This window comes from Nymphalis io, chromosome 15 (genome assembly GCF_905147045.1).
Source record: "Nymphalis io chromosome 15, ilAglIoxx1.1, whole genome shotgun sequence".
NCBI classification, from domain to species: Eukaryota; Metazoa; Arthropoda; class Insecta; order Lepidoptera; family Nymphalidae; genus Nymphalis; species Nymphalis io.
This window is the reverse complement of record NC_065902.1, coordinates 1253817-1542174: the sequence shown is the minus strand read 5'-3', so window position 1 is coordinate 1542174 and position 288358 is coordinate 1253817. Positions and strand designations below refer to the sequence as shown.

General features: G+C 33.1%; 12 protein-coding genes and 2 long non-coding RNA genes across 19 annotated transcripts in view; 6 read left to right on the top strand and 8 right to left on the bottom strand.

The window, feature by feature from the left end:
* The window catches only part of LOC126773720 (lutropin-choriogonadotropic hormone receptor-like), a 61183-nt gene extending 14813 nt beyond the window's left edge, over positions 1–46370 (top strand). Inside the window, exons 2-13 of the mRNA XM_050494817.1 lie at positions 35140–35254; positions 36146–36220; positions 36937–37005; positions 37903–37998; positions 38821–38886; positions 39501–39569; positions 39709–39783; positions 40065–40182; positions 41699–41815; positions 44562–44650; positions 44914–45084; positions 45185–46370. Coding sequence (XP_050350774.1) covers positions 35140–35254; positions 36146–36220; positions 36937–37005; positions 37903–37998; positions 38821–38886; positions 39501–39569; positions 39709–39783; positions 40065–40182; positions 41699–41815; positions 44562–44650; positions 44914–45084; positions 45185–46274 — 2150 coding nt within the window. The 3' untranslated portion in view covers positions 46275–46370. The remainder of the gene's footprint in view (positions 1–35139; positions 35255–36145; positions 36221–36936; positions 37006–37902; positions 37999–38820; positions 38887–39500; positions 39570–39708; positions 39784–40064; positions 40183–41698; positions 41816–44561; positions 44651–44913; positions 45085–45184) is intronic.
* Positions 46371–46769: 399 nt separating this feature from the next.
* Positions 46770–48821, bottom strand: LOC126773726 (AN1-type zinc finger protein 1-like). Its single transcript, XM_050494825.1, has 3 exons — positions 48429–48821; positions 47543–47645; positions 46770–47313 (listed from the first exon to the last, which is right to left on the bottom strand). The coding sequence occupies exons 1-3, from the start codon at positions 48710–48712 to the stop codon at positions 46789–46791; spliced, it is 912 nt and encodes a 303-aa protein (XP_050350782.1). The 5' UTR covers positions 48713–48821; the 3' UTR covers positions 46770–46788.
* A 1367-nt stretch (positions 48822–50188) lies between these two features.
* On the bottom strand, positions 50189–64784 carry LOC126773718 (valine--tRNA ligase). The gene is made up of 18 exons (XM_050494813.1): positions 64520–64784; positions 63689–63856; positions 63441–63574; positions 62496–62654; positions 61601–61862; positions 60032–60162; positions 59285–59382; positions 58578–58702; positions 58091–58236; positions 57611–57803; positions 56265–56453; positions 55110–55216; positions 54337–54564; positions 53816–53957; positions 53106–53276; positions 51552–51746; positions 51033–51311; positions 50189–50754 (listed from the first exon to the last, which is right to left on the bottom strand). Exons 1-18 carry the CDS (start codon positions 64682–64684, stop codon positions 50539–50541), a joined length of 3108 nt encoding a protein of 1035 aa, XP_050350770.1. The 5' UTR covers positions 64685–64784; the 3' UTR covers positions 50189–50538.
* On the bottom strand, positions 60881–61507 carry LOC126773730 (uncharacterized). The gene is made up of 2 exons (XR_007669766.1): positions 61299–61507; positions 60881–61181 (listed from the first exon to the last, which is right to left on the bottom strand). It is a non-coding gene; the product is annotated as an uncharacterized LOC126773730 (long non-coding RNA).
* Positions 64785–67138: 2354 nt separating the features above from the next.
* Positions 67139–74062, top strand: LOC126773727 (transformer-2 protein homolog alpha). Of its 4 annotated transcripts, none has more exons than XM_050494828.1 (8): positions 67139–67342; positions 67451–67584; positions 69254–69416; positions 69736–69864; positions 70692–70867; positions 71672–71713; positions 71979–72103; positions 73595–74062. In XM_050494828.1, the coding sequence occupies exons 1-8, from the start codon at positions 67328–67330 to the stop codon at positions 73618–73620; spliced, it is 810 nt and encodes a 269-aa protein (XP_050350785.1). In that variant the 5' UTR covers positions 67139–67327; the 3' UTR covers positions 73621–74062. The 4 variants fall into 4 exon arrangements, with proteins under 4 accessions (XP_050350785.1, XP_050350787.1, XP_050350783.1 ...); XM_050494830.1 differs by having other exon boundaries at positions 73278–74062; XM_050494826.1 differs by having other exon boundaries at positions 71976–72103.
* A 1042-nt stretch (positions 74063–75104) lies between these two features.
* Positions 75105–90714, bottom strand: LOC126773719 (uncharacterized). Its single transcript, XM_050494816.1, has 10 exons — positions 90535–90714; positions 89496–89625; positions 83521–83625; positions 82984–83211; positions 81517–81611; positions 81169–81400; positions 79921–81077; positions 79400–79589; positions 78258–78475; positions 75105–78181 (listed from the first exon to the last, which is right to left on the bottom strand). Exons 1-10 carry the CDS (start codon positions 90540–90542, stop codon positions 78013–78015), a joined length of 2532 nt encoding a protein of 843 aa, XP_050350773.1. The 5' UTR covers positions 90543–90714; the 3' UTR covers positions 75105–78012.
* A 6274-nt stretch (positions 90715–96988) lies between these two features.
* Positions 96989–158187, top strand: LOC126773716 (mucin-2). The gene is made up of 19 exons (XM_050494809.1): positions 96989–97231; positions 133643–133697; positions 135709–135894; positions 138433–138584; positions 139330–139562; positions 145826–145955; positions 146532–146717; positions 147069–147309; positions 147504–147609; positions 148073–148207; positions 148503–148600; positions 148720–148842; positions 149418–149650; positions 150236–150341; positions 150579–150708; positions 151481–151597; positions 151979–152218; positions 152581–152727; positions 152834–158187. Exons 1-19 carry the CDS (start codon positions 97190–97192, stop codon positions 157587–157589), a joined length of 7416 nt encoding a protein of 2471 aa, XP_050350766.1. The 5' UTR covers positions 96989–97189; the 3' UTR covers positions 157590–158187.
* Positions 158188–165016: 6829 nt separating this feature from the next.
* LOC126773731 (uncharacterized) lies at positions 165017–168793 on the bottom strand. Its single transcript, XR_007669767.1, has 2 exons — positions 168574–168793; positions 165017–165097 (listed from the first exon to the last, which is right to left on the bottom strand). It is a non-coding gene; the product is annotated as an uncharacterized LOC126773731 (long non-coding RNA).
* Positions 168794–170972: 2179 nt separating this feature from the next.
* Positions 170973–186902, top strand: LOC126773923 (mucin-5AC-like). Its single transcript, XM_050495184.1, has 7 exons — positions 170973–170990; positions 172747–173017; positions 184148–184324; positions 184472–184726; positions 184832–185731; positions 185877–186278; positions 186709–186902. Exons 1-7 carry the CDS (start codon positions 170973–170975, stop codon positions 186900–186902), a joined length of 2217 nt encoding a protein of 738 aa, XP_050351141.1.
* Positions 186903–187875: 973 nt separating this feature from the next.
* LOC126773903 (probable RNA 3'-terminal phosphate cyclase-like protein) lies at positions 187876–190962 on the bottom strand. Its single transcript, XM_050495156.1, has 6 exons — positions 190553–190962; positions 190248–190433; positions 189483–189652; positions 189165–189299; positions 188303–188473; positions 187876–188094 (listed from the first exon to the last, which is right to left on the bottom strand). The coding sequence occupies exons 1-6, from the start codon at positions 190842–190844 to the stop codon at positions 187894–187896; spliced, it is 1155 nt and encodes a 384-aa protein (XP_050351113.1). The 5' UTR covers positions 190845–190962; the 3' UTR covers positions 187876–187893.
* Positions 190963–192225: 1263 nt separating this feature from the next.
* LOC126773979 (folylpolyglutamate synthase, mitochondrial-like) lies at positions 192226–197126 on the bottom strand. Its single transcript, XM_050495249.1, has 8 exons — positions 196728–197126; positions 196361–196441; positions 195949–196056; positions 195535–195714; positions 194999–195135; positions 194170–194350; positions 192813–193192; positions 192226–192690 (listed from the first exon to the last, which is right to left on the bottom strand). Exons 1-8 carry the CDS (start codon positions 196821–196823, stop codon positions 192321–192323), a joined length of 1533 nt encoding a protein of 510 aa, XP_050351206.1. The 5' UTR covers positions 196824–197126; the 3' UTR covers positions 192226–192320.
* Positions 197127–197629: 503 nt separating this feature from the next.
* On the top strand, positions 197630–198482 carry LOC126773916 (exosome complex component RRP40). Its single transcript, XM_050495177.1, has one exon. It carries the CDS (start codon positions 197723–197725, stop codon positions 198431–198433), a length of 711 nt encoding a protein of 236 aa, XP_050351134.1. The 5' UTR covers positions 197630–197722; the 3' UTR covers positions 198434–198482.
* Positions 198483–198616: 134 nt separating this feature from the next.
* On the bottom strand, positions 198617–217160 carry LOC126773915 (kinase suppressor of Ras 2). Of its 2 annotated transcripts, none has more exons than XM_050495175.1 (18): positions 216874–217160; positions 215024–215161; positions 214440–214578; positions 214188–214304; positions 213881–214010; positions 213101–213203; positions 212371–212540; positions 211723–211805; positions 211317–211495; positions 211057–211246; positions 209936–210040; positions 208587–208681; positions 206317–206493; positions 205771–205956; positions 205290–205423; positions 204759–204896; positions 203889–204018; positions 198617–203673 (listed from the first exon to the last, which is right to left on the bottom strand). In XM_050495175.1, exons 1-18 carry the CDS (start codon positions 217036–217038, stop codon positions 203521–203523), a joined length of 2532 nt encoding a protein of 843 aa, XP_050351132.1. In that variant the 5' UTR covers positions 217039–217160; the 3' UTR covers positions 198617–203520. The 2 variants fall into 2 exon arrangements, with proteins under 2 accessions (XP_050351132.1, XP_050351133.1); XM_050495176.1 differs by having other exon boundaries at positions 211317–211414.
* Positions 217161–217327: 167 nt separating this feature from the next.
* LOC126774059 (uncharacterized) lies at positions 217328–288127 on the top strand. Of its 2 annotated transcripts, XM_050495399.1 has the most exons (8): positions 217337–217395; positions 217472–217543; positions 217625–217773; positions 265245–265356; positions 276352–276542; positions 277495–277624; positions 279150–279290; positions 284236–288127. In XM_050495399.1, the coding sequence occupies exons 2-8, from the start codon at positions 217495–217497 to the stop codon at positions 284391–284393; spliced, it is 930 nt and encodes a 309-aa protein (XP_050351356.1). In that variant the 5' UTR covers positions 217337–217395; positions 217472–217494; the 3' UTR covers positions 284394–288127. The 2 variants fall into 2 exon arrangements, with proteins under 2 accessions (XP_050351355.1, XP_050351356.1); XM_050495398.1 differs by having other exon boundaries at positions 217328–217543.
* Positions 288128–288358: the final 231 nt, after the last annotated feature.

Genomic DNA, 288358 nt, shown 5'->3' with positions numbered 1-288358 from the left:
CTATAGTCACACCTCGCCTCTAAATAGTCTCTCAACTGCCGACTACTACGGCGATTCCTGAAGCACACTTTTGATATATCTGTAAACAATAAAACACAAATAAAAAAAAGTATACACACATTTTCTTCAAACTGTATGTGCAGACTGGTAGCACGAAAGTTCAGAAACTATCTAGAGGCAAAGTCGATACGCACACCTCGCCTCTAAATAGTCTCTCAACTGCCGACTACTACGGCGATTCCTGAAGCACTCTTTTGATATATCTGTAAACAATATAACACAAAGAAACAAAAAGTAAACATAGATATTCTTCAAACTGTATGTGGAGACTGGTAGCGCGAAAGTTCAGAAACTATCTAGAGGCAAAGTCGATACGCACATCTCGCCTCTAAATATGCTCTCAACTGCCGACTACTACGGCGATTCCTGAAGCACACTTTGATATATCTGTAAACAATATAACACAAAATAACAAAAAGTATAAATAAGTTTTCTTCAAACTATATATGCAGACTAATAGAACGAAAGTTCGGAAACTATCTAGAGGCAAAGTCAATCGGCATACCTCGCCTCTAAATAGTCTCTCAACTACCGACTACTACCGTGATTCCTGAAGCACACTTTTGATATATCTGTGAATAATACAACACAAAGAAACAAAAAGTAAACATAGATATTCTTCAAACTGTATGTGCAGACTGGTAGCACGAAAGTTCAGAAACTATCTAGAGACAAAGTCGATAGTCACACCTCGCCTCTAAATAGTCTCTCAACTGCCGACTACTACGGTGATTCCTCAAGCACACTTTTGATATATCTGTGAATAATATAACACAAAGAAACAAAAAGTAAACATAGATATTCTTCAAACTGTATGTGCAGACTGGTAGCACGAAAGTTCAGAAACTATCTAGAGGCAAAGTCTATAGTCACACCTCGCCTCTAAATAGTCTCTCAACTGCCGACTACTACGGCGATTCCTGAAGCACACTTTTGATATATCTGTAAACAATAAAACACAAATAAAAAAAAGTATACACACATTTTCTTCAAACTGTATGTGCAGACTGGTAGCGCGAAAGTTCAGAAACTATCTAGAGGCAAAGTCGATACGCACATCTCGCCTCTAAATATGCTCTCAACTGCCGACTACTACGGCGATTCCTGAAGCACTCTTTTGATATATCTGTAAACAATATAACACAAAATAACAAAAAGTATACATACATTTTTTTCAAACTATAAATGCAGACTGATAGCACGAAAGTTCAGAAACTATCTAGAGGCAAAGTCGATACGCACACCTCGCCTCTAAATAGTCTCTCAACTGCCGACTACTACGGCGATTCCCGAAGCACACTTTGATATATCTGTAAACAATATAACACAAAATAACAAAAAGTATAAATACGTTTTCTTCAAACTATATATGCAGACTAATAGAACGAAAGTTCGGAAACTATCTAGAGGCAAAGTCAATCGGCATACCTCGCCTCTAAATAGTCTCTCAACTACCGACTACTACGGTGATTCCTGAAGCACACTTTTGATATATCTGTGAATAATACAACACAAAGAAACAAAAAGTAAACATAGATATTCTTCAAACTGTATGTGCAGACTGGTAGCACGAAAGTTCAGAAACTATCTAGAGGCAAAGTCGATAGTCACACCTCGCCTCTAAATAGTCTCTCAACTGCCGACTACTACGGTGATTCCTCAAGCACACTTTTGATATATCTGTGAATAATATAACACAAAGAAACAAAAAGTAAACATAGATATTCTTCAAACTGTATGTGGAGACTGATAGCACGAAAGTTCGGAAACTATCTAGAGGCAAAGTCGATAGCCACACCTCGCCTCTAAATAGTCTCTCAACTACCGACTACTACGGCGATTCCTGAAGCACACTTTTGATATATCTGTAAACAATAAAACACAAATAAAAAAAAGTATACACACATTTTCTTCAAACTGTATGTGCAGACTGGTAGCGCGAAAGTTCAGAAACTATCTAGAGGCAAAGTCGATACGCACATCTCGCCTTTAAATATGCTCTCAACTGCCGACTACTACGGCGATTCCTGAAGCACTCTTTTGATATATCTGTAAACAATATAACACAAAATAACAAAAAGTATACATACATTTTTTTCAAACTATAAATGCAGACTGATAGCACGAAAGTTCAGAAACTATCTAGAGGCAAAGTCGATACGCACACCTCGCCTCTAAATAGTCTCTCAACTGCCGACTACTACGGCGATTCCCGAAGCACACGTTTGATATATCTGTAAACAATATAACACAAAATAACAAAAAGTATAAATACGTTTTCTTCAAACTATATATGCAGATTAATAGAACGAAAGTTCGGAAACTATCTAGAGGCAAAGCCAATCGGCATACCTCGCCTCTAAATAGTCTCTCAACTACCGACTACTACGGTGATTCCTGAAGCACACTTTTGATATATCTGTGAATAATACAACACAAAGAAACAAAAAGTAAACATAGATATTCTTCAAATTGTATGTGCAGACTGGTAGCACGAAAGTTCAGAAACTATCTAGAGGCAAAGTCGATACGCACACCTCGCCTCTAAATAGTCTCTCAACTGCCGACTACTACGGCGATTCCTGAAGCACACTTTGATATATCTGTAAACAATATAACACAAAATAACAAAAAGTATAAATACGTTTTCTTCAAACTATATATGCAGACTGATAGAACGAAAGTTCGGAAACTATCTAGAGGCAAAGTCAATAGGCATACCTCGCCTCTAAATAGTCTCTCAACTACCGACTACTACGGTGATTCCTGAAGCACACTTTTGATATATCTGTGAATAATACAACACAAAGAAACAAAAACTAAACATAGATATTCTTCAAACTGTATTTGCAGACTGGTAGCACGAAAGTTCAGAAACTATCTAGAGGCAAAGTCGATAGTCACACCTCGCCTCTAAATAGTCTCTCAACTACCGACTACTACGGCGATTCCCGAAGCACACGTTTGATATATCTGTAAAAAATATAACACAAAATAACAAAAAGTATAAATACGTTTTCTTCAAACTATATATGCAGACTAATAGAACGAAAGTTCGGAAACTATCTAGAGGCAAAGTCAATCGGCATACCTCGCCTCTAAATAGTCTCTCAACTACCGACTACTACGGTGATTCCTGAAGCACACTTTTGATATATCTGTGAATAATACAACACAAAGAAACAAAAAGTAAACATAGATATTCTTCAAACTGTATGTGCAGACTGGTAGCACGAAAGTTCAGAAACTATCTAGAGGCAAAGTCGATAGTCACACCTCGCCTCTAAATAGTCTCTCAACTGCCGACTACTACGGTGATTCCTCAAGCGCACTTTTGATATATCTGTGAATAATATAACACAAAGAAACAAAAAGTAAACATAGATATTCTTCAAACTGTATGTGGAGACTGATAGCACGAAAGTTCGGAAACTATCTAGAGGCAAAGTCGATAGCTACACCTCGCCTCTAAATAGTCTCTCAACTACCGACTACTACGGCGATTCCCGAAGCACACGTTTGATATATCTGTAAACAATATAACACAAAATAACAAAAAGTATAAATACGTTTTCTTCAAACTATATATGCAGACTAATAGAACGAAAGTTCGGAAACTATCTAGAGGCAAAGTCAATCGGCATACCTCGCCTCTAAATAGTCTCTCAACTACCGACTACTACGGCGATTCCTGAAGCACACTTTTGATATATCTGTAAACAATAAAACACAAATAAAAAAAAGTATACACACATTTTCTTCAAACTGTATGTGCAGACTGGTAGCGCGAAAGTTCAGAAACTATCTAGAGGCAAAGTCGATACGCACATCTCGCCTCTAAATATGCTCTCAACTGCCGACTACTACGGCGATTCCTGAAGCACTCTTTTGATATATCTGTAAACAATATAACACAAAATAACAAAAAGTATACATACATTTTTTTCAAACTATAAATGCAGACTGATAGCACGAAAGTTCAGAAACTATCTAGAGGCAAAGTCGATAGCCACACCTCGCCTCTAAATAGTCTCTCAACTGCCGACTACTACAGTGATTCCTGAAGTACACTTTTGATATATCTGTGAACAATACAACACAAAGAAACAAAAAGTAAACATAGATATTCTTCAAACTGTAACTGCAGACTGGTAGCACGAAAGTTCAGAAACTATCTAGAGGCAAAGTCGATAGTCACACCTCGCCTCTAAATAGTCTCTCAACTGCCGACTTCTACGGCGATTCCTGAAGCACACTTATGATATATTTTTAAACAATATAACACAAATAATAAAAAGTACACACACGTTTTCGTATAACTATATACGCAGACTGATAGCATGAAAGTTCAGAAACTATCTAGAGGCAAAGTCGATAGTCACACCTCGCCTCTAAATATTCTCTCAACTGCCGACTACTACGGCGATTCCCGAAGCACACATTTGATATATCTGTAAACAATATAATACAAAATAACAGAACGTATGCATACATTTTCTTCAAACTTTATTTGCAGACTCATTGAACGAAAGTTCAGAAACTATCTAGAGGCAAAGTCGATAGTCACACCTCGCCTCTAAATAGTCTCTCAACTGCCGATTTCTACGGCGATTCCTGAAGCACTCTTTTGATATATCTGTAAACAAAATAACACAAATAACAAAAAGTATACATACGTTTTTGTAGAACTATATACGCAGACTCATAGAACGAAAGTTCAGAAACTATCTAGAGGCAAAGTCGATAGTCACACCTCGCCTCTAAATAATTTCTCAACTGCCGACTACTACGGCGATTCCGGAAGAACACTTTTGATATATCTGTAAACAATATAACACAAAATAACAAAAAGTATACACGCGTTATCTTCAAACTATATATGCAGACTGGTAGAACGAAATTTCGGAAACTATCTAGAGGCAAAGTTTATAGGCATACCTCGCCTCTAAATAGTCTCTCAACTGCCAACTACTACGGCGATTCTTGCAGCGCACTGTATATATATCTGTGAATAATATAACACAAAATAACAGATCGTATGCATACATTTTCTTTAAACTATATATGCAGACTAGTAGAACGAAAGTTCAGAAACTATCTAGAGGCAAAGTCGATAGTCACACCTCGCCTCTAAATAGTCCCTCAACTACCGACTACTACGGTGATTCCTGAAGCACACTTTTGATATATCTTTGAATAATACAACACAAAGAAACAAAAAGTAAACATAGATATTCTTCAAACTGTATGTGCAGACTGGTAGCACAAAAGTTCAGAAACTATCTAGAGGCAAAGTCGATAGTCACACCTCGCCTCTAAATAGTCTCTCAACTGCCGACTACTACGGTGATTCCTCAAGCACACTTTTGATATATCTGTGAATAATATAACACAAAGAAACAAAAAGTAAACATAGATATTCTTCAAACTGTATGTGGAGACTGATAGCACGAAAGTTCAGAAACTATCTAGAGGCAAAGTCGATAGCCACACCTCGCCTCTAAATAGTCTCTCAACTACCGACTACTACGGCGATTCCTGAAGCACACTTTTGATATCAATCAACAGCCAATCGTTGTCCACTGCTGAACATAGGCCTCTCCCAAGGTGCGCCAAAGCTCCCTGTCCTCCGCCTTCCGCATCCAGTTGGTGCCCGCCACCTTCTTAAGGTCGTCGGTCCACCTGGCTGGAGGGCGCCCTACGCTGCGCTTGCTGATTCGCGGTCTCCACTCTAGGACTCGTCTGCTCCAACGGCCATCGGTCCTACGACATACGTGACCAGCCCACTGCCACTTCAGCCTGCTAATTTTGCAAGCTATGTCGGTGACTCCGGTTCTTTTCCGGATAATCTCATTTCTGATCTTATCCTTCAAAGATACTCCGAGCATAGCTCGCTCCATAGCACGCTGAGCGACTTTGAATTTGTGGACTAGTCCCGCAGTTAGTGTCCACGTTTCGGCACCGTATGTCATGGCAGGTAAGACGCATTGGTTGAAGACTTTCGTCTTCAAACATTGCGGTATAGACGACTTGAGGACTTGACGAAGGTTGCCAAATGCTGCCCATCCCAAGCGAATTCTTCGATCGGCTTCCTTCTCGAAGTTGTTCCTACCGACTTGTATTATCTGTCCTAGGTAGGTATATTCACTAACAACTTCGAGAGGTTTCCCCTCGACGTATATCGGTCCCGGCACGACATGCCTATTGAACATGACCTTGGTCTTGTCCAAGTTCATACCGAGAACGACACGCCGGGAAGACTCGCCTAGGCTACGCAGCATTTCGGTGAGTTGTTCCAGCGACTCTGCTATGATGACGATATCGTCGGCAAATCGAAGGTGTGAGATGTACTCGCCGTTTACATTGACTCCATACCTAGTCCAATCCAGCGTTTTGAAAACGTCTTCCAACGCGTTGGTGAACAGTTTCGGGGATATTACATCCCCCTGTCTCACCCCTCTGCGCAGTTGGATCGCCTTCGTCTTACAGTCCTGGATGTGGACAGTCATTGTAGCGGCGTTGTACAGACATCTCATTACCTCGATATATCTCCAATCGATATGACATCTCTGCAATGAGTCGAGCACTGCCCAGGTTTCGATGGAGTCGAAGGCTTTCTCGTAGTCCACAAATGCCATACACAGCGGCTGATTGTACTCTTCGGTCTTCTGCACAATCTGCCGAACAGTATGGATGTGGTCCACGGTGCTGTAGCCTGATCGAAAGACGGCTTGCTCTGGGGGCTGGAACTCGTCAAGTCGTCTGGCGAGACGGTTCGTGACGACTCTTGAGAACAGCTTATACACGTGACTCAGGAGGGAGATTGGTCTGTAGTTTTTCAAGAGGGTTTTATCACCTTTTTTGAAAAACAGTACCACCTCACTCCCGCTCCACGTTTCCGGGGTCTTGCCATGTTGGATGACGGAATTAAAGAGGCTTGCTAGCTCTTTCAGGACCGGAGTCCCGCCTGCCTTAAGCAACTCTGTTGTGATTCCGTCATCTCCCGGAGCTTTGTTGTTTTTAAGCTGTTCTAGAGCCGCCCTAATCTCTCCTTGGTCAACGACCGGGAGCTCCTCGGAGTAATGGCGCATAAGAGGGGCGCGCTGGTCATCAATACTGATTCCCACTGGTTTATCCGATCTTGAAGAGAACAACTGCCCATAAAACCTCTCTACTTCTCCGACAATCTCAGGCCTAGAGGTAACGACCCCACCATTTTCAGTTTTAAGTTTTGTCAGACGCGGCCTCCCAAACTTGCGAGCGAACACTTTCGATCCCCGATTTTGCTCAATCGCAGCCTTGATGGCACGGGTATTGGAGCGTCGGAGATCGCGTCGCGTCAGCGTTTTTATTGTTCGGTTTAAGGCCTTATCTGACAAAAACGATGGTAGTTCTCGTCGTTTTCTCATGAGCTCGAGTGTCTCAGCAGAGAGTTTTGGTGCGTTGTCTCTTCTCTGTGGCGGAAAACACTTGCGGGATGTGTTTTGCAGTATTTTGACCAGCGTGTCGGTTCTCTCATCAATGCTGCTTATGGTTTCCAACGCGGTGAATTGATTTTGAAGTTCCATTTGGAACTTTTCGGAGCCTTGAGCAGCTTGGAGCATGGTAGGTCGGAGAGTAGACCTCATCATTCTCGATCTTTCGGCTTTTAAGTTGATATTTAGAGTGCCTCGAACCAAGCGGTGATCACTTCCGGTATTAAACCTGTTGATCACTGAAACATCTCTAAATATGTGCCTTTTATTCGAAATGATAAAGTCTATCTCGTTCCTTGTCACGTTATCGGGGCTTCGCCAGGTCCACCTCCTCTGAGGCTTCTTTTGAAAGAAAGAATTCATCAAAAAAAGCCCCTGCGCTTCGAGAAAGTTTTCCAGCATTTGCCCCCTGTGATTTCTGCAGCCCAAGCCGTAAGGTCCGACTTTCGATTCACCGCTATCTTGTACTCCCACTTTAGCATTAAAGTCTCCCATAACAACATTGTAGTGGGCCTTCGAGGTGTCGTTGAGGGCCTTTGCGATGTCCTCGTACATCGCTTCGACCACATCATCAGAGTATGTCGAATTTGGCGCATATACCTGTACGACCTTCAGGGAGTACCTGTCGGAAAGTTTTAGGACAAGGTACGCTACCCGGTTCGACACACTACTGATTTCCACAATGGTGCTAATGAGATCCTTTTTGACTAGAAAACCGACACCACCCTGGGAGAGGTTATCACCTTCGCGGAAGTAGAGTAAGTTACCGGACTCTAGAGTTATCGTGTCCTCCCCCTGTCTTCGGACTTCAGATAACCCCAGTATATGCCAGTTTATATGACTTAACTCTACTTCTGATTCAGCGAGGTGATGGTCCAGCCTCATCGAGCGTCCATTATACGTCGCCATGTTCAGTCGTTTTATACGGTAGCCTGCCGTGAACCGGTGATTCTTAGCACCCCCTGCCCTGCCGATACCGCGACCGCTACCTTGGTCGGGCCTAGCGAGCTTGCCGGTAACTGGGGGCCTTTTTTTGGGCGCATCTGCCATTAATGGAGGGGTTTGCCCATTACTCGCCGCGCTGGGCAGGCGTGTTGGCGAGCGCAGTAGGGGGGTAAGATGTTTATGGGAGGGGGGACGCTGCTGCCCATCCCCCCTTTTCCCCGTCCCTCAGTCGCCTCTTACGACACCCACGGGATGAGATTGGGGGAGTACTATTCTAAGCCGGTACTCCACGGCACTTTTGATATATCTGTAAACAATAAAACACAAATAAAAAAAAGTATACACACATTTTCTTCAAACTGTATGTGCAGACTGGTAGCGCGAAAGTTCAGAAACTATCTAGAGGCAAAGTCGATGCGCACATCTCGCCTCTAAATATGCTCTCAACTGCCGACTACTACGGCGATTCCTGAAGCACTCTTTTGATATATCTGTAAACAATATAACACAAAATAACAAAAAGTATACATACATTTTCTTCAAACTTTATTTGCAGACTCATTGAACGAAAGTTCAGAAACTATCTAGAGGCAAAGTCGATAGTCACACCTTGCCTCTAAATAGTCCCTCAACTGCCGACTTCTACGGCGATTCCTGAAGCACACATTTGATTTATCTGTAAAATATATAACACAAAATATCAAAAAGAATAAATATGTTTTCTTCAAACTATATATGCAGACTGGTAGAACGAAAGTTCGGAAACTATCTAGAGGCAAAGTCGATAGGCATACCTCGCCTCTAAATAGTCTCTCAACTGCCGACTTCTACGGCGATTCCCGAAGCACTCTTTTGATATATCTGTAAACAATATAACACAAAAAAAAACAAAAATTATACACACGTTTTCTTCAAACTATATATGCAGACTGGTAGAACGAAAGTTCGGAAACTATCTAGAGGCAAAGTCGATAGTCACACCTCGCCTCTAAATAGTCTCTCAACTGCCGACTTCTACGGCGATTCCTGAAGCACACTTATGATATATCTTTAAACAATGTAACACAAATAATAAAAAGTACACACACGTTTTCTTCAAACTATATATGCAGACTGGTAGAACGAAAGTTCGGAAACTATCTAGAGGCAAAGTTTATAGGCATACCTCGCCTCTAAATAGTCTCTCAACTGCCAACTACTACGGCGATTCTTGCAGCGCACTGTATATATATCTGTGAATAATATAACACAAAATAACAGATCGTATGCATACATTTTCTTTAAACTATATATGCAGACTAGTAGAACGAAAGTTCAGAAACTATCTAGAGGCAAAGTCGATACGCACACCTCGCCTCTAAATAGTCCCTCAACTACCGACTACTACGGTGATTCCTGAAGCGCACTTTTGATATATCTGTGAATAATACAACACTAAGAAACAAAAAGTAAACATAGATATTCTTCAAACTGTATGTGCAGACTGGTAGCACGAAAATTCCGAAACTATCTAGAGGCAAAGTCGATACGCACACCTCGCCTCTAAATAGTCTCTCAACTGCCAACTTCTACGGCGATTCCTGAAGCACACATTTGATTTATCTGTAAAAAATATAACACAAAATATCAAAAAGAATAAATACGTTTTCTTCAAACTATATATGCAGACTGGTAGAACGAAAGTTCGGAAACTATCTAGAGGCAAAGTCAATAGGCATACCTCGCCTCTAAATAGTCTCTCAACTACCGACTACTACGGTGATTCCTGAAGCACACTTTTGATATATCTGTGAATAATACAACACAAAGAAACAAAAAGTAAACATAGATATTCTTCAAACTGTATGTGCAGACTGGTAGCACGAAAGTTCAGAAACTATCTAGAGGCAAAGTCGATAGTAACACCTCGCCTCTAAATAGTCTCTCAACTGCCGACTACTACGGTGATTCCTCAAGCACACTTTTGATATATCTGTGAATAATATAACACAAAGAAACAAAAAGTAAACATAGATATTCTTCAAACTGTATGTGGAGACTGATAGCACGAAAGTTCGGAAACTATCTAGAGGCAAAGTCGATAGCCACACCTCGCCTCTAAATAGTCTCTCAACTACCGACTACTACGGCGATTCCTGAAGCACACTTTTGATATATCTGTAAAAAATAAAACACAAATAAAAAAAATTATACACACATTTTCTTCAAACTGTATGTGCAGACTGGTAGCGCGAAAGTTCAGAAACTATCTAGAGGCAAAGTCGATACGCACATCTCGCCTCTAAATATGCTCTCAACTGCCGACTACTACGGCGATTCCTGAAGCACTCTTTTGATATATCTGTAAACAATATAACACAAAATAACAAAAAGTATACATACATTTTTTTCAAACTATAAATGCAGACTGATAGCACGAAAGTTCAGAAACTATCTAGAGGCAAAGTCGATACGCACACCTCGCCTCTAAATAGTCTCTCAACTGCCGACTACTACGGCGATTCCCGAAGCACACGTTTGATATATCTGTAAACAATATAACACAAAATAACAAAAAGTATAAATACGTTTTCTTCAAACTATATATGCAGACTGATAGAACGAAAGTTCGGAAACTATCTAGAGGCAAAGTCAATAGGCATACCTCGCCTCTAAATAGTCTCTCAACTACCGACTACTACGGTGATTCCTGAAGCACACTTTTGATATATCTGTGAATAATACAACACAAAGAAACAAAAACTAAACATAGATATTCTTCAAACTGTATTTGCAGACTGGTAGCACGAAAGTTCAGAAACTATCTAGAGGCAAAGTCGATAGTCACACCTCGCCTCTAAATAGTCTCTCAACTGCCGACTTCTACGGCGATTCCTGAAGCACACTTATGATATATCTTTAAACAATATAACACAAATAATAAAAAGTACACACACGTTTTCGTAGAACTATATACACAAACTGATAGCACGAAAGTTCAGAAACTATCTAGAGGCAAAGTCGATAGTCACACCTCGCCTCTAAATATTCTCTCAACTGCCGACTACTACGGCGATTCCCGAAGCACACATTTGATATATCTGTAAACAATATAATACAAAATAACAGAACGTATGCATACATTTTCTTCAAACTTTATTTGCAGACTCATTGAACGAAAGTTCAGAAACTATCTAGAGGCAAAGTCGATAGTCACACCTTGCCTCTAAATAGTCCCTCAACTGCCAACTACTACGGCAATTCTTGCGGCGCACTGTATATATATCTGTGAATAATATAACACAAAATAACAAAAAGTATAAATACGTTTTCTTCAATCTATATATGCAGACTGGTAGAACGAAAGTTCGGAAACTATCTAGAGGCAAAGTCAATAGGCATACCTCGCCTCTAAATAGTCTCTCAACTACCGACTACTACGGTGATTCCTGAAGCACACTTTTGATATATCTGTGAATAATACAACACTAAGAAACAAAAAGTAAACATAGATATTCTTCAAACTGTATGTGCAGACTGGTAGCACGAAAGTTCAGAAACTATCTAGAGGCAAAGTCGATAGTCACACCTCGCCTCTAAATAGTCTCTCAACTGCCGATTTCTACGGCGATTCCTGAAGCACTCTTTTGATATATCTGTAAACAATATAACACAAAATAACAAAAAGTATACACGCGTTTTCTTCAAACTATATATGCAGACTGGTAGAACGAAAGTTCGGAAACTATCTAGAGGCAAAGTCGATAGTCATACCTCGCCTCTAAATAGTCTCTCAACTGCCAACTACTACGGCGATTCTTGCAGCGCACTGTTTATATATCTGTGAATAATATAACACAAAATAACAGATCGTATGCATACATTTTCTTTAAACTATATATGCAGACTAGTAGAACGAAAGTTCAGAAACTATCTAGAGGCAAAGTCGATACGCACACCTCGCCTCTAAATAGTCCCTCAACTACCGACTACTACGGTGATTCCTGAAGCACACTTTTGATATATCTGTGAATAATACAACACTAAGAAACAAAAAGTAAACATAGATATTCTTCAAACTGTATGTGCAGACTGGTAGCACGAAAATTCAGAAACTATCTAGAGGCAAAGTCGATACGCACACCTCGCCTCTAAATAGTCTCTCAACTGCCGACTTCTACGGCGATTCCTGAAGCACACATTTGATTTATCTGTAAAATATATAACACAAAATATCAAAAAGAATAAATACGTTTTCTTCAAACTATATATGCAGACTGGTAGAACGAAAGTTCGGAAACTATCTAGAGGCAAAGTCGATAGGCATACCTCGCCTCTAAATAGTCTCTCAACTGCCGACTTCTACGGCGATTCCCGAAGCACTCTTTTGATATATCTGTAAACAATATAACACAAAAAAAAACAAAAATTATACACACGTTTTCTTCAAACTATATATGCAGACTGGTAGAACGAAAGTTCGGAAACTATCTAGAGGCAAAGTCGATAGTCACACCTCGCCTCTAAATAGTCTCTCAACTGCCGACTTCTACGGCGATTCCTGAAGCACACTTATAATATATCTTTAAACAATATAACACAAATAATAAAAAGTACACACACGTTTTCGTAGAACTATATACGCAGACTGATAGCACGAAAGTTCAGAAACTATCTAGAGGCAAAGTCGATAGCCACACCTCGCCTCTAAATAGTCTCTCAACTGCCGACTACTACGGTGATTCCTAAAGCATTCTTTTGATAAATCTGTTAACAATATAATACAAAATAACAAAAAGTATACATACATCTTTTTCAAACTAATAGAGGCAAAGTCGATACGCACACCTCGCCTCTAAATAGTCTCTCAACTGCCGACTACTACGGTGATTCCTGAAGCACACTTTTGATATATCTGTAAACAATATAACACAAAATAACAAAAACTATACACACGTTTTCGTAGAACTATATACGCAGACTGATAGCACGAAATGTCAGAAACTATCTAGAGGCAAAGTCGATAGTCACACCTCGCCTCTAAATAGTCTCTCAACTGCCGACTACTACAGTGATTCTTGAGGCACACTTTTGATATATCTGTAAACAATATAACACAAATTACAAAAAGCATACACACGTTTTTGTAGAACTATATACGCAGACTGATAGCACGAAAGTTCAGAAACTATCTAGAGGCAAAGTCGATAGTCACATCTCGCCTCTAAATAGTCTCTCAACTGCCGACTTCTACGGCTATTCCTTAAGCACACTTTTGATATATCTGTAAACAATATAACACAAAATAACAGAACGTATGCATACATTTTCTTCAAAATTCATATGCAGACTCATAGAACAAAAGTTCAGAAACTATCTAGAGGCAAAGTCGATAGGCACACCTCGCCTCTAAATAGTCTCTCAACTGCCGACTACTATGGTGATTCCTGCAGCACACTTGAACTTTATCTTCGAAAAATTTAACATAAATTTACACATCGATATTCTTCAAGCTAGACGCGCATATGCAGATGGTAGCACGAAAGTACATAGAAACTCTAGAGACAAGGTAGTAGCAGCCACAACTCGTCTCTATAGTCTCTAAACTGCCGACTACTTCGGCGATTCTTGCAGCACACCTTTGATATATCTGTGAATAATATAACAAAAAAACAAAAAGTATAAATACGTTTTCTTCAATTATATAAGCAGACTGATAGCACGAAAGTTCAGAAACTATCTAGAGGCAAAGTCGATAGCCACACCTCGCCTCTAAATAGTCTCTCAACTGCCGACCACTACGTTGATTCCTGAAGCACACTTTTGATATATCTGTAAACAATATAACACAAAATAACAAAAAGTATAAATACGTTTTCTTAAAATTATATGTGCAGACTGGTAGAACGAAAGTTCGGAAACTATCTAGAGGCAAAGTCGATAGGCATACCTCGCCTCTAAATAGTCTCTCAACTGCCAACTACTACGGCGATTCTTGCAGCGCACTGTTTATATATCTGTGAATAATATAACACAAAATAACAGATCGTATGCATACATTTTCTTTAAACTATATATGCAGACTAGTAGAACGAAAGTTCAGAAACTATCTAGAGGCAAAGTCGATACGCACACCTCGCCTCTAAATAGTCCCTCAACTACCGACTACTACGGTGATTCCTGAAGCACACTTTTGATATATCTGTGAATAATACAACACTAAGAAACAAAAAGTAAACATAGATATTCTTCAAACTGTATGTGCAGACTGGTAGCACGAAAATTCAGAAACTATCTAGAGGCAAAGTCGATACGCACACCTCGCCTCTAAATAGTCTCTCAACTGCCGACTTCTACGGCGATTCCTGAAGCACACATTTGATTTATCTGTAAAATATATAACACAAAATATCAAAAAGAATAAATACGTTTTCTTCAAACTATATATGCAGACTGGTAGAACGAAAGTTCGGAAACTATCTAGAGGCAAAGTCGATAGGCATACCTCGCCTCTAAATAGTCTCTCAACTGCCGACTTCTACGGCGATTCCCGAAGCACTCTTTTGATATATCTGTAAACAATATAACACAAAAAAAAACAAAAATTATACACACGTTTTCTTCAAACTATATATGCAGACTGGTAGAACGAAAGTTCGGAAACTATCTAGAGGCAAAGTCGATAGTCACACCTCGCCTCTAAATAGTCTCTCAACTGCCGACTTCTACGGCGATTCCTGAAGCACACTTATAATATATCTTTAAACAATATAACACAAATAATAAAAAGTACACACACGTTTTCGTAGAACTATATACGCAGACTGATAGCACGAAAGTTCAGAAACTATCTAGAGGCAAAGTCGATAGCCACACCTCGCCTCTAAATAGTCTCTCAACTGCCGACTACTACGGTGATTCCTAAAGCATTCTTTTGATAAATCTGTTAACAATATAATACAAAATAACAAAAAGTATACATACATCTTTTTCAAACTAATAGAGGCAAAGTCGATACGCACACCTCGCCTCTAAATAGTCTCTCAACTGCCGACTACTACGGTGATTCCTGAAGCACACTTTTGATATATCTGTAAACAATATAACACAAAATAACAAAAACTATACACACGTTTTCGTAGAACTATATACGCAGACTGATAGCACGAAATGTCAGAAACTATCTAGAGGCAAAGTCGATAGTCACACCTCGCCTCTAAATAGTCTCTCAACTGCCGACTACTACAGTGATTCTTGAGGCACACTTTTGATATATCTGTAAACAATATAACACAAATTACAAAAAGCATACACACGTTTTTGTAGAACTATATACGCAGACTGATAGCACGAAAGTTCAGAAACTATCTAGAGGCAAAGTCGATAGTCACATCTCGCCTCTAAATAGTCTCTCAACTGCCGACTACTACAGTGATTCTTGAGGCACACTTTTGATATATCTGTAAACAATATAACACAAATTACAAAAAGCATACACACGTTTTTGTAGAACTATATACGCAGACTGATAGCACGAAATGTCAGAAACTATCTAGAGGCAAAGTCGATAGTCACACCTCGCCTCTAAATAGTCTCTCAACTGCCGACTACTACAGTGATTCTTGAGGCACACTTTTGATATATCTGTAAACAATATAACACAAATTACAAAAAGCATACACACGTTTTTGTAGAACTATATACGCAGACTGATAGCACGAAAGTTCAGAAACTATCTAGAGGCAAAGTCGATAGTCACATCTCGCCTCTAAATAGTCTCTCAACTGCCGACTTCTACGGCTATTCCTTAAGCACACTTTTGATATATCTGTAAACAATTTAACACAAAATAACAGAACGTATGCATACATTTTCTTCAAAATTCATATGCAGACTCATAGAACAAAAGTTCAGAAACTATCTAGAGGCAAAGTCGATAGGCACACCTCGCCTCTAAATAGTCTCTCAACTGCCGACTACTATGGTGATTCCTGCAGCACACTTGAACTTTATCTTCGAAAAATTTAACATAAATTTACACATCGATATTCTTCAAGCTAGACGCGCATATGCAGATGGTAGCACGAAAGTACATAGAAACTCTAGAGACAAGGTAGTAGCAGCCACAACTCGTCTCTATAGTCTCTAAACTGCCGACTACTTCGGCGATTCTTGCAGCACACCTTTGATATATCTGTGAATAATATAACAAAAAAACAAAAAGTATAAATACGTTTTCTTCAATTATATAAGCAGACTGATAGCACGAAAGTTCAGAAACTATCTAGAGGCAAAGTCGATAGCCACACCTCGCCTCTAAATAGTCTCTCAACTGCCGACCACTACGTTGATTCCTGAAGCACACTTTTGATATATCTGTAAACAATATAACACAAAATAACAAAAAGTATAAATACGTTTTCTTAAAATTATATGTGCAGACTGGTAGCACGAAAGTTCAGAAACTATCTAGAGGCAAAGTCGATAGGCATACCTCGCCTCTAAATAGTCTCTCAACTGCCGACTACTATGGTGATTCCTGCAGCACACTTGGACTATATCTTCGAAAAATTTAACATAAAAGTACACATCGATGTATTTCAAAGTAGACGCGCATTTGCAGATGGTAGCACGAAAGTACATAGAAACTCTAGAGACAAGGTAGTAGCCACACCTCGTCTCTATAGTCTCTAAACTGCCGCCTACTACGGTGATTCCTGAAGCACTCTTTTGATATATCTGTAAACAATATAACACAAAATAACAGAAAGTATAAATACGTTTTCTTCAAATTATATGTGCAGACTGGTAGCACGAAAGTTCAGAAACTATCTAGAGGCAAAGTCGATAGGCACACCTCGCCTCTAAATAGTCTCTCAACTGCCGACTACTATAGTGATTCCTGCAGCACACTTGGACTATATCTTCGAAAAATTTAACATAAAAGTACACATCGATGTATTTCAAAGTAGACGCGCATTTGCAGATGGTAGCACGAAAGTACATAGAAACTCTAGAGACAAGGTAGTAGCCACACCTCGTCTCTATAGTCTCTAAACTGCCGCCTACTACGGTGATTCCTGAAGCACTCTTTTGATATATCTGTAAACAATATAACACAAAATAACAGAAAGTATAAATACGTTTTCTTCAAATTATATGTGCAGACTGGTAGCACGAAAGTTCAGAAACTATCTAGAGGCAAAGTCGATAGGCACACCTCGCCTCTAAATAGTCTCTCAACTGCCGACTACTATAGTGATTCCTGCAGCACACTTGGACTATATCTTCGAAAAATTTAACATAAAAGTACACATCGATGTATTTCAAAGTAGACGCGCATTTGCAGATGGTAGCACGAAAGTACATAGAAACTCTAGAGACAAGGTAGTAGCCACACCTCGTCTCTATAGTCTCTAAACTGCCGCCTACTACGGTGATTTCTGAAGCACTCTTTTGATATATCTGTAAACAATATAACATAAAATAACAAAAAGTATAAATACGTTTTCTTCAAATTATATGTGCAGACTGGTAGCACGAAAGTTCAGAAACTATCTAGAGGCAAAGTCGACAGGCACACCTCGCCTCTAAATAGTCTCTCAACTGCCGACTACTATGGTGATTCCTGCAGCACACTTGGACTATAACTTCGAAAAATTTAACATAAAAGTACACATCGATGTATTTCAAAGTAGACGCGCATTTGCAGATGGTAGCACGAAAGTACATAGAAACTCTAGAGACAAGGTAGTAGCCACACCTCGTCTCTATAGTCTCTAAACTGCCGCCTACTACGGTGATTTCTGAAGCACTCTTTTGATATATCTGTAAACAATATAACACAAAATAACAAAAAGTATACATACGTTTTCTTCAAACTATATATGCAGACTGGTAGCACGAAAGTTCAGAAACTATCTAGAGGCAAAGTCAGACCACACCTTGCCTCTAAATAGTCTCTCAACTGCCGACTACTACGGCGATTCCTGAAGCACACATTTGATATATCTGTAAACAATATAACAAAAAATTACAAAAAGTATACATACGTTTTCTTCAAACTATATATGCAGACTGGTAGCACGAAAGTTCAGAAACTATCTAGAGGCAAAGTCAGACCACACCTTGCCTCTAAATAGTCTCTCAACTGCCGACTACTACGGCGATTCCTGAAGCACACATTTGATATATCTGTAAACAATATAACAAAAAATAACAAAAAGTATACATACGTTTTCTTCAAACTATATACGCAGACTGATAGCACGAAAGTTCAGAAACTATCTAGAGGCAAAGTCGATAGTCACACCTCGCCTCTAAATAGTCTCTCAACTGCCAACTACCATAGTGATTCCTGCAGCACACTTGGACTATATCTTCGAAAAATGTAACATAAAAGTACACATCAATGTTCTTCAAACTAGACGCGCATATGCAGATGGTAGCACGAAAGTACATAGAAACTCTAGAGACAAGGTAGTATCCACACCCCGTCTCTATAGTCTCTAAACTGCCGACTACTACGACGATACCTGCAGCGTACTATATATATCTGTCAATAAACAAAATAACAAAAAGTATATATACATATTCTTCAAACTTTATTTGCAGACTGCTAGCTCAAAAAGTAAACATAGATATTCTTCAAACTGTATGTGCAGACTGGTAGCACGGAAGTTCAGAAACTATCTAGAGGCAAAGTCGATACCCACACCTCGCCTCTAAATAGTCTCTCAACTGCCGACTAGTACGGCGATTCCCGTAGCACACTTTCGATATATCTGTGAAAAATGTAACATTAATGTATATATATAGGCCTCTGCATCTTTGACAGATGATTTAAGCGGCATCGCGAAGGCACTTGCGTTCATGACTGAATAGACCAATGCGAGAGAGGATCCTCCGGCCGCACTTCCGACAAGTGTATGCGCCCCAAGATGGGCGGGGGTTTGAAGCCCGCTCATGACGCCTAGTGCGTTTTTCTTTTAGTAGTTTAAACCAGTCATTGTCATGCTTTGATTGACCTTCGTGAATAAGGCGTCGCCACTTGGCACGGTCCTCTGCCAGTTCCTCCCATCGATTGCTAGGGATGTTAAACGCAACCATATCACGCTTAGCGCAATCTTTGTAACGGAGCATAGGCCGCCCAACAGACCTCTTTGCATCCACAACCTCTCCCAGTAGTATTTGCCTTGGAAGACGGGTCTGCTCCATTCGATGCACGTGTCCCAGCCACCGTAACCGTTTTTTTTTTAGAATGGCCATGATGCTAGGCAGCTGTGCCTCGCCTAGAACAGACTCGTTTGTCACGCGATCCTGCCATGTGATGCCCAGAATGCTCCGAAGACAGCGCAAGTGAAATGTGTTTAGTCGGCGTTCTTGTTTTGCGTACGTTGTCCACGTTTCTGCTCCATACAAGAGTGTGCTTAGGACACATGATTGGTAAACAAGCATTTTCGTTTTTACCGTAAGGTGTCTGTTATCCCAAGCCCTTGAACAGAGCCTCCCGAACGTAGAGGCTGCTTTGCCGATGCGGAAGTCGATCTCTGCATCAAGCGAGAGATTGCTCGACAAATGCGACCCAAGGTAGCAAAATTTGTTAACCACCTGTAAAGGTGCGCCGTTAAGCAAGATGACTGGTTGCTCTAAACATCCTTGCGCTAAAATAACGGTCTTCTTGCAGTTTATGGACATTGAAAAGAGGTCGCACGCTCTGGCAAATTTGTCCATTAGACTCTGGAGTTGAGCTTGGTCATGAGCAACGCAGGCAGCGTCGTCAGCGAAGAGGAGACTATCTACAAATAGGTCCTTCCTGTAGCGTTTGGACTTGAGCATTGAGATGTTGTACAGCCTACCATCGGTTCGCGTGTGTAAGTGGACGCCTTGCTGTTCATCTCCAAAAGCAACCTTCAGAAGCACTGAGAAGAATATTCCGAACAAGGTGGGGGCCAGTGCACAACCTTGACGAACACCACGGCGTACGTCGAATGGCGTGGATGCGTTGCCATTGTGCAGGACGGTAACTTCCATACCTTCGTGGAACGATTGCACTATCCTTAGGAGTTTTGGGGGGCATCCAATTCTGACAAGAACCGAGTACAACCCCTCTCTGCTCACGGAGTCAAAAGCCTTATTTAGGTCTACAAATGCAATGACTAGGGGGGTATGTTGCTCCCTACACTTTTCTTGTAGCTGTCTGAGTGAAAATATCATGTCGACAGTTGACCGTTGGGACCTAAAACCACATTGTGCCTCAGGGTATACGCGGTCGGCGAGCCTTTGTAGTTTGCCTAAAATGGCCCTGGCAAAGGCTTTACCGACGATGCTAAGAAGAGATATTCCGCGGTAACAGTTGCAGTCGCCACGATCGCCTTTGCCTTTATAAAGAGTGACGATGTTAGCATCTCGCATATCCTGAGGGACGTAGTTTTCTTCCCAGCACTTAGCCAGGTGGTTATGAAGGATGGGCAAGAGGCACTCAAGCTTGACGACTTCGGTGACAACATCGTCTTTTCCGGGGCTCTTTCCACATTTGAGCTTCTTGACGGCCAGATAAAGTTCCTCTACTGTGGGTGCAACGTCTAGCTCGTGCCAAGTTGCCAGATTCGGGACAAGCTCCATTGCTTCTGGCTGAATATCCACTGGGCACGAGTAGAGCCCCTTGTAGTATTCTACCCATCTTGCCATCTGACGGGTGCTGTCTGTTATAACAGAACCGTCGGTTTCCTTGAGAGGTGCCGTCTTTTTTGGAGTAGGTCCAAGAGCTCTTTTGATGCCCGCGTACACCCAGCCAATATCCCCCGCGTTTGCGCACGCTTGGATGCTTTGGCAAAGCTCTGTCCAATACGCATTTACAAAGAAGCGCCTGCTACGCTGGAGTGAGGCTTTTGCCTTCGTGAGATCTTTACGCGTCGCATCGCAAGGGTTAAGGCGAAAATTTAAAGCGGCTTGGCGTTTCGAGTCAATCAAGGGAAGTAAGTGCTTCTCGTTTTCTTGAAACCAGTCGTAAGATTTTGCCTTTTGATAGCCAAAAATCTTGCCTGCAGTGTCAGTGAGAAGAGACTTGACTTTTTCCCATTTGACTAGCGCTGATGCCGTACTATCCCAAGTTGCAACTTCTTCGCGGACGAGTTCCCCAAATGACTCCACTACTTCCATGTCACGAGTCTTGAAAAGATTTATCTTTTTTCGACCGAGTGGCTTGGAAGAATGGACTCTTCTAGGGACAAGTCGGACTTTAGTAGCGACGAGGCTGTGATCGGTGTCGCAATCGGCACTGTGAAACGCCCGCGTGTGGAGCGTCTCCCGTAGATCCCTCCTTCTTGTTAGAGCAAGGTCTAATTGGTGCCAGTGTTTAGATCGAGGGTGCATCCACGAGACTTTCCGCATCATTTTGCCTTTAAAAAAGGTGTTGGTAGCACACAGCTGGTGCCTTGAGCAAAACTCCAACAGTCGTTGTCCGTTGTCGTTAAGCTTGCCTATGCCGTGTGCACCGAGGCATTCAGGCCAGGCTGATGTACCCTGACCGACGCGGGCATTAAAGTCACCCAAAATATGCAGTCTGTCAGTTGGATTCACCCTGCGCACTGTCTCATCGAGCTGGCCGTAGAATTGATCCTTGGTCTCAGGTTTTGAACTAAGCGTCGGTGCGTAAGCGGAAATTAGCGTGACAAAGCCGCTTTTTGTATTTAGACGCAAGACCATAATCCGCTCGGAAACGCCTACAGGTGTCTCTATGGCGTTGATGAGATGGTTTCGAACCGCGAAACCTACACCATGCTCTCGTGTTTCCAAGGAACTCTTGCCCTTCCAGTAAAAAGTGTAGTTAGCTTCACGCAAAGACCCTTCGTCTTCAGTTCTGGTCTCTTGTAAGGCTACGATATCGATATTGAGCCTTTTAAGCTCCACGTCGATACTGTAAGTTTTGCGCAGTTTTTGGGCGCAATCGGAGCTTCCGTAGGTGTTCGGGAAGCCTGTCCTCATCGTTCGGACATTCCATGTCGCAAAGCGCATGTAAGCAGCGTTGTTGTGGGTTTTGAGATTTTTGTTTCTTTGAGCAGGTGGTTAATGTCACAGCGTCAACGTCCAGCTGTAAGGCTTGTGTTCCGTTCACCCAGGCGGAACAAGTTAACGCTGAGGCGGATCAGTACCTTATTGATCGGGGGCTGCCCGACTTAAAGCAAGCGGTAACTGATCAATGGATCTACGATGGATCCTCCTACTGTCAAGAGTGGCCCCTGGCGTCCGCACTTACGCCTATTCGTGCTGACTTATAACCAGTGACTGCCACTCTCCGTGTTGTTTTCCACCTGCAAGACAGGTGAGCGAAGTGTCCTCTCCGTGGATGCTGCTACGCCTGGGCCAGGCGACTTTATGGCAACACGGGCTTGCCCAGTACCCATGCCACCCTCTCCTCCTCCCCAGCAGGATCCGCAGGAAGGACGAGTCAATACGTGTGGTGCTGGTTTGGCCGCAGGTGACTGGCTTACGCCTAAACGGAGGCACCGCTCCGGGTTTAATATTAGTTTTCCTTCTTCTTTGGCGTGACGCTGGGATAATTTTGGGAAACAACGTATCAAGGAGAGGGGGGAGGATACTGTGATCACGGAAGATACAGGAATGTGACACTAGTAGCTAGAGCAGTCCGGGGTCGCGTACCCGCAGTGATTCCAACCAGCTATCGGACAGATAACTGGTAGATCCACCCTCTGGACATAACATTAATGTAAATTAATTATACATAGATATTTTGCAAACTATAAGTAAACAAACATTACTACACATTACTAGAACACAAGCTAGGTATTTGACTTGCTTAGGCTTTTCTCATATTTTTTTATATTGCTTACTATAACTATGATTAGTATCGAAACCGTCTTCTTATCATCGTTATCAATCTCGCGCATAACGACGTATCTAAAACTGTCAGTCAAGGTCAATATGTAATTATTATCTTATAATTGATATGTGAACCAGTTATCTGATACTCTTTCCGTGTCTATTAAAAAAGTAAATGGTTTTAAAATATAAAAATTGAGGAATAATCTCTACAGTTGTTAATATCTAGAGAATATTATTTACTATTTTGTAAATTTATTATTTTTTTATGAAATACAAATATAATAACAACAATTCGTTCAGAAACGAAATTGACCCATGTTATTGAAGACGCGAAAAACTCTGGATGTATTAGTAAGTCGATTTTATTTCTTTAAAAACTATTTACTTATATTAATTAATTTATTTGAAATACAGTAATGCGAAATAATCAAAACATGTGTCATATTTAATAATAATAATAATAATAATAAAATCATTCATAATAAATACAAAAATAAATAGTAAAAAGACAAAAATTACAATATAAAAAATCTGAATTAAATCAAATCAATTCAAATTCACATTAATCAAAAGAATCAATCACATTAAATTAGACACTAATAAATATATTTAGGTTTCAACAGCGACCCTATTACATTGCCGGAGGTTATAACGACGCTATCCCTTTCATGGTCACGTGCTAAGTGTTTATTTTGTTGTGATCGAATGGAAAATGTTTGAAAGTAATGAGCCAATGTAAATATAGACATGGAACATAACATCGGGATGCACGCACATGGTAAAGTTCCAAAGATCATTATAGCATCTTTGATCTCAAAGCAGCGCATTGAAGATCACTGTACACTACAAATAAATATATTTACAGCTCATGTTACGGTTCAAGGCATTTTCTGCCTCGCACAACCACTCCACACCACATGGCGTCGGCGATCATTCAAAACCAATATTACCTACTCGGGAACATTCAATAAATAAGGTGTTTCGTTTCTAAAAGGCCGGCAATATATAGTTTATTATATATAATAGTTTATTTTGATTTTTTTAATAAATCTTCTTTAGCAGTGGGTTTTAAAATAATTAGTATATTGCCTCGTCTGTAAATTCCTTTATGAAATAGAACCTTAAAGTGTTTTCTCTGTACAATAATATAATAATCAAAAACAAGGGTTACGACTCTGTAAATACTTTTACGAGTCAGTAAAGCTTGATTATTTGAAGTGTGTCCGTCGTTAAAAACGACAAAACAACCGTTTTACGCGTTGGAATGACTATAAATTCATTTATTACATAAACAATTCACCATTTTATATGCTTATTATTATGATGATAATCCATTTTACTGAAATTACTAAATAATTATTTAGTCTTCAATAAATTCAAAATCACGTCTCCGTTCTTGTAATAGATACAAGTACAATATAATCTGTTAATTTTTGCATAAACTTATAATTTTTTTCTAAAAAACAGAAAGTAATTTTTAAATTTATTAATTTTATTTGTATTCAGCATGAAAAGTAGTAAAAAAAGTTACTTTAACTAAAGAATAATCTTTTATAGTCAAAACAAAAGTCCCCTCGCCGCGTGTCTGATCGCGATAAACTCAAACACTACGCAATGGTTTTCATCAATGGACGTAGTGATTCTTCAGGAAGGTTAAGATATGTAATTAATTAAAGGTTTTGTGTAAATTTTCGAAAATATAACGATAATTATTGAACATATTGGAAAAACTCATGCCGACTGGGAGCTTTCCTGACGTTCGCCGCGTAAACCAATAGATTTATATGTATTACGATAATAAACGTTTTATATAGACCATTGTTTTACCTGTGTGAAGCCAGGACTAGTAGCTAGTAGTTAATAATTGATCATATCAATAACTGAACTCTGAGCTCTTTATGTTGCTGGAGCAATGCTTAACTGAACTGAACTGGAGAACTTAACTTTGTGCGAAATAATATTAACACTAATAGTGTTGAAGTAGTAGTATGTATTATAATGAATTTGTGCTGCGTGTTACTAATGGGACGTCATATTTCTTTCATTTAAACTGTAAAGGATATTGTGTAAGTATTTATACACAAAAATAAACCTCAACTCAATCGTAACTGGGGACAAAATCGACTAATTTATAACAGTTACGATACGATTTATACGTTTCCGATTCTCTTCCGATCCAACTTTACTCGACCGCAGCCGGACTGTTGTGTAAATAGTCTAGACATGCGAGTATCTTAGTCTTACCAAAAACCAGAACCCAGCTCGGGAAAAAATGTTTGATAAATTAAATTGTAATTGATGGTATTATGAAAAAAAAAATGTGTGTTGAGAACACGATCGGTGTGACGCATTATCAGTCACAGAGTGAGGCAAACTGACTGAGTGACCGAGATGGCCCAGAGGACTGACCGAGATGGCCCAGTGGTAAGAACGCGTGAACCTTAACCGATGATCGTGGGTTCAAACCCGGACAAGCACCACTGAATTTTCATGTGCTTAATTTGTGATTATAATTCATCTCGTGCTATACGGTGAAGGAAAACATCGTGAGAAAACCTGCATGTGTCTAATTTCACTGAATACAAATGTGGCAACATTTGTATTCCACCAACTCGCATCGGAGCAGCGTGGTGGAATAAGCTCCATACCTTCTCCTCAAAAAGGGAGAGGAGGCCTTAGCCCTTAATTAGGCCTTAATTACAAGCGTTTCTTAATGAATAGATGCTTTTGATAAAAAATGATATGCCTTCAAATAAAATTTATTGTAATTCGATTTCTTTAAAGCCCGTATAAATAATAATATAATATATATGAATATTTCGACGAACTGTCTGAGACTCATCTGAAACAATAATTCATTTTAACAGCACAAATGAGGTCGACCGGGTTTTCATTTATTCGTATTGACATTGCAAATGTATGTTTTGGCTGACCTGACTTCTTCTGTGGTTCTAAGAATAGCATATCCATCGGCTGTCAAGAGGGGCCTTAAGTGCATACAATTAGGTTAAATGGTACTCGTATTACATGCAACAAACAAATTGAAGACTTGTGTGAAAACATTGTATTGAAATTTTTTATATCATTGAAATAGCGTTATTATTCCTAGTAATTGCTGTATGTGTAAGAATCTCTTATTAATTTTCTATTCGACAAAATAAAAACTGTTTGTATTGCTTTGTTCTATTTAAAAAAGTTAGTCAATGTTATTACAGGCAGGATTATGTCCTCCTAAACGATTTCGGCCATGGCAGCCATTCTCAAGGGAAACTAGCCACCTAAACTTCACAAGCTTTATATAGCACAAGAGTTTTCGTAAACGTAAATGCACTCTATTATCTTACTCTCATATTTCTAGTGAACGGAAAATCCAACACAACTAGTATGAGTTTAAGAATAGGACGATGCACGGGAGAGTAAACACTGCCAAATTCCATACCAAAACCGGGGTTTGAACTCAGGTCCTTTGCGGGGGATTAGAGGAGTTTGCGGCCTTATAAGTTATAGTCACTAGAAGAACGAGGCATAAAATCATATCACCTTAAGCCACATAATTCTAATGAATGATTCCAATACCTGTATCTTATATTTAATTATTGTTTTTTTAAGTTATAACAATAACTCTAACGAAGGACACCTAAAGCAGTGTATATATAGTAACGGGTACGGAGAAAGTAACTTCAACAAAAAAAAAAACAACAAAATTTATATATACTGTTCCGAGCTAAATTCCAAACTGCCGACAATGGCCTTGAAGCCAGATATCTGTGCCAGAAAGTCGTCATAACATGCGCGCATGAGTATCCGCAATATTACTATTGTTTCATTCGGTAATAAGCAAACAATGATTCCTAACCGTACGCTCACATTTTGCGTTGTTTGCGTATGATTATTTTCGGTATGACTTTTCAACACACTATGTGTGTAATATGTTCACGACCCGTGAGAGATCTTCGATGAACACACAACACTGGCATTTATTAAACTGCGAGCTGTTACTGAGGATATCTCTACAAAAAAATCCATTAACATTTTATTGGTTCCACCTGGGGTTTAAATCCAATATCTCGGGCCTGCGATCTAAAGGTGGCTTCCCACAGTGCTTGATTCTGCGGAATATTGACGCACGGGCGATGACCACACACAGCCACGCACCGCATCGTGGCCCTTCCAACGGTGCGTGTCAGTCTGTGTCAATCTTGAGATTCCAAGCCATTTTATAATTCCAAAATGCAAAGTAAAAGAGAAGGTATCGCTATCGCTAGGGCTTGTTCACTCGACATCTTTGAAATTACCGATTCACGACGGATTCGACGTACCTATAGACTTGTGCGGACGATTCGTTATATACTTATAACAAATATAATTAAAATAAATTTATATACTAGCCACTTTACCAATAAGGCAGTCAAAAAAGAAAAAAATATTGTTGGAAGTTAATATTTATCCGTTTGAGGTATAAAATAAACTTCGGAAGTGTGTCACCGATTACTGAAGGTAAAAAAAAAGATTTAACATTACTCACTTTGTTGTAACTAGCCATTAAATGGTATTGCAGCACATAATCGTTTATATACCTATATATATATGTAAAGGACACGTCAGCGTGGTTTTGCTAGTCCTGTAGGTATATAGGTACTAGGCATAATTCAAGAATCATGGTAAAGTTATATCATAAATATTTTATGGTTTCTATTTATATGGTTCTATTTATCTTTCGGTTCTGTCATGTCATGCCATTGAAAATATAAGTTCACTTTTACATAATACAATATCATCATCAACTAATCGTAATTCACTGCTGGCCTCTCCCAAGGTGCTCCGAGTACTCCGAATTTATACATGACCTAAGCAAGTGACGAAAGCGGCTGGTGAGTTGTGAGGCTTGACTAACCAGTCGGTCTCGCCACCTACTTCAGGCCATGAGTTCACTGGTCCATCTGGCTTGCTTGAGGGCATCCCACGCTGCGTCATCTCTCTTGAATAGCTAATAGTCTAAGCGATTTAACTGTTTCATTTCGTTTCTATATAAGTTACAGTTTAGTTAATTACAGGGTTTCGTATTTATCGAATATTTGCATAATGTTTTTATTGTTATATCACCGGCTCTTATTATTTTATCGAGATAAATACACACGATTTTATGTCTAAAAATAAGCCTTTGAACACAAGTATTGTCTATAAAATTGGTCCAAATTTTTAACATTATATTTGAACAAACTGTCAGTTTACAATTTTATTATATTAATAGCTTATACATTTATTATAAAAATAATCTGGTACCTGATCGCAAAGCCATCCATCGAGTTCAATCTAGACTATCCACCCAGTCAAATACACAATTTCATCAAAAACGGTCCAGCCATTTACAGGTAAAGAGTAAAGATAAAAATGTCTTTTTTCACAAATTAATTACCAATAACAAAATCTAAAACGTATATTTTTATTTTATTACATAACATACATACATACTATCTTAACCCAGTAACTAATATTTTATAGAAGTGATTTCTAATCATCAGGAAGCCAAAATCTACCTTCAAACTACTAGTATATACCAAATTAAAATTGCCTGCCTCGTTAGTGTAGTGGCTAGATATAAATCCGGAGATCCCGAGGTCCTGGGTTCAAATCCTAGGACCTCGGGGACTTCCTGTCGAAAATTCGCAGTAGCAGTCCGGAATGTGTATGTTGTGGAAGTGCGTACACTCCCGTGCCTCGGAAAGCACGTAAAGCCGTTGGTCCTGCGCCTGAACTCTTTCCAGTCGTGTCGGGTTGCTGTCCCATCGGATTATGAGAGTGAGGGAATAGAGAGTGTACCTGTGTATCCGCACACACTTGTGCATTATAATATGTTCTGCGCAGTTGCCTAATGTCTCTTGAGACTTGCCGCCGCGGCCGAAATCGGTCAGGAAGACATCATATAACAAATTATTAATAAAAAAAAATATCCAAACCCTTCAATCGAAAAGATGATTCCATAAATTTCCTTTATCGTAGCGAACACTATGTAATGAAAACTGTATTACCTAATGGACATCCACTATATCCATATGAGAATGTAATTGAATTATCCTATCGACCTACATACAGCAAAACTCACAACAGTCACTTAGATTAATAAATGTGCGATAAGCGACATCTTGTTGTTCGTAAGTACGTAGCGGCTCTTCCCCGAGACTTTACCCGCCTTCATTTTTATTCACGTTAATTCCGTAATTTATATTTCTGTTCTTAACCGTGTCAAATTTCATTATGTTCCGTTCTGTGGTTTAGTCTTTATAAGTTAACAGACAGATAATACTAATGACAGGCAGATACTAGTAAAAATTAGAACTTTTACTAATATCAGGTGTAGATAAGTAATAGGTGTTGGAAAATTTATTAATTTATTTGAATACTTTTTTGACCACCATACAATGTGTAGTAGGATAAAAGGCGGACTTAATGCCTAAAGGCATTCTCTAACAGTCAACCTTTAGGCTAAGCATAAACACGTGAAGAAAATTTAGGAACAGAAACAAAATATATAATTATACTATTAAACTGTAAATTAATTAATAAGGATAATTGATTTTTGACAACTTCAGTATCGTCCCGGTAAAGATTTCCATTTAAACTCGATGTATACTGTTTAATATGATTTGCTATTTTAGCACAGTGTGGTTACGATATTATTTGCATTTTAAGAATACCTAATTAAAATTTTACTTAATCTCTTTTTTTTTTTTAAATATAATAGTCAAACTTTTTAATTTACCCGTGCAAAGTAAAGACGGGTCCTAATATATATTAACACATTTAATGAAGCTAAGCATAAAAATCTGAAAATTAAGGAGATTCTTAATCTATTAAGACATGAACAAAAATTATACTTTAAAGATAAAAAATAATAATTAAATATGAATTTTATATTAAATTACTCGCGTATTTGTATTCCTCTATATATAATATATTGTTTTTAACTAAGAACTGTATTCTTTGCTCAGAACTCAATGTTTGCGCCCTCCCCAAAATAAATATAAACAGCTAATGAAGTTGTCACGTTCAATAAACACTTGTGTCGACATCGTCAATGCGATCACGATTATGAGTTTTCTCGTTGTCGTGCTCCATCGAATTCGTATCCGTGTAAATATTATAACTTATATATAACACTAGCTGGTGCCCGCGACTTCGTCTACGCAGGATTAGTATTTGGAGTAGCTTATATTAGCGTGGCGTAGAAAAGAACTAACATTATGACATAAATATTTTTTGAGTCGCATTTGAAAAATATAACTGCTTGACAATATTTTAACATAAGAAAATTGGCAATATAATAAATATACGGTAATTAGGCACTGCAGAACCCTGATCATAGGCCTATAGTTATCTAGCTACTGCAGTATGCTCTTATAAACTATATTTAACGATTTTTTTCCTTCAGCATAAACATGCAGATTTTTTTGCTTTGGAAACACGTGAGCAAGCCACATAGAGCTGACCGTGAGAAAAACATGGCGTGCCTAAATGTATGCCTGCTACCTTTAAGGTTTGCTCCTGCGATTTGTTGATCGTCATTGAAAATGCGACTTTTAACGGGAACTGCAGGCGTTTAAAATTGAATGGCAAGTTATTGGGTATGATTGGGATGCGCGGTATAAGAACATTGTCTCCCTTGGCTTCTCCAGTTAAAATTGTGGCCTTCACAATGTGCCTTCCTAGTTCAGTAACTCGCATTGATATACATCACGTTATTTACAATATTATAAATCAACCAAAAAAGGACCAATTACTAACCTACCTACAACCTCTGTAATTTACAAAAAAAAGAAGGAATTCGGTATAATGAACAGGTAAGTAACCTATATCTATTAATTTAAATAAAAATGAAGTATCTTATTTAAGTGTAACTCCTAACCAAAAAAAAAACTGCCAATACCTAATCTTGGGCCTATATTACTTGAAGTACAATCCGTTTTTAAAAAATCGCTATAACCATGAAAATTCGCAAAACGGAGACAACAGTCAACGATGTCTGCCCTCGCGCTTCTGCCCGCGTTCGGGTCGCGCACTCAGCGATGAGCGCCTTCTTCCCCCACACAAGTGCGTCGCACCGCCCGCCACCGCCGCCGGAGGCGAACCGCGCCGTACCGCTCGCTACACCGCAAACGTAGTATCGCGCATTTAAACTAAATGATGTCTATCATACATTACATAATTATGTGTAACTAACGTTTATGGCAGCGCACGCCAGAATAGCTCGCAGGAAGGTAGGTTTTTTCCTAGTTACTTGACATTTAATGTCATATTTTGGACAGCTCACACAATATCTTTATAAATTGTAGCCTATGTGTTATTCTGATGTATAAGCTATATTATTGGAAAGTTTAATTGAAATCCATTCAGTAGTTTTTGCGTGAAAGAGTAACAAACATCCATCCACACATACAAACTTTCACGTTTATAATAGTAGTAGGATTTTAGTTCAATAACATATTTCTTTCCTTTTTATATTTTAATATAGTAGACTTTAAAGTATAAAAAATATGTAATTCTTATTTTACGTTAAATTTCAAAATAAAGCATTAGTTAATTTAAAAAAAAAACATGATAACTGAGGCTTAGTACACAAAACAATATTATTGATAAAAAAGCGTGTTGTTAGCATTCGTAGATTGCATACGTCAAGTATTTATTTTATTTAAGAAATGAAATAAATACTGAGTTATCTTTGATAAAATCTATATTCCGAACCGGTGGTAACTTTACATTCAATTCAATCCTGTTATATGACGATTAAAAAGTGCTCATAAGAACGTACCTACTTCGATATTTATTTTTGTTATTGTACCGTCAGAATTATGAGATATTTCCGTTATATAAGCAGTATTTTTATTTAATAACTAAGATAATTTCATTAATGTTTTTTACATTCGAACCTGTAGATTCTTCAAAGGTTCTTTTTTCGAAAAAATTTAAAAACAATTCATTTACGAAAACATCAATACAAACGTAGGTACCAATAATTAAAGTTTTAAGTTTTAGACTTAACTTGAACTTTTTGCAGCATTATATAAAAAACAATAATAATAAAAGCGAATGAAACGTCTCAAATTTATAGACCCAATTTATTATATTATTAAATATAAATTATAATTTAAAGTAACTGCAAAAACCTACCTTCCAGGCAGTGACCGTCGCGTAGGAAAATTCCGGTCCATGCATCGCTTGCACTTTGTTCAATAAAATCACTATTTATATAACATATCTATCTGATAACACAACCAAATAGCGATGGTACTCGTGTTAGCTTAAAGCTTCATGTTTATCTTCAATTTGTATGCATGGAATAAAATAAAAACATTTTAAAGTTTATGAACAATTAAACGTTTATTAATTACAAGCTGTCGCTAAGCAATATAAATATTTTTGTATAATTAATATTTAACAATATTTTTATTTTAAGCTTTTATTACAACGTAAAACAAATTTAATAGCTATTCAATTATTATTTTTTATTTCTGATAGGCTTATTGACAAATGAGCCATTTGATGTTCACCACCGTCTATAGACATACTCACCCTTCATACTGGAACAAACAAAGCTAAGTATTGCCGTTTGGCAGTAGAATATGTAATAAGTACCTACCCACCCAGAGGGCTTGCACAAAGCCTTACTACCAAGTCAATATCTTTATAATCTGTCCAGCCGTTCGAACGTGATAGAGTAACAAACATCACACACATCAACAGATATACTAAACGTTCGCATTTATGAGTAAGATTAAAAACAAAGATGCTATTTTAAAACTGTAATTAATAATCACCATAGTTAAAGTTGGGCAGTGAAAAGAAAGAAATTCTCAGGAACAGCCTGGCCTTCGGAGGTTAGCATTGTTGACATTCCCCGTCCCGTGCCTCGGAAAGGACGTTAGGCTGGGGGTCCTGTGCTGTACGGATTTGTCATCTCATCGGATAATGAGCACTTGTTTCGATTGATTGATACACTATAATATTATGTTCTGCGCAATTAGCCTGTCGAAATAAGATCTTAAAAATGTATTTACACAGTTTATGCAATAAATAATGTTCCGATTCTGATTTTTGAGGAAGACCGTAGCTGAAATAGGTTAAGAGAAATATTTTATGTCCATATTTAAAACGGGTCGTTTCACCAAATAAGAACCTGGCCACTTAAAAGCATCTTTAAATAAAATCACGAACACTTTCTATACATAGATTTTTTTTTATAGAATAGGAAGGCGGACGAGCATATGGGCCACCTGATGGTAAGTGGTCATCAAACGCCCTTAGACATTGGCATTGTAAGAAATGTTAACCATCGCTTACATCACCAATGCGCCACCAACTTTGGGAACTAAGATGTTATGTCCCTTGTGCCTGTAATTACACTGGCTCACTCACCCTTTAAACCAGAACACAACAATACCAAGTACTGCTGTTTTGCGGTAGAATATCTGATGAGTGGGTGGTACCTACCCAGACGAGCTTGCACAAAGCTCTACCACCAGTAGAATACATAGAATACATAATATGTGGAATAAATTAAAAATGACATTATATTGAGATATAATTTTGAGAGAGCTAAGCATACTGTACGTTCGGCAATCATTGCAAACTAAAAAATAAATCTCACGATTATCAAGATATAAAACATTTTACGAATTATTTATCTGACTAATTCTGAATCACACATAAAAGTCTATTTTAAAACATCGTTTCCTCAACATGTCTGTTAAATTGTTTTATTTAAAAAGTAATTACGAAACGTGTTTATTATTTTATATTCCTATAGCTTAGTTTAATACGTTTCGAAAGGAAATGAATGTACACTTTTGAGTTTGAAACATCCCAGTTAATGATATTTTTTTTATATGTGTAATAGAGTCGTTTATTTCTTGTGTGAATATTTTGGATACCTATTATTTTGTTCATTCAAAAACATATAGTTTCTTTTATAATAATTTTGTAGATAGGAATGATACGTTTGTTTGTAATCGATAAACTCGAAAGTTATTGAACCAATTTTATTTTATTCGTTCACTATTAGAAAGTAACATAGGCTATGTTTATTTCAGTAATAATAAATAATATTTACACGGTACATATTTTTTACAGCGCCTGTGTCAATTGGCACTGGCAGTGGTGACCACTTACCAGTTACCATTAGGTGGCCTATTTCCTCGTCCGCCTAACAATTTTATTTAAAAAAGTCTTAAGCAATGCTATTTGTGCAGCAAGTCTTACATTCACAAACAGAATGTCATGCGGGCGTCGCTGCGGATTCAGTATTAAATATAGACGCTGATTCGAATTTGCAGGCTTTGCCATAATATGCGTCTTGTAAAGTTTGTTTTATAATATATACTTAGAAAATATCCAAATATTCGAGTGTGTCACGTATCACAACACGCGCTTCTATCGCCTCAATCACTTAATACGATTGAACGGCAATCCGTTGTGACACGGATAGAGCTTAGACGCAGAATCATTGGTTTACAAACTTTCTGAGGAAAGGAACTGCACTCCTAATTTCCAAACTTCGAAATACTAAAAATTTTCTGATCAATACAACTAATAACAATTTATTGGCGTCCATCAACGGTTGAACCTTAGACCTCTCAATCTACAGTCTTAAATACGGGTAATATGTATCACTATATCAACGAGGCAGTGAAACGATTTAGATTCGAAAACTAGTTACGACTTTAATTTTCAAATATTTTAAGATAATGTCACAACACCAACAAATATCACTTTCTAGTTAATGGAAGAAGCAGACGGGAAACAGCTCAATTCCAATTTTAATATAGGTATTTTTTTATTTCAGTAAAGTTAATTGCGGGCCAGAGAGAGTCAGTCGTGCTCCTTCGTTCCAACATTACCCGTCTGACGGCGAGAGTCATAAGAGCTGCCGGCTTCGATCTTCAGCAAGTTGAACATTTGTAAGTGCAATATTTGAATCAATAAACGGACGAACAAAATGTCCTCATGTTCCTTATAAGAGATATCACCCCTTAATCATATAGTACATAAAAATAAATTAATTATTTTCATTTACTGAAATCAAAACAATATGAAACTTCAAGCTTAACCAGTCTCTTTATTCCCTTTTTTACAAGCTTTAATTTAACTTCACCTAAAGTACTTTAGGTGATACTTTTCTTTTGTAAATTGACGCCAAAATAGCTTGTATTAAAGCATTTTTATGACCTGCTTCGTCTCATATGAAAGCGGTATTCATTAATGAAATTAATTAATCATTAGTCGATTTTAAGTATCATAATGAAAACATATTATTGGCTAAATTGTAGGGTAACCTGATAACTATTCGAAAACTCCGAATTTTGAAAAGAAAGAGATCGCCGTTTCGTCACATATTTTTCTTTTTGAGTAGTTAGTACGTAGTTTTATTGCCTAATTGATGTTATGATATGGTCGTATTTAAGAATAGTCAATTTAACCTTCAATTAGTCCTACAGGAATTCTCAGTAACGGCTCGCAAACAGTTCACTTAGAATAAAACAAATAATTCTATTATTTGTTCCGTTTATCAGTTGTTACAACTCGGCCATATTTACACTATTACTATCGTATTCGTATATACTTACAAATTAAAATAGATTATTACGAAAAGAATATCAATTCTATGTTGTGATTATATAATATGAATATTCATTTACATACATCACATGTACATCTCGTTTTAAATAACTTATTTCTTCTAAAATTCATAAGACGGCCCTTTTTTAAATGGTATAGGCAAAGAGGACCAAATTTGAAATCCTCAACGGCCTCAGTAACAATCATTAACTAGCTAATTATATCATTTTCAGGTCTGTGATGGACGCGCCTAATTTAGAACACGTTGCGGTTGAAGATCTGACCAAAATGCCTAATCTCAAATCTTTGTAAGTATGGTTGAAGCGAACGGTAGAGTGCAATTGAAGTTCATTCCATTTATCTCGTTAAAACGCATCAGATAAGAGTTATTATTAATATCCTGGGACATTTTTCACACACGGCCATCTGATCCCAAATTAAGTTTGTACAAAGCTTGTGCTATGGAAACCAGGCAACTGATATACTACATATACTACTTTTCCCTTACAAATACATACTTATATAGATAACCACACCCAGACTAAGGACAAACAGACATTATTATTAATATATTATTTTAATGGTTATTGCAAAAAAGATAAAACATCCTTATTTATTATTAAATCTTTACTGCGTCGATTTAGGTTGATAAAAAATCCAGTTCTATTTTAACTGTTTGTTTATAGTGATATTACCATATCATACCCATTTCAATATTTTTCGTATGAAACAAAAAAAAACAAAACATTGAATTGAAAATTTCAATTACAATTCTACAAGTTACTTTTCATTACGTTTGTCTAAATAACGGAATTGTGTGTTCTGATTTAGATTAATCTATTTACAATTGCACAGAAATATGTTAATGCGTGGGTTTTTTCGTAAGGAGCCAAACGTTATGCGGCACATACATATTATATCAAGGTTTATCTGTAATTAACGTCCATTGTTTTCTTGAAGCAGTTTTATATGAATTTGATGATTATTATGAAATATAAACAATATTATCGTGTTTTTTTTCTAGTTTTATAACACAAGCACCGTTGTTGCATAGAATCCCACCGCTACCAGCGCTGCCTGAACTGCGCACATTGTACGTATGTATTTTTTTACTTTTTCGTTTATTATGTTACTGAAACTATGTTTGAATATACGTAAGTACTCAAAATGTACACAAAGGTATAAAATTACAAACAATACGATCCACTTAGTGTTGGTTAGCAATGAATACTTAATAACTATGTAATATAACGAGAAACAAAACTCGTTCCCAAAAATGAGAGTTTTTAATTGTATTAAAATGCAGATTTAATTTGTATGTCAGAACATAACTTACGTAAAAAATACTAACTACGAAGGCACGTTATCTTTTATACCGTATAATTATTAGGTATATATCTGAGCCGAGATGGCCCAGTGGTTAAAACACATGAATCTGAACAGTAGATTGCGGGTTCAAAGCCGGATAAGCGCGTCTGTATTTTTATTATGTACTTAATTTGTGTTTATAAATCATCTCGTGCTCGGCGATCAAGGTAACCACCGTGAGGAAACGTGCATGTTTCGAATGATATCTGTCAAATGTATATTTACCAAACCGCTTTGAAGCAGCGTGGAGAGACCATTTTTTTCAACGCTGGAAAAACGCGTTACGCGTTTCCCCCACGGGAATAGTAGGAGGGGGGGGGGGTCATTTAGGGCTCGCCGGTGTCTAAGGCGCCGAATGCGCCCCGAACATCGGAATACCCACTAAAAAACCAGCGGTACAGCGCCACGGGACCGCTTTCGCATGCTACCGTTAGCGTGGAGAGACCATAGCCCGCCCAACTGTGGAACATTTTATTTTTACGATCTGACTTTATTTCATTTGACTTATTATAAACAGGTCCTTACCATATAAGTATGCGTAATTATTAAGATTAGAAATTCTGTTTGGTTATTTGTAATTTGATCGATGTGCATACGACTTCAGAAAATTAATTTCTTCTAGTATTATAACGACATCAGGTCTGGTGGAAGTTCCTAACTTGAGTCACGTTCATGACAAGAACAGCGCGAACACATCCCTGCCGTACTTGCAGGCCATGTAAGTTTCAAATTATTGTAATTTTAATAATTTTGTAATATTTTTTTTATATTATATTTAATTGTTTTACTACATTTAATAAAACTCGCAGGCGTATTCTTAAACACACTTGTAATATCAATCTAATTAAAATAAAAGTAATAATAAACGCGGGAGATATCATAGTCTATACATATAATGTGAAACTTGTGAAATATACATATATTGCTTCGTTGCTATAGTTCCTTGCCTATAAGGCTGCAAATCTCGAGGTCCTGGGTTAAAACCCCGAGTCGGGCCAGAAAATTTTTTATTATTATTATATTCTTTAGGTTTTATATCGAAACATTCAAAATAGTAAATAGTTTATAACTACACTACACACTCTCGTTGGTCCTTCGCCTGAACTATTTTCGCTCTTTTCGCATTTGCCGTCCCATTGTACGAGAGTAAGAAAATAGAGCAAGTATTGTGTTTGCGCACATAGTTGTGCACTATAATATATCCCGCGCAATTGTCTAGTCTCCTTTAATAAAGAGAATATATGTATATAATTAAGAGCAATACTGAAATTAGTTTAATAATGGGCGTATAATATTGAAATTCTGCCACATGTGTATTCCACCAACCCGCATTAGAGCAGCGTGGTGGAATAAGCTCCAAACCTTCTCCTCAAAATGAGGAGAGGAGGCCTTTAGCCCAGCAGTGGGACATTCACAGACTGTTTCGGTTTCGATTTCGGGTATAATATGTATATATTTTATTTAGATAACTTGAAAATAGGTATATTAATGAAAAAGTAGTTATTTTGAAATCTCACTTAAATTATTATTTTTTTCACAGAGACCTCGAAGGCAATCACATAAAACGTATCCCGAGCCACGCGCTGCGAGTCCGGGCTGACCAAGTGTAAGTCAATAGGTATATACCCACTTATGCTATTTTCTATCGTTTTTTAATTTTTTCTTTGATTTTTATTGCCATTTTGTAATATTATTTGCTTTATAGTTTACTACTCTATACTCAATAATGAGTGGACGAATGTAATCGCAACTCAATTTTCACAAAATTTTTGTATTAAGGAACATTATAATTAACTTGATTGTCATCTATATAGAAACATTATCAGCCAAATACTAAAACGTTAATTAAATATTTAATATTTAAGTAACTCAATTATATGAAACGCCGTTAACTTAAAATTTCGCATACTCAAACCTCAATTTTGACTATCGCTTAAATTTGAGTGCAAATCAAAATAACTAGCTATATGTTGGATATTATAACTATGCACATAACATAACATAAGATATAAGTTGATATTACTTTAGACTCTTATAAAAGGAGATTAAGGCCGAGATCACTATCTGGGCATATCGTCTTTATCGTAATTAGTTTATTAATGTTTGTAAGATTTTTAATTCATTGCATTATTTTAGCTTGCTTTTAGATAGGTAAACATTTATTAATAAATGATTTGTTGATGAGTATGTTATGTGACAAAAGTTTTTATGTTATTTCAGTTCATTGAATTACAATTTGATAGAGGAAGTTCCGGCTCATGCTTTTAAAAATTCACAAATATCAAAATTGTAAGTGCCTGTATTTCATTATTTCATTTGTTTTTTGATTCTCAAGATTTTGATTTTTTCACATATAGAGACGTATGAAAAATTATGACCGGAATTGTGTTTGTTGACTAAATAAGCTCATTGATTGTTATTTTTAAAGGAGTTTCAAAGGAAATACTAAGTTAAAGAAATTGGATGATATGGCCTTTGCTGGTAACCTGCTGTTACGACAACTGTAAGTTTTTCTAATTTTAAAATAATTTAAAATTAGAATTAGTTTATTCACGAGCGTTTATTTATTTCATTTTAAACATTTTATGTACTATTTCGTGATTGCAATATTTTCATTAATAAATCCAATTGTTTGAATTCTTTGTTATAATTTCAGCCATTACTCGTTACATTAAGAGCAGAAGTCGTAGATCATAGTTGTAGCAAAAGACGGATAAAAAAGTATAAATATATTTTCATTAACTAGTAATGTTGTTATACAAAAAATAATATTAATTATTTTAGGGACCTAAGCAACACAGCCATCACGTCGCTTCCTACGAAAGGTCTAGAAAAGTTACAAATCCTTAGAATAGAAAAGACGCCTTCGCTAAAATACATTCCATCAATATATGAATTTCAAGTAAGTGTTTTTGTCTCTTTCTGATAAGTTTCTGATATGTAAACTACAATATATATATATTAGCTAAGATAATCCACTGAAAACACACACAGAAAAACACACATCTTAACCAATGGTCTCAAGTTCAAGACTCGCTGAGCAACGCCCTTTTAGAAAGAGCTTATTTTGTTTTTGTAACCGATGTCAATATCCATCAACGATACATATATTCATCATCCATGTTCGTCCACTGCTGGACATATACTTATATATAATAATAACTTATTAACATATTATATATATAATACTTCATGATGTGGCTTTGTGCAAGCCCGTCCGGGTGGTAGATACTCAGATGTTCTACCGCCAGGCAGCAATACTTAATATTATTGCTAGTCAGTCTTCAGGTTCGAAGGGTGAGCCAGTGTAACTATAGGCATACATACATAATTTTTTTTTTGTATCTATCGCATTACCGATACCGTTCATCTTTATCTGGTCCATTCCATTTGTCTTTCTTTAATAAAAAACCATTCGATAGAGTTTAGGATTATATGCAGACGAATTGACAAGCCTGATCAAACGCGACAATTTAAAAAATGTTATCAAAAATGCAAACATAAAAGTCAACAAAAATAAATATTTCATTATATATTTTTTTTTAATTCCTTTTAACTTTCGATAATAAAATATCAAACTTGGCTTAACTCATTTTAAATTAAAATGAAACTAACTATTTAAATATATTCTTAAAAGAATATATTATATCATAAAGATGTATCTTATAATACCTATCCGTGGTTAATAAAGTTACTAAATTATCGAAAAGCGTCCAATAAAGAGACGGGCAGTAATTGATGTTACGAGCAGGTAATAATAATTGCAATATCGATTGATAACATCTGCGCAGGTCCGTCTGGGGTCAGGGCTCCACCCTAGCCCGGCGCTGCACACCCTCGCTAATATATAACTAGGGATAGGTACTTACCTTTAAAAATCAGGCACACTGGGCTTGACCATTCTTCTCCCGTCATCACTTCTTCCCTTCATCTTTCTTCATAGCTGTGCCTCTGTATACATTCATTACAATTTTAGTATTTTGAAAAAAGGATTAAAAATTATAGAGAAATATATTTGTTTTATTGTAACAAAAAAAATTTGTAACTGTACTATGAAAAAAGGGATAGTAATGACGCATTTTTTATATTATATATGTTTTATATTTTATATTATATACTGGTGTTTAACTAAAATGTTAGATTATAATTTCATCTTCTGCATTAAATGCATACAAATTAAATGTTGTAAGCTATTATTCGATCAATTGTATTGTATATTTTTTTTAACAAATAAAATATTTGTTACTAAACCTAACTTCAATATTTGTACACGACGTACCTTCATATTTTAAACAATCCGAAATTTTATGCAACTATAACACGAATATAATTTATATTTTATGGCAACGATTGTTTTAATCGGAACTAAAAAAATGCACTTTTAGTATGCAAATTACAAAATGCACGTATGTTTCAAGCACTTGGAGAAGGCGTTTCTGACGCATCACTTCCACTGCTGCGCTTTTGCCTTCCCGGAGAGACACAACCCCGCCAGACATGCGCTGTACGAAACGCAGCTAGCGATCATGGCGCAGGTATTGATTTTCGATTTTTTTTTAAATCTTTCGTTGCAGGAATTGGTAAGGAGCAATGAAAACTTGCTGAGTAAGTATTAAGGTAGAAAAGTAGAATTAAATAATGAAAGACAAATGAGAATGGGTACCGAATTCCGACAGAGATAGAAGCTTTCGTTTAATTTTATTTTTTTTATTTATCTTAACGGAAACCAATAAAAGAAATGATGTTTTAATGAAAGGATTTTGGTTGATATATTGCAAAGGAGTAAGGAATATTACATTAAAATTCGAAAGGATTTTTTTTCAGACATGGTCACAGACTTTTGGGCATGTCTTTAAAAATATTAGAATTTAAGCCTAGTGAATAATATAAAATTGTGTACAAGTGGACAAAAGATATTGAATAAAAATGAAAATCAAAAACCCCTGACGGGTGCAGCATACGAGTGTGCTAGCGCTCGCAAACATGGCGTGCGTTACTATTGATTTTCGATTTTTTTAACAATCTTTAAGAATATTCGAAAAAAATATAAATGAAAACTTGTTAAATAAGAATTTACTAATTATTGAGATTACCATAGTAGCAAAGTAATAGAAAAATATATTAAATTTAGAATGGAAAGGAATTTCAGCCCTATTTTTGCAGACATGCGCACGCAGTTTGCCAACATACAAGACATATTGCCTATATAAATATTATCTTTATCTTTATATAAGTAGATTTTATTACCAGAGTATATTTTATTGCCAGAAAAGGTCCTTATTTAATTGATCTAGGATGGCAACCATTTTTCCATTTTCCAGGCATGCGCATGACGCATGAATTGCGATCATCGCGCAGGTTTTGTACGCAATCCAATAAATACTTGTTGAACGAGTATTAATATACAAAAGTAAATCTGATATCGACTAATAGGAGAAATATAAATTGCAATTAGAATAAGCCTTTAGTGCTTTTTTAGTTCATTTTCACGCATGCGTATTATGTGCATTTAATTATCAATGCACTTTGCATTTATTAATTATCAATTTTCGCGTCTTGACTTCCACAGGAATTATTCAAAGAAAAAATATTTTGGTGGAATTAAAGCATAAAAAACGGAATGATATAAAACAAATGTCTATGCATTTAGTTTAAAATATATATTTATGTATATATTATTAACGGCTTTAATTTGAATTCGCATAGCTGCTGAGCAATTTGCTAAGGTAAAATTACCTTGGACATTCAACAAGTAAACCGGTAAAATTTTTAAAACTAATTATTTATATATAATAATTATTGTAATCAGCTTCGCAACTCGGCGTATATACATATATATTGATAATTTTATAAAATAAATTTAAATTAAATTAAATTAAATAAAAATTATAATTACAAAGTGTATACATACCATTTAGCGACGGCTGCAAAACGCTCGGTGGTGAATTAAAAAGCTATTCTAACATTAATATTTCCCATTATGACTAATTAATTTCAACTACTTGGTATCCCGATGTTGATGGCTATAAATCTGACTAAAAACTGATTCAAAATGGACCCTCGCCGAGCTACGCCTCGCGACGGCTGGTGGGTGGAAAATCAATAGTCTCGCAAATATTGAGAACTTCACTTCGTATCCAATATACTACCTGTATGAAGAACACTAAATTTTATTATAGATGTATTGCCTGTCTGTGTTCACATAGGAACATGTACATAGGTTGTCGAAGTCTGGACTGTTCGATGGTAGCATGTAAATTATACTTATATTGTTATTCATGTATGCATCTTGCTCTAGCAGAGGTGTATAGAACGATTCGAGACACACTAAATATCACGATCTTGCAAATAGCCTTTCTTTATATACTTAAAACGAAATTGTCATAACAAATAATAAAATCAAATGATACCAAATGTTATTATTTTGTAACTAAAGTTATTGATTGCAATGGGTCCGATTATACAAAGTCAAAATTTCGACATACCATAATAAAATATATAAATTAAGGTTTAATTTCCTAGTGGAATACTATTATTTTTTGAAATATGTTTGTGTTTGTACGTTCACTTTCAATCCTATCTCCTAAATAGAACAAAATATGATGACGTGAACATCGAATAAATTTATTATTATATATTAGAATTCCAACCAATCGGTAACAATGCCAATAAAATCGAAAAAATAATATAAAAAGTAAAACGTTTATTTAATATTATTATTGCTAAAGTAATCTGTTTATTTATTTGGTACGTTTTTATGTCTTAATTTCTCAATTGAATATAATGAAATTTTACATACATGTTTCCTGGGTTACAAAAAGGACAAACGGTACGTAATACCTGCCCCTCAACTAGTATTATATACATTTTTTTTAATGAAAAACAAAAATCATTTATTTTATACGTAAAAAATACCATTGTTGTCAATCATAGTATGAATTTTAAAATATTGTTAGCAACAATTGAATAGGTTTTGTCAGTAAAAATTAAGTATCATGAATAATTAACTATGACGTAAATTAAATGAAAGTAATTGAGATTTATAAATTTTATTAACAGAATAATATGAAAATAGCGCCTTATTATTGCGGAGGGACCCTTTTTTATATATTTTATACTTCTCCCTACCTGTACTCTTCATATAGTTAAAATAAGGATCATAATGATTGAATATTATGTATAACAATTACATATAATTATTATTTTTGTCATTGCCTACTGGGAATTTTTAGTGGACCTCGTGCATTTTGCATTCTAGTGCATTTTTTTTTCTTTCAACAGAAATGCGGTAAAAACAACGAGAAGAAAACTTCGGAGCCAAGAAAACGATCCATAAATCTAAATCCTGACATAAAACGATCGACCAGAAGGTAAGATCACGATAAAGCTACAATTTAGCTATGAAAGCGAATGTATTACTAACCTTACACTAAAAAGAAAATAGAATACTCATTAACTATTTATGATTTGTCTGATGAGCTTACGTTAATAATAATAAATAGAAATTTCCCTAGTAAGGCTCGTCAATCGTATTTTATTTATGCGTTTATAAATAAGATTTATTACGAGTAACATAAGATTCACATTTATCATTTTCAATTTATTTTGCATTAGAATTAATATATTTTACCAGTGTCTACGATGATACTTCGACTGAAAGCCAGGATAACGGTTCGTGGGCAAGCGACGAATACTTCTCAGACTCCGGCAGCTTCGAAGACTACGATCAAGGAGACTTCCACGAACCGGTCAACAACAGTCTGGGCGTTACCTATTTTGCTGAATGCGGCAACTTTAGCTTAAGGTATAATATAATTACTGATAATAGCCAGCCTAATATGACAAGTAAAAGTATTCAATAAATGTTGTTACTGAAATGATAGATAACATATTTCATCTTACAGCCGACGTGAAGTGGAATGTACTCCGCTGCCAGATGCTCTAAATCCTTGTGAGGACGTGATGGGCTGGTCGTGGCTTCGGGCCAGCGTTTGGTTCGTGATAGCGGCAGCTGTGGTCGGAAATATAGCCGTTTTATTAGTCCTCTTAACAAATCACACTGAACTTACTGTACCAAGATTTCTCATGTGCCACCTTGCTTTTTCCGACCTTTGCACAGGATTGTACCTCTTCATGATAGCAGTCGTGGACCTCAGGTCTTACGGAGAATTTTTCAACTACGCCTACGATTGGCAATACGGCGTGGGGTGCAAAATAGCTGGTTTCTTGTCTGTATTCTCTGGTCAACTGTCAGTCTTCACTCTTACTATAGTGACGCTAGAGCGTTGGTTTGCAATTACATACGCAATTTACTTAGAGCGAAGAATTTCATTGGGAGCTGCAGCGAAAATTATGATTGGCGGTTGGATGTTCTCTATACTTATGGCAGGTTTGCCTCTAGCTGGAGTTTCGGATTATTCTTCGACTTCTATTTGTTTACCGGTTGAAAGTGAAGGAGTTGAGGACGCAGTTTATCAAGGGGGGTTGTTCCTGACAAATGCAGTCGCATGGGTGACGATAGTGGTATGCTACGTACAGATTTACAGATCATTAGGAGGAGGTGGTGAGAAGTATGGGGGTAGAGGAGCCGCAGCAGCGGCTGAAAGACGGATAGCGAATAAAATGGCCCTCCTTATTGGAACGGATTTACTGTGTTGGGCACCTGTTGCATTCTTTGGTGTAACAGCGCTGGCTGGTGTACCGTTGGTCGATGTTAGTCACGGGAAAGTACTTCTAGTTTTCTTCTATCCTTTAAACGCGTGTGCTAATCCATTTCTCTACGCAATCCTGACGAAACAGTACCGCAGAGATCTCATAACATTAATCGCCAGGACAGGACAGTGTAATTGGTTGGTGGAAAGGTATAAATTAGCAGCGACTCCCCCTCCAACAGCACATACCAACCCTTCAGCACCAGCAGCGCTTGTTCCTCTAGTGGATTACAATAGATCGGTATCACAAGTCACAAAGAATGGAGAAGCAGGTATATTGTAATTATAAGAAAGCCTTAAAATATTATTTTTATTATAGGAATATTTATTCTAAATAGTCTTTCATTTATGTCTGTTGAACAACTTTTGTGTAAATTTTAAATATTTAGCCTTGTTATAATGTCTTGTCATATTTATTAGCATTAGATTATAAAACACAAGAAAAAAAGATACATAAAGTTTTTTTTTTATTTCTACTTTGTGTCCATCTGGTAATACGCGTATATCACTTATTTTTTATTATTCTACCGCCAAACCGTAATACTTAACATTGATGTGCTTCGGTTTTAAGGGCGAGCCAGTGTAATTACAGGCGCAAAGGATCTTAATTCCCAACATTAGTGGGGCATTCACAATGTAAGGGATAGTCAGTATTTCTTACTGCCTAGCCTGACTTAAAAATATTTTATAAAATAAATAGAAAGATATTAAATAAGATAAATAGAATATATTTTATATACCAAAAGTAAAATAAAAAAAATATATATTTATAAATTTTTTAATAATATTAACAAAAATCATATTAAAAATATGTGTGCTGTATCACTTAAACTACTAATCACATTACTGTCAATATATTCAATCACCAACTTATCACCTTCTAACAAAACCTCCGTACTTAACAATTCGGAGACATTTACATCCATTTTCAAAGGACTTATACAATAACCGTCTAACTGTCTGAACAACCTTAATTTCGTATCACTCATTTTGTTATTTTCATTTTTAACGTTACAGCTATCACAAATAGAATCTATAGCTCGTCCAAGGCTCCATTTTGATGATATAAATACAGGTACTGTATCTTTTAAATCTGGATCTAATGTAACAGATTCAATTTGTGTTATATTATCTATGTCTGAAATAATTTTAACATTTTTAGCATGATAGTTCACTGGTTTTTTAACAGCAAAATAAACTCTATCTGCAATTGATATCGATTTCAGACCGAGTGCTTTCTGTTTAATTCTCATCAAGTGAATTTTTGATGCAGTTTTCACTTTTGCCGATGATTGCAGCGCTTTCCTAATATTTTCTGTTATCTGTAGAAATAATTCATTTTTTGTTTGATAATAAAAAATAAAAACAATTTATATAAAGCCATAGTCAACTACTTAGACAAACTAAATTGCTTTATAGTAATTCTCACACTCTTAATTTAGTTCGTAACAAAATATTTTAGTAATTCACGTACAATAATTATATTAGTAATTCAGACACTTAATAATTATAAAATTAAAACAGGCATATTAAAAAAAAGCTACTGCTTACCTTATCTTGAAGGTGTTTATTAGCTTCGTGAAACTGTCTCCTCGGAGCTTCAAGCTGTTCTATTTTAGCTGCCATTGTCTCATCATCAATTTCAGGACAAGAACTGTAATTGTTAAGGTAACCATATCAATATACATCCAAGGTAAACTTATCATTATATTAAACAAAACTTAACTAGAAACAGATTAAGACAGTTTCCAATGTAAAATGGTACTTTATTCATTCATTCACAATAAATTCTCAGTTTTTATGAATAATTTCAATAACTACTAAGGAGTTCCTTTTCTATTCAACAAAATAATACATAATTTTTACGGCACTCTTACCCAGCACTTTTATTGCATGCTTTCAACCCTAAGGTTGTCTAGAAGAAAGTGGTAGTAAGCAATAAGGCTCGCTCCCTCCCTCCCTATTTGTAAACATGAAAACTGTGCTAATACTTTTGCATTTATTTTGTATGTAGGATAAAAGATTATCTATCAATCTGTATATAAGTTATTGGGATTTTCTGTCAGAAAATTCTCAGTAGCAGCTCGGAGTCTGGAAGTTGGAAGTGTGTACACTCCCGTGCCTCGGAAAGCACGTCAAGCCGTTGATCCTGCGCCTGAACTCTTTCCGGTTGTGTTGGATTGCCGTCCCATTGGATTATAAGAGTGAGGGAATAGAGAGTGCACCTGTGTTTGCACACACACTTGGGCACTATAATATCTCCTACGTAGTTGGCTAATATCTCTAGAGATTGGCCGCTGTGGCCGAAATCGGTCTGGAGGTCATTAATTGTATTCATACATATTTCTTACACATTATAAGAAATTAAAGACTGTCTAATAGAAAGTTCGATGACGTGTAATGTTATATAAAATGAGTAAATATTATAGATACTTACGGATGAAATCTATGTTCAATACAATAATGTTTCTTGCATTTATTACAAAGCATTTCGTGCAGATTGCCTTTTTTGCAACCACTTTCTGAACATCGAAATATTTGATCATCACTTTGTAAATTAATATCACGGGGCTTTGGCGCCAACTCACAGTCTCCGGAAACACAGTGTTCATTAAAGTGTACTCGACAAAACACCATTCCACACTTGCATTGAAGAGGCAGAAAGTCTACCTGATTGCATATTGGATTCTGGCAATGTTCGCCAAGTGAAGGGAATTCCATATTTGCTGTTGTAGTAACCACAAAAGTTTTAATAATTATGTCATAAAGTCCTTTGTTTTCAATATTTTTTTAACAATATTGAAAAATGTCTTGAACTGGCACAATTAACCGGCAGTTTTATATTTTGACATTGGACATTGTCAATGCTGTCAAACTGCCTTTTTTTTTTGTTTGACCTTTTCTATTAGTAAGGCAAAGATTACATCATACGAATCTGCAAGTGAGAAATCAACCTCTACGAAAAATTATCATAAATCTCAATCCAACAATACAAAAATATATGATAAATAAACTAAGGTTTTGATAAAACTCGTACTTTACTTTTTATTTTATTTAAAAAGCATCGTTTACCAGCTCGTTACTTTTACACCGATGTGAACATTCTGTACAAACTAGAACCTGTTACTCTATCTGTTTGGTTACAGTTACGGCTCGCTAGTAAATTCATAAATTAAAGACATAAAATGGTTATAAGTTAAAAATGTAAACGATATTTCTTAAGTTACATCAGTCGTGGCGCGAAATGTGCGCCTCCTTCCACATCAACTGCATGAGCTTTCATCTTACCCCAGTCGTCTTGTCTACTTCTAATTTTCGTATTTATATTTCTACTATAATGATACATATACAGTACAGAACAGTAACAGTCTGTGAATGTCCCACTGCTGGGCTAAGGCCTCCTCTCCCTTTTTAAGGAGGATGTTTGGAGCTTATTCCACCACGCTGCTCCAATGCGGGTTGGTGGAATACACATGTGGCAGTATTTCAGTGAAATTCGACACATGCAAGTTTCCTCATGATGTTTTCCTTCACCGTCAAGCACGAGATTAATTATAATACCAAATTAAGCACATAAAAATTTAGTGGTGCTTGCCCGGGCTTGAACCCACGATCATCGGTTAAGATTCCCGCGTTCTTACCACGGGACCATTTCGACATACATATAAGTTCGCGTCTAAATGGGAGAAATAAATATGGCTAAACGAACAGCCTAAAGAAAAAAAGACGTCTCGATTAAATTATTTTATTTTAATTATTGATCATACTTGATACAATATGCTTTGCACTTTTTTTTTTTTATTCGCCGGGAGGACAAATGACTACTCCACCTGATAGTAAGTGGTAGTAGAGTCCAAACGCGACGACGGCAAGTACAGACGGAAAAAAACGTTCTGCACTAGCCGCCTTCGCCTTGCTGGCCCGTAAGATGCCTCTTCACGCCTCGTTTGAAGGAACCCGGGTTGTAAGAGGAGGGGAACACGTGAGCTGATAAGGAATTCCATTTTTTGGAAGTGCGACAAAGAAAGGAGTTGCCAAATTTCTTTGTGCGCGATGGAATTGATGTAACAGTTAGGCGGTGACATCAATTGTAATAATTTTTAGTTCGGTTTAATTCTGCTGTTGCATAATGACTTAACCAAGTTGAATTTAATGTATTGTACATTGTTTTGTATTCAAGAAAAAAAAAACAGTTCATAAAGCACAAAAACATTTATTGCAAAAGGTCAAAAATAAATTATTTGAGAGAACAAAATTACAATAAACTTGAGGCTGTTATATCTTACACACAGATAATCTAAAATCTTTAAACAAAAAAATATAGCCTTATTATATTTTTCCTATGTAAACCGCAAAGTAGTATACTAAAAATGTAGTATTTTCACTTTATAAATGCATATCGCTTTATATACAATATAATATGTATGTATAAAGAATAATTTTAAAATATGGAAACTTATTTTTAGTTCTGAAAGACATTCTCATGTCTATTGTTTTAGGGTATAAAATAAAATAATATAAAATTTTACACATCCACAGCTAATTAATTACATTAATTTCAATGTATCTACGGCTGCTTGCAAGCGTTCCATTTCGCCTTGAGATTGCGTAAGTTTCTCTGCGTTGGATTTCTGTACTTCGGGTGGCACTTTTGTGATGTAATCGTCAGCACCAATCGCTTGTTGCAGCTTATTGATAGTTTGTGTTAGAGTGTCTTTTTTCTTTTCTAATTTTGTGATTTCCTTTGCTGGGTCGATGAGTCCCTGAAAATGTATACTTGATGTTAATAATAATAAACTTTAACAAAGTATCATGTATTGAAAAATCAATTTCTATTGAACAGACCATTTATTATAAAAGATATTTATATATTAAGGCTGTAAAAGTAAAAATTTTTGGCCTGTGATCATTGATTTAACATTCGTAACAAGACACTGGATAATTTAACTGTATTCTAAGCAACATTTTAAAGTAGATAAACGGTTGTCTGTAAAAATGTGTCTAATCAACTAATCTAATTGACGAATGATATAAGTTATACCTTCAGAACTAAATGCACTTCAATTTTATCCGAAACGGTTAAAATTGAGCAGCCCGACGGAGGCGCGTCATCACTCAGCTCGCTGTTTGCCAACGATTGCAACTTCCTGAACAGCTCCCGAACCTCTTGCAAGTCGTCAGAAATCAGTAAATGCGCCGTGGTCTTTTGTTTGTTTGTGAGGTTATACTCGGACCGCGTTGAACGAATAAGATGAACAATTTTGAGAGCGGTATCTACGTTTGCTTCGAGCTGTTCTGAGCGCCAGGGTGTATCCAATTCCTGAAATATATATATAGTTTTAGATATAATAACATGTCAAGGATGAGTGTCGCGAGATACCACACACAATGCTAGAGGATTATTATTTTGTTTAACTATTAAAAAAGTCCATTAGTATACAGTGTAGAAGCGAATAGTTTTGATCAGTGTCTAGCTGTCGGATTCAGAACACAATACACTCTCCGCCTCGAGAGGCTAGACTATATTGTTTTACATTATATTATACCAAGTTAGGCTTACAGTAGGATATTCAGCCACACAGATGGACGGACAACTCTTGTCTGCTCTCGGCAGTCGTTGGTACAATTCCTCGGTGACGAAGGGCATGAAGGGACTGAGTAGTTTGAGTCCATACTCCAGTGTGGTGTAGAGAGTAGTACGAGCTGCCACTTTTTGTTCTTCTGTCCCCTGTACGAACACGGGCTTAAGATATTCCTGGAAAAAGAAAAACATTTGTACATTTGTTTCGTCTAAATTGCTCCCCGACTGGTATATGTTTTATTATGAGACTCAAAATTGAACACAAACTTTGTTTTAAGATAATGGATAATGGATAAGAAGCCATTGAAAATTTAGTGGTGATTGTTTATTTTGAAGGTAATGTTTCACATCCCCTCCATCTTTGGGCAATATTGCTTTGATATTTTACTATTTTTAGCTCACCAAGACAAATAAATATTTTTTAAGACTAAATTGCCATTTTCTTAGTCATATAAGTTTCTATGTGTAATAATTTAAGACTTATTTTATATTTTAAATGGATTTTATTTATTGCACAGGCAGAGAAACGGAGCCACAGGAGTTAAAACAAATATAATACTTTGACTTTGAATCGATATCACTTGAATGATCAATGGTAATCATTAAGGGTTTGCGAAAACCAATATTAATCTAATAAGTTCTTGAGTGGAATTATGTTGCATTATAAATAAAGATATTATATTCATCGCGAACTGTTTGTAGTGCATAACATAGCAAAGCTATTGACAAATCGCACACAATATGGAATAGGGTATAGGCATATAGACATCTTCGTTTAATATTTCACAAGTGGTTTCAAGTGGACAGCCGAGATGGCCTAGTGGTTAGAACGCGTGAGTCTTAAAATTTACTAAAAAGTATAAAGTAAAATGTAAAATTGCCGATCATCGTGGGTTCAAACCCGGGCAAGCACCACTGAATTTTCATATGCTTAATTTGTGATTTTAATTCATCTCGTGCTTGATGGTGAAGGAAAATATCGTGAGGAAATCTGCATGTGTCTAATTTCATTGAAATTATGCCACATGTGTTTTCTACCAACCCGCATTGGAGAAGCGTGGTGGAATAAGCTCCAAACCTTCTCCTCAAAAGGGAGAGGATACCTTCGCTCAACAGTGGGACATTAACAGGCTGTTACTGTAAGTGGTTTCAAAAACTGTATGATTGAATTATCATTGGTACATTAACCAATTTTTAAGAATCTATACAAATAAGCGAATAGTTGTTTGTTTGTTTGAACGCACTAATAGTTTGATCTACCAGTCCGATTTAATAAAATATTTTAGCGCAATACAGCCCATTTATTGAGAAAGGTTGATTATATAACATGGTACAGCCCATGGGTTGTAGAGTAGTAATTACTTTAGACGATACCGTCTAATGAGAGTGAAGCCACACTTAGCAGCTACATATGTAATACATAATTATATATAGGAATTAGAGCCGCATTCACCTACCTACCTCACTATTTTTTTTATCCATTAAAAAGATTAGGTAAGTAATACAATAACTACAACATTTAATTAAACTTACCAAATAAACGTCACAGAGGTCGTATAGCCATAAGTTATAGCAATGGGTAGTTGCGGAAGGGAAGTCGTAGGTTTGGAAACCAGAGTTGACCTTCTGCACAGCCAGCGCTAGCCTGGACAACATCCAGCGATCCATTGAGGACAGTCCTGGTGGGAGAGCTGGCGGGTGTGACTGGAATAAAAACATTAAATAATTGTTAATTGGCTAATATATACCAAACTCTAAAATATAGGTTATGAAGAAATCTCAATTGATACATCTTTTTAACTGTCAACGCACGCAATTCGGGATGAGCCAAAATACTTCAGTAGATGGAACTCATAGGTCTCAACTGAAGCGCTCATCAGCAACGCTAAATTTTCATGTGTTTATTACAAGTCTCGTACACCACGGTGAAGGAGTCATCGTGAGGTGACCTGCATGTTTCGAATGAAAATCTGACAAATGTTTATTCAACGAATCCCCAAATGTTCTTAATATGAGACGCCCTTAATCTTTAGCCTAGAACAGATTTTTTTAGACTGTTACTTTACTTTTCCATTTTTTATTCACCATATATGCATTGCAAAACAAAGTATTGTCATGTTTTACCCATCCAAGGGGAATGCACAAACCCCTATGTCTTGTAACCCCTGGTTTGTAAGGTAAGGTAATTGAGACCTTATAAAAAAAAAAAAAAAAACTATAAATATTTTCGAAAATACATATACCTTATAAGTGGTGTCGGCGGGGAAGTACATGAGCGCGAACTTGTCGGCGTTCCACAGCTTGTTGCAGAAGAAGCGGTAGCCCTGCACGCGCTGGATGTCCAGGTTCAGGTCGCGCCCCTGCGTCATGGCGCACAGCGCGAACCTGGGGGGGGGGGGGACTCCTACCGTTAGACCTATTCTATTCTCAACACATCATAATTATATTTAGTTACTGTAAGCGAAGCAAAAGATTTAAGTTTGTATCGGGCAGATGACACTTGGTTTTCTCGGAACGTTTTTTTTTTATGTAATATATACATTATTGTAATTATATATTAAAACTACATAATTTTTTAACTGATTTAAAATGTTCAGACTCGCTCTTTAAATCAAACATCATTATTTATCCTTTTTATTACGCAGGTTTATATATTACTAGGCTACCCAAGTGTCATAATTTTATTTTAATTTTGGGGGTAAATTAAATTGTATAATGCACAGCGTAAAAATTGATTAATCTAAGTATTTTGTCATCTCATCACCTTAAGGCGTCCGTTCCACATTCGGGAATACCATTCGGATAATCCTGCTTCTGTCCTTGCTTGGCCTTCTCGATTTCCTTAGGATCCAGGTTCGAGTCCACCAATTGTGCATGAAGTTGTTCCAAAGTGATACCCCGGACTACATCTACTGGGTCTATCACGTTACCCAGGGACTTGGACATCTTGCGACCGTGGGCGTCTCGGACCATTGGGTGGAGATATACTTCTCTGTTGATAAAAATAAATATTTTAATTTATGCATTCGAAGTGGAACTTGATAAAAATACTGAGGCAACTAAGGCGGCCATCCTCCGAGAAGATTAGCCAACAAAGTATTTATGGTACATAAACACAGATGCAATAATTAATACTCTCGAACACTAATAATCCAATGGAAAAATAATTCCAACACGACATATAAAGGAATAATTCAGACGCAATACAAATGGCCGTACGCGCTGTCCGATAGAGTGTAAACAATGGCAACTAACAAACTCTGAGAAAAAAGACAAGTACATTATATTGACTCTAACGGGATTTGAACCCGTGCCCTCGGTATCTGCATAGAATATTAGAGAAATTCTTGTTGTAATCTAGACATATTACAGCTTTAGAAAGATTTGTATAAATTTATAACATGTGGGGATTTATTTCCATAAAAAATAGTTTATGTTATTAAAATCAAAATACAAATGCTTCTGATATTTCTCAATATAAAAAAAAACATCAAATATCAAAATACACAATTCCCAGTTAATAATATCGATACTAACTTGAAAGGTAATTTTCCAAAAAGACGTTGTCCGAAGAAAACCATCCTGGCCACCCAGAAGAATAATATATCATGACCGGTTTCCAGGAGCGTGCCCGGGTAAAACGCCTGCAATCATATCTCTCGATATAATATTTTCTTAAAAAAAGAAAGATATTTGAGGCAACAATAAAGCTGTGTGTACACTTGTATAAACTAAGAAAGCTTATCGTTATTGTAAGTGCTTTAGTAATCATTAAATAATCTTCAAAATTAAAAATTATTGTCATTTTTTTATAGAATAGGAAGCCGGACGAGCATATGGGCCACCTGATGGTAAGTGTCACCAACGCCTATAGACATTGGAGTTGTAAGAAATGTTAACCATCGCTTACATGACCAATGCGCCACCAACCTTGGGAACTAAGATGTTATGTCCCTTGAGCCTGTAATTACACTGGCTCACTCACCCTTCAAACCGGAACACAACAATACCGAGTACTGCTGTTTTGCGGTAGAATATCTAATGAGTGGGTGGTACCTACCCAGACGAGCTTGCACAAAGCTCTACCACCAGTAGAATATTATTAAAAGAACCGTCACAGGAAATAATATGAAGATTATACAAATAAAACTTTTGAAATATGTAACTATTATGCTCTTCTAAAAAGCAGACAATTTATACACACGACCTTTTGCACTACCATACCATAATTCAGATAAAACATAAGCCGGTAATAAAATATACATAAGTTAAATATCATTCGAAAATGCACTCCAATAAGATTATATACCAAGGCATCAATTGGCATTCCACACAAATGCCAGGGGGAGTAAATATAAATAAACAATTTTGACGTGGAACCGATATGACATTTATCATTGAGTTTTAAAATAATATGGATTCATCATAAAATGGCGTTTCAATAACGGCGATGACGTTATCGGAACTTTGGAAGTAAAATTAAAGTATTAAGTGGACTAGTGTTAATATAATTATAAATAAATATATATTCTCCTTCTCAAAAAAGGGAGAGAAGGCCTTTAGCCCAGCAGTGGGACATTCACAGGCTGATACGGAAATATATATTATCAAGTGTGTAGTGCATAACGTAGCAAAAATATTAGCAAATTCATACGATTATGTCCTTCTGTCATTGGAATATAGTATACAAACCTGTAAATCTTCCGTTTGATCTGGCCATCCGAAGACAGAGAAGGGGAACAGTCCGGAGGAGAACCAAGTGTCCAACACATCATCATCTCTTGTCAGCTTGATATTTTCCACGGGCACTTGGAACTTAGAAGCGGCTTTAGTCAAAGCTTCCTCTTCAGAGTGGGCTGATATCCAACGTTCTTCTGCGTCCTAGAAAATTGTTATAATGTATCAGACACTATGCAGCTTGATCGAGAGATCATCTTTATCTGTAAATGTTGAAAATTAAATATCTTATAAATATTGCTTCAATAATTACATATAAAGAAGTTATAAGTGAATATGATGATAATTATTTGGATTTCTTAACATGCTAGGTTATCATTAGTATTTCTTATAGGTACGCATTATAATAATAGAATATAAATTGATAAATTTTATAAAATCCGCGATTACAAAAGTTGAGTTAGCCGCTTGAGTGAGGGACTTACCCCCTGGATTAATTCTTATGACATCTTTGGCGAAATATTTGTAAATTAGTAATTTGATTGTTTTGTAGCACTAAAAAATACTAATGACTAAGCGATTTTTTTTAATATATGAATACTAATGTAAACGGATTATTTTTGGGGATGTATTAACGTTAACCGTTTTTCAGATATTTTCTGTCATCGATTAAAACGTCAATCACCCAAAATTTTAAATTAATTATCGACTCCCGGGTTAGACAAAATAAATATGTCGATAAACGTGAACGATAAATTTCATGCAGTGCAAGTTTGGTTTTTATCACAACGAACCATTCGTAACTTCGTAAAACGTTTCGAAAAAAAAATTGCTCAATCAACTATATATCATATCAACTAAACGACATAGATTACTAGGTGAAATATGAAAAACATCGAGTAGCGGCGACTCACATCTCGTCACTCGTCAAACGCATAATCACGGTGCATCTACTTATCTAACGCCGAAATACTCAAAAGAAAAACGATACCTCATGCGCAGAATATAATAAATCGCCACACAAAAGGAAAGCCAGGCGCTAGCTACATCTAGCAACGTAACAAAGCCCACAGCGAAACACGAGACAAGGTACTCGGAAGGTCCGTACGCGAGCGCGCCGCCCGCGCCGCGCGACCTTCTTGCGCCCCGAGCGCGAGCGGCGCCGCCGGGCGCTCTGCGGGCGGCGGGGGCGGGGCGGCGGGGGCGGGGCGCCGGCGGCGGGGGCGGGGCGACGGCGGCGGGGCGGCGGCGGCGGCGGCGTCGGGGGCGGGGCGACGGGGATTATCGATTACTTATTATTTCCGATGCTGATTTATATATTTCGTTAGTGAAAGTAACCAATTGTAACATAGATTGTCTACCTCGCTAGCCGGCAAGCTGACGCGGTAGGCGGGGATGCGATGTCCCCACCAGAGCTGCCGGGAGATGCACCAGTCTCTGATGTTCTCCATCCAGTGGTACCATATCTTTTCGTGCACGTCCGGTATCACCTTCAGCTCGCCGCTCTTCACCGCTTTGATTGCCTCGGCCGCCATATTGTCACAGCGAATATACCTTTGAATATTTTTACGAAGTATATATGAATGTATAATGTATATGAGCTTAATGCTACTGAATGGAACTGAAACATACATTATATTGCGTAACCTATAACTTACACTCCTGCTTATTAGGTGTCACCACCATCGTCTGCCAATTATAACCTCTTCATAAAAAATATACCGTTTTTAAATTACAACAAAGAAAAACTACATAGCATTGGTATTTCATATCGAATAGCATTAATCACGCTTAAGTGTGCGTGTGTATTCATCCATGTAACATGTATGTATGCAACATACCACTGTGGTTTGAGCATGGGTTCCACCACATCCTTGGAGCGACTGCAAAGCGGTACAACCATAGCGTGGTCCTTCGTCTCTTTATACAAGGTGGCATGTTCAAGAACCGTTATTATCTCACGTCGGACGTCGAAGCGTTTCTTGCCCTAGGGAAGTAAAATAAAGGGAGAATAAGCATTTAATTACATTATAATAATTATTATTTATAGTATTAAATAGGCAGATTAGTAAATGGACGACCTAATGGTAAATGGTCATCACCACACATATAAATTGGCATTGTGAGAAGCATTCATTTAAAAACAACACAAAAAAAATATGTTAGAGCCTCAATGAAACTCAGTTGCCCAAATCTTAGTAAAATAAATTAGTACATGCCGTATAGTGTTGTCCTATAATCATTCTCACTCGTCGCGTACCAAAGAAATTACAAATACATGAGTTATTCCTTGATAGCATTATTAGTATTGTTAAAACAGATATTTACAGCAAATGGTCCACAGTTGTCCAGCATCCGGCCTTCGTCATCGAAGATGGTGATGAAGGGCAAGTTGTGTCGCTTCCCGATCTCGTAATCGTTCGGATCGTGCGCTGGTGTTATTTTCACGGCACCTGGAATTTAATTAAATGCATTTAATATGCATCACACTATCCACAAACTATGAACAGAATGAGTGAGCGAGAGAGAAATATTTTGTTTACTTTCGAATATTAATTTAGCACTTTAGATTGATCTCTATTACTGTGTATATGTCGCAGAATCAAAGATAAGACGCAATAACTTAAGTACAACGCCATCTATAAGCGTTTCTAGGAAACTTTTTTAAATTCAGAGTGCCCACTTGACAGTTAATGAATAATGAGTTGTTAATGGTTTGACATCGGACACTTGAGGTTTGCTGAACGCTCTCGTGCAGGGGACTTGGGAGAGGAACTCCGGGGCGAACGATCGTCTTCTTGTGTCGAACTTGCTGCGTTTCCGACCACTTTAATCGGCGCGGTTAATTGTTATTTTGTGATTATCGATTGTAAGCGAACAAATAAAAAACAGTTGTACGAGATTGAACTTTTACTTTGCGCCTACAACATGTCTGATAACGGCACCGACAATGAATTGCCCAACGTGATCAATATCACCCCGTTATATGTATATATGTCTTTATGTTACGTGTTCTATAATGAGCAGTATAATACCTGTTCCAAAGTTCATATCGACGTATTCATCGGCTATGACCGGAAGCTTCCTCTTGATGATTGGATGTAATAAGTTTCTTCCAATCAGATGTTTATACCTAAAAAAAAATATTGTTAAAAACGTAGCAACGATTATCGCCTATAATATAATATGCTAGCTAACCACCCCGGCTTTGTAGGGTCTACATAAAAAGTTTCTATCTTAAACGCGACACAGGTTAGAAAAGCTCCCAGTCGGCATGATTTTTACCGACAATGATAATCTTTATATTTCAGCTAAATTTCACAAAACCTTAAATGAAATACACACATAAACATCCCCATGGATCACATATAAAAAGAAAAGAAAGAAGAGAAATACCGTATGATAACCCTTTCGGTAGTTTTTGAGTTCAGCGCGTTCAGACAGATGAGGTGGGGCTTTGTTATACGTATAATATGTAGGTTCAATGCCTCGAAAAGCACGTAAAGCCGTTGTTTTTGGGTTTGCGCCTGAACATTATCCAGTCGTATCCGTTTTGGCGTTCCATCAGATCATAAGAATGAGCGACTTGAGAATACTCTTATTTGTGTACAAACCTATTTGAATATGTCCTACAAACTACTCTCCCTTGAGAATGAGAACGGTTTTCTAGTCAGAAATCGGTCAAGAGGACATCGCGTGATGTTTTTTTTAAATTGAATTTATTTTGAAACAGCCGGCATTTCATATTATATCAAATAAGCAAAGTGAGTAGTATCGCGTACCGGGCGTCTTGCGGGTGCACGGCGACGGCGACGTCCCCCAACATGGTCTCCACGCGGGTGGTCGCCACCACCACCTCCTCGTCAGAGTCCTCGGCGCGGTACGCGAACAGCACCAACACTCCGAACTCCACCTGGAGTACAATATACATTGAAAATATTGGGCTATTATTTTTTTCTATTTATATATAAAAGAACAAGCTAATACAACAAGAACTAAAATACAGTTCTTGCAAATCACGAAGTCGAGCGGAATTTACTTGTGGTAAATACGTGTCCGTATACGTGTCTAAGTGTGCGTGAAAACGAAAGCGGGTATGGTTAGCATAAAAATAATACCAATATTTTTATATGTTCAATTGATTTTAAAATAAAACATAAAACTTTTTAACTAAAATTTTTATTATTTAAAATACTAAGTAAGGGAATGTATTAAAATAAAATTATGTTTTTCTACATTTGGGTTTAAGTTTGACGGTAATTTAAGCGAAACATAAGACTTAAGGATACCCAATTGAACTCAAGATATGGCAAAATTATGAAAATAAGGTTAGGCTGGAACTATTTAATAACAAACTTCCATCTATTTTTACGAATGTGAAAAATGTGTCGCATTAATCTTCTACGGAACTGTCGCTATTAGTTTCAAAGTCAGTCGTGCTGCTATCACTTGATTCACCCACATTAATTATAAATTCAAAGTCATAATCAAAATATTTCATATACTCCTTTTCAATTTTTTCGACATGCTTGCATGTATTAAACCAGATGTTGTTATCGATACTGTTTAAACCTTCAGCTATTAAATTTTGTACTTCTGTCATATTTTGACCAATATTTTTCGAGGCAATCTTATTCTTCAAAATACCCCAGATGTTTTCAATGGCATTTAACTCGGGGTGATATGGTTAGATTTACTGTCTCTTTTACGTCGCTTTTTCATGGGTGAAGTAAACTTGGTTGATGACGATGGCAACTCCTTCTCTTCTTTTAAAATCCTAGTTACTGTGCGTTCACTGACGCCTGTTGCTTGGGCAGTTCTTTCTAATATGTTTGCTAATGGACTTAGGTCACATCCATCACTGTTATTTGCTTTCATAAAACTATATTCATCTTTAAGAAAGTGAAAGACTTTAGCAATGATTGCTCGACCCTAAAAACAATAAAATATACAATTGAATAAGTATCAAAAGTCAAAACTAAACAATAACTTAAATTAAAAAAATAACCATTTTTATTTAATGTCAAAACTAGAAAAAAAACAATTTACCTCGCTATGGATAACTTTGCGCTTTGACATGCTGACAGTACTTCACGGCAATTAGCGTCCGGGAACAATAAACACAACTAACCTGAGCGATGGCGCGCTCGCAACTGACCGCGTCGTCAGACACGCACACTATTGCAATATGCATGTACACGTTTAACCACAAATAAAAACTACTCGCCTTCCTGATTTGCAAGAACTGTAACTATTATGATTTAAAAAAAAATATAGTCTAAGCACGAAATATTTATATATATTATAGTGTATAATTTTTTAAAGATTGATTGCAGAAATAGAGGACTCACCTTACTGTCGTACCCAGGTATGGCCAGCAGTGTCCGGCCAGGCAGCTCTACCTTGTCCACCTCTATATCGGATATAGCACTTTTCAGCGCACACGACCAGTTGACGAGCCTGTTGGCTCGGTAGATATCTCCTGCGTCGTGTAATCTGATGAAGGCTTCATTGACAGCTCTACACATGGAGGGGTCCATGGTGAACCGGACACGGGACCAATCTAAAGAGGAGCCTAACGAGCGAAGTTGTTCGTAGATTCTAACGCCTTTCCTGGACAGAACAGATATCAACTGGTTATGTTATGTATGTATGTCAGTGTACAATATTTTAAATAAAATTATCTATATTTATAGAATACTTTTTTTTCCCTAACTATAATAACTAACAATATATATAAATTTATATGAGAAGATATAGATGTCAATCAAGAACTGTTTGTAGTACATATATATTATAAGCTAGTAGCAAATACTCTATACTACTAGGAAATAAAATAAAATGGAGATAATAATAATATCCTGGGATATTTTTTACATACGGCCATCTGATCCCAAATTAAGCTTGTACAGAGCTCGTACTATGGAAACCAGACAACTGATATACTACATATACTATTTTTCTTTTGTAAATACATACTTATATAGATAATTAAACAAATTACAGAAATGTATTGTTTGTTTCTCTACACTCTTTATTTGACTAGAATAGACTCGAAATGAAATATTTAAAAGTTGCTATTCTTATTTTTCGCTATCCTTTTATTTATACTGAAATATATATATATTTTTTAAAGAAAATCATTGTTTACTTAAGTGATAGAAAGTTTATTATAGTATGAATATTAAAAATGGTGTCATTTTATGTATATGTATATATATATATTGCATATAGTTATATACTTACTCATTTTTCCATTCCCAGACACGCTTGATAAACTCCTCTCTTCCCAATTCATGGCGCGTCTTCTTTTCCTCCCTCCACAACTTCTTCTCAACCACCACTTGAGTAGCAATACCTGCATGATCACAACCAGGATTCCAAAGAGTGGTTCGGCCATTCATCCTAAAAATAAATAGTTACAATAAATCTTATAATGCCCGAAGCTCATTTTTAATTTTGTGGTTTAATTATTGTCTGAAATACAATAAAATTCATGCTAGTAAAATGAGAAATAAAACATGAGAAATTACACTGAATCTTTGGCTCTACTTTAACTTCTTTGTTGCAGTTGAAACCAATGCCATCTTTGTCCTGCAGAAGAGGGCTATATATCACACAATTTATAACAAAGCTCTAAAGTTTCATGAAAATGTAAAGTTAAGGTAAAACAATTAATAACTGTCGCTTCTCAATATAATTGGTAATGCAATGTACTCGTTTATTTATATATAAAGGCCTCTGCAACTTTGACAGATGATTTAAGCAGCACCGGGATGACACTTGCGTTTATATTCATACTATATATTCAATATAAAAGTTATTTCAAGAATTTATGATATAACTTACAAATACAAAAAACAAGTGTAAGCTTGCTAACTATTATGTGAACACAGGTTAAGGAATTCGGGATTTTTATAAAATTGTAACCATCCAAAGTCAATGAGAAAGTTAGTAGCAATAACATTAAAACTAACAAATTCATTGCCGATAAATAACAAAGGTTACACGGAGTGATTGTGTGAGGCTTCCAGACATTAATGTGGTATAGATGGAATATAGAATTCTCACGCAATGCCCGTTAAAAAAAAGAAACTGCTTTCTTTCCAAAGATTAACTAAGTAAGAAAAAAAATATAGTCAGCAGAGGAGTAAAAATACTGACCTGTATTTGTATGTAAAATGTACATACCTGTGCCATCTTGTGATTGCATCTTCAACGGCATTGGTGAGAGCATGTCCAAGATGTAACGTGCCTGTCACGTTAGGTGGAGGAATAACCATCACAAACTTCCCTTTTGGGTTTGATTCCAGTACTGATTTCCTCTGAAACCGTTAATTTTTTTTATAAATGACATTGCATGAGGTCTGAAAAGAATTTATGCTGATAAATTTTAAGCAATAACATTTTTTTAAATCAATAAATACAATATAACATACTCCATATTCAGGTTTAAAAAATCCTTGTTTTTCCCACCAAGCATACCAGGCCGCCTCCACATATAATGGACTGTAAGCATCAGGCATAGGGCCAGATATGTCCTTCTTATCTCCTGGTGAAGTGTCAGCGGTGTACACTGCACTTTGTTTTGTTTCCTTGACTTTTTTCTAAAACACAATATTAAGAAACATATTACTTAATGCTATAAACATGACATGTTACTTAATTCTGTAAAGTGTTATATAGAAATTTACCTTTGTATTATATGAAATGAAATTTTTTTTCTTAAAAAATTAATATGCCAAGATTAATTCAACCAAATCAAGAAGTTGCTAAGACTTATAAAGTAAATGTGAATTCCTAACTGACATTTGTCTGCGGGAAAGCTTACATGTTTCGCTCGCCTCTTCCAGTATTCAATCAATTTGTCAATAGTAATTTAATAGTAATTTTATAATTATGGCATACCTATAATAGTATTGATACTTGTGTATTTAGAAAATAGGTTTCATCTTTTCGAAAATTCGATTAAAATGGAATATTTTTGATACATTCATTATGACATAAATAAATATGCATATAATTCAATACAACAGCATATAATATAAAAAAACCTGAACCTTTAAAAACTTTAGACACTAAACCAACATAAGGAAGTGATGCAATGTTAAAACAATGCATGTAATAATCCTTTCACTAAGTCTAAATGTAGTATGGGAATAAATTACTTAAGGTTTTGTTTTATAATTGCTTCGCGGTTATTTGAATTAGTTTGTCTAACGTTATAGGTTCCCCTAAAAGATTGTTATAAAAACATTATAATAACTAACCTCAGGCTTATCTTTCTGCACAGCTGGCGCAGTGCTCTTCTTATCCAACTTTGCTTTCAGTTTCTCTAGTTTTGCCGCTTTTTTCGCCTCCTTTTCTAGTTGCTTGGCACTCTTTTCTTGCGGTTGGTCCCCAGTGGGACAATTTTGGTTTTCATTGTCTGTCATGTTTTACCTCGAGAACAATATCCTTTTTATCCACAAGACGGACACATTTACATTACAGCCGTACGATGTGGAATCCTAATTATTACACGGTGACAGCTGGCTAATTTTGACTTTGACATTGTAAGTAGATACTACAAAGTTAAGAGTACGAGTCTATACTATAGTAAAGGATTAAGTTGATATATAAATTGGTCGAGATATTGGCCGCGAAGTTGCAATTGGAACTTTGGAAATTAGATTAAATTGGTTAGAACTAGTTAAGTAGAATAGTGTTGTACTATAAATAAAGGTAAATTAATCAAGAACTGTTTGTAGTACATAATACAGCAGAACAATTAGCAAATCGCATGGAATATGTAAATCTAAGGTGTGTTTAATGCGTAGACAGAGAAACTAATAGACATAATGAGGAGTTCCTTCTCACTTACACAAGAAAGAGAACGAAAATTACTTTACAAATGGTTTAGACAGAGATAGAATTATCAAATCTTTTGTCCCTTATCGCGTAACCAGTTTTGGTGCTACTTGAGTAGCGAAACAAACTTTACAGTTGGTGCGTTCATTGTGTTTTTTGTTCAATTTTCACTTTTTTTATGTTAGAAAACGATTCTAATCCAGTAAAAAGGCCGTGAAACAATCCTTATATAATATCGAAGGTTATACAATGGTATTTCATGTTAAAGCGATATCAAGAAGAAAATTGTCGGCGTGTGTTTTCACGCGTAAGTACGTCTATTTTGTCCCTAAATATAGTTCCTCAGTGAAGTTTATTTATGCCATAGCATGACGGAACCTTATATTGCATTAAAATCCTAAAGATAATAGGATTTTCCAGTTTTTATCATTCATACCCTATAATTATTTATCATGTAAATGCTGCCAGCGTCAGCTAAAAAAAATGTCCCGATTTTCGATAAAAAATGTCGACTCGTCGACAATGTAAACAAATAAATACGGAGTCTAGTAATAACCTAGAGTGCTTCGTTATATGTAAATATGTTATTTCAATTTATTCGTTCTCCTATTTATAAATTCGTAATGACAATATTCCTAATAAATATTCCTCATGAATTTATAATATAATTAGATTCCTAGTCAAGAGGTTAACATAGAAATATATGTGGCAACAATTCTTTATTAATAATTTAATTGAGTGTTTTAGATTTCAATAGCTGAGGAGAATGCTAATCCAGTACCATATAAAGATGCTGAAGTACAATTGATAACGGAAACAAAAACAAACAATGCAACGGTTTTTGGGTCAGACAAAAAAATATTTTAATTAAAAAAATGTATTATAAATATTAAAAAGTAAAATGTAATAATCTTAATTTGTTTTAATTAAATTCTGAATTTTTTATCTCCCAAAACAAGGAATGCAGTTACTATGGCAACATTATACGACATTGACAAACTATCTCTGTCTCAATCGCGGTTTCACGGCCCCTTGGTCTATTTGTTTCTCTGTCTACGGTTTAATGTTACTCCTTCTTCAATTGGAATGAGGTATACGTATTGTCAGTTGTCACCTCATTACATATGTAAATTAAGTAGATAGAAACGAAATAAACAGAAAAAAAACGGTGATATTATACATTTAAAAAGGTATACTTCTTATAATCATTTGGGTTCTATATAATTTTCATTAAACAAAAATTGCAAAAAAAAAAACAACAAATAAGTTGGTTATAGTTTTAATCTCTTCATTGTAAGCACCGTATTTTTTTCTTAAATGTTCAGTCTCTACTTCACTTGACTTTTACTTAATAAGATTTCAATTCGTTTAATAAACCTTTATCTGATTTTTTTAACAATAATATCCTGACATATCAGCATATGATTTGTATTTATTTTATTTAATACTTAACATCAATTAATGTTTATTTTTCTTAACTCATTAAATAATAGTTAGAGACAAACCTTTTTAAAAAAGTGGCCAGTTATTTGTTGTCTTTTTAATATTGGTAAATGGTCACCACCACCCATATATTATAATACTATACGAAATAAACTTTAAATATTGTGTATTAATTGTATAAGTATTTAATTGTTTTTTGGATACTATAGTCAAGTGCAAATAATTGGAAAGTGATTGCTTTGGTTCCCCCCTTATCAAGCAATATTATATTATTTGCTTTTCCAAGATAATAGTAAAAAAATATAACAATACATAAATAAATATATTATATACCGTCATTAGTTTTTTTTTTTCAGCCTTTTGCCGTCCACTGCTGGACGAAAGTCTCCCCCATACGCCAACCATCCCGATCTTGGGCAGTCCGCATCCATCCCGAACCTGCCACCTTTTTTAAATCGTCGGCCATTAGTTACTCTGACTTAAATAGCCATGTGGATTTCATTTACCTAATATTTATTTAAATTAATATTTTTTAAGCGTGGCAATACCATAACCATACATTCTTTTTTCAAGTTGATAATTTAAGTTTTGCCGCGCTCCTTTTACTGGCATGAAGCATCACATCATTCTTGACGATATTTAACTGACGCCATTTTGTTTTTCATTGCGACCGCGTTGTGATGTGCTCGTGTGATTTGTATTCGAAGAATCTTGGTTTATATTTAGATTGATTGTGTGTTAATACATTATACTTTTTTTGTTTATTTTAAATACGAATACTCATCATGTCTGATCGTGAGGTACTATAATTAACAACGCAATTCTGCTTTCGCGCCTTAAGCGTTATATTTGATGTTATTTCGTCTATGCGTGAAGAGGACTTAAATAATTATTTTCTGGTGTTACAGAGAAGCCGATCGAGGACGCGCAACGGTTCACGGGAGCCGGCTCCAAAGGTTGCAGCCATGTCGCGTGGTCATAGCCGAAGCCGGTCACGCACGCCGCCCCCGCCAAAAGCTTCCAGCAGGAAATATAGAAGCCCGTGAGTATGCTAACCTATAATTCAATATACTAAAGCGTATAACATCATGTTCTCGCATTTTTAATAGTAGTTATCATTTCTATAAATTGTTGATATCGTTATAACCTCGCTGCCAAGACGACGAAGGTTGCGCAATGATATCTCCAATCAATCTCACAAATCCACAATAACTTCAGTTTTAGTTAGTTGGACAGTTAAGAACTTTAAAAATAATAATTTACTTTGCTCATAAATTACTCGAGATCTATTCCTTAGTAAAAGTTTTAATCATATTTTACGTTGAAAGTACAAACAAAAATTATAACTTTGGTATACGTTACTTAAGCTGTATACATAAAACAATGATAATATGAATATGACCTCTAGCATCATCATAAAAAAACGTTAAACAACATATTTAACAAAAAACATTTCGTAATGAGCATTTTATGAATGGCAATGATTTGCAAGGTAATACTGTAATAGTCACATGTTCAAGGTAATAAAAAATTTAAATACATAAAAACACTAATCTAGCTGATCTTTAATTTAATGAGTTAACATAAGTATTGTTGGTTAGTTTTTGGTTTGAGTTAGTATAAAAGACTGTTTAATCAATATTTGAGATTACCAAGGGAAATGTTTGTCAATAAACTTTTATGGGTAGATAAGCATTGTTATGGCTTGGTGCATTTAGAATGTAAAAAATTGCTGATAAAAGAAATGTTATTGATAGATCTCAATATATTGTTTGTTTTTTTGTTTATTGTTTGTGTTTAAAAATGAGTGTAGTAATTCAGTCTTGTCAAAGTTTATATATTGTCTTCAACAGAATTAGCAAGAGTGTTTCCTGTTTAAATATTAGCTGGTAGCAATTCGAAAAGAAACAATAGGTACATAAACAGTATCTGATATATTTGTCTTTGTAAATAATAAACAGCATCCTAACTTATAAATGTGAAAGTATGTTAGAGAATTTGTTTTGTTTACACTTGTACATCTTAGCTACTCAAACGATTATTAAAAAAATTTCAGGGGTATGGCAAACTACATAGGGTACCGAAAACCTGCACCTCCACACATGTGTGACAATTGTACGAGGATACTAGTCTCATAAAATCGCTTTTGATTTGTTGTTAATTAGCCTATCATGTTATAACAGGACAAGTATAAAGCACTTGTGACAAGTAGTTAGTTCCTTAATGATTATGATTTCTGAGAACTTTAAAATATAGTTAATTAAGCAAATGATATTCGTTAGATGCATGATGGTTGTCAAAAGATTTGTCATCAATATAAATACATTAGCATATCGGTTAAATGTACAAACCATAATTTTCAGTATAGTAAAATATATAAAAACTTTGTTTTTTTTAAAGTTTTGGTTTTGGTAACTCGCAAATAGCCATATGAATTTTAAAACAGGCTGTCTATTTGTGTAGATAATAAAAATAAAAAAAACTTTGTATTTTTTCCATAATTATTAAGAAAAGGAAATAGTAGCAAATAGAAAAAGTTATATGTTGTATTAGACACATTCATTTCTCAATTTTTTTTTAAGTTTAAAAATATTGAAATTTAATGTTGTGTTATACTGATTATGAGATGGAAATCAATTCTAATTAAAAGATATCATTATATATAATTGCTCAGTCATTATGCTCAAAATTAATACGAATTCCTATTGCAGTACTCGTTCCCGCTCTGGATCTCCACGGCGCGCCTACCGCGGTTCGCGCTACTCGCGCAGCCGCTCGCGGTCCTACTCTCCACGTGGCTCTTACCGCCGATCCCATAGCCATAGTCCTATGTCGTCTCGTAGACGGCATATTGGTGATCGAGTGAGGCTTTTGGTACAGAAAACTTTTCATATTTAAACTATTTTTATACAGGGGACTTCAAATCTTTAATTTTCGAATTCAAGTATATTATATGATTTAAAATTATAATAGTTAAATTTAAGATTTTGGAGTTCCTTTAACACTTTCACTTTATGATTAAAAAAAAAATACTGTTATATTAATATAATAACAAATGTTTCTTAAATTTATTGCTGTAAAACTTACTAAATATTTATTTAGTCAAATGAAATATTTTAGTATTTTCCTCCCCTTAAATGGCTATAGGATAAATTTATAAGAGAAATGAATATGTGCTCTATGTTGCCAACAGGAAAATCCGACTCCATCACGTTGCCTCGGCGTTTTTGGTCTGAGTCTCTACACAACCGAACAGCAGATTCACCATATTTTCTCAAAATATGGGCCGGTTGACAAAGTCCAAGTTGTCATAGATGCTAAGGTGAGTCAAAATCTTTTCTTTAGTCTAAAGAGACTAATTATAGCAATTATTAGCACACCTCAGTAAAAAAAGTTAAAAATATAACTTAATGTATACAGTTTTTATAAACTTTTTTATTCTTTTCATAATAGCACCTATGTGTAGCAGTAACCTTTGTGATTTTGAAGTAATGTATTTGGAATAACAATTGTATCTTTCTTATAACTTCGCAAAATACTTATCTGACTCAAAAAAACGCATCTCTGGTCTACGGCAGTTGTAATTGGATTATCTGTGTTAAATTTGGTTCGAAAGTGTGTGATGTGTGAATAACACTAGTTGCTTAGACGGCTGCAGTAAGTAAATTGAAGTATTAATATTCAATAAATAAGTGTTATTATTCAATCAATTTTTCAACGAGTAAAAAATGTTTCATTGAGTATGTCTATGGGATAGAAAGAATTACAAATTGCATTGCATTATACATTTTAAGTTCTGAAGTTGTTATGATTGTTATAAACGATACATAAATAAACAAAAAATATAAATGAATATCAATAGAAAAGTAAAATGTACTATTTAAAAAAAAATCTACATTAACAAGTTTAGTCTCATCATTTTCACATATGTCTTCTATTTACTCTCAACAAAGTCATGCTGTGGTTAAATGTTTTCTGTACATATTTAATACAAATAATTATTAAACAAATATAAAAATAATAATTTCCATTTAAAATAGAAAACTACACTAAGCTTTAGCTACATAAAGAAAAAATGTAACAGTACTGCTCTCCCATAGTCAAAACTAAGAAATACATAATTATATATGCATATATTTTAATTTTTAGACTGGTCGTTCGAGAGGCTTTTGCTTCGTGTACTTCGAGTCGCAGGACGACGCGAAGGTCGCAAAGAACGAGTGCACGGGCATGGAGATCGACGGGCGTCGCATCCGCGTCGACTACTCCATCACGCAGCGTGCGCACACGCCGACGCCCGGCATCTATATGGGGAAGCCCACGCAGTACGTTTACATTATATTTACATGCCATATCTATCTGTACCATACTCGAACTTAATCTCTGTTCACCATGAATGCAGTAATTAGTTGTCAATGCACAATTATTCCCAGAGTGTGCCCAATGGTAAGAACGCGTAAATCTTAACCGATGATCGTGGGTTCAAACTCAGGCAAGCACCACTGAATTTTCATGTGCTTAATTTGTGATTATAATTTATTTCGTGCTTTACGGTGAATGGAAACCTGTAATTTAATAAAATTCTGCCACATGTGTATTCCACCAACCCGCATTGGAGCAGTGTGGTGGAATAAGCTCCAAACCTTGTCCTCAAAAAGAGGAGAGGAGGCCTTTAGTTCAGCAGTAGGACACTCACAGGCTGTTATGGCACAATTATTTAGGACTTGCAAAAGTGTTAATATACTATAGTGCTAATATTAGGATACTTGCTGGCATACCTGCTGTTTATAAAATCCCCAATTTTTATACTTTTTGTACTCATAATACAAATATGATTATGCAACTGTTGACTACCTCAATATAAATAACAATAATATTGAAATATCTTGTCTTTAAAAGATTTATCTCTATCAACCTTCCAACAAAGAAATTACTTACAATTTCTTATAGATGTGGGTATCCTAAGTGTTGGTAGATAAATGAGTAGATTTAGAGTAAATCAACAACAAGATAAGTTGATTTACTAAAGGCCTGCTTGTACAATTACGTAAAATGTGTAAATATATTCAATAATAATGATATGATTAATAAATATATATGTAATGTTTATTTTATTTTTTAATTTGTAGTGTGAGAGGCGATAATGGTTACGACAGGCGCCGAGACAGAGAGTAAGTTAAAATGACTAATACTATATTTACTAATAGCATTTTAAAGATAAAAAAATTGTTACTCTTATTAATCACTATAATATTTAGATAAAATTGTTGAAACGATCATTGGCTAATAAATAAAGTTCGTATATCAATATCATGTTCGTTTCTCAACACATTGACGAGTCCAAAACAATAACAATAGTTAAAAGTTTTAAGTTAAAAAAAAAAAACACGGCACTAGACTGGTATGGTACCTAACCAGCCCGTTTGTCCACAGCAGCGACTACTACTACCGCGGCAGCTACCGCGAGCGCGAGCGCGACTACTACGCGCGCTACCGCCACCGCTCCCCGTCGCCGCACTACCGCCGCCGCCGCTACGAGCGCGAACGCTCCTACTCGCCGCGTAAGTCTTACTACCACCCCTAGCGACCCTCGACACTCTTTCTACTCGATGACGGGATAATTTTATGTAAGGTTACGTCGTAATTATAGTACTTACCCCTAAAGTCACTACTCCTATTGTCGTTGGATCGAAGCACTGTATAACTGCTCTGTTTCATTCTCCCTCTCAAACATGCAATGTTTTTTTTTTTTATAACAGTAACTGAAATGAGAGTGAAGCGCTAGTAATAAGTTGTACAATACATCTGGAACCTTCTCACAGTTAGTGATAAATTCCTATTGCTTTCCTTTCCTCCTTGACAAAAATGTATTTATAAATATTAAATTGTGAGTTGTACCAATTAGCATTTACAGTATATTTTTCTTAACGTTAGAACAACGTTTGTCAGCTTCAAGTAATTAGTGCTACGCACTATTTTTTTTTATTAATAATTGTAATATTAGACAAAGCTCATTTTTATTATTTTTTCAAACTCGCCTCGCAAGCTTTTATTTAAATCTAAGATTATCAAATTATTGTATAAAATGGTGTGGGTAAATAAAACTTACTTTCATCCAATTTCCATGAAAATCAGTATAATGTATTCACCTCATAGAACTTAGATTTATTTCATTGTTAGTTTCATTAATATTTTGTCTTATTTGGTAATGGCCAATTGTTATTATTAATAGAAATATTAGCTTTCTCATTTGATACTTTTTAATTGTAAAGATACCTAAATTTTTCTCTCTTGTGCTGTTGCTAAAAATGCAGTGATAAATAATGAAAAAATAATTTTGAAAAATTAAATAAATAGTGTAGCTGTATAAACGATAAGACGATAACGAACATGTTGTTGACAAAAAATGTAATATTTGCATTTTAGTAATAGTATATCTAATGTGAAATGACAAATTGTATCTAATGCTCCAAAGTAATGCTTCTAAAAGAAGTAAATTGTAATTAGTGTTATCATTAGTGCATAAATACCAAAACAATTATTTTGTATAGTCAATAGATATAAATTTAAAACTGTATATGGACACTTTTTTTTATTCATTCATAATTAATTTCCTCATTTTTCAAATTGCTAATATCCATTTTATAAAATATGAATGAACAGAAAAGTGTTTATTTGATAATTAATTGGTAACAATGTTGGACACCATGGTTACTTCCTTCTTTGGATTTGCAGGTCGATTTTAATGTCGTGACGCTGTCATCATAGAACGTGTAGAATATATTTTGATACACCACTACTTCCAATGTCCGCCGGTCTCTAATGCATTTATATTGTACCTGTACGGCCGGCGTAGTCGCGAGATGAGTTTTTTTTGTAAGGCAGGACTCTGCCCCGGAGACGATAAGTTGTTTATGTTTAGAAGCGATAAAAGGGTTTAGATATAAGTTAGCGAGTAAGCAGCCAGCGGGTGGTCGCCTCTAAGATGTATAAAACTAGCTCTAATAAAGGTCTAACACTAAGTCTAATATTGATTTTGTTTGTTTGAAAAGGTATTGAAACAAGAAGTAAAGGATGAAGTTCCTTGAAAAAACTAACTGTGTTGAAGTTTTGAAAATGTTTGATTGAAATGAAAAGCCCTTTCGAAATGGTCGCTGATCCCGGACCGGCCGGTCGCCGAAAAGAAAGTGTCGGCGCCGGAACGAAGGCGCGAATGTAGCTCGGTCGCGAAAAGAATATGATCGACACGTTTGTAGTTCAAGCTCAAGCTCGCAAGACGCAAGACGGAAGTCGCACGCGCACGCGCAATGATCATATTCTTTATCACACCACTTTTAAACCGAACCGATCCTAACACGTTACAGTATTCTGGTACAGATTATATATATGGTGATCCTTATGCATTTTATCCGATGGTATATATATCTATGTCTATTGATATTAGTCTGGTAACACAGTAATTTAGTTGTAGACCTGTTTTGTGAGCGACTTGTTAATAAATTGATAGTTTTCTAATGTCACCACGATTCTTCTTCATTCATTCTGTTCCCACCTATATTGTCCGTTATCTGTCCTATTTGTAGGTTGATTTCTTCGTTTGATTTTTAGTAATAATGGTTATAACCCACACTACTAATAACTGAAGAATTTTCTTTATGTATACTTGATATAAATTTACAGTTCCAATAATATTCCAATATGTGAAAAATATATGCAAAAACGTATACGGCTCTAAAGGTTACCATTCGAAAATATATTTTTTTAGTGAAAATTTGCTTCATATGGATTAACGTGGGATGTAATCATTTAGCTCTGAAATTATTTATAGTATAAAGTAATATTAATTAGTATTGTAGTGTGTATTTTATGTAACCAAATATTTAATATACATATGTATATATTAAATATATATATATATATATGGACTGTGTTGTGCAGATATTTTTCAACCCAAAGAAACGCGATAGATAGGCAAGCGTGCTACATCTTAGACCGTGTCGATGCTTAACATCAGGCAAGTCAACGGTCGAACGCTGGCCTATTGTAAAAAAAAAAACAAAATTGAAGTTAAGGTTTAAAAAAAGATAACCATTTCTGTAATAAGAGTACTTGTTACATAACGTTTTGAAATGTCATTAAAATAATATGCATATAACATTATGTAAAAGTCGACTATAAAAAAATTGTTTCTCTTAATAACTTTTGCGTTGGGACATTTCTGCACAACGCGATCCACTCAACGGTACAATAAAAAGAACAAATATGAACAAAGTAATAGCTGATTTTTATTTATTTTAACTGCAAGTAAACTTAATTGTCGAGTAATATTTTGAAAATATTAAAAGATACTATAAATTTATTAAAATGTTTAGGATTCAAACCTTCACTAAAAAGTCTTACTTTGTTTATAGGATGTTCATGTTTTATTGTATGATAAATTTACATGAAGGCGTAAAGTGGATATTTAAAGCGCAAAAGCGCGTCGTTTTGTCTTAGTTTGCAAGTCGTTGCTGTCATCGTAGATAGGTAGTTTAGGATTGGTATATATATTAAAATAAAATATTTATGTATGCGTTATTTTTATTGGGGTATATTTATTACATTTTGTAGTACAATTAACAAAATCTCACTATCGGGTTTTTATTAAAATTCTTATCGTTATCTATGTATAATTATAAATAAATACCACAATTCTGTGACGCATTGGCACTCCTTATCTTTATTCGAAGTACACTAACTCATTACAAATATAAATAGGGTTATAACAACAATAAAGGATTAAAAATAGCAATAATAGAAAAAATATAAAATTTGGCTTTGGACGCGATTCGGTGTTTGCACTGTTCTGTTTATATTTTTTAAATATAAAAGTGGAATGTCGAGATGTGATAAAATTATGGTTTAAAAAACCAAAATAAATGAAAATAGCACGTTTCTCGAAATAAACAACATAAAATCTCAAATTTCTTAAACACTTACGGACAAAAGTAGAGATAACAACCCGCAGTAAGCGGAATACACAGTATGAACCGTGAGAAAGTGTTCATAATTGATATTTGTTAATATTTTGTTCTGTGTGTGAACCTGTTCAATTTTTTTTCCAGGTTTTTATTTTGTTTTTACCGAGATAATTTTATGCCCGGTTTCTATTGTCGGTAATCGATCGTTTTTTAGCTACCCAGTGACAAGCCGTTGCAATCATTCTTATAAGTTGCACGACACATACATACGAAATTTACAAACGTAAGCAAAACGAATCGTCTCTTGAATATAAAAACCGGACATCTAACGTTTCATACATCTAAAATAAAAGACTTAGTAAAGAAAAACAAATGTTAAAACAATAGCGGTAATATAACGAGTCTCACAAAACATTTTAAACGAGAAATGGTTAGATAATATTAAACAGAAGCTTAAAACATAACAAGTGTGACAGGTACGATGAACGATATAAACTATAATTGGCCAAAATGTATTCTAATAGTGCTAAATTACGAAGCTACAAGATGGCAAGATTGAGCATAGATAGACTAGCAATATATTCTACGTGGCCGGAAACATACTACCTAGTGGCGAGATAATTGTGAGCGTAGATTTATAATTTCGTTAGGCTAATTTTTAAAATACTACATTATTTGTGTTTGAAAATGGGTGGACTGATTGTAGAAGCATACCTTACATTGCATTTCATAAATGTGCCTAAATGTACTTAATTAATCTATTATTAAGGAATAATACGATTTAAGATTAATTTAAATATACTTTGCCAGTTTTCTTAAACCTAGCTTATAAACCAAAGAAATAAAGCTTTATGATGAAGAAGACAAATTTTTTGTTGCGCAATTCGGCTGGTTATAATAAATAGGTTCTGTATTGTCTTGTACGACTTAGCAATATCTGTTTAAATCATTATTTTTTTTTTTATAGATTATAAACAAGGAAATTTAAAAAATTACGTACGAGCTTGATTTGAATATTCTATTAGAAGAGAAATTATTTTAAATAAATTTTTTTGGGCGGATGCAAATTCAGTCAATAATTTTAAGAAGTTTTTTTAAATGCAATGTAAGGAAGCTTTACGAATGTTGGCAATAAAGCTGCATTGAAGAGCAGCAAATTAATATTTTAGCTTTTATAATTTTCTATTTTTTTTATAGATGGATTCAAAGATATGTATTTGTCCTGTAAACTTTACTACGGACTAACTAGGAAATTGGCAATTACGAGAACAGAATTACGTTAATAAGTATGTAGTCTAGTCAAATAGTTGAGGAAAATTTTAAACTAATTTCTACTTTAACCATCTGTCATTAACTGTTAGGCCTCTTGTTGCATTGTCTTCACGGCACTGTTTCATTGCGTTTCATTACAGTGCATAATTCACAAGGAAAAAATTGCTTTTATACAATATGAAAAACTAATTAACAAGGCGAAAACGTCCAACTCAGTAAATTCATTATCAAATAACACTGATACTACACATAACCCCAACGAGATAATGTATAAACTTTTTTTAAATTATCGTCAGCGTTGTATAGCTGCGGGTTCTTATTATTGGCATCAGTAGGTTTCAGTGTTGTCGACAAAATCAGATGATACTAGTGCCGTGAACAAGAAGCTATAACATTATAAAAACTATATTCGGTTATTACATATGAAATTGGCTTGGAATTTTTAGGACTCCCAATCGGAATAATTAATCTTAAAAGTTGTCTACCTTCTAGTAAATCGAAAATGGCTACTATATTTATAAACTATTATTCAAATTATCTGTCCATATCAATGACCAAATGAGCAAAGATCTAGATCTCCTATTAAATAGAAGGATTTAGAGCAATCTGACAGGATTGTTGCGAACTAACTGACCGATTCTGCAAGATTTTCGTTTGATTATTAGTTGGAATTGATCATATTAAGATGAAAAGGTTTAATGACTAGTCTTAGTCAGTCCTTATGTTTAGCAATCTCATAATCAATCATCTTGCGAAATCTGACTAAATTCTACAAAAAATCAATAATTACTACCAAATTACATTTTCTCTTAATTCATTTTTCATCAGAATATAAATATTCCTAAATAAGTAAATTAAGGATTAAATTCATTTACATAGCTATATTTATAAAACAAATTTAGAAAAATATATGCTATGAAATGATGAAAATTCTATTTTTAAATAATGGCACCTCTTGTATCTGTAATATTTCGTAATATATATAAATGTTAAGACGTAAAATTTTCTTTCATATATAACGTTACACAGATACGATATATACGTGTACCATTTTTAAAATAAATTAATCAGTAATTAAAAATTGGGATTCACATTACGGAATGTGGATTATCTCATCGGCTATACTCGAGAAAAGTTCTCACCCCCGAATCGTAGTCCTAGTACACGTCAGGAGACGAATTCGAATCTCGTATTAATAGTGAGTTCGGAGAGAGGCGTCGGGCTCCTCGGTGAGTGCATTACAAGAGCAGCGCGGAGTGGTCGCGGTGCAGGCGGCGGCGCGCGCGCAGCGGCGCGGTGGCGAGCGCGTCGGACGGCGCGGGCGGGCCCGCCTGGCGCGCGCCCCTCTCCTGGTAGTAGATCTGCGCCTGGCCGCACGACGCGCCCAGCACCACGCTGTCCTCGCTCCTGGAGCGAGGAAAATCATTTTGATAAAGATAAGTGAAAGCTAAATAAAATTTATGACTTTATTTCTGAGCTTTACCGTAAAATGAATTCGGTCAAATCCGGTCGTTCCTCAAATTCGTTGTGTATGAAGCCCATGGTTGCGATATCGAGCGCGGCCCAGGGTCCGCCCTTCTTTACCGTGCCCCAGTCTGGGTCGAGTACGAGGTAGCTGTAGTCTGAAGTGTCCGTTTCCGTTGCCAGCGGTTCCATACACTTTTGCTCGATTGGACCTAATGCATTCAATGATGTTTCCCACTGAAATATGAAAATTGTAATATATTTATATAAAAAGAATTTGTAGGAGGCAGCAACAGTTTGAGCAGAAGATAACACGGAAACCAAAACTACCAACGCACGGCATTTAACATGATGTCGCATCTTGGTCTCGTCGTTGTGTACGTTGGTTTCTTGTAATTTTTTTTTTTTGTTACTTTAGTGTTACTGTCGTTTGCGGATGCACAAGCTATTTTGTGTTGTGGTGAACTAAATTGTTTGCAGCTTTTAGAAATTACATATCTACAATAAACGTAGACTTTACCCGGACGAAGATATTGATTTATAGGTTCACAGAAGGTGCTACCACAAAAAAGCACTAAAGTTTTGCTGCCCAAATCTGTCCCTCAAAGACAAGATAAATTATGGCTTTGTGTGGCAATGGTAACAAAAAAAAGGATTAATGCTAGTGACCATAATTTTAAGGCTTCGGTGCTGGTGAAACTGCAGAGACATATCTAAGATGCTATATATATTATATTTTTGATCAAGCCATATTGAATTTAGCACTGAGGATATTAACAGTCATAGACGTATTTAAGAGCGTTTTAGATAGTACCACTATTGCACTACTAAAATAGTACTATCATATTAAATTAGAAAATGTTATTTACATATTATATATAAAGCATATAAAATAATTTTATATTCCTTTGATTCACAACCTGTGAATGTCCTACTGCTAAAAACTCTCCTTTTTTATGAGAATGTTTTGGAGCTTATTTCACTATGCTGCTCCAATGTGGGTTAGTGTATACACATGTGGCAGAATTTCAGTGAAATTAGACACATGCAGGTTTCCTCGCGACGTTTTCCTCCACCGTCAAGGACAAGATGAGAGGAATTATAACTATTGGACTATCTCGAATTACTATTACCAAATACCACTTTAAAATACTACTTTACCAAAGCATTAATAGTATCAGCATCATTCGCTGCTTCCATATCAATCAAGGCCAGCAATGCCATATTGTGTAAGCCGCTTACAAAAAGAGCGCATTTGACAGCATTGTCACTATAGGATGGGAGCAACTCTATGTCACAATCGGATTCTGCATCCGATTCGTCACTATCGTCTTGGCGATGTTCTTTTGTTCTGCGGGTAAATATTTACGATTATGTTATTCGTGTAATTAATAATATTTTTTTTAAAAATCTTATTATTTCACTGATTTCTCAATTTCTGTCATTAGTTGTTTGACATTCGAAAGAAGGCGTGGGATTGTTTAACTAATTACCCGTTACCGTACTAGCTTACCGTAGCTACCGTTAGCCTTACTTAAGGTTGATAATACTTAATAGCTACTTTGGAGTACCTTATGTTAGTATTTAAAGTATTTAAATTGTTTGTTAACGTCTGTTTCTATTAAAATTTAGATGTCAATAATGTAATGTTTTTCGATTTCGTAAAAATTTATACATCTCACCTCCCGGAAAATGTCACTTGTTTTTCTAAAGCCGGGGTAAGGAACTCTCTTAATTCTAAAGGTGTCATTACTCTACTACTGTATCCGCTGGATTTGTCTGAAAAAGCTAAATGGCTTAATTTTTCCATAAGAGGCGTCAACTGAACACCAGATAATTTCTTCTTCAAACTAATCGCTTCGGAGTCAGAACCCGTTTGCGTATCTGTATTTTCTGATAAGGATTTTAAAGGTAATGAAAGAGACTTTCTTTTTGAATGATCCGATTGTAATGCTTTTGTTGATTCTTTGGCAACTTTTTTAGGCGTTCGTTGCGGTGATTTCATTAAATCAGAGTCGAAATCTTTAAATTTATCCAATTCACACAGTTTCAAATTGAAGTTGAACATATTTTCTTCTTTCGACTTTTGTTTGATTCCTGAATAATACTGTTCAAGATATTGGTTAAAAAGAGATTCTGATATTGCTACACCATCATTCCTAAATACTGGGAAGAGTGGATCATTAATTGTCATAGTATTTTGACTCTTGTGTTCCGGCGACAGGCTAGAATTATCGTCCATTTTAGAATTCTTTATTTTAATTTTAGAAGAAGTTCTAGAGGTAAGCTTTCTAAACGTTTCTTGCAGATCTGTGACACTTGCGAGTTTACGTATGGGCTCTGGTTTATTGATGAAATGTTCGCCTATATAATTTGTGTCTAAAACTTTTTTATTATCACGTTTTTCATCTCCAACGATGCTCGTGCAATTATCTATATTTTGTAGGACATCTGGTTCGAGATTTAAATTGTCATCGTTATCAGGATTTTGACATATGGATAGCATGTTGCCGTGTAATCGTTTATATTCGACCATAGGTGTGGAACAGACACTGGTTTGGCCAGTGAATACTTTTTCGTCCTCTTTCACATCTTCATCTAATGATTTTTGTGTTTTAAAACTTAAGGAGAGTTTGTTTGGTCGAGGTCTTGGCTTGTTTGTGAAAGGAACAACGTCGGGCATAGTCGGTTTTCTTTCTACTCCAGTATTTTCATCCTTGTTTGGAGGTGATATCATTGATTGGTCTTCTTCGGGAACGGCAGTAAAGAGTAATGATTTGTCTCTTTTCATACCAGATGTAGCGTAGTCGCGCGCCCTATCACGATCTGCTTCTTGTGCCTGAAATTATATATTTTTTAATTCAATTCATACAAAATAATTGTATGGGAAGTTATAAATATTTTATTTGGTCTCATAATTAAACAAATACCTTTTTATATTTTGTTACAACTTCTTCTCCTTTTTGGAAGAATTCTTGCAATTTATCAGTTTGTGATTTTAGATTATTGTAAGTTTTCTTTCCGACGTAAATAACTAATAATTGAGCACCCAACGGCAAAGGTATCTGTGTTTCCAGGCTCTCAGCTGGAGATTTTATTCGATACGGGTCTACTACCGTTAAATATGACGTCAAACTTGGTGGTAGTTGTGTCGAAATTATTCTGAAAATATAAATACTTTAAGTTAAAATATGTTGAAATATTTTGATTCCTATGTACTTATTGTTGATAATTATTGATAAACAGAAAACAAAGTAGGTTTTTAAAGATAATCTTACTTGTTATTGTAAAGTATTACACCTCCTAAAACTCCTTTACTACGACGACAATGTTCTAGTATTTGCATTGATTCCATATAAATAGACGTGGCACTCTGAAACAAACAAATTTTTACAACATAAATAATATGTAATTAAATGTTTTATAGCAAGAATACCATGTTATATTTTGATGTTTAGATCTTTTTTCATTCAAGGTTTTAATTTAATTTGTCATTGTATATGATCATGACGCTTTCCTTTTGAATGATTTCAGTCAAGGCAGCCATTTGTTTACAAGCCAAAGCCAATAGAGCAGGACAAATTATAATGCACCACATGTGTGTGCGGCGTGCGCAAATACAAGTGCACTCTTTATAATCTCACTCTCATAATCCGACGTGACAGCAATCAGACTCCAAAAAACAGCATGGAAATCTATGAATGTCGTTTGGATAGCGGCTGCTTTTGTAAAATACAAAACCTAATAGACCTTTTTCAAAGATAGACTTTTAAGTTTCTACTGTTTCCTTGTCACGTCTGTATTTAGTGGTGAGTGGTTACGTCAAGTCTCCCTGCTAACAAATTTCAAACTATTAAAAAAATAATATGTATATATAGATTTTTTTTTGTGACTCTCGAAAGAAACGCAATTAGCTCATGTTTGACCTGAATTAGCTAGCCATACTGATTCTTATGTCATAATAATTATCAAATTTATCATAATGTAATATAAATTCAGGAAAGCATATTTCCATACCTTTTACCTATCCCTATATTGCTCATACAACCGCCATGACAATATACTACTATACATTGAAGTAATACTTCAATACTACATTGAAGTTTTCGTTATAAAGTTTTCAATTCGCGTCATAATTGTGGTGGATATACTATGTCGGGTTACTGACCAATACAAGTTGGTAATGTAATCCTTAATCCTATTTTACGTCTCGATCAATACGTCCTACAAAATTATCAGTGTTATCGTACTTATGTTAGAATATGTCACTGAATTGCAGTTGTTATTATCAAAAAATAAATAATTGTAAGTTTATAAAATTATATGCCCGTTATACGTACATATGTTTTTGTACCTCTTCATTTAATCAACATTGATAATATATATCAATGTAAATAAACACTTTAATGATCTATTTATATTTGATATCATCCAAGTATCAGAAATAAATAAATTGAAAACGACAAATTAAGTATAGTAAACTCGGGCATGTAATTTTCCCATTTTTTTTCTTTAAATCCGTCAACAATCAGTTTCTGTCAATTTATGTATTTTTCTAGATTTTTTAAATAACAGAAATCGTCATTGTGCTGCTAGATATTTAGATATTTGTAAGGCTTTCTCTAATCATGTAGGTTTTCACTAAGCATGTGTAAAAAAACAAACTTGATATTTCAAATCTTATTAAAATAACATTCGTTTTAGTAAATTAATAACTATAAAAAACAAATATAAACTTAAATTACCTTCGGTAGACTCAGCATTGGCACTCGTTGGAAAATATGGCAACCGTATTGAAGCACTGGTAGATATGTCTCGAAGATTTGGTAGAGTTTCTCTGCCAGTCTCTTTTGATCCTCCATACTAGCTGCTAGAGCTTGAAGGTCACCATGGTATACTTTGATCATAGATGTCAGAAGACTCGCTCGGTTCTTAAGCACCCAGTCAGGGATGTTTCTGTCGCTGCCTATTGCCTAATGATAATAACGTCAATCGATTAAGTTTGAAGTAGATGATTAATAAAATAAAACTGGTTCGTTCGTTCGTTATTCTATAAAAAAAGACAATATATTAGATTATATAATAAATCGCGGTATATATAGTTTCCCCATTTTATTCGACGGTAGCCATATTCGTGTATTTGCATTAATAACCCCAAGCAAGTCAGTGTTGAGGAAGTATTTGTTTGTCTTTGCTTTGACAACTCGAAATTGAAGTGAAAAAATACAACAACATTTATCATCAATATTATTTTTTATAGATATTCGAATATTAGAACATACCAAAATATATCTGCCATATTCTCTGATAATAAATTTACCACTCTGCAACGTAATGGCCAACGGCTGTGAGAAGAGGGACTTAATGCAGTGTGCAGCACCGACGACCTGTAGAAACATTTGTCAAATACAAAAACTTCATTTATTTTATTTATATGTGTATATTTTAATACTCTACAAACAGCAATTGCGAAAGTTATCTAAAATGTAAGCCCAAATCGAAGGTAGACCAATTTTTGAATAAAAGCCTAAAATTATAAATAGTTCGTTTTGGAGGCTACGATGTCACAGACAGGCAAACAAACAGTCTTTAACTATTACTATACCATATTACTTTTCTTTAAAATAATACCTATATTTAAAATAATACCTTCTATTTAGTACTAAATTGTTACTAAATGCTGGTAGTATTTTAAAGCTGATCTGTGGCTGTAAAGTCATTCTGATGCACGTGATTTCAAGATATAATTAAAATTTTAACGTAAGTTTCAGTTTTCGATTGAAATCCAAAAAATATTTTACCAAAACTAATATGTTTAATTGGTTTCTTTTGATATTATCACTTATTTAGCCTGATGTTATGTTTTATAATGAAGCAGAACACATTAAAAGTCAAATCACACCCCTTTGAATGCAGCTCAAACGTACGTATTATGCAGATGAGGTCTACCTCAATAGGCACGCTTTAGGCTGTATTCAAATACGAACTTAAAACTTTCCGAGAGGTAACCCCTCGCTGTTTGCATAATTAATTTTTTTTGTGTGTTGGTACGAAACGGTAACGAATATTAAAGGTATAATACATGAATAGGTTAAAATATTTTGTGAAGATATGGTATACTTTAGAAAAAAATATACACTAAACAAAACTACCTATGTACTGGAATGTAAATTAAGTAATAAGACTTTTTGTTTAATAAACAAAACATTACTTGAACTGCTTTGGGAAGCCACCCAACGCTGAAGATCGATCTTCATAAGTTCGTAAGTGCTAGTTAGCACTTACGAACTCTGAGATTAAATATTTTTCAGCTGGTTGGTAAGTTGGGGACAGCCGTTAAATGTCTTCGAGTTGACAAAATTTTTATTAGATAGGGCGAAAAATCAAAACATATTGAAGATGCATCTTGCAGTCTGAAGATTATGAATTTTGCGATTACTGCATATTATATATTTGATTTACCCACTTTTAGTATGACTACCGGCTAACTAGCTATTTAAAAAAACTTACGGATTTTCATTTTTTAACTTATATTTTTCCGCGTATATATCTATAATGGCCAAAATATTATTAATAGCTTTTATAAAAGATTATATCTACGATTAAAATGAGTGAATGAAACGGTACGGTGAAAATGTGTTTTAAAATTCATAATTTGTAAACGTAAACAATGTCTTCAGAAATATTATCATCAACAGCCAATCATTGTCCACTGCTGAACATAGGTCTATCCCAAGTTGCGCCAAAGCTCCCGGTCCTCCGCCTTCCGCATCCAATCGGTGCCCGCCACCTTCTTAAGGTCATCGGTCCACCTGGTTGGAGGGCGTTCTACGTTGCGTTTGCCGATCCGCGGTCTCCACTCTAGGACTTGTCTACTCCAACGGCCATCGGTCCTACGACCTACGTGACCAGCCCACTGCCACTTCAGCCTGCCAATTTTGCAAGCTATGTCAGTGACTCCGGTTCTTTTCCGGAAAATCTCATTTCTGATTTTATCCTTCAAAGATACTCCGAGCATAGAATTTGTGGAATAGTCCTGCAGTTAGTGTCCACGTTTCGGCACCGTAGGTCATAGCAGGTAAGACGGTATTGGTTGAAGACTTTCGTCTTCAAACATTGCGGTATAGACGATCCTAAGCGAATTCTTCGATCGGCTTCCTTCTCGAAGTTGTTTCTACCGACTTGTATGTTGTATATGATCGCGTTGGTGAACAGTTTCGGGGATATTACATCCCCCTGTCTCAGCCCTTTACGCAGTTGGATCGCCTTCGTCTTACAGTCCTGGAAGTGGATAGTCATTGTAGCGGCGTTGTACAGATATCTCAGTACCTCGATATATCTCCAATCGATATGACATCTCTGCAATGAGTCGAGCACTGCCCAGGTTTCGATGGAGTCGTAGGTTTTCTCGTAATCCACAAATACCATACACAGCGGCTGATTATACTCTTCGGTCTTCTGGCTTGCTAGCTCTTTCAGGACCGGAGTCCCGCCTGCCTTAATCAACTCTGTTGTGCTTCCGTCATCTCCCGGAGCTTTGTTGTTTTTAAGCTGTTCTAGAGCTGCCCTAATCTCGCCTTGGTCAACGACCGGGTGCTTCCCGGAGTAATGGCGCATAAGAGGGGCGCGCTGGTCATCAATACTGATTCCCACACGTTTATCCGATCTTGAAGAGAACAACTACCCATAAAACCTCTTTATTTCTCCGACAATCTCAGGCCTAGAGGTAACAACCCCACCGTTTTCAAACTCAAACTTGCGAGCGAACACTTTCGATCCCCGATTTTACTCACTCGCAGCCTTGATGGCACGGGTATTGGAGCATCGGAGATCGCGTCGCGTCAGCTTTTTTATTGTTCGGCTTAAAGACTTATCTGACTAAAACGATGGTAGTTCTCGTCGTTTCCTCATGAGCTCCAGTGTCTCAGCAGAGAGTTTTGGTGCGTTGTCTCTTTTCTGTGGCGGAAAACACTTGCGGGATGTGTTTTGCAATATTTTGATCAGGGTGTCGGTTTTCTCATCAATACTGCTTACGGTTTCCAACGCGGTAAATTGATTTTGAAGTTCCATTTAGAACTTTTCAGCGCCTTGAGCAGCTTGGAGCATGGTAGGTCGGAGAGTAGACCTCATCATTCGCGATCTTTCGGCTTTGAAGTTGATATCTAGAGTGCCTCGAACCAAGCGGTGACTTCCGGTATTAAACCTGTTGATCACTGAGACATCTCATCATATCATATCATATGTGCCTTTTATTCGAAACGATAAAGTCTATCTCGTTCCTTGTCACGTTATCGGGGCTTCGCCAGGTCCACCTCCTCTGGGGCTTCTTTTGAAAGAAAGAATTCATCAAAAAGAGCCCCTGCGCTTCGAGAAAGTTTACCAGCATTTGCCCCCTGTAATTTCTGCAGCCAAAGCCGTAAGTTCCGACTTTCGATTCACTGCTAACTTATACTCCCACTTTAGCATAGTCTCCCATAACAACATTGTATTGGGCCTTCGAGGTGTTGTTGAGGGCCTTTGCGATGTTCTCGTACATCGCTTTAACCACACCATCAGAGTATGCCGAAGTTTGTGCATATGCATACAGTCGTACAGGTATATAACTGGTACGACCTTCAGGGTGTACCTGTCGGAAAGTTTTACGACAAGGTACGCTACCCGGTTCGACACACTACTGATTTCTACAATGCTGCTAATGAGATCCTTTTTGACTAGAAAACCGACACCACCCTGGGAGAGGTTATCACCTTCGCGGAAGTAGAGTAAGTTACCGGACACTAGAGTTATCGTGTCCTCCCCCTGTCTTCGGACATCAGATAACCCCAGTATATGAAAGTTTATATGACTTAACTCTACTTCTAATTCGGCGAAGTGAGGGTTCAGCCTTATCGAGCGTCCATTATACGTTGCCATGTAAAGTTGTTTTTTACTTCTTCGGTGATTCTTTGCACCCCCTGCCCTGCTGATACCGCGACCGCTATCTTGGTCGGGCCTAGCGGGCTTGCCGGTAACTGGGGGCCTTTTTTTGAGCGCATCTACCATGTAGGAGGGTTTGCATATACCATTCAGAAATATAGCAGCAGCTAATTTTAAATAAAATATTTACCACGAATCTTCTCAAATTATAAATTGGCGAGATTTGGCAGATGGTACCTCTTGGTAACAACTATAAAAAGTTAAGCTAGATTGTAGATTACTTTCAAATAGTAGGTAAATATTTAGGCAATATTTTTTGTGTATTTAAATACCATATTTTGAGTATATAAATAAATAAAAAATGTTAAAATGAAGTTAATACGTTGCATTAAAAAAACCATTTTCCATCCATACAAAGGATGATTGCTAGGATTTGTATGAACTTTGGTCCCACCCTCCAATAGCGACGTGTAATAAATACATCGTTGCAATAAAAACATCAACAACAAAATCATCATTACAACAAAATCAACTTTTGTTCAGCTTAAAAATACCTATCCAACGATGTACCTTTAGCTATTGTAGGGTGACACTAAAATTTGCACCCTCCTGTATTTAAAGCGTATCGATTTTACGTATAAACGTTAAGCGGGTGATTAGTTAAACAATGCTGTCTTCTTCTTTCAAATGTTAAATCAATAATGACAGAGCGAAATGAGTGTTAAACTAAATTCAGACGATAAGTTAATTAGTAGTTTTTTAGTGTCTTGTTGTGAAGATTTGTTTAATTGGATTGCTATTTGTTTATTTCTATTGAAGAATCCGTATACTCAATGCCATTATTATTATAACACAAGTCATTTCTTTGAGCAATTATTGTTAATACAAGAAGAGTCGATACTACCTACTTAAATTATCTTATCAAGTGCTTAACAAATTATTACACTTGCTTTAGTGAGTGGAAAAATCAATAACATACTGTTCGTGTTTGGACGCTGATTGTTTTATTAATAATACATGACAGACATTTTAAAAATAATGTCAACACGAATCGTCAGCATTTTAATAAGAGTATTACAAGTAACTTAATGAGTTCGAAAACGAAAAAAACTTTCTCGAAATTTATCATTTACGACGCACATACTTCCGAAATGATATTAGATTCACAGGTATAAGAATAATAAGATTTAAAAAGTAGTTTTATGTAACGTAAAATAAATTACACTACAATCAATACATACAAATTACCAAACATTAAGTCTCGAGAGTGTTGTTTTGTTAGAATATTAGAATTAATTTTATTTCGTAAAATGTCCGCGTTTACATATTTTGTTTTCGAATCTATAATGTCACATAACCGGTCTCTAAATATGTTGTTGTGGTCATTCTTAATGTTGCAGAACATTTCGGAATAAAATATTATTGACTGCCTCGTTCGTGTAGTTCAGCGATACTCAACACAAACGGCCACAAACACGTGTTAGTCATGGTGTCGCGGGCCGCGTCACGGCGCTCCTTGTTAAGACGGAAAGGGTACCGCTGGTTTTTTAGTGGGTATTCCGATGATGTGTTGATGGGGCGCACTTAGAGCCTTGGACAAATGCGAGCCCCATATACCCCCCCCCCCCACTGTTCCCGTGGGGGAAACGCGTAATGCGTTTTTCCAGCGTTAAAAAAAATATTTAGGTAGTGATTTCCTAACGATTGTTACAAATTAAATTAAACAACTATGAACGGATTTATCGCGTATATTTTAACATTTTTATCATTTCATGACGTTTCAAACACTTTGCAGTGTGTCAACAAGGCCACAAGCATTAAATTACTTAGGTGTTAAAAAAAACCTTTGAAAATTAAAATAGTTGAAAATAAAGTAACATCAAATGGCCCAACCACAAAAGCCGGCGGGCCGCAGGTTAAGTACCATTGGTCTAGTTGCTAGTGTCGCACCGAGGTCGTTGGTTCTAACCGGGTGGGGCCAATAAAATATTACTGGTGTTTTCAGTCAAAAATTTAGGTAACAGCTCGAAGTTGGGAAATTGGCTTTGTTTACACTTTCGTGTCTCAGAAAGTATTTAAAGCCGTTTATTCTGCGCATGATTTCTGACCGGTTGTTTCGCAATTCCATTCCATCGGATTATAAAAGTACACCTTTCCATCTTAGTCTTCTGCATGTTTGGCTAGTCATCGTTGAGGTGGACCGGCATGACCGAAATTCGGCCAGAAAGATATCATTATTACCAAATCAAATCTTTGACACAATTATTGTCTGAAACTTTGTTTGGCAAATTTTACAACCACACTTTTTTGTAGAATGTTTGGTAGAATGTAATTTACTAACCTGTCCAGCGAGGGCTAAGCGCTGAGTGTCTGACACCCATCCAGGGTGAAAGTAAAGCACAGCTTCAGCGGGATCGTCTTCTTCAGCCATGCAGCACTGTGTGTCGTACACAAACACTATCATCATTTCCCTACAAAAAAAAAAACAAATTTAAATAATTATAATAAATTAGTTAAATCTGTAATATATTGATTCTTTTCTCTTAATTTTTATATTTTAAGAAATTAATTACATTAAACAAACTTGGTAATGTATAACATTTGCACAACAGTTCTATTACAGTAAAAAAAAATATATACATCTTATGAGTTACGAATGACCCTCTGAGAGGTTTTACTGTTAGGAAGCTTTCATTATAATAACTTATTTTTAAAAATGTATTAAATAATAAAAATTTAATTTTTATTATTTAATACTATAATTTATAAATAATAGTATTAAAAGTAAATTATATGTAGTAATCTTTTTTAATATTTGAATTGTAAAAGATTATAAAAAACATAAATAGAGTAAATAAAATTTTAAAATTTATTTATAACATGCAATATGCAAATGCACAGCTTTATAAGATATACAAACCATATATATAAAATACTAATTAATGTGTGTTATTATCAGATTAATATGAATTGTGTTTTCTCTACATAATCTAATAACTGGTCATATCTAATATGTTAATATGTAAAAAGAAAAGTCTCTGAACTGTTATCTTTGTCATAAATTTAATATGAGTTCACTGTGAGTATTAACTTCAATTATAAATAATGCTCTTTTATTTAATTATAGCACCTGAGGGAATTACGTTTACTGGGAAAAATTGTGTGAAGTTAGTACTCCTTTTTTTTTAATCAACCAAATATTTGCGTAAAAACTAAGATCAATGTTATCGAGATCCTGTATGCTTCAAAATATATAATATATTAATGTCAATAATTTACGATTTCATAATGTGAAGTCAAGCTTACATAGAGCAGAAATTGTTCAAAAGTCTATTCGTCGATAATGATCGGTTTAACGAAATTAAATACATCATACGTACTTTGCCATCTTGGTAAGTGTTTTCGATGCTCCTTATAAAATACTAAATTTATTTATTATTTAGCATGACACTCGGCGCGATTTTTGACGAAAACAAATCGATTACAGTGCGCGAATTAAATTCATATTATATGCGGTCTTCGAAGAAACTAAATACACGACCGTCATAATTCAGATACATAGTCCGTCACAGAGTAAAAATTTGATTACAATTTTCGATGTGACAACCTGTGTTGCAAGCTATTTTTCTTAGAAACGAGTGAAATAACAAAGTAGTAAGCAAGTCAAATAAAGTAATAAGTATTTAAAAAATATTTAAATTTGTTATATGTGACAGGAATAACTATTTTGCAATATTATATAAAATAATTATTTCTACTGAGTATTGTATTGCTTGTGCGCATAAGATTAAAATTAAAAACATAAATCTTTTTGGTACGTTATCCACCAAAAATAGATGTTAAACCGCTCAATTTACTGTTATTGACGTCGAAATCTGTGAGAAAAGTCTAATCCTGGTAAGTTTGATGATTAGTGACATCGACATTCGACAATCATACATACTAAATACTAATGTAGCTGTAAATTAATAGAAATCGATTAGCTTATAAACTTAACAATAAAACTCATGAGTATTTTTTAAGAATTATAATATATCTTTATTGATCGTACTATCACACGTGGTATTTCTAGAATTTATAGATAATAGTCACATTATAGTATGAAAGATGACCTGAAGATGGCAGCACTAGCTTACATATAACATGCTTAAAACATATAATGAATTAATATATATAATTATGATTCTACTAAATGAAAACACAAAACATACTTGAAAAAAATATGTGTTACTTGCTAATTAGTTCATGCTTCATTATGATTAGACAATATGAATTATTGTATTTTTTTTAAATTGAATTTACAAATTATGTATTTAAAACTTAGTTTTGTACTATGTTTTATTGTGTTATTTGAATTTTAATTATAGTATTATTTTTAAAGTTGTTTTTTTTTTATTCATAATAATAATTAATATTCCTAAATAGGATAATATTCTACCAGTGATAGGAGTAAAATTGTTGGAGTTCCAATAAATTGAAATATTCATACGGATGTCCGGTTCCGCTGTTGTTTCTGATGTGCCGATCGTGAAACGATGACAGAATTTTAATTTAATTTTAATTAATATTCTTATACCTAAAAGTAACTGGCTGCTGGAAAGCGATTCCTTGAATATACTACTTAAATTAAGTATTGAATATGTGTGTAGAATGTTAATAATATTAAAAAAATATCTGATCATGGAAAAACATCTTACCCTTTTTTTCTTTCAAAATGGTCAATAATTATTATATTTTACTGTTTCTAGCATGAAATTGTGTTTTTTATAATCTATAAATAAATTGTAACAAGGTCATATCGCTCCTCCGGTTCAGCCCTTAATCTCTTTTATTATAAGCTGAAATAAGAGTTCTGCATAAGAAGCAAAGTCCATAGGTTGTACTATTATTGATCTATAACGACAAAAGGTTCTGGCTTTTTAGACACGTGTAGGCAGTTTTCTTGAATGTTTACAAGTCATATCGGTCGGAACAACCGCAGGCGACAGCTGCTTATATAAAGTAATTGTGCGAGGTAGTAAATTCCTTAAATATCACGCTGTTGTGGATGACGACGAATAACGAAACCATATTTTTTTTAGTTTTCTTAATTTATAAATTATTTCAATAACAATCCATTGTTTTTATATATAACCTGATTTATTTGTTTGACTGGTCGGTTTTTTTTATAACATAGATAGGCGGACTGGGAAATGAGCCACGTAATGGCATGTAATCACCACCGCCTTAAGATATTGGCACCGTAAGAAATATTAACTATTCCCTACATCGCTAATGCGCCAAAAGTTTTGGGATGCCCTTGTGCAGTAGCTACAATGGCTCACTCACTCCTCTAATCGAAACAAAACAGTACGAAGTAACGTTGCAGCAGTTGCAGCTGCTGTTTGGCGGTAAAATATGTAATGAGTTTCTGGTACCTAACCAGACGCGCTTGTTCAAAACCCTATTACGAAGTACCTGTAAAACAAATAATATAACGATATTCACATACAACAGTTAGCCATTATGGCTTAGCAATGACCTCGGTAAGATTTTCTCGAAATATGCAGAGCAAGCGAATGATGTTAAGTTAATTTAATTAAATATTATTATAAGTAAATATTATTTATTAAAAATAAATTAATTAATTATTATCTATGATGAACTTTTTTTTATTTTTTTCCTGTACCTGATTTCTCTCTGGTTTTATCGATAGTGAAGGAATAGACAGTGCTGTGCTTGCGCTTATAGTTGCACTATAATATCTACAGTATATATGACTAGTCTTTGAGAATGGCTATAATGGCCATTAAAAAAAATGTAAGTAGCAAAGCGTTTACGGCCGACTTCTGGGTGGATTGCACTCTCCCCTTATGTGCACATAACTTTCAAAATTTAAACCAATACAAGTGTTATCAATACGTTTTCCTTGACCGCTTAGCGCGAGATGCAAATTGAACACACGATAACACGGTGATGCTACTGCAGATTTAAACCCGTAATCTTCTGTTAAAATCCAAGTGTTTTAGTTTCACTAGGCCATCTAGGATCTGTTTAATTAAAAGTAAATACACTTTATTGTGTAAGTAAAGTACGGTGACATAATTTGATAATCCGATGTCAAATTTCAATTACCTAGGCCTAATAGAATAGACAGACCGATGCAAAAATAACTTCTAATGCAAAAATAACTTCAATATTTTAAGCGAGTTTTATCTGGTTGGCTTATACTTCTATAATTAATTATTAAAAAAAATAATAGTGGCTTTAGTAATGAAACAATTGCGTTGCTTGCCTTTTGATATATTTCGTTTACAATTGATTGTTATTTAGGTATCCACTAATCTTTTAAGTGTATAAAATGTGATCATAGAATACTTTTAAATATTTAAATATAAATGTAATTGTCAATATATTTTTTTAAATAACAGGTTTTTTATTGGTTTAACTACATTATTTTCGTATTTATAGTACTTACCTACACATTGAATATATTATATATATAAAACACGTACTTTGATATATGACATTGGTTTTGAGGTAGCTTTAGATTAATAAGTTGACGCTTACTTCCACGTTCCATAAAATTTAACGAGGAAAAAAATAATACTTCGACAAAAACATATTATTATTTCAATAAACATAGGATTTGAGTATGAAACATGCAATGTAATTTATTTCATATAAAAAAATATATTAAGCTAATGTATAAACTGCTATTAATATTTTTGTACTGAGATAGTTATTATTATACAAATATTATTTCGCTTTTATACTTGTAAATATAGCGAAGAAATCTCTAAACTTTATTTTAAAATATTTTAGATTACCTATAGAGTCTAGACCTTACTTGGACCTAAATTCCTCCAAACAGGGCGTGGTGAGCGTAGCAACATTCTTAGATCAACTGTTTTTTGTACACTCGTTCATAGTTTAGATTGAAACTCAGAACGGTGTATTTAGAGAACGTATTTAAGGACCGAATATTTGAGACAGTTTTTAATTATATTTCAATTTATTATAGGTATAATATCTTTTAACGTTAATAAATGACTACAAATTGGAAAAAATATTAAAAAATATATATTTTACCAAAAAGGGTTTATTTTCAATGTTGCAATAAATATATTGCTAATAATATACACATACATGAAGTATATATTGATTTAACCCGTTATATAAGGTCTCTTTAAAACTAAAAGTGTTTCAGTCTCATTTTTATGTTAGAGGCAAACGTGCTCAGGCACACCTGATGGAACTACTAGCTGTCTACTACCGCCCATGGACACCTGCAACACCCGAGGGCTTGCAGCTGCTTTGGCTCGTCTTTTAATTAGTATCACAATTATTCTTATAGTCTCGATCTCTTAATAATGTATATCCTATTAATTTCTGTAAGGCTATTCAGCACAAAACTCATATATAGCCTGCTGGCGTACTGTCAAATTATATAGACACTCACTAACTCTAGTAAAATTATGTTATAGACAATTTCTAAGTTTTAATTAGTTAGACATATTACTACAACAGATTAATTTTTTTAATGAATATAAGTTAAAATAGTTTAACATATTAATTTTATCTTAAATTCCACATTCACCTAAAATTTTAAACAATTTTCTGATATTGCACTTATTGTGGTTCGCAATAAAACTGCGATGAAATTCCTATATAAATTGCTTTAAAACTATTTAAATTCTTGCCTTATGTGCTTGGTATTTAGTGAAAGACTGTTAAAAGTATAGAATAGTACAACTTTTGTCCGTCGACCTCGTAAAATATAACATATGCCATTTTTATGCCTTTCTTATCTAAGGTAGAACTCTGGAATATTAATCGAGCTATTTGAAAGAAACGCAGAGTAGAACTTTAATGATCTCTCAAATTAGGATTTTAGTATTTATTCTAATCAATTCTTTTTAGTATATTGTATATCTACTAAAAAGTATGTCTAAGATAATTTTAATCGACTAGTCGATGATAAAATTTAATGATAATTTCATTATTTCTATTAAAAGCGTGTTTATGCTAGCTATTCTCCCCTACAACCCTCTTTCTCGATGTGAATCTAATTTTTATGCTTTTTTATATAGGAGGATCTGTACGACCTACAGTATTATATTTTTTTTCGTATTTGCACATATTTTACAAATGATTTTAAAGAATATGATACAGTTATCCTAAAAATAATATGATATTTATTCCAAAACACTATGATTCTTTTTTTGTAGATCGTCTCAACCCCTCTGCAGAGGCTGATTTGAAGAAACAAATATATGTTTGAAGGATGAGTGACATGCGACAGAATATGTTTCGGAAAAGTAAGTAGTTTAAAAAAGGTTTAAATCATTATAGAAATAAAACGATTGGAACGATAAGGGATTTACAAAAAATCCCTTAAGCAGCTCTAGATTATTTGTAAATATAATTAATTATTCAGTTTTTTCTATCGAGAAAATTGTAAGTTTTTATGCCTTTGATCAGACACAATATTTTACTTTTAACATTGGACTGAAATTACTAATATAAACTGAAATAATTTTTTTTTACTTTATATCTTCTCTTAAAAAACAGATAAATAGACTTCGTGTAAATTATTAGGTGTAAATTTTATATAGTTTTTCGCTTTTTCATCAACACTGTGGCATTGTGTATACCAGAATTATTGCAAACAACCTTTAATATCAAGTAATAATAACATCTGTACTATTATGGATACATATACATACGTAACATTAAATGATAACAAGATAGTAATAGGATACCATTTTGTCATAAATTTAATTAATAAAAAAAAAAAGATTAGAAAATAATTAGATAGTTAAAACTTAAATTAAATTTAATTGAACAAAATAATAATACAATTATAGTAAAGTATAGTTCTTGTTATAAGCAAGCTACGTACATTTGTACTGATATGATGCGCCATATGAAAGATTTCAACGCGTTGCAGTATGTTGTCACGAAAACTTGACCTGAATATTAAAGACAGAATTAGACTTGATTAATTATCATTTTTATATTATGAACAGTTAAGACTGTTCTCTAGGTACTATTAATTTTAGCCGTAGTTAGCCGGGAATAAATAAAAGTTTTTAAAATTGATTTTTTATTCAAAAATGAAGGAAAATATTGCATATCATATATTATTGAAACTTATAGCATTAAGCTATTTTCTTACTTCTTAACAAAATTGAGAGCCAGGAATTGATGAGTAAGGACGATTTTCTATTAATAGTTATTTTATTCGACACAAGTTTATCACCTACAGGATAAGATTTGCTTTTGTATAGAACATCGTACATATTCTTTCATAAACGCGAACTCAAAACGTGAACTGTAAATAACTGTACTGTATTTGTGTACGCCATTCTTCCTGATTGAGTGCTTTTATTTCCGGATAACTGGGAAGTAATTGGGGTTTGCTTATTTTCATACTAAAAATCTTTAAAGCGAATAGGTAATTAAATATTGTAAATGTTTTCAAAGTTTTGTTTTTGAAGTTTATATTCATAGTTCATATCATGGTTCTAGAATTACTCTGCTATAATTTATGTATTATATACAAAGTCTAAGTATTATTTTCATTAAAATAATGTAGAAAATCTTTTGTGCAGGATTTTAGCATTTATGATAGCTTGTTTTTTTATTAATAATAATATACCAACAAGGGTGGACCAAATTTGGCAAACAAAAAAAACGATTTCACGGAAATCAAAAATAACATTCCAAGGCGGGTTACGTAAACCTTTATGCTTAATTACAAGTCGTACATAACGTAAGGTCGTAGAAAGTGAATCGGCTTGTGTGAACCGTCAAAAAAACCCGCCATCTTGCCAGTCTGTGGTGCGAAGCCCGATCGCAACGACGTTTCCCGCCGAATGAAGTAAACGTCAAATTTTCCAGCTGTCATTCTTACTTTTTTTTGTGAGTGCAATAAACGACCAGTGTCAAATATATATATTTTTAATTATAGTGCGATCGAATAGTCGCGATGTTGTGATTGTGATTTAGCTGTGTTTATAAATAAAACACTGGGAAGGATTATTTTTGAAAATGGGGAACTTCGATGGGAGAAAGTACGCGTATTTGAAAATGGTAAGAAATAATTTTATCTAGTTTCATAGGAAACATATTGCACACTATACTGTGGGAAACCATACTATAAAACCAGACTTGCAACAAGTTGAATTATAATAGACAACATTTATGCAAACACTTTCAACTTATTACGTAATTATTTCTTTTATTACATTTTAATTATATTATTTAACTTTACTATAAAAGATTAGTAAATAAATAAAGAAAAATATATTTACTTAACATTACTTTTCATAATTCACGTAACACATTGTAATTTTTTTACTTTTACCCAATATAAGTTGTGTCCGGAACGATTGAATAACAAACAGGTATCTTCTAATGAAAACATAATCGCTCAAGAGTTTCTCTCTATTAGTTTTACTGATTTCACCTTTAAAGTCGATTTAATCGTTAACTCTCGCTTCCATATTGGTGTTTTAAAATTATCCTTTTCCATTTAATAATTGTATGCCCAAGGATATATGAATTCCACGCTCTGTTAATTAAACATACAAAAGAGTATTTTTTATGAAATCAAACAACTAGAATATTAATTTCAAGCTTATGTGAGCTCTCTATGTGTAGTGGCTAACTTATAAGGCTGAAGATCCTATTGCTCTGTGCTCAAATTCCGAATCGAACTATTAAAAAAGTTATTCGGTATTTTCTGTCAATGTAGTCTCAGTAGTAGTAGCTCGGAATTGCTTGGAATAGCAGCTTTGTAATTCACACATTCATTTTACACTCCCGTGCCGGAAAGTCCATTGGTCCTGCACTTGAACTCTTTCCGTTCGTGTAGGATTTGTCGTTTCATCGGAATGTGAGAGTGAGGTAGTAAAGAGCGTACTTGTGGTACGTAGTTGGCTAGTCTCTTGAAAATTGTCGCTGTGGCCGAAATCGACGAGGAAGGCATAACATTATCGTTTCCAGTAAAAATAAGGATGTATTTTTATCAAAATATCTTCAGTAAAATATTTTAAGTGCATATTTAATTAGAGGTTTTAATTTAAAATATATACATAAATATTCTCCTCCTATCGTATACATATTTGTTATAGAAATTGAATAAAATATTTTGTTTATCCAAAAGTATTCATAAATAAACGTGACATGTAATGATGATTTTTTATACTGTTTGTGAGTTGCGTGCAAGTTGAAGTGATGAGTACTTAATTTAATAGGATATACACAAGTTAATTGAATTTAATAATGCGGAATGTAGTCGGTACCTAATTAAAAGACGGCTTTTTGCAAAATAGTATCATAAATATTGAGGAAAACAGGATGATACTAATAGAAACTGTGACATGCTTGAAACTGTTCACGTACTAAAATAAAACATGACTTTTTTTAACTCAGATGCGAAGTTATGATTAAAGTATTTTATAACCAGTAATAGTAAAAAAAAATATTTAATGCAGTCAAGATATCATTTTACGTCACACTGAAGGAATAGAACATTATTTATTCGACTTAAATAACTTAAAAAAAACAATAAATATTGGTATCAGCTTAATACTTTTTAAAAGTATATTATTTAACGAAAAAAGATTTTAGCCTAATTAAATATAATTGTATATATTTTTGGATTATGTAAGTGTTACGAATTAGATATTAGGTAATATTGACGAAATTTTTAAATAATATATTATATCCGTGATCGACCTTTTTTAAAATAGCGTTTAACAATTTGACCTGACCTTTGTGCTTAATTTACATTCTTAGTTAGTTGATTATGAAGTTATTCAGAAGATCGAACGACGTTATTAATGGTTTTTTTTAATGAGCTTTTAAATATAGTTCTGAAATATCAAGTATGAATTAAATAGATAATTAATTATTAATGTATGATTAGTAACATTTTATTTGATTATTTTAATTATATGGTTGTTAAAATGCCGAATTTGACGCTGTTTGATTTAAATACATCATAAGCGTTTGGCTTATTCTAAAATTTAAATGGGTTTATGTGGTTCAACTAAAAGTAAATTAATTTGATTACAAAATTAATTTCGAAGGACGTTGCTCCCATACGTACAGCAACCATATCAGCAAAATAAAATAATATATAAATAAATATAGTTTTTTAAAACAATACAATCGAAGTAATTAATGTTTCTTGTACAAAACAAGCCAACATTAACATCAAGACGAGGCGGAATTTATCGGTCGGGGAATGTGCGCGGGCGCAGTGTACTCTCAACTAGTCAAGGACGTAACTTGAGAGCCTAGCTTGAACATTTAAATACGCATTCGTAGGTCAGGCTTTAAACGGAACACTATTTTAGTTCCTCTGTTATCTCTGTTACCCGACTATACAAAGTTGGCAACTCTTTTGTGAGTAGTGAATACGATTTTACAACAGTATACCTGAATTTGTTAAAATATTTAATTCTAAAATTTAAAAATTAATTCTCTCTGTACGAATTATTAAATAGATTGCACCATCCAAAATAATCGATTGCCTCTATCTTCTTCGGCTTATAATATAACATAAAATTAGAAATAATAAAAAAAAAAACAAAAACAATAAACGCTATTAATTCGTTTCATTGAGTTTTCTCTGATTTATATTAAATCCTTATCCTAAATTGTTAAATCAATGTTATATACTTTTGGGCACTCAATAATTACTTGTTAATTGAAATACTACTTAATTTTTAAAATTTCGTAAAAAATATTTAATTTTCATTATATACTTTTCTTTTTTTTTTTTTATAGAATAGGAAGGTGGACGAGCATATGGGCCACCTGATGGTAAGTGGTCACCAAACGCCCTTAGACATTGGCATTGTAAGAAATGTCAACCATCGCTTGCCAATGCGCCACCAACCTTGGGAACTAAGATTTTATGTCCCTTGTGCCTGTAATTACACTGGCTCACTCACCCTTCAAACCGGAACACAACAATATCAAGTATTGCTGTTTTGCGGTAGAATATCTGATGAGTGGGTGGTACCTACCCAGACGAGCTTGCACAAAGCCCTACCACCAGTGATTTTTCATTATATACAATATTATTTAAATAGAATAAAGTGGAGGTATGATATTTCAAATGTTGGTAGTGTTTCGTAATATACGGCTAAAACAGAGCGAAGTAACTTCTAACTTTTATCTATGTTGAATATTCAACTTAACTGACATACATTTATATTGAAGATTTAATAAAACATTAATAAACAAGCCTTGTATGCTCAATAAAAATATAGATAAAAAACAGTTTTGATAAAATTCGTTGATTACCATACTGAATACATAAACGTTATTGTATATATGATTATGTAGGTGAAGGAAAACATCGTGAGGAAATTTGCATGTGTTGGATGGAAATTTGCGGCACATGTGACCAATTCGTGTCGCATTAGAGCAGTGTGGTAGAAGGAGAAAAGGTCTTAAATTAAGGAGAAAAGGTCCAAAACCCCAGCAGTGTGACACTTACAGGCTTTAAATAACTGTGAAATTTCATTTCTTATCTTGACATTAGAATTTAGATTTAGAATATCCATATAATTGAATCCTTTTACATCACCATTCCAAATTGTATATAAAAACGGAGCTTGTTTTAACACCGACCTAGAATAGATTCTTCTAATATTTGTCAAGCGAGCATATAAAAACTTTTAATGTTATCGAATTGTTTCCTTATAGGAAGTGTCTAACTAGCTACCACTACTACGTGATATGTATGATACATTCCGAGCTTAAGATTACTAAACATTGAGTAGAATTATTATATACTTAGTTATTTATAATATGCCTCCAATACGGTAATATATTTATGCAATATTATGCGTGGGCACATATTATGATTATGTTTTGTCTAACACGACATTTGCTGTTTGACGTTTGATGTAATTATATGTTTTGTTGTATGTTGTTTTTTTTTATAGAATAGGAAGGCGGACGAGCATATGGGCCACCTGATGGTAAGTGGTCACCAACGCCCTTAGACATTGGCATTGTAAGAAATGTCAACCATCGCTTACATAGCCAATGCGCCACCAACCTTGGGAACTAAGATTTTATGTCCCTGGTGCCTGTAATTACACTGGCTCACTCACCCTTCAAACCGGAACACAACAATATCAAGTACTGCTGTTGTGCGGTAGAATATCTGATGAGTGGATGGTACCGACACAGACGAGCTTGCACAAAACCCTATCACCAGTAAATAATAACAGAGGCGTATTGATTTTGAAACAATTAAAACAATGTTAGTAAATACTGGTCTTATTTTTTTACTTATACACCACATTCCATACAGTTAAAAATAAGCAAAAGAGAAGAGAAAAAATAAGAATGCCTTGGGCGGAGACGTAATTTTGTTCAAGATTAATTGTTCAAAATTTGTTCAATCAAAAGTTATGTTGTTGTTGAAACTGGAGAGTAATTGCTACGTTATAGCCATTAAGTTGTAATAAGTAGAAAGAAAGTACGCAGTTTAAAAATTAAAACTGTAGTACTTTCGCTAATTAAAAATAAAACTACGATTTAACATTTCAATTTCCCAAGCGACGCTGCCCGGGGCAGTTTTAATAGAATTCTAATCTTAGGTTTGTTTTGACACAATGCTGGAGAGAGTTTTAATGACTCTCTACTTAATGTAATTGTATGATTGCCTATTTCTCATATCGTTTCGTTGCTGATGGTCACAATTTAGAACTAGGCAATGATGACTTATTTTTTTATTTATCTTGAAGTTGATTTTTATTTTTTTAATTTCGAAAACTAAGATAATAAGGTCCTATAGTGATTTATTTCTTAAGAGTTGCATCACTGACAAAATATAAATCGATTTTAAAAAAAGTTAAGGTTTTTTTTGGTACCTAATTCTATATTGTTTCATAGCATGTCTATAACAACTATGCGAAGATACCACGTCATTCTGCAACATTTCCATTTTCCATCAGCTGAATTCATTTATTTTTGCAATTAATTGCAACATAGTATTATATTAATACTTAATTTAGGAGCTTAATCCGCACGGTGGGAGTAAGAGAAGGAAGAAAAAGCTATAACTATAATAAATGTGCGTGCGAATGATACATCACATATAGTTTGCAGTGATTATACCGCACATGTAACCTTAGACTAATAGAGGATACCACGTGACGATCACTTCACATTAACGCACAGGTGTCGATCCATTGTCAATTACTTTTGCATTTAAGAAAAAAAACTTGATTGAATTAAAAAGTTATCTTAAACAAGTAAATTTTAAATACAAAAATATGTTTGTGGGATTATTGATTAGTTCTTTTTTCAATAACGGATCAGTGACTGAAGAATAACAGTATTTTTATTACGGAAAATTGCACAGAAGCAATCAAAATTAGTAACGCGATAAAATTGTCCTTCACTCTAACCTCACGCTCCGTTTTGCTATTTAACAATTAAGGCTTCTTCAAAAAGCTCAATCTCGGTTTGCTAGCACTTAACCGTAATTATAATAATAGCGATGATCATATAACTTTACAACTGTCGTTACTCGTACGTAGAAAGGCTTCATATCGCTCGCCTTCAAGGGTGCGGTCGTTTTCAATGTCAACTGGTACTCTATTATCTGTTAAGGAATTCGCGGTGACGAGGCGAGTGAGACGTGAGCTTTAATTGATTCAATAAGCATATCATTTGTTCTAGTTAACATTACGTTAGCGAGTTTTCGGCTATCATAATATGCATGCAGATACATTGCACAAAATAATATGTAATATTATTCATAATTATAAATTATTTATTACATATATTTTCAGTATATTTTTTTTTACTTTAATCAGCGATTGTTTTCTAATGTCTAATGTAAAAATAAATTATATATTAATCTTTGCAATAATATTGTCTTAAAAAAATAATAAGGAAAGTTTCGTGAATAATAACACGTCTACCTTGCAAAGGATATATGAAGTATTCTGGTTGTAAGATTACAATCTATACAAATAAATAAAATGGAAGTATCCGTCTGTGATTTAAAAGTAACCCCTTTTTAAGTTAATTTGTCTATTTGTGACTTACCATAACCAAAGCATTTTTTATTATAGACTACCGCTGCCATTTAATAATTTAAATATTTTATATGTGTAGGGATTATATACGTTAAAATTACAGAACGCGAAAGATTTTCGTCACAAACCATTCCAAGCTGACGAAGCCGCGGGTTTTGCTTGTAATAGGTATATATTATGTATAAACCAGCTCCCACTATATGCGTAGTTTCATCTTTAAATATTATTCTATTTTTAATTTTTAAACTATCTGTTTGATCTTCTTATAACTTTAATCTCAAATATGTATATCACAAACTTGACCCAGTTAGATGATGAGGTTTGCCACAAAGTTTAATAATTTATTGTTTTTTTTTTTTATAAAGAAGATCATTTTTGAATGACTAATGCCCATTAACAAAAATGATATATATATAATATGATATATTTTTATAGTCAATTTTAATAATTTACATATATTTTTATAAATCATATGACAGCTTTTCTTATAAAAAAATGCTCAATTACCATAGTTGGGTATATATATCTGGAAAGTCTGTAAAATCTGTAAAGAAGCGCTGCCATAATAAAAAAGATTTTTTTTTTCTCAAATGTGTGTGTAATCATTGGCATATTGCTATTTTTTTACAATAATAATAATAAGAGCTTTTAGTTCCTTTGTTTTATTTTAATACTTTTTTAACAAATTTAGTTAGATTATTGCATATTCCTCTTAATTACCAGTTATAAATTTATCAAACGTATAATCATTTGTTAAATATTAATATCAGAAGTTAAATTAAGTCTACATATAGACGAGGTATGGTGCACTACTTCCGAACGGCATTCTTTAACTCACAATCAGTGCTACTTGGGACGTCTATATGATATGATATTAAAGTTCCTAGGAGTAAAGAACTAAACAAACATGTTCGCGGGCAAAAGTACAGATATCAAAGTAATTTGCTTAGGCTCATTACAGTTACGTGACTTTCTATAAAACTTGTTTAACGATTCTCTCAATTATTTACACCGTCATTATTGCATCGACAAAATGGAATTTATCCATTCGACATGGCTGAAAATGTTAATAACTCTTTTATTGTATAACTATTTTTAAGCTGCATTTAATTATTTAACCGTTGAATTGTTTTGTTTAGAACTTATATTTGTTTCATAATTATTCGTAAAATAAAAATAATAACTATAGTTTAGACTAGTTTTTAAGAAATGATTGATTTTATTACATTAGCTTATTAGCTTAGGTAGAGCTTAATAGCTCACGTGAATATCCACAGGAAATTTGTATTATATGTATATGGAATAATATAAAATCCTAAAATGCATGCAAATATGTAGTTTTCCTCACGATGTTTTCCTTCACCGTCAAGCACGAGATGAATTATAACCCTTAAGCACATGAAAATTCAGTGGTGCTTGCCCGGACTTGTACACACGATCAGCTGTTAAGATTCACGCGTTCTTACTACTGGGCCATCTCGGCTTTTTATTTTCTCAGTAATACAATAAAAATATAGTCAAGTGTAAATAGTATAATATAAGGGCTAGAATTTATAACATTAGTCGTAAGTATATAACATCTACTATGCCTTCAAAACAAGATTTCAACAATTCTGTTAATGTCATGGCATGTCAATTATTTTTAAAGAATTTTTTTTTGACATCTATAATAGATACTGTGATATTTGTTAATAATATCTTCCGCCCGTGGAAACCTTTGTATTTTACACAATGGACAATGTATAGTTCTGATGTTAGAATGTGAGCCTTGGTTGGTGCTAACGAAGTAGAAACGTCATTCAAATTTTGATTCCATTCAAATGTTCGTAATTATTTTAATTTTATTGTTTTGTAAAGTAAAGTAACAGCCTGTAAATGTCCCACTGCTGGGCTAAGGCCTCCTCTCCCTATTTGAGGAGAAGGTTTGGAGCTTATTCCACCACGCTGCTCCAATGCGGGTTGGTGGAATACACATGTGGCAGAATTTCGATGAAATTAGACACATGCAGGTTTCCTCACGATGTTTTCCTTCACCGAAAAGCACGAGATGAATTATAAACAGAAATTAAGCACATGAAAATTCAGAGGTGCTTGCCCGGGTTTGAACCCACGTTCATCGGTTAAGATTCACGCGTTCTTACCACTGGGCCATCTCGGCTTATTGTTTTGAATATATACGAAACCTTCGTCTTTCGTTCAAACATTATATGTGAAAACTGTTTTTTAAGAGACCTTCTTTTTCAATGATATTGACTCAGAACACTTTATTATCTTTAACATCATCTTCCGTACAATATACCAACGGACATAAACTTGACAGCTACAAAGAAACACCACATAAATAACCAGTTTGGCCTTTTAAGAACGATTAATCATATTGAAACATATTTTATGTATATATACCGATCCTGTTACAGATTTGTTGTTGGTGTATTCAATTATTTTAACACTTGTCGATAACGCGATGGTGCTCTTTAAAGGACAAGGCTTCGATGCAATTAGTTACAAATAATTAGTATAGTTACTATATATATATATTTACTGTATAAATATATATATTGACTGCCTCGTTGGTGATATAAGGCTGCAGACCCGGATCATGAGAGTTAGGGAATAGAGAGTGCACCTGTGTTTGCGCACACACTTGTGCACTATAATATCTTCTGCGTAATTGGCTAATCTCTCTTGAAATTGGCCGCAGTTGCTGAAATCGGTCTGTAGGACATTATTATTATTATTTATATATAGTAAAGTGAGTCAAAAATACAATAAAGTGTTAAGTATTTAATGGTGTGATATAAATGTTTGTTTTTAAGCTACATGGCTTTTAATTAAACAACCTCTAAAAGGTATAGTTCATAGTAGGTGTAGTGTGTGTTTAATTGTTCATTGTAATGGAGATTTATGCGATAGCAGTGCGACATGGGAATCGGATACTTAACGATGGCTTTCCTGTTTCTCAGAATATATGCTGTATCAAATGTAGACCTCCAAATCCAGGGTCATTTGTTTTGTTTATTTATTAAGTTAAGTTAAAACTCGCAAGCGTGTAGTTACATTTGTAATATTCATACTTGTTAATAGTCTAAATTTAAAGCGCAGCTACTTGTATAATAATATTATACTAAAACCTAAATGTGCTGCATCTTCTGGTATAATTTTTATGTATATTTGTTGTGACGATATTTCAGTTAGACATTACAAAAACAACGACTTCTCATTTATTACGGAGTTCAATGGATATTTTATACTTATTCATGTTTTTAATACCATAAACATAGGCTAGAGGCATTCATTCGTTTAATTAATTTAACAATGCATCATATTTATAATATTTTTTTTAATCCATAGTATCGTTTTTATTACTAATTAATTAATAATATACCGATTTTCCCCTCCATTTCTGAGCCTGTTAGAAGTGGCAACGTGAAAAGACTAGGGCCGAACCTGATATTTTCACATCGCTGGTATATTATCGAGCCATTGAGGCTAACATTTTCTAAATACAAGATTGCTAAAGCAAGGCCAAGGCCGTAATAATATATATTTTATTGTTTTTAGTTTTTGTATTGCAATGAAATTTCTACGGCCAGTGTTAAGAAATTATATAATTCCTTATTTATATTTTTAGGAAGTTAAGTTACTTAGTTAGGAAGGAAGACACTCTTTGGTAAGGATATTGACATAGTTATAGTAACAATACTTTAAAATTTATAATAATTACTAATTATTATAAATCATTCTTATTAATGTAAACGAGTACCAAATTTGTTATCTAAGATATTATACCTCTTGTACCTGTCACTGCACTGGCCCACTCACCTATCAATGGAATACAGCAATACGAAGTATTTGTGTTAAACCGTAGAGTAAAATCTGACTTTCGAACGATTCTGCAACACGAATAGTCTCTCCACTATTTTTTTTAACAAAAAATTTGAACTGGGGTCCAATTCTACTAACAAATTGACACTTTATCGCAATCGAATCGAAGCGTGATCGTTGCCGTTTTTCCGTTTTCCTATTTTTTAATTTAATTATCGATTATTGCCATAAAAGTTAACAATTACGTTTGATTTTGATATAACGGTATATGTTAACATATTATTGGTTCGGTTCCGATTAGAATAAATACAGATGATACAAAGTTGGATCGGAATTTATTCGGGAACGTATCGTAATCGTTATAAATTAGTAGAATTCGGCTGTACAAGTCAATCTGTTAATAGCTTTTGTATTGCATTTAATTTGGACGCCCGTTAAGACTATGTACAATATATGTATAGGTTACAACAGATGTGTTTTTTGGGTAATATTTACCACAATTGAGTAACAGCCGCGTAACTTTAATCACGGGAGAGTTGCATTGAGAGATTGTTATTAAGTAATTATTATTACGATAATTAGGTATAGACGTTCCGAAATAATTTTATAACGAAAGATTAAATGAATAATGGAAAATAGATTTTGAATAGAATTAGATTTTTATGCGAACAGTTTGTTTCGAAATACAGTATAATTGAATTTAATTTGGTGTTATTATGATCGAGACAATTCAAGTCAAATCTAAATATTCTGTAGGCAGATTGCTCTTGCGGCACCGTAGAATCTTCATTTAACAAGAAGAATGAATGTGCAACAACCGCAATAACTGAGAGAGTATTTGGTTTTTTCACACATTTGTTCAATTTTTCATCTGCGTAGTTTTTTTTTAATTGCTGTTGACCTCAACCTTTTGACAGTTTGTCAAAATGTGGCCGACGACCGAACGAGCAAATCTATTTAAGTCGACTGTTCTCCTTTCAGAATGGCTGCCGTACAAGAGAATATACACTGAGATTTCATAATTTATGTTGTTTTTTTACAAATATAAATATAATGGTTGCCTTCAAAATAATTTGTCAAAAAATAAACATGAAAATAATCGATAATTCATACTCAGAATTAAGCTAACATAACTAAAAACGTTTTACTGTTTTTTAATTGCATCTGACATTAGAAAATTAAAGATAAAAATCATTTTGAATCATCAATCTTCGAGTGTTGAATTTTTAGAAGAGCTCGAAACCTATCAAACATTTCGATGGATGATTGTCAGGCATCTGTATGGTATTTATAGACGTAAAAAATAATGTTACATTTTTTATAAAGATGATTTTCTAATTGTTTGGCAATAGATTGCAATATATTTAAAAAGTATAACAGACAAATTGTTATATGAATGAAAATGTAACTTTTAACAAGGGTTTCATTAGGCATTGCAATAGAAAACCGCAGTCTAGATAACCTGCGCTAGTCCACCTAGGTCTCAACCGCATTGTTACGTTACTATGAAATTAGTACCTTGCTACTTGTCTATAGGGAAGTGTGACCTATATACTTTACAATTAAAAACTAAAAAGATACGATTGAATATTGCACTTTTTATTATTATATAATATTATGGATCCGATATTTATTTATATAATCGTTTTAACGTGTTATTATTACATTTTTTTAAAAGATTGCCCAAAAAGTAATTGTAATGTTTTAAGGGTTCATGTATTTATGTGAGTTCTTTCATTTCCACCATAAATTTTAAATGCCTGAACGGATATGGATGTACGGGGTAACCTTAGAAGCTTTACATCATCCCAAACGATATGTTTTTTTTTTTTGAAAAATTCAATATGGCAGTATCGCTGTCTTGTTTTTTATTTTTTTTTGATATCAAACAATTTTTTTTAAGGTTTTATGCTTGTTGTGTTTTTGTAACTTTTTTATAATAAATATTAGACTATAATTTATATTATATTTGTAGACTTCAATAGTGAAGCTTTATCACATATGTATAATGTTTGTAATCTCAAACGGAAAGTAAAACTCTTTTATATTGTATATGTATGTACGTAATTGAGCTACTTTATAATGATAATAGACCGCTAACTTTTACTCTTTGTTCACATATACTTCTTTAAAGAAAATTGTGAAATCATATATGTTTTCGCTTTTTAAATTATCAGCGTTTTAGTAGCGTAGTCGAATCGCGTGTTAAGGAGTGAGTTCAAACATAGGCAGGGTCGAACCTGTGACTTTTACATCGCTAAGCTCGTATGTCCAACTGCTTGACTGTTGATGCTATTGAAGCTTTTAATTGTTTTAAAGGTTTGTTTTAAGCCGGTATTTTTCGCTTAATTGAATAATTTATTCATTAAAAAAATGAAATTATGTTAAAAATGTATGTTATCCATTTAAAATCAGATGGACTGTCGATATATACCTTTTAACGAATTGAATCACTAAAAATGAATAATAAGGTTATGTAATGAAGTAACTCTCTAAATCGAAAGTAAGCTGAGATGTTAATGTAAAATTTAGACTGTAATGATAAACCACAAACAACTCTCAAAGATGGTTTTCTCATCAACTTTTATTTAGAAAAAAATATTTTCACTGTCAAACATTAGTAGGTTTCTCTTATAAGTATGAATTTTGAAAGAAATTTTTTGATTGATTGATTTATTTTACTCTTATCAATATGGTGAAATATTATTTCCAACGAAAGTAGTAACAATTGTTTTATTTTTGTTCTCAATGCCACTATATCTCTTTAAATATTTTATTGATGTATACTCTTTCATTTTAGATAATACTGGTGGTAGGGCTTTGTGCAAGCTCGTCTGGGTAGGTACCACCCACTCATCAGATATTCTACCGCAAAACAGCAATACTTGATATTGTTGTGTTCTGGTTTGAAGGGTGAGTGAGCCAGTGTAATTACAGGCACAAGGGACATAAAATCTTAGTTCCCAAGGTTGGTGGCGCATTGGCTATAAGCGATGGTTGACATTTCTTACAATGCCAATGTCTAAGGGCGTTTGGTGACCACTTATCATCAGGTGGCCCATATGCTCGTCCACCTTCCTATTCTATAAAAAAAAAATGTAATTTTTTTTATAATATTTTTATAATAAACGATCCTTATAGACGCCTGCTCTCACGCCTGCATTGGAACTTTTATTAGGAAAATCAGATATACAAAAATATGTATTTGTTTGAGAGAAATCCTTTGATAAATATAATTTAATTTATATTCGTTCGCCTATAAGTCGAGAAACAACCTTAATGCATAGGAAAAAAATATATCTATAGGGTAGACAATATACAATATAATGTTTAAATATTAACAGTATAAATACAAAATTTGTGCAAGCTCGTCTGGGTAGGTACCACCCACTCATCAGATATTCTACCGCAAAACAGCAATACTTGATATTGTTGTGTTCCGGTTTGAAGGGTGAGTGAGCCAGTGTAATTACAGGCACAAGGGACATAAAATCTTAGTTCCCAAGGTTGGTGGCGCATTGGATATGTAAGCGATGGTTGACATTTCTTACAATGCTAATGTCTAAGAGCGTTGGTGACCACTTACCATCAGGTGGCCCATATGCTCGTCCGCCTTCCTATTCTATAAAAAAAAAAAAATTGCAAAAGTTTAATTTAAATGAATATGCGTCTTTATGAAATAATAAAAAAAAGAATCCACAAGAAGCAAAATGCGCGTGATGCCACTGAAAAGGTAATGTGAGCAATTACTATTACAATTCTTTTTTTTTTGTAGTGTGTAGTGTAAGTAGGTAATTTATTGATATTTTATTTTAATTAATTATGTGTATACATAATTTTAAATTTACCTTGCCATTTCAATGGCAGATGAGCAACAGTTGATAGATGTTCTATTTTAATTATTGTAATACATATTGGCAAAATCGGATTACTTGAAATTTTGTTCTTTATTGGTTATTAATATTATTATAATTTTATTAATTAGTTATATAAAAGATGGAAATATTTTTAAGTATGCGTAGTTGTAATGTATGTATAAAAAATTTGTGTCAAAAATGTATGCATAATTTCGTACTAAATGCGAATCTTTGGTCTAAATTGCTTGTAATGTGGTTACAGATTTTTATATCCTGGGCACAAATTACTGATCGAGACAGTAAAATGTTATTTATTTATCAGTAGAAGCGCACCTTCGTGCTACAGCAGTAAAAAAAAACTTGACAAGATGCATTTTTATTTCATACATCAGATTATTCTTCTTAAATACAACAGTAAAATATATTACATGAAATTGTTTTTAATATATAAATATAATAATAAATATTTAGAACAATTACATAATTACGTGATATAAAGCTTTATTTAATATATTATTTTAACCCCCTGAATAATTCGACTGCGGTTGATTAGTTACATGAAGGTTTACCTTTTTATATCGAATATAAAATTACTATTAGAGAGGAATCGGCTTATTATATTCTTCTTCTACACAACGGTTATTAAAAAGTGACGCAAATATTTACATAAAAATGAGCAAATTGGACTGAATGATAATAAACAAAGGTTGTTAAAAGGATGAAGAAATCAGATATGTTTTATTATTTACTTATTCGCAAGGCCAAATATTGACCTATCATATATAACAAGTAAGAAGTAAGAAAAATATATATACAATAGAAATATACCCTTGATTGCATTTAATTTATGGTATTACTTGTTACTTACTGTACTATTTCTTCTATCTAACCTTTATCAAAAAAAAAAAAAAATTGTTATTAGTATACAGTTATAAATGTAATATTTATAGCTGAAATTATTTAATTCTAAGAATAATTTCTCAAACCTCGTTGGATACTGTATGATGTAGAATTCAAACTCAGACACACACACATGCGCAGGTCAAGGCTGTCTGGCGTACATGTACTTTCCAGGTCGTCGATTTTACGATATTTAACGATACCTTTTATAATAAATGTGACGTTGTTCATTTTATAGGAAAACTAGGTTGACTTTTGATACACTTATTTTATTTTTATGTCTGTTTTATAATTACTAGTGGTGGATTTACCAGAAGGTTTAGTAGTCTAGATCGGTAGAATTTAAATGCGGCTAATGTGGCCATCTTAGGCTACTATAAGTTTTTTTTTTACGTTTCTGACAATTCAGGCAGCATATACTAAATTTCTAAATAGCAAAAATAAAGAGGAGGCTATATGTGGATATATAAATATCACAAATAGGTGTACCAATTTTGATATATCATAAAAGTAAAATTTAATCAACTTATCAACTTATAAATGCTAAAATTTGGTTAACGTTTCATGTAATACTAAATTATATAATAGCAAATGAAAAAAAAAGCCGAGATGGCCCAGTGGTAAGAACGCATGAATCTTAACAGATGATCGTGGGTTCAAGCTCGGACAAGCACCACTGAATTTTCATGTCATTAATTTGTTATTATTATTCATCTCGTGCCTGACGGTGAAGGAAAACATCGTGAAAGCAACCTGCATGTGTCGAATTCACTGAAATTCTGCCACATGTGTATTCCACCAACCCGCACTGGAGCAGCGTGGTGGAATAAGCTCCAAACCTTCTCCTCAAAAAGGGAGAGGAGGCCTTAGCCCAGCAGTGGGACATTCACAGGCTGTTACTGTTACTTTTAAATGAAATTACTTAACCATTGGTTATGAACATAGTGTAAACATTTATGTACATTTTAAACATCAGGCCTGACGTCCACAAATTCCACATCATTTATAAAACTACACTGTTATATATTTGAAAGTTTGAATTCGATAAACTAGAAAACGATTTGTGTATTGCAAAAATTCGAGTGAAAAGTGAAAGAATCGATACAGAACGCAAGACACGTTGCACTTTCTCGCTATGTACATGTAGAGATGTTACGATAAATATATAATGTATTAAATCTCCATCAGTATTCCGTACGTTATAGTAAAAGTGTTTATGAGACTTATTTACATGCATACGTAAATCCGATATGTATATATAAAGCATTGTAAAATAACACCAAAATATAATCTAAGCTATTTATTCCATTCTTTTTATCCTGAGTCAGCTTACAAAAGTGGTTTGAGCAATAAATTCTTAATAGCAGGCTGTAGCTTAGAAGTTGGTAATGTTTAAGCTCTCGTACCTCGGAAGGTATGTTAAGTTGTTGCTCGTGCATAAATATACAATGAGAAAGAAAATAAAACTAAAATAAAAACAAAGTATACTTTACAAATTTATAGAAAAAACATGCTGTCAAAAATATTGTCCTGCGGCATTGTAGCCAAGACGCTGGCACTATTCCCTCTCAGTACCGCTATTCAGCCGTTGCGCTAAGTAAGCTCCAGCTCTTGGGTCACCAGAAGTACGGACCAGTTTCTTTGAAAGATCTTTTATAATTTTGTTAGTATCAGACGACCATATGCTTAACGTTTCAAAACCAAGCCCCGCAAATTTATGCTCGTTGGATAAAAGTGAATATTTGAGGCGCTTGAGTGTTTAGCAGCTTCAGCGGCTATACTGGCTTCTGGATATGAGCTTGTCTACGCAAGTTGTATCCCACACAAGGACACCTCCCATCGACCATGGCACTATTGTTGCTCCATCAGGTCTCTTGCCATCATCTTTGCATAAAACGCAAGGCCTGACGGAATATGTCATTAAGAGATCCATGGCGATATGCATGGCTATTGCTTCCAATTTACTTATATGACATTTTACGAATGTCGCCTATATTTATTTTAGTCTATTACCTCTATTTATAGTTATTTTAGTTATTGCTTAATCTCTTTATTGTATAAATAAAACATTTAATTTGAATTTAATCCGACAAGTGCGTATATTATATAAAATATATCCACAGATATTAATACCCACGATGTTAATAAAATTCTAATAATAAAGTCAAAGACGACGTCGCAGTCGAATCTTTATACTTATTATTTTATATTATTTTGTATACGGGGCATTAGATTTGAATATATTTATCGTCAAAAATCTATCTTAAAAATTTTATTAGTAAGTATCTTTTAGAATTGTACTAATACCTCTACGTAATAGAGGATTTCATAGCGCCTAAATATTGTATGCCATATTGCACAAGATCTACAGGTTTGTGTTCTCACGTTCGTTTCCGTTGCGTCGCGTCGTCTGATGCTGGATTTCCTTTCACTGTAAATTCTTCAGATTCCGCTCCGTTTAATGCACATCATCATTCAGACATCAACGGATCAAATTTTCAATGTTATCTGTGGATTATTGAAATGTTTCTTAGAAATGACGACACTCTGTTCTTTATTTAGAATAATTTAGTGTATATTATGCGTGTGTCATAATTTATGGAGTGACATAATTAATCATACTTGATATAATGTATATCATTATATTTTAAATTTCTCGTAGTTTATAGTAAATTATCACGTCGGCACCGAAGTCAGTTTATTTAAAAAAAAACATAATGTTTTATTATTAATACGCCTTAAACATATAATATCGGAATCTCATATCTCGAACATATAACCTCCTTGTTTTTGCGAAAATATTTTTAAATATATTTGAAAGCAAAGGCGCATTAAAAAGTTTCTACTCATCTACAAAATCGATTTATATATTATTGATAGGGTTTCATATAAGAACTTATCTCTAATCTATATAAACTGCTGTTAAAAATCTAATATGTCTCAATCTATCATTTGATGATTGTTAAATTTCACTCTTTTATACGTAGAAATTTTTGACAAGCTTGATTAATTATTAATTCTGCCCGTAAGACATTCATTTTTAATCTACTGGGCCATCTCTCTATAATCTGGTCCTTTCGCTCCTCAAAGACTACATCATTAATTACTTGAATTGTTTAGTTAAAACGATTAACGAGCTAAGTTATACCAAACGTGATTTTATTAGCTTCTATACTTGGTATGGAATCTAGATATTTCGTGATAATAGGCAAAAACAACGCCACCTATAAAACTACAAGAGTTATCCGTTAACAGAATTGATTTAATCGCAAAAGTCAAAGTCGTGCCTTGTCCTCTCACCCCTGCCATTACGACCGGTTGCTATACCGCAAATAGTACTGTGCTACGTCATATTCGCATAATCTTTTGTTATGAATATATTTCGGTTATACGTGTCGTTTTAATATGATTACTAGTTAAGCATGTGCGTTTAGTAAACTAAAAAATACAGTACGTTCAGTTTGCTAATTTGGTCAAGTTTAACATCCTATATAAGTTCCTCATTAAAGGTCTATATAGAACACAAAAAACTTCTGACATGTAGTTACTGATTTGTAGCTCATTTAACCTTACTAACTTTGCCGTCTAGTGGTTATACCACTACTTAAGACATCATGTTATATCAATTATTGAATGATAAAACATTACAAAAAATTACTTAACAATTGTGAAATATTTGACCCATTAAAAAAATAGTTATCCTAAGGTAATATGCGCAAGTTAAACTTTATAACAAGCGCGTTAAGGCTTATTTTTGCAATGTTATTAGGTAAATAGATTGGCCTTTAACAAGGTCGTGTAATGAATTATAAGTGTTAACTTTGACATTATAAGAACTGGTTGATTGCGGAATAGATTCATCCGTGATGAGGCTGCGAAATGTCACTGTCTTTGCCGTATCATAGATATAATATGTAAATGTTAGAACAAACAATATGTAAGTAAGATTAGGGGATAGAACCACGATGCCTACCGTTAAAATGACCGTGTGGAATATAGATCAGTATATACTATTCTTTGCTAAGCTAAGAATACTAATAATTCAATTTTCAATTTAAATATTTTAGTGCGTGGCTCTTAAGTATACATTTTCGATAGGAGCGTAAGGATCTTTAGCTGCATTTGAATAAAACGCCTGTGATACAAATGGTAAAGGGTCTTTTTGAGTTTTTACTGACACCAGTTACGTAAAAGAACTTGATCTCAACTCAGCAATATAACGAGATTTCTATTAACGGATTCCTTATATTATTCACAATCAAAAAATATCACAAATGAAACTTGAAGAGGCGTTTTTTTGTTGAACTAACCTAGAATTGATTCATATTTCTTGAGTTATTTTTTATAATAAAATTTGATACACATTATATATAAAGAAGTCGTGATACAGAAGCAAGGCTTATCTTGGAGTTAAATATATGTCTATAGAAACATTTTAAAAACATAATTTCGTAACACGATTATATAAATAAATTTGAATAGGAGAAAGTTAATTTTGTTCTGTATCGAATATACAAGTCGACATGTATCAATGTTATATATATAATATCAAATTATTTTCGAGCATTTCTAAACTCTTAATAACTTTATTTTTTAAATTTTTTGCCTTGTATTTAGAAGGTAGTCGGGCAAATTGAGATTTCTGTAAGTAATTTCTTTAAACAATGCCAACTCGCAACCTACTATGTTATTTTAGATGTTATGTTCCTTGTGTCTGTAATTACACTGTTTCACCTACCCGGCAAATTGGAACGTAGCAGTACATCGTATCGGTGTTTCGCGATAGAATAAACTATAAGCCTATATTAAATTTTCATAAAACAGTGTAGGCATTATGTTATCTTAGTCATTACTGGTGGTAGGGCTTTGTGCAAGCTCGTCTGGGTAGGTACCACCCACTCATCAGATATTCTACCGCAAAACAGCAATACTTGATATTGTTGTGTTCCGGTTTGAAGGGTGAGTGAGCCAGTGTAATTACAGGCACAAGAGACATAAAATCTTGTAAAGTAAAATATGTAAGCGATGGTTGACAGTTGACAATGCCAATGTCTAAGAGCGTTGGTGACCACTTACCATCAGGTGGCCCATATGCTCGTCCGCTTTCCTATTCTATAAAAAAAAAAATTGTTGTTACATTAATAACAAACATTTATTAAGAAATTTATATATAAATTTATATAGTTTTATTTATTTTTTTAATTTTACAAGCATTAATATATTTTTTGTTCCTATTAGTCACCAAACGTCTTATCTACGTACGTAATAACTAAGGAAGTTTTATTGTAAATAATCTGTGTAATACAATGTATCAGAAAATGTATAGGCAATAACTATTCATAGTTAAAATTGTTCGTAGATTTGAACAAGTGCTAATAGCATTATATACAAAGTTTAATTGTTTATATAGAACAAAGTATGATAAGTATTTTCTAAGTTGGATGTCCTTGCTTTTAATTAATCTTCTTAAAAAAAAGATTCAAAACCGCTTGTGAGAGCTTTCTTGAATATAGTTTATTTTTATTTCAAAATCAAAGCCATCTCGATGATACAAAGGTTTGGTTCTATAGGTCAGTGGGCAAATCGAAATCTGTTCCAGTAGAAATGTTATTATTTTTAAAGTTAATTAGATGACACGGTCGACTTCCTGCTGTGGCTACGCTTCGTCGATCTTATAATCAGGGTATACAAACTTTTTTCAAAGAAGTGTCAAAAGTGAGATTTTTAAAATTAGTGTAAAATTTTGGTGAGAAAAAAATGTGAAATTCTTTTTTTAAAATATTTTCTAGTGGTTTCCCTTTCGTGTTAATCGAAAACGCATAATATTGTAGCAATTATAAACGAATAATTGATGTCCATTATTTATAAGTTTTTTTAATGTAATATAATCCGTTCACAATCAAATTTAGATGAGTTTTATTAAATATTAAAGAACAAGATTATCGGCAACCATGCTATATAACTCAGTATCTCGCAACTAACCAAATATTTCGCAACAGTCGGCTTAAGTAATTCAATACAAAATATTTGTCTTCTTTTCGTTTCGGTAACTATTATTTACAATTTAATGGTTCATAAACTTTGGGATCAGATTTCCTTATTTAATTTCAACATATTTAAGTTATTATTTATTACAATAACAATATAAAAATATATATTTTGCTCATAAGGCCATGTAGTCCTAGTCCTTATTGCTATTGGGTTAAGAGCTACAATTTTTATAAAAGAGGCATTATTAAGACATTTAGCAGGTTGCCGTTAAAGTGAAATTCATGTTAAACTGATTAACACAAAACGCATGAAACTTTTGCTATTGCATGAACAACATTGTGTATTTTTATATTTCTTCAAAAGCACCTGTATACTAATATATCAGTGCATGGAGTAACTTAAAGTTCAACGAGTGTATATGTATTTATGTTGATTAGGTTTTGATTAGTTAGACAATGCTATGTTTTCTTCTTTCGAATGTCAAATAAAATATGACAGAAAGAGAAGAATCGGCGTTTAATTAGACATCGGTTATAAGAAGGGCCGTATAATTTAAAGATCTTTAAAAGTTGTTATACCCCAGTGTCCCCTGCTACACGTGTCGGTACCAATACTTGCATTATCAATATCAGTTCATTGACACTAGATAATATTCGTTACGCCATTTCACCAAAAATCTTCACCAAAAACCGTGACAGTAGACAAAACAATGTTGATGTACAGCATAACCAGGTTACATTATTTGTATTTATTATACACACCGTTTTGTAACCTAAAACTTTCAAAATAGGTTCTATATTCGCTTAATGTATTCTCGTAATGGCTTTGGACCGTTACTTAATGACAGTTCACCGAAGTCGGCGACACCGATCCTATTTGCTGGTCAGTTAGCTAATTATTTATTGCAATCGATGCACTTTTAATAGTATCGTTGACATCTCGTTCATGCGTAAATAACATGTATAAACAATATTTACCGAGGATGAAATAAGCTGTATCATAACAGAAGTAAAAAAAATACTATTGTAAATATTATCTATCTACCCGACCTTTTATTGATAGCTTATATTTAATCTCTAGCGTCCAGTAATAGTTTTTTTTTATCGGGAAAGTAATAAGACGGCATATTTTTCCACGAAAGTCGAAAACAATCCACAAAAACGTAAAAAAATGTTTTTAAATTTTTTATATTTTGTTATTGTTGCTTTGTTTAATTCTAAATATGTCAAAATTATTACAGTATTAAGTACGAAACGGATGCAATGAATTAAAGGTAATTTTAGGACGCAAATAAATAAAGGGAATTTTATAATGTCAAACGGCGCTGGCAATATCGGTGTAATTACTATTTATATCATTATTTGTTACTTAACGTAAAACGTAAAACGAAACATCCTCGTGTATCATATACGGATACATTTATCGTATAATGTTTGTTAGTTTAATTATTGCTTTTGAAATAAGTAACTGGTGGTAGAGCTTTGTCCAAGCTCGTCTGGGTACCACCCATTTATTAGATATTTTATAGCAAAACAGCAGGACTTGGTATTGTTGTGTCCGGTTTGAAGGGTGAGTGAGGTAGTGTAATTGCAGGCACAACGGACATAAGATCTTAGTTCCCAAGGTTGGTGGTGCATTGATGATGTTAGCGATGGTTAATATTTCTTACAATGCCAATGTCTATGGGCGTTGGTGACCACTTACCATCAGGTGGGCCATATGCTCGTCCGCCTACCTATTCTATAAAAAAAAAGTTTGTTTAGGCCTTGTTAACAATCAATTCTGTGTAGAGTTCGTGGATTTTTATAATTAATATAGATTTCTTGTAGCTTGATATAGGGAAGGTTTTTCCTTATCAAATTAGGAATATGAGTATAGTATGCGAATGCAACTACGTAGACAAATATATAAGTAACGCCTCGCTCTAATGGGTTGAATGTTGAAGCTTTTTAAAACATTTGTGCTTCCTCAATTATAGGAAAGAATAAAAAAAAGGGATGTTACGTTGTATTATCTACTCAATAACTACAAAAAGGGGATGGTTATTTAGACTATGTCATTAATAAAAAAAAATAATAAGTATAATATAATAATAAGTCGAGATAGCCCAGTGCTAAGAACGTCTAAATCTTATCCGATGAACGTGGGTTCAAACCCGGGCAAGCATCTCTGAATTTTCATGTGCTTAATTTCTGTTTATAATTCATCTCGTGCTTTTCGGTGAAGGAAAACATCGTGAGGAAACCTGCATGTGTCTAATTTCATCGAAATTCTGCCACATGTGTATTCCACCAACCCGCATTGGAGCCGCGTGGTGGAATAAGCTCCAAACCTTCTCCTCAAAAAGGGAGAGGAGGCCTTAGCCCAGCAGTGGGACATTTACAGGCTGTTACTTACTTACATTAATAATGTTTTAATTTTTCTCATTCCCTTAAATAATAAATATCATCGGAAAACGTTTAGCATCTTACATCACTGGTTTCTTATATAAACCCTATTTAAAATTCATTTAGAGTTATTTTACCATGCATCATGATATGTATTACATTACACATATTGCGATATGCCAGAGTTCTCCTAATTGGAAAGTTATCAGACATGTCTTAAATAGGAAAATTGCTTTAAATTAAAAGATGGCGATTCTAATTAGTACTGAACAATTTCTTCCTATTTCGTTCTTAACTTATAAGAACTTATAAGAAATAGTGCGATCGAATGAAATTCAAATTAAGAAATTTATTACGTAAATGACATATCTTACTTTTTTATAGTTTTCTACTATTACAACAGGAGTGCGCAAAATATTCTGCCAGTACAGATCAGTACCAACTGATTCGCAAATGAAATTTTCGTAATGGAAAAAAAATATCAGCCCAAATTGGGCACCATAGTTTTTTTCTACGTGACTTAAAATTCGAAAAGTCGTCATCAAGACAGTTTTTGGAAACTATGCCATAGGGCAATAGATTTGGCGACACTTCGTTGTCCTTGTTTTTAAAAAAAATCTATTTAATAAAGATTTGAGCTCCAAAAAATATAAAATACATTAAATAACTTAACTATGCATATAAATATAATTTGCACTTTTATCAAACGAAAGCTCATCTCAGCCACGCCTGCTGGCGTCATCATGACGTCAAGCCACTTGCTATATATTCAAATATATTAAGTAACCTGCGCCTGCGCAGGTGGTCTCGATTATCATTCATTGATATTCTTTATGCTCGATAAGGTGTCTTATAATTTTTGGCTTAAAAACTTCTGATTGTACCGAAATCATCAAATTCTAATCATAATGTTTTTTGTTACAGGTATGTAAGCTGGCCGAAACGGCTTCTGCTGTATGCGACATAATAATTCTATATTTCCAATCATCATCTTAATATTAATCTCTACTCCACATATTTTAAGATATTAATGCTTGCGTCATAGCCGGATTCAGTCTGAGATGTGAACTCTTACCCTTGGGGTACATTTATATAATAACAAGCTTATACATGATTCTATAAAGGAAAGTTCACACTAGACTTTATTATTGAAAAATAACGTATCTTATATTAACTTATAATTATCAAGATGTTTACTTATAATTATCAATATTCGATGTTTTCTCTAAATTATATCGCGTCTAAATTATGTCGCCGATTTTATAATTAATTTTGTTATGGTTCACTTATTTTAAGCCTCTTACACTGGCATTGCTTTATTTGTTGTCAGCTTACTTAATTTTCATTGGATATTATGAACTCAATTCAAAGATTAGTTCCGATTTAAATAAAGAGATTTGATAAGGTGTGCGCAATAAGCCATCTTTCAAGCTACCTCTTTACAGTTAAAACTCACGAATGAAACATTAATACAATTGTAAGTTCTATTTTTATCAAGAAAAAGAATAAAATTGTATGACCAAAGATTGTTCTAAAAGAATCAAAAGTGCGTGCGAAAGATTGGTTGAGAAATTATATGTTGTAACTGTTTGCATTGTATGTTATTGTATTGTGTATTTATTACATTTGGTAATATTTAAGCGGCGTTATTCTAACGATGTTTTATTCATAAAAACACATTTAAATTAAAAAAAATGGTTTATATTAAGAGTAAAACTAACTGTGTAAAATCTCTTATCGTTAGAGTTTTAAGTTAACTATACACTGGCTAAGTGGTTGAGTTGTAAGGCTTTACAGAAATTAACATCTCTCTTGCTTTTATGGTATGATATTTGAGACGAAATATGCCATATATTAGATATTGCAGTTCATAAAAACACAATGCACTCTTTTTAGTAGCCCGGCTCTAGATGTTGATCCCAGGACCTCGGGATCTGCAGACTTATAAAGTAGACGAGGCATTTAGTAAAATATGTATATAATGCATTTCTAAAAATAAATTATACATTAACATTATATACTTAAACATTATTATTTCTTAAGATTTTACCATATATGTATAATTTGATTTTTTATTAGAATTAATTTAAAATCTGTGCACAAAATGCGACTTTAATATCTGATTTCATAGTTTTGGGATTATTTACATATGAAATGGACTAGACGTACCAACGTCACCCCTGACCGGATTGTTCGTTACGTGATTGACCTTGCCACAGACCGACAAATTACCTGATACGCATATAACTAGACAATTTGATAATAAATTCTTGAGCCTGAATTCTTTAAGCATTCAAGGTCAGTGTCGGTCAGAGTATAATATAATCCGCCATAATGAAATATATACTTTGTTTTAGATCTTTTTTAGTTGAGGCTTAGTCTACCAATACGAGAAGTGAACTATGAATAACAATGAAATATCTGCCTATAAAATATATATGCTTAATATGTTTTTAACGCTTATTTATTGACGTAGGTTCTGATAAATCGAACCATTTATTTTTGTTATTATTTTATTTAATTATAAATTTATTTTGCTTACCCCAAATGCTATCAATAGTTCTATAAAATAATTTTATAGAAATATCGAGATTTAAAGAGCTCTAATGACGTTTAATCACTGAGGCATAATTTATTGGCAGAATATTTTACGCATTGCTATAACAGATGAACGCTAGTTAAAAAAAAAAACTATATATTTAATTTCCGTAAATCAATTTATTCTTTACAATTTCATTCCACCGCACTATTTCTTAAATTGAGCACGGAATAGGATGAAAGTAGTCCGTACCAATTAGAGTCGTCATATTGCTGGTCTATATCGTTTTACTATTTGAATCTTATCATATACAAATTGACAATGTTTTTATAAATACTAAATTTATAAAGTACCTTGTATGGGTGTATAAACCATCCAATATCATATTATATGAAAAAAGTATATAAGCCTACATGGTATGTAAACTCAAATTTTGCAATTCATAGGGATGCATGTTCCATTAAATTGGACGCCATTTCTTCATTTGATCTAACATCTAATAATCTACTGGTGGTAGGGCTTTGTGCAAGCTCGTCTGGGTAGGTACCACCCACTTATCAGATATTCTACCGCAAAACAGCAATACTTGATATTGTTGTGTTCCGGTTTGAAGGGTGAGTGAGCCAGTGTAATTACAGGCACAAGGGACATAAAATCTTAGTTCCCAAGGTTGGTGGCGCATTGGCTATAAGCGATGGTTGACATTTCTTACAATGCCAATGTTTAAGGGCGTTTGGTGACCACTTACCATCAGGTGGCCCATATGCTCGTCCACCTTCCTATTCTATAAAAAAAAAAAAACAAATTAACGTGTACTAACAAAACACATAACGTAAGGAAAAATCAAATATTTTCCTTCCATTAAAAATCGAACTTCGCTTTTTGCATTCCATATACGTAATAAGTCGGTTAACTAAACATTAGCTCAAAGTATACGTAATAATTTCGTCAAATGTACCTATTACGCTGCGGACACATCAACAAAAGTGAGAGTCAAGTCAGCCGCAAGGTGTGGGACCGGTTTAATGAAAACGAATGTGTAAAATACTTGACCGACTGAATTTATAGATTAATATTTTAATATAAACAAGATATACCAGACCATTTTCAAGATTATAGTTCGATTTAAACATTTTTGATTTATAGGTTTCATACTAGGGCACAGTGAAAGCAATAGTTTTTACTGTTGACATGAGTTAGAAAAAGTAGTCATATTGTGAAATTTTATGTTAAATTGTAATTAGCAACAACATTTTTGATGTCAATAATATCCTCCTGACCGATTTCGATCACGGCAGCCGTTCTCGTCGGAGTATTATATAGTAAACGGAGAAAATGGTGCTCAAATATATTATCGTCCTATCATAATAACCCATTCGAGGTTGGCGATGCAACACCTTTTCAATTTTGGAGCAGGACCAGTCTTTGGTCCTTTTGCACGTGCTCTTCAATGCACAATAAACACTGCCAACTTCCAACACTACAAGCTGCTACTGACTTACTATTTATTTATCGACCCGAGATTTAAAACAAAGTCGGAATATGCAGCCTTACAAGTTAACCACTAGACCAACGAAGTTTTTATACAGTTATATATCGACTAGGTCACCTAAGAGAAATAGCCTGTATTATCAAGTAACGAGACCTCAACAACAAGGCCGATATGACACGATCCAGTTCACAATCACTGGTACAATATTTTTATACGCAATCAGCTTTTCATTGAACATGCTTTGTAAACAACACTATATAAGTTAGCGAAACATCGAAACACGTTACACAGCCAATAATAAAAAGTTAACAATTAGCTTGAAAGTATGAATAAATAATTTCAATAATTACAAATATCTTAATATTAAAAAAATCCAATAATTATAATATTTATACTTATGTTTAGTTACCCACTCAGTGTTGGATTTGAAATGCATATTGCGAAACAAAAAAAATAACTATTTTATTCGAAATGAAACTTAAAAAGTAAATAAATAAATAAATCTATATAATATAATGCTAGTGAAATATATTTTAATAATTTTATTTATATAATTAATTAATTATGTAATCTTTGAAGTATGTAATTAGTTTCTCTAATTATGATATTAAAATAAAATCTTATTACACCTGTGCAATTTCAGTAGGACATTTTATAAATATTTTATCACGTAATTTTATATGAGATAATTAAACCTGCGCTCACGTCGGTAGTAACTTAAAGAATTTCTCAGCATTGGAAACAGAGTAAGTAGAGCGCGGTGTCGAAACATGATTTGCACATCCGCGCTGCACCCGCGCATGCGCGTGTGCCCGCCGTCTGATGTATCGCGGCCATTGATCTCTTTAACTACTAATTATAATTACTGAAAATAAAATTAATAATTACGTTCGTACGTTACGTTATCTATGATTGCTATTAAATCCAGACAAGCACCGCTTCTCAGGGAGAGGAGGCATCGTCAAGTTGAGGTACATATCTGTACTGTCAGATACTTTACAAATAAAATAAAATATTAACTATCCATTTCCGTGGCATAAGTATTAACAGACCAATCCGTTTTGAGGTTTCGTTCTATTGATATTTGTCTTTAAGATTGTATTAGTTGTTAGATGTTCATGAAATTCTTTCGGCTCGAAAGGCTTTATAACAAATTATGTTATTCAATCCAAAAGACAGTTTTTCTAAATAAAAAAAAATCTATAATAAAGCATTCAAAATGAAATTTGATTCCAAAGTTTTTATATGTAACGTTTCAAAATTTAAAAATCTAACGAGTTTTCACGTGTCCTGTGAGTTGCAAACACTTTTTTTAACATAGAATAGCCATTGTTTATATTTTATAAATACTTCATAAATATATTAAAATAATAGGTAAAATTATAATATCTATTTTATATTTTAAAGGAAGAAATTACATAAAACGAGAGAAAAGTATCGCGGAAGGTAGAATTATAGACAAGCTCGCATATTAGAGATGTCGGACGTAACATGAAGGTAATTGCGATGCAAATGTGAAAATTATTTACTTTCGAACTTGTATATAGAGCCAACTTGAGATATATAAACGACTTTTTGAACCATATCTCTAGGATAACAAAATCACAAGACTAGTGTCATACAAGGTAAATATATTGTGTCATATTATATCATCTTAGATTTAAAAGAGTAGCCATCAAAAATTCGCTTTGTTTAAACAATAATATAAAATATATTTATTTAAAGATTGATACTCGATAAAGTCCAAGTAAAAGTCCAAGGTAATTCCTATTTGTTAGCATATTTAATTTGCTTTACTTGTAAGAAACAACAAATAAGTGAAGCAGTTAAATTAGAAATCAAAAATATATATCATCCGATAATGCTCTTCCAAGATCTCATTTTAAAGATAAATTTAAATTAAAGCTATAATATAATATAACGTAACGTTCAATATTTCTAAAATAACCCTATTTATAAATAGCCATTGTTTATAATTAATTAAATACAATACAAAGAGTATTTGTATTTTATTAATTATAAACTACGACTGATAAAAAATATAACGTTCACTATTATACATAATATTATATATAAAGTTATTTTAATATTTTTTAATCGCCTGTTATGTTCAAAATACACTGCATTTAGGTAAATCAAAGCAAATTTACTACGATTTTATTTACTAATGTTAATGTATTTTTTTACATACCGTCTAATAAAAATTCCACACTATATACGCGATAACGCAGCAAGAAATCCCTTAAAAAACATTCAAATTTTTACAACCGTTAAGGAAAGAATCCATGCAATGCACCTTAGCGAATTGCTAAAGATCAAAACCAGTTGATTACATAACTATAAACGAGTACGACTCCTGGATATGGCGTTTGTGGCATTCTTACTACGAAAGTCACTTTCTACGAATTACGCACGAGTTGATTTAGTTAACAAAAAACCCATCGCATAAATATAGTTAAAATATGATAAATATACGTACAATTTTAAATATATGTCCATTAAATGTCCATCCTGGTGTTGCTAAAGTATAAAACAAAGAAAGCATAAACACTGTCTACGGATTTTATTTTAAATTGCCACTAGCTATTTCTTGAAAGTCGTTAATCCATCTAACCCGATCGCTGATTTATATTATGGTTATGCGTTTGTATCAAATTTTACAGTACTTTTTCTCAAGGTCGTTACGTTTCCAGAGATACCGTCTTCACTCAGGAATTCGCCTAGTTCCATAAGATATCGGTTCTGAAGCATAAGAGGTCTCTGCTGCTTAAATAACTTAAACTGTAATATTGATAAAAGTATTTAATTCAAAAATTGAAACGATAGACACGATCATTTATTTTGATATTTAGTATTAAAAGAGTCTATGTCACATCTTTTATAGCTTTATGTAATAGCTTAGATTAATATTAATGACTTATCACAAAAAAGTATCACGTTGATATTTAGAATTATACTTTTCGCAGTGAAAGTTTGTTTTATATTAATTACGTATTCCAGATTTATGTAAATTTATTAATTGATTAAAAATTATTATTTTGCTTAACGTAAATTGGTTTGAAGTTGTAAAATAATTTAAATTGTAGAAAAACAACTTTAATTAGTTACAATTTTTAAACGAGTTTAATTTTTAATCCATGTAATAAAAAGGATAAAATTGAGTACGTTATATTGAGATACGTGTGTGGAAAATGGAAGACTGAAAAATGGTTAAAGATATGAAAAGGACATACTAAAAATCAAGTTAAAGAATAAAGCTGTACTTCATTAATTAAAATCATGTCGATACGATACGCTAAAAAAAGATAATACCATACAACACATTTACGCATTTATTTACTAGTAGCGGCTTAGTATAACGGAATACCATAAGTTTTTTTTTCCCAGAATAACTTCAAGCGCCTATTAATTTCCCATAGCTATGGAACCCTTGGCTTCCATAGCTAAGAGGAGAAGGTTATGGAGCTACAGTGAAATTAATGACTTGGATGTTTTCTCACGTTTTCTTTCATCGCCGAGCACGAGAAGAATTATTAAAACAAATTAGGCACGTGAATATTCAGTGGTGCTTGGCTGAGTTTGAACTCGCGATAATCGCTTAAGATTCACGTGGTATAACAACTGGGCCATTGCCGGCTTTCTAGAAATTAAATCGTGCATCGATGATTACCTCGTTGGTCTACTGGGTGTCTTATAAAGTTGGGCCAATTTGTTCGATTTTTCTGTCAATAAATCCTCAGTAGCAGGATATTTGGAAGTTGGCAGTGTTAACACTCGTGCCGGACGGATAAATAAACATATTTAAGTATGTTCGTTTTTAAACAATATCAATGAATAAAATCGCACAATTTAACCTTGTATAATTCAAGTGTTCAATTAGTTTTTTAAATGTTTTTTCCTTAAATATGACATAGAAATTACACAAGTCAGACTTATGTACCGATCTGGTGATATTCGTTTGAAACCACAACTGAACGAAAGGTTAAATATGGTACAAAGACTACACGTCTATACAAATGTCAGTACAATGGATAATTAAATGGCGATTTAGACTTTAAGGATACATATAATAATTGTTATAATTTTTATTCTTAGCCAGTAGACACACAACATATAAGCCAGCTGATGGTCATTTTGATCCGTAAAAATAGGCATTGTTAGAAGTGTAAACCATTCCTTACATCAATAATCCATTGTCAACTTTGTAAAATGTAATGTATGAGTGTTGGTAATTTAGATGGACTTAAATATATTAATATCAAGTCGGTTATCGTTTCGTAGTTATCGGTCTCACGTAAATAATACTAGAATTTAAATTGCTCTTATCGAATTAGTAAACACTTTTTAATTATCACATCAAACTCTCATCAATAAGTTTTTTTACTAGATTAACTCATAAAATTGTATAAACTGTAATACTATGTAGTTTTATTTGAGATTAATTGACAGACACACGAGGCTTGGACATGGCAACTACCATTGAACCGAAAATTGTTATACATTTGAGCACAGAAAATATGAGCCGTGATGGCTCAGTGGTGCGTAGACGAGATTCTTATCAGATGATTCCAAAATCCAAGCCTCGTTAGCACCACAGATTTTTTAGGCGATAATTTGTGTTTATAATTCATCTCGTGTTCGGCGGTGAAGGAAAATATCGTGAATAAACATTCATGTGGCGGATGAAAGCCTGACACGTGTCCACCATGCGGATTGTCTTGGATTAGAGTAATTGAGTAAGCTCCAAACCTCTTCAAAAAGAAGGGGGAGGGGGGAGCCTTAGCCTAGCAGTGGAATATTTATGAATTTGTTATTGATTCATTAGTCGATATTACACATCTAATTAAGAAAAAAATATGTATAATATTTCAAAATGCATACTGCAATATCACTATAATTATAAAAATGCTTTAAGCTCTAATATCATAAATTGAAATGAACATTTAATTAACAATTATTATATGAATAATTAAATTACTTGTTTCCAGGATCTAGAAATAAAAAAATGGAATATATTTTACAAGTATGTCACAAACTCAATATTCAATTGCAATGTATCAACGGACAGAAAAGCCGGCAGTTGGAATAACACATTGATTGAGAAACGCATGTTGTAACGAATGCAATATGAAGTAACGCACTGATCGCGCTTATCGTTATCGAACACATTTTTTTATTATATTTATATAGTCTATGTTGCCGTGACTTTATGGTAATGTAATTATTGAAAAAAATATATATATTTGGATAAAACCTTTTTCTGCACTCACTACATAGAAAAGGTTTAAAAAACAAAAAAAAACAGCCTTATACAAAACGCCTGTGTAAACAAATAATATTTTAAGCCTAAAAACAATAAAAAAATGTCTATGAAGTTAAAAGAAACGGTCAATATAATATTAAAATAATTAATACGTACGTACATTGTGTATATAATTTATTAATAATAATTTATAATTTAAAAAAATAATCCCGATGAGTTTCTTTCGCCGGTTCTTCTCAGATGTTTATTTCCGAACCGGTGGTAGATTATATGACAATCAATAACAAAGTGTAACGCTTCTATATTAAATAAACATTTTTGACTTATGACTTTTGAATTGCGATAATTTGTTAAAGTTATGAAATATAAAATAAGGGATATAATCAATAATCAGCGATCAATTTAACAGTTGATTGGCAAGGGGCAGTGGCACGCGCCATGACGCACCGGATGCTCGGAGCATCTTGAAGCGTGACGATCAAGAAACTAATCTGCCGACGTTTATTAGTAAAGACTTGTATAAATGGGCGTGACGACAATAATCTACTATTTATTCATTAGAACTTTAATTATGAAAGGCTATAGAAGATAGTTTTGACTTATATTTTCATTCCATTAGGTTAATGTATAAGTATAGTAGCCGTGATAGCCAAGTGGTAAGAACGCGTGAATCTTAACCGATGATCGTGGGTTCAAACCCGGGCAAGCACCACTGAATTTTCATGTGCTTAATTTTTGTTTATAATTCATCTCGTGCTTTACGGTGAAGAAAAACATCGTGAGGTGCATGTGTCTAATTTCACTTATATTCTGCCACATGTGTATTTCACCAACCCACATTGGAGCAGCGTGGTGGAATAAGCTCCAAACCTTCTCCTCAAAAAGCGGAGAGGTGGCCTTTAGCCCAGCCGTGGGACATTCACAGGCTGTTACGGTACGGTATAGTAATATATACTGATATAATAGAATCTTAACTAATGATCGTGGGTTCAAACCCGGGCAAGAACCCTGAGTTTTCATTTGCTTAATTTGTATTTATATATAGTACTGATGTTTTGCGGTAGAATATCTGATGAGTGGTAGGTACCTACCCAGACGAGTTTTCACAAAGCCCTACCAACAGTAATTATTACTTCGCATCCATCATAGTTGTAAGTAAATACATATATGGCATTTGTGTTAGATGCAAGTTACATGTGACTGATACTTAAATTGGAAGGAAAAGGTATGTGGATAAGTTCCTAAAACGTCATAATACGGAAGATACAAGGTTCTATATATGCATTCAAAATTACACAGGTGAACTCAATGTACCGATACATTAATGTAATGGATTATCTAAGATATTTAGACATATACATAGGGTTGTTAAACAAATGGTAGCGTTGTACTCGAGTTTGACATATGACCAAACTCCTTACAGTAACGATGTTTGTTAGTATTCAAAGTTTAAATTTAGTCCAAATATTCAAAGGATATTTGTAAACAGAATAAGATAACGTCATGTGCTATCCTACAAAATAAGTGATAAATACAAATTGTATATTTGCGTAATAAGTATAATTGATGAATATGAGAAATGCTTTACGAAAGAAGTATATTTTTTTATATACCGGGTACTACCGTATAATTTATTTATTTATTAGGTAATCCAACAGCTTAAATATAAAATAATTACTACATATTATTTTACTCGTAAATAAACCCAACATACCTTTAAAATATATATTATAATAAAAAGTAAAATAAGTAATAAGTATAAAGATAAGAATGTAATGTGTGCATGTGTGAATCGTATGTGTTTGTGTCTGTGATTTTCTAATGTCATCTCGTTTGTAGTAGTGTCTTTATAATTATATTATAGGTAATTTTTTTGTATTATTAGAATAGAAAGGAACTCGACAAAGATAAATATTCGTATTATTTTGTAAATTATATATCAAATTATTCGTAACCAACATCATATTAAAAGTTTTTAGGTAACAGCTCCGTTATCAATATACAACGTTCTATCTCATTATATTATATTTTATCTCCTTCTCATTAGCCAATTACATTTTATATCTTTGAATGATCTGTGAAGAAGTAAGTACTCTTAGTTTCAACATGTTCTAGACGTTTGTCGCACTTACCGTCAGCATTGTATGTTTAGTTAAGATAGTACTGCACACATACGTACATACGGATAGCAGTAAGTTTGGATGGTAGAATACCTTGGCCGCGATAATGGCGATGTGTGTCGCAAACTTTAATATATTTTTCAAATCTAGATGATTATATTTAAGAAACAAGTCACGCGTAAAACTTCAGTGCTAATCAATTTACGCCATTAATAACATGGGATGCTACTCATTCAAATTATTAAAATGTCATAAGATACAAACAATTTGAACGAAATTCCAAACAGTTGTCAGCCCTACTTACACCCGTCATACCTTCGTCACGGATGCTTTAGCGTCCAGCTTACGTAAAATTGTTGCATTACCTTATGAAATGTTTTGTGATGACTTATCCAAATACTAGTGTAATTTTTCAACTATCCATTTAATATCTTTACAAAATATGATTTTTTAATTTATTTAATGTTTTCGAGAAACAAATAATTATAAATATCTTACAATACTAATACAGTCAACTGCAATATTAAATCGGGAACGCTACCGGAACTGCCAAGAAATATGATTCTTTCATAATTGTACTAATATTATGTGTATGTTATATAGACATTTTTTATGAAAGGTTATAAATTAACTAATCACCTACTAAACAACGTATAAGTAAGGTCATACATTATTACATCATACATTGCAATTATAGGTATGCAAGACTTGTTGAAATTGACACTTACTATAAAGTAACAACGCACAGCTTACCCCCAAACCCTCCTTATTATAGTCAATTAAAAAAAACCGTTATTAGTCGCAATAAAATAATTCACATCTGGAATATTAACACAAAATTATCAGACCGCCGTTGCATTTTCAAAATGGCGGACTATGTCGGAAGTATTTCAAAGCTTTGCCGTCCTTTCAAGAACGTTCTATATTAATTGTGAGCGATTCATAAATATTCAAAGTAACGATACAGTTACTTACCGATTGTGTCGTCTAACTGTCGCACGTTCTGTCTCTTTAGGAAAATAGGTTACTTTGTGAATACTGAGTGAGTTTCACGATGAAACGGGAATTATGTTGAAACGTTAAAGAAGTTTACTAAAATATTATTCTACAAGTTTAATCACTGAATCTGTGTGAACTAGAAGAAATTACAACGGCCTTAAATGTTCTGTGTTCATTCTTTTTTTTTTAATGTCAGACAAGTACAAGCATAGAAAACGGCCAGACAGATAAAAGATATTGAAGATTTATTATTTATTATTTAATATATGTACAAATATTTATGTATAAATATTATTATATGTAAAATAAACAATAACTCCATGTCCTATTGCTGAGCATCGTCATACTCACATCTTATTCCTACTCTCAAATGAATCGCGATGTTTTCTTTCACCGCCAAACGCAAGATGAATAATTATAAAAGAACGAGTTCTGGGCTTTTTAATATCCTATATCCTTTTCTGTAATCCTGGCAACCTCTATGCAAAATTTTATGATGATCACTTGATCAATTAAGACATGAAAAGCTACAAACAAATAAACAAATTCAGTTTTGCATTAACAATATCAGGCTTATTCAGTGGATTTTTTCCAATTGTACCCGCAAATTATATGTCGGACGCAATCAATGACGCCACTAGTAAATGATTCTATAGGTCATCTAGCGACAAAGTTTTTAAATAAATACATTACTGGCCTTTACATTGTATCCTATCTGTTCCGGTGTTGCATCAAGCGTAAATATCAAATTGTATAATCACAGCCTGAAAAAATAATAGAAAGAAATAGATCGTTACAACATGCTGCGAAACCTACTGTGTATATAATAAAAGCTGTGAAGTCTGTTTCTAAATACTTTTTATAATGTAGACGTTTTATAAATAAATCTATAAAATGAATTGCAATTACTACCTAAAAATAAGTTTATTTTTCTGCGTATTTTTTATTCTTCACGTCGAAGTTTACTTTGACTGATGGTTTTTTTTAACCATGCAAGAGGTTTTAACCATACTTTCTTTTTATGCTAATGTACATTTTTTTTTGTCTACAGGAATACACGACATGGTTGTTCATTCTGATAGCTGCTATAACGCTGGCAACACCAGGTAAATAAAAAAATATTATATCATCAAATTAAAAATTAACATTTTAAATATATAATATTGTGGTACACCATCAAGAAGGATGTTAATATTGTGAGATGCCTAACCTAATATTTATTAAATCTAATATTTCATGCATTATTGATATATTCACGAAGTCCCTTTAGCCTGACATACACACGTCCTTTAAACGGTAGGGCTTTGTACAAATCATCATCGTTATCAATTTATATTTGACTACTCAGAGTCAGAAAAATTAATAAAAAAGGTATTCTAATACACGAAAAATGTATTTTAATTTAAATATTTATATAATAAAATTATCAAGAGCATAGTTGGGTATACATCTATCTAACAATCTATTGTTATTTAAATAATTTTCTTATCAAAACAAATTTATTTTACAGGACAAACATTATATAGTATATTATTATAAAGCCTGTTGTTCGATAATAGTAATATAGTTAAATGAAGAGATTACCTACATAGGTATAAATAGCAAGCAAGCCTTAATTTAAATATTATATTAATCATTTATACGATCAACTATTGAATCTAGTTTTTAATGGTACAAATGCATTGTTTTAAACTGAGACAATTCTCTGCTATTGTTCGAAACACAAAGGAACAGAATGTAATCATGAATCACCATTTACGGAATCCACATACAAATGCATTTTGAAGTAAATTCACTATTTGTATGAGTGTAGTGTATTTTGTTTATTTAAAACGTTTACAGAGTGAAGCACGCGCAGAAATGGCATGATGTCATATAGCTTTATTAGTATGAAATTAATAAGAATCAAACTCGATATTTTTATATTTTTTGTGAACAAAATTGACTAAAAAGCAGTTTTACAATCATAAATTTAAGCATTAGTACGTTCCTATTGGATTTCAAATCAGGAAGGAATTATGAATATATAATATGTAATTTTCTAAGAATTATATGAAGTGATAATAGTTCGACCGAGAAAGGAAATAGGTTATCAATACGTTTAGAAGAATCCTGACGTAAATATGAACGCAGTATCATATATTTTTGGTATTGTTAAATTTAAAAAAATGTAGAAGTATACACATGCAGTCTATACTGATGAATATTGAAAATTCCACCTTCACGAAATTATCCACTTCGAAAAAATTTACAAAAAAATAATTCTGAGAAAAATAGATTTTTTATTTTTATTTATAATTAATCATGATTTATCAGTTTTTTTTTGATAGTTTTAACAGTTCTATTCGGCGTTCTGGTAGCAATTAAAAAATATATTTGGTACATACTAAGTCCATGAAAGCAAATAAATATTTTCTGGTTTAGGGAAAACATATCTGTCGTCATGTCTGTAGTACACTCATCCGTAATCTCAAAGGCCATTGCCCCGGGGGGCTGCACAATGCCTCATTGTGATCATCGACGTACAATCGGCAAAACCTTCGAGTTTTTTGCTGTTGTAAACCAAGAAAACGAAAGTTCGATTATAGTCCATTCTCTAATATAATTTATAATATAACTAAACAAACAGGAATTGTTTTTTAATCTTATAATTTCGATTTACAAGTTATGTACTAATAAATTCGTTCTGTAAACTTTTTATAAATAAAATAAAACAGATATTTTTTATAATGAAAGGGTATTTTTGAATAATTGACAAGTAATTAAGTTGAGACGTTTCTTCTAAGATATCTTGTACCTATATGTAGATGGTATAGTTATATCTTGTGGTTTTTTGTTACTTAGCTTAGCTTCCTTATGAAACCAAAAATATTAATTATTATTAACTAGTAAAGAACTAGAGATAAGCAATAAGAAGTCATTTTTATTTATTGACTTTATAATATGCACGTACCAGATTATTCAAAATTAATATGAAAAAAATAATAATAAGCTATATATATGTATCTGTCAAATATTATATATATATCATAAGCAACGACTTATTATTCTTAAAGTTAACCTTTCATAATGGTGTTTCGTAATTTTTTTATTAATTTATGTTTATTTTTGTTTTAGCGCTTTCAAGTTCACCGCGCGTGGTATGTTACTACACAAATTGGTCGGTATACCGGCCAGGAACTGCCAAGTTCAATCCTCAAAACATAAACCCCTATCTATGCACACATCTCGTGTACGCATTCGGAGGCTTCACGAAGGACAACACGCTGAAACCTTTTGATAAATACCAGGACATTGAAAAAGGTAATTTCATATAATATTTAACATATTATATTAAAGCAATATAAATTTTATTTTAAGGTATTATAATTTATAATTGTTGATAGATTGTAAACAAACATAAAATTAAGCACTCATTCATTTTAACTAAAATCATTTATCAGGTTTTCAGTCCCTATCATGTCACGTAGAATGTAGAAATGTGTGTGGTCGATACAATAATAAGAATCTTAATGGTTTTAGCTCACACTCATTATATAAAATTCGTACCAAACTCAGTCGATATTTTATATTTCTTTGTTAATATCTGTTTATAAATCTACTATCATTTTGTTACATAAGCATGAGGAACTAAGCGTTTGTTTTATGAAACTTTTATTTGAAATGTACTAATAACAGTACACCATTAGATTCAAAAGTAATTATTACTTTTCCGCAGTAAAGTGAATCGTATTTAATTGATTAACACAACACTTCAGACATTATATACACTTAAGAGTTACTTCTATTAAAAGATAAATAAAATTTCTAAAAAATATTTTTTATGTAACAGAGAGTAAAATCTTATGTACATATGTATGTACACATAGTTTAAATCTTGTTTTTATTTGCATTTTCTGTTATGTTCGTGTAGTATGCGCTTTTACTTTCATTTGCGTAGTTAGCGTTACATTTGTTTAATAAAGCAATCGATTACAGTAGGTGACGTGCGTATTATAATTTTTTTTTTAATAAAATAATGTATAAAACTATTGCGATTTGTCTCGAGCATTAGCTAATGATGTATAAAAATAAAGCCATTTAATAAAATTTTATAATGACTGACTGACATTTTGTCCGTCATATTCGCACAACTTCGGCTGGTGGGTCTAGAAATATTCAAATTAGCACCGCATTCTTCAAACTCGGTTAAGAACCACGTTTTCTATCCACTAAGGCCAATATACTTGACCGTCTCTTATTAAAATAATGAGCATGTCATATGCCAAGTTGACGTAATTTCCTAACTTATTTTTGATATTTCAACTATGTAACCAAGTCCATGACACAATTACTATAAATACCAAGATCGTTACTAAGTGGTTACTTTATGACCAATTTTCGTTATTCACTTTAAATGGCGAAAACGTATTGTCTAGATTAAGTTTTAAATGCTGAAATGTTAACTCAACAGTATTATAATAGAATATATATAGATGACAAAATATTAATTCTGGATCACGAGCCAGGTTTTTTTTTAAACTAAGTAAGTTATATACTGTTGTAAGCTTAACTTAATTCTTTAACAAGCACCGTTTGTGTGTCGGATGTTTCGGATGAAAAATATTACCTAAACGTAAGCTAAATCTTCTCAAGAGAAGAGGTTGCCTTTACCCATCAATTGGATATTAATTGGCTGTTATTTTTTTTACTTATCAACATGATGACTACAAAAATCTTGTATGACTTTCATCTTATCGCATTTCTCTGTTGAATCGCAATTCCAATTATTTTAGCAAAAAATATATTATATAGAAATGATAACATCAAAATTTTATAACTAGGAAAATGGCTTCAACAGCCATGTATTATATAACTAATTAAAATATTGCATTGTTAGTAACTTGTGTTAGAAATGCTATCAAACGGATGGGAGGAGCATCCTTACAATGTTTAAATAATAAACTCATCAAGTATTATTCAAATATTTATTCTATTGAGGTATTTTATAATAAGGTGAAAAACTACAAACAACCGGTAAATTATAATGGATATTTAAAAACAAATCGAAAGGATCTGAAGCGGTATTCGTCTTCTAATAATGATTTTAATAAATAATAATTGCACAAAATACCGTTTCTCCTCTTATCAGTTTTATCGATGAATTATCTTGTTCCTGTTTCATTATTTTAAATGATATGCGTTATATTTAATTACATTAAGTACAATCTAACATTTATTAATTTGCGGAACTTTAGAAAACGCAATATTAATATTTTCAAGGACTTATCTTCAAAGGAATAATCGTATAAAATAACACTGATATCGGAAATATTTTATACTTAAATACATAAGTTAATTAAAATAAAAAATACATAACGCATCAATTGTGAGTATTATGTACTTACGTTTCTATAATTGTAATATTTCTAAAGCAAAGTTTAATTACAAGTAGCCCGTATCAAAAAAAAAAAAAACAATAAATGAGTGAATGAGTCATGAATAAATAAATATATAATTAAAAATACTGAGCAGTGCTAAGAGCTAAGAACCATCTAGGTAACCCCATGATCAAAATATTCAACAAAATCGGCTAAGTCGCTTAAAGTAATTGTAAATATACGGGTAACATTTCTTGAGAAGAAGTTCTATTTTGATAGTAAAAAAAAACTAGCCGCCGTACTGCTGTATTCAATAGAAGCATGACTTGGTTACTCTTTTATTTCATTATGTAATTTATATATAAGTTTTTCTGAACTTTGGACGTTATCTTCTTCAACAAATTCGTTGGTACTGTCTTGGTTTTTAAAAGATTATAGTTTATTTATAGACTAAATACTAATAAGAAATATTTTTCCTCAGGTGGTTACGCTAAGTTTACTGGTTTAAAAACCTATAACAAGAACTTAAAGACACTACTAGCTATCGGAGGCTGGAATGAGGGATCCTCTCGCTTTTCTCCCATGGTTGCTGCTAAAGATAGAAGGAGGGAGTTCGTCAGGAATGTTATTAAGGTAACATTTTTTATTTCTTGGAAACCTTACAACATTAAAAGCCATAAAAGTGTTTTTTTTTTTAATTTCATTTGTTTGGCCTTCATCAACATTTTCATCTCTTGACGTATTACATTTTAACGAGAGGAGCTAGAACCATAAACTATATTTATAACCTTTGTTTATATATAGTGTATTATGAACAGTTATCTGCTGCCTCTGCTATAGCTGCGTTGTGTATTTTGAAAGCTGGACGCAGGTTGTTTGCACTTTCTCTTGTCATTAAGCGTTATTAAAGTGCAGCCGGATATCTGGTCTCGGCAGCTATTTAGTAGTGAATGTACTGTACTAAAATTCCTATTAAATTGATTTTTTTATTAACTTCGTTAATTACTGTTGCGATGAATTAGGTACATTAAATTTTAGGTAAGATTAGTACACAATTGGGTAGGTGAATATTTTTTTGCTGTTGTTACCAATTATGATAATTGAAACAGCTGAGCTGCCGTAATGGCTATAACACTTTTTTACACAAACAAGATTTTTCATGTGCTTTATTTGTGTGCTTATAATCCATCTCGTACTCGGCCTTAAAGGAAAAGATCGTGATTGCTCACGATCTTTTCCTTTAGGCCTGGGTCTATCGGATGAAATTCTGCCATGTGTGTCTACGGAATCGCAATTGAAGCTCCATTTACTGGCTTGTTATTTTTATTAGTTTGCAATGATGACTATAAAAATCTAAAAAACTCCTGATTTCTTTCAGTTCCTAAGGCAAAACCACTTCGACGGTCTTGATTTAGATTGGGAATATCCAGCTTTTAGAGATGGTGGAAAGCCCAAGGACCGTGAAAACTACGCTAAGCTGGTGAAAGAACTGCGCGAGGAATTCGAACGAGAATCCGAAAAGACTGGCAAACCTCGTCTGCTTCTGACGATGGCTGTTCCGGCTGGTATCGAGTATATCCAGAAGGGCTTTGATGTGAAAACTTTAAATAGGTAATTGTCTAGAAGTCTTCTTTGTTTCTCTTTGATTAAAATCCATTAAAACAACCAATTACCACTTTGGGTAATTTTCATTAAGTTTTTAGCAAATATAGTTTATAAAAATGATACATAACTAAACTAAAAACTAAGAACTACAAACTAAGAGTAAAACTAAAAATTTATGCTTCACGTTCTAAGCATAAATTTTTATTATTCGATTAAATTCAATTCTATTTCTCTTTTTGTTTATTAATTTTTTGTTTGTTCAGATATTTTTTACATGCATGCATTACATGCTACTGTACAATATACATTAAGTTCTATTATAAAAGAAAAATAGACGTTTTGATATCATTTTTTAATAAGGCAAAAAACTGCTAAATTTAACGATATATAAAATATAAACAGCCTGAAAAAGATCCATTTATGGGAAAAAGCCTAAGATTTGTAGGTTATTGGTGAGGATACACAAATGGCAGATTATTATCCAATATATGCTGGTTGCTCCATGGTGTCCTTCATCACATGATATTATTACATAAATGTGCCTGATCAATCAATTTATTAGAAAAAATATCATTTTGCATTAAAGGCGATTAAACATTGTTTAGTTAATTACTATAAAATAAATAAAAATATGAAGGCTGCAATATATAAGCTTTAAAAACAAATTTAGATAATAAAATTTTAAGTATACGTTTCATAAGATTTGCCTTGTAACTTGTTTATTCTTTACGAAATTTAAATAAAAATATCGTGTCGAATGATTTATGAAATGATTCATTTTTTCTTATCGTTTTGCAAAATTATTTAAAAAAATACTCGCATATCTTATATATACGATCTCTATAATTTTCAACTTACAATATTACTCATTGTTCTTTGGCTGGCTTGTTCTTTGCACAGATAAATTATGAATCTATATTCAATTAAATTAATGAATGAACGGATTTTCAAACTATAAAAATAAATTGTGGCATTACGCTTTATTATTCATAAAATAAGATAATTACTTGTATTGTAACTTAAGATAATATAAAGTCTATTTATTATAAGCATGTAATTTTCGAAACAAATATCTACGACTTGTTAATACCATGGCATATCTTCAAGATCACATTATATAGGTCGCCCATTGCCATCGGTTGCTAAAACGATGTGTGAATAAATAACGGTGACACGTTGCGCCACTTAGTGACATGCGTGTGCGCATGTTACTTAATTTTCTAATTCAATGTCATATTACTTAATATCAATCGCTCGGTGTGAGTTACGATTACAAATTGATTGCTCACTCGTAAAACGTAACGTATACATACCATCGTTATTTGTGTAATTATACGTTCTGTGCCTGTGTTCTGTGTCTTGCATTCCCAATGAATAAATCCCTAAGAATATTCAATTTGAATAATAAACAGTATAAATATAAACACGATAATAGTTTCGCAAAATGGAAATTATTTAGTAATTTCATTATTGCATTTTATATTATATTATGTACAAATTGTATACCAATTCACACATGAAATAAATTATTTATTTCAATATTAAAATAAAATGATATAGGAACTATGTAAACCGTTTTGGTTTCAGTATAACTAACCTAACTTAAGAGATAATTAGATTATCGAAATCATATATGCGCCTCATTCTTAATATAAGTCCTTTGTAAAATTTATGACTGTGTAATATACTATTATACAGTACCTGCGCTTAAAATTGTCTGGTGAGAGATATACACAGTAACTAATACATTTAATTTAGATATATCAATCAATCAATCAAATCAATCAACAGCCAATCGTTGTCCACTGCTGAACATAGGCCTCTCCCAAGGTGCGCCAAAGCTCCCTGTCCTCCGCCTTCCGCATCCAGTTGGTGCCCGCCACCTTCTTAAGGTCGTCGGTCCACCTGGCTGGAGGGCGCCCTACGCTGCGCTTGCCGATTCGCGGTCTCCACTCTAGGACTCGTCTGCTCCAACGGCCATCGGTCCTACGACATACGTGACCAGCCCACTGCCACTTCAGCCTGCTAATTTTGCAAGCTATGTCGGTGACTCCGGTTCTTTTCCGGATAATCTCATTTCTGATCTTATCCTTCAAAGATACTCCGAGCATAGCTCGCTCCATAGCACGCTGAGCGACTTTGAATTTGTGGACTAGTCCCGCAGTTAGTGTTAGTTAGATATATAGAAAGTTTAAATTTAAAAATGGAAAAAAATACTAATAAATATATATAATAATAATATCCTGGAACATTTTTCATACACGGCCATCTGATCCCAAATTAAGCTTGTAAAGAGCTTGTACTATGGAAACCAGACCTACTGATATACTACATATACAATTTTTCTTTTGTAAATACATACTTATGTAGATAATTACACCCAGACTCAGGACAAACATGACATGTTCATGTACACAAATATCTGTCCTGGGTGGGAATCGAACCCACAACCTTCGGCGTGAAAGGCAAGCATTCACCAACCACGCCAACTGGCTTGTCAAATATAGAAGTTGAAGCTTCTTTGATCTTTTGGTTTTCACACTAAAAGTCGTGAATCAGCAAATCAAATGTTATTTTCCGTATGTTTGTAACGTCAAAAGTTCTGAGCGGAATTTACGTTTTTCTTTCAACTTTTTTAGTATCTTAAAACTTTTTAGTTTTCATACGCAGGGAAAAAATAAATATGTCGTGATTTTTATTCATCGATATTTATAATCAGTTATTTCATTATAGACTTTTCTACCCCAAAATGTTTTATTAATATTTAATTTCGAGTATAGCCTTATATTTAAAATAATTATACTAAGCTTATGAATAAATCTTTTAGTCTAATATTGCGATGATAACTGAGTCATGATTACGACAAGTTATACCAATGAGACAATGGCACCGTGAATACACAATCGTGAAATGCCAAAGGTAGGGTGACTATGATTACAGATAACCTTGAAACTGTTTTAAAGCGCTTATTTATATATATATATATATATATATATATATATATATATATACATCATCATCGGTAAAATTTACTAAAGTAAAACAGTAAACTAAGAGCCGGCCTTAAGGCACGATGTCAGAGAAACCACAACACAAAGATAGCGCTCTTGTAGATGTTTGATGTTTTTATTTATATGTATTGGGTCTACTATATCTTAAAGAAGTAACCTGAAAAAATAAATAACATTCGATGTATTACTTAAATTGTTTATCGTCAAATATATTATCGCAGCCAAATAAAATTGTATTTATAAGCTATTTATAAAAATTAAAATATTAAAAGGCAGAATTTTGACAATACATTACTTTAACATTAAATATACTAGTATTTTTAAAAGGAATTTATGTAATTCCTGTAAAAATATTAGTATGTTTAATGTTAAAGCCGAGATGGCCCAGTGATAAGAACGCGTGAATATTAACCGATGAACGTGGGTTCAAACCCGGTCAAGCACCACTGAATTTTCATGTGCTTAATTTGTTACTATAATTCATCTCGTGCTTGACGGTGAAGGAAAACATCGTGAGGAAACCTGCATGTGTCAAATTTCACTGAAATTCTGCTACATGTGTATTCCATCAACCCGCATTGGAGCAACGTGGTGGAATAAGCTCCAAACCTTCTCCTCAAAAGGGAGAGGAGGCCTTAGCCCAGCAGTGGGACATTCACAGACTGTAACTGTAAAAAAAGGCATTGCTAGTACTTTAAAAAATATATTTATCTTTAAAGAAATTTGGCTATCGTGGTATCTCTATCGTTGATAGTTGCAAAAAAAGCACAACGCTCTGTTTACACCCAAACAATAACATATACTAATTCTATACAATAGTGTAATTTGGATCAACGATGTCAAACTTCGTGAGCCTTGTGAAATAATTATGGGGATTATGCAAGAACAAATTATAAAGTAATTTTCAGATTACATTATAGAATACATCCTATTTGGTTGCATTATAATAACATTATCGTTTTGACATTTATCATTCAGCCAATCGCAATACACTGTTGGACGTAAACCTCTCCCAGGGTACGTCAAAACTCCCACGTTCACCCACTTCGGCATCCAGTTGGATTCCTTCTTCTGGACATCGGTCCACCTCGTTAAGGGTGGTCTACGCTGCATTTATCAAAAACAAAAAACCTCTTTAAATATTAAATTAAAACATATTTACAATAAATCAAATATTTAATAAGGAGATATAAGATTTTTACTCATTTAATTTCTCGTAATATGTAATATGATCACGCAGTTGGAATTTGAACAAAGTACCTATAATCTTATATATTTTGTCACAATCAAATTCCATTCGACTTACGGATAAACTTGTTGGGTATGAGATGACATCATTCCAAGAAACATTATAAAGATTTACTATTGGGAAATTAGTTATACCATTAGTGAATATAGCAGCTATATTTTAGTTTTTATTCGAACAATTACTTCTTTCCAAGTCTATTTTTGTCTAGACTATTCGTGTTAATGCGACGAGGTTTGATTTATCATGTAATAAAACCTAATTATAATTGTCTATACATTATGCTGTAATAATCTTGCCTTTGCCACTAAATAGTGCTAATTAGTATAGTTTTGTTCCAGTTTGAAGGGAAAGTAAACCAGGATTCACGAGGAACTTCTTAGTTCCGAAAGTTTGTGCGTATTGGTCCTATAATTATTGGTTAAAATTTCTAAAAGCGCGAATGTATTAGGTTGGCAGTTACCACATACCAACCAAGTATCCCATTTGCCAGTCCTCCTTCCTATATCCCCAACATGACTTATTCCACGACCCACATTAAAGTAGCGTGGTAGAATAAACTCCAAAACTTCTCAAGAGGAGAGAAAAAGCACAGTGCTTTACTTTACAGACTGTTATTTTTCTATCCAGTGGTATTAAGCCCGTTGAGAGCTATCTTGGATCTTCAATAATAAAAACAAAAAAAAGGACAAATGTTTTTTCACTTTACTAAGCCATCAATTCCTTGATAATAAATTTCACAGACCTATAATCCAATGCAAATTTAATTAGTAGGCTCATCAGAGCATGCGTGACCGGCACTCGTTCGCATCCCATATATGGAATATGTAGGTAGTTGTAGAATTATTAATGGCAGTTCGGAGCTTCCTTTAAGACCTTGACCTTTGAAGATATCAATATTCAATACCCATTTACTTGTATTTTTCTTAATGATACATCCATTGTTATTGAAGCTTAATTTGACTTTATCACAAGGATGTAAAGTCTATAATGAATGAAATCTTAGGTTCATTTGATGAAAACTTGTTTGGTTATTTTAAGCTTTATTTCGATTGCTAGAAGATTGAAATTCGTTTAAAAATAATAATAAATTTTCATAATTCCCACGCATGTTTTATACATCATTAAATACTATATTTTTTTATAGAACACCAAAATAAGTAAGCCGTAAGCAATTCTTGACTGTCGTTATTTTTTTGACTTTGGAATGCAATACATCCTCTCTGAGGTGTTATTTTAATTAATGTGAATTTTAAATCATAATATTTCCTTAACAAAAACACAACAACATTAATTGCGCTTAATTAAAATTTATTGAGTTTCTAATTTATTTATTACTTACGATAATCAAAAAAACTTAGATACCATTTAACACTTTCGCTTTATATTGCTTAAAAAACTTGCAAATAAATTTTATAAATTACATCAATTATATTAACACATCATAAATAGCTGGCTGGCTAAAGTAATATTATTATAAAAATTAATATTATTATATGTTCATTATTATAAATTTATCACTTTTGAAATTCTTGGTGGGAGGGTCTAAGATATCTGGATAGGTACATCACATTTTCTGAAGCCAAACTGCAGTAAAAATATATCTTAGGAATGTTCAATAAAAAAAGGCCCATCGCTCAGTGGATTGATGATTACATGGATATTAAACAAAGAGTGCGGGTTTAAGTCCCTGCGAATATTACTAGGTTTACGTGGACTTAATTAGCATTTATATAATTCATACCCTGTGATGGAGAAACATAGGTAACCTTCATGATCTGTTGGATGACAGTCCGCCACATGCATACCATTCTGCACTGAAGCTGCGTGATGGAATAAGCCTAAATCTTCTCCTTAAGAGAAGGGTAATTGTTTTTATTTCTCAATGGTAAATGCTTTTATGTATCCCCATGGTCCCTAGGCGGTGTCAGTATTAAAGCGATATGGCCTGCTTTAAAGATGTGACTTGTCTACAATCCGTACATATAAAGGAGTTTTGACATGAATTTCAGGTACCTGGACTGGATGAACCTCCTAACATATGACTATCACTCAGCTTTCGAACCCGCCGTCAACCACCACGCGCCGCTGTACCCTCTCGAAGAACCGAACGAGTACAGTGTAGACAACGAACTTAATATTGTGAGTAATTCTTGATATTTTAAATATAATAACAAGTAATCTCTCTGAAATATGCTACTGCTAGATTAAAGTCTGTTCTTTGTTATTAAGGAAATATTTAAAAAAAAAAGGAATCTCGACACTTCTACAATTTCTCGAAATATCATATTTCTGTTAAAATCATATAGCCCTTAACTGATAAAAAAAAATTCGCATATCTATTTTATATAATTATAAGCTGTGCTGGAGTTACCTAATCTATAAATTTAAAAAAAGAACGTAATATATTTCATTGGTTAAGAATAGTTTTTTTTTTAATTCAAAAAGATACCCTTTTTTAAAGATTACAGAAGTGCTATCCGTAAAAACTTTCTTCATTAATCAACCGTGAAATATTGACAACCGACTTATGGTGATATATACTATTTTAATGCTTGAATTGTATAATATAAATGTTACAATTAGTATGATGAATGTCACATGTTCTGATATTTCACGACCGTTTGCAAAATTCTGCAGTGAATTTTGAGTTTGTTCTTACAGAACAGCCCTGTTGTAATAGTAAGTGTAATATAATAAAGTATTTCTTTTCTTTAGGATTACACCATTAAATTTTATCTCGAAAATGGTGCGGATGCTGACAAACTGGTGCTCGGAATTCCAACATATGGACGTTCGTACACGCTCTTCAATGCTGATGCGGTGGAGATCGGCTCACCCGCTGACGGGCCTGGTGAACAAGGAGACGCTACCAGGGAGAAGGGATACTTGGCATATTACGAGGTGAATATTTGAGATATTTTTCTACATCTGCCATTGGGTGCGGAACATTTTTTGCATAATTTATGATTAAGTGTCCCTATCTAAGTGGAATTTTATTTAATTTTTAACTGATTTCAAAAAAAGAAGAATGATATTTGATAACAATGTTTAGATATAATTGTTTTTGTTTATGAACCGATTTCAATGATTCTATTTAAGTTCGGTCCAAAAAAGGGATTCAATCTCAGTTACATTGGTATTGGATATTAACTTTTTTTCTAAGTGTGCATTCGCGCAATTTTTTATCCATAGACTTTTATTCAGTTTCCGTTTCCTAACATAATATCCAATAATAATTATTACATACCCCAGATTTGTGAAGCACTGAAACCGAAGAACAAGAAACGTGCAATCTCGTCCGATGAAGAATATGAAGAAGATTCGTCTTCAGATGAAGACTCGGAAGAAGAAGAAGAAGAGGATTGGACCATTATGTATCCAAACAAAAATGCAATGGGTCCTGTAGCTTATAAAGGCAACCAGTGGGTCGGCTACGATGACATTGACATCGTCAAGAAGAAAGGAGAATACGTCGCTGAGAATGGACTTGGAGGTTTGTTTTAATGTAATATTGGATAAAGAGGAACACGTGGTAAATCTCGCTTTAAAAATTGTGATAGTTAACATAACATTGCTTTATGTATGTTAAAAAAAATGTGGCTCAAATGCCGTCCATTTATATATTTTTTACTTATACCAATATTATGGATTTGACAAAATTTACGTATTATTTATTTAATCTACCAGGTATAATGTTTTGGTCGATCGACAACGACGATTTCCGAGGTACCTGCCACGGGAAACCCTATCCGCTGATCGAAGCTGCCAAAGAGGCGTACGTCTCTAAACTCGGGTAAGTTAAGTCAATTACATAACTTTGAGTTACAATAGCAAATTTTATTGTTTCTGGTATATATAGTTCTACATACGTTCGTTCTGGTACATACTGGTTCGTCCGTGTAGATATTGGTTTACAATGTATTGTAAATTATAGACTAGTGTTATTTCTGATTTTAATTTACAGTTTGTTTATACGAGGTAAACTAATTGGCTATTGATTGGATGGATACTTAAGAAATTAAATCGTTCCAATATCTCGCCTGCTTTTGTGATATCAAGTCTCTAGGGTAATAATGACAATGTCAATAATGTCAATAATATGTGAAATATGTGTTCAAATTTTCCAATTTTAACTTCTGTCTTTTTTTGCGTGTCGAATAAAAGAATTGTCCAATTACACTTTCGTCACAAAAAATTCAAATCTGACACTGTAATTGCTTATTCGTATTTTGAAATGTTAATATATTCTATTCTAGATCGACTGACAGACAGTTAACTGTAAAGGAGAAACCTAAACAATCAAGAGCTGGTGGTCGCAGAAGAAACCGTCCAAAGTCTAGTTCTACTACCACTACCACAACTACCACTACTACTACACCAAAGCCAACCAAGTAAGAAATATGTCGTATAAATTAAAAACAATAGCGGAGCCAAAGCGCTTTTTTCTTGCGTTGTTAATTTTATATTTTTTTAAATACAACTATAAAAACACAGTATATACTATAAGAGTAATATAAGTAATGTACTACTTATATACTATAACTACGTACCTTCTATCACTGGTACCTCTTAATTTAAATTATAAAAAATATGACCAAAAGCTAAATTAACATAACAAAATCAAGAATAATAAATAAACATTTGATATATTTTACAAATAAATGAATACATTTTACAATGTTTTAGGAGTAGCAAACGTAAAAGCGCTAGTACATCAATAAGTACGACTCCAAGTTGGAACATCATCACTCCGGAACCACCCACCACTCCTGATGCAGGCTCAGGTAAGATAAGATGTTAAGACACTTCACCTCACTTCTTCTGACTATGTTTTTACGAGTGTTAATTTTTTAATAATATACATAAATCACATAATTTTATTATATTTATATTTAAATTTCAGACTTCAAATGCAAAGAAGAAGGGTTCTTCCAACATCCTCGAGACTGCAAGAAGTACTTCTGGTGTCTTGACTCCGGTCCCTCAGATCTTGGCATCGTGGCTCATCAGTTTACTTGCCCATCTGGTAAGAATTTGATCGTCTTAGCTTTATTTTTAGATTTACGATTCTCCCTTTTGTGCATATCATAATAGACATACATAGATTAGCCCGTTGGCGCCTGACCATAGTAACCCAGCCTTCAACTCCTGGGTTGCGGATTCAATTTCTACCTGATATGGTTGCATTATGTATATAATAATAATATAATGTGTATTTATACACTTATTTAAATTACTCGTGTAAATATGTATATTAGAAGGCATATTACCTATAACGTAATATACTGAAATAAATACCTAATAATAAAATTGGTATAAAAAACAATTACCTACTTCATATATATTCGAACGCTGTTTACTGGAACAGGTTCCAATTCGATTATTATCTCACGATACTCTTCTTATCGATACTATAATAATGTCATTGACAATTAATTTTTTTTTTTATTAATAAGCATTTTCCTAACAACTTTTTAATTTCAAATTATGCATACTTTAAGTTGCGAAACACAATCGTTATCTGAAAATTAATTAAGAACTGTATATGTAGATGATAAATATGTATATGTACTAGTATAGTTATATAATCGAATATCGCAGGCCTTTACTTCAACAAGGCGGCCGACTCCTGTGACTTTGCCCGAAACGTCCTCTGCAAGAAGCCAACCGCCACCACGAAGGCAATCACTAAACCTACCACAGCTAAGACAACTGTCTCCACAACCACGACCACAACAACCACGACTACCACAAGGCGACCTATCAGATTGACGTCCAGAAGTTCTTTGCTGTTCAGGACCTCATCTACTACAACTACGACACCTGAACCTGAGGTAATCATACAGACCAAGATAAAGTGAGTGTGTTCAAAAAAAGGACCGTGAACTGGTGGTACACGCTATTTATTATATATTTGAAACCCATGCCCGTAGCTCGCAAAAAATCATGCTAAATGCTGGTAAGAGCGAATTACGAAGCATGTGTAGCTTGTATGCATGCTAGTCCTACCTGTTTGATTTTATCCTTCTATGTGGAAGTGGACAGAGAAATTATTTTAACTACACGAGATACGTAAAATATATATCATATTTGCTTATTAATAATAGCAAGTTATTATATTCATGTCGTAATGGTTTTACTGGTGGTAGAGCTTTGTGCAAAATCTTATGGTGCTGTATGTATATATATATATATATATATATATATATAGTATATAAAGCTGCAGATTGCTGCCTTATGTATATATCAGAAACATTATCTGATTAAAAAAAACCATTACTATAAAACTAAACTAAATAACAAAATGTTTAAGCACGTCAGTATTTTTAGGTATTACCTAATTTTTATCTGGTATAATGTTACTATTATACCAGATAAAAATAGTAAACAAAACCCTGAGTCAGTTAATTTTATTCCAGTCAAGCGAAGAAGACGAAGAAGAAGTAGATTCCGATGAAGCAGCTGACATAGATTCTGAAGATCCTAAAGTTATCAAAGAGCTGATCGATCTCATCAAGAAAGTCGGTATGTGCATATTAATTCTTATATGCAACAATATTTATGTTTCATTACTGTAGTCTGTGCTTGAGGCTTTGCAGAGCGTGAGATATATAATGTTATATAATGATATTAAAATATAAATTGCAACATAAAAAAAAGTAACAAAAATATTTGAATTCATATATTTAAATATCTGAATCTGTTTAATTGGGCTGAATCATGAATCATAATATAATTCTGTGATTTTAATAAAATTATCAGGTGGAGTAGAACAGTTGGAAAAACAGCTCAAGTTGTCAGGGACACCGGGAGCCGCCGTCACCGTGCCACCGTCCGCCATCAACACCAAACTCTACCAGCGTGTTCTCGAGAGGACCAGGGGCAAGAACAAGTGGGTGAAATATATATAGAAGGAAGGATATGAATCCGTTTGACGTTATGTATTGCATAATATCCCGAATAATATTTCATAGGACTTATAAAATTCAATGAATATTAAGTAAGCTGTTAAGTTTTTATTGAAACACATAGTTCGATTTATATTAATAATTATGTGGCCGATTGTTTTTATAGGCGACGGTAAAATAGAAGAAAGATATCAGATTGTTAATACTTTTTTTGTTCATATATAATGATAAAAGTCACCTCTGAAAGTGTAATAAGAGTACACTTCGATTTCGTGCTGGTTTTAATTGATTCTATTGTTTCTTTATCTATTCAACATATCGTAGATTTCGTAAACATTGAGAGATTGAACATTGATCATTATATACGCTAAAATACGCTAAAATTCTAAAAGGCACTGCATTATTTTAGTAAAGCTCTTATAAGTGCCTTACTGAAAAAAAACCTATAAAAATTATTTAACTAAAAGCTTAAAACAAAAATAATTTTAACAAAAAAATATAAATAGCAATTACAAAATAAATGCCTACGTACAACTTAAAATGATATATTTATAAAATGAAGTTGATTGATTTGTTATGCTCTGATTTTTTATGTATACAATACCTAATATGTATATACAAATATTATATATATTATGCACATATTATTTATAATATCGAATCGAGATTTTTTTTTTATTTATACTTTTACTTTACTAGATTCCGCTTATTTTAATTGACTTCATTGATTAAAGACGCAATTATATTTTTTATCAGATATGGTGATAACAGCATAACGGAAAATCCCGTTCAGAACAGTCGTCGAGGACCACAAAACGCTGGAATCGAACCATCACCCGACAAAAACAGACTACTCAGAAAAGAAAGGCCACAGTGAGTTTTAAATAATATCTATTTTGAAATTTGATACACGTAAATCCTAACTAATATTATAAATTGAGTTGTGAATGTGTTTGTTTGTTACGCTTTCTCGTCTTAACTACTCAACCGATCATTATGATGTTTTGCATATACGTGGTCAAAGGGACAGATAAGGAAACGTACATAACACGGGCGAAGTCGCAAGCTGAACCTAGTTATTAATATGTAATTAAATAATTGTTGTACAAATAAACACTTCAAATATATCAATAGATATAAATATGCTGTTGGAATATAATAGTTATACATACATTCTTCGGTATATTGTATCCCAATGATACGAATTTTGATTATATAAGGAATTGCTTAACTAAAAGCTTTGATTTTATACAGATACGTAACGATAAACCGTTCGAGACCTGCTGTCTCATCAACGACGCCATTATCAGGAGAAAGCGAGGAAGAGGAAGAGGAAGAAGAATCAGAAGAAGTTTCACAAATATCCAGAACGAGAGTCCAACAGCGGACTGATTATGACAACTCAATCGGAACAACAGCAAAACCACTTCAATATGTGAATATTCGAAGATCGAGACCAACCACAGCAGCAACAGACGCACCTGACGACTCTAGGTGAGAAATACTTTTTAGTGCTATTTTGAACACGTAAACTGTACTATTTTACCACCAAACATTTACTACTAACCATGCCATGCATTTGGAATGCGCGATTCTACTAAGTGGAATATCTTAGCTTTTAATGTTTATCTGCTGTGATTTAATATCCACTATCTATATATCTATTATTTGAAGTATGTTCAGAAAAGTAAGACATATAAATTTAATGTGTATATGTTTTCTGTATTTTGGTTTTATTTATTGTTATTATTACTATTGTATCTTGGTAGTTCAAGAACAGTGCGTGTGTGTGTGACATAGTTTATTTTTTACACAATTTTTATTTTATTTGACTGATTGTAAATTAAATTTACCAGAAATGCTTTGTTCGAACGTGTCGAGCCATACGTGGCCGTTGCCGAGTCACCCAATTCACTGGACATAGCGAGCTCGCGACGCGAGAATACTCCCGAATATGTTACCATAAGGAGAACGCGGCCAACCGCTGAAACTACTACTCTAAAGTAAGTAATTGCAAATTTGTAATTTATTATTATAATATTAAGTTAAATTTAACGTTTTAATTGAAAGCAGCAATTTTTAATTAAAATAAATTATATTTAATTTTAGATATCAAGAATCAGAAGAGGAAAAATATCAAGAGACAGCATTAGAAAGAGAAATTAGTTCGCAGTCAGCACAACCGCAGTACACTTCTGTTATCAGAACAAGGTCTACCACTCTTATTCCTATCGAGGAACCAAGTAGTCCTGAGCCGACCACAATCCTATCTGTTCAAATATCATCCTTATTAAACGGACCAAGTTCAGAAGAGGTAGAAAATCCACCTGAAACTTCTTCTATAATTACTCAAACAACGGAGTTGCCTGAACCGGATACAACAACTACGTCGACGACGATTATAACAACCACACCCACGACTACGACGACCACTCCACCACCTCCACCTACTTTATCAACAAGAGGTTCTATATTGAGACGCCGAGGATCTACCACGCCCACCACAACAGCAGTCCCCATTTCTACAACTCAGGTAAGTTCTAGGAATTATTCATTCATCCGTAGACGTAGACCATTATCTCAACCCAACGAGATATCAGAATCAAACGAAGCAATAGAAAATGTAAGGAAAATTAGGTCAACTACTCCTGACAGTCGAGAAGTTGATGGTGTAAAAACCGACGGTAATAGCGGTGTCATTAAAAGGTTTAGGAGTAGATTACAAACTTCACGTAATGGTGATTCGATTCCTGCCGCTGCATCGTCGATTTCAAGAGGTGAGTTTCGGCCACAATTGAGCAAAGATGAGGTAATATCGTTAACACCAATTGACGTAGATAGTTCCGAAATTAATGAAAATGAAGAAGTTACTATAGACAACATTGAGAAGATACGCGCCAGAGCTCCCACGACTATTGCTGATAAAGCTGAAGATAGTGAAGTTTCTGCTGCTACTATAGATGAAAGGCGACCTAGTATTTTTCCAAGAGGGAGAGGTAAATTTCCTTCGTTCACAACACAGGCTATCGGTAAATCTGTCACAACAGAGTCTTCTTTAAATCGAAGACGTCCTTCTTTTGCCAGATTTACTCCTCGTCCTTTTGCGAGAACTATTTCAACTACAAGTCTATCTGAAAATAAATTAGAAAATGAAATTGACTCTGTAACTCAGAGGACACGTTCTCGCTTATCGTATACAAGAGGAAGGACACAGTCATCATCAGTATCACCACCAATATTTCAAGCTAGGAAATTACCATTCCCATCTCGACAATCAACGACTAGACCGAGATTAATTTCAGAAAATGATGATGAAGAAATAGATAACAAAAATGATGATATTACTTTATCAGAAACTGCTATAGAAGAAAATGAACATGATGGAACAACAGCAGATGAAGAATCACAAAAGAAATCAAAAACATCAGCAGAAAGGTTAGAAATTATACCTTCTGAGGAATCTAGTTCAGATAAAAACGGAAAAAGAAAGTTTAGAGTTATTCGAAGGCGGCCAACACCGTCCACGTCTGAAGTACCTTTATCTAATACAGAAACTACTACAGCAATTACCCGAATTCGCAAAATTATAAGAAAAAAGTTAAAGCCAATCGATGATGACTCTGAAACAGTGACGAAAACTGTAGGTTTAATTAATGCTGGATTTAAAGATCCACCAAAAGACTTTATTAATTATGGAGAAAAAACTCGAATAACAACTGCTTCTGTGCCATCTATCGATGAATATAGAACTACCACAGAAATTGATGAAGGCTTAGAACAAAATACTGAATTACTTAAAGAAATTTTACCTGATACACCCAGACTACAAGTTCAAACTGAAACCGTTATTATAGAACAAGACATTGAGACAATAAAAAAGGATGAAAATAAAGAAGTGGAAGAAAAAATTGTCACTTCAGAAAAAGAAGAAAAACCAGAAGTCGTTCTTAATACCGAAGAAATGAAATTAAGTTTATCAGATAACAAGGAACCAACTTTAATAAAAGATGATATGGAGAATACAGAAACAAGTACTGAGAGTGCTTCATCATTAATAGAAGATAACAGCAAAATATCACAAAGAAACGAAACTGACTCAGAAAGTGCTACGACAACAGAAAATATTACACGTAAAATTGTTGTTGAAGAAATAGCTACTACTGAGTTATCACTCAGTGAAACTGAAACGTCAGTTGAGACTACTACAACTAGCACTACACAACTAACATCACCTTCGCCAAGATCAAGATTACCATACAGACCACCTAAAAGATTATTTACATCTACAACTGAGGCTACACCATCTAGTAGTAGAACATTTAGCCGAAAGTATAATCCTGGAGCATACACTAGTCCTTCAACTGTTGAAAGGCCAGGTTTCTTTAGTAGAGGAACCACTAAACGGCCCTTGTTTTCCAGGACATTTACTAGGAGAACATTCCCTACGGTTAGGACAACGCCCAAATTCCAATTAGAAGATGAGGAAGAGTATTCGGATGAAGAAATTCTGGATGAAGAACCAGAAAATCCTTTTGTTTTTGTTCCACCTACTAAACTTTTTACAAGAAAACCTGATTCAGAAGAATATGACGACGATTTAGACGAAGAAGAAGAAACATATAATGAAGAAGATGATTTAAAAGAAACACCAGAAGAAGAAATTTATGAAGATGAAGAACCACCAGTAACATTCAAACCTTCATCTAAAAGACCGCAATTTAAACCTAAAATTATAAATTCAAACACTTTTAGGACTTCAACGTCCACTACAGAAATCCCTCGACGTTTGATTGGAAATAATCAAAACAAAACGACAGTCTACAATAGATTTGGAGGTAATAAACCAGTAAATGATACTAAAAAACGCGTTCAAAATGTACCACCTGGTTACAATGTACCTAAATCAATCCAAAATGTAAATTTGAAAAATTCAACGAAACAGCCTCTTTATACTACAAAGAGCGTAATAGTAGAAACAACAATCGATTCTATTATAAAAGAAAATGAACAGACAACAACTGAAACTGATGAATATCTTTATATGACAGAGACAAGCACCTCAATTCCGTCTCAGACATTATCCTCTAACGACACTGAAAATGAAACTGAGACTCCTATGGAAATAGATAATAGTTCTGATGATTATTTGGAATTCACTACAAATTATCCAAGTACTCAAGATTCAGGAATAATAAACCAAACAGATATGGAAACTGATACCGAAACTGTAGGGGATACGCCTACTACAAGAATAGTTGAAAATAATTTTGAAACTACAACTGACGAACCCGAAACTACAAGTCAAATTGCTCCCGTTGCACCTATAGTGAAAACTCAATTTAATAAATTATTTTCAATAAGTAGGGTCGTTGAAGTATCTTCAAAACTAGATAAACATAGATTAAATAAAAACAATGAAACTACTCTCATCGAAGAAGGTAAAGTAATGGTTGAGAAAAAACCTACAGTGGATAAAATTGGCGAAGTTAGTAGATACAGCCTCATCAAAATAGTAGAAGATGAAATCCCGATTTACTTGACTAAACTCGGACATGTATATCCCGTAGATAATCCTCCAGATAATCCTATTCGAATTGATGAAGCTCGTAACGCAAGAGCATTAGTTGACTATTTAGATATTCCAAAAGAAAACCTTGTCGCTTCAGAGAGTATGAATGAAGGTTATAGACATATCAATATAGTATCTGACCAACTAAAATATTTGGAAAAAGGTCAAGTGGAGCATATATCAGACGATGATTTCTTAAGTTACGTAAATGATGACAAAAAAGTTGAAAAACTCGAAGACGATCTAACATACAATTCAAACTGGCAATTCATCCCTGCTGCCTATGAGAATGAAAAAATAAAACAGGTTAAATCTGCTAAAAGTTTTGAAGTAGTAACGCCGCGTTTAATGTTGACAGATCCATCGACATTGCCTTTAGAAGCCTTATTTCAAACGGAAAATCCAATCATGGCGAGAAAAGTTACTGACGATAAAAGTAAACAGCCATTTGTTGTTTATTCTGCCCCTGTACCTACTCAAGAAGAAGAAGCTAACCTTCTCAAAATAAAAATAATTAAACCGCAAATGAGTCGAAGTATAGAAACTTTTGCAAGAGGTAAAGAATTAAAAGGACCTTCTGTTATTGTGGAGTCTACAGTAAAATATCCCATTAGTATATCTATTTTGAAACAGTCTCCTCAAACAACCCATATTAACGAAACTGTATTATCTACAACAAATAGTCCACCCAGTAATAATACAACATTCTCAACGACAACGACTAATACACAAACAACGTCAGTGATAACAGAAAACATCAGGACGAGTCCTATTGTAGAACTATTAACTACAACTGAAGCAATACCAGAACAAGTAATGGTTGAAAAAATAACAGAAACGCATCATTCAACATTACTAACTTCTACTGAAATACCCGTGACTACAGATACCGTCCAAGAAGAGATAACCACATTAAAGATATCTGCACTAGATGCTAAAAGAGCAAAATACGGTCTTCCAAGGAGACCTATCAAACCCTCAAATCTCACCAAATTTAGTTCGGTGACGCGAACCACGGCTAAAATAAATATAACACCAAGAACCATTCAAAGAAATAACAAAACGTCCAGTTTTAATCCAAGTATATCACGATTCTCAGGGAATAGGGCACAAAACATACCTGTGGATTTAAGAAAGAAATCTATTACGCCTAAAGTAGCAAAAACCTTCACTACTGAGTCGCCACGGTCGACAACTGAGAGGAAATTGTTTATAAAACCAATAAGACCGCTGCGACCTTCATTCGTGCCGAAACGATTTACAACGTTACCACCTACTCTGCCTGGAGACACTTAAAAATTATTGGAAACATGAATTCTTTGCAGAAGCCAAAATATTAATTAGATTTTTCATTTAAAATCTGTATATTTAGTTGGGTTGGTATAGTTGGTTAAGAAATGAAATGCTTTTTAAACTTCGATTTTTTAGAACCACAATTCTTCTTAGATGAATACAGATTTTTGGTTAACTATTTTATTTTTTATTTAAAAGAATTTAATGAGGTATTGTGTGGTGTTAGATATTTTCCTTGTAAAAATCCTAAGAAATCGTTTTTTTCTTACCGCATTTCATTTGCAATGGGTGTGCTTGTATATATAGACGTATCATCAGTTTCAGTATAGTCATGTTATAAAGATTCATAGCTTTAATTTAGATATTTATGAGAGATGAAAGTTTTTACCAAAAATGTATATTTTATTCTTAGTTCGTTTTGGTATAAAAGCTTTCGCGCACAAATTGTCATAGGTTATGATTAGTTTAAACTTATTTAATGATTCGTAATTAACTAATAATTTACGTTACCATATGTATAAATTATCGGGCGTAATGTAATGATTATATATTGTAACTTGAAAAAAAATAAAACTTTGTAATAAAATGTTAGTAAACATAATTTGATTATTTCATAATAACCAATTTAAATGTACATATCTAACAAACGTTAACAGGTCAACACAATCTTTTATATTTTATAAATAGAATATCACTGTTTTTATTATCATCATGTTGGGATCACCAAAACACTGAAAGGTAAGTACGAAACAAATGTTATAACCAGCAAGGACTGTTACACAACTCAAAATACTACTAATATATTTTAATTACATATATTATTTGTTATATGTAAAACAAGATAACATAGTAATAAAAAGTAAACGATACAATAAGTAATTTTAATACTTTTTTCATAATATTTGTTAGTTCTACAATAAAGGCCTAAAATATTATGCCGTTTTATTGTAATAACTAATTTAAGACGTTTATTGGTTAGATTGGCTTTATTATTGTGTAGTTCAGAAAACATTCATTTACATCCAGAATGTTTTAAACCAATCTACGGTATAATTAAATAATTACAATTAAACAATTACTGGAAAATACATATTCACGTATGCCAAACATAAAAGGTTTGTCTACAAAATAATCTCCCACGCTTAGTAAATCTTTCAATTTTAGCCACTTTCCTATCGAATAGCATTGTTTCGTTTCTTATGAACTTCAAACAATGCTGTTGTTAGCAATATTGCATTATTTTCGTGTAAATAACGTTGCTTTGTTGTTATAACGCGTTTTCTCTTTGTTGTTTATTGACCTTAGCAATCATGACATTGTGATTTTTTGCTCAATTAGATAGTTAATTGAACGACAATCTTTAATAGAAATTCAAAAATGACATGAGTTTTTATGAGCTCAATTATATTTTTACTGTAATTTTACTAAATAGTTTATTTTTAATTATTTCATTTTCAAATATGTTCGACAATAGACATTGTTTTTAAATGGCAAATATTATGTCGCTACAAATGACATATTTTTGCGAATTATAATAATTTTGTTTTGGCACGCAATGACCGACATTTTCGTACCATTTATGGTCGTACCTGTCTATGGGCCTACATTTAGATTGCCCTTCTCTTGACTTCGACTTGAATTGAAATAATATCTTAGATTCTTCAGAATAGTTGTAACTTGTAAGATTATTCTATCGTATAGTTATATAGCGTGTGTTGAATAAATAATTGTAGCTTTAACTATAAATATTTTAATGCGGTTATTATTTAAACAATACTGTCTATTGTCTATATAACAATGCTATTGAATGTCAAATCAATGATGATAGAAAGAGAAAAATCTGTGTTTAATACTTGCTATACATTTATAAGTCAAGCAGTTACTTTTTCTAAAAATAGGTACCTACATATAACATTTAGTTAGGAACTATTATCAAGATAAATTTGTATTATTATATCAAATACTATATATAGTTAACCTCTTTGATACAACCCCTGTTAAAGATGAAAAATACAAAAATATATGGATGGATATATTACATTTTCTTAAAACGAAATTTATAAATTACGTCATATTTATTGCGTATTTTTTATATTTTTTAATATCTTTAGGAGAAGCATTGTTAAGGAAATATAAAACAATAACAAATGTAGCTTATATAAAGTTGACTCTTTTGTTCGGCACGTAACTTAATCACAATAGTAATAATAATAGTAGAGATAGAAGGGTTAATTATATATAATAATGTAAGGTTGTGTTGCTTATAACGAGCAACCCATGTTATTTAACCCCAATTGCTTTATGAATGCAGGCAGTCTAACAATATTTAGGTTGCAAACTCGAATTACCAAGAGGGCAGGACCATGAGGTTAATTTTAGTTGAAGGTAAAAATAGTGAATAAAAATAATACTGCTATTAAAAAAAGAGCTCGAGTAGATAAAAATACCGTTTCGTATGGAAGTTATTTCATTTAATGAGTGTAAATGAGATTAATAATTAATTATATAGAAGATTGATGAAATATTGATATTATATTTTTTTTGGTATTTATTTGTCACAAATAAAACCGTCAAACACTTATCTTTTAAACATAGTCAGATTTGACTCAAAATGGCTACATATTATATTATAACTAGATAATAACTAGAAAATTATATATTTAAAGTATAATATTTTATAATAAAACACATTAAAGTTACTTTTAATTATAACAAATTCAGAGAAAGACTATTTTAATTTTATAGTTTTATATCTTACAATTTGGGTTGCAAAATATATTGACTGCATATTTGCATTTTTTTTTATCAATCATACAAATATGGCAAACTAAAGGCAGATGTATAAGTCGTGACCGGCTCGATGGGATTGCGTATTGCGTCTTTTGCAATATAACTTTGAGTAGGAGATGTGTTTAAGGAAAATAATAGTATTATTTTTTTGAGAAAGTGCTTGCATATATTTTTTTATTGGATACGTATCAATTGAATTTATATAATTTAGTACCTTTACGAGTACTCGTATACATTGTTAGTTAATAAATATACAGCAGATAGATAGATATTTTGGTATGAATTAAAAACATAACTTTTAAAATATAGGCATGAAGTACAATACACTTTAAAAAAAAATTAAAAAACGTAGTTAAGAACGTAATTGTATCATAAAGACGTATATTTTTATTAATTTAATTTAATAATAATAATTTACAGAGCGTATATGTATAAACAAATAGTTCCTACTTCTTTTTTCAAAATTCGTTTCGGGATTATTTTTTTAGTCACAATATACTATTAAAAATAGTTACGTAGCTGGTAATCATCAGTTGTAGTTAATAAAAGGTTGTTGTAAATATTTCACTACACGTGGTGACACACTGGATGAATCTGCGTATATATTTCGTCATTCAAGATTCTCATTCTTAATTGAGCAAGACAACCATGGTCGAGATACTCAAGCACTGTTAAGACCCACTTTTCAAAATATTTATGAAGATTTCCAGTGAACTGTTGACAGATTTAATTTTAATTTAATAATACTGGCAATACTAAAATATAACATTATTTATATTAAAAATTTAGCTATATACTATATACTCTAATAGCAGCGGGAGTAAAGATAAACAAACTCTTTTATTTACATGTTCCATGTGACTTGCTAATAGCTCTGCTATATAATGCACTACGAATAGTTCGTAATACACAATTCCAAAATTTCGATAACAATTTATTCAGTAACAGCCTGTTAATGTCCCACTGCTGGACTAAGGCCTCCTCCCCTTTTGAGGAGAAGTTTGTGGAGCTTATTCCACCACGCTGCTCCAATGCGGTTTGGTAGAATACACATGTGGCAGAATTTCAATGAAATTAGACACATGCAGGTTTCCTCACGATGTTTTCCTTCACCGTTAAGCACGAGATGAATTATAATCACAAATTAAGCACATGAAAATACAGTGGTGCTTGCCCGTGTTTGAACCCACGATCATCGGATAAGATTCACGCGTTCTAACCACTGGGCCATCTCGGCAATTTATTCGACATACTAAATCCATTTTTTCACCAATCCATAACGAATACCATACATTATATTAGAAATAAAAGAATAAGCTCCAAACCTCCTCAAAAAGGAGAGGAGGCCTTAGCCCAGCAGTGGGACATTAAGAAGCTGTTACTAATATTACTATATTAGAAATCGATTAATGATGTTAGGGCAATTAAATGTCAAAATAAATTAAGGAATACGTTGCGCACACCAGTAAAGCTCCCAGTCGGCATTATTTTTTCCGACATATTTAACAATCATTGTTATATTTTAGCCAATTTACACTTAATTAAAGAATACGCGTAAACTTTTCTCATTAATTCATTCGGCCATTAGTAAAAACCGTACGAAAATCCGTTCATGAATTTATTGTGTTCAGACAGAGAGACAGACAGACGCAGAACCCCCTGCGTCTTGTACTTTGTTTTGTTTGTTTGTAGCCGCACTTTGTTTTGTAATATGTAGTGATAGTAATAAATGTAACCAAATGTTGCACATCCACTCCGTATCTCCTCCATATCCGTATCTTAATGACACATGTGTACAAATTACTTCACGGAAATCTTCCGCGATCATTTCAACTTTATGTTCCGTGAAAATATAGTGGTGTAATACTCGTCCAGGTAATCGTATCAGACTGATCTTTACGATTTTCTCATTAAATACTGTTTCTATAATATTAATTGCCTTGATTACGGAGTTGTTTAACATTATGCTTGCAAACTACATTTGAGAGATATGATAAAAATTATACAATAGTAAGCTACAGTTAAAATATATATTTAAAAACAAGTCATTACTTAGCGGTTATTTCGAAAAAGATACAATAATGATGCGTTGTATGTTGATATATAAATAGTGTGACGACATACCATCATGGTACTTATTTCAATTTAAAAAAATAATAATTAAATTCTAGATTAATAAAGAGGAAATCACAGCTTTCAACTAAACCAGTAGAGTAAAACTGGCTTAAAATTTGGTTGCAAGTTTTGACTCACTTTACACATATTATAACGATAATTAGTATTATTTTCCGGTTTGAAGGTTTAGTGAGCCAGTGTAACTACAGGCAAAAGGGACATAATATCTTAACCACCAAGATTGGTGGCACATTGCCGATGCAGGGAATTGTTAATATTTCATAGACCGCCAATGTCTATAGGCTGTGGCATTTACCATCAGATGAGCCATGTGCCCGTCCGTCTGCCTAATTATATTAAAAAGAATCTTTTTTACTACTAAAATTGACGTAGTAAAAATGTTAAGCACAAGCCTAGACACCGAGAGACTGAGGAGTTGAATTGCATCTAAGATTAGTTTTTCTGTTTATCTTATGAGGTTTTAATTCTGTGAAATTTTATTTGACCACAAGGCTAGTTTTCAAATTAGCGTTCGTAATATTTAGATTTTAATCAAAAACGTAATGTGTTGAAGTGTTAATCGAAACAAGTTTTAAAATCTAAATGTAAAATAATAATATGTTCTGTTATATTGCTTTGTTGTTTAAAAAATATAAGGTTAAAATAATACAAACATCCTACAAGTAAGAATTCTGAAATTCTATATTTTCCTTTAATAAGATTGACAACCAATTTATTTGTCATTTGTGCCCTTAAAATTGACAGTTAATAATTAAGCAAAATATAGTTATATCAATATATATGTAAATAGTAAATCTTAAGTTTTCACGTGTCTAATTTGAATTTTTCATTAATACCGGGCTCGATATTGAAGGAAAATATCGCGAGGGAATCTGCATATGTCGCATGAAATTCTGAAAATTATCCAACCAAAATAAGAGCAGCGTATTGAAATATGTTCCAGCTCTTTCTCAAGGGCTTTTCCCATCTGTGGGACGTAAGATCTGTTTCTAGAAATTCATGAACAAGGTTAATAAATTCATCTTAAAATTTAGCGACACCTGAAGTTACTAGTTACAAATATTTTAAAAGCATTAAGAGTTGAATCGTTACTTTTAAGCGTCATAAAATAATTAATCTTATTCGTAATTACATACTAAAGTTATGTGTAATCAAGACGTATGACCTCGACAACACTTCTTCGAAATCCAATACAGACTCATACGCAATGAGTGTCTGCGTGGGCTTCCAAATACTTTAATTTCACTTCATTATAATGCTATTGTATTTTGATTATAACATCTTAATGTTGTCAGTTTTATTAATTCCTGAAATAATTATATTGTAAAGTATAGATGATTATTAAAAACAGATGACATGATAAATTAAATACACCTGTTACACCTAAATAAGGACGTATTACTTTTCATTTATAGTTAAATATTTTGATAGTTGAATGCACGACGCCACTCTTCACTATCATGATCTGGTGAAGTGAAGCTTTCCATTAAGTAGCTAACACCGTCCGCCCAGCTTCAGTCTTCTGTTCTTTGTGGCTGATGATAATCTGTTCATCTGTATAGAAACTAAAATATCTAAGCAACATAATCTTCATTCAATAAATAAAAATATATCTGGCGACTTAAATAAATAATCACTTATATGGCTACAGAACTCGACGTCTATATTTCTAGTTCCGAGTTAGGCCAATTAGTATTATTAAGTATTTCTATTAAGAGATTCTTCACTATCAACACGGAGTTATTAGGAAATTGTCAGTTAAGCAGATCCGTACCTCAGAAATCGTGTTAAATAGTTGTACTGCGCCTGATCACTCTTGGGTCTTGGTGGATTGCCCTCCCATCGGACTATGACAGTAATAGAATTTGAACTAAGCACAGACGTGTCTGCAGTATAATTTATTTGAATAATTTTCTACTATTGTACTCTTTGTTCTTTGAACTTATTATTAACAAATCAGAAACTTTCGATTACACTTTATTAGTTAGTCGTTTTAATTTAATAGAAGTGATCAACAGGATAAAATATATTAAAGTTGAAGACAAAACTCAAATATATATGATCACATTTAAAATTGATTTATATTCGCATTCTAATTAGTATAATTTCCATGATTGAAAGTTTTTTTTTTATCACCAAAAACCAGTCTTATTCCGATCTAAGGCAGATTTTTGTTAAATTTTGTTAAAATTTTTGTTAAAAAAGAAAATTATTTTATTAGATCTGTAAAATTGTTGGCATTCTTTTGTTCAATATACCATATCTTGTGTGTTCTTAGCTTCCTTTTATTAGTATTTTAATAGTAGCATTTGAGAATTTAATTTAATATAAATTAAAAATTAAAAGTATTATTATCTTTATCATGTTATTGAACGTCATACAGTGAAAAATAAATAAGAAAACATTTAAATTTTTTACGTTATAATGAATCTAATAGAGACGTTTCAAACTTGTATATAATATATTTATTCTCTAGGGATTGGTGAATAATTAAAACACAAAAATATGCTTGTTTTATTTTACAATTCCGAAAACATATTTTATAAATTCTATACACCTTCATGGTCGCGCCGAATGGTCGCGTTCTGAAACAAGGAAAAATTACATTAAAAATGATGATTCAAAATTTATAACATACTATATTAATTTATGACATTAAACATTTGTTTTTTTTTCTATAATATATAATCTATCAACAATGTGAAATGTGATATTATAGATAAAGTAACATTGTGCGTTATAGATAAATTAAATATTAGCTAGTCAAAATACATTCAGTTAAGATTTTTACCTTTGCCTCAATTTTATTACTTGTTAAAAAAATATTAGCTATAAATGTATTCTAAATGAATCAATACCTATGCAATTGTTTTATATGCTTTATAATATTTTCTCAACACATAATCTTTAAATTATTTTTTCATTGAATAAACATCGACCAATTGTGGTAAAATTAAGATCGACTCTCGCGCAGCATCCGAGAGAAAACGGCTTTCTCTCATCTCGCTCGGCGTCTAACCCGACACGATTGTTACGTCACAGTTCATTAATTATTTGTTTTCTTTAAGAAAAAGTTTATATTGGACTTATGCAATATATATATTCTATAACTATACCTAAATCTGGAGTACCGTTTTAAAATAATATTAATTACCAATTAACTAAGTATTTTAAGCTGTGAAATTTTGTGAATTTATACAAAGCTTTTGCTTAATTTCTACCTGAATGCTGATATTAAACATTAGTGTAATGAAAAAAGGATGACCTATTTAAGAAAATAGAGCACTCCTGAAATATGAAGTAATAAAAAAAGACGTTTATAAGAAATAAAAATAAATCAGAATTAAAAATTAAGTACATATACTCAATTCGAATTCGATTCCTATTATATTATACAAGAATTTAAAAAGATTACGGATCATTAGGAGAAGAATGACTAAGAACGGGTTTAAAGATCAATTACATAAATAATTTCGTATAACAACTCAATCCTATTATTAAATGTAAACATAGTGAATAGATCGTAAAATAATATAGTATTAGAGATTATGATAAGGTTAAGCATTAATGGCAGACCAGGTTTTACAAGACTTTATAAGGAAAAAGATCAGATAAAATTATTTAATTTCATGAATACATCTTAATTTGGTTTAACGAATTTTTAATTACGTTTATGACTAAAATCAAATTAATTAAAACGAATAAAAATGGATTTCTGTTAATAATACTTATATGTTTTTATTTATTGATGAATTTTTTTAGCTGAATGTTCTATATTGTTTAAAAAACATACATTTTAAGGCTTCCGCAATTTAAAAATATCCTTCGAGATAAACGTTGGCTCCTTGAGATTTTCAAAATTAAAATAGCTATTTTAAAATGTTTCCATTATTTATAAAATATGTAATTGTATATTTTACGGTGATATCAAATAAGCTATTCATAAGAATTCACAATGAAAATGATATTTTATAAAGTATAACCTTTTTTCTGTAGGGTCTCTAAATGTTTCATTATCTGTGACATAAGGTTCTATGATTCACGTGGGCAGGGTGCGGTTCTTACGTAAGACACGACGGAAAAACGTGGAAATTATACATTAGAAACGCTATTATACTCATAGCATATTAAACTTGCATAAACATGTATAAATTTTCCATAATTATTATTATCGAATTCATCAATAGTTTAGCAATCGCATCAACTAAGCTTATTTTATTACGAACATATTACATACATTAAGTAAATCTAGATTTATAATGTCATAAAATAAAATATAATTAAGTAACATGTAAAAAATTAAATCACACATCATAAGACCTTTTTATTATGATAATGAATGCGTTCGAAGTTATTATTATTATTATTATATTAATATTGATATTATTTTTGTTACATTTGTGAGTGTATAACAATTTAGCCGCAAAAAATGTCATAACATATTCAGACTCGCCACTTTTTTATAAGCAACCAATAAAATAAATGCGATAGAATAGAATTTTACTTGGTGATAGGGCTTTGTGCAAGCCCTTCTGGTTAGATACCGCCCACTTCTTATAATTATATTCTACCGCCACGCCACAATACTAAGTATTATTATGTACTGGTATTAAGGGTGAGTGACCCAGGTTAACAACAGGCACAAGGGACATAACCTCTTAGTTCCCAAGGTTGGTGGCGCTTTGACGGTGTAAGGTGTAGTCAATATTTCTTACATCGCTGGTGTCTATCAAATTAATATATAGAAGACGAATCCATAAAGATTATATTATAATGTATATGAATTTTGTTTATTATATAATTATTTAATGCTTATATATATAAAAAAGTAATGAGTGAAGAAAATTGTCATTATAGAGAAAGTTCGAACGATATTCCGGTCTATTACGATTATGAAACACATACATATACGAAAACACATTATGCAAATCGTATTCAAGATCATAGTAAATAGATCTCGTAACTAAACTGGTTGATATACAAACAGACAACTGCCTTGAAAGATAACTATTGTTCTATCTATACTTACCATAGATATATCTTACATTGTCACGTGTCAATGAATTTATCGTTAATTCTCGAATAGATCTTAGTACCTATATACTTCAACTCAGTTTGTACAATATACATACGTGAACCAATAAATGAATGTAATTTGTACAAAGTAATAACAAAGAACTATGAAATTAACTATAAATGTCGGCACAATGTATTAGAATTTTGTTAAACAAATTACGCTAAAATCTTATATAATTCAAATGTTGTTAATAATTTAAATTTAAAATATCTTTAATAATAATAAATCAAATATGATACAAAGTATAAAAAAAAACAGTTCGCTTCAATTGATTGTAATAAATTACACAGTATTTATAAATTTTGAAATTATTTCATGCGTACGTTTAAAAAATATTTTTAAATCATTTTACAATAGGTACTTGCGTCGACATTAAATGACATTACCTTATGACTAATTAGCTAAATAAATTATTGTATGAGTCATATAAATGAACCGCAACATTGAATGTAAATAAAAAGCAACATATGTGATTTGAAATTTAAACTCTATCATTACAAAAGCAACTAAACGCGATGCGCATATATATGCTTATTAGGTTAAATCTGAGCCAAGGCTAACCACGTGTGCTATTTCAACACACCTTACATATTTGGTTATTTGGGCTTAAATATTATGGAGAGTGAACTAATAACCTGGATCGATAATTTGATTTCAGTTTTTCATTTAGTTCAATACTAGCCCTTTATTGAACCAAAATAGTAGTTGTATATTGAATTATCACAAGTTGCAAAAGTGTGGGCTGACTTTCAGCTCAATCGATTTCGCGGAGATGCTTTGAAATTCAGGTGCAATTTTTACACACAATTATTAACAGATGAAGTGAATTACAGCCTATACTCTAATTATTTTATTAAACATAACGCTGATGATAAAACAACTTACACTAACTATTTTTCTAAATGATTTAAATTTAATAAGCGCTCAAGTTCAATATGAGCAAAGCTGTCAATAATAGTTAATTCGATATAAAAAATTACTTACCTATAATAATAATATAAAAAAAATGATTGAAATAAATACGCAGCACAAAACCACTACAAAAAATTCATGGTCAACTTTGTTTATTCATTTCACAAACTAAAATAAATATATAAGTCGTGAACTGGATACGAACTAGACTTAATGCAATCGAAACTGCTCAGTAAATTGTTATTCTCGTCACTACTTGACCTTAAACTCGTCTAGAAATACTGGTCTTGTGTCATCTGCCTTCTGGAGACACTGGTCTTGTATCATTTTATAGAATATTTATTTACACTATAACAGGTCCGACACCTGCTTTAGCTTCAAACTTGTCTATGATAAACTATAGACTATTTATATATGTTAATGAAGTTTGTCTATGATCCAAATTCTTCGTATATCGAGCAACAATTGAAACGCCAATAGCTCATTAGTATACGATCAGACTAAGAACCTGGTTAGATCCGGTCGTTCCAAGTGCTATCATAAGTTTTAAGCTAACTATAAGGGATTACTACATAACTTAACTATATAAGACAATAGGAACATTAGTAATTACTTGATAATATGATATTTTAATATATATTTATTTCGGAATAAGATATATTTATTTCGGAATAAGATATATTTATTTCGGAATAACACAAAATTCTCTCAATAAAATTTAATACATATTAAACTTCTATTTTTTCCATCATAAATATACGTAAATATTGCTAAATTATGTTTATCCATAAACAACTGGATTATATTTAGACATGCTTAAAATTATATGTTCTGTTTTTTTTTTTTAAATTGAATAGTCTCTATTTGTGGCTGAAGCAATCAGAATATAACATAAACGATAGAAATGCTTATTTATTTTCATAAAACATAAATCGATGACAATAAAGAATGACTGATGTACTACATTTTATGCTTACGATTAGTATTAGGAGTCATAATTTCTTTGTAAAAAGTGTAACATTATCTATTTATATAAAGTGATGTCTGTTATCTGTCTTAGTTCCCAAGGTTGGTGGCACATTGACTATATAAGCGATGGTTGTCATTTCTTACAATGCCAATGTCTAAGGGCGTTTGGTGACCACTTACCATCAGGTGGTCCATACGCTCGTCCGCCGTCCTATTCTATAAAAAAAATCAATAAATTTATTTATGAAAATTAAAAATAAAATATTTGAAAATAGGTACATTCTGTCTATGAAGTTGTATTGAAACTTTATAGATAGTATTCAGTGATCCTAGACCACTTTTCAAATATACTTCATGGTTTACAGTAATAACGTAAGGAATCTAACTTTAGAAGCCAAATAACATTTAACAGTATCTAATAATATAACTTGTTACTGTCAAATATTTTCTTATATCTGTGGTCACTTCCACTCCCATTATTACAAAAAGACTTCCTTACAAGTTCACAACATCGAAGAGTCTCGATCACCTTGAAGCCGCATTCCTACAAAATACTACCTACGTACATAACACGGCTTCCTAGATTCTTCGAGGCTTTGTAATTTTATCATACTAAGAGCATAACAGGTGGCATTGTATTGATTTCATTGTAATGGAATTTTGAGTTATTAGCTGTTGGAATTTATAATCTAGATACAAAGTACAATGAATTGAACGACCTCCTTAGTAGAAATATACTACGAGTACATAACAAAGATTAAATATATTCAGCTGACTTTATGCGCATGCGTTAATCATATAGTTATGTAGATTAAACTAGAAGTATGAGCTATCATCATGCTAAGTTATCAGAAGCCACACTGACAAACAATATATTCAAAAAGAAATATACATATATATATGTACACATATAGTTGCCTTACAATCCCGGATTAACAATTCATAAAATTAAGTTGAGTCAATCATCATAAGATTTTAAATTTGGTACCATGTGTATAGACACCGGGCTTATCCTTACGTAGCAGTTTGTATCGGCCCACGTCTTAAGCCTACGCGTGACGAGCTAAGCACTCGGTTACCAAACAAGTTATTTTTGAATAGCCTAAAACCCACACGTGACTTACGCGAAAAATGAGTACTCTGTTAGAAAACACTTTATTTTAAGCATTTCAAATATTATATTACGTTTATATTATAAAAATATAAATATACATAAAATAAAATAAAAATATCTGTATTGGTTTGTGGCCTGTCATAGTTAATTTAAAACGATATTTTTGTTTATGGAAAGAGAAAGTAGCGTGACAATGGGCATGACATGAGCACCATACTAGGACAAAACAAAACGACACTTGCTTATATTTGCATGTATATAACCGATGGAATTCTTAGATTTCACTCGTCAATTAAACTAAAGTGTGAAAAAGTGCACTGATGACCGACCGATGTGTGTTACATAACCTTATATATTATATAATACACGATATTTTAATCGTCGAAAAATGTATCGATCTGGCAGAGTAAGATAGAGAAACTGTATTAAAAACGTGTTTATGTCGTATTGAATAATACAATTTAAAATTATATCAGTATCCCGGATATACATGAAACTACGATATATTTTTTAAATATTCTTAAAGAAATAAACTTTGTAAAATAACTTCCAAGAGCTTAAGGAAAAACCGCGAAAATTAGTTCTTATGAGAACAAATCATAATGGCTGTTATTGTAATGTACATTCGTAATTATAATTATATAAATATAATTAGAATTTTATGTATTGAATAGTCTCTTTATTATTGACAGAAATAAGTACATACATATACATTTAATTAGACATGACACGTCTTGTAATGTTTGTTTTATATTTCAGATGTAAAACAATGATCGTTTGTAGGTTTATAAGAACTAATGGTATTTAATTTTTTTTTATATTTGTAAGAATTTTGCCATCTTTTAAGAGTCGTCACACGCTATTAGCTTAACTTGTACATTGTGAACAACACTCGCTATATAAACAAACCTAGGAAGTAAATTTTAACCTACTTCTAATCCACAGCCGCATTGCTTTAAAACTTTGCAAGAGTATTTCAATACAATAATTTGGTTGTATCGAACTGACCTTAATGATGGTTTTTTTACGAGTCCTATATTGTTTAGTTTAGCTATAATTGCTTATTATTATTAATATATATTTATTTAAGTTTTAACTATTCGAAAACTGATTTGGTACCCAGAGTTGCGCAATATCATCGTTTTAAGGAATGTTAAGCTTTTGGTTTAAACTACAAATAGAAAATGACATAATATTTAAACAAATACGATTAAAGGAAACGATTAGTTAACAAACATTTGAGGCAATTATGTTAAGTAGGAAAACCTTATTTGAATAAAGACATGACACGTCTTGTAATGTTTGTTTTATATTTCAGATTTATTTATTTAAAAAACTATACAAAACTTGACATTCTATAATAGTTATTAGCTCGGAATGTTTTCTTTATTTGATTTATTTATAGTAATGAAGTTTTCTCAACGTATAGTTTGTTATTATTATATTTTTTTAAATCAAATTACATTATATTTATAATAAATATATCAGCAAATGAAATTATGAAAAGTAAGATAACTTATTAATTACATAAATATCATTCATTTCTTTCAAAATCGTTTATTTTGATAATAAATAACATTATAAGACAAGGCATCGCTTTATATTTATAACCTGATATTTCTATCTGAATTGCAATTCTAACCGCAAACCGAACCACAGACTATACAGGATACTTGGCAAGATAATCTGTCTACATTCAATTTAATCTACATAAGTATATTAAGTTATAGCGGATAAAACAATATTGTACGTAGCATTACGTTATTAGAGATTAAATCTCTACAAATTTGGCGGTCATTTAATTTTTTATTTAGTATTTTTTATATGAATTATAAAGTAACTTTCAAATCTATTATACACTTATTAGATAGAGTTTGTTTAAATTTATATTGTGATCATTATATAAATGACTAATTTATGCTATTTAATATGTAAATTATTAATAAAATTGAACTCTATATTATGAGACAGACTAACAGAGCAAATATTCATCTTTAATTGAAAGTAAAACTTTTTACTTATTTATACTTATAGCTCTCCTTAGTCTTATCTAAAAATTTACTAACAAATTATTAAATTATTATACTAAGATTAATATTATAATTAAATCTAAATAAGGAATATTTAATTTATAATACTAACCAAATATATATTGTCAACAGGTAGTCAAAGAGCGACGACCATTCCTGCGTCGTACAAAAGCGACAGCACCACCCGACGTCACCGACACGGAGGGCTCCACCACTGTCGAAACAACCACCAACAAGTTCACCAGAGGCAACAACAGGTTCAAGTTACGGAAAACGGAAAAAACGACCGAGAAACCGCGGGAAAACAGCGAAACGAACAACAAGCTGGCATCTTCGAGCAGTGCGCAGACGCGTAATGACAGACCTCGTAACTTCGTACGGCGACGGCTTGGAGGGGCGAACTGTGAGTCCGGTTTTTGCATTCCCAATCATTGACGCAATTCATCTCACACCAACACGCGAATATCACCTTAAAATGATAAAATTCCTTACCGATTACAGATAAAATTCCGTGTATCATTTATAGAATAATTGCAATTATATTCTGATCAGTATACGCTGCATAGGTCTCTGATTCTAAATGTTCTCGTAGTTGTTTACTATTGAACGCTATATCGGTAATTGACTCCTAATTTTTATAATGAAGCTTTGTATGAATGCTTCTTGGCCGTAAATTCGACGGCCTTGGTACTATAGACATGTCTAACTGCCAATCAATGTGTACTGGCTACTTGCTATGGTTTCGTAATGCAAAGTTATTAAGGGGGTGTGGCAAAATTGTATATTGGATACACGAAGCATACTCTTACAAACCAGTTTATAGTAAAAATGTATTTAGACACCTTTAAATATGAAGGAAATGTGAAAATGTTGAAAGATTTTAACATTTATCCACATTGCTCCCGTTTAAATTTAAAAGATCAAAAATTGTTCTACCCAATAGAAATATCTATTATCAAGCCGATGTTTTTGCGAATTTTAAGGTTTTTCTTGATAATCTCAATGCGATCCAACCTTCACTCGGTCAGCCCAAAACACAAAAATACTAAGTATTTCTGTTTGGCAGTAAAATATGTGATAAATGATTGTACCTACACAGACGGGCTTGCAAAAAGCCTTAGCACCAAGTTAATACTACAGTTAAGTTTCAATCAGTTAACAATACTTTAAAATTTATTACCACGATAGAATTAATCAAACTTTATAGGCGTATAGTCAATATACTTATGTAAAAGAATGACGATTATTGTTGATACTGATCAAAACCGATATGATAAACGGTTCAATTACAGCTGTCAAGGGCGCAAATTAGTTTCAAGTATCTTCTTGGGATTCTGGCTGTGTCAGCTTTCTAATAGAGAACGAGCAAGTTATAAGTAACATTTACTGGTGATAACCATTAGTGTTTAGTCAAAAGTCAAAAGTCAAAATATACCTCATTCGAGTACGCTGTAATTTCATATCTTTTTACATAAAGCTACTTATGTATTATTCAGTGAAATCGAATGCTTTTGTCATTGTTTCTATTAATATCATCGATGTTGTTATGAATACACTTCATGGTATAGTAAATAGACACTAGTAAGTATTTCTACTTTACCATCATTCAGAGGGAGTCTTGTAGCACAGATTATAATCTTATATACATTGACTGTACATAGATGATTTAACTGCCTCGTTGGTCTAGTGGCTTGATGTAAGGCTGCAGACCCGGAGGTCCTGGGTTCAATTCACAGGTCGGGCCAATAAAAAGTTATTGGGTTTTTCTGTCAGAAAATTCTCAGTAGCAGCCCGGAGTCTGGAAATTGGAAGTGTATACACTCCCGTGCCTCGGAAAGCCGTTGGTCCTGCGCCTGAACTCTTACCGGTCGTGTCAAATTGCCGTCCCATCGGATTATGAGAGTGCACCTGTGTTTGCGCTGTGTGCGCTTATGCACTGTAATATCTCCTGCGTAGTTGTCTAATCTCTTTTGAGATTGGCCGCCGTGGCCGAAATCGGTCTGGAGGACATTACATAGACGATGTAGGAAATTGTTTATATTGACAACCATTTCACACAATAGTAGGTCAAAAAATATATATGTACTTTAATTAAACGAGTACAAACGACCGTGGCATTGTTTACGCTACCTCGTTGTCCTTTCGTCTTCTCAATAAATAACACGTGATAATTGGTTACGCGAATATGATATATAATGCCCTGCAATAGAATGTAGAATTGTATGTATAATATTACAATCGACATTGTGTAATTGTCACTCATAAATGAATCGGACCTCAATTAAGGTCGTCAAGGTACAAGTTTTATTAATCGTTCAAAACCAGTTTTGATGTTTTCATGTTTTCTATCCTCTGCATTTTCTCTTGCATATTAATAAAGGATATACGGTCTCAAATGGGACCGGTTTTACATTTGTACTTAATGTTTAGACCGTTTTGTGTGTCATCTAATCAAGAAATTTTATAAAATAATACTCTCAATACAATATTTTAATTATTATAGTTTAATTGATAATAATGATGAAGTCCTCTAGACTGATTCGACCACCGCATTCGCAATATACTGCACAGGAAATAGTGCACAAGTGTGTGCGCAGATACAGAGGGACTTTCTATTCCTTTACTCTCATATCCCGAATCCGATGGCATTCTAACACCACCGGAGAGCGTTCAAGCGCAGGTGCAAAAGCTTTGCATGCATTATATTTTAATGATACTGTGAAAAGTATAATTAAAATATATACGAAACTGTAAATTTATATATTGCTATAAAAATTGAACACAATTCCTAAAGTCCCTTAAGATGATGAGAAATAACTGGTGATTTAAGAAGAAGCTATTTTTCTCTAAAGACCGGCAACGCACCTTATGAAGACAATATTTATAATAATAATAATTAAACAAAATATTCGTCGTTCATCGTTTCTTTGTAAATATTTTCAAGGATCAAGATATTTTCTAATGCGTTTCACATTAAAGCCAGTACAGCACAGTAACTGCCCCTAAAAACTCTCTTCTATGCCAAATCTGAATTTCTATGTGACATGACAAATCAACATGATATTTCCTCGCCACGGTCTCCGGGGAGTACAAGAAAATTGAGATATAAAAACTATTGTGCAGGCCTGCAATACAATTTTCGATAAATATTAGCTTTAATACGTACGCAACTCAAACAAACTTACTTCGTCGCCATTTTTTTTTGTTGACAGTTTTCTCAATATCATGTAACTTGATTACAACATTTCTGAACCTATACGTCCAAGGACAAAAATAACGAGCGTTTTCGAATCCGCTACAAATAAATAATGCAATAGACATGGAAGGTATTTGGACATACTAAGCACTGGTAACATTCACACGCAAACAGTTTATCTACAACTTATTACATTTTGCAATTTCTTAATGCAATCACTTTTTATATAAGTAAATGTTGATTTACTTCAAAAATATATATTTTTTTATTACTTCATATTTAATACATACTTAATTTCTCAGATTATAAACCCATGGTAATTGTGGTTGTTTTATTTCTATTTTGTATATAATATATTATGTTATCTGGTTACTGTGACTTATCTGTAAGAGTTACATATATTATCACGAAGTTTACGCAGATATTTTGAAGGTCTATAAATCTGACATTCATAGGTATGATGTTCTTATGACATGTTATGGTATTTACAGCGTCCATTTGGACAGCGCCGTACTAAATATTTCTTTACGAATATCTATACAACCAATTAATTAGCCTATTACCACCGGCATATATAAATGTATATATGTATACATGCGTAACTGTCTCACTTGTTTATTAGCTATCTTTTAAGGTTTTTTTGAAAAAATCTCAAAAATAGTTGAAAGATAGGTCTGCAGTGCACTGCTGTGCTTTAAAGTATGAAAAGCCGTTGCTTCTATTCCTAATTTCTCTTCGATCATGTACTTGTAAATACGTACAATGTTTACATGCGCTATACGCTATACGTATATATACGTTTTCATATTTCATTTCCATAATATTACAGATTTTTATTTTATACCACATTTTTTGTACATGTTTTTTAATAAAATTTCAGTATAATATTCTTTTTGGGTTCTGTGTGTTTTTTAAATAATAACATGCGTGCCATAAAAAAGCCGAGATGGCCAAGTGGTTAGAACGCGTAAATCTTAACCGACTATCGTGGGTTCAAACCCGGGCAAGCGCCACTGAATTATCAAGTGCTTAATTTGTGATTATAATTCATCTCGTGCTTGACGGTGAAGGAAAACATCGTGAGGAAACCTGCATGTGTCTAATTTCATTGAAATTATATCACATTCTACCAACCCGCATTGGAGCAGCGTGGTGGAATAAGCTCTAAACCTTTTCCTCTCAAAAAGGGTGAGGAGGCCTTAGCCCAGCAGTGGGATATTAACAGGCTACTAACTGTACTGTACTGTGCTCTGTCATGATCGAAATCATTTGTGACATAACAACATATATACACACAATAATTCAAAAAATGATAAATTGCCAGCTGAATAAATAAATTTATAATCTATTTAAATGCAATAAGGTTCAATATACCTTGTTATAGCAATGATGTTATCAATTATCATCAATTGCCTTTCGAAACGCTTCTCGGTTTTGGAAAGGCAGAGTCAAGTTCTTAAAGACAACCTTGAGGATTCCTTGATAAATTGTTAAAGATATTTTATATAATTAGTTACTAGTTACTAATTTAGGCAATCAGTGTTAGTATAAAAACATTGTAAACAAATAAAAAAATCACAATATAAACAGCCCCGGATTATGCCTACAAGGCATCGACCTAGTGGCCTGAAAATAATATAATTTTACTGTAACAGCTTCGGAATGGGGGGCTTCAACTGTCAAACTGTTCCTAGTGTCCTAGGAACTCTGGACCTTACATTTTGGACTTTTTCGGTATCGTCGTCCTACAGAGGTTCCTTAGGCTTATGGATTGCTACTCATAGTTAAAAATAATCGGTTAAAATGCATTACAATATGTTATAAACGCATTAGAACTAAAAAGCCGATGCAAAATAAATATTCATTAAATTAATTCGGTTTTTAATCTCTTTTTTTTTACTTTTCTTCGTACTTTGCTTAATCGAGTCACTTTTGTGTTCACAACAACCATTTGTATTTTTGAAAATCATATAAAATATTTAAAATCTCTTGAAATGTATAAATTTGGTACCTAATTAAAAATAAAATTGAACAATGTTAACACGATGTATAACATCATGTACATAATACATTACTAAATACTATACATTTTAAACAAATAAATAACTATGGCATGAAGAAAACGTTTAACATTGCTATGAAACAGAATGTAGATATTACATTTATTATAATGATTACATCTACAATGGAGTGTTGTCATTTTAACAGCCATATATATTCGTAAGCATTTGTTCAACAACGTATTTGTAGTCTTAAGTATGTGTGCGTGTATATACATATTAATACAAATACACTATTTAGGAAAAAATTATAATAAGTGCATTCACAGACATTGACTTTATTTTGTTATATGATGTAGAATTTGATTGCCTTTTCTACCATTGTTGCGAAGTTCTATACCTGATTTTATTTTGAAAAAAAAACATTTATTTCAATTGCTAAGAGTAGCTGGTTGCTACAGTTGGTTTTGTAGCATGAAAATAAACTAATAAATATTATCTACTAGTTACCCGTCTCGGCTTCGCACCGGTCAGATAAGGGTTTAAAAGAAGGTTTATATCGTAATAATAAAAATAAATATTTGATGACGCGGCGCATGCCGTTAGAACTCCCAGTCGTCATGATTTTTCCATCTTCAACAATCCTTCATATTTCAGACAATTTACACAAAACTACAACGAATCATATACATATAAACTTTTCTCCGTCCTGGTGAAAACCTTAAAAAAATTCGTTCCGTAGTTTTTTAGTTCAGAGAGACGGACAAACAGACGGCGATTTTGTTCTATAATATGTAGTGAATTTTTTATTTACTCCAAGCTAAGTTGGAAGAAATAATAAAAAATCTTAAGCATTAGCAATAAGTCTAAACTATTTATGCAGCTGTTACATGAAACGTTCTCTAGAATTCCGAATTAAAATGACACGCTACATAAAAATGCAGATCAGTACAATACATTCGCGAATTTTCTTTTGTATATTCTTGTTACATTTATAAAGTCAAAAATATAAAAACCAAGAATCACGCAGTGCAATTCTTAGGATTATCTAGTAAATAACTTCTTCAACTTCAAAAAAAAAGGAAACTATGTATATTCCATTTTCAAATATAAACAATGAAAGATTGACTGTGACTGTGACGATTGTGATCATTTATTAACATTCATGTTCTTACTTTGAATAAACATTAAGAACATTCAAAGTCCACCTAAATGGATATTTAAATTGATATAAGCATCATACGAACTAAGAAAGCTGTATGGGCATAGTATATTACACAATACGCTTATCTTAATATTTTCGGTGAGAACTTTCTAGTCCCAAGAATGAAGGCTCTTTAGGATCAATCATTTATATAGCTACATAATGGTGACGATACTCTCTATATTAAACGTGTTTTTTAGAATGTAAAATCTGCATTCCGAACCGGTGGTATATTTTAATGTAATGTTGTAAAAGGATGGTTCAAAATTCCTTATTAAAGGCTATTCGAACTAATGATATTTTGATTCAAATTTTGATGTCAATATAAAACTATTGGATTTTCAAATGTATATATTTACACACACATACAGAATATCTTCTGCACAGTTGGCTAGTCGTCAATGAAAATGGTGACCGTGATAAAAATCCTTCAGGATGTCATCGTCACAGGATTATCCCTGCGGCGGACCGAGTAGGCCCGGAACTAGGGCGGCAAAACTTAATAAATTTTTTTTTACTCCGTCGCCGTGACGCCGTCGATAATCTCGTACGTGAATATTTAAAAAACAACATGTCTCCATAGTACCAATAAAAAGAACCCGGAGATTCGAAATGAAAATGGTAATAAGACTGCGGTCATTTTTTTATTTAGACTTTCGTTGTTTTTAAACTTTCATTAAAATTCTTATATATAATTGAGTTCCTTGTATGAAATTGGGAGCGGCAATCGTCCATAGGCCTAGCAACCAATGTAATACCTTATAATATACTAAAAATGTTGAGAGATTTTAATATCAGTTTATATTTTTTGTACCTAGTAATTGTACTACATACATATTTTTATATAATGTTACAAGTATGTTTTGTTTCTGATGGTAATCTTGCTAAACAAAACAGACTACATTTTTTCGTTTATCACGCAGCGTTACATATTTATAATATTTTTTTAAAGTTATCTAATAGCTGCCATATACGATACAAGATCTATTATTATTATCAATTGGACATAATTACTTATTTTTATTGCTAAAAAAAATTATTACGTTATACTGTCCAATTATTTATATTTATGATTTTACGTTCTAATAATAGATTTCGTAATTCGCTTTAACTAGGATATTCATTTTTATTATTATCACATAATAAAAAAAATATTAAAAAAAATATCTTGATTATATTTTTTAGCAGATATTATCTATTTTAGTATGTATAATTTAGTGAATACTTATTTGGTTTTGTTTTTTTTTAGTATAAATATATACAAATAAATACTCTTTTTATTTTTTGAAGATAAATTAAAATGAATATCAAATAAAACACTAACAAATTAAATATGTAATAAAATTGCAATTCGATTACATATACGAGAAATCTATTGATACTAGCATATAAACAAAATCAACTTGCTGACTTGACAAGTTGCCATAAGAAGCGGGTGAAACTGAGCTTCATGATTAGTTCTCGTCCCCGTCTCCGAGATGCAGTGAAAGCAACCGGTCAAGTGTAGCGACTTTCTTGCACGTTGTTACGTTATAGCTTATTAGATAATCATTGATAATTATATATTTATAGGAATTTAATTGGAATGTATTGCTTTAGAAAATTTAACCTAATAAATTATTCAAACGCGTTCGGAATAACATTTATCGCAGGTTTAATTATTATTGGTTAAAATCAATTTAGTATGTTCATTATCATTCAAATTAGATGTGTTAAATGAAAAGACAATTGCATTTTATATTTAACTGTAAGCGTGGTGAAGGATCTCATAAATCATTCTTAATTTCCCAGATAATTTACTCTTTACAGATATATTGATTACAAGATGATGAACTTATATAATTTAAATTATCCTTCATTATGCCACAGTAGTCTGGTCAGGCAAAGTTTTTGCCCAGGGGTGGGATATGATTTTTTTTATAATAGTACCGTATTATTATAAAAAAATAAAATGATATTTTATATAGATATGATATATAAATCAAAACTATTATATAATGTTAAAATGGATTTTTATCAGCTCAATTACACATACTTACATTTATATTTTTCAAACATTATAAGTATCTATACAAATACTGTACCATGCAGTAATCTTAAATCATTTTCAAATTCCTGAACGCAATTAGTTGTAACAAATATTTTCACACGTGCTTTAGTTTAAATACGTTGATAAACTTCGCTTCGCTAATCGTTAACTTGAGATGAATCTCACTATTGTAACTCGTTAACCTTTAACAAGATGGGATAATAAATTGACTTGATATAGTTAATATCAATTTTACCCTTTGTGTATAATATATGCTTTTAATATGACAAGAACAAACCGTCAGTTTCGTCAATTCTGTTTGTGACGAAAATCCTTAAAAATCTGTCATTTCAACGTACATAATACCTTTTTAAAGTATAATATTTAAATTATTACGTAGCAGTGGGCAGTTAAATACAAAAAATGTTTATTTTGGTTTTGGTAGCTCGCAAATAATCTCACCATATTGACTTAAAAAAGAGGCAGTTATTTTGAAATCACAGATAGACACTTCAATTTTATTTGTTTATATAGATGTAGGTTTTTTTAAAGAAGGCAAATGACTCCACTTCACCTGACGGCAAGTGGTAGTAGAGTCCAAACGCAACGACGGCCAGTCAGAAAGAATATTCTGAAAGAAAGGGAAAATCTTGAAAGATGGAAGCAGGAATTAGAGAGAATAATTCCTCAGAGCACTCGCCGTGATACAGTCGATAGAAAGCAATCAGCGTTGCTATCTCTCAACGCAATTGTAAAAGCTCGAGGGTGACTGCGATCTTCACGTCGCTGCACGGTCCAAGACCTCCAGTAGTCCTTAGCAGAGCCATCCCAAAGGTGCGAGCAACAATCAACGCAGGAGCGTTTTGTACAACAGGCATAGTTGTTGTGGCGTAAAAAACGCTGCGCCTTGTTCAGAACTTCGAGTTTCCGTAAGGCTGTTTTTACAACTGCCTATGTATATTACGATTATGACTTGTTAATTAATATGCACGTGTTTTCTTCTCTTATTCTATTATAAATTATAACTCATATTTATTTTAATATTATAAATGGTATAAGGCTGTCATTTTTATAACCACAAAATAGACTTTCGTCGAAAACTATAAACTCGAAAGTTCGATTAGTCGTAGTAGGTAGATAGTAGCAGGTAGGCTGGTTTTACTTTATCGAGCACTTTCAAAAAATTGTTACTATAAGTACTATATTATTAAAAGTCAATATATCCGGCTAACTATTTTGTAAAGTAGATTCTACAAAAAATCAGTAATCTAACTATCTCAGTAGCCATCCACTTATACGGATAATATATTACTTCATTAAATTATGTACAGCAACAAATTTTGTATTTCTTGTTTTCAATCGATGAATTATCATTATTACTTACTATTCATGAATAATTGCTTTTATTTATCCCTCATGTATACATCATATAGGCTTTTATTTACCAAATTAGTGTCGTGGGAAAATGACCCCTGTTGCAACAACATTAGCCCTATTATTGCACGTGTCCCACGCTCTTGTGACAGTTTCATTTTCACTGCTAATTTTCTCTTGTGTAACATCGGAGCTAAAACGACGCTTGAATCATAATTATCGCAGGATTTACTACAATCGTAAAAAGTGATTATTTAACAGTTATATCAACAGTTACTGTGCCTTGTTCTTATTACTTAAACGACAATGAATGTTACCAAAATTAAATTTGAAATAATTCACACGCTAAGTTATTTAACTTTATATTATATAATTTTTCTAGGAAGTAAGTATGTGTGTTATTAGTATTATTATCTATCGAAATATTATTAGTTTTTTTTAACCAATTTAGCGATAAAATTACTGAAAAAATATTCCTTAATGTATTTTCAATATTTTTGGTTACGGACTTCAATACTTTTCATGAAGTGAGAGCTGATATGGCCCAGTGGTTAGAACAAAAACAAAATATTGCAGGTTCAAAGATTTCCTATGCTAAATTTTTATTTATAATCTAACTCGCCATCGCAACCAACAAACTGCATTGGAGCAGCATGGTGAAAAAACTCCTAGCCTCCTTACGGAGAGAAGGCCTTAGACCCACGGAGGGACTTGCAGGCTGTTCACATCTATAATTTTCATGTAGTTAACTTGTCCTAAAACAAGTTTAATAAAGCCGGCTAGTGTGCAAAAATGTTGTCTTGAAAGCAGCATTTTATACACAACATACGTTGTCATTGTGAAATGTATCGGTGAAAGAAATGGGAGCAAATTAATCAGTCTACAATTATATTAAACTTTTCTTGCATCATCGCACCTAATATGTTCTTGATTTCTACAACCATTTTATTTCCATGTCTTTGTTCAGTTTCACTTGTTAACTCTCATTTTTAATATTGTCTGTATCCTTTACTTAAAAAAATAACTTTTAAAAGTATATTTCTAAAAGTATATTAAAGAATAATTTATATAATTAAGAGTCGAGATAGTCCAGTTTGATGTTGAGGAAAATATCGTGAAGAAAAATGCCACATGTGTATAACCTGTGCAGTGGCGGTGTGGAATCTACTACTACTACTAATCTACTTTGTAGAATCCGCTCCAAGCCGTCTCCTCAGCTGGAGGGAGCTCCTCAGCTGAGGAGCTCCCTCCAGCTGGAGCTCCAGCAGGAGCAGCTGTGCGATATTTACTTTTCCTTATATTTAAGAGTAGATAACTGATCATAATTTGTAATTACTAACTAATTGACTATAAAATAACATGAGATTCGTCCAAAAACCGCCAAAATAATGTCGAGAAAATAAGGGACGCCGTAACATCTTACAGCCATTGTTCTCATCTCGATTGTTTGAAAGAAACTCGTTTAACCTTTCCTTAACAGACGCTTGTTACCAGTATAGATATATACTTGCATTCTACGTATACACTCGCATCCGGCCATTTATCGGTCTGCGAGTTCGAACAATACTGTGAAGTCGGTCTTTCCGAAGACTTTCAATTCCTTTGCTTCAAGATTCACTTTAACAAAATGTAATTCTGATTTGGTAACATCGTATCATCAATATCGTAATTTATTAATAGTAACTTAACTTTAAATATATATAATATATATGTATAATTTTTTTTCTCAGCAACTACTTTCAAACCTTCTACCACGACGCAAACACCGGTAGCAATATCCCGCCGACCGTTCCGAGTTGCGAGCCGCCGCCGGCCTCTTTCTTCCACCACTTCCACAACTACCACTGCTAGAACAACCACCGCGTTCATTGAAAGTGAGGAGTCTTTGCAGGATATTGGAGATATAGGTATGACAGACCAGACATAAAAAAAAAAGTTTCTATCCTCCTTACAAAAAAAGTATTTATTTCATCACACGTTTCGATGAATATTTACTGTAATATTATGGGTTAAATTAAATTAGCTGATATAATTAAATATGAATAATTCCCCAGACGCAATAGAGGATCCGTCGCTCAAATCCAGCACATCACCAAAAACAACGTCTAGCGCACAACGAAGACGCCCTCTAACTCAACTGAAGAGTGAACAAGACCAAAGTCCGTCAGCAACAAACGAAGATGAAAAGAAAAGACAAAGTAAGAAATACAGTTCTAGTTTCAAGCAAAATCAGTTGGACGAAATCATTAAATTGAGAGGTAGCGCAGAAGACATAGATATAACAACTGAAAGCAGAACTACACTCGAAGGTAAATAGCGTTAAACAAAACACAAAACACATATATTCCACTTCACTTTTATATACTTTTATATAATAACTTGGTTATGTAAACGGTAAATAATATGTTTCACAGATATAAGTGCAGAAACCGCTGTGGCATTAGCCGCTCACCAACTTTTAGCAGCACCGATACCAATCATACCCGATTACGACGACGAACCCAATCAAACAAGAAAAACACCTCAAACAATAGTAGACTATAAATTCACTAGTCCAGAGTACACTGAAGACTTCACGAAAGGCCAGACTTATTTATCAGAATACTCACGAACACCAGCTTATACGTCAAGACTAAGGACCATCGAAACGTCTACCAACAGTTATACCTCTCTTCTAACTGACCCTGATACACCTTCCTCAACTCGATCTTCACCTGACACAAGACTGCCCACGTATACCACAACTGGAGCATACACGAGCAGAAATTTAAGACCTCTCGATTCGACGAATAAAGCAAATCCAACGATATCTGGTGTAACGCTCAGTATAGGTTCAGAAGGCTCTGGTGAATCGACCGCCCGATACACAAATTTCCAAAATGAAATAAACCCATCAACTTACACAACTGACAACTACGAATCTAGAGTATCAAAACCTGGGTTAACGACTAATATATTAAACCCCACGACCGCTGGAATATCATTGAATTTACGAGAATCAACTTTGAAATATACTGCTTCTAATCGCGATGTGTCACCGACTTATCCTACAGCCTTTACAAGCAAAGTATCTAGACCTTCAGGATTTTCTCCCAATTTAGTTAATATAGATGAAGTGGAAGATGGCAAGTCGACAGTGAGGTATCAGGGTTCGAGTGTAAGAGGTCCATCTACTGCTAGATACGAAGGTTCTAGTGAGAAGATTCCGGTACCAGTTGTCTTCGGGTACTCGACCGGTGGCCAGGGCTTGCAAGAGCCTTCGTATTTCACCAGAGAATACCTTTTGGAATCACCAGTGACAAAAGCTTATGATGGTAAGCCAATACCAATTATACATTACAGAATCTATATAAAAAAAATCGTTTCTAATATTTGTAGATTCAACATTTTGAAAAATTCAGAAAAATGTTGATACTGGGGATGTTAGTATAATTTATTTAATATTATAATTTGTTTTAGATGAATACCAATATCTGTCACCTGTGACGACACCACAAACATCTACTAAAAAACCACTAAGGAGGAAAACGATATTCAGAAGAATTTCCACTACCCAGTCACCAACCTCCGTCCTTCCACAAACTACTCAAAAACCACGACGAACGACCAGAAGACCTTTCGAGAAAATAGCGATAAGAAAGAACCCGCTAAAGAAAAACACAGTGCAACAAGACACAGCCCAAAAGGAACCTGTTCAAAAGAAATTTGTTCAGAAAACACCAGTTCAAAAGACTCCAGTGCAAACAGTTCAAAAACCAAATAGACCTAGACCAATTACAGATTACGATTACTACGATGCTAGCCAAGAAGAAGTAGCCGATAAATATGAAGAAGGCACGAAAGTCATTCTTCATGCAAAAGGTTTGTTTTAATATCATGTACTATTTTAACACATATTATTAATTAAAATAAATATATATTTTTTTATCTCCGTAACAGCCTGTCAATGTCCCACTGCTGGGCTAAAGGCCTCCTCTCCTCTTTTTGAGGAGAAGGTTTGGAGCTTATTCCACCACGCTGCTCCAATGCGGGTTGATGGAATACACATGTGGCAGAATTTCAGTTAAATTAGACACATGCAGGTTTCCTCACGATGTTTTCCTTCACCGTAAAGCACGAGATGAATTATAATCGCAAATTAAGCACATGAAAATTCAGTGGTGCTTGCCCGGGTTTGAACCCACGATCATCGGTTAGGATTCCCGCGTTCTTACCACTGGGCCATCTCGGCTCATGACTGGGCCATCTCGGCTCATATTTTTTTATCTAATTCATCGTTATGTTTCAACAGGTAACATCGAATGTTTAGATATAGGTAACTTCCCACACCCGTCTTCTTGTAAGAAGTTCATATCGTGTGCTCGGATGGAGAGTGGTTCTATTATTGGATGGGAGTACATTTGCCCAAAGGGATTGTCTTTTGATCCCGTGGGGGGAATATGTAATTGGTCAGCAGGCTTAGGATGTTTCGAGAAAGATACATGAAGCTGATTTAGACTAATACGTTATTGTGATGAACTAAGATCATTTGAAATAAATGTTTTATATGCGCTCTTCAGTCAAAAACACTTAATATAATTTTATTATTTTGTGTAAAATAAGAAGAATATTACGTCACAGCGTATTAGACATAATGTTGATATGAACTTATGTATATAACTATTTTTGTAAATCAATCTTTACAAAATCCTATACCTACTTATAAGAGAATCCTCACTTAATACTCACTTTATTTGTTGGATATACAAAAATAGGTTTTAATGTATATATTTTCTTTTTATTGGCTGTTGTATTTATTTATAAGGAATATAGTATAAATTTATATTATCTGTTTTTGTATATTCAACGTCTACGTTTAATTCAATCACTGCCACTTTTATATTTTTATATAAATTCATATAGGCGTATTTTTCTTAATAAATCCTCTGAAAATGTTTTAATTATTGTCTATAGCATTTGTCTTAAAAATGTATAGGAAATGTAACTCCAAAATGTGCCTTAATTATTTTACAATAAAATTAGTGTTAAGTTATATTATGTGACTAGATATTAAAAAAATATGAAATAAATTGTCTTTTATTAAAAAATCATTTTAAATATTTAAAATGTCCATATGAAACATGCTCTTATTCTTATCAATATTATTTTTCGTTATATAAGTCTTCGAATATCGACTATTGCTTGAAATAATTATCAATCAATGTAAGGAATCAAATGAATTAAAACAATTCAATAGATTTTTCTGATCCGTTAGAAAATCAATTGTTTTTTCTTTTTGGTAGCTATTTTTATTAGTTTTAGTATTATTTAAAACAATAAAACAAAATGGAAATAAGCTCTAAATATGCAAATTCAAAGAAAAATTCCCCATCAATTGTCCTCAAATTTTCAATAATGATTATGGTCGGCGACTGAGTGAACAGTTATATATAAAAACGTTGATAAAATTAAACAACAGTTTAAAGTATATAGTCATTTATAATGTTCTCTTGCTTATATTAACATAACCAATACCGATGCAGGTCATTTTTACTTTCTGTGCTGAAGATATATTTTCCTCATCGTCTGAGTTCATTTCATCATCATCTGATCTCAGGACTTCTAATTTGAACATTACTCCAAAGAACTCTTTAAGATGTTGTAAGAATTTGATGGTGTAGTCTGACAGAGGGCCCACCTATTTATAAATACACAGTATTAATAATGTACCCCATAACCCAATTTTGGCTATGAGCTAATACTTAAAATTATTGCACAAAAAACCTTTAGTCATTTTTTAATGGCCTGACCTGGTCAATTTAGTTACTGATAGTTTAAATAATCAATTTACCGATCAAATTTATTTATATATTAGATTTAAAATTTCAACTTAGTGAAATACTCACAATACACTCGCTAACATCTTTCTGTCCGAGTGCCATCCACAGTGCCAGGATCCATTGGAACGCAGAATCTACAGCTCCACCACGATGGATCTCATCTAACAGCTTCAGAGCACACTCTCGACCTAAATCTTCTGGTAGTGTTGCCTCGCCTGTACCGGCTTCTACTGATTTCTGCAATAGATTAATTACGTTTACTACTTTTAGATTTAGATTAGTTACTTTCACTGTTATAAATAGCAAAACATCGCTTATTAATATGAACATAACTTTTGTACAGCAACAGCATCCATCAGACTCCATATTAGACAAATCCTACTTCCTAATAATTTAATCTTTTATATCTGTAATTTAATTAGGCATTATTATTAGAAAAGAATAATACATAAACACTGGATGGCATGTTTTAAGGGATTTTTGTCACAAACTGAATTACACACAGGTGACAGGTAGGGTTCAACTATTACCTATAAAAATAGGTATATGCTGTTGCTGAACTAAGATCAGTGAAAGAAATGAAAACTGCTTAAAATGTGTGAGATTAGTGCGAACATACATACAGACAGGAATGAACTCTATAATATTATATACTGTTATTCAATTTACAACTCGAAGACTATATAATAAGCAACCAAATTATTTTTATGTTAAATCTGCAATCACATTTTAAGATGTATGAATTATAATTAAAATTAAACTTTAATTTTACTTTTTCATCAATCAAAAATGTAATCATTACAAATTAAATGCACTTATATTTATGTATTCTGTATGAACATCAACAAATAGTAACTATGAACAATTTTCTTTTACATGAGATTTAATTTTACTTATACGTAAATGATATATTAATCATTTAACTTACAGATTCGGCACAGTAGAAAGTTTTGTCATTAGTTTCGGCTAGAAGACTGATTCCAAATCCTGGACTCTTCCCAGCATTGGGACCACGGCATTGATCAGTATTAATATAAACATCTGGTAGGAAGTTTAACATTACCTAAAAAAAATTGATATGTTAATAGTTTATGACTGCTATACTATAATAGAAATATAAAAGTAATATCACCTTCACAGTAACCAGTAGTAATATCTCAGTGAAAAATAAAAATAATTTCACGATAAAACAATCAAGATATTTTTATAATTTATTTCAATTGAAAAAAAAAAACAAAAAACTAACCCCTTTAGCTGCTTCTACAACCCTATTAGCCATCGTAGGTGATACTCTTAGAGCATACACTACACCACGAATCCGTTTCACCAGCCCCCATTTGCTCCACTGTAGAGGGCGCAAATGTCGCCGAACAGGACATTTGAATACAATCTCACCACCACCAAGAGGTGGAGCACCTAAAATGATTAATGATATGTATTAAAAAAACTCAGTTAAACAAAAGAATAATGTTTAGCAAATTTTTACAGTATAAGGCTAGATGTTCTAGTTGAAATTTATTTCTTTAAATGTGAATTAATAATTTTGATTTTAACATATCTATATAATGTAAGCCTTGTGGGTGAGATAAAAAAACTATAATGTATTTAAGGTCTCATTAACTATAATAATCCTTTTTTTGTGATTTTTTTATAAGATTAATCAATAATTATCCTTATTTATAAATGTTGCTTACACAAATTACAGTCATTAGTTAAACAATGCTATTGCTAACTTCGAATGGCAATTTAATAATGACAGACAATATAAAATAAAATCGGAATAATGCAACAGCCACTGAACAATTTTCATAAGTAGGCCATTAATCTTTAGACGTAATATCTGTGACCGAGATGTACACATCAAATAATTTGTTTTAACTTAGCAAGTTATCATAAAATTAATCAATTAAAGAATTATTTTAGTTGATAATTTGTAAGTTTATATTTACATAACATAAAATAACATAAACATAATTAACATAAACATATGAACTAAACTTCCACAACTTACCTCTTCTTACTACTTTAAGTTCCAAACCATCATCAACTAGGATAAATTTCAATAGAATAGGCAGTGCAGCTGATTTTATCTTGTCTACCGACACATCCAGGTCATGATGAGTGACTCCTTGGAGCACTGCATTTAATGGTTCTTTACAAAATGGACCTAACGCTAACAGAACTTCTAAATAATAACCTAAAAAAATATATTATCATTTTAGTAAAGCACCAATGATATAATAATTAATAAAATATTTTTTTAGCAATCTACAAAAACATAAAATTAATAATTTAAAATAAAAAGTAAAACCTTACCTATTCCTCTTTGAGTACAACAACTATGATTAATTTGACCGCCAATCAATATGCCAGGTTGAAAATACAAGGAAGTACCTGTTTCACTTAATTCAACCCTTGAACCATTTGTAATTTTGTCTAATAATCGAATTAGATTCACTTCGTACTCTCTTAGGCCAGGGTCGTCATGGGTACTCCGAATTTCTTCTATTTTTATAGCACGTCCACTAAGAGTTGATAATAAAAGCCTTTGTCGAAACAAATTACTCCCTTTGTACAGTAGTACGTCATTATTTAATATAGCAGGCATTTTTATTTAAAACTTTATATATCCAAAACTGTTTATAATTTTACATAGAAAGGGGATCATTTGAAAACGTAAATATTAAATTGAATCATACCGCACACACGTGTGGAAATATAAATGTCAAAACATTGCTAGTATTGCCATTTCCCAAATTATTTTTACTAGATTATAAGTTCAATTATATATAACAATAATAAGTTAAAATATTACTAGCGCATTATAGGAACTACAACTTTAATTATATTTATTTCATGCAATAAAATAAATTAATTATTTTTTATTTATAGTCATATTACACCTATTCAGAAAAAGCATAAAGAAAATCCGAATTTATTTCGCATTTCAATTTATAGTCAGACAAGGATCTATTCGCGCTCGAATATTATTCGTAGACTTATAGTTAGTTGAGTTGACATGGCCAGTGGTAAGAACGCGTGAATCTTAACCGATGAACGTGGGTTCTAACCCGGGCAAGCACCTCTGAATTTTCATGTGCTTAATTTCTGTTTATAATTCATTTCGTTCTTTTCGGTGAAGGAAAACATCGCGAGGAAACCTGCATGTGTCTAATTTCATTGAAATTCTGCCTTATGTGTATTCCAACAACCCGCATTGGAGCAGCGTGGTGGAATAAGTATTTATGTTAATGTTTTAAAAAATCTCTTATATGAGAATTATAAAGAGCTCATGGGCTGGCAACTTATCATCATTTATAATATTAAATACCTTCTACCAAATCCATCCATCAACTTCCCGCCATCTTTAACTATTGTTAAATGTAGATATAATGTCATTATAAATAAAGCTCTGCTATGCTTTTATAAAGGTATAATACAGTATTATGTTAGGCATTATGTCTAGGGAATGGAATATCGATATCTTAATGATTCAACAAGGGTTTACCTTTTTTATTTTTCTAATTTTCTCTGGTGTAACAATTTTACTGGGTGATGCTTCAATCTCTCTTCATAAGTAAAATACGTAAACAAACAAAATACAGATACTATTATATAATACATATATTTAATAAAATTTAGTGTGTTATTGTGGATGGAATTTTAGGATTACCAATTAGATATGGTATCACTTTGCTGTTGCGGCGGCTATCAAAATATGTCAATTTTTCCACGCGCCAAAAACTTCTTCTCGAGTTGTTTACACCAATTGAATGGATTTTGAATGTAATATGATGCTATGTTTAAATTTTAGAAAAAAAAAACTATTATAACCTATTAAATTATTTCCTTGTAATATATCGCCATTCCTGTCAAATCAAAAAGGAAGAATATAGACAAACTTATTCAAATTAAAAAGTACTTATCACACTCTAAATACGCGGTTTTTAAAACTTTCAAACAAAATTTCTAAAACAAAAAATAAAATCTAATATAATAATGATTTATTTTTTTACATAACATGAATTATTTTGTTACAAAACATAAATTCGATAAATATCACATGATTTTTACTTTGAATATGTTATACATCTTCACTGAGATTAGGATCTATAATTGAAAGTGCAGCTCCAACTAAATGAAGCGAACCAGTTACTAAGACTGAAACATTAGGTTTCTTAGTAATACATTGAAGAACATCAGACACACACTCTCGTGTGGAGACTTTTGACCTCTCATTGAATAGCTTCCATGTCATGGCATGATTGTCACATTTTAATAATAATTCTCTTTGTTCTAATATTGAATAATTATCATTTGCCTTCGTTACTTCTTTATACGCTTTCGGAATAACGAAAAATACATCTTCAAAATCAATATCAGCTAAAAGTTTCAGAAGAACTGTAGCATCTCGATCTCCAGTTGCACTGAATATCAAAACTTTGGTGTGATCCCTGAAAAATAAATCACAGTCGTATAAATAAATAATTGAATGAAGAAGTAGTTCTTGAACTTTTATTTTAGCATTTATATACAAGCTTAGATAAAAAATTATAATCAAATAGTTGGTTTTAACCTGTTATTTTCTTCGAACCACTTCACACATATGGCCATAGATTCTTTTGTATGAGCTCCGTCTAGGAAGAATTTTGCATAATCCGTTTTTATAACTTGGTATCTTCCAGGCCACTTGCATTCTTTCAATCCAATTACAGTTTCTTTGGTCAACGTATCCACTAATACACATTTCTTGTCATTATGAATATATTTATTTGTCATATCACTGTTCTCTTGATTATTTAAATTGTTTATGGTATGTCTCGCCTTGCGCATCCAAGCGTGCGACAGTTGTATGGCTAGGGAAGCGTTTATTCTGTAAGCCTCTATTTCTATAGTAATCTTACAGCCATTTTGAAATTTGTATGTGTTAAATTCGGGAATTGTAGTTAGAGAGCACTGAAAATATACTTTCGATTTTAATTTATTTCGAAACGATTTAAGCATTATTATAATATATGGGATATATAAAGTCTGTTTTATATTGAGACCTTGTAATATTAAATTATTTTATACAAGAACTAATTCCCTCTTGCTATAATAACAATTCACAATATAATTCTCTGTTGTCTATAGGGTATATAGACAATATAGATATTCCAATCGAAAAAGGAAAGATAAGCAAACCATAGATTTACATATTCCATGCGACTTACTAACAGCTTTGATATATAATATATACTAGAAACAGTTCTTGATTAGTGTACCTTTATTTATAACGCACCATTCCACTTAACTGCTTATATCGAATTTTATTTTACTTTCATAGTTCCGATAGCGACTTTGCCGACATTCAAAGCGCCATTTTTTCACAAATTCTTAATGCATATCATAGATTATTCCAGAATTAGTCCAATAGTATCGCGTCAATTCAATGTCTAAGCTGTTTATTTATCTTTACTTCTCTTCTGGTTGGAACAAACAACTAGTTACAAATTAACTATTAAAATTTACTTTTGAAATATTTTTCACTAAACATTATTACAAGAATATAAACGTTATAACCAAAAAAAATCGAGATGGCCTAGTGGTAAGAACGCGTGAATCTTAACCGATGATCGTGGGTTTAATCCCGAGTAAGCACCAATAAATTTTCATGTGCTTAATTTGTGATTATAATTCATCTCGTGCTTGACGGTGAAGGAAAACATCGTGAGGAAACCTGCATGTATCTAATTTCACTGAAATTATGCCACATGTGTATTCCACCAATCCGCATTGGAGCAGCGTGGTGGAATAAGTTCCAAGCCTTCTCCTCAAAAAAAGGGAGAGAAGGCCTTAGCCCAGCGGCGGGACATTCACAGGCTGTTAGTGTAAACGTTATTAAAAATTTCAGGAGATTGAATATTCCTTTTCATATTATTAGTAAGGTATACCTTCACATTAGATGCGACCGATCGTAGTACGGCCATTGCCTCCGGCGGTTGCTGCACGGTGTACGCTTCGCAGTCCGGTTTCATAATACCAGCCTTAGCAGCGGCTATTTCTGGTAATGTGTTACCTAATATTGACGTGTGATCTAAACCCAAAGATGTGATACCGACCACTGGAACTTTCCTAAAAGCACATTTTAATAAATTATATTACCACTAAATATTTTTTTATCGAATTAAATTGAAAAAGATAATCATATAAATTAAAAAAATATATATTTATATTGGATATCCGCTATATTTTCTGAGTTATACAGAGATTGAAACAACAAACTTAAAGCAACTACTTTGATATATCTAGCTGTTCGACAAACCAATATCCTACACATTAAAAAGTTTGAATTATTTCTAGTGCGGTTTGGTTGGTAGGTATACAAGTAGCAGATATTTTTATACAAATGCAGATATCATCAAGATGTTTTCCGTCGCTGCCAAACGAGATATTTAACAAGGACTTAATATAAAAAGCTTGCAACCTTCGTTTATGTTCTACTTGTTAAATCCTCTTGGTATTGTCTATTAACTTTATCTGTTATTTACTGGCAATTTATTAAATAATATTAAATAACAAAATAAACAATAAAAATATATATTAGATAACTAGCATCACAACCAATGCCATTTTGCATATAAGTATGTAATATCCAATTATACAAATTTCATCAAAACCGATTCAGAAAAATCATTATACCCTAAAAGACAAGTTTAATTACTTTGCTGTTATAAGAATTAAAGGGAATTTTTAAAAAGCCATATATTTGTGTAATTATACCTTAAAATGTTAGTATAATCTACAATGCCTCCAATTCCCACCTCAATAATGGCTACATCAACTTTCTCTTTAAGAAACACATTGAACGCTAACACCGTTAAGAAGGAAAAATACTTCGGCATGTCCCCATCGACTGTCTAAAAATAAAAATAAAAAATAAAGTTACTACCCATGATACATAATTTGAGAATGGTTTTGTGGTTAGCTTTTTATGATGTCCGGATCTTCGTCTTGGGGACTTTGGTAATAGGAAAATAGTCAACAATGATGTTAGAGTTCACATGAGGAGCGCAAACACAGGTGCAATGTCTATATCATTATTCTCATATTTATAGTCTCTTGAGATTATTTCCATTTTATTGTTGTTTAAGTAATAGTAAGAAAAAGTAAAGAAAAAGTTAACTCCTTAGGATGGGACACTAGGATACCTCCACAAAAACACATTTTGAGATCTACAAGGTGCATCTATATGGTGATAATTTACTGTTTGTTTTTATTGAGATCACTATCATTAAATTAATATTATTGAAACTTACCTTTGATTCATATAGTGCATCATAAACTTGATGGAAATATTCAGCAAATTGACACTTTGAAAGCATTCGCCCATTGAGACGGATGCGTTCCCGCACTGCCACTAAATGCGGTGACGAGTAGAACCCTGTGCGAAAACCGTACGCACGTAATATAGATTCGCACATTGCACTTGTTGAACCCTGAAAAATTTATTGATGAACTATTGGTTAATGATGATTAAATCCTGTTAATTAATTTATATGACCAGTTATGACCACTCACCATAAGGTGGCCCTTAAATAAAAGTCGTTCTCAATATAAATTTATTTTATGCATGATACTTTCATGCATGAAATAAGTGATAAGAACTTATACTATTTCAGAAATAAATTGTATGTACAATACAGGTATTTTTTTATCAAAATGTCATTCACCTTTCCTTTGGTGCCAGCCACGTGTATTACAGAAAGTTGATCTAACATATGCATTGTTACACCTGTTCGCATGAGGTAATTATTCATATCTTGAAGATTTGTATTTTGCTGAAACATAGAACCAATATACCTTTAACTAGTTTTATATTAGTTAAAATTTTAACTATCTAATAAAAAAAAAGTCAATGTATGTTATTACTACAAAGGCAAAAACATCTTTAATCTGATTTACCAATATATATACTCTCTTAATGTGAAAAGGAAAAATAATAATTAATTTTTACATAATATATATAAAATTTTAATAAATATATCAAAATTACACTTTTTTATGTAAATAAATAAAATTAAATGAACAAGTTATCTGTAACGGATATCTAAAGTCAATATAAATAATTACAATGTTACTTACTTGACCAGCCTTAATGTCTTTACGGATCTGCTTAATTGTTGCTATATTTGATTGTAACAAATTTAACTTTTGAATTGCATCCTAAAACAATTATTAATTTGTCTCAGTTTATGTACAAATCCACAGCTTACAAAAAGAAATTTTATAAGCTGTCAATTTGCCAAGGTAGGTACTTTTTGTAGAAATTTAAAATAGCATTTTTTACCATTATTTACGGTATGCTTTTCTTAGTCATAAGCGTAAAATTGTAAATGCGTCACAAACATGATATAAATTTTTCGAATACATTCCCTGTACTGGCATAATACTTTACTTAAATAATTTATTTAGCAGTAAAACTAGAACTAGTAAAAAAAATAATATATACCTCGTATGTCAACTGAGTGGAAGACATTCTTAAAACTATCTTATTTACTATATTAACACGACATAACCCGACACTTTGCATCAGTAGACTAGGCATAAACCAGATTTCTAGTAAAATGACTTGATCTTTAGCACGTAATCATTCCGCATTGCCAGCAAAAAATGACCCCGGCTTCCGTAGCGTGGATCTGAATGGTGTCATGTTTAGTTATGAAAGACTTGATAGGAAACAATGCGGTACTTATCAATGGACTGCTATGACAATGACATCTGACCCTATTGTACAACGCTCATCTATATTGATTTATGGTTTTCATTTTGTAAGACGACAGGGTATCATAAAACTTGCATCTTATAAAACTTAACCTTTAAATTAAGCGTAGTGCGTTGTGATTGTTTGTGTAAAAATTAAAATTGGAAGCTGTCATATAACGTCAGATATGAGATTATAATGTTGACTGTTGTCAAAGTCAACAGATATCTAATAAAAAAAACCTTCTAGTATACTACAAAATGATTCTTTTTATACAAAGTAAAGATCTACTTATAAAGTCCTGTTGTTAAGGTTAAATATGTAAACAATTCATACTCATATTAAATAAGGGCAAATACATATAGTTATGTAATAATATTGGCCTTTAGCAAGAACACTAGAAATCGAAGAACGCGCGATTTAAAAATCAAATACATTATTGTTAAAAAAACTATTAATTTTCTAACTGCATTGTTATTTTTAAGCCACTAAATTTTATAATTTTGTTATTACTTGACTTTAAAAAAAATCATCATAATCGGAATTGTTTTGACCGGTTTCGCATAAAACCGGTTCCCGTAAAACAACGCAAGTTTATTATAAACATAGTTTTTGACATTGACTGCTATACCTACTTTAAATATGACAGTTCTGACACATGCTTTAAAAGAATAAAATCTCGTGAAGTAACAGAATAAAGTAATTTAATTTCATATGCTTGAATAAAACATGCTTATTTAAAAATGAAGATATCAATAGGCGACGTTGTTTTACCGGGGGATTATTGTGAGGAAATTTCCGAAGTTGCAGAAAAGTCCAAAGTAATTATCGGACCTGGGCTTCGTAAAGAGGTAGATCGTGTTTACATTACTAAACCCGGTGTTTTAAAGAAACGAAGTCCTTGTACTTTTTGGGTAGATAGTTATCAGAAGAGGTATGTTCCTTCCAGGGGAGAAAACGTAATAGGCGTTGTGGTTCAAAAGTCAGGTGATATATTCCGTGTTGAAGTCGGTGGCAGCATAACCGCTGCCTTATCCTACTTATCATTTGAAGGAGCAACAAAAAAAAATCGACCTGAGGTTCAAGTTGGAGATGTGGTATATGCTAAAATGTTAGTGGCTAGTAAAGATATGGAACCAGAGCTAGTATGTGTTGATTCTCACGGAAAGAAAGGTAGACTGGGTGTTCTCTCTGAAGGATTCGTATTTAAATGTTCATTGAATTTAATAAGAAAGATATTAAATCCCAACTGCCCACTCCTTGATACTCTAAAGAATGAGTGGCCATTTGAAGTTGCTGCAGGTATGAATGGTAGAATTTGGATAAAGGCTAACTCTATGAGAGAAACAATAGCTGTTGGTAATGCTATTTTAGGAGCTGAATATCTGAATGATGAAGAAATCAGAAACATGTGCAACAATATAGCTGCCATATTGGCTGGTCATGTGTCATAGACTTATGTATGTATTTTTAATAAAGATATTTGAGTGTTTATCTTTTCTATTTAATATATTTCATTTTAAATATTCTATATGGACTTTAATGTAACTTTAATTTTGTTTGTACAAACTATTGACATTTTAATTTTTAATTATTAAATATGTTAAGCATAGCATAGCAAAAAAAAAACAGCCAAAAACAGTGATGAAGATTTATTTTGGCAAAGGCAACTAATCTAATTAATAGAAATCTCGATACATATTTAACTACAACTGTTATCCAAATCCATCTGTACAATGGTACAACTTTTTATATTGGCTTCAGATAACTAATTACAATAATTATGTCTTCCTTCAAGTAATTCATACTAAATTTTAAAATAAAAATTATTATTATTACAAAAAAATATGAATGCTTCAGAAAATATCAAGTCTTAAAACACACAATTAAAAGAACTACCTAATTTACTTTTTAATTTTGTAAGCCAATCAAAAGAGTTGCACCGTAATTCACGTCCAAATAAACATTAATAAGATACAATTGATCAAGCCACACCACATTCGCACTATATACAAAATACTGTGGCAGTAACTACAGAACCTCATTTATAACTAACTTTAGAATTAATAGGAGTTTACTGACCAGAATAAATTTCGTCTATTATATGCAATAAAATTATATAAACAATAAAAATAACAAAGTGAGCTGAAAAGGCTGTTTAATATTATTAATTTACACAATTTCATGTCAAAATAGTTAATTTTATTGGAAACTGTTAAAATAATCGTAGCATTTCAATGAAACTTTAAAAAGACAATTTGAGGACAAAACAAGCAAGTAAGAGTCAAATCAAATTCTATGTTGAGTTTTATAACAAAAAGAAAAGAATTATTCACAAACAACAAAGATTACAAAAACACTATACTGGTTTTCGATATTTTACCATGAAATCCAATATTGAATTATGAGATTGTTCTTACAGAATAACTTTAAAATAGAACTAAAAATGTATGGTCTCAATATGTACATAAGATGAAGTTAGTAAAATGCGATTTTTATTATACATGAGTGGCACATAAAATCCTTTATGGATTTCCAGTCAAAAATCAGTCTATAATGGACCTAACGACAAGCCTCTTTAGAAATTTACATAAATGGTAACACAGTGATACCAACCAGATACCATAGTCCTAAGTTACCTTAGAGCTCTTTAAATAATATAAATAAATTTAAGCATTAATTTGTAACTATTTATTAAGAAATAGCAACATTTTATAAAACCATAAACAAACATTAAAAATAACAAGCTCTGTCATAGGACCACACATCTAAGAAAATGTCACTATTTTGAAACATTGAAAGAACTACTCAAAGGAATGTTCTTTTATTTACATATTTTTTTATTACTATTATGTACATATATTACAACAGATATTTAAGTAATAACGGTCAGTCAATTTTGGTATTTCAAGGCATTATTTATAATGTAACATTTCAAAGCAAAAAAAAATAAAAAATGATAAAATCAAATTATACAAATCTATTTCGATTATCGTAGCTTAATTTTTTAAAAGGAATATAACAATTTTACAACATTTTAAATTACATATTTAATCTGTCTTATTAATTGGTGGTTTTTCAATTAAATAATATACAATGTAATTGGTATAATGAACAAATACATTAGTTATATGTATAAACAAATAGAGATATGTAGACTTCAAACTTTCGTGGAATTTTGGTAGTTTTCGAATAAATTATATTATTATGAATTTAATATAAGCTCCAAACCTTCTCCTCAAAAAGAGGTGCGGAGGCCTTTAGCCCAGCAGTGGGACATTCACAGGCTGTTACGGTATTACGAATTTAACGCATCCGAAAATTTATATATATATATAAATAAACAAACGAAATTCACGATTTTAGAAATTCAGATTTTAATAAAACAACCGGTGATCGTTTACAGATGAGACCAACTAAATTACAATTCGAAAGTCACCTCAATAAACGATTATTTTTTTTATTAATAATTGATTATTTATTAGAAATACCTTAACATTTTAATTACATACAATACTGATGCCATAATTACAACTTCGCTGTAAAATAAATATAATTAACTGTGAAGACTGAATACCTTTATAAAAGTATTTTTTGTTTTAATATTATTAGAATACAATTAAAAAAATGACTAATATTTACAAGTCACGGATACTACATCAAAACCAGTAACACTATACAATATTTACAGCTTTTTTTTTTAATAAACCGTCAACTTTCACGTTTAAATACGAAAATATAATCTATCGTTAAATCAAGAGATCAATACTTCATGGCTACCTTCACACTTGAGCTTTAAGATATACAATATTAAACGCGCTTTGTTATGTTATGACATTTCGGAAAAATAAATGAGGATATAGACACGAGTAATTTCTTTTTTTTTATTTGTTTATTATTTAAGACAAATCCAGAAGCAATATTTAATGCCATAGTTAACGGAGCCTTTTAAAATGTACTAATCTGTCTGTGTCAAAAAATAAAATATGTTTTTCAAATATAATTTGTATGCGAAAGTGTAGATAACTGTAATAATAATAATAAATAAATTATTATTGACTAATATACAAAGTTATGTTTATGCTGTTAATCTAATGGTCTACGTTTGATTATTGGGAACTGTTTCGAATTTATTTCAAATAAATTGTTATTATAAATATTTTTTGTATGAAACATATAAACTGCTGCTGTTAGTTCAAGAAGTTAAATTGTAAAAAAATATGCACTTTACAGAAGGACATTTAATTTTATTTTTCTCATCTTTTACAATCGGTTTTATCGGAAAATTTAAATAAATATATTAGGACGTTTTCAATGCAATAATATACATTTGTCTAATCTTTAAAACGTACCACCATATTTATTTTTCATAATGTGATAAGAATAACCGCTTGCATAAAGTTGAAAATAGAAGGATAAAACATCCCTCTTAAATAAATAAAAAAATGCAAAATCCTGTCTCAGTTTAATGCACCCCTACATAATGAAACGAAACCTATAAATTTCAAGTATCTACGTTTGTTTTGGTTGTGCGTTCATAATTAGTCAGGTCATTGACTTTTACATACATCGATTCATATAGTATTTTTTTTCTATTTAAAGCTATAAATTCAATTATAAAAAAAAAACATTACGATCATCAGCAGTTTAAAAATTGAATTAAATTTTAACATGCGATCTTTTGCACTTTGCAATTTTAATAACGATACTTCAAATCGGAGGTTTTAATGTTTTGAATATTTATAATATTTTCAATTAATTCGTTAATTTCGAATTACTTTAATTTTTAATATTGACAAACTTTATGGTTATGAAATAGACTGTAAAGCTGCCAAGTGTAGATGTAGTTTTATCTCGATATTATATAGTAGTTTTAAAGCGCATCAGTTATTTCACTATGTATCGAATACATAGTATTTAACAAAGTATAAATATATACATCCGCGTTAGTACGTCGCTTATCCGCAAATAAAATTAAAATATTATCGTTTAATTAGTCCCATTCACTAATTTAACTAGGAATTATAAAATCATTAACTTTTACACTCTGTCCATTTGTTTATTATAAGTAAAATTATTATTCCAGATTACATAGAAGTTAACTATGAAAAACGTAATAAAAAAAAATTAAAACTGCTTAATCTTATTTGTTACTTCTTACATATATATATTACAATATCGTATACATTTACGATATTGCAATTTTTTTTAAATAGGACAAATGGCATGCGTCTTGTCAAGTCTTAATATTTATTAAGACCATATTTAAACATACACTTCTATATAATTGTAACGTCATACGACAAACAAGTGGATACTTTATTTTTAAACTATTATTTGCTATAAAAAAAAACTCCAAAATTGAATTATAATTAACAAAACTGGAAATTTGTAGTTTTGTATTTAGTAATTATAAACACAAAGCATAGAGAACGCCAACAAAAAAAAATGTGTTCAACAGCAACAGCAAAAATTGATAGTTGACACTACATAACAATTAGTATCAATAATCGCATCGATAATAAAAACGTTACGTTGCCACATTCACTAGTTCCACCTGTAAAGCGAATAACGGCAAAAGCAAATGGACAGAGTATAATTACGAATGCAAGTAGTGTTACCCTGAGTCACCATAATCATGGCAACACTGATAGTCCCTCAATATATAACCGTAATTAATAAGAATTTAAAAAACTAGTTCATCAAATTACACGTGTGCTTTAATCTATATAAGGCAGTTGTTTTTATATAAATCGGTGCGATAATTATAAAGTTAAAATTACTTTCATCTAATAGAAATTTTATTTGCATTAAACACGACATCAAATTAATAATGATTCATTCTGCCTATCGAGATTTTTTTGATCATCTGATATAATTCACAACAGAGTATTTATATTTTTTTAAAATAAAGAAGAACAGATAATAAATAATATACAATAAAAAGATCGTTATAAAAAAAGTATAATTTTAAATTTCATCAATTTAAAGTTTTCTTAAATTAAACAAATCTTTTCTTAAATTTTTAACCGTTTTTTAAATCTCGACTCAGCTATAACTGATCTAAAGTTAATTGTTAATGTAAATGTTGCTGCTGTTAGAAATATTTTGTATTATATTATGTTATCATATTATTTAAAGTGACTTATTTATATGAAATTCGAACGAGACGGTTGTATGTTGTTAGAATGAGATAACAATATCGGCCTTATTCACTTTCGTAGTAATATTCATAGTATCGATAATTAGGACTTTTAATGAAATTGTATAATGCACAATTTAATATTTTATGTATGAGGTATTATTTTGAAAACGCTTTCGTAAAAACAATAATCACAAAACTCCGCATAATAGTCGAGGCGGAGTATTGGAGAGCGCTTCTCGTGTGGCTTCTCTTGTAAGTGTAAACTCTCGTTATGTCATCGGTATCTCGTAACAAAAAAAGAACGAGGCGGATGTATCATGTGTGAGCGAGAGGGCGCTATTTTAGTGGCAACAGATCCTTTTAAGGCCGCACGCACAGTGCGCCGACTAGCCTTTCTCAGAACACTGAGTCCGCAGAGCGCGACAGGTGTACTGGGTGCGAGGGAGAGCGCGCCAGTCGCTTCCTGGGGAGCTTTTCGAGCGTGGACAGTAAGTGCGGAAAGTCTGGCCGCTCGGTAGATCGGTATGACCAGCATAGCATTAGAATGTCCTGTAACAATAAACATTATTAGATCAACTGTAAACCTTATATTCACGTTTAATACTGTATGATGATGTAAATAATTATTTTACAAAAAAAAAAAACATACAAAACATTATTAAGTTTTTTTAAACTAATTCAAATAATAAATAATATTAACGCTCATATGAGCATATAAGTGTAACAATATTCACAAGTATATACATTTCACATAAAAAAAATACCTTAATGTCTCTGGACGCTTGCATATTGGCTAGCGATTGCTTCACGCCTTTGCCGACCTGCCAAATGATGGCCTCAGGCGGCTGTCCCTTAAACGGGTACTCTCCACACAGCAACTCGTACCATACGGTTCTAATAATGATTAAAAGATATATTATATAAGTTACAATATTTAAAAAAATATATACTAGTGAAAATTAGTTATTCTATAAGAACAAACTTCACGGAAAACTGTCGAAAAATGTAAGAAACTGTTACGTGACATTGACCCTTAGTACAGGGCAACCTAGTTTGGGTTCCTGTCTCCCACATATAACTGTATATATATATTAAAAAAAATGTAAATATTATTGTTTGTGGGAGAGAATAAATAAATTTATTATTATTGACCATAATAATTATAAGACTTCAAGAATATACGCATAAAATTGTATATCACCATAAAGCGGTTGTTAACATTTCACGGGTGAGTAATGAACTGAGTTCTTACGGAATAGCAATACTCTTTAAAATATAGTATAAAAGATGCAATCTAAGAAATTAATAAAAGTGATTCAAAAGTTTACATAACTTGCGATTACAAGTATGTAAACAGTTGTCTATCATTACGATCCTTTTAATAAAAAAAAGTTCCCGAGTTATTTAGTTATTTTATAAGTCGGTATAAATTTAGTTTTCAAAAGGTTATATAAATATGAAAGTGTTTTTGTGGGGGTCGGTATTCATTCGCGCGTATCGTATCGACCCGATATGAACAAAAATAAACAAAAAATGAAAACCATACAATGGCAATAGAACAAAGATAATCAAAGCAATGTCTGGCACAGTGCCAAACAGGTGTATCGGGCGGCTTGCGGTAGTGCGGCGCGTACCCGAAGGCGTAGACGTCGGTGGTCTTGGAGAAGGGCAGGTGCAGCGAGGCGTGCGGGCGCAGCGCGCGCACGAGCTCGGGCGCGAGGTAGCACAGCCAGCCCGGCGGGATGCCCAGGCTGTCGCCGCGCGCGCTGCGTCTGCGCACACACGCGCCACTTACGCTTTACTTTTTGCATCTCGATTTTTTACAAGTTTGTTTTTTATTTAGATTCATTTTATAGATTTATATTTATATTATTTGGCTTACCTAGGAGCTTAACTTTGAAAGTTTGTTTACACTTGGACAGTACTTAGAACGATTGGTCTTGGACCTGAACTCTTTCCGGTCGTTTCGGATTAGCCATCTCTTCTTATTAGAGTAAAGGAATAGAGATTGTACTTGTGTTTGAGTACTTACTTGTATTCTAAAATGTACACTGTTTGTGTATTGACTATTCAGCTTTTATTTAGTCGAAATATTATAAATAACAAAATTTAGTTTAATTACTGCTACATACTACAAGTATATGAAACAGTCAAATATAACTCACTTGTTGCCAAAGCATAATTTAGTAACGCTGAAGAGTCCAAAGTCGGTGATGACCACTTTCCCATTCTCGAGGAATATATTCTTCGTTTTCAGGTCCTTGTGAATGATGCCTCTAGCATGGAGATACCCCATACCCTGTAAAATAAATTACAACAGATGTAGTATATTAATAGCCTGCTATATTCGGAGATAGGGCAAAACTAATATCCTTTTAAGGAGGTTTGGTATTTCACCATATACATATAAGAAGTTTAGTGAAGTATGACAAAACCAATAAAAAAAAATTAAATGCACTACAATCACCAGAGAGGCAACATTTAATTTAATATTATTAAGAAAATACAAGATTGCCAACATTTAGAAAAAAACTATAACTAAAAACATATGGTTTAAAAACTCACTTGAAGACACTCTAGCTTCTGATGCGAGTACTTTCGAATAAATCTGACCCTGGAGGGTATACGGTTGGCGGTGAGGTGTACCTGTGAGATTTGCTGCGCTACGATGACGCTCTTGTTGGCGGTGAACTTGTCCTTCCGCAGGTGGATATGAGTGTAGAGCGTCATGCCCTTGCAGAGTGACGTCACGATTGCCAGTCGCGGCGGCTTCATACAGGCGCCCATGAACAACACTAAATTCTCATGACGGGTTTTACGGAACGTTGCCACCTGAAATATTACGTTTTTATTTAGCTTAAATAATCTTCATACATTGTTTATCGATATATTTTGTAGCCTAAATGTTTGAAGCTGTAGATTTTCAACTATATACACTCCTGATTGCATTATGTATACTAATTAAACAGTATGGTGAAAAATTTAAACTGTCTTAGGTACAACTAGGTGTTTTTTTTAAATAATTCTAGCTTCACAAAATTATAAAAAAAAAAACAAAACGAAATAGCTGAATTAATTGCATCAAGACAATTTTAGTCTAAATGATGAGTCAAATTTAACTTTTATTTAGTCGAGATATGAACGAATCCGCATGCTTTATATATGTGGATTATTTGGAACTGTCGCGCTGACCTCGTGCTTGAAGGTGTCGAGCGGCACGGAGTGGTCGCTGAGCGCGTTGACGTGCAGCAGCTTGACGGCCACGGCGCCGTGCCAGCTGCCGCGGTACACGGTGCCGAACCGGCCCGTGCCGATCTTCTCGAACAGCTTCAGCTCGTCGTACGGGATGTCCCACTCCTTCATCGTCAGCTGTGGACATGTGTCCATGTGCCATTATCGATTGGAGAATATTATTATTAGACCTGAAGCTGAGATAGGGTCACACCTATATAAACACTGGCAATATTAAAAATATTAGCTACTTCTTATTCCTTGCACATAGTCAAGGCGTCATTCGTAATTACTAAGTTTTTCAAGAAACAGAAACAGCAGTACAAACATTAGCGATAGAATTACGAGTATGCCACCAAAATACCTACTTCTTCGAATATTCGGCGATGATGTAAAAACGTAGACATATTCGAAAAAATAATCGATCACTGCTAGTTAAAAAACAAAACTTATTTTTTTCTGCATAAAACCTATTTCCACTTATCACTTTTGTCTTTGAATCTTTACAGTATTTTATAAACGAAAACAAACACAGTAATATTTTTACAAAAAGCTTGTGTTCGACGAACAACGAAATGCACGAACGTTCAATCCGTGAATGCAGTTATCAGTGGACAGAGGTCGACGGATGTAACGCTGACGATAAGCTCTGCGTCGACAAATTTGTAACTAAGGAATGCTGCAAACTTGTATAGTTGGCTATATTAAGTAATGCCTGACATTTGATACACGCTTGGTGAGATAAACAAAGGATGCTATAATGTATATACATATTATTGTATTCTATGGTGTTTGTTATATGTTATTATTATAATAAAAAAAAAATACAAAAAAAAAAATATCGACTTCCAAAATTTGCCTGAGGTTCAATTAAAAAATGTATATTAGTAATTATATAATGAGACCATCACTGAGATATACTGAATCCAACGCAAAAAGGAAAATCTAAAACTTTAAAAAAAAAAACCTATATACAATCACATACATATATATATATATATATAGTATAACTTTTTGACTTTATTTTTATATATAGTTTTTGATATATAGACAAAACTTATTTCAAAATATCATATTACAATTAAATTATAATTTATATAATAATAATTAAATAAAAATTAAAATATATTTATTTGCTAAATTAATTAAAACTATGTGACCAATAATATTAATAAAGTTTAACGTATACGAGAAGACATTGTTTTATCATTCGTATACATGTATGTCCGAAGTCTCGGTCGTCGAGAGATGTCATAAATAAATCCTTATCTATATATGTTTATAATTACTTGCAGAAATGAACTAGAGCTTTGTTCTCGTTTGAAACATAACAGAGCTTTCATGTCTCCAGATTTCATACGTATTTTAGTTAAGTTAATGATTTCTTGTAATACTTTGTGTCTGTAGTTATTCAATTGATTAAAGCAATTGATGATATTAGAATATATTTATGGAAATGTTGGATGTAACAATGTTGCACTTTAATACCAATTAATTTTTTTTATCTCAACAATAATTATTAGTACAGTAACAGCCTGTTAATGTCCCACTGCTGGGCTAAGGCCTCCTCTCGATTTTGAGGAGAAGGTTTGGAGCTTATTCCATCACGCTGCTCCAATGCGGGTTGGTAGAGTACACACGTGGCAGGATTTCAATGAAATTAGTCCTCGCGATGTTTTCCTCCACCGCCAAGCACGAGATGAATTATAAACACAAATTCAGCACATGAATAATCAGCGGTTGCCCGGGTTTGAACCTACGATCATCGGTTAAGATTCACGCGTTCTAACAACTAGGCCATCTCCGCTAATTATTAATAAATAAGTAATTCGACATGTTAGCTCATCCTTCATAATATTTAATTTGTGATTTTCGATGTATATTGTGATCGACTATCACGGGGGTTTTTAATGAATAAGAATCACTCACAAAGGCCCCTCAGTATACACAATTAAAATATGTAGACCCCGATTATGAAAAGTACAAATTTTCTAATCTGGATCTAATCTCCTGACCTCCGTTGTTCCCACCACCTACAATATGGGTACCTTCAAGTCTAGAGTGAATAGGCATCTTCTTGGCAAGCGCGCTCCACCTTAGACTGTATAATCACTTTCCATCAGGTGTGATAACAGTCAAGCGCTAGCTTATATATTTAAAAAAAAAAATCTAAGCCGTCCCCGTGGTTCGCAGCTACATGGCCCGGTAGGTGTGTCCGTGGCGGTACTCACGCTGTTCTGGCGCGGCCAGCGCGCGTCGTGCGCGGCGTCGTGCCGCCCGCTGTCAGTGGAGCCCGACCCGCTCAGCGACACGCGACCCGAGCCCTCTGCGCAACACTCGCTCTCAATCAATACACTCATGTAGTATATGTTACCATGTACATTGACCGAACATTTCATTTGTCACCATAATAATGTTTATTTTTATTATATTTCCTATTAATGCATAACGTGACTATAAATCCCGGGTCTGTGTGGGACAGTCCTCATATCAAGCTAAATTAATTAAATAAAATTGGTCCTCTGTTGTCCGAAAACTGAATATTGAAACAAAATTTAGAAAACGATTTAATTTTTTTTTATATAGAATAGGAAGGCGGACGAGCATATGGGCCACCTGATGGTAAGTGGTCACCAATGCCCATAGAAATTGGCATTGTAAGAAATGTTAACCATCGCTTACATCACCAATGCGCCACCAACTTTGGGAACTAAGATGTTATGTCCCTTGTGCCTGTAATTACACTGGCTCACTAACTCTTCAAATCGGAACACAACAATACCAAGTACTGTTGTTTTGCAGTAGAATATCTGATGAGTAGGTGGTACCTACCCAGCCAAGCTTGCACAAAGTCACCAGTCATGAAATATTGCAAACTTAATTATTACATATAAAAATTATAAACATATATTTTAAATCTATTATTATAATATAAATATAGGCCGAGCGACAAATGTACATACAGTACAGTAACAGCCTGTTAATGTCCCACTGCTGGGCTAAGGCCTCCTCTCCCTTTTGAGGAGAAGGTTTGGAGCTTATTCCACCACGCTGCTCCAATGCGGGTTGGTAGAATACACATGTGGCATAATTTCAATGAAATTAGACACGTGCAGGTTTCCTCACGATGTTTTCCTTCACCGTCAAGCACGAGATGAATTATAATCACAAATTAAGCACATGAAAATTCAGTGGTGCTTACCCGGGTTTGAACCCACGATCGTCAGTTAAGATTCACGCGTTCTAACTACTAGGCCATCTCGGCTTTTGTAAAAAAATGTACATAGATCCAGACAATTTTGTTTTTCAAATGAAAGTATACAATAAAAATCTTGCTTTTTTTTATGAACTTTCAATTATGTGTACTATTTTTTATTCTAAACAGATATTTCATGTTACCAGACCACAGTCGTGTATATGGACCATGAGATGGTAAGTGGTCACATTCGTCCATAGACATTGACACTCTAAGACATAAAGCAGCTCTTACACCGTCAATACAATACAATATTTACTAAGCATTTATTGTACTTTGACAGTAGTAAAATATAAATTAGAATAACGAGCGCATGCGCTGTACCGCTTTTGATGCTAGAAGTCAGCTCTTCTTTGTGTTCGACCATAGACCGCGCAGGCGACTGCACATGCGACGAGTGGTTCGGACTGGACACTGGCGGTTTTACCTCTGTAAACAAAAACATACGTTTATTAGTAAAATATAAAAAATAATGAATGGTACCACCCACTCATCAATTTTATACCGCGAAACAGCTGTACTTGGTATCGTTGTGTTCCGGTTTGAAGGGTGAGTGAACCAGTTTAATTAGAGGCACAAGGGACTTAACATCTTATTTTCCAAGGTTGGTGGCGCATTGGAGATGTAAGCGATAGTTAACATTTATTACAATGCCAATGTCTATGGGCGTTGGTGACCACCTACCACCAGGTGGCCCACTTGCTCGTCCACATATACTCAAAAAATAATAATATAAGAATTGGATTGGAAAATGTATTATATATAAATTATAATAATGAGGTTTGTTTTTTAAACTGTTTATTCTAAGCATTGTCAAATATAGTCAAACTATTATATTTATCATTCCAAAAAAAACGTCGTTAATTTTTTTGGAACAATTTCGAAACAGCTTAATTAATTTTAAGGTCCTTTCAGTCATATTCATGTTTATATTTAGGTAAATTCGTTACAGTTTCGAAAACAGTTTTCTTTTACAGTAAGAACAAAAATATTTGCGCACCGAGATTAGGCAATATATGCCTTACTATTAAAAAGGTATTTAATTATTTATTCATGTAAAATGTGTTGTGATTAATTTCAAACCATCTCATATAATTTATTGTAGGATTTTATGCGTAAAAACAGCTATATTATGTTATTATTTGTAGAAAAAATAGGTATTTCTTATATATTTCTAGGCGATAAAATATAATAACCGATATGCTGTTATTTGAGTAATATAGACTTAAATGAATTTGCAAGCAAAGCAAATCTCTAAATATTTTTATTTAGCTACAATAAGTGTAATAAAATTTAATAATTCACGCTTTATTTCACTCGTTATCACGACCAGCTATCTATAACATAAGAGACTAGAATGTCGGCACGCGCGTGATGCAGTATCACATGTGATTACAACCGATCTTAACATATGCCTGCGATTTAGTGCCAAAGTAGGTGGTCACCGGGAAAGTGGAACAGCTGCTTGGCGGCGTGCTGGTGCTGCTGGTGGTGCTGGTGGTGCGGGTGGTGCGCGTGGTGCGCGTTGTGCGGGGCGTGCGCGTGCGGCTGCGGCGTGGCGGGCGCGGCCAGCGCGGGCGACGACGGCGTGGAGCTGTTGCACGACGACGTGTTGGACGAGGAGTCGGGCCCGGCCTGCAACACACGGCGGTGAGCGCGGGCGGCGGCGGCGGCGGCGGCGGCGGCGGCGGCGCGCGGTACGTACGGCGTGGTGCGGCGCGGGCGGCGGGCGGCGGCGGTGCGGCGTGAGCGACGGCAGCAGCGCGGCGCGCGCGGCGCCGGCCGCCGGCAGGTACAGGCCGCCTGCGCACGCGCGACCTCGCGTCATTAGAGCGACTATACTCGACCCGCGGGACGCGGGGATTTTTTTTTGCACCCCTCTGACTAGTTTTTAAAACAGAGGTCGTCAAATATCAGAGGAACGCTCGGATTAAAGACATACATAGATAGGAACGATAGAAAGGAGAACTATAAAAAAAATAGAGAGGCCTAGATAATTTACATTTTATTATTACAATATAGGACTGAAATATCTATGTATTATTACTAAACAAATTTTGGACAAATTGATTTTTATACTGTATCATATAAGGCTAAGGTTTAAGCATTACCATCTTTATGAAATTTTTCTTTGAACGCCGTGACGAACTCGGGCGGTAAGCCGCACGACGGAGGAACTTTACTTTCACAATCTCTGCGGCAAAAAATAAAATTGACGGGATTAGTGTCACAAGCTACATTTCAGATTAAAATTTTGCGTTATTTATCTGTGAGTGTGACCTGTGACTTTTGCTCTCTGGCTTTTGTTGTACCTACCATGTACATAATTATACATTTAATTACTCATAAATAAAAAAATGAATTTTATTTTGTACTAAAAAATCTCCAAAAAAAAAACTAAATCTTAATTTGCAAAATTTGATAATTTATATAGTTAGAATTTCTACATCTAATAAGTAACCATGTGTGTATGTATCGTAATATTTCAATGGTGGAAGAGTAAAGGTAAAACAAACTTTAGATTTACATATTCATTGCTTTGCATAGCAATTTTTGTACGTACGTACAAGAAACAGTTTTTATCATAATACATACATATTTATTTATAATACAACACTATACACCATAGATAATTTAGAGTTAAACCAATAACGTCATGTCAATTCAAGGTCAAAATTGTTTATTTATTCTTTACTCATCCTGCCGTTAGAATCGACCATAGATCGGCACATTACACGAGAGGAAGGGAGCGATCTTACCGGTGACACTTGAACTTGCACTCCTTGCACTTGAGCCCAGATCCGAAGAGCATCTGCTTGTCACAGTAGTCGCAGGTGGCGATCATGTTGAAGTTCTTGGTGAAGCGGTGCGCGATATCGTGCGCCATGCAGCCGCTCACCGTCGGCGTGCGCGGCGAGCACGACGTGGCCTGCGGGTAACAAATAACAATTTACCAACAGCAATACTTGGTATTGTTGTTTTCCGGTTTGAAGGGTGAGTGAGCCAGTGTAATTACAGGCACAAGGGACATAACATCTTAGTTCCCAAGGTTGGTGGCACATTGGTGATGTAAGCGATGGTTAACATTTCTTACAATGCCAATTTCTAAGGATGTTGGTGACCACTTATCATCAGGTGGCCCATATGCTCGACCACCTTCCTATTCTATAAAAAAAACGTACATAGCTTACACTAATTATATTTCATATAAATATTTATGCATTATTGCTATCTTTATATGTTAAATTAACATTGAAAATATTTAAAAATCTCTATGTATATATAAGATCTTTATGATAATAGAATAATAGAAAGATGGTATGATATTCCATAAGCTGCATTAGGAACTTCCATTGATAATACATCACTAACAAGTTACAAATGACTCTTCTGATAGTTACTCATATACAACTTCATCCACATGACAGTGCTTGTGGAGTTTAGACAAGAATAACAAAGGTGCGTGAATTGCATACGTGTAGAGCTTACGTTAGTATTATAGTATCCGTGCGGGGGATCGGGGTCGGGGTCGCGCGGGGAGGCGGGCGGACTACCTTCTGCCGTACCAACTGCGGACGACTGGCTGTTGTCGCTGAAACACGAATAATAAATTTAAACCCCTTTAAAAAAATTAAAATATTTTATCAAATGAATAATTTAAAAATGTCTTAAGCATACTTTTCTGCAGCCTCAATGAATAGCCATTGATTAATTATCATAAATAGCGTAAGAACTCCAAGAATTGGTGTTAACTGCTAATATGCCACTTGAGATAAACAATACCAAGAATCAAGCAAAATATCATTAGGAAAATTGTGTGTCATATCCATTAAAATTTAAATAGATTAATATATCTCTTAGGAGATTAACACTTTGACGTTGTTGTTTTTTTAAAAATGGTTTCTTGAAGTAGGCACTAACACGTTTCTTTGCCTTTGGTGTATCTTTTTATCAGCACAGCGGTTTATGTTCCAGCATGTTTTTATTTCCAAACAGTATCTATCACAATCTAAATTTTTGGATTGCAATTTCTTTTTTTTGTTTTATCTACATCTTGTTTTGTGTCTGAGTACAATAAGTGTTGGTGCATATATGTATATCTACATGGAAAAAGTTTTTCATAACATTCACTTTGTGGATATCACGGTATTGCAGCACATCAACTTCTATATCTTTAGAGTTCAACTGATCACCATGACCATTGATAAGTATGCACAGATAGGACAACATCTGCCGGGCTTCACTAGTACTTTACAAATTAAAATTGACCTAAGATCTGAGGTATCTGGCTTGACAGAGAGCTGGGACTCGTGCGACCGGGATTTGGTGAGCGCAGCAGGAGCGGGCAGGTGGACATTCTGCTTACGTTTGTTTATTGGTGTTGTTGGAGATTTTCCACCTGAAAATTTTCAATTTTTATATATACAAGTTTGCTGTTGATATATACATAGCTCCGAAACAAATTTACAACTTCTTATTGACATATAGAATATTGCAAGATTTTGTAGAATATGCGATATAATTTAATATAAGTGAAATTGTATAATATATAGAAATAAAGATTTCAAAATATTACCTTTTTTATGGTTTGAATTACGTTCGTCCCTCGTACGAGGCGAACCGCGTCCGTGTCGCTCCCACGAATCCCAGTAAAGCGGCAGCTCTACCGCTCCGTCTCCACGAGCTAAAGCCTCTGAAATAACATTATTACTATTATTAGAGACAGTAAAATTTCGATATTCGTTGATAGAAATTTCTAACAAGCTACAAGTGTATGAGTACTTAAAAAATTAAAAATGGCAAAAGAATAAATACAAAATGTTACTACCAGTGTAACTCCTTAGCCTCTGCATTGCTCTGCACAGTCGCCGCACCTCCTCGTCCCTTGCTCCGCACAGCATCGCACGCAGCTCATGTTCCGTTCGTTCGCGCAGGGTTTCCAGTGATGACACTCGGGATAATACAGCCTAGAGAAAAATATATTATTTCAATTATTATAACACAAGAGTCCTAATTACAGTCAAATTACAAACATATAAAATATCTTTCTGATTTAATGTCTATCAACTATATGTAATAATGAGCAGTTGATATTTTACTTATATAAATACGAAAGTTTGCATATGGATTTGCGACTCAAGCAGGAACTCAAAATGATTAATTAGAATTATGATTAGACGCAAATCATGTTGTTGTACATAACATAGTGTATTTATTTTATTGTGTATTAACAAATCACATACCAAAAAGTAATTGAAGTTAAGTTTGCTGGCTAAAACTTGCTGTTAGCCAAATAAACAATACAATGTCTTAGCTGTTGTCAATTATTAATAGAATATATTTTTGAAATGACAAGCTAGATACATTCATTGTGAAATGATTGAAGGAAAATATTGGCATGTTTAAACTTACCTCTATAGCATCAATACTGAGCCCCACGACACGCAACCACTGCCTCAGGCTGGGGACATGTCCTAGTTCTCTCTGAATTTCTTCGACAAACTGAGCTTTTATGACAAGTTGCCTTGAAAAATGCTTTACAAGTTTACCCTGAAATGTAATGGAAAAAATTAAGTATACAGATACAAAACAATATTTATTAATTGTTGTATACAAAGTAAGGAAATCAAGATGTTAATTCAATTTAACAGCAAAAATAAATAAGTTTTAATATACATTATTGTTATTATAACTGTACAGCCATTATGCATGATTAAAAAAAACAATAATATATTTTGTCACTCTGTTTCTATTTAATATACCATAAATATCATAAAGCTGATATATAAATGTAAACAAAACTTGTATCCAAACAAATAAATTGATTTCAGACTTAAATGACTTTGAATACAGATTTATTATTGTAAACATTCAGTGAATGACTTGCAATAAGGCCAAGAATTTAATTGAATTCTTATAAACATGATTATGTCCTCATCAACACAACTACTGAGGTTTACAGAATTCCATAATATTATGTTTAGAACATCTAACACTTCAAACATTTGTTTGTGACTCTTAAGCCCTTAGTTTTATAAAAATAAATAGATATGGAGTCCTAAGTTGCAAAAAATAGCTTTAAATTAATTGTAAATAAAATGTGACATAGCGTGATACAAGTGTTTTAAATTTTTTCCATCATTTAAAAGACCTACAGTGTTGTATCTTTAACAATATATTCAAAGAGAGATAGTACAATATTATAGCTTGTAATATTATGATTTATACACTTCTAGTAAACAATACCTGAATATGAAAGATCTATAGGTTCTGTAAAATAAATGGATTTCAAAATTGAGTTACTAATTTTTTTAACATTTATTAATTGCTTATAAGGATTAAAATCCTATAAAAGGAGAACTTAGGATTTACATATATAGATATACTTAATGAGTATATATTTTTTTTGTGATTCTGATAATCATGTTTTGTTGAGTTTAAAGCAATTGTTTTCTGTTTTTTATTTTATTTTATAGAATAGCTAGGAAGACAAGTGTATGAGTCACCTGATGGTAAGTGGTCACCAATGCCCATAGACTTTGGCATTGTAAGAAATGTTAACAATCACTTTCATCGCCAATGACACCAACCATGGGAATAGCCATGATTGTCTTAAACTGGTTTAGTTCTGTATTCTCATCGCTCAGTCTGTCTAAACTCACTACCATATTAAATCAAGGAAGGTATTGTTAAATCTTATATAGAATTAATTATTTATATATGCATTCCAACTGAATTGAAAAATCCATTGTTTCCATTGAAACTAATGACTCTCATAAATAATATAAATGAACACTAGTATAACACAATCAAGGAATGTTCTTTATATTATGAACATTTAAAATTGTCTAATTGATCAACTTTCTAACAGTATATTTTGTTACATATGACAGCCTATTCATTTTAGTGCATGTTTAGATAATATAACTCAGTAAATACATTACAAATTATTAGAAAGGAATAAGCATACATTATTTTAGATATTTTATCGTAAAGCTTTTTTTAAATATTCTTTATAAAATATAAAATACAGTGCCAGTATAATATTAGAAGTCAATCGTTACAACATACTATAAAGAAAATAGGGCAGTGTAGCTCAAGGTAACAGGGTATGCGCGCGCTCACACTTTCTACAACGGCAATGAACTAATCACACCGCTCCTTGAGCCCAGAGGCCTTGAAGTTCAGGCCTGGCAAACTATTCAAGGGCACATCTTGTTTCCATAACACGTAACGTAAAGAAAAAACTACATCCGGCTTACCTCCAGGGTCCGAATTTCCTGCTGCGTCAGCTCTGCGCTGGTTGAGCATTGTGTCCTCAACCCCTCGAGCCTGTCCGCTGAAACGTCGATCATCGACTGAATCGTCTCTATCATCTGAATTGCATCACGGATTCTCTTTTTTTCGATCTCGTTCTCTGCATCCATTACAAATATCACAGCACTATACACGAGCCACTAATCACTACTTATAAGTAAAAAACTCTTTATTCATTATAAAAAATGAATATGAATATACAAAACATTGCAGGTGTTGTATTGCCGATACAGCGGCCATGTCCGAAGAAAATCTATATTCTTGTCTATGGCGATCCAATGTTACGAGTATAGACAAGCCTTTGACAGCTGTTATCGCGTTTTACGGTAGTTTTCAGGATTTTTAAAATGGCAACTGTGAACCGCGATTATGACATTTAAGTAGTCTATGACTTTTATCAATGGAGTGAAGACGTTTGTTGTGAGAGTTGTTTCCTATTATTTCGCCTTCCGTCGTTTTAATTCTATGTAATGTAAATAAACTAGTTAGAAAAAAATCTTTTATACTAAACGACTAGGTAGTGAGTGTGGATTTTTTTCTTAGAGTTTAGATGGAGAAATAGTAGGATGTTTCTCAAACGTATATTGGTGCCTCTGTTCTGCCTTGGAATACAAGGTAAATAAATTTGAATTAAATTGATATTAAATTTTACGCTGTTTCGTAATTTTATTATCCTATATTTTTTTTCTGCGATAGTTCTTCGAGTCCAAGGCGAAGAAGTGGAGATTCGGCAAGTAGCCGCAGACAAGGGAACGAACGTGACTATTCCTTGTGGCGGTCTGCTGAAACTACCAACTAACGTCCAGTGGGTCTACAGAGGAAACCGAACTCACCACGAAGTTTTGGTAAGTCATTCATAATTAAAATGATATATATATCATATAGAGATTTCTTTAATTTTTTTTTTCACAGTAAAACCTAGTTAAAGTTTTAAACACTCAAAGATGTTTAAAAATATTTAGTCTCGTCAACTCTCGCAACTGTCTTTTAATCACTTTAATTGGTCAACTTTTTATAACGATTCTAATTGACTACCAAATATGTTGCAAAGGTTATTTTTATCGTACACTTAAATCAGATATACAATAAATGCTATTGCGTATACACAAAAGATTAATAATTCATAGAATTATAATTTTTAAATTTAAAGAAATAAAAAACGAAATGACATAATAGTGTCCTTTAAAGCAAAAAGTACATTGCTGAATACTTTTTTTCTTAATTATTGAATGGACTAACATATATTTATATATATTTTTCATCACCTCGGAAATATGATTTGCCTCACATTACATACTGATGCATTGAAACAAAACACCTGTGAATACATCATTACGTATTTGAAAATTACATGTTTTTCGACGCAATTGGTAGGTAGTTAAAAAAAATTGAAAATATGTATGCATCCAAAAAAGTCTACCATGACGTAATTATCTTTATAATAATCGCCCGTTGTGAATGTTACCCATCAATTTATTATCTACATCGAAAAGAATAATAAGTTTAAAAATTTAAATATTAAAATGTTTCATAGGTTTCAGGATAAATACTCCATTGCGCTACTATTAAAATTTTAATACAGCACTTTTTATATTTATTTTACAAGTTAAAACGTAAAGTGCGTAAGATAAAAATAGCGAGGGCAGAAATTTCGCGCCAAATAAATTTTACAATAAAAAATAGCGAAAACTTCGTGTTAAGATCAATACACCAGAGTCCAATATAAATTATGCGTCCAGATTAAGAGATTAAATGCTCGTTTTCATCTAGGTTGGAATTATAACAAGGGTTAAATTGGGTTGATAAGGATTTTTACGTGAAGGAAACTTAGCGTTGACTAAGAATGTTTAAATTAATATGCAATGATATCATATATATCTATAGCATCAAGATAATAACGGTTAATGCTTAAATTTCTGGGAACCATATGTCTAGAGCCAGAGTAAAATCCTAGCGGTAATTTTCTGGTTGTTTTGCTAACTATTTTGCCCAATATAATACGAATTTCAGGATGAATACTTGATTTTTTAAGTAGATCAAATCTAAGTAAGTGGCTATATCGGCCAAAATAATTAAACCTCTTATGTACGTAGTCGATTTACTGTAACTCTAGAAGTCTGTAGTCCGGTAGTGTTATTTAAGCAAGGCTTTACATAAGGTTCAATGCTTTGCCAAGTGCCTCTACACTCGGACCCTACCTTACAGCGGAAATGATAACAATCGCCGTTTGGAACGTAGGATCGATCGAATGGAACCAGCTTTGTTCAGCTGAATTAACATTGTCTCGGTTTTAAATCGGGATCGCTTTTTAAATTGTCAAGTATCGATAACAATGCAAATATATATATAATAATAAATACTTCATATTTATTTTGAGTAATTTTTACATAGGCTCATGTTATTAAAATTTATCCTAAAAAACTAGATTTAGTTCCTAAAGTAATATAAATGTTTCTATGAAATTTAAAGTTATTTTTATTATTATTTAATGTATGTTACTGTTTTACAATAAAATAGATTGTTAGTATATAATCTGCTAAGCGAAATATCACTCACCAATTGGTGGTAAAGCTTTGTGCAAGCTCGTCTGGGTAGGTACCACCCACTCATCAGATATTCTACCGCAAAACAGCAGTACTCGTTATTGTTGTGTTCCGGTTTGAAGGGTGAGTGAGCCAGTGTAATTACAGGCTCAAGGGACATAAAATCTTAGTTCCCAAGGTTGGTGGCGCATTGGCCATGTAAGCGATGGTTGACATTTCTTACAATGCCAATGTCTAAGGGCTTTTGGTGATCACTTACCATCAGGTGGCCCATATGCTCGTCCGCCTTCCTATTCTATATAAAAAAAAAACCACGAAATCTTCTTAACTATCCACCCAAATGACTTTTTTCACAGTTACTCCTTTCCGGAATCTCACTAAGAACAGATTTTACGCAAATCCTGTCCAAAATACATCTCTTATCTACCCGTGCGAAGCCGGGACGATTTACTCGTATCTAATATAGTGTCTGTTCTAGAAGGTTGACGGAGTACTGAATAAATTAATATGATAAATATAAGATATATTATAAAACAATGTCGCAGGATTATGGTCGAAGCCTTAATATTATAATGTCACTAGTGAAATTGTAATATTCCTGCTGTTACTATAAACCTTTGACAGTGAAATATAGGCAAACTGATCCCCGTGCCTTCGTCAAATACATTTTTCTCGTAAATGCCGTAATTTATACGTCTATTTCTCATTTATGTTTCAGGCTAGCTATATGCTTACATTATGACCGTTAATAGGTTTAGTCTTGATAAGATAGAAAACAAACTAACAGTTATTTTCGTAATTATAACAGTCTGATTATTCATTGTTAAAATATCTAGTAAAACAATCCCTTAATATTACACATATGATACTATTTCGTATGTAGATATTCATACATTGTTTAATAGTCAAAGTACCATTTTTAGTTTGTTTCAGTTCAAAAATGATCTTAACAAAATAAATTAACTTCCGTGCTTCATATAAACGTCTGCCTGACTGTCGTAAAATATAGTGACTAATATTGCGGACACAAACCCGAGCACGCACCACATTAATGTGTTAAGAAATACATTCTGTGTATAATATGCATATATGTATGTCTCGAATTTCTGAAACCCCCTCAAAAGAAAGCCGGCCCAACCTATTGCTATTTAAACACACTGTGTCCGAATAAATTAAATACTGATCAAATAATAATAATTATATCCTGGCATATTAGTCACCAAACTAAGCAGAGCTTGTACTATGGACACTAGACTACTAATATGCTACATATACTACATTTCTTTTGTAAATACATACTTATATAGATAATTACACCCAAACTCAGGATAAACAGACATTTTCATGCACACAAATGTCTGTCCTGAGTGGGAATCGAACCCACTACCTTCGGCGTGAAAAACAAGTGTCTACCAACCACGCCAACCGGCTCGTCAATGATAGCACATAGCCCCACATACGTTTATATTATTTAGAATCGAACGAAACCAATCGCAACGAGTTTAATTATGTCGTTGATTGAAGGATAATTAATAACAATTCAACGTAATACCCTCGATGCAAAACTCATTGTTCATTAAAAGTTTTATCTTGTTACAGTAGTCACCCTTCCGAAGTTTCCGCGACAATTAAACGGGAAATTCATAAGATTTTACGATTCTAACTTGATTTTGAAAACTTCACCCGCGAAGACTTGCGACTAAAATTTCGGAGATTTAAAATTTCGTCGACATTCACGGCCTTACTTATAAAAGTTGTATAGCAACTGTTTAGTTAAATACTGATTTCTCTCTTTTTGTCATTAAGAAAGAAGAAGACAAATCGTTCTTTAACTAATCACCATATAACGTTTATAGGTAAGGCAAGGCTTATAGATAACATAATATAATATGTATTATATAACAAAATATAATATTTTTTTAATTACAAAGCTAATATGTAAACGACACTACATCATATTATATGCGGATCTTACAGAGACATATAACGCGGCAATTGCTCAATTTCCTCTATTTCCGTCGTATAAGTATCGCTATAATTATTATGTTATGTACATATCAGCTACACGCCCTGATATCGTACGGGTAAAATATGAATATTATTCCGTGTGAATTTTTTTTTAATCAATGTAGTATTCAATGTGCTTACAACATACGCGATCAGCGTATGTTTTCACCCGTTTATTTAAATATCTGTTAATATTTTTACAAAAACCGGTTCGAATTGCAAAATTTAAATATGTTAATCATTTTTTGATTGATTCGAATGAATACATTGTGACAACTAAACTACAATTGTTGCTATTTGTTCCCTTTTTTTAGTAAGTTTTCTATTAAAAATGTAGGTATATTATTATCGCTGTATTTTCTTTATATTTTGGCAGCGTCCGCTTTAAAAGCACCCGGACCAACAATTTTCTTTCCGACCACGTCAGCATATTAAGTTATATCTCAAAAATATGCAACATATTAACATTTTACCAAATCTAGGGTAATTTATTTTTGTATTGAAAAATAAAATGTTGGTTATAATGAGTAAGCCGAGATGGCCCAGTGGTAAGAACGCGTGAAACAATGATCGTGGGTTCAAACCCCGGGCAAGCACCACTGAATTTTCATGTGCTTAGTTTGTGTAAATAACTCATCTCGTGCTTAACGATGACGTAAAACATCGTGAGGAAACCTGTATGCGTCTAATTTCATTGAAATTCTGTCACATGTGTTTTCGATCAGTCCGCATTATAGCTGCGTGGTTAAATAAGCTCCAAGCCTTCTTCTCAAAAGAGAAGAGGGCCTGAGCTCAGCAGTGGACATTCACAAGTTGTTACTTATGAGACCCTAAACAGAAAACCATTGGTAACCCCATCTCATATATATTAGGGAAATGTTATTAAAATTAACTTAAGTATGATATATATATATATACATATATGTATTTGGTTAACCTTTTTTAAGATTTACTTCGACATCGATTGATTACTATTATTCGTAGATTACATAATTTTCTACCTATTCCTACCAAAATTGCGTTAGCTCAAGCCATCCTCCTGCCCATCCTTGATTACGCTGACACCTGCTATCTTGACCTAAGAGAAGAGCAATTAAAAAAACTCGAGCGAATTCAAAATCTCTGTATTCGGTTTATATTCGGACTCCGCAAATTTGACCACATTTCTGAATTTCGCAAAAAACTCGAGTGGCTCCCAATCCGTCTTCGCAGGAATACTCATATTCTTTGTCTTCTTTACTGTATACTTTTTCATCCAAATTCTCCGCACTATCTTAAACACCGTTTTGAATTCTTTAAGGATTCGCACGGCTGCACTCTACGATCTGACGATAATCTAATTCTTAAAATTCCTTCTCACTCTTCTTCTTTTTATACCAATTCTTTCTCTGTCCAAGCAGTTCGCCCATGGAATTCTTTACCACTCCACTTAAGACAATCTCAAACTATTAACACATTTAAAAACCGATTCAAGGCGTATTATTTATCTTTATAATTATCAGGGAGTGTTGTTTTATTATCTGCCGCACTTTATTGTTATTTATTATTATTATTATCATAATAACATTTTTTTAAATGTTTTGTTTTATATATTATATACGTATGTTTATATTATTGTATAATAAATAATGTTTATATATTGTAATATATACGTATGTATATATTATTTATTTATATGTATGTATATTTAGCTATAGTACTGTGTATATATATATATTTATTTATTTAAAAAATAAAAATTGAGATGATTAGTACATTACCGCTTTATTTATTTATTTATTTCATGTCCTTCACCCAAAGGTTGTCTGGAAGAGATCGCTCTTTTAGCGATAAGACCGCCTTTCGTACAAAATAGTTTTCGTTTCTTTTGTGTTTGTGTTTAAAATGTTTCTTTAATTCTTTTGGTGTACAATAAAGCATATTCTATTCTATTCTACTATGAAACATGTTATATTATATGCAATTATTGCAACATGTTATATATGTATATGTATTTTTGCATGGAGGAGATTCTCATACTATCCATTATGTTGTAACTTGCAGCTAGATAGCGTTGTACTGCTGCACTATCTATCTTATTTCTAGAACTTTTACTTATACTATACATATTTGACAAAATTTAAAGAAAAAGCTTATTATAATTAAAATTTAGTGATACTTAACAAAGCGTGTAACGAAATGTAAATTATTATAGATGTAAATAAATTATAAAAATAGATTCGTGACCTTAGAATAATATTTAAATAGATAATAATTATAATAAGTAACTAAAAGAAATGAAATCAAATAGTTTTCGAATATAAATCCTAGTAAATCCTACATTCAAACTTTAAAAATTTTATTCAAACCTCAAGGATTGGATCGCGATCTACAATAGGATTTTTAAATCTGTCTGATTTACGTTCAACTTCACTGTGAGTAAATTCGTGGGATAAAATTCGTATCTTCTAAAAAACGGCGCATTTGTAAATTACATCGAATATTTCGCTACAATGCATCGATTCGTTGAAACGACCGTGAGTAGAACCCCGTCTTTATTTTATTAATATGATATATAAATTTAAATATAAAAGGCTACGTGGCTAGTACATGGATAAAAGTCATGTCTAATAAAATATGCCCGACATGGGCAATCTGTACGTATCGAATCAAGGCGTGGAAGCGGACGGCCGGACGGTCGTAAAATGAATTGCTCGATGTCTTAATTCGTAGCTAGATCTATTTATAGCAGATGTGACTGCCTCTTATTGCATTTGTTAAATACGATATTCGCGAACGATTCGCTGACGTATTGTTTGTGAGGTAAAGCTGTTTAAAAAAGTATCGGTAAGTAGGTATTTGTAGAGCCTTCGGTTCCGGGATTAATATCATATATACTTTATTTATTATCATGTCATATAAGTATCAAAAATAAAATATATTAATTACATAATGGGACGCCTATCCTGGTCTGAATCTTATAATATCTTTATCATTTTTAAATAATAATAATATTTTTAAATAATAATAATAATAGCTAGTTAAAGTATATATTATTAATTATATAAGTTCATTTTCTTATATAATTAATAATATATACATTAACTAGCTAATCGTCCCGACTTCGCACGTGTAGATAAGAAAAATGTATTTTGGATAGGATTTGTGTAAAATATATTCTTAGTGAGCGTCCACGTCGGGGAATGAGTAACTGTGACAAATTTCAAGTCAATCGAGCGCATAGTTTAGAAGATCTCGTCATGAATGCTATTTCGCTTATATGTATGTAAGCGAAACAGTTTTAATCATATATTATTAATAAAATTTAGAATGCACACAATATCATGTTTTAGTTAAGTAAATATATATTATGTATAAGGAACAGGACGGTCAGAGTGGCAGCACTTACGGGATGCTGTGACCAGGACTATATAGGCTGATAGATGGATCAGTAGACACATATGTACATAGGCAGACACAACTAAACAAAACAATTGTAAGATATAACGTAAATGTTTATTTCGTATAACTTTAATATTTAATAATGTTTTTTTTTTTAACTTTTTAATACATTTTATTTTGATATTTTTAAGTTAATTTACTTACACAAATCAATAAGTCACATTATTTATATATATTGTATTCTGTTATATATAGGTAAAACAAATTTTCTGTGTTTTTATCTGCTATCCTTACAACACAACACTGGTTTAACATGCTACATAAACTGATTTTTCCACTTTGCGTGCTTGGTAATCGTGAACGTATATAACGTTCCCCGTGCCCTAGAGAGCACGTATAGTCGCCGATCTAGTACGTTGCCGCAAATACCATTTATTTACGTTAACGTCTACGTGTCGTACACGCGATTATTCAAATAGTAATAAGTTTATCCTATATATATTCAACGCAAATATTGAATAAAACGTTTATACGATTATCATCTGAGTGCAGTTTTAAATGAATTCAGTGGAATAATGATAATGTTGAATATTAAATAAAATATACGATATTGAGGCGCTTGGAAGGACCCCCTCTATTTATGATCCTTAACGAAAGTGTCTTATTGATAAGACAAGCTAGATATAGAATAGAAGAATATTAATATTATTATTTAAGCGCATCATGATATACTAACAGCCCTCCCCGACTTGTTAATGTTTAATACATTGGGCTACATTCCATATAATAAGCTCCAAACCTTCTCCTCAAAAAGGAGAGGAGGCCTTAGCCCAGCTGTGGGACATTAACAGGCTGTTACTGGGCTACATTATATTACATACAGTTACATTATTGCAATTTTCGTAGGGATATCTAAGTTTTTCGAAAATAAAATACAGCCTATGCCTCGCTGATACCGAAGCTTTCTGTAAAGCTGTCTGTGCTTTCTGTTTTTACAAATTACAAACAAGTACAAAAAATTAAATTTTATCTCTTTATAATATTAGTATAAATGTAGGTTGGAAGACATTAGCGTCATAAGAAATTTGCATTGGCTCAGTCACCCTTCCAGCCGAAACATAACCATATTGCCGTTTGGTGGTAGAATATTTGATGGGTACCGCGGGTGGAAACAAGTGATTGTATAGTTATAGCAAATATATCAAAGGAATATATTTTAATTATCTGCTAAAATAATACTTTTTTTTTTAAACAAAGTTCAAAGGAAAATAGTCTAAAAGAGTCTTCTATATTCCGCTCTAGCACATTGAACGCCATTTGCATAAGCCCCGGGCGATTTTTAACGTAAATTCATTGTTCGGAAATGCAATTCAGCTCTACACGGTTCATCGTTTGAAACTTTCAGCTCTGGAACGGTGCGAGTTTCCTTTTCAAACTAACATTGGGTCTGGCAGTATCGTTGAAAAAAAGAGTAGTTACTTGCTACGACAAATATATAAAATTATTTTATTTACTACTAACACTGATAATAAATAATTTTATACAAAACAAATTTTACTTCCTACTTCAAAACGTCCTCCAGTACGATTTCGGCCACGGCGGTCAATCTCAAGAGAGATTAGCCAACTGCGCAGGAGATGTTATAGTATGCTCCCTCTTCCCTCACTCTCATAATCCGATGGTACGGCAATCCGACACGACAGAAAAGAAAAGTTCAGGCGCAGGACCAACGGCTTTACGTGTTTTCCCTCCCAACTTCCAGACTCCGGGATGCTACTGAGAATTTTCTGACAGAAAAACCCAATAACTTTTTATTGGGCCGAGCTGGGAATTGAACCCAGGACCTCCGGGTCTGCGGCCTTACAGCCACTAGACCAATGAGGCAATCAACTTTCTTTTTCATAATAAACACAATAACTATGATTATTATCTCTTTACAAATTATAAGAATAAAATTAAACAAGGTTATATGAGTCTAGATATGGGACTGTTTATAAAACACAACTTTGTAACGATTATGAGTAATCCAAATAATCAAGAAAATGATTGTCGTTTAAATTATAGAACTCCTCTCGAGCTTGGCTCTGCACTAATCTGTTACGTAAAAATTGCGTTTTTCACGAACATAATATAAAGATAAATTTAAAAAGCATAACATTATCTAAATATCAAATTTGAATCAAAATACAGAATTAGTTTCCCAGACACACAATATGTATATATGTATGTATATATAAATATATATAAATCGCTAATTTAATAATAATAATATCCTGGGACATTTTTCACACACGGCTATCCCAAATTAAGCTTGTACAAAGCTTGTGCTATGGAAACCAGATAACTGATATCTCACATATACTACTTTTCTTTTGTAAATACATACTTATATAGATAATTACACCCAGACTCAAGACAAACAGACATGTTCATGCACACAAATGTCTGTCCTGGGTGGGAATCGAACCCACAACCTTCGGCGTGAAAGGCAAGTATCTACCAACCACGCCAACCGGTTCGTCAATGAAACAATTATAATAATATATTACATAAATTATTGAATTAAAGATAAAGAAGCATCTTTTTGACATTGGAATAACAATGACAATTATTAACAAATTTTAATTATACTTTATAAGATTATTATAACAAGCTTATTATTATAATCAATTCGTAATACTTCACGGCGACCACGACCGCTATGGCAAGAGTGTCACGAGGAAGAATAAGAAGATGTATTATATTAATCTCATTTCACATTATTGGAGTGGGGGTGTAAAAATTGTGTTAATAAACATTCACGTGAGTGATCACTATTCGTCTGCTGAAGAAATGTATGATGAATAAGTAATGCAATCATTAATATTGCTTTTTTATTGATAATAAATTTTATCGTCATCGAAATTCTTAATTATAAATTATATAGGAAAAAATATCATTTCTTATACGATTTTATTATTCGAATTTCTAAGAACTTCGAATTTAAAATGTCTACTGGTGGTAGAGCTTTGTGCAAGCTCGTCTGGGTAGGTACCACCAACTCATCAGATATTCTACCGCAAAACAGCAGTACTTGGTATTGTTGTGTTCCGGTTTGAAGGGTGAGTGAGCCAGTGTAATTACAGGCACAAGGGACATAACATCTTAGTTCCCAAGGTTGGTGGCTCATTGGTGATGTAAGCGATGGTTAACATTTCTTACAATGCCAATGTCTAAGGGCGTTTGGTGACCACTTATCATCAGGTGGCCCATATGCTCGTCCGCCTTCCTATTCTATATAAAAGAAAAGTCATCAAAGGCTTCGGTGCAAATTTGTAACTTTTACGGATTACTGTAGAAAATAAAAATTTGTATTAAACATGTTAAAGAATTTGAATTATGGATTATTTAAATTTACGGTGAATCTATATTTGGTCTATTTAATACGATTTAATCTCATATTATATATAATACGCTTTAATACTTTATTATTATTATATTGTATTGTTTTATAAATTAATTTAAATTTTGTTACGTAGAATCAAAAACCGTATATGATTTTTGATTTATCTATACATAATCGTATATTTATTGTTTTCCCTATTTTTATTTGTTTAATAATATAATGCATCAAACGTCACTGTACGTGAACAATGTTATAGTTACGTGGTACTGACATATGACATTTCATTTCATATAAAACAAGTTGAGAATAGGAGTTCAAGCGACTTTACTGTCTTCCAATTACGAATGGACGAATGAAATCAAAGGTAGAGGAATGAAAATGTACCATATGTACCTATCTGTATAATTAGATTCAATCAACTTAAACCAATTGAATCAAAATGTTCTTTATTCAAGTAGCCTCATAAAGACAGTATTGAATCGAAAAGGTATTGAATTAATTGTTAAGCTATCTGAATTGAAGTAAGAGTTGCTTAGTAGTTTTTTTTTTTTTGTTGGAAATAAATACGTTATTTTATGATTACCTAGAATGTGTAAGTATATTATTATTTACCGAGGGTAAGTAGTTTCACTACCTTACAGTCGAATTGTATTACTTTTTATTGCTGTCCATGATGAGCCAGTGTACATTCTGCACTTGATTATTTGCTTTTATATATCTTTACTTTATATTTTCTTATAAATAAAAGAAAAGGCTAGAGTTAGACCTTCTGACTTATAAATAATCTTGCTATCTCTATATAACAATGGACACTTAATGCGACACCGTTGTCACAGAAAAAGGCGTCCGGACCTATTCCTAGACGCAATCCAATGGAGATATTAAGCGGTATTTCTATTTACACACGAACTGCTCCCTTTATTTGTAATATAATATTATTAGAGGAAGGAGTTGTGACGTAATTGAAGTTATAAAATTATTGAATCATCATTAGTTTCATGGTATACGAGCCTAGTAATGTCAAATTCGTATTTTGGTCCTGAACCGTTGTTGTAACTACTCCTAACAACCCTTAAGCTTAATTGTAAGGGAATATAGGAACTGTAAGGACGGGACTAGGTAAATAAAGTAGATGTTTAAGGTTTGAAGATAAATTTATTACTGCTCCTCAATACCATGTGTCAGCTGCTTATATACTACACTACATGCCCTACCAAACAAAAAAAAAATGTTGGATACATTAACATTTTTTTTTAATCAAAATACAATATGAAAAAGTAAAATAAAATTGAATATAATAATAATTAAACAAAATAAAACAAATATGTAAACAAAGGTATAATAATGCAGTGCTGAAATTTAATATCAAATATCATAATAGGTACAGTCATAATCACAAGTCTTAATAAACAATATGTTTAATGATCATTCAACATAAAGTCTTGTCCTATTTTTATGAACAGTTTTTTCTTTACCATTGACTAAAATTACAACATTCGGTGATAAATCTTTAACAACTGTATATGGACCTAAATATAATGGATCAAGTTTGCTAATATTTTCATTTTTAACCAATACTAAGTCTCCTTGTTTATACTCCACTGGGTTTATACTTCTATCATATTTTATTTTTCTTAAAGTTTTACAATTTATGAGGTTTGTTTTAGCATCATTTTGTGACTTTTGTAACCGGTATTTTAGTTCTATTGCATAATCATCAAAATTGTAAATTGGATCTATTGTCGACCTAAGATTACTTGGTAAGTTACATTGTTTGCCAAACACTAATTCGTATGGAGTAAATTTTGTACTCGAGTGTACAGAAGTGTTATACGAAAAACACCAGTAAGGAATCCATGAACTCCATTCCTGACTATGACTGTTAACTTGCATTCTTAAATAAAATGTTAAATGTTTATGACTATTTTCAAGTGATCCTAAGGTCTGATGGTGGAAGGCTGTAGACTGTAATTGACTTATATTTAAAATTTTACAAACCTCTTCCATTGTAGAATTTATAAATTCAGTTCCTCTATCGGTCACGATCTGCCGAGGGATGCCATATCTAAGTATAAAATTATTTACTAGAGTTGTAGCTACTGTGCGCGCATCCTTACCTGCTATCGGATATGCCTCGACATATTTGGTGAGGTCGCATTGGAGCGTTAAAATGTAATTATAATTATTATCTCTTGTCAATGGACCTACCAAATCTAAATAAATCTTATCAAAAGCTGAATTTCCACAGTCCGTTATGGTCATAGGTTCTTTTATGGTATTTAAATATTTATAACGTTGACATTTACTACATTTTTTTACAAAAAGCTTAACATCATGCTCTAATCCTGGCCAAAAATATTTTTTACGAATGTTATTTAACATACGTCTTATTCCTGCGTGACCGCTAGTGGGCAGGATATGATAATCGTTTAATATAACTCTTTTCGTATCGTCGTCTATAATTTTTGTAACTCCTTTAATTACGCATAAACGGGGTCCGGACCACTTACGCATTTTATTAATAACCTGAGCTAGCTCTTTAATTATTTGAAAATTATTCTCATCTTTTATTACATATAACGTATTTATTTTTAAATCGATACAAAATGATTCCATTTCCCTCACAGAGACAGCTCGTGTACACTGGGATTGGGTAAACAGTTTCACAAAAATTGTACGATTTGACGACGAGTATGCATAATCACCACGCTCTAATGATACGCATTTTTTAAACTTTCTCCATTCTTCTTCATTCACAAATACCAACTCCGTGTAATACTTCGGTAGTTTTAACATCTCTACAACTCTTGGGTGATCAGTCCAATCGTCAGAAGAAATATTAGAAACCGAAGTAGAATTACAAGGTTTTTCATCAAGCTTCTTCTTTTGTGCCCTTGTAAGTACTGACAAAATATGATCATTCATCGCCTTTAATTCTTCACTACTAATTTCTATGCGTGACAATGCATCTGCAGCTACATTATCACACCCTTTCACATAAGTAACCTTAAAATCATACTCTTCAAGTATTAGCCGAAATTTTAACAATCTACTGGAAGGATCTGTCATATTGTATAAAAATATTAAGGGTCTATGATCTGTTTCTATAATGAACTTTCGTCCATAGAGATACGGTCTAAAATATTTAACAGACCAAACAATCGCTAAAAGCTCTTTCTCAATCGTTGGATACCTACGTTCAGCTTTATTTAAACTACGACTGGCGTAAGCTATTGGTCTACGATCAGCATTACATAAAATCGAACCTATTGCATACCCTGAGGCGTCTGTCTGTAGTATAAATGTGTTATTATAATCGAAAATAGGATATTGTAATATTGGAGGGCTCATTAACATTTCTTTTAAAGTACTAAATGATTTTTGACAGTTTTTATCCCAATTAAATATTACATTTTTACGACATAAATCATTTAATGGAATAGAGATTTGGGCGAAATTCGGAATAAACTTTCGATAATAGTTCGCAAAGGCTACAAATCGTTTGAGCTCGTCTACGTTTTTAGGAACCGGATAATTAATTAACGCCTTAATTTTTTCTGGATCTGGTTTAATGCCGTCCGCTGATACCACGTGTCCGAGGTATAAAATTTCTTTTCGAAGAAAATCGCACTTATCAGGATTTAATTTTAAATTAACTTTTCTAAGCCTTGTTAAAATATCTAACAAATTTTTATTATGACTATCTAAATTTCTTCCGAAACAAATTAAATTATCCAAATATACAAAACATTTATCGTAATTAAGTCCCGACATTGCTACTGTCATTAAGCGTGAAAATGAACCAGGACTGGTTTTCAAACCCATAGGCATACGGGTCATTTGATACTGGCCAGACGGTGTTGTGAATGCGGTATATTTCCTACTGTCAGCATTTAGCTTCGTTTGATAATAAGCTTGTGTTAAATCTAATTGAGAAAAATAAATAGCTCCTGAAAGTGAGTCTAATATATCACTTATATTCGGAAGGGGAAATTTGTCATGCATTATACAATCATTTAATTTCCGAAAATCTATCACTAAACGCCAGCTTTTATTATTATCTTCTGATTTTTTAGGTACTAATAGTACTGGGCTAGACCATTCGCTGTTAGCGGGTTCGATAATATCATTGGCCAACATTTTTTGAACTTGTTTTTCTATTTCATCACGTTGAGAAAACGGTAATCTATATTGTTTAGTATAGACCGGATTCGTATTAGCTTTTAGTTGTATATTTTGTTCGTAAAGATTACACGTACCTAACTTGTCTCCTGGCAAGAAAAATACGTCAGCATATTTCGCACAAATACTTTGTATACTAATGCTTTCTTCTTTGTTCAAATGATTCAATTTAATTAATGATAATAATTTCCGAACTCTTTTTCCGTCCAAATTTTCTTTGTTAAACGAACAAATATTATAATTCGATAATAAATCAATTTCAGGCCTAAAATAACTAAGATTAATTTCTGTTTCGCGAGTATTTAAAATTTGAATAAATATTTTTCCCTCTTTCGGTTGACAGATACTTCCAGCGATAAATACACCTTCACACAATTCTCTGGGAAATATAACACACGATTCATTCAAATAAGAATCAACTTGAAAAAACTTTTCACACCTCGGAGGTACCTTTATAAATGTATTTTTACCTAATTTTCCTAAACCTAAGGAGAGCGTAATTGGTTTGTCGAAGCTATTTAAAGTAAATGTATTATTTTCGTAATTTAATACACAATTATAATTAGTTAAAAATTCTTGTCCGATTAAACCATCTTGAATACAAGGCAAATTCTTTAAGACATAAAACTTATGTTTGAATTCTATTCCACATAAGGTAAACGGTATGTAAACATAGCCCTCGGTGTAAAAGGTGCCACCAATACCATTTACGGCTACGCGTTTTGGATGTATTGGAATATTCCTATCTCTTATTACATCGTATTTAATCACTGACATCGAGGCGCCCGTGTCAACTAGCATTCTATATTTGGTACCTAATATTGTAAACTCTACGAAATTATTATATGTATTGCATGCTAGAATAAAGTTAGGATCGAAAAAACTCTAAGTTTTGGTTATTTTCCGAAGTAGTAACCTGTATATCGTTTTGGGATTGATTCATAAGATACCCATGCTGTTTTCTACCGTTATTATTTCTACCTCGCGATACTGCACGTTCAAAATTATGTCCGCGTCCTCGAGAATTACTTGTGGATCCTCTATTGTTTCCTCGGTGGTATAAACTAGATGTTTGATTCGGCATCGGCCTAAATGAACTATTTGGCGTGTAATGTTGGCGTGCGTTGTTTAATACTCGACCTCTACTATGCCCCCTATAAGATGGTTGGTACTTACCTCGATGTTGAGTCGTGAAAATCGTTCCAGCTGATGTAAAAGAGCCTTGACGCGACAGTTCCTCGTCTTTGGCTGCTCTTATAACATCTTTCAGCTCTGAGTAGTTGCGGGCCGCTAAAATAGTGCTTAATCGACTGTTCCTCAAACCTTCGGTGAATCGCTGTATTGCTAATTTTTCGTTTACGGGTCTCAATATTTTAAACGCGTTATCGTCACCGTTAGCTTGGGAAATAGTCAATTCAACAAATAAATCCTCAAGTTTCTTACCAAATTCCTCAATACTCTGCGAACCTTGTCTAGATTTTAACATTTCTATTTGTAGTGCCGTGGCTGACTGCTTAGTCAACAGATTATTTTTCATGTCGGCAATAAGTTCTGTGGAAGATTCGTAGTTAGATAACAAACGTAATTTGGCATTTTTAGTTAAACGAGTTTTAAGGACAAAAGAAATAAGTAACTGTTCATGTTCTTTCCTAATGGTTTGGCTATAGAATTCGATACAATCTATTAATTTTTTAGTAACTTCTTCATCTCCTGTCATAATAGGTAGAAGAGAAGTAGCAGTTTTCATGTCAAAGTCAGTCATGGTGCTAAAATCTTGGTCACTAACTAAACAAGTTGTTTGAATTTTTTGATAAAACGATTCAATTTCTTCGCAAGCAACTAATAAGTAATTTATCTCTTCCTTTTTTATATACCCTTTAGATGCATTAAAGTTTAACTCGTCACGATATTTTATATATTCGTCATATAAACTTTTTGCCTTTAAATATTTCTGTTCTAACAACTTTAAGAAACATAATATAATATTTAGTACCGAAAAATAACAAAAAATGGCTTAAAAATATACACTTAAAAATAATGATAAAATATGAATAAATCTATTGTCTATAATACCATAACACCTTTGCTGATGACACTATTTCACTTCTCCTTTTATATATTTTTCACACTTTTACACTCCTATTTTTTTTATAAGCATCTATTGATGCGTCTCCAGGCTAAACGACACGTTCCTGATTTATTTCTCCAGTCTCTGGTCCACGCCTCGAACGTCTGAAAGCGCTCCTGGCCATCTCCTGACGCATCCAGTTTATGTGGCAGCGTTTATATAATTTATATATGGCAAACTTTGCCCCCAAAATTAAAAGTAAAAGAAAAATACCCAAAATTATATTTGTCACTTTCTGATTTTGGTGTATTAGTTCCACGTCGGCCGAATTCACGCCTCCTGCGGCATTTTGTGCAATCACAATTTGTTCTTTACTTTGTTCTTTGCCCATTTTGTATTATGACGCTACTAACGTTCGAACAATTAAATACACGAATGTCCAATATTACACAGAGCGACATTATATTGTTATACTGCACTTCGTTAGAACCCGAAACCGAACCTTAAATGGCAGGGTCGCCATGTAAGGACGGGACTAGGTAAATAAAGTAGATGTTTAAGGTTTGAAGATAAATTTATTACTGCTCCTCAATACCATGTGTCAGCTGCTTATATACTACACTACAGAACAATAAATAATTATGTAATTAATAATAATAGCTTAATTGCTTTTAAGCTTATCAAAGAACTTATCGAAGCACATTTTTTTTTATTAATTTGAAAAGGCTTATGAACAATATAAACATATATAACAAACATTTTTCTGATATATTTTGTAATGAATAGATAACTAAAGTATATAATATAATATGCAATAAATATATTTATATAAAAACAAATAAGAAAATTTAGTAAATATCGTCGGCTATTATATATTCTACTAAAAATATATGTATAATTTCACGTATGTTTGAGAAGACATGACAAATAGGAATATTAAAAATGTTTGAAAAGAGGCATTCTTAGTATTCCCTTCTTTATGGTTAGAAATAAAATATATAATTTATGAAAGGTAAATCATTTTAATTTATGACAGGACGGCTACAAGCAATCACCTTTGATCATAGACATTGACATTGCTAATGCCTTTACAAATAAATCATGTGTGCCATAAAGCTTAAAAACAAAATCTGTATAATACATTTATGGCGGTTAAAATGATAGCTCTTGTTCGATGAGCCGCCTGGCGTGGTTGGTAGATACTTGCCTTTCACGCCGAAGGTTGTGGGTTCGATTCCCACCCAGGACAGACATTTGTGTGAATGAACATGTCTGTTTGTCCTGAGTCTGGGTGTAATTATCTATATAAGTATGTATTTACAAAAGAAAAGTAGTATATGTAGTATATCAGTTGTCTGGTTTCCATAGTACAATCTCTGCTTAATTTGGGATTGGAGATGGCCGTGTGTGAATAATGTCCCAGGATATAAAAAAAATAGGTCTTAAATTTTAACATTTAACTGACATTTATCTGACTGACGTGAAAATGTTCACAGCTTAACGACCCGTGTCAAGTCATTTCAAGGACTTACTCCTGATGATAAAAAGGTATTGTATTTAAAAATCTTATAATATGAGTTGTACTCACACTGAAATAATTTTGTTTTTTTATTCAGTCTATTTTCCAATTTAATGTATTTTTAACATGCGATTATTTCGTAGTAATGTTACATAGTAAGGTTTTTATCAAATAAGCTATTCATTTGCTATCGTTTAAAAGTTAAATTTGACGTTGGTTTGATTCGTTTAAAAAAAGTTGCATTATCTTACGATTCTTGCCGTTTTTAATTTAGTTAAAAATCAACAATGCAGATATTTATTTTCATTTTATTTATTCGGTATAATTTTTAAAAGTAAGATAAAAATGTGGGTTTTAATATTCGTAATTTATGTATGGCAAACGGTGCCAATGGAATTATTCTATCGTTCAATTTTCACTAACCCTCATTCAAAACACTTGCATAGCACTTTGTATTCAACTATCATCTTCTCATTTCGTCTTATTATTTGTGAGAGAGACAAAATATAGTGATGTAGCGTTGATTATCTCCAATTTAGTTGACAGAATATACCAGTTTGGTTTAGATTCGACGAGTTCTTTTGTAATTCGAACAGACGATTTTGTTTCGTTCTCGTTATTGCTTTTATTTACACTTAAAACTTTTTTATGTAATTAGTTAACGTTATGATTTTTATCATCATTGTCACCTAGGGAATGGTTTATAAATGTTACTCGCCTGGATAACTTTAATTACATACTTACATACTAATACCGAATATCAATATTTAGTTTTGCTGATCTTGGAGCTCAAGGTTGCCTTCGGGGTGTTTTGATAAATTAAGGATATTTATAGTTGCGTAATAGATCTACAACATAACACTATAACAGAGATAGTTTCGATAGACATAGCGACGATACTTATATCACCACGATAATTAAAAGATTTATTTTGTCCATAGTCCATTCATTTCCTTGTGCATTATATTCGTTTATAAGTGAAATTATTTTTTTTAGTTTATTTACATTTTAAGTTAATGTATATTTAGATTTTAAGTGCAATTACAGACAGAAAAGAACATCCTATAATAAGTGCCGACATGTCGTGATGGTTGAAATTGTAAATGTTTTCGATACCAATGACAGAATTGACCAGTTATTGCCAATCGTGTTCAGCCTTTACCTCGCGGTTGATTGAGATCGTCAGACCGTTCATTAGTCATAGCTACGTCGCGTAATAAATGGCGATACACTCACATATTTATATATGGTGAATTTCACGTGGGAGTGCGATGTGGTCGAAATAATCCGATTACATTTTAAAATAAGCCTACATCCGGTATGCGTTACAATGTCTCTTTACATTTTTTTGTTAACAATCAATCCCATATAACTTGCCCGTATATATTTTGTACGTAGGTAGAAGTATTATGCCATTTTTATATCTTGAGGGTTTGGTCGGAGCTTCTTCTACGACGCTCTGCCAATGCGGTTTAATGGACAAACTTGTAAAATTTCATCTGACGTGTGAAAGTCGAATTGTTGAAACCGCGGGCGGAAAGTGGTAAAACTATATTTAAGTAATGTCTTGTGTATTCGTTTTGTTCTGTGTAGGTCTATTATCTATATCTGGTCTATGTGGCGTTTGCAGTGTCATCTCGATGGCACATTTATTTAGTCCATCAGTCATTATACTATTGAGGTTACAAATTATTTCGAATAGCATGTCGTTGTCTCTAACATTTCCTGTTGGAACTCATTCATGGTTACACAAGAGCAGTGCGCCAAGGTCGAATGCGTTAGCGCGGTACAGATTGCACTATTGTTTCAGAGCTTCATGTCTGATTAGCTGACTCGTTTTCCTACATAATGTAACCGCTAAGCTATTTGTTTGTAGCGAGGAAGCAATTTTATTTTCATAATGAAATAACTACACTCACGACCCAAAAACCACTTTCGTAATTCCATTTGACACTAAACTTGTTACCATTACTCGGTAATTGAAATAAAATAGAATGTTTGCAATGGGTCCTTAAAAATCTTTCATGCAATCTTTCATCCAAATATTTGAATAACCTGTGTTAAGGATTCTGTTTTTCAAAAGTCGAAATTCTATATATATATATATATGTCGGCGAACCAATCGTTAGCATGATTATTTATTTATTCAATTAAGGTAATGCGTATGATTCAAACTTGATTTGGTGTAAATGTTTACGATGAATTTTTCTTTTTGAAACTTTCACATCGCTTGGCCCGTGTACCATAGAGCGATTAAGACTTCAAGGATAGAGATTTTTTAGGTGCATCAGTAGATGGAAAAATTCTTATCACGCAAAATTAGAAAATGTTCCACACGATTTTGATTATCTATTCTCGGTAAAATAGTAGGTTGGCAGAGGAAAGTCAATATGCAGAATGTCCATTTATGCTATTAAGGTTTCAAGGTATTATTTATATTTAGAACTTTCCAGCTTGATTTGTTTTTTTCGGGTGAATTTCATCGGGTCACTTTTTTATATTTGATATCTCAAACTTAATTATATAAAAACAGCCAGTTAGCTCAAATTCGATTGAAATCGCTAGCCGAATTATTGCTGCAGATAGTCGAAAAGCCTAGTTTATAAGGCGCATCGATCGTAACTGAGTTCTCTTTTTCAAATGCAAATGTTGTGAAATCTTACATCATTGTCATCGCCAGGACATTCGCCTCTCCCAAGTCAAAATAGCTTCAAATGTTCACATTGAACGGAAAGGAGACCTTAGCCCAGAAGTGGGGCATTTTTGAGCTATCATTACGTACAACCAATTACAAGCACATCAATATAGAATACATTTTTGTTTATTTTTTACTACTGTGCTGTCAATATTGATTAATAGAATTATTAGCAAGCTCGGATGAGTGACGCCGCAAGAAATAGCTAGTAAATTTTCATAACCTCCGTCTCATGTAAACAAGTCTATAAATTTAATATGAATAAATTAAACGGATATAACAATAACACGTATTTTAATGTAACAAGGATGTTAATATTGCTTTTAATGAAGAGTATATTGTTTTATCACACACGTTAATCGGAATTCATCCATGCGAACGGTTTATGAAGGTGGCTGGGCGTGCTTTGAGCAGACAGTTTGGTTCAATGAGTGCTAACCGACGATAATATTTTTTATAAAATAGGTATACGGACTGCGAAAAGAGCCACCTCATGGTAAATGACCTAAACCGCCCATAGACATTGGCACTATAAGAAATATTCATCATTCCTTACTTCGCCAATGCACCACCAACCTTGGGAAGTAATATGCTACGTCACTTGTGCATGTAGTGCCTCACTCACCTTTCAAAGCGGAACACTAAGTATTTCTGTTTGGCAGTAGTATATCTGATGAGTGGGTGGTACGTACCCAAACGGACTTTCACAAAACCACCAAGTAACATTACAAGCTGAAGCGCAGCCTTTAAGTGTCTTGTATTTTTTAGTAATGTTGCAAGATATACTCTTAAAATAAATAATGATTAAAATTAAATAAAAATTCATCAATTCAAAGTCGTCTCAACGAAACTGGCACAAATGTAACTAATGATTTATAAAATATTTAAAAAGTATCGTTTCATTCTAAAAGTTAAATATCCGTTCTATTAACTTCGTTTCGCTGCCTCAGGCAGACCTAATTTCAAAATATTGTCAACATCAACCTTCTAATCTAAAACTATTTCTTTTTTATATTGAAAATTATAAATATAAAGTTTCTTTAGCTAATTCTTCTTAGGTTTGGTTAGCTAATGCTTCTAATGCTGAATCAATAAATATTAATTCGTACAACAGATGTGCATAGAATCATATTCTAGAACCGACACGCATCACATTAGAGTAAATAAGGACTGCTATTAATAGTATCTAGTTATAAACCTAATTTCTATATAATCTATTTGAATTTGCTCCTTAATGGTACTGCTATTATCTTCTACTGCGCTAGTTCACAGTGTGATTGAGACATTATTATATATAATCATATCTTCACTTATGTACAGCTCTATCGTGTAATCTGTTGATTGTAAACAGTTTTTTTTAATGACAAAAAAGGGGAAACCTTTGCATATACGGAAATACAATTCTTTTATTTATTTAATGGTTTATTATTACAAAACATGTACAGATAGATATATAGGATGAGAGTCTAGATTTCGTAACTGGGACATTATATGTTATGAGCAGCTGTAAAACAATATATTTGTACATATTGAAATAAATTGGTACACCTCTGTTTTTTCTTCAGCAGTTCATTCCGTACAAGGTTAACACAAGGCGTAACGTTACTTAACACTCGAACCGTATCGACTTCAAAACTAACTAACGACAACCGATAATGTTCACGACACGACGTTGTCAAATCAACTACTTTTTATGATAATAATATGTCAATTCAAACATTTTTAACAAACTTTAATTTTAATTAATTAGCCAAATCAAAAACTTACTCTGGAGACGGTACCATTCCTTTAATGTTGTGATTAAATTAAGAAAACGTAAATAAATATATAGAAATAAATGTAATTGAAAATTGACTCAGTAAATAAAAAGCCCTTTACTTCACCGCCGTAGCGGGATGTTTAAAAGCTTATCTTCAAAAATTGGGCTATCAAATGAGAAAAGAACTGTCCATATCCGACTGAAGTTTATAAATTAGCGCTATTAATTATATTATACTTATATAGATTTGTTGAAACGAATGAATAGCAAACATTCAAATGTACATATTATGATATAAGTCAAAATCAAACATGCCGTAAATACTATGAATGGAATGAAGCGGTACCGATTCGTGCCTTATCTCCTCGGTGTTAAGAGCGGCTCGCAGTCAGTGTTTATTTGTCTGATCTGATGATGATTTGATGATTTGAATCAATCTCACGAGTGTATGATGAATGATGGTGTATGATCTTTCCTTATGTATGGAAGTTAGTTTTTTTTTATCCGATCACTTTGTTTGTAGTTTACATGGCTGCACCGCCATAATAACTTGTAAAATACTATATTTATGTATATTTACTTGGTGGTCGGATTTCATGCCAACCCGCCTGGATAGATAGCGACTCATAGTATATTCTAACGCCAAGTTGCGGTTGTAAGGCTGAGTGACCCAGTGTAACTATAGGCACAAAGTTAACAACATCCCAGTTCCCAAGTTTCGTGGCGCTTTGGCAATCTAAAGGAAGGTTAACATTTCTTATAGTACCAATGTCTATATGTCTGGTCGGTGTTGACCACTTCCGGTCTCAATCACCGGTCCGCTTACCTATTTCAATAAAAATTTAACAATTTTTTTTCGGAATTGGTTGTTTTAATTTTATTCTAAATTAGCCTAATCTAAACGCCTGGCATGCAATGTATCTTTAAATATTGTTGTAAAAATATATTCCACACACCTTTTTCAATATAGCTTGGTGGCATAACTAACAAACCTCAACGAAAAGAGGCCTTAGCCCAAAATTGGGTTTATTTACAACAGGCTTCTTACTTTTTCTTCGATATAAAATATATCCTGTTTTTGATTCTTATGAAATTAAATCGCTTGAAATAAACAATGGCGTCACTCCTACTCCTAATACATTTATAAAATAAACAAGGGTGTATCGATTCCGTCCCGTCTGTCTGACTGCGATGAACAAATTCAATTAGCTAATGAGGCTAGACATACGATTTCGTAATAGATTTTAATATTTAATTGCATAAATTAGTTTCTGCCTAATTTAACGTTTTATATAGAGTTTTAATTTAACATCGATAAAATTCTCGTCGTAATTCATTAAACAAAGAATATAATTGACTTTCTCCATTCATATTTAAATACTTTAATGCAGAAAATATAGGAATAAATTGTATTCAGTAGGACTACTAGATACGGGGACACGTAATAATACTGCCATATTAAGGGAGCTAACGCAATGATCTGATTGTACCGGCCTTTTCCAAAGTCATGATGATCCTTGCTAGCATACTAATCGGGAACATGTACGTTCGTGACGTGTCTGGCAAATTTCCCAAGAGGACAAAATAGATTACATTTTTTATCGGTTTCGATCGTATAAGGTCAGCTAGCAATTTCAACCACAACACAAACAACAGTGCAGTATGTTTGTAATCTTAGCAATATCGGATTTAGTTTTAATAACTCGATTCGAGCTAAGATGCATCTATAAACATCATCTCGTTAAAAATATATATAACTAATTTATTATTTATTGTGACCACGTAGAAACCTCCGAAATTAAAACATAATTTTATCCAATTAAATCGCGGCAGGCCTCGACGGAGATGACGAGATGAGCTGGATTCCAAATGGATGAGTCTTGTTGTCCAAAAATAGAGAATTGTGGAAAGAGAGTAAAGAGGCGCTTGTCCAGCGCTCATCCCACTGTTAATACAGACTAATAATAATAATAACTATGTTCGCGCAGTATCATTTGCGTAGTTCGTTTCTTTATTGATAAAAGTAAAGCTCGTCAATAGTTATTAAAATAAATATAACCATTTATTATAAAACAAACCGAGGGGGCAAAGGGTCTGAACTGTTTTGCCTTTGCATGTCTGTGTATAGGTAATATTTTTTATAATGCGCGTTTGCCTTAATATTTTCATTTAAAAAAAGAACAATTTTGGGTAGAATGTTATTACGATAACTTGTTTTATTGGCCCATTTACGAAATTGTTCAATTTAACCGCTACCCACTTTAGGTAATCAGTCGGTATGATTAATTCATTAGTTTATGAACTCCTTCAATTCGGTCACTGACAGCCTTAACCGGTGTGGTCCACGCTTCATGTCTTTATATTATCTTTGTTGCATTACGTTTTACTATCTATAATAAAACTGAACGGTTTGTTTGTTTAAACGCGCTAATAATACGATCTATTAGTGCGATTTAAACAATAAATATTGGGCTAAATAACCCATTTATTAAGAAAAGTTATACCTAAATATGATTACATTACTACGTACTGTAATATTTTAGTGCTGACGGAAAGTAGTCATACAAATCAATCAAGCGATTTTATTGAAAATCTCCGTTTCTAAAGAGCTGGTCGTTGCAAAAAAATAAAACTCATGTTAATCTTTTTTAATGAAATGAGGCTTATTATACTGTATAACATTATATAAGTAATAGGAGAGCTATATAATCAACGAATGGTAAATTGTTGATAAGGACTATATAAATATAATTCTATAATTGACGAGCCGGTTGGCGTGGTTGGCAGATACTTGCCTTTTCACGCCGAAGGTTGTGGGTTCGATTCCCACCCAGGACAGACATTTGTGTGCATGAACATGTCTGTTTGTCCTGAGTCTGGGTGTAATTTTCTATATAAGTATGTATTTACAAAAGAAAAGTAGTATATGTAGTATATCAGTTGTCTGGTTTCCATAGCACAAGTTTTGTAGAAGCTTACTTTGGGATCAGATGGCCGTGTGTGAAAAATGTCCCAGGATATTATTATATAATGTAATTATTATATACAATCATATACACTTTTTGATTGATAAAAAAGTGTAAGTACTGAGTTCTTACCGATTGTTCTCGGTACCTGTGGTAGCTTTAGATTAACCATTAAAACATTGTGATACGATGATTCAAAAGTCTTTGTAAGAGTGCCTATTTGAATAGAGTATATTTATTCTTTATCTTTGGTTCAACTTATCATGTCAGCTAAGAAACCTGATGATTTGTACTTCGAAGTCACACGGGGCATAATCACACACTCTATATATTGTACCTCGTAATGTAATACGAATGTTTTCGGTAACCAATCTATGTTTTGCAGCAACAACAACAACAAAAAATATTACTATAACTTATGTAGCTTATTGGTCACGATCGATATATCACGATCGTTTTTTAAGGTGTGTTTCGAGTTTTCTTACAGGATAGCACTGCTGATTATCGTGGCAGTGGTGCCTTTACTGCCAACTGCGCTAGCGGGTCAGAAAATTAGTGTCGAATTCCAAATTTTCCCAATCTTATTTCACCATTATATCATAATGCACTTATATTAAGTCAAGAACTACGTGTATAAACTTGATCCTAGTATTTCCTTGAATTAAAAATAACTAGATTCTGATAAAAACACCGTCAGTTCTTTAAACGTATAACGTAAGACACCACAGTTGAAAGTTGCCGCAGCCTTGACGACATTCCTTTGTTTTCGCGCCAGTTCCTCGATATATCAAGATACGCAGGTAGAGTGGTTATCGACGTCACGGCTGACTCTTCCTTGATCTGTGTCAATGATGTGGTCTGACGTCAGTTGATACTCGCGCTCAAGACTGGTTTGTTGTTGAACGGCTGATCAACGTCAAAATTAATGAATTGACAGATAACAAACCTATTTCCTATTCCAAACACAAAGGAAATAAACACAAACAAATTTGACATTGAAATGACGCGATATAATTAGTCGTGATCTTAAATAATATATGATATTCACTATTCGAAAAAAATGGCGACTTGATAATCGGCGAAGTGTCGAAATTTTGGGAGTAAAATTAAAGTGTAATTACAGGCACAAGAGGTATACCATCTTAGTTTCCAAGGTTGGTGGCGCATTGGCGATGTAAACTATGTTTAACATTTCTTACAATGCCAATGTCTATGGGCGTTGGTGACCACTTACCATCAGGTGGCCCATACGCTCATCCGCCTTCCTATTCTAAAAAAAAAATGGATATAAATAGTTATGTGGAATAGTGTGTTATATAAAAAGATATATTAATCAAGAACTGTTTTTTTCGAATGGATGTTGCTGTTGGCCCAAGTGGCCTCGACAGGAACTGTTTGTAGTGAATTTTGCACTATATAGTAAAGTTATATTAGAAAATCGCAAGAAATAAATTAGTCTTAAGGTTTTGTTTATATTTAGTCCTTACTCTACTGGAATAGGCTCTATGTAATTTCAATGAAATTTTCAGGTTCTTTTAAAATTACGATCGTGCTTATTCTTTATTGCAATCTCCAAACTATACTCAACTACATTCTGTCCTTTTTAACATCACACATGACATAGAAATAGCAATAAAATCAAAATATACTTTATTCAAGTACACTTTTCCTCTTTAATCGCCATTTTAAAAGATTGGTACTCTCTATGTAACTTCATTGTAATTACATAGAGAGTGGTAAAGAGTAACTATTGAGTTTCTTATCGGTTCTTGCCTGTATAATCTACATGTCGAACAGGTGGTAACTTTAAATTTAAAGAAATCTTTTAAAATGGCGATTAAAGAGGGAAAGTGTACTTGAATAAAGTATATTTTGATTTTATCGCTATTTCTATATCATGTGTGATGTTAAAAAGGACAGAACGTAGTTGAGTATAGTTTGGAGATTTCAATAAAGAATAAGCACGATCGTAATTTTAAAAGAACCTGAAAATTTCATTGAAATTACATAGAGCCTATTCCAGTAGAGTAAGGACTAAATATAAACAAAACCTTAAGACTAATTTATTTCTTGCGATTTGCTAATATAACTTTACTATATATGTTAATTATTGACTAACATAAACAATGATAGTAATGGAACAAATAAATAAAACAATACGTATTAAACGATTTAGCATTAATATACGGATATAATTTATTGTAATAAACTTTCGAAGTCGCATTGAATTATTCGATATTTTTGGCATTAAAAGATTAAATTATTCGTATGTGAATTGATTTAATGTAACCGTTTCTGTTGAAACATAAATCCGTTGAAATCTGGTACATATTCATACATTCAGCTTTTCAACTGGTTCTTTTTCACGATGTTTCGAAAATGTACTGAATAACATCAAAGCGAATTCAAATTCTCGTTATAAAAAGCATTTACGAGGATGCTTTCTTCAGTTAGTATTATTTATAAAGATTTTCATGTATGTAGGGATTTAAGGCTATAATGTATGGGTAGCTGCTTCGTTTGTCTTGTGATAAGCTTAGGAGCTATATACATATGTGCACATGTTACAATAATTATAACACACAACAAAAACATGTTGCTTAAAAAAAAGTTGAATGAAATATATTTATAAGGATATTTTGTTACGCAAACAAATTCCTGGCGATATCTAGTTTACTACATACATATAGTTTTTTTGTCTTCGTTTTTTAAATTATCCGATTTCTTTATCTAATTTTACGATTAACCAACCAATACTACGATACATACACATGCTTGGTGGAAGGGCTTTTTGCAAACAATCTAGCATTTTTACATAAATAATTAATATAGTAAGTATACAAGGCCAAGGCTTTTTTTAAAAATCTTATATTACAAATAAAAATTTAGTGTTCTTATAAAAGTTAACAATGGGTCGTTTAGTCTTGCCAACAAGTGGGTCAGATTCGATTGCCTCTCAACGTCCACTTTCACAGAATCACGCTTTGAACTTTAAAGTATAACAATTGCTAGGAAACTGAGAGCTTAATATATTGAACAATCCTTCGTTGGTTCTAGATCACGTATCAGGATTAATCATTTCCCAGTACAGCTAGAGCTATATATAAATTCATATAAATTAAAAAAAGCAATGAAATGATTATTTATTCGTAAGTCTTCGCCTTCTTGTCGTATGAAAAAAAAACAGAAAATCGTCTGAAGTTTCTTCGAATATAACGGATTGCCGTCCCAGGCGAGGGAATAGAGTGCATCTGTGTTTGCAGAAACATCATTCTAAGAATATGAAAGTGTCGAAAAGTTTCAACTTCGATCAGATGAATTTTGAAATATCGATTCTTTGCGAATCTGCTATTATGCACTTCGCCCTATTACGGGCTTACTACATTCGGCGTAAATTAAATTTTACTAAATTTCAATGAAATATATCTTCAAAAATAATTACATAACTATATGTCATTATCATAATATCATATATAGGTTGTAAAATTTTAATTCCGAATTTCGTACATTATTGTGAACAGAAACTAATTAATAATAATAATAATAATAATATCCGGGGACATTTTTCACACACGGCCATCTGATCCCAAATTAAACTTGTACAAAGCTTGTGCTATGGAAACCAGACAACTGATATACTACATATACTACTTTTCTTTTGTAAATACATACTTATATAGATAATAACACCCAGACTCAGGACAAACAGACATGTTCGTGCACACAAATGTCTGTCCTAGGTGGGAATCGAACCCACAACCTTCGGCGTGAAAGGCAAGTGTTCTACCATCCACGCCAACCGGCTCGCCAAATTAATAAATTTTATTTTTTTCATATTTGTTTTAATTCTATATTATTAACTATTATAGTATCGTATTATGCATCAGAAATTTTTACAATAAATAGATAGGCTTAAATTTTTCTAAAAGAGGCTTGACTCAAATATATTCATATTTTTTTTTTGAATTTAATATATGCTATATATATACCGATGCTAAATATAAACATATTTAGCATCGGTAATCAATTGAATCATTAGATTTTATATATTACATTTTACTGTACTTTTCTTAATTAGTTTAAATACAACTTCAGGAAATTTTATTTCGCCGTTTAGCACATTTTACGATTCAATTTCTACTATTTAATTATACACAATATTATAAAATTTGATAATTTATAATGATGCTCAAATGATCATTGTTTGGTCACTCAAGTTCAAGCTTCAAGTGATTTTTGTCTGAGCAAGAAATTAATGGGTATCTTCTATTCAGAGCCTTTGTCTTTTTAAATGCTTGCCTTCTTAACTATACATATATGCGATCGTTATTTATTTACAAATGTTTGTACCTGAACATCAATAATATATTCTGATTATGATAGTTGTTGAACTCCTTGTTAGGTATAAGGCTCATCAGTTGCTTCATGTCTGCTTGGAATAGACACAAATAAAAAAAATAGATAACTATGAAATAGTTTTTACATATTCGCTTACCGATTAATATCTTGTTTTTAAAACAGATGCCTATCGTTTATCGCAACTTTGTGCCGTTGAAATAAAGCTAGTCTCGATAGCTTTCAGTTCGTTCCCGATCAAACAAGCTGGGCGCTTTTTGAATCCATTTAGTTAATGGATTTTAAAGACCCATTGCATTTAAACAGCTCCAGTTACGTATACATTATATTCTCTTATTTATTGAAACCTTTCATGAACTTCGGTATTAATTGAAGAAGTGACATGTCAAATGTTTGGATAAATAAAGTTGTATTTTTCATAGATGTTCTAAATTTTGAAGTCTTGAAGAATTTTGTAGTAGTGACCACAACTAGAACCCAGGACTTTGGCTAGCTACAAAAATGATGAACAAATATATTATAACAATACATAAAATCACAAAAGTACTAGTGGACTCAATCCTGGATTGTGCCTCGCCTGTTTGTAACTTTAATATGTAACAATTAACGACTGATGAATGAATGGAACGGTCAATACCTACTTACTGGCCCTTATTATCGTACAATGCAGAACCAGCTCTCATCAGGTTGATAATTGATCAAATTATAGTAATGTCATACACATTACATGTGCCATGGAAGATTAATGACTCGTAGACATTTAATGAGGCGATATGGCAGAGTGGCTAGGAGACGTGCTCTTATCCGGATTTTGAGGTCTCAGACCTACAGTAACAACCTGTGAATGTCCTACTGCTGGGCTAATGTCTCCTCTCCCTTTTTTAGGAGAAGTTATGGAGCTTATTTCACCACGCTGGTTGGTGGAATACACATGTGGCAGAATTTCAGTGAAATTAGACGCATGCAGGATTCCTCACGATGTTTTCCTTCACCGTATAGCACGAGATGAATTATAATTACAAATTAAGCACACGAATTGCGATGCTTGCCCGGTTTTGAACCCACGATCCATCTCAGCTATTCTCAGACCTGACCTAGCACTTTTCATTATTAGAGATTTCATTATTAGAGATTATTTTTTTTGTCTGTAATTTATATCGTGTTCGGCGGTGAAGGATATCGCGAGGAAACCTGCATGTGCCAAATCAAATTCTGTCACATATGTATGTAACAAGCAATATTGGAGCAGCTCGGAGGAATAAGTTGCAAATTCACCTCAAAACGAGAGGAAACTATTGCTCAGTAGTAGCTGTTTCTTAGTAAAGAAATAGTTTAGAATGTTTATTGTTTTGAAATAATTACATTTTTTTTTATAAAATAGGAAGGCGGACGAGTATATGGGCCACCTGATGGTAAGTGGTCACCAAACGCCCTTAGACATTGGCATTGTAAGAAATGTCAACCATCGCTTACATAGCCAATGCGCCACCAACCTTGGGAACTAAGATTTTATGTCCCTTGTACCTGTAATTACACTGGCTCACTCATCCTTCAAATCGGAACACAACAATAACAAGTACTGCTGTTTTGCGGTAGAATATCTGATGAGTGGGTGGTACCTACCCAAACGAGCTTGCACAAAGCTCTACCACCAGTACATTTTTTAACAATATTTACTTATACGAAAATTAGTCAAACTTATAACAATTAATTATTTACGAACGTATAAAATTTAACTAAGAGAAACTATTACATTATTATATCACAATTACATACAATTTTAATATAGTTTTTTAAAGTGAGTAGTTTTACTTTATAAACATTACAAACATAAGCGCAACAAAGAGAATACCAACGGGTGATACTAATACGTCACAGAGCTTCTTATTTGATAGCAGCAGAGCTACTTAATATTTATTTACTAGATGTGTTTGGAGCTATGGTTATTTTTCTATCATGTGTATAAAACAATTATTGAATGTATAAATTAAGGAGAATTCCATTCAGTAAACATAACAGAAATGAAATTATTTTTGGATCACAATACTTCAATTTGAAAACGACACGAGAATATAGGTCGCATTTCTCACTCAAATAAGCACGCCGAAACATTTTACACGTCAAAGAGACGATATTATTTCTCGTTGACTTCACTTTTCCGAATCACACGAGACCATTGTCAACGCTCAAATGAACCACGTCAATATAGACAAGCTACAAGAATGAACTTTAAAAACATTTATACTTCATATGATCATATTTTAGGTTTTGTTTGGAACAATGTAGGTATACATAGGCTCATAATTTAATTAGGGGAAAAAAGTAACTACCGAGTTTCTCGACGTTTATTCCCGGTAGAATCTATGTTCTAAATTTGAAATTTAATTCGATCTCGTAAAATGACGACAGCTTGTGACAGCTGTGGAGTACCGGCTTAGAATAGTACTCCCCCAATCTCATCCCGTGGGTGTCGTAAGAGGCGACTGAGGGACGGGGAAAAGGGGGGATGGGCAGCAGCGTCCCCCCTCCCATAAACATCTTACCCCCTACTGCGCTCGCCAACACGCCTGCCCAGCGCGGCGAGTATGGGCAAACCACCTCCCTAAATGGCAGATGCGCCCAAAAAAAGGCCCCCAGTTACCGGCAAGCCCGCTAGGCCCGACCAAGGTAGCGGTCGCGGTATCGGCAGGGCAGGGGGTGCTAAGAATCACCGGTTCACGGCAGGCTACCGTATAAAACGACTGAAAATGGCAACGTATAATGGACGCTCGATGAGGCTGGACCATCACCTCGCCGAATTAGAAGTAGAGTTAAGTCATATAAACTGGCATATACTGGGGTTATCTGAAGTCCGAAGACAGGGGGAGGACACGATAACTCTAGAGTCCGGTAACTTACTCTACTTCCGCGAAGGTGATAACCTCTCCCAGGGTGGTGTCGGTTTTCTAGTCAAAAAGGATCTCATTAGCAGCATTGTGGAAATCAGTAGTGTGTCGAACCGGGTAGCGTACCTTGTCCTAAAACTTTCCGACAGGTACTCCCTGAAGGTTGTACAGGTATATGCGCCAACTTCGACATACTCTGATGATGTGGTCGAAGCGATGTACGAGGACATCGCAAAGGCCCTCAACGACACCTCGAGGGCCCACTACAATGTTGTTATGGGAGACTTTAATGCTAAAGTGGGAGTACAAGATAGCGGTGAATCGAAAGTCGGACCTTACGGCTTGGGCTGCAGAAATCACAGGGGGCAAATGCTGGTAAACTTCCTCGAAGCGCAGGGGCTTTTTTTTGATGAATTCTTTCTTTCAAAAGAAGCCTCAGAGGAGGTGGACCTGGCGAAGCCCCGATAACGTGACAAGGAACGAGATAGACTTTATCATCTCGAATAAAAGGCACATATTTAGAGATGTTTCAGTGATCAACAGGTTTAATACCGGAAGTGATCACCGCTTGGTTCGAGGCACTCTAAATATCAACTTAAAAGCCGAAAGATCGAGAATGATGAGGTCTACTCTCCGACCTACCATGCTCCAAGCTGCTCAAGGCTCCGAAAAGTTCCAAATGGAACTTCAAAATCAATTCACCGCGTTGGAAACCATAAGCAGCATTGATGAGAGAACCGACACGCTGGTCAAAATACTGCAAAACACATCCCGCAAGTGTTTTCCGCCACAGAGAAGAGACAACGCACCAAAACTCTCTGCTGAGACACTCGAGCTCATGAGAAAACGACGAGAACTACCATCGTTTTTGTCAGATAAGGCCTTAAACCGAACAATAAAAACGCTGACGCGACGCGATCTCCGACGCTCCAATACCCGTGCCATCAAGGCTGCGATTGAGCAAAATCGGGGATCGAAAGTGTTCGCTCGCAAGTTTGGGAGGCCGCGTCTGACAAAACTTAAAACTGAAAATGGTGGGGTCGTTACCTCTAGGCCTGAGATTATCGGAGAAGTAGAGAGGTTTTATGGGCAGTTGTTCTCTTCAAGATCGGATAAACCTGTGGGAATCAGTATTGATGACCAGCGCGCCCCTCTTATGCGCCATTACTCCGAGGAGCTCCCGGTCGTTGACCAAGGAGAGATTAGGGCGGCTCTAGAACAGCTTAAAAACAACAAAGCTCCGGGAGATGACGGAATCACAACAGAGTTGCTTAAGGCAGGCGGGACTCCGGTCCTGAAAGAGCTAGCAAGCCTCTTTAATTCCGTCATCCAACATGGCAAGACCCCGGAAACGTGGAGCGGGAGTGAGGTGGTACTGTTTTTCAAGAAAGGTGATAAAACCCTCTTGAAAAACTACAGACCAATCTCCCTCCTGAGTCACGTGTATAAGCTGTTCTCAAGAGTCGTCACGAACCGTCTCGCCAGACGACTTGACGAGTTCCAGCCCCCAGAGCAAGCCGGCTTTCGATCAGGCTACAGCACCGTGGACCACATCCATACTGTTCGACAGATTGTGCAGAAGACCGAAGAGTACAATCAGCCGCTGTGTATGGCATTTGTGGACTACGAGAAAGCCTTCGACTCCATCGAAACCTGGGCAGTGCTCGACTCATTGCAGAGATGTCATATCGATTGGAGATATATCGAGGTACTGAGATGTCTGTACAACGCCGCTACAATGACTGTCCACATCCAGGACTGTAAGACGAAGGCGATCCAATTGCGCAGAGGGGTGAGACAGGGGGATGTAATATCCCCGAAACTGTTCACCAACGCGTTGGAAGACGTTTTCAAAACGCTGGATTGGACTAGGTATGGAGTCAATGTAAACGGCGAGTACATCTCACACCTTCGATTTGCCGACGATATCGTCATCATAGCAGAGTCGCTGGAACAACTCACCGAAATGCTGCGTAGCCTAGGCGAGTCTTCCCGGTGTGTCGGTCTCGGCATGAACTTGGACAAGACCAAGGTCATGTTCAATAGGCATGTCGTGCCGGGACCGATATACGTCGAGGGCAAACCTCTCGAAGTTGTTAGTGAATATACCTACCTAGGACAGATTATACAAATCGGTAGGAACAACTTCGAGAAGGAAGCCGATCGAAGAATTCGCTTGGGATGGGCAGCATTTGGCAACCTTCGTCAAGTCCTCAAGTCGTCTATACCGCAATGTTTGAAGACGAAAGTCTTCAACCAATGCGTCTTACCTGCCATGACATACGGTGCCGAAACGTGGACACTAACTGCGGGACTAGTCCACAAATTCAAAGTCGCTCAGCGTGCTATGGAGCGAGCTATGCTCGGAGTATCTTTGAAGGATAAGATCAGAAATGAGATTATCCGGAAAAGAACCGGAGTCACCGACATAGCTTGCAAAATTAGCAGGCTGAAGTGGCAGTGGGCTGGTCACGTATGTCGTAGGACCGATGGCCGTTGGAGCAGACGAGTCCTAGAGTGGAGACCGCGAATCGGCAAGCGCAGCGTAGGGCGCCCTCCAGCCAGGTGGACCGACGACCTTAAGAAGGTGGCGGGCACCAACTGGATGCGGAAGGCGGAGGACAGGGAGCTTTGGCGCACCTTGGGAGAGGCCTATGTTCAGCAGTGGACAACGATTGGCTGTTGATTGTGACAGCTGCTAACGGCTTACTTAAATAAAGTGTATCTTTATTTTTAATTCGAAACATTATTTCAGGATAAAATATTGAGTTTTATTTTTGGATTATCCATTTTTTTTTTATTTTATTATTATTTTATTTATTTATTTTGGAAAACATACAACATAATATAATACATAAACATTTGGTAACAAAATAAGTCTCACATAAGCCAACAAAGTTTCCACTTTTACATTCAAACATGGAGTGAACCTAACAATAACAAGTTATTTAACAATCAATTAAAATATATAAAGTCAAGTATTTAAAATGTAATTTAAAAAACAGAATAAAAAACTTATTTAATTTCCGAACAGGTTGTAACTTTTCATTTAATATATTTAATTAAATATATTTTTATCTTGATTGAAAATATGTACAAATGTACTGTTTAATTAACAGGAGATAAACTGTTGACTTGAAATGATCAAAGGTATCCTCTGGACCATATCGGCTGTCGGTATCAGTGTAATTTAACATGAACGTGGCGTAGCGCAACGTTGCACTGCGTTGCGTAACGCGACGTTGGTCGCGTCAGCCTCGATGCGCTACGAAGCTTGATAAATTATGTAGCCAACAGAGAGTATACCTACACGATAGCCAGTCGGGAGACAAAGCGTTATTTGATGCTAGTCGGTGGGTAATTAATCAGAGCTATGCGCTTTGACAATTTCGCATCATTGGAAAATTAATCGCATTCAGTACATCCATACAATTTGAAACTTAGGAGCATTCACGATGAAAGTTCCAATGTACAATGCATCAGTACTGAGAGATTGTTTGGATTACTAACCTTAATGTCATATTTTGGTCACTCATTTGATGCAAAATTAACAATAAGAATGCTGTAATTACCTGCATTAAAAGTACAATAATCTTGTTTAGCCTATATTATGTGTTATTATGTTGTAATATTGTAACTTTTGTTTGTTGTATTCAACTGGTGGTAGGGCTTTGTGCAAGCTCGTCTGGGTAGGTACCACCCACTCATCAGATATTCTACCGCAAAACAGCAATACTTGATATTGTTGTGTTCCGGTTTGAAGGGTGAGTGAGCCAGTGTAATTACAGGCACAAGGGACATAAAATCTTAGTTCCCAAGGTTGGTGGCGCATTGGATATGTAAGCGATGGTTGACATTTCTTACAATGCTAATGTCTAAGAGCGTTGGTGACCACTTACCATCAGGTGGCCCATATGCTCGTCCGCCTTCCTATTCTATAAAAAAATAAATAAATAAATAAATAAATAAATAAATAAGGTAAGTAGTAAGTAAGTTACATATGTATATCTCCGTATAGCAGACCGTTCAGTGAATATAACAATGATGAACACCTTATGAATAGCAGTAAAATAAGCCGTAATTACGTATATTTAATACGATGAGTATGCTCAGTGGAACACTTTATTCTTAATTTACATAAAACGGGCTCTTTTAAAAATATAAGCAAATTATTTTTCAAATGATAGTGTTTGAAATTAATATCAGACCTTGTGGTGGATATCTCGCCGCTCAATGTGTATGCAAAGATCGATTAAAACTTGAAACCTTACTTAAAAACACTCAATATTTCGTTTGCTATTAATGATGTCAAAAAAAATGTTTCTTTGTCTACAACGAAAACAAATTATTATATTCTATACATAATATATATAAAAGTAAAGTACAGTAACAGCCTGTAAATGTACCACTGCTGGGCTAAGGCCTCCTCTGCCTATTTGAGGAGAAGGTTTGGAGCTTATTCCACCACGCTGCTCCAATGCGGGTTGGTGGAATACATATGTGGTAGAATTTCGATGAAATTAGATACACGCAGGTTTCCTCACGATGTTTTTCTTCACCGAAAAGCACGAGATGAATTATAAACAGAAATTAAGCACATGAAAATTCAGAGGTGCTTGCCCGGGTTTGAACCCACGTTCATCGGTTAAGATTCACGCGTTCTTACCACTGGGCCATCTCGACTTCGAGATGGCCCATTCGGGAATATATATAGAGTAATTTAAAAAGTATTGATTAGATCATTAGAAAGTAATTCATGATAAATATTTCGCAGTCCGACTGAATCTATGACTATATATATATACAAAAAGGCCCTAGTCGCTTTCAACGAGATAAAATTACTGATACAGACTGAATAATTCTAAACTTTCGTTTATTTTATACGTTTAAAAAAAGAATACATCGTTTGAATTATTAACAGGTAAAATCAAACTCCATACTTACATAAAAGTTTTGTTTATTTATTTAAATTACTTAAGTGGTAAGAACTCATCTTCCTAGAGATTGCAATAAGTTTAAAAAAAAAACCTGACGACGTTCCGCTCGCTTAACGACTAAGTTTGGTAAGAACGTCTAAGAATATAGCATTATATTCCCTTATCACAGTACAATCATTAAATTAGTAAATATGGCATATAAATGTATGTGCAATAGGGCTCTGTATCATCACTCAACAAATGAGTGCTTGGTTACACGTTACGTGATGGTTTGGAGTATTTTATCTTTATTAAACTGATTCTACTATCGAGCATTTGAACTCATAAATGTGCACTCCGCTTCACTGTCCTTAGGGGTTTCATTGTAAATAAATGCACACAATCTCATAATAGCGAAATGTTTGATCGTAAAAGTTAAGCAACTACTACATTGCGGTAATAACTTCAATAAAGTTGGAGCACCTGCACACTGAAGGCACTGCGGGCGGGCGCAATTTATGTATACACTAGCTTTGTTGAACTTACGCCTTTATGTGACGTCGGAACTCACACGTTTGAATTAGTGCTGTAATGACGTCAGTTGCAGGAACAGTAATCACCAAGGCAATAGATAATGAAACCTGTTTTTTTTAAATAGCTTACATATTACCCAGACTGGTATATGGACCAACTGATAGTATGTAGTATAAATACTAACCATCCCTTAGAGCGCCAATGCGCAAACTTTAATAAGATAATTTTGTATTCCAGTCCTCTCAGCTCTCGGGCTATTCATATTTTAACACCTGCGCCAGAATACATTGACCTAAGTGCACAAGAAGCTAATAGTTTTCTCGCCTACCTTTCTCTACCTATTAATTATTTCAGAGAAATTATGAGCACAGAATATGTATGTTTGAGACTAAAAAAAAAGTACGATGAAACATTTTTGTTTATATTTCCACAAAATTACGTATCATTAAGGTTTATATTCACATTATACCTAAGATTATATTGCTGCATCATCAGGAATAAATAAATAACTTTTGTTTCACGGAACATGAAATCATTGTTTGGTTCTTGCAAATAACAAGTTAAATGAAGAAATAAATGAGAGCTGGGAAGTAAATGATTTAAACCGCGACTGGTACGTGATTTCAAATAAAATAATACGATTCAAGTTCCGAAACGAATGAAAATCGAATCGAGCTATTCGATTTGATCGATTTTCGAATGATACAAAATTGAAATTCCACAGACAAAGCATCGGTATGCGTGTTTAAGTTAATTGTTAAATAAGTTTATATATATTTTTTAATTGCTTACATTTATTTCAAACAAGAGTAACGTTTATTGTATATTGCAAGCAATAACTTTGTTTTTATAATTTTCAAATAACAACACTGGCAATATAGTCTATATTGTCAGATAATATTAAAATTGGCGACCAGATTCCGGAATCTGGTTGTTACAAACTTTTAAAAATCTATATCGCTACTGTAGTGTATTTTTTTTACGTGAATGCTACTTACAGTAACAGCCTGTTAATGTACCACTACTGGGCTAAGGCCTCCTCTCCCTTTTGAGGAGAAGGTTTGGAGCTTATTCCACCACGCTGCTCCAATGCGGGTTGGTAGAATACACATGTGGCAAAATTTAAATGAGATTAGACACATGCAGGTTTCCTCACGATGTTTTCCTTCACCGTTAAGCACGAGATGAATTATAAACACGAATTAAGCACATGAAAATTCAGTGGTGCTTGCCCGGGTTTGAACCCGGAACATCGGTTAAGATTCAAGCGTTCAAACCACTAGGCCATCTCGGCTTAAACGCTACTTAAAATTGGTTTATTTATAATAAAGAAACAATTAAAAGTGTCATCTGATTTTTAGCGGTCACTTGAAACATTGCAAAAATAAATAAATCCTTCCTTACACGGGATCTTAAATATCTTAATTCTGCATTTACACCGGCTCTCTCAACCTTGAAGGTTGAGACAGCCGGACAGCAATAACAATACCACCAGACAATAACACCGAAAAAGAGGTGATAATTAATTATTAAATTTTTATATTGAAATTAACTAAGTATTTCTTAATAGTATTTTTTTTTAAATAATTTATTAATATGTAATGTATCCCCAATTTCTCGAGTGTATTATATTATATGTACGTATTTCATTTCTTGCAAAACAATTTGTCATCAAAGCGTCCCCTATCGGAACAGGTCGAATAGAATCTGAATCACCGCAAATTTCCCCTCTTATTGCAAGAAATGTGATCTGTCAGGGTATTTTTCGTTACAAAAGGGGTTTCGTATGTATCTATTTAATTTAATAGCTATATATTGAAACAAGACAATATTGTATCTTTTTTGTTAAAAAAACTTGTTATCAAAATCAAACTTTTTGCGACTCTTAGCTAATTAAATATTGTTGTTTCTTAAATAAAATTGTTCAATATTTTTTTTGTATATAATTCTAAATGAAATGACTCTATTTGCAAATTACATAAATGTAATCTAAGAAAATGTTTTAAAATTTGTTTTGTAAATTATGTAACTGAATGCGGACGGTAAAGGAGTTTCACTTTATGACGTATCTCTAAATGTGATTAATACCCTAAGATGTTAGGGGAGGTGCGTAGACGACGTCGCCCTTCCCTGGCTGAGTCACGCACGTCCAGACGTAAACATAAAAGCTCCAGCGACAGCGACCATTACAAATGAAAATTAAGTACAATTATTTTTTATGCGTGTCCCGGAATTCGTCTAGTGGCTTAAATGAAAAGTCATTGAACTTTTATAACTTTTTATAAAGTATCAAAATTTATTACTATTTTCTATTTGAACTGATAAATTTATTATTTTAAAATAATTAGTAGTAGATAATAATAGTGATTTTGATGAAATTTTGTATGCAACAAGCTTTTGATTCCAAGGACAGACATAGGCTGCTTTTATGTAACCCCCCTCATAACACACATTGTTAATATAAATCATTATTTAATACATGTAAAAAATTGCAACCAAATATGTACCTCAAAAATTCGCCTGATGTTTCATAGAACTGACATTTTAACTAATTATATCTCAAATAAATTGAACTAAATAAAAATGGTCGATAAATATTGTCTTGTCTATACTTAACTAAAAAGAAATAATCATGTCAACGGCAGTCGAACACAGCACTCTTGAGTAAGGTCACTGGCGACAGAAAAAGAACGCATCGACCTCACTGGATGACTTAGTTCGCCAGTATTATATAAATAAATTTCGGTTTTTACTGATGTAATATTAATCTTATTTAATATATTTATACAAAAATAATAAACCATCATACATAAAACTTATACCAGAAGACTCAGCGCGTTTCGGAGAAGGTTTTGGTATATAATGTTATTGTATAAATACTTTCGCTTCGCAGTTTCACCCGTTGTAAATTTTGATTATTTACTTAACAAGCGTGAATTTCATGTAATAATTCCTCAATGTACAATAATAAAAATGCTTCGATTTATAGTAATCTGTTTTTTTAGTTTATAGACCAGATTTTAATATTTATAAAACTAGATATATCGATTCCAAAATGTTATTTTTTTTCTTACAAAATGTATTTAAATAAAGTAATCGATGATTGACGACGAAAACTAGTTGTGGCTCGTTTGTTGTGGGGTGGGCGGTGTAAGCTATTTAAAAGTAGCCTATGTCCTTCATTTGAGAGTTCAACCATGCTTCATACCAAATTTCATCATAGTTTCAGTGATTCAGAAATGAAAACATAACAGACGAACTGAGTTACTTTCGCATTTATAATATTGGTATAGTGATCATTTAACAGTGTACATTGAGATTTACTAGTTTACTTACTTTACAGAGGTTACCTGGAAGAGATCACTATAAGTGATAAGGCCGCCTTTGCATATTATATGTTCAACTTGCTATTATATGTTACTAAATGTTTGTAGTGTGTGCAATAAAGGATTAATAAATAAATAAAATAAATGAATTAGCATAGATTAAAACAATTTCGTCATCATTGCTAATTAAGCTTGATGAAGCGTACTTAAGCTTAAAGTCAAAGTTTCACAGCCACTTAACTCCAGCAATCACGGTTACAAGGGGATTTTAAGTTGGATAATATTATTAAATATTTGCTATGGAAATGCCAACGCGAGCGCCGTCCGCATCGAGGTCGAGGGTGTATCTTGAACCGGCTCATTTATTAAAAGTTCTAGCTGGCGAAAATATATTTCTCTATTCAGTGTATTTTCGTAATTAGTTCAAATGACCATGTTCCTTCAATATATCATTCAATGCGGGTATATTATTTTACTTGGAATATAATTAACACGATTTGTAATGAATTTATATAAATTATCTTTATTTATACAATACTCGCAGAAACTTGCAGACGTGGTCTTTCCTGTGTGTATTCTCATTTCTCTCTGGTCGGTTAAACCGTAAACTGTATATAAGTTGACGTATAACAGCGCCATCTATTAGCGAGATTAATAATTTTTTTATGGTAATCGGGAGTCAAATAGTGTCGATTTTTTATATCTAACGTGCCTAGTTGATGCCATTTTAAAACGAAGAAAATCTAAAACTAATAAAAGACAACACGAACAAAAAGACCACGTTGCTATTTTTTATTGTAAAAACTCGAAACACGATCCTTCATGAAGGCGTTGACTGATTACAGCTACTTTCACGGGTTAGAATCTAGACTAGATGTTCCATTCATTAATTATACTGGAATCTACCGCAAAACTATCTTTATAAAATTGCGGTTTGTGTACTAAAAGCTGAAAACTGGAAGAGACAAACCAGTTGTGTTCACTTGGTGTAATTCGTGTAAGCTCGTCTGGGTAGGTACCTACCACCCATCATATATTCCACCAACAAGCAGCAATACTCAAAGACATTGTGCTCCGGTTTGAAGTGAGTCACTACAGGCACAAGATAAATCATTTTAGTTCCTAAAGTAGGTAGCGCATTGGCGATGTAAGTAGCGGTTTATATTACTTACAATGCCAATGTCTATGTTCGGCGGTAACCACGTATCAGGTGGCATGCTTGCCAGTCTGCCTACCTAATACAATAAAACAAAAGTTCCAAGTACTGACTGAATTTTACTAGGAACAGTAGAAAACTTTTGTAGTTCCTAGTAAAAATTTAATGTTCTTGTTGCATAAAAATACTTCGCTGCTTTTAGCCATGATAAGTTTTTAATTGAATTTTCTTCGTATGCAAAACTCTATGGTATATATGAATAAAAACGCATTCTGGGTTTAAATATTCCAACGCCTCAGATCGTCTGTCACTCGCAGAAATGTTTTCCCGCTCGCTGTTATTACTGGCCGTAAATCTCTTGATTATTGCAGAGCGTGAAAAATATTTAAAAAAAAACTTATATTATTTATGATGACATATTATATATTTTACACTACAATTTCTGACGGAATAGACAATTATTGCAGCTGGCAACAATTATTATTTAAAAAAAGATTATTGGACTTAGTTTGATTTCAGAAGCAAAATTAAGTCTGTTTTTAAAAAGTCTTGCAAACAATTATGAACAGTTAAAACTCGAAACTCATTCAAATTAACAAGTATTAATACGCTATTATCAAGTGGCACTTACGATGACTAGTTAAAAACCTGTTATTTTTCTACACGAATTCTAGCAGAGCAGGATGACTTTCCAGGTCGTAAGGCTTTGCCCGCTCACCTGAATAACGGATGACCCAAAAAAATGAACCCTTTTCTGTAACCCGGTCGTTAATCATCGTTTACAAAATTGTACAATGATGTTATATAAGTAACCGTACATTTGGTTGCGTTTCATAAATAAATTTACCCAAAAATAATGAACACGACTAATGATTGGGTAACGTGTTTGTTTATTTATATGCCGTATCTATTTTCTAGTTTATTTACTTAAAACTTATTTAAATGATAACGAGAGTCTATCTAGTGAACTAGATTTCTAACAGCGGCTATGCTGTACAAGTTTATTTGGTGAGTTTTGTGCAAGCCCGTCTGGGTTAGTATCACCCACTCATCAAATATTCTACCGCCAAATAGCATTTCTTAATATTGTTGTTCCGGTTGTAAGGTTGACTTATGTCCCATTTACAGGCACATCGGATATAAATCTTAGTTTCCAAGGTTCTTGGCGTAATGTCTTTACGCGGTGGTCATGAGGTACCTACCATAAGGTGGTCCTGAATACATTATTTAAAAAAAAATGTATGAGATCGACTTTGATTACACCACTTAGCTGAAACAAAATAATCGAAGTGCACTCGCTACGTCACATTAGCTACTATTTTTTATTCAGAATATATAATATGCATAAGTTAATAATATCACGAATAAGCTATTCGGATTTCAGTGTGTTAAATTTAATTTGATAATAAAAATCGTGTCGTCATCATTTATAATTTGTGCCATGTATTTATTTTCGTGTCGCGACCGATATTAACTGTCGGCTATAATTTATTTACGACCATTTTTATCGCAAGCCTAGTCAAAGCGTTATAAAGCCTCCATACATAGCAATAAATGATATATTTATATTGATTATGTATTTTAATGTAGTTATTTTAGTGGCGTTAAAAATTGTTTTTACTTTTAATAGACGTGACAACAAGGCTAAAGGAATTTGCATATAAATGAAACTTTTACAGAAGTAATTTATTCAATAATTGTTATTTTTACGTTGATATAAGAGTAATTTTTCTAGTTAGTTCCATTTGACATATTTTCGAATATGAAAATGTTATAAACTGGCCCGAGTTCACGATATTTCGTCTCTGCTGCCGCTTCTCAAATAAACGTAGCTCAAACGATTCAAGTAAATAGTCACTTTATGCTAACTTGGTCTATCATGGTCTACAAATAAAACTTCCCTGTTTACCGTCAACTTGAACTGCATAACTTTGAATATTTCATACTTTTACGAACTTTGCATAATAAAATACATAAGCGCTTCACACTTAACAAACTTCCCAGTTAATCATTTGTCGAATGCTTAACACACACACACACACACACACACACACACACACACACACACACACACACACACACACACACACACACACACACCCGCACACCCACACACACACACAGGACGCACGTAAAACATACAACAAAAACATTCGAATGGTCACAGTTTGTGTGAAATAGGCAAGACCTGGTGGCAACCTGGTGGTAATCAGTGCTACTACCGCCGATAGACATTGGGACTTTAAGAAATATTAATCATACTTACATACCCCATACCCCATGTGTCTGTAGAGTCTGGCTTACTAACCCTTCTAATGAAAACGCAAATACTATGAAATGTAGTTTCGCGGTAGAATTTATGATAAACCATCGCACCACCATCACAACCGCACCACAAGCTAAACGTGATTTTTGAGGCATGGAAGTGTTAAAGCTGTCAGTTTGTTAACTCCGGGCTGGGCCGAAACCTCAATTAAATACATTGGCAGGTCTCTATTTATTTATTAAAGGTTAATAAATAAATATATGTATTTTAATATTAATATTTATTACCCTTTCACTGGCCTTACCCGTTTAAAACGAAACTGATACATACCATTTCTGGCATATACAACGTAAATGTAACGTTCAGGCTTTGTTGTATAATTATAATAAATAGCATACATATCTGTGATAAGTACCATTTGATCGTCACGAATCATTTTCAATAATACGTTACGCTCGGAAATTGAAAATCGATTCACTTTTGTTTTTTCGCTCGACACAATGACAATGAAAGAACTTATTGAATAGCTGCGACGAATTTAAATTATTGTTAGAAACTGTATCTGTTTTGTTTAAAACTTGGATGGGTAATGTATAAAGTTATATTTTATTAAAATAACTAATTTTTAAAACGAACTATGGAGTAGCGACATTTATGAATATTTATTTCTAATGAAATCTGCTTTATTAAAATTTTCGTATTTTACAGCTTCAATTAAATGTAAAGCTCATGTGTGGGAGTCTTATCTTCCAATTGAATTTTAAACTAGTGCCATGCAACCGATCTTTCCGAAATGTTTACAATTTTTGCGTGCTTGTGAAAATGCATAATTTTCTCCACTTTTTTTGTTTAAGTAATAATAATAATAGTTTTTTAAGAGCAATATTACAATTAAAAGTTTCTTTTAAAAATGTCTTACTAAATTGATAACTTGTAGACGAATCAAATTACCTCATCATTTATAAACTATGCAACTTGGAGCAATTACCCAAGGACAGGAGGTTTTACCCAAGGTTCTATAGTTTAGCCCAGAGTAACGTTTTGAAATAACTAATAACTGACTCCTCAGTCAGGGGAGGCTTTCGTCCAGCAGTAGATGGGAAAAAATCCATCAAAACTCAAATGATAGATTTGTGTATTTAATTTGGCTGTGATGCTTTTAATCCAGGTTATGTAATGCGATTAATTTATTCAAGCAACGACAAATCCTCAATTTAATTTAAAAAAAAATACAAAATAAAAATTTATTTTTCTACCACAAAACAGATTCCAGAGATATGTTCTCATAGAAAGTGTAACACCTCTAGCGCACTCATTATAAGAGCCCTTTGTCCCGCTGTGCCTCACAAACGCGGTGTTGCGTTACTTTCTTATCGAAGCTCCTTCAGCACACGAGCTAGACCTGCGGAATGTCATCGTGTACTTTTTGAGTTTTAGCGACGAATAGAGTGTATATTGATCGTCGTTCAAGGCAACACTGCAAGGCCGATGTCTGTGTATATAATACAATACCGCTCTTGGTTCCAAACGGTTGTGACTAGGCAAAACTTTTATATAAATTGGCCACTTAAACTAGAAAAAAATATATTTAAATGTTAAGAGTAAATATATAATTGGGTTTCATTATAATATTAAGCCTACATCACTAATAATATTATAATGTTTAGAATAAATAATGACCCATATACATTTTGTGTTATTATCTTGATAATATGTTCAACGTTTAAAATTAAAAATAAGTAGATAAAAGACATTAAAAACATCTCGGTTAGCGCGCAAAGCGAAGGTTAACATGACGCAGTATTCCATGTGTAGATATTATAGTCATATCTGTAGAATTAAACGACTCGCCGACAAAAAACACCCGGTAGTACAATATTGTCACACAGTTGAAATTGACGATTTTCTGTCGCGTTCACTCCGCTCATATGTCTATTCAATCCTTTATATTTCATACAGTTGTGTCTAATCCAGTTGCATGTGTCTGCAATATATTTTTAATTAAACAATAAGGTAACAGCATATGAATATCCCACAGTTCATCAGATTCAGTGTCCAATCTTGTACTTTTCTACTACTGCTGAAACTGCGTTTTTTTTTTAAGAAAGTCAGTACAGCACTTAAATTGAAAACAAAAATTTAAAACTTTGAAAAATAATCTAAAATACTTGTCCTGATTTGAAATTGCGACTTTCTGCTCTTCAGTTCACGTTTTTAAGTCGGTAACAGCCTAAAAATTAACAAAATGTACTAATTGTCTATACATATATGGTCTAATAAATATAACCAATATGGATAAGAGTGTCTTTCCTATTGACCTTATATTCCTTTGTTAACAACTTCTTAAGTTATCAAATGATCTTTTGTTTCAGGGTGACGGTGGCCTGCTCCTTAAAAAGGTGGGTGTCGATGACGAAGGTCTATACGAGTGTGCCGTGGAAAATGAAACTGCATACGTTGATAGAGTCAATCTAACGGTCAGAAGTGAGTATGGTTCGTTGATATTGTATCTATAAGAGGGAATATTTTATTAATATCCATTGTTTTTATTTATTTTTGATTTTCTTTTTAAATGCATATAGTTTTTTCCAAGTAAAATGATGATATTTCAAAGTTCAATAAAACAGTCTAATTTAAAACGTTACTTGGTTTGATAATTATAATTTTTAACTCATTGTAATCGATAGTAAACCAACTTATAAACTTAATCTTAATAAAACAGTGAACGTTGTATGACTAAGATTACTAAAATATGATGTCATATCTAAAATATAAGATAGGAAATAAAATCATCGTAAAAGCGCCGAAAAGTCTAGAATACAGGCAATAAATCCAAAGATTAAATTAAGTTCGTTTAACGGGAGCAATCTCGTCCAGATGGTTCTGATCGTATTGTATGTACGTGATGTAGTGACCTTCGTCTAGATGATTCTACTGGTATGATTCTTTATTTTATTTAAGTACGCTTTGTTGCACACACTTTATCAGTGGTGAGGTTTTGTGCATTTTTTTCTGGATACGTACCACCCATTTCTTATTTTTTTTACAATAATTAGTTTACTTTAGTAATCCCATGGTTGACCATGCTTACACTCCTGCACTTCGGAAAGTACGTAATACACAGGTCCTAAACTCTTTCCATTCATGTCGTTTCATGGGATTATGGAGTGGAATAGAGAATGCACTTGTTTTTCGCACATAGAAAGACACTACAATTAGTTTCGCGTAAATAGCTAGTGTCCTATAAAAAATGCCGCCGTGGCCGACATCAGACAGGAGAAACACTCCATCATTATGTCTTTTAGAAATGTATTTGCACTATTAGTTACTTTAATATCCGAGTATTTCAACAGCAAACACCACAAAGATATAACAAACTAGAGACGTATTTGTGCGCTGTTTAATCGGTTCAGCATTTTCTACTGCTGCTCCGGCCATTTGCATTGTTACCTTGATATGAGACAGTCAATGTGTCAAACCATGACACGGCCTGTCGGTGTTCTCAGAGAATCAGTGACAGTTCATTAAATCTTAAGCCATTTTAACGACCAGTTCCAACTTCCAGAGGGCGTGATAGGAAAGACGGGAAAAATAAATTTTATTCATCACGAAATTGCATAAGTTAATAACTAATTCAGTTTTATTAAATTCGATTTAATAGTTTTATTATTTATTCTATAATGAATAAATAATACGTTGAATAAATATAACTTAAGAATATCAAATGGGATTTTGTTGAGTGGGCAAACTTAACAATATGATCGGGTAGTACTCGTAAGTTAAGTTTCAAAGCCCACACTCACTCTATATCAAAAAGAGGTTGTACAAAGTACATATCAAAGGCCAGCGACGCATCTGCAAGCCCTCGGGTTTTGCAGGTGTCAGGTGTCATGAGCGGTGGTAGTCACTTTTCATCAGGTGAGCCTCCTGCTAACCTCCTCCTCACATAAAAAAAGATAAATGCTACAGAAAATCATAGAAAACAAATAAAGAAATATTCATTTAGTTATATAAATAAACATATATGAATATTATTGATTGAGTATATATAATAGTATATAATATAATTATTATGTATAAATACAATACCGCATCCGTACGAATGAATTCTACTATAAAGCGTGTAATATTTATAAATAATTGTTATTATCCTCTAGCTGCCATTTACATAACGACCATTACAGGCTTAATAACCCCGCGTGGAAAATCAATTCATACAAAACAATTAAGTGGTATTGAGCGCGCTACAGTAATCCCATCGTGATACCAGGGACAATCTGTTAAATTGGATCCATTATGGTGACTGCATGGAGGTTTTATATTCTAATTTTGATGTATGATTGAAATCATAGAACCTAACGTCATCACGTCATGTCAATGCATAGTGCATTTAATATGTTGTATTGTATTTCCTGGCGTACCTACGATAGATAGGGTCAATCTAATGACGCCTGAGTAGATTAGCCCCACGCAGTTATTATGCCATTCAGCATTGCTTTGTGTTGTCATGAAATATAATAATGTCGACTTTAAACACAATTAAAACACTTACCAGCTTCCGTAGCGCTTTAGAGATATTAGTCACTTTGTTAAATATCTGTTAACAAAGTGACCATCATTGACACTATCACGAATTATATTTAAAAAAAACATTTCGTATATTCCTAAGTATCCATAAACACGAAATAATTTGTTATATCATTGGTCACAACTTATCTTTCGAGTGTCCATTGCCCATTTATTTGGGGTTGGCGGTGTATTTTATAAAACTATAATATTAACATTAGCACATATTCCAGTCAGTTAGGAGACGACACATTGGTCGAGTCTAAGCTCCCTTTCACTTTCAGTCTTCTATCGGATACATTTCAGAGAATGTGCGCAGGAATTACATGAAGTAATTCCTTCCGCCCCCTTTTACCTTCGAACGGCTAGGCAAACGCGACCAAAGCGACATAGGTACACAGTGGAAATTCTCCGCCTACGTATAAAGCGCTTTGAATTCACATTCATCATTCGAACTGCGAATCTGTGGAATGCTTTGCCTGAGTCTGTATTTCCTGATAGGTACAACGTTGGTGTCTTTAAATCCAAAGTGAACAGGATTCTTTTAGGCAAGCGTGCTACATCTTAGACCGTGTCGATGCTTAAGATCAGGCAAGTCAACGGTCGAACAATTGCCTATTAAGTGTAAAAAAAAGTCAAGTTTTCAACTAAAACATAATTAAAGCAGAACAAATTAATAATATTAAAAAATAATGAGAGAAGGGAAAATTTAAATAAAAAAAAATAAGTTTTAATAGGCTCTAACACATAGTTCCTAAATTTAAGATTGATTTCGTTAATATATCTATACTAGAAAATTTTGTATTACATTCCTTACAAACTTTATATATAAAAGAATTTCGCTCATAATAATTTTTAAAAAGGGCAAATTTGTCAGATTTTCATGAACACCCGGGAATAATAGCTGGTGAGTTGCTGTTTTAACATTTTACGAACTGTGGAGACTGATGCGCTTAGCACAATAATGTCTCTTGGTCACCTACAGGTTGAAATGGAGGTACTATCTACTCCACCGGAAACCCCATTTGGGACAATTAAAGCAATAATAAATTAACAGTATAAAAATGTTCCAATTCTAGGCAGAGGATAATTATCTTCCCATAACCAGGTTTGAAGCTCATTCCAGAAGGCTTCACAGCGAGATTTTTAATAATTTTATTATTATTTTACTAGAAATTATAAATCTATCGTCACTCTAATTTCTATATTGTAGCTGAAGACGCGTCACACGACTCACAAGGCCGCCTAATGACTGTCATTATTGTCCACTCGTTGCATCCTCAGTACTGTACTATGTCTTACTTAATCGTCATATATTTCAAAAGGTACATATTGATTTATATCTAAATATACATAAATTGATATGACTTCGACTCATTATTTGATGTTGATTTTTAAGTCCCGTCTAACCAGTTCAAAAGCTTTAACGTATGTTAAATAAACCTTGAACTTAAAAAAATACCCTTAATGTGGTGTGTCATCAAAAGTTAATAACCAGTAGTTAAAGTAAGGATGGCAACCCTAAATCTGATTTACACTGGCCGACATAGTTATATATTTATTATAGCATTTCTAATCGAATTTCGAATATGTCGGTATAATTCGGGAATGCTAAATCTAACCAAATTATCGTTTAATTATCATTAGCGTTAAATTCTCGAATTAAACGCGGTAACAATTAGTTTCTAAACGTCGATATTGAATAAACCGTCTAAAGTATAGACAGTTACACCTACGCTTGACTGTTTGCACGGAAGAATTTAGCATTCGTTCTACGACAAAGACAGTTCGACTGTATCTTATGTATAAAAATGGATGTTGGATTATTTGCCTGAGGTTGAACAGACTTCGTCACCCTTTGACAGATTAACGTGAAAATTGACACATATTCATATGTATATTTTTATGAAAAATATTTTTATTTTGTCCATTATGTTGGAACTCGCCACTAGATGGCGTTGTAGCAAATCAACTTCTTTACTGATCGCCTTGAAAATTGTTATAAACCTTATATACACAAGCACGACAACATCTGGTAGTATTTTTGTTTGTTAAATTATACTTATATTTATAAATATAATATGTTTATAAATACAGATAGTATCTAAATTTGATAAGCACTGTTAGTGTACACAGGCACTAAATTTTAACCATTACTAACAACGCCAATGCGCCACCTCGGGAAATACGAAGTTACGTCCCTTGTGCCGGTAATTAAACTGGCTCACGTACCCTTCAAACCGGAACAACAATAATAATATATATATATATATATATATATATATATATATATATATATAATAAGTAGTGCTGTTTACCGGTAGAATAAGTAAGTGTGTCATCCAAAAATTACGATATATTTTTGCTTGTCAGCTGTGAGCCTTGTTTGAAATGTTACCACTACTTCCACAAAAGTATTCCTGACAATTTTCTCCAAAGACGTGTAATGTATTTGATTACATTGTTTTCTTATTTTAATATCACGTTTTATCAAATGTTCATAAAATTTCACAAACTAAACAAATTTTGAATTAGACACATGTCCACCGGCTATCATACAATTATTGTGTTTGTACACTTTGTAATTTTTAATGTTAAAAACTCCAATTTCGACTCTGCTCATTCCTTACAACTAAAACAATTTTTATTCATAATATTCGTAACTTCGAATTTGTAACATTTCAAAATACAATTATATAGTTGTTATATAATTTAAAAAAATATAATAACTTCTAACATCAGTATTTACCTGATTGTGGTATGATAGTGGTCAAGCGTAAGTCAAATCAATAAAAAAAATCATGTTGCTCTCACAATTGTTTCTGAATAGTAGTGTTCGGAGTCACATACAGCTACGAATAATTTTAAAATAAAAACATTGCTTAGGACTTTGAGTTTAGGTATAACCCGTTAACCTCATTGGCAGCGATGTTAGAAAATCCGTAACGAGATTTTTTTTTTCGGTACAGAAGAGGTGAAATTTTAAATTTTTACTAAAAAAGTATATATCTTCAATGTATTTCTCAAGTTGTTATAATAAAGTCGTTATAAATAAGGTAATTATGGATAAACTATGACGTATTCGGAATATTCCTCCGTGACATCCGTTTCCTTCCAAGAAACAAGTGCTCAGCTTACCTTAACGACATGCTTGACGTTTAAACGTGTTCTATATTTAGACTACGTTGAAATTTCTGACAATGTTTGATAAATGTTCTGTGATTAAAGTATGACATATATTTTTTTCCAATTCATACAGCTTTTATATTTCTAACAGCGGCAGCGTCCGGTTTGAATTATCTTTTTATACGCTAATATTGACCTTTATGGGAAGAAAATTAATACCTTAGGTTATATTGCTGCAATTTTCGCATCTCTAATTAAAAAAAACAATATAGCCTATGTTAATCGCTGATAATAAAGCTTTCTATAGACGAAAGAAATTTTAAAATCTGTTCAATAGATTTTGTGTTTATCCATTACAAACAAACATAACAAAATAATCAAATATATTCTCTTTTTATTATTAGTATAGACTAATGTCCTGCTGAAAGAATGAATTTCTGCTTTTGGTGATCGTATGTTACTTTAAAATGTCAAAAATATAGATTAAAAATTTTATCATCGTTTTATTCTAGTAACGAATAATATCATTAACAACTCCCTAATTTACTTATAAACTTTCTTAGCGGGTGACTTGCTGAGTCTTCTTCCGAATGACAGAACGAGCGGATCAGTGTTTAAATAAACAGTCGCAAAGCAACGTTTATTAGTAAGGTCTTAAAACATTATGTCAACTTATTACATACAATATATTTTTTATTTTTTTACCAAATTTGTATCACTGGTTATAAACACCTGACCACAGAACATTATTACTCCAAGCGGAGCACATGACCGTCGTTGGGAGCGCATTTTCTCAACGGTCGGGCTTTAGTTGTTGATTACGGCATCGCCTGTCTTGGATCAGCTTTCCTCTAATATCAGATAGAATATTATTCTAAGCTTTCCAAATTATTAAAAGACAAATACGATATATTCTTTAAAATATATAATGCATAAGATTAGACACGGTCTCGGCAAAATAAAAGAATATTATGTATTACAACATAAGCATACTGTAGCTGCAACTTCAGGTTAACGGGAATTCTAAATAATTTTCAACAAGATCAGTTTACAATTATTATATTTCTCCTTTTCTTAAAAACAGCAATTACAATATGTCCGAATGCATTATCGTATAATAACGATCTATTCCTTTTTATTATTGTCAATTACAATATCATGTTCTAAATTTATTTATAAAGACTTCAAACCAAGAAGTATTTATTACATTAATAAAAACCTGTAATTAAATATAATTCAATAATACGGTGAATTTTATACAACCTTTAATTTTCTTTATAATTATATACAAATGTGTTAAGTTAAATAATGTTATAGGCTTGCAACACGCATAGATTAATTTATAAGTTTTAAAACGACCAGCTCTAGATATAGCAATATGAGCCCTCTGTGGACGAGCCTTTATGTCGTAGCTCGGGTCCTTAATAGCTGCTACGGGTAAAATGCGTCTACCTGCTTACGTAATGTATACGTTGTGTAAATCCGTCGACATAATCGACTCTGTTTAGACGTCGTTGTATAAAAATATAGTTTCACAAAATGACACTATTTTTATATTATAAATGAGCGTCATTAGATAAGTTTCCCACATGTGAGTTTCACTTTAAATCTGGTGTAAAATTCTAGGTGTTCGTTTATTGTATTTGAGTTATGTCTAAATTTACCGATTCTAACTCCAGATAGGCGAATGATGTTGAGTGTATTATTATAAATAATTATTTCGTTATTATTGATCTATAGAAATAATAAATAAAATTGATGTGTCTGTCTGTAATTTCAAAATAAGAAGTTTTTAAGTTAATATAGCTTTCAAGTTACCAAAACGACCTTTCTTATTTTAGACTCGTTTCCTAATAATTTAAATATTTTGTATGTATAACTTGCATTTTTAGAAGAAATTCTAAATATAAACAAATCTCCAGAAATGTATTGTCTCATGAAAGCCGACATATATTTTGTACTCTCTCTAACCTCTATCAGAATGATCAAAATACCTAAAGCAATCATTAGTAATATTATACTAAATACAGACAGTATCTTAAATTTTTAAGTCACTCTGACCGAGTTTATCTTTAATTTTATGAAAACCTTTCAGTTAAGTTGAATAGCAATTCCCTCGTTTTGCGGTTAAAATTCGAACTAAGCACTTTAAACTGAAATTCTAGAACGTTCGACATTTTAAAATTTAAAGCTTTCATTATCGTCCGGTAATCATTTATCGTTGATTGAAAGCTTAAAAACTTACCTCGCCCAAAACGAAAAATATAAATGAAAGTTTTAATGTCTAAAAAGCTTCAAACCGGATACAGTCAAATTCATTATTATTTTTTTATTTATAATGGATGTATTCAAAAAAAGGTATCTTAATTATTTATGATATTTTTAACTTAGATATTATAAAAAATTAAGTAAATGTTCAGTCTACATGCCTACGTAGGAACATTATAAAAAGCACCCTTCAAAAGCGAAGCTCGTCATAATATTGTGGTTAGAACACGTAAATCTTAACCGATGATTGGTTTAAATCCGAGCAAGTGTAACTGAATTTTCATGTGTTTAATTTGCTTATAATGCTCAGCGGCAAAGAAGAATCACCTTGTGTATTCACCAACCCGCATTAGAGCAGCGTGCTCCAAAACTTACTCGACAAAAAGACAGGAGGCCTTACCCAGCAGTAGAACGGATTTAGGACATTTACTCTCGTGTATTAATATTTCTTTCATTTCTTTTATTTTATTATTTTTTATTTATGTACCAACAGAGTATACAGAAAATTATATAAATGAAAAATGTCTACAAAGGGATAACTTATCTCTAACAAGAGATCTCTTCCAGAAACCCTGAATCTAGTGGAGATTATTTGTTTCACATATTTATATCTTTTGTTTCTCTTTCAAAAAGATCCATTGTCCATTGTTAGATATTTATAAAGGTACGTCTTCTGTCCATATAGCACCCTAATGAAATAGGTTATACGATGTCAATTACATGTATCTGCCGTTGCATGTGCTGGTAATTGAACCAACTGCCCGTCCAGTTGCCATCTGGTTTTATCCGCGTTTAACTCACATTTATTAGCGTTCAATCCTTTTTTGTAAATGATGTATCAATTGGACAGAATCATTGACTCGCTCACTCGATCACTTTAATAATGCAATCTGTTACGATTAGACTGATTTGAGTGAATTTATAAAACCCAACGTACACCCTGTATCGAGGAATTTTATTGTTTCGTTGGATACTGTTTATTATCTTTTGCCATTTTGTTATTCCAAAATTCGCACCCCACCTTTGAAGTTACCACTTCTTTACTTCCCACGATGTGTTGGTGCAAGCTGTTCCGCATCCATCCATTAATCCGTCTTTAGAAGCCATGACTGGTGAAACAATTACAGTGTAATTATTTTCGCACTCCCATGGATCCGTAAGGCGTAGCGGTTACGCTACGAGAGCGTAGCGTGAGTTTTTTACTTTTCTCAGTAAATGGGCTATCTAACCCATAAAATTACTGTTTCTTATATCAGACTAGTAGTAGTAGATCCTGAGTTAACCGCCTTCTGAAACACTAATTCTTAATATTTATAATATAAATGTTGAATGTCTTACAGTGTTAATGACTATGTTCTATCACTTTGTTTATAACTTATGTTTTTTTTTTGGATTGGCACTAGATGTCGGCTTCATTTCTTCACTTTCGGATCGATATCATCAAAAAAATAAAAAGTCATATGTCAGAAAACAACGAAATATAAAACGTAAAATTGAACGTAACATTAAAATTCCCCTAAAGTTCACCCGAAAAAGTAATTTATAGTTAATCCAGGGCTGAGTAATTAGGACGGGGTTTGTACTGTAAATATACAATGTTCCACGCAATAACAAAATACTTTGTTAAATGAAACTGTGACGGCAAACGTTTTTTCGAATTAAAACGTTCGTTTTCAACTCCGATGTTCGCGAGTGATGTAAATTATTTGTATGTACATTTATTTTTATGAGACGTTATGACTGTGTGTAGGTGTTTTCTTTTTATTTGCTTTTTTACCAATGCGTTCCGAGTTAAAATATGAGACCTGAAAATACAGTCAACTACACGTTAGTTATATTTTCCCTTCCGCTGAAATCGAATGTTAAATAATTAAATATTTTTAATTACACTTTTTTTGTAAAATAATATCGTGTTCGAAAAAGAAAACACGTACCTATATATGTGTGTATAAGTCCGTAATAATTTACTCCAATCCGAAGAAATGAGCAATACTGTTCGTCTCAGAGTTAATAAAGACGTCTTGTCGTCAATCCCCAGGCAATCATGGAACCCCTTAGAAAGGTTCACGATTTGTCGCATGACGAGCAAAATAAATGAGACACTCAATCTGTAAAAAAAGGCTCTATCTATGGCATTTTATGTGTACGTAATGATTTTATGTTTTTGCGCGTATGGCGTACAATTCGAATAGTTTTACCCTTTTAAAGCGCTTGTATTAGTACCGGATCTTGCGAACTTTATATATTAGTAGGTATTGTTAGATATAATATGATTCTTATCTTGAAATTACTCATATAATAATATTTAAAGTTTATATTATTACTATTATGATATTATTTTAGAATATTTTATACGATCATATTAATTTTTGGAAATAATGAACATTTCTATTCAATAAGCTACATTTCATATACCACCTTCATGTATTCGTGGCGCGACACAATCAGACCATTTTCCCATTCAAATGGTAATGCAGAGCACATGTACATTGGGATAATTGTGTTTTGTGTCTCATTTGTATGAGAACTTCTGTATCAACGCATTTTTTTCTACATAAACATCTCATGAATTCTGTATTGGTCGTTTTCACCTACAAATCTGTTTCAATAGATTTGATATTAAACAATAGTATATATAATATATATATATATATATATTATATGAGTAGGTTACTCACCTGATGGAAAGTGACTATCACCGGCCGTGGACACCTGCAACAACCGAGAAAATGAAATAGTACAGTTTTCATCAAAGCTAAGCCCCTTAACATAATATGCCCCCGATGAGATTACTAAGAGTTGCTGTTTGTTAATTAATATCGACACGCATCTACTGTTAATTTTATACAGCGCGTTGGAGAAGTATGCGCGGGTACAACCAATTTACTTCAAAATCTATCAGCGTCTTCGTTCGCATGAACGTCGTAGTAGGTACCTTCTAATTCGATCAGAATAACAAAGTAGACCCCGTCCATATTAAAATCCCTGCATTAGACTTCATAAATATTTATTAATAAGGGTTAAGTATTTTACTTTTTATCCAGTTCCTTAAAAGTGTCATTAGAGAATAACACAAAGCAGGTATCAGCTTCATCGATAAGCTGTTTGGTCCAGTATTATTCCGTGAATAAAATGTCATTAATTTTACTTCAAAAGAATACCTTGTATTTGCATCATCATTATTAATTATTTTTTAATTTATAATTACTAGAATTACTAGAAGTTACGAAATTGAATGTTTTAAATGAAAGTCTGAATTAAGAGACTTTAATTAACGTTCGCTGAAGGAAGGATCAGATGTAAGCCCATTTCGTAAATTAACAAAGAACAAAAACTTCACCGAATTTAATAATATGCGGGCTACCCTCAAATTATTTTTTCATTATCTACTTATTTACCAAAATGTATAAAGATTAGATAAGCATATAAAGAATGGATAAATAATTTTCTTTTTTTAATATTTGAGATTAATATTATTGCATTAATATCTAATTTCATTATACATATATTTATCCACAGCGGAACCTCCACCCCTAGTCAACGTGACGGTACATGCTTCAACCATCCTCGCTATAATATTGTGGAACGTGGCAGGTGACGGTGGTCACCCCATCATGGATTTTACCGCGCAGTACCGGTCAGCAGCGCCCATTAACGATAGCCTAGAACCATGGCGGCCTATCAGCCCTAACCACATCAGCCCAAACTCGGTAATAAAACTATTTGTTTTTGATATAGAATAAGGTTTCAATTAAAAGTGAGTATAAAACTGAAATATCACATTTGGATTGGATTGGAGCATTATGATAATATAAAAGCATTTCGAGATTCGTAGTGGTAGATGCAGTGCGCTTTAGTTTTGACGTACACATCTACGAGGACATACGTCACGCGTTGCCAAGTCACACAGTCACAACTCCTAAATTTCAATTTTCTAGCTGCCTTCAAATTGGTATAAGTGATACAACTGAAGTCACTCTTTCATTTTATAGGAGATAAATTATAATAATAATAGTATATTTTCCCTTGATATGGTGTTGTAAATAGTCCATGATCCCGTTCGTAAGGTTAATTCAAAAAATTCTATATTAATATAAATAATCTAAAACTGTATAAAAACCGTCTTTGTTAATATTCAAATAATTCAATATTATTTGTACAAACAATTCAAATTTTATTTGTTTTGTCAAAAATCAATATGAGTCGAGTAACAATCGTCTGCATTAAATACCTACTCAAACAAATCCTTGAATAAATACATCACTGTGTATATAATTCTTATGCGACCTTAAGAATAATAAATCAAAATTACGATATATATGCAGTTATGTTACTTACTGGTGGTAGAGCTTTGTGCAAGCTCGTCTGGGTAGGTACCACCCACTCATCAGATATTCTACCGCAAAACAGCAATACTTGATATTTTTGTGTTCCGGTTTGAAGGGTGAGTGAGCCAGTGTAATTACAGGCACAAGGGACATAAAATCTTAGTTCCCAAGGTTGGTGGCGCATTGGATATGTAAGCGATGGTTGACATTTCTTACAATGCCAATGTCTAAGAGCGTTGGTGACCACTTACCATCAGGTGGCCCATATGCTCGTCCGCCTTCCTATTCTATAAAAAAAAAAAAAATCTAATTTAATAAAAAAATTACATTTCAGCGACAAATCGACGTGTACCATTTGGAGCCAAATGCGTCGTATTGGTTCCGAGTGTGGGCCAACAATGTTTTAGGTCCCGGACCTCCCGTGGAGGTGCTCGCCACCACACTGTATAGCGACCAGGAAGCAGGTTTGTTTTGTATATTGGCCAGTATAATTACAGTTACAAGCGATATATCATTTTAGTTCCCAAGATTGGTGGTGCATTGGCGATGTAAGCGATGGTTAACATTTCTTACAATGCCAATGTCTATGGGCGTTGGTGATAACTTACCATCAGGTGGCCCACATGCTCGTTCGCCTATATTATAAAAACAAAATAAATATATGAGAAAACTAAAGTCATGCGTGTATAAATCTACAGCAAACAACGTTGCCGTTTTCTCGATAATTTGCCTAAAATAATGAGCCATGTACTAAGTGTACGTGATTAGCTAGACGTGAAATTAGTCGAAGATTACGAAGAAGTCGAAGCTTCAAACGGACAAGCACCAATCCGTTTTCATGATCTTAATTTGTGTTTATAATTCATCTTTAACTCGATCGTGAGTAAACCTGCCTAATCCAGCTTGCCTCTCCACGAATCCACATTGGTACAGCACCAAACCTTCGCCTCAAGAGGAGGCTCTTACCGGGTAGCGAAACATTTAAAGTACTTACATGTACCGCGACCGCAATCAAAACATAAACTATATTATACGAAATTGTGCGCGGGCAAACACAATACAATCAATTCGACCATTGGTTGATTTGCTTTATTATAAAGAAAAAGTAATGTATTGCGTAATTCGGATCAAATGCTTCTCGCCTAGTGATGACCGAAGCCAACTAAGTTACGTGATAATGCGCTTAGATTCGCAATCCACTTGATTCTTTGAACATATCGACTAAAAAGAATCACTTTGAATAACTAAACTATCACTTTTCAAACAAATTATGAATTGGCTAATGTAATATATAAAGTATAGTACGCATATTACATATTATATACAAATATCAAATGAAAATTTTTGTTATACTGAATATGCATTTTATTCCATACAAGATTAATAATAATAATATTCTCCAGACCGATTTCGGCCACGGCGGCCAATCTCAAGAGAGATTAGCCAACTAAACAGGAGATATTATAGTGCACAAGTGTGTGCGCAAATACAGGTGCACTCTCTATACCCTAACTCTCATAATCCGATGGTACGGCAATCCGACACGACCGGAAAGAGTTCAGGCGCAGGACCAACGGCTTTACGTGCTTTCCGAGGCACGGGATACACACATTCAACTTCCAGACTTCCAGGCTGCTACTGAGAATATTTTGACAGAAAAACTCAATAACTTTTTTATTGGCCCGACCTGGGAATTGAACCCAGGACCTCCGGGTCTGCGGTCTTACATTAAGCCACTAGACCAACGAGGCAGTCATACAAGATTACATATCGATGATAAAAATTGTACTTGATGCATTTAATATTTTTGATTTTCCATATAGCATATATGTTCGTGTATATAATTGCCTATGTAAATTTAATTTAAAAAAAACTAAATAATTTCTTGCTGCATTTCGAACACTTGACTGCTTTACTCTAATAGAACCTACGAATATGAATAAAGTATAAATTGATTTTGAAGAACTTTTAACACAACAATATCCACAGAGCTATATAAGCACTTCCTCGAGGGTGCGGAAACATTCGACACGCGCACATGGGTGGCCGCGGTGTGCGTAGTGATGGGAACACTCGCCGTGCTCGCGGCGGGCACGTGCGCCGTGCTCTGTCGAGAATGGCGCCGGTCAGGTGAGCAGAATCCCTAGCCCACGACCTCCCGGCCTATGTTGCCCCGGCTGTACTTCCTCTTCCATTGAGCCGGGTGTGGATCGCATAGACTGGAATTGAAAAGAGTTAGGATTACCTGCGTAATATTTTCTTAGCTACGTTTAGATTAAGTAGCGTTTAAGCATGTGCTTCGATCGCATCGCACTGACATGTATCCGGCTGGCTGTGAAACTATCAAAAGATTTATCAAATAATACAAAGTTATCAATTACCATTTCCGTTGAGCCCAACGATAATTGTTTCTTTTAACTATCAAGTCGAGTTCATCTGTAGGCTAATTGTAAATAGACACCAATCGCGTGCAAACAGTGTAATTAGAAGTAATAGAATATTTCATCTTTGAGTCGATCATTCGTTTCAGCTTTAGAAATATTATAATTATATTTCATTGTGATTGTAAAGGTGTAAACAATCAGCGTACTGTTACGATGTATATTTATTTATAGATATACATTTAATTGTTTAACTGTTTGGTTTTGGGTAGTTTAATTAATTTGTCTTTAGATCAAACCAAAAACGGATCGTAGAAGTTTGAATGATTTTATTTGTTTAACATTACGTTATGATATATAAATGGAAATATATAAAATTAATATATACTACATATTTATTTTTAAAATACATGCTATACGCTAATAAATAAACATGGCTCACTCTTATAAAAGCAATTCGATACTGCTCAAAATTATTAATTTAATTAATAATATTGTAAACTCCATTTCTATATAAGTTAAGCTCATAAAAGCGTAATGAAAAAATAATATTAATTATAATAAAGTAAAAACTCTTCACACTAGGTGCCTCCTTTTCTACAATATATATATTTTTTTAATCCGTGGTAATAATACAAACAGATAATTCAACCATTATATAATTAAATATATTCGCAATAAATAATGTGATAAATAACATACGAAATAAAGATATTCTGATAATAGTCTTACTGCTCGACCACTATACAAAAACTTTATTACCTTCAATAAATATTAATATATATAAAAAAAAACTAATATAGTTGCCTTATAGAAATAAATATATAAAATGCAGTCAAGCTTATACATTTTCAAGATTTATATGACATATAGATTCACACGATTCTATAAATTATTATGAAAAGTATAAAACAATTAAAAATATATATAGTTTAGTAAATGACTTTCAATCAATTCTTTCAGGTGCCAATTATTTACAAAATTTTAATGTTATTATTCATGTAGTGATGGTTAGATTAGAATTTTTATAAAAGAAACTAAAATAGTACAAAAAAATGTTTAAATAAAACTTTGCTATGCTATAATTATAAAGGTGCTAATGCTATATTTTTTAATATTAAATAATTTTAAATGAAATACCAAAAAGCAATAATTGTAAACAAACATTAGCTGGTAGCAAAGCTTTCACAAGTAAGATTTAATTAGAATTCTATAAGACATAGAGTAAGAGTACATTCTAGAATTTAAATAAAAAAAATATAGTTTTTCATTCACTGTACCTTTAAAATTATTAAAAAAAAACAAGAAATTTCAATACAATATAATAATATTGTAAAAATTTAGCTTTGTAGTTTTATAAAATCAATATTAAATCTATATAATATATGAAAATGAAATTATTTGTTCTTTCAGATTTTTTTGTATCGTTTTTATTAATTTGATTAAATTTGTATAATTATTTTATTTAAAATAGAGACGTCGGCATGAATTTGATTGTAATAATTATAAATCTTTTAGTTTTTACGATAAAGTTTGTAAATTTTATTATTTTCAAAAGTAATAATTCTTAATGATAACTTTTATGGACCAATACAAGATTAAAGTCAATTATATACTTGGATTGGATTATTTAGATATTACAAAAGATATATGTCGTTCATAATCTTAATACAAAAGATAGTGCGATATCTATGACCGGTGACGTTCTTTTTCGAAAAAAAGAACAGTAAAATGAAAATTTAAAAATGAAATCGAAAAACATGAAATTGAGTCAAAAAGTTTCATTGCATGTACAATGGCTGCAGTAAAATTCGTCCGTGTAATGAAATAATGTTTTTGTAAGTATTATTACGATTGCCATCCACGTACAAACTTGACGTAAAACAGGCTCTTGGATAGAAGAAGATAAATGATCTTTCAAACGAACAGATTATAATGACGCCAAAACGTATTAAAAAAAAGGCAAAGGTCACTCTTATAGAGCCCAAATGTAATTTATTCCATGTTTTTATTTAACTTCACCTGCTAGTATAAAATATAAATCAAATCTTGAAATTGAATTTTAAACCAAGAACACACGCACAAATTATATTGTGTCTGCGTTATCAGTATTTCGGTCCCAGATTCTCTTAGGCTTTTAGATTTTTAATCTATAAGTTTTAGGTTTTTTAAGTTATAAACTTAATGCCTAAAAGGTGATAATTAAGCAAAGTAATAATTCGCTATTTTCTAATTTATTAATAAAGTAAGTTTTAAGAATTTTGCAATAATTCCATAATATTTCATAATCTATTTTGTAGTTAATATGGAATAAGTATATAATAGGAAGTATAGATAGTTTAATCTTTTTTTATTATACGAAAATTTCTTGCCAAAGTGCATGTTTATTATTCCTTTAGACTAATGTCTTTAGTTTTAAATATTTAAACTAGAAGCATATATTTAGGATTTTGTTCAGCTAAACATTCCAAATTTAAACGAATACTAGGGTGTCAATAAATAATTAAAATAATTAGCTATTAAACTTGTTCGTTAAAATTAAAACAAAATGATCACTTTAGATTTCGCCTTTTTAGTATTTTTCGATTCTTTAGATTTTGTAAAAAAAAGTAATTAAAAATTAAAAACATATAATGCTTTTGGCGTACACATTCTTATGACTTCAGGACCACTCTAATTCTTGGACCACTCACGATTAACACTTAATACTTGAGCACGCTAAAATGTAATATTTTATATATAGGACTACCAAAGAATTACATCAAATAATTATTAAGTAGGTATAAACTAAAATATGTAAAATTACGCTTTCCATGCAATAAACTTTTAAATTGTATATTTTCTATTAGAATTAGATATAATACCTACTATTTTATAGTATAATACTTAATCAAGGTGTGTATAATTAAATGAGACAGAATAGTGTGATTTATTTCTTAAATATATATTTCATAAATAATAAAATTCATTTTATATTAATTATATTTGTATTACACGTATTTTATATTACTCTGATTTAGTTTCAACCGTGATTATTTCTTGCGTTTTCACCTGCTTTGGTTACGAATCGATTATTCTGTAAAAACCGTTTTTAATTTCGCCGCAGATCACAATCGTAAAATGTCAGTAAGTGATATGCGGCATTGACTATAATATAGAGGATATGACAATGCAACCAATGCAGTCGCATCCCCCCCCCCCTGATACAAGAAGGGCCCAGAAAAGGCCCTTCCTTTCCTCCCGCGGGTTCTTTTATTCGATATGGTACTGCAAGAAAATAAGGTGTTCTATATGTAATTTAATTTTGCAAGTACTACGAGGAATATGATTGTGAGTTCCTCTAAGCTCAGTTTTTCTACCACTAGCCCAGATTCTATATTGTGATTGTTTCGTGTGTAAAATATAAATTGTGATTGAAAAATAATTGCAAGTTCAAGTATCGATTCGCTTATAGTAAAAGCTTGGTGTTTTCTCGTCTAACGCTGGGCAACCCGCGTTCGCTTTCATAATAGGCAAAGGTGTTCGCCGTCTCAGTTTTCGTTGAGCCCGAGTTACACTACTGCTATAATATTATACTTAAAGGATACAGTAATCGTAATGAGGTGTCACTTAAGTTCGTATTCGACATTTCGCTTCTGAGATACTTAGTGAGTTGTTACATAATGCAGTTCGTGACACGAGAAATCAGTTACTATTCAGTCAGCTCGTGACCACAGCGAATGCAACTGTCAAATCAAAAAAACTGACTTGATCGCGATTCAACCTTGAGTCATATATAAGATGCTAATGCTTACAATATTTATTTAATTTACGAATTATTGCTAGAGTGAATAATAATTGCATGAACATTGAAAAAAAATAGAAAAACGACATGACTATCATGAGTTATTATTTACATGTTTATATAATAGCTAAGAATAATACTTTATACATATAAACCATGAAGTGACAAGTACAAGTTGAAATGGAATTAATTAATTGAAAGCTTCATCACTCACATATACATCATAATAATTATTTCTTTAACTTGCTTGGCATAATATTGTTAAAAGTATGAATTTCATAATGAGAAATGATCTAAATAATATACTGATTCAGTGCGTTGAACTTTTATTCGTTTCGAATTTGAAGCATTTAACGCGGATTTAGTCGGTGCTTAAAAATATTTCAATTACGATCAAATTATTGATGAAATTCATATACAGATAAAATTAATCGCGCCACATTATACATAAAATATTAATAAAAAGTATACATAAGAATTATTTTATTTGAATTATTGGATTTTAAAAATATATGTAATTGAAACTCCCTCTCGTTTACTTATTGCAAAATAACATGTAATAACTTAACAAAAATGTATAGTCGTATTATTTCATAGCCTACACGTTACAATGCAACTCAAGTGGGAGTGAGTTTCATCACTTTTTAATTTAACCGCATGTTGCATATCTTCCGAAGGTGATATTGATGCCGTATGTATTCATTTTATTCATTCGAATTTTTTCTTCTTCCCTCTCTATCGCACTCGCTTGGAACGCACGCTTGGACTGCGGGGCTGCACACTAACAAACAAACACATATACACATGGTGACGGTACGTATTAATCCGACTAAATTTTAACCCATTATTTACTCCATAACCAATTTTACGCATTTTGCTTTTATTACTGAAATGATTACTCAAATAATAGATTACTCCGAGGAGCAGGATGTTATAGAATTAGTGCCTAATATAATTTTGAACCCTGGATTTATGGAATCCGATCCCGTACGACCGCGGGAATCATACGCAGCGTCGATCATCAAGTCGACGGAGTGTCCAGGGCCTGGGAAGCCGAGGCGTGTCTGATTCTCGTCTATACTCAACCTTAGAATATTCTATCTCACTGATTCGGGGCTACTGTCATGATTGTAAACGTAAATTATTGAGTGACGGCGCCAGGGTCGATGCCATACGTAACGGCAGTGACTTGGAAATGTTACCATTGTGTTCGAATCGACTCAGCTATTTATCGCTGATTAGTTAATAGAGGCTTGATGTTTGCCGCGATTCAACGGGGGCTTAACTAAAATATAATTCCGAAATACTGAGCAACAAAACACTAAAACTATTGATAATAATTAATGAGAGAATGGTCGATCCTATCATATGTCCGAGTACGGTGACGAACACGATTGACCCGAGGGTAACGATGGACATATCAAATGCAACGTAAAGATTATTTTGTAATATTGAATCGAAGCGATAGAATATTCTATAGTTTGTAAAATTTAGCTATTGCGCTCGCCATTTGGTCGATTTTTAAATGCAATAATTCGTTTTTTTTCAAAATGCGGATAATGGAATTGTTGTAGATAAAAAGTTATATATCATTTTTATGTGAACATTAACGAGGTTAGGCAATATCTGCATTTTGAAAAATATGATAAAGACAGCTCTAACTACTGAGAGAGATCACTTTTAGAATATAAGACGTTTGAGTGTCAGGAATGCCATTAAAAAAATCATAACATAGCAGTTTCTGCTCGGTTTAGTTTTACACATTTCTTTACAAGAACTAACGCTTGCATTTACTTTTGATAAAACTTTTTACATCGTTAAGGCGTCTAAGGCTGACACTCGCTTTACCTTTTTTTATTAATGGCAGACCTGGCATAAGTGTAATTTTGAATAATATTGCTTACCGTTCAAAATGAATTGTTAATGTTGCTAGCTGTAATAAATCGTAATTTATAATTTATTTTTGCAATATTGTATATGTATAATATTTTTGTAAAAAGATATCAAGTAATTAAGGATTTAAAAGACAAATACATTTGTTATTTTTGTTTATTATTGTGATTTTATACTGTGATTATTATTTTTTTTTTTCATTTTAATCGATTATTTTATTATGACGATATCCAAAGTTCGCTTAAAATTTTATAAAATAGGTCTACGGAGACTGTTTCAAGTATATCATATAAAGCTTAGGTTATAATAGAATTTAGATATTTAATATTGTAAGCACCTTGGGCTATTTTGAAAGCACATGAAAGTCCAGTGTATATTAGCCTAAGAAGCACAGCTTGTAAGAGCTTCGCGATATTATCAATTGACAATATGTTAGTGTATAAATCGAACACTGCAAGTAGATATTAAAACACTTTAAGGCAATGATGCGTAAATATACCGTAGATATAAAATATTATATTGATTTGTCAATAAAATTATCAAGAAGAAAACGTTAATTGAATTTTGTACAGTTCACAGTACGGTGTTTCCCAAGGAACAATTTTTGGACCTATTCTTTTTCAAATTTACAACGATAATAATATAATTGTGTGTGATATAAAAAAACGATTGTACTATTTTGATATGTGTTAAAATGACGTTTTGTGTAATAATGAAAAGATAATATGAATGTTTGTGACAAATTAATATAATGAAAATAAATTGTATTAATTAAGTGTTAGAACAGATGGATTATAATGTTGTTAACGATTTGAAGAGGGGTTTATTTTTATATACGTCGTGTACGCATATCAGGAACGCCTTAGAATATAATATATATGTAAATAATGTATTCATTTCCTAAAATCTTGGCGCCATAAGAACGTTATCTATCAAATTTTAAAATAAAATTTAATAAAATTAAAAATATATTTTGAAATTCATAAATATTTTTAATATGTATAAAATTGACCATTTTAAAAATAAAACAAATTTTTATTTGTTATGTAGACGACTTGTTCTAATGGTGCATTACCACTTGGTTTTTCCCTTTCAATACTGCTCATTGCCTTCCTGTGTACTCACTACCTTACTATTATCATTGTAGATAGATTTCTGATTGATGCTAATATAATCTATTAATAACTAACGAACGTGACTTTGGTTCGCGTGGAATCAGCGTTTTGAAAAGATAGGGATTTCGTCTTAATTTTCCAAAATATCCAAAATCTGTACGAAAAACTTTCCCTCGTACGTAATTCGTTAAAAAAGATTTTTAATCAGGTACGGCCAATGTAAAACAAGACTAAAAATTTGTCAGAAGTAATTGGTCTAGTTCACATTATTTATAATATGAACCGCATTAATCAACTTCGTGCATTATCTTTCCCATTCAACCATCAATGGCGAAATAACGTTCCTTTTTCAAAATTGAAAATTTTATTTACTTTAAAAAATTATACGACTAAGTCAACAAAGAACAAAGTCCTCAAAAGAGGCTGAAATGAAGTGAGAAGTATGTCTCCGAGTGTTGTATGTTCATGTAAATAAAGTGTCTTCAAATTTCGGTAAAAGAAAACATCATGAGGAAACTTGCATGTGTTGGATAAAAAATCTGCCACATCTGATTGCGCTAAAGTGGTCGATTCAAATCCATTGTGGGATTAACAGCCTTTTAATTTAGTTTCAATGAAAAAGTCAGTGGCATCAATCACTAATCAGTATGGTATTCCTATACGCGTTGTACTTGCTCTCGGATCGAATATATATAAGTCTGCAATTATATGTCCGTCTCGCGTGATTTATATCGTGCTACGTCAATTATGTGTACTGTATGTGTTTGTATTTCACCTTGTGTGTGTGTGTGTGTGCACTGCTACTTAAAACTGTTCCTTTTAACAAAGCTTGTGAGTATTTTGAATCTATGATAACACGGCTATAACTTTTCATTAATTAAGAGGCTTTTGTAGCTTGGATTTTATTTTAAGCTTGTTATTAAATATGGAGCTGATATTCATTCTTATGCACTCAGATAAGTTATAACAAATCGCTTTGAATATATGGATTATTATAATGTTCTATAATAGTATTTAGAAACTTAAAATCTTCCTTAAGAATTAACGATTTTCAGCTTTAATAAACAATCCCACAAAGTCCATTTTTGCTTCCAGTAATTATACAATGTGTTATTTATAATATATTCTCCATTAATGAATGATTAAAAAGCAGTTGTTATCAATTAAATAAGTGTAATACACCACTGTTGGTCAATATTTACGAAAGGAAATTAAAAATAAACTTGAGCGTCCTCAATTTTCTAGCGACATTTCATACAGCAATATTATGTAATAATAATTTTATACAATCAGTTGTAACTTTTTAATAACGTTATTTCTTGATTGTAAAAATAAAACTTTAAAAAAAAGAACATATTCGAATGTTTAAAGATCTTAAAATCATACATTAGTGATAGTCGGGTTGTAATAGGCTATACTATTAGAAGTGTACGCTAGCGTTAGAAACGGCACGTAGGGTTTAATTAGCGAGAAATAAGACTGGGGATATAGATGTGGGCTCGTTTTGAGTTACGGACGAATGATACCCCGTTTTAACTATATATTTACTAAAGTTAATCAATTCGATTTGTAAGTTTGAAAAAGGTTTTCTTTAAAATCATACTTTATAATTGTAAGGGGCGAAAAGCCCTCAAAATATTTTCTAAAAAAAATATAATTTAGTATTATTTGTGCTTAACTAAAACTAGCTAGACCGCCCTCGCTTAATAGCTTTTTCCTTTACATTTTAAAGTGATCATGACAAATTTATTTCTCACAATTTATTTTTTATTCAAATAAATTTAATTTTATATCTCAAATAGATTTGGCTTTAATATTAATAATGTTTTATCACATCCTGAGTCATGCTTTATTACTTTTTTTTATTTGAATTTGAATATACTATAATATTTGTTATAAATACTTTATTTTTAACAAATATCCTTTCCGCATGCCTTGATTTTTTTTAAAGATTACAACACAAACGTTGTTAGTTACGCTACATAGAGGTTATTTATTTAAATGATTTTTCATTACATTATAAAA

Bases quoted from the DNA above. Each gene is read 5' to 3' on its own strand.
- LOC126773726 (XM_050494825.1), bottom strand. From the start codon at position 48,712: ATGGAATTCCCTTCACTTGGCGAACATTGCCAGAATCCAATATGCAAT. The intron at 47,646-48,428 runs GTAAGTATCTAT...TAACAATTACAG, and splicing joins ATTGAACATAGATTTCATCC to TTCTTGTCCTGAAATTGATG. The intron at 47,314-47,542 runs GTAAGCAGTAGC...TTATTTCTACAG, and splicing joins ATAAACACCTTCAAGATAAG to ATAACAGAAAATATTAGGAA.
- LOC126773718 (XM_050494813.1), bottom strand. From the start codon at position 64,684: ATGACAGACAATGAAAACCAAAATTGTCCCACTGGGGACCAACCGCAA. The intron at 58,237-58,577 runs GTAAATATCTGT...TTACTTCCCTAG, and splicing joins ACAACTGTGGACCATTTGCT to GGCAAGAAACGCTTCGACGT. The intron at 56,454-57,610 runs GTAGACAATCTA...ACAATTTTCTAG, and splicing joins TCAGCTTGCCGGCTAGCGAG to GACGCAGAAGAACGTTGGAT.
- LOC126773727 (XM_050494826.1), top strand. The intron at 69,865-70,691 runs GTGAGTCAAAAT...TTTAATTTTTAG, and splicing joins AAGTTGTCATAGATGCTAAG to ACTGGTCGTTCGAGAGGCTT. The intron at 72,104-73,594 runs GTAAGTCTTACT...TTGTTTGAAAAG, and splicing joins CGAACGCTCCTACTCGCCGC to GTATTGAAACAAGAAGTAAA.
- LOC126773719 (XM_050494816.1), bottom strand. The intron at 83,212-83,520 runs GTATGTTCTAAT...TATTATCATTAG, and splicing joins AATATGGCAGATATATTTTG to GCAATAGGCAGCGACAGAAA. The intron at 78,476-79,399 runs GTAAAGTAGTAT...TTCATATTTCAG, and splicing joins CTGATACTATTAATGCTTTG to TGGGAAACATCATTGAATGC.
- LOC126773716 (XM_050494809.1), top strand. From the start codon at position 97,190: ATGGGGAACTTCGATGGGAGAAAGTACGCGTATTTGAAAATG. The intron at 147,310-147,503 runs GTTTGTTTTAAT...TTAATCTACCAG, and splicing joins CGCTGAGAATGGACTTGGAG to GTATAATGTTTTGGTCGATC. The intron at 148,843-149,417 runs GTAAGAATTTGA...CGAATATCGCAG, and splicing joins TCAGTTTACTTGCCCATCTG to GCCTTTACTTCAACAAGGCG.
- LOC126773923 (XM_050495184.1), top strand. The intron at 184,727-184,831 runs GTAAATAGCGTT...TATGTTTCACAG, and splicing joins AAGCAGAACTACACTCGAAG to ATATAAGTGCAGAAACCGCT. The intron at 185,732-185,876 runs GTAAGCCAATAC...AATTTGTTTTAG, and splicing joins AGTGACAAAAGCTTATGATG to ATGAATACCAATATCTGTCA.
- LOC126773903 (XM_050495156.1), bottom strand. From the start codon at position 190,844: ATGCCTGCTATATTAAATAATGACGTACTACTGTACAAAGGGAGTAAT. The intron at 188,474-189,164 runs GTAAGTTAAATG...AATCTATTGCAG, and splicing joins CTTTCTACTGTGCCGAATCT to AAATCAGTAGAAGCCGGTAC. The intron at 188,095-188,302 runs GTGAGTATTTCA...ATTTATAAATAG, and splicing joins AAGATGTTAGCGAGTGTATT to GTGGGCCCTCTGTCAGACTA.
- LOC126773979 (XM_050495249.1), bottom strand. From the start codon at position 196,823: ATGCCTAGTCTACTGATGCAAAGTGTCGGGTTATGTCGTGTTAATATA. The intron at 195,715-195,948 runs GTGAATGACATT...TAAATTTTTCAG, and splicing joins TGGCTGGCACCAAAGGAAAG to GGTTCAACAAGTGCAATGTG. The intron at 192,691-192,812 runs GTTAAAACCAAC...TTTATTTTTCAG, and splicing joins TGGTTCGAAGAAAATAACAG to GGATCACACCAAAGTTTTGA.
- LOC126773916 (XM_050495177.1), top strand. From the start codon at position 197,723: ATGAAGATATCAATAGGCGACGTTGTTTTACCGGGGGATTATTGTGAG.
- LOC126773915 (XM_050495175.1), bottom strand. From the start codon at position 217,038: ATGGATGCAGAGAACGAGATCGAAAAAAAGAGAATCCGTGATGCAATT. The intron at 213,204-213,880 runs GTCAATTTTAAT...TTCGTGTTTCAG, and splicing joins CCAGATACCTCAGATCTTAG to CGACAACAGCCAGTCGTCCG. The intron at 208,682-209,935 runs GTACAGCGCATG...AGTGTTGCGCAG, and splicing joins GACTTCTAGCATCAAAAGCG to AGGGCTCGGGTCGCGTGTCG.
- LOC126774059 (XM_050495398.1), top strand. From the start codon at position 217,495: ATGTTTCTCAAACGTATATTGGTGCCTCTGTTCTGCCTTGGAATACAA. The intron at 217,774-265,244 runs GTAAGTCATTCA...CTTTTGTTTCAG, and splicing joins GAACTCACCACGAAGTTTTG to GGTGACGGTGGCCTGCTCCT. The intron at 277,625-279,149 runs GTTTGTTTTGTA...CAATATCCACAG, and splicing joins GTATAGCGACCAGGAAGCAG to AGCTATATAAGCACTTCCTC.